Source organism: Entelurus aequoreus, linkage group LG13 (assembly GCF_033978785.1).
Source record: "Entelurus aequoreus isolate RoL-2023_Sb linkage group LG13, RoL_Eaeq_v1.1, whole genome shotgun sequence".
Lineage (NCBI taxonomy): Eukaryota > Metazoa > Chordata > Actinopteri > Syngnathiformes > Syngnathidae > Entelurus > Entelurus aequoreus.
In genome coordinates, this window is record NC_084743.1 from 43,306,979 (window position 1) to 43,595,336 (window position 288,358).

General features: G+C 39.8%; 3 protein-coding genes across 4 annotated transcripts; 1 reads left to right on the forward strand and 2 right to left on the reverse strand.

The window, feature by feature from the left end:
* The first annotated feature begins 19,914 nt into the window (after nucleotides 1–19,914).
* Nucleotides 19,915–188,595, forward strand: LOC133663427 (sortilin-related receptor-like). The gene is made up of 48 exons (XM_062067889.1): nucleotides 19,915–20,235; nucleotides 56,686–56,802; nucleotides 79,168–79,302; nucleotides 83,552–83,713; nucleotides 90,377–90,444; nucleotides 99,667–99,847; nucleotides 104,837–104,938; nucleotides 105,078–105,247; nucleotides 108,856–109,048; nucleotides 109,787–109,904; nucleotides 121,721–121,794; nucleotides 122,450–122,538; nucleotides 124,799–124,977; nucleotides 125,260–125,446; nucleotides 127,972–128,100; nucleotides 131,185–131,270; nucleotides 133,428–133,600; nucleotides 134,521–134,652; nucleotides 134,819–134,910; nucleotides 136,250–136,496; nucleotides 136,570–136,708; nucleotides 137,366–137,539; nucleotides 137,653–137,766; nucleotides 140,011–140,133; nucleotides 142,314–142,433; nucleotides 142,555–142,680; nucleotides 145,998–146,108; nucleotides 146,205–146,336; nucleotides 147,814–147,945; nucleotides 148,085–148,219; nucleotides 149,374–149,526; nucleotides 151,681–151,848; nucleotides 158,103–158,231; nucleotides 159,604–159,730; nucleotides 162,797–162,966; nucleotides 163,224–163,336; nucleotides 164,347–164,451; nucleotides 165,122–165,188; nucleotides 165,377–165,459; nucleotides 165,535–165,625; nucleotides 165,729–165,922; nucleotides 167,011–167,130; nucleotides 167,284–167,448; nucleotides 169,103–169,277; nucleotides 176,570–176,676; nucleotides 178,282–178,474; nucleotides 178,621–178,833; nucleotides 185,401–188,595. Exons 1-48 carry the CDS (start codon nucleotides 19,915–19,917, stop codon nucleotides 185,469–185,471), a joined length of 6,705 nt encoding a protein of 2,234 aa, XP_061923873.1. The 3' UTR covers nucleotides 185,472–188,595.
* Nucleotides 34,955–36,161, reverse strand: LOC133663675 (uncharacterized). The gene is made up of 2 exons (XM_062068360.1): nucleotides 35,786–36,161; nucleotides 34,955–35,663 (listed from the first exon to the last, which is right to left on the reverse strand). Exons 1-2 carry the CDS (start codon nucleotides 36,022–36,024, stop codon nucleotides 34,955–34,957), a joined length of 948 nt encoding a protein of 315 aa, XP_061924344.1. The 5' UTR covers nucleotides 36,025–36,161.
* LOC133663426 (uncharacterized) lies at nucleotides 43,994–48,280 on the reverse strand. Of its 2 annotated transcripts, XM_062067887.1 has the most exons (3): nucleotides 47,709–48,280; nucleotides 47,356–47,636; nucleotides 43,994–47,194 (listed from the first exon to the last, which is right to left on the reverse strand). In XM_062067887.1, exons 2-3 carry the CDS (start codon nucleotides 47,403–47,405, stop codon nucleotides 44,698–44,700), a joined length of 2,547 nt encoding a protein of 848 aa, XP_061923871.1. In that variant the 5' UTR covers nucleotides 47,406–47,636; nucleotides 47,709–48,280; the 3' UTR covers nucleotides 43,994–44,697. The 2 variants fall into 2 exon arrangements, with proteins under 2 accessions (XP_061923871.1, XP_061923872.1); XM_062067888.1 differs by lacking the exons at nucleotides 47,356–47,636; nucleotides 47,709–48,280 and having other exon boundaries at nucleotides 43,994–46,766; nucleotides 46,842–47,264.
* Nucleotides 188,596–288,358: the final 99,763 nt, after the last annotated feature.

Genomic DNA, 288,358 nt, shown 5'->3' on the forward strand with positions numbered 1-288,358 from the left:
ATATATATATATATATATATATATATATATATATATATATATATATATATTGTGTGGCGAAGTTGGGAGAGTGGCCGTGCCAGCAATCTGAGGGTTACTGGTTCAATCCCCACCTTCTACCATCCTAGTCATGTCCGTTGTGTCCTTGAGCAAGACACTTCACCCTTGCTCCTGATGGGCCTGGTTAGCGCCGTGCATGGCAGCTCCCGCCATCAGTGTGTGAATGTGTGAATGTGTGTGTGTGAATGGGTGAATGTGGAAATAGTGTCAAAGCGCTTTGAGTTCCTTAAAAAAAAAAAAAGGTAGAAAAGCGCTATACAAGTACAACCCATTTACCATTTTTTCCCCAAAGCTGCCTTAAGTCTATTGGTTGCCTATTGAACCACTGTCCATACACATGCAGAAAAAAATATATTTTTTCTCCTGCTTTTTTTGTACAATGGACATGAATAGTACACAAGTATGGTATTCATATTAGTATACATATAAGTTTGTGTTTGCCTTTATGAACACATTCAACAGATGATGGCTGCCTAACAAGTTGCACTGATATATTGTATACAATCAATCAATCAATCAAAGTTTATTTATATAGCCCTAAATCACGAGTGTCTCATAAAGGGCTGCACAAGCCACAACGACATCCTCGGCTCAGATCCCACATCAGGGCAAGGAAAATTTCAACCCAATGGGCTACAATGAGAAACCTTGGAGGGGACCGCAGATGTGGGGACCCCCCCCCCCCCTTTGGGCGACCGGTGCAAAGGACGTCGAGTGGATCTAGTTAATAGTATGAGAGTCCAGTCCATAGTGGATCTAGTTAATAGTATGAGAGTCCAGTCCATAGTGGATCTAGTTAATAGTGTGAGAGTCCAGTCCATAGTGGGGCCAGGAGATCATCTTGAGTGGAGACAAGTCAGCAGTGCAGAGACGTCCCCAACTGATGCACAGATTGGTGAGCCACCCCGGGTCCCGATTTTGAACAGCTCTTGTGTCATCTGTGATCACCTAATCTGTCCCCCCTCTTTCCACGAAGGAGAGGGGGGCAGAGCAGAAAAGAAACGGCAGATCAATTAGTCTAAATACTACTGGAGGCATTCATAAAATTCCGGCATGGGAGTAATTTGATACATAGATAGATCGCATTGGTGAAATTTAGTTGTAAAAACCCAAGCATTTTTTTTTAATTTTAATCATATATTCACATCCACATCCAGCACATACCCCTGGAATTATCCTTATTATACACTTCTTCACCGGAGGTGCTTTGCTTGGCCTATTCTGCAGTCACCAGGAGGCAAGTGGATCAATCTAAATATCGATATTAAGGATAGTGTTAGTATCCGATAGATACCGTTGTAATAAGATCTATATTTTGGAGGACTCGGTTGGTACAGCAGCCGTGCCAGCAACTTGAGGGATCCTGGTTCAATCCCCAGCTTCCGCCATCCTAGTCACATCCGTTGTGTCCCTGGACAAGACACTTCACCCTTGCTCCTGATGGGTTGCGGTTAGGGCCTTGCATGGCAGCTCCCGCCATCAGTGTGTGAATGCATGTGTGTGAATGTGTGGATGTGGAAATAGTGTCAAAGCGCTCTGAGTACCTTGAAGGTAGAAAAGGGTTATACAATTATAACCCAAATTTGAGTAAAAATCACAAAAGTATTTAATAATCTTGAAAAATGTCAAGTAAATATGATATCGGCAACACTGGCCCTGTATTTACTTGTTACCTAAATGATACCACAATTTGGCGTATCGTCCACAATAGCAGCCACCTTCCTTGCCGTTTGTCTTTGTTAGTCTTGCTGCATGCCTTCAGGTTTTTCTACTCTTCAGTAATTAAATAGTTGTTTAGCTGCAATTCAAGATGCCAAAAAGAAAGCTACAGACTATAATTTGACCTTTTGAAGAATATTCAATTTATTTGCTTTCTATCAAATTCTTGATTTCCGTTTTCACACTTTTGATGGGATTAGTCTATTAACCAAACAGCATTGGCAGAATACAGAATTGTTTGTGTTTCTAGCTGTTACAAATCATGCAAAAAGTTGCTTGCATAGTTTTGTGGTTGGGACACAATTAGGTCCTGAAAAATAAACAAAGAATGACTTGTTAGTGGTCTCCACAGGTGGCAGTAATATGGTGTCTTCATAAACACAGGTGTAGTTAATAAGGGAGCGTAGAGGCACTCAGTTTATCTATTTTTGTTTTTCAGCTTTATCACATCACACAATGAGTGAAATGGGTCATATTATGATTTTTTTTTTCTACATTTGAAACACTGCACAATTTTGACCAAAAACACCATTGCATGTTATGTAATGGTGTTTTTGGTCAAAATTTTGCAGAGATTTATTTTTACAGACCATGTTCAAGCCACTTTCTTTACACCATGCGTTGTTTTGTGAGCGGTCTAAAAACCACCTCCAGCATAGCCCCCTTGACTGGGTCTCCAACCCATCAGCCATGTTGTAGATTTTAGCACTTCCATATCGAGTCAGTAAACTCGATATGGAAGTGCTAGAACTATACGCTACTTTGTATTACAAAAGTTAGAACTATACGCTACTTTGTATTAGAAATGACAACAGCGGACCATTTTAGCATGTATGTGCATGTACAGGTACAGGTCCAACGAAATTTAGATTGCTTCCCTGAGGTGCTTTGCATTTTTTTTAAAAAAGAAGAAACCACACAATATACAAAAACAACACAATATACACAATATGCAATATACAATGTGGCCTAAGACCACTCTAGGAGGCAATGTAAAAGAAAACGAGACAGTAAAAAGTATAAAGTGACTAGAGAGGAGTAATGCTGTGCAGGCTTTTTATTGTGGATTAATTGTGTGAATAAATATGATAAATATTGTCCAGTTGGCATGTAATCGCTGATTGCACAGTCCCGGATCGTGATTGACCGGTGGCTTCCTCATGTTGCACGTGAGGGAGTTTTTGTTTTTTGTTTTTTTTACAATTTAGCTGCGTTTAGTGCAGTTATGGCCCGGGGGTAGAAACTGTTCCTGAGTCTATTTGTGCGGGTTGGCATGGTTCTGAAACGTCTGCCGGAAGGCAGCCGATCGAAGTGGCTGTTGCCGGGGTGGGATGGGTCCTTGAGTATGTTGGCTGCCTTCTTCAGGCAGCGGGAGTTATACAGTTCTTCCAGGGAGGGGAGGGGGCACCCGATGATTTTTTGGGCCGAGTTGACGACCCTCTGGAGAGCTTTCCTCTCTGCTGCTGTGCAGCTGCAGAACCATACGCAGATGCAGTATGTGAGGATGCTCTCCACAGAACAGCGGTAGAAGGACACCAGCAGATCCTGTCTCAGGTGGAGATTCCTGAGTACTCTCAAGAAGTAGAGCCTCTGCTGTGCCCTCTTGACGATGGCCGTGGTGTTGGTCCTCCAGGACAGGTCCTCATCCAGGTGAACTCCGAGGAAGCGTAGGGATGAGACTCTTTCCACACAGCCCCCGTCGATGTACAGGGGCTGTATGGTAGTTTTTCTCCTCCTGCTGTCCAAGATCACTTCCTGGGTCTTGAGCTGGTTCAGCTTCAGGTTGTTCACCCTGCTCAACACTGCCAGCTGCTCCACCTCGTCCCGGTATGCCGTCTCGTCGACCCCAGAGATGCAGCCCACCACCGTTGTGTCATCGGCAAACTTTATGATGTGATTGCCGGGGTGGGTGGCTGTGAAGTCGTGGGTGTAGAGTGAGTAGAGCAGGGGGCTCAGCACGCAGCCCTGAGGTCAGCCGGTGCTGAGGCTGAGGGCTGTGGAGGTGTGGGTACCCATCCTCACCCTCTGATGGCGGTCAGTCAGGAAGTCTTTAAGCCAGAGACAGGTGGGGTTGGATATTCCGAGGTCTGCTAGCTTGGTCACCAGTCTGTCAGGTAAGATGGTATTAAATCACAAGATGGCGGCGCATGGGAATGCTGCGGCTCACTAATGCTCTTGGGAGTGTAGAGCGATTTGGCAAAAAACACCCGTCATTTCTGTCAATTTCATGGCTGGCTCAAAGCGTGAACACTCTGTGATCACATACGACCGACAGACAATTCTGGATGTGGATGGATCGGGTCGTTATAGACTGAAAGACGCATGTACGGTGGACCTCCTCGCTAGCATGGGAATACTTCGTGGGCTACATCGAGCGGCCTTTGTAGCAGCGGAGTCAAGTGCTAGCGGTGACCGCCAATGGAGACGACATAAGCGGTGCGAGCGGAAGCAGAAGCGGGGATGCCGAGCGGGGCTAACAACAAAGAGAAAAGCTAACCAAAGAAGCGTGGAGTCTCCGGGTAAGAAGCCATTTAAACTAGAACTAGCCGGCGTCAGGCTGGATAATCCCTTCACACATAGCAATTCTCTTAGAATAAAACACAACTCACATAATGTTTTTTCTTTTGTGACCGTGTCAGAGGCAGACATACATTGTACTGAGGTAGCTAACTATGATGCGTTCAGTTTATCGCAACATCAAGCAAACAATCTGAATATCCCCGTCGTATCAATTCCTAGATATGGTCGAAACTATTTAAAGTGCAATACGCATAATAAACGCAACATTATTAATATTGCTACTTCGGAAAATTTCAATAAACAATCCTCAAAACAGCCCACTACCTATAATATGGGCTTTTTAAACATAAGATCATTATCTTCCAAAACGTTATTAGTTAATGAAGTCATTAGAGACAACAAACTTGACGTCGTTGGTCTCGCCGAGACCTGGCTCAAACCAGACGATTTTTTTTGCGCTAAATGAGGCATCGCCTCCTAACTATACCAATACACATGTTGCCCGACCTCTTAAAAGGGGAGGGGGTGTCGCACTAATATACAATGAAAACTATAATCTTACACCTAACCTAAATAATAAATATAACTCGTTTGAGGTGCTCACTTTGAGGTTTGTCACACCGCTGCCTCTCCACCTGGCTGTTATCTACCGCCCCCCTGGGCCCTATTCGGACTTCATCAGTGAATTCTCAGAGTTTGTTGCTGATCTAGTGACGCACGCCGACAATATAATCATAATGGGGGACTTTAATATCCATATGAATACCACATCGGACCCTCCATGCGTGGCGCTCCAGACTATAATTGATAGCTGTGGTCTTACACAAATAATAAATGAACCCACGCATCGCAACGGTAATACGATAGATCTAGTGCTTGTCAGGGGTGTCACCACCTCTAAAGTTACGATACTCCCGTACACTAAAGTAATGTCCGATCATTACCTTATGAAATTCGAAGTTCTGACTCATTGTCAACAAACTAATAATAATAATAATAACTACTATAGCAGCCGCAACATTAATGCTGCCACAACGACGACTCTTACTGACCTACTGCCTTCGGTAATGGCACCATTCCCAAATTATGTGGGCTCTATTGATAACCTCACTAACAACTTTAATGACGCCCTGCGCGGCACCATTGATAGTGTAGCACCGCTAAAGCTAAAAAGGGCCCCTAAAAGGCGTACCCCATGGTTTACAAAAGAAACTAAAGCCCAGAAATTATCATGTAGAAAGCTGGAACGCAAATGGTGTGCGACTAAACTTGAGGTTTTCCATCAAGCATGGTGTGATAGTTTAATAACTTATAAACGTATGCTTACCTCAGCTAAAGCTAAATATTACTCAAATCTCATCCACCTCAACAAAAATTATCCTAGATTTCTGTTTAGTACAGTAGCATCGCTAACCCAACAAGGGACTCCTCCCAGTAGCTCCACCCACTCAGCAGATGACTTTATGAATTTCTTTAATAAGAAAATTGAAGTCATTAGAAAAGAGATTAAAGACAATGCATCTCAGCTACAACTGGGTTCTATTAACACAAATACGACTGTATATACGACGGATACCGCCCTCCAAAATAGTTTCTCTCTCTTTGATGAAATAACATTGGAGGAATTGTCAAAATGTGTAAATGGGACAAAACAAACAACATGTTTACTTGACCCAATTCCTGGGAAACTTATCAAGGAGCTTTTTGTATTATTAGGTCCATCAGTGTTAAATACTCTAAACTTATCACTTTCCTCTGGCACTGTTCCCCTAGCATTCAAAAAAGCGGTTATTCATCCTTTACTCAAAAGACCTAACCTCGATCCTGATCTCCTGGTAAACTACCGGCCGGTGTCCCACCTTCCGTTTATCTCGAAAATCCTCGAAAAAATTGTAGCACAGCAGCTAAATGAACACTTAGCGTCTAACAATCTCTGTGAACCTTTTCAATCCGGTTTCAGGGCAAATCACTCTACGGAGACAGCCCTCGCAAAAATGACTAATGATCTATTGCTAACGATGGATTCTGATGCTTCATCTATGTTGCTGCTTCTTGATCTTAGCGCCGCTTTCGATACTGTTGATCATAATATTTTATTACAGCGTATCAAAACGCGTATTGGGATGACAGACTTAGCCTTGTCTTGGTTTAACTCTTATCTTACTGACAGGATGCAGTGTGTCTCCCATAACAATGTGACCTCGGACTATGTTAAGGTAACGTGCGGAGTTCCCCAGGGTTCGGTTCTTGGCCCTGCACTCTTTAGTATTTACATGCTGCCGCTAGGTGACATCATACGCAAATACGGTGTTAGCTTTCACGGTTATGCAGATGACACCCAACTCTACATGCCCCTAAAGCTGACCAACACACCGGATTGTAGTCAGCTGGAGGCGTGTCTTAATGAAATTAAACAATGGATGTCCGCTAACTTTTTGCAACTCAACGCTAAGAAAACGGAAATGCTGATTATCGGTCCTGCTCAACACCGACATCTATTTAATAATACCACCTTAACATTTGACAACCAAACAATTAAACAAGGCGACTCGGTAAAGAATCTGGGTATTATCTTCGACCCAACTCTCTCACATTAAGAGTGTTACTAAAACGGCCTTCTTTCATCTCCGTAATATCGCTAAAATTCGTTCCATTTTGTCCACAAGCGATGCTGAGATCATTATCCATGCGTTCGTTACATCTCATCTCGATTACTGTAATGTTTTATTTTCGGGCCTCCCTATGTCTAGCATTAAAAGATTACAGATGGTACAAAATGCGGCTGCTAGACTTTTGACGAAAACAAGAAAGTTTGATCATATTACGCCTATACTGGCTCACTTGCACTGGCTTCCTGTGTACCTAAGATGCGACTTTAAGGTTTTACTACTTACGTATAAAATACTACACGGTCAAGCTCCTGCCTATCTTGACGATTGTATTGTACCATATGTCCCGGCAAGAAATCTGCGTTCAAAGAACTCCGGCTTATTAGTGATTCCCAGAGCCCAAAAAAAGTCTGCGGGCTATAGAGTGTTTTCTATTCGGGCTCCAATACTATGGAATGCCCTCCCGGTAAAAGTTAGAGATGCTACCTCAGTAGAAGCATTTAAGTCTCATCTTAAAACTCATTTGTATACTCTAGCCTTTAAATGGACTCCCTTTTTAGACCAGTTGATCTGCCGTTTCTTTTCTTTTCTTTTCTACTCTGCTCCCAACCCGGGGTGGACCGCTAGCCTGTCCATCAGATGGGGACATCTCTACGCTGCTGACCCGTCTCCACTCGGGATGGTTCCTGCTGGCCCCACTATGGACTGGACTTTCGCTGATGTGTTGGACTTTCACAATATTATGTCAGACCCACTCGACATCCATTGCTTTCGGTCTCCCCTAGAGGGGGGAGTTACCCACATATGCGGTCCTCTCCAAGGTTTCTCATAGTCATTCACATTGACGTCCCACTGGGGTGAGTTTTCCTTGCCCGTATGTGGGCTCTGTACCGAGGATGTCGTTGTGGCTTGTACAGCCCTTTGAGACACTAGTGATTTAGGGCTATATAAATAAACATTGATTGATTGATTGATTGAAACGCAGAGCTGAAGTCTACAAAGAGCAGGCGTACATAGCTCCCCCCCCCCCTCCATGTGGGACATGGCGGAGTGGAGAGCCGTAGCGATGGCGTCCTCCGTAGACCTGTTGGCTCGGTAGGCAAACTGATGGGGGTCCAATGCGGGCGGTAGGGATGAGAGGTTGTGGGTCCGGACCAGTTTCTCGAAACACTTCATTGTGATGGAAGTGAGTGCCACTGGCCGGTAGTCGTTCAGACAGCTGACAGTGTTTTTCTTTTTGGGGACCGGGATGATGGTGGAGGTTTTCAGGCAGGATGGGACGGTGGCCTGGGACAGGGACCGGTTGAAGATGTCGGTGAGGACACTAGCCAGCTGATCAGCGCAGTCTCTCAGCACCCGTCCGGAGACGCCGTCCGGTCCCGCAGCCTTCCTCGGGTTCACGGCTTTCAGTGTGCGTCTGACCTCGTGTTCCGTCACTGAAAGGGTGAGGCTGCTGTGGTCTGTCGAGTGAGGTGTGACTGCTGATTGAGGTGTGGCTGTTGGGTGAGGTGTTGCTACTGAGTGAAGTGTGACTGCTTCCGATGGTGTTACCTCAAAGCGGGCGTACAAGGAGTTCAGCTCCTCTGCCAGCCGGGGGTCTCCCCTGCCGGCCGGGAGGTTGCTGGGCCTGTAGTTGGTCATGTGCTGGACCCCCTGCCATACCCTCCTGGAGTCGTTGCTTTGGAAGAAGTCCTCAATCTTCGTTTTGTAGTCCTCCTTAGCCTCCCTGATACCACGCTTCAGGCTGGCTCTGGCAGTGCTGTAGAGCTCCCCGTCGCCAGATCTGAACGCGGTGTCCCTCTCCCTCAGCAGCCTCTGCACCTCTCTCGTCATCCATGGCTTTGTGTTGGAATAGACTCGGACGCGCTTATCCACAGTAACAGAGTCTGTGCAGTGTTTTATGTAGCCCAGTACTCCTGATGTGTATTTCTCCAGGTCCTCGTCTACAAAGACCTCCCACGCAGTGGTGTCAAAGCAGTCTTGCAGCTTTTCAGTGGCACCTTCAGGCCAGGTTTTGATGGACTTTGTTGTGGTGGGAGCACTTATCCGGGTGTGGGTGTATGCTGGGATGAGTAGCAGGGATGTGTGGTCTGACTGGCCCATGTGTGCTAAAGGTTTAGCTCTGTAGCCCAGTTTAATATTTGAGTAAACCTTGTCCAGTGTGTTTTTGCCTCTTGTGGCACATTTTACATGCTGGTGTAGTTTGGGGAGCACTACCTTCAGCACAGCATTGTATTCCCTCGGCAGGTAAAAGGGTCGACATTTAATAGTCAGATATTCTAGATTAGGGGAACAGTGGCTACTCACAATGATTGTGTGTGTTCCCCATGTGTCCTTTGTGAATATTAATAGTCCTCCTCCACGCGATTTCCCTGTAGCCTCTTTTGTCCTGTCCAGGCGGTGTAGAGTGTAGCCTGTTAGCTCGATAGCTAGGTCCGGGATGGATGAATGGAGCCAGGTTTCTGTGACTATTAGCACGCAGCTATTCCTCACGGTGGTGTTCGTTGCTACCTGTAGCCTCAGTTCGTCCATCTTGTTTGCAAGTGATCTTGCATTTGTGAGAAATATACTCGGCAGTGGTGGTCTGTTCGGTCGTTGTCTTAGCCTCTCCAGCAGACCAGCTCTGCAGCCTCGTTTCTGTTTACGTTCTCTACGCCGCCTGCGGCGCTTTGTTCCGGGTATAGTGTACCATGGAGATCCGGGTTGTCTCGCCATTTCTTCCGGGATGTTGTTTACACGGATAAACTCGGCCGTGACGGCGTTTTCTCCGGGAGATCCGACTTCTATGAGATCCTGCCTGGTGTAGACGTTGTTTGCCCGACAGGATGTAAAAAGTAAAATAACAAAGACGTACATAAATAACATAAAAAAGCACTGAACGGGAGAGCGTTGAGCCTCTGCGACTAGTCGCGACGCCCTTTTGATGCAGACCATATGCAACTGAATAATAATGGTGGAGTTCTGCGAAGGTCTTCGGGTAAACCTCTACCATATTTGGAGATATCCGCTGACATAACTAAGATAAAATACAGCACTAAAGTCTAAAAATTCCAAACAGCTCATTTGGAGGAAGTATGAAGGAAGGCAAGATTGTTTTATTGCCTCCAAGGTTTGGTTTCAAATTTTAAATTCCGATCTTAAATACACAAAAACGGGTACAGACAGGTAAGAAAGGTTGGTTTTGCCTAATAGGACCCCTTTAAATGGGAACCTCACCCAAACATGGACATGTGACTCTGACTGTTCATGAAACGGGACCCTATGTCATCTTGGACCATCCGCATCCGCTTGCACACTCCGCCCAAAGGTCAAGGGTCACCGGACATGCCGGCATGACCTCTGGGACCAGGCTCGCCTTGAACTCCAGGTCCACCTTTGGCCCCTGGACTACCAGGTAATCCAGTTGCGTCTTCTGAGTCCACACAGGAGCTGTCTTCCTTCCTCTTAGCATGACCCTATGATGATTCTCATTTACATTTAAAGGGGTCCTATTGTCAATTAAATGTAAATACAAAAGTAAATATTTGACCACTTATTTTATTTTGAAATTTTAGGGGAAACTGAGCTTCCCTTGCAGTCTTAGAGCACAAGCCACTGGTGTTGGATACGCTTTGGTATAAATTGAAACGAAAAGGAATAACAGCAGACTGACAGCAAATTCTTGGATGGACACATAAGTACGTATGTCCACCCATCTGTGATGTCACAAATTTCCCACTGTTAAAAAAAGACTGCAAGACACAGCGTGAGCTTGCATGCACCCAAATACATGAACCTTATGATTAGATGCTTTGGCATTATTTAACACAAGTATCCAACATTGTAACAACATTATAAAGGTCACAAAAGACGAAAAACCGCATAGGTCCCCTTAAAAAGAATGCATCACAAACAATCCTCCCACACCCATGCCAAAAGACCGGATAGTCACGTTGTCCATCCAAAGTAAAAGGAAACAAAGAGCGTACCTTTTAGGCTGATGATGAATGTTCGGATGGTTGGCAACCACAAACACAAATGACCTCTGTGTATGTGCTTATTTACATGACAGCCGTTATGTAGTTAGATTGTTGGAAGGCATTTTTTCTTAACCTTTTTTTCCCCAAGATGCCACAGCTGTAGTGGCTGCTGGTTGCGAAAGCTCTGTGCTACTTTTGTTTCCTCCTTTTGTGTTTTTGATGTTTCCCTCTGGTTTTCAAGTGTTTTTTGCTTTATGGTTCAGGCCCCTTTGGGACTGCGCAACAAGGGGTGGCACTTTCATGACTTCTGTTGTGCTTTTTGCACACTTTTAGATTTGTTTCTGGGGAGCCTTTTGGCCATGGTCATGTTTGCACTGGAGACCAGCTGCCGGCCCTCCACCACACAGGAGTCCACGTGGAGAGATCGTAAGAGATGCGGATGAAGAGACAGAGGTGCGGAGCTAGTGTTGAACGTTGGGATGGACTAGCTTCATGGACCCCTGGCTGAATAAGCATGTATGGGACAGAGTCGGCTCGCTTGGTTGCATTGTTTGGGTCTGTTCCTGTCTCTGGCCGTTCTGCCCTCCCACCCCAGCAGACGATGGCGTGTAGCACCACAGAGGCGAACACAGTATATATGTGTGTTGAAATAGTGTTTTTGTTTTGTTTTGTGGTTGGGGAAAGCATGGCACTATCTTATGTGCGTAACATGTATTGTTTATTTCTTTTTTTTTTTTTTCATTGTGTTTTACTTTTGTAGTTGTATGTACAAATAACGCAGCTGAAGTGGCAGCTGTTTGCGTCAGCTCTGTGCTTTTCAATGTATTTTATGTCCTTTGTGTTTTGTTGTTTTCATGTGTTGTTTTTACCTTATTTTTGTGGACTTTTTTGTATTTACACTGCAACCACATACTTTTCCTAATATGGGATAAATAAAGTCGGTCCTACCCTATCCTATCCTAGCTTATCCTAACAGAAAGCATGTCAGTTAAAAGCGCAATCAAACCAATTTTAGAAATGAAGAAGACAGTTGACTTTAAACCACGAGCCCTTGTATGGGTAAATGTCAAAAACAATTAGACAGTCAGAGACCAGCATACTGTATGTCATATTAATTGCATGAACAAAGCTAATGCGACAAACTTAACACAGTTAAAAGCTAACACTAAGCCATTACAACGGTAGCTTTGTCTGAACTTATCCAGTAGCATGTACATTTTCACATTTATAGTTTCCTCTTTAGTTTGAAACCAAGATCATAAATGTATAAAATGGTCATTTCTCTGTCGACTGCGATGGAACATGAATTGTACAAATTGTTTGAGCATTGTGGTGTTGCTTTTGATTTAATTGGATGAGCGAGGTGCCAATTGTCATGATCCGTGGTCCAGATCATGTTTTGTTTAGTTATGTTCTGTTAGTTTTGGACTTCTTTAGTTCCCGTTTGCGCTTCCTTGTTTTTGTCACCATGGCGACTCATTAGTTTCACCTGCCTCATTTGTTTGGATCACACCTGTCGCTAATCATGAGATCACTATTTAAGTTTGCCTTTGTTAATCACTCGTCCTGGCTTCATTGTTTGTGTCACGCCTGTACCAAGTAAGTTTTCTTGTTCCATGCCATAGCTTCTGTTAAGTATTAGTTTCACGTGTTTTAGGCACGCCTGCCCTTCTTTTTGTTGTTTTGCCTGTAATGTTGGTAGTTTGGATGATTTATGTTTAATAAATCAAATCCTACCTTCACGCTGTCGTCCGGAGCCGTCCATTTTTGCATCTTGGGAGAACAAGCGCGCAGCAAGCTGCACCCTCGATCGTGACACCAATGATGTCGCCGGTGTTGACATTTTTTTTTTTAAATTTTCCTGTTCTTGTGTATGTAAATATTGTTGCAATAAGTATTGTTCTTCGGAGCTTTAGGGCTTGTTGTTGTACTGAACACTGTTTTGTGAGGCGAAAGATAGAACATCATGGTTAAGAGTGTCGAAACTCCCCTAGTCCTTGAATGCAACAGTGGGGCCTATACAGCCTGTCCAAAGAGATTTTGAGTCTTACCCGCAAACCTGAACGGTACAAGCGGTAGAAAATGGATTGATGGATATCTATGTTCAAAGTGTTTACAAAGTACAAAGAACAACAATTATGATGCACATTTTGAATTTATTGAAAATAATTTAATCTCACCTCACTGTGGAAATTACAACTTACTTTACTATTTATTTATTTTTTATAATTGTATTATTTATGGAGTACATTGTGTGCAAATTGAGAAAAGGGAGTAAATGAATGTGTTATTAATTTCTAAAAAAAAATAAAAAAGGAGTAGGATTAAATAAACTATATGTTTCTTCCTACTCCATTTGAACATGTTGAAAAATAGAAACTGGAAATTATGATACATCATGTAACTTTATGCATGTTCAAAATACATTTTAACCATAAACCATGTTTTGATACCCAAAATACTATTATTGCCATACTGCAAATGTAGGTATCGACATAATACCAGGTATAGGGACAGCGCCTTTAATTTGTTTATCACGATCATAATCAGAATAAAATACAAGCACAAATCCATCCATCCATCCATTTGTACCAATTGTCCCTCTCGGGGTCGCGGGCGGTGTTGGAGCCTATCTCAGCGGCATTCGGGCTGAAGGCGAAGTACACCCTGGAGAGGTCGCCACCTCATTGCAGGGCCAACACAAATAGACAAACAACATTCACACTCACATTCACACACTAGGGCCAATTTAGTGTTGCCAATCAACCTATCCCCAGGTGCATGTCTTTGGAGGTGGGAGGAAGCCGGAGTACCCGGAGGGAACCCACGCAGTCACGGGGAGAACATGCAAACTCCACACAGAAAGACCCTGAGCCCAGGGATTGAACCCAGGACCTTCCTATTGTGAGGCACACGCACTAACCCCTGTGCCACCGTAGTTAAAAAATATACACACACACACACACACATACTGATTATCATTTGGAATAGGGACCAAGTTTTTCATCATCACTTGTGGAGACAAGGGAAAAAATATACTGTATTAGTTTTAACTAAGGATGGATACCATACAGAATTATAGTACTATTAATGCCAGGATAACACATGTTTCACTTTTCAAGAAAACTCATTTAAACTTTTATTTTTACTTTTTATTTTGAACAACATTGAACATAAATAACATTTAAAAAAAACTGTTCTACTTCACCAGTCTTGCTGATTATCTCGTAATCTACTATTTTAGCTGCAATATCCTTTTGTAGGTCGTAATGCGGTTGTACACATAAAACTTCAATGCTTGCCATTCCTGGTTTTGGAGAGCTTCCGGTTCGTCCCCCAAACATTTTAAACAGTCACTCTTTCCTGGTACAATACCAGAAGGGATGAATCGCTTCATGTGCTTCTCGACAGCCTTCACCTCTTTCTGTGTCCAGGGTCGCCTTTTCTGGGCAGCTTTACTTGCAAGTAACCATACAAAATATTTCCAGTTCAATTTATCATCAGTCATTATATCTAGAAATCTGGTTTCATTTACTCTTTCAATTTCTTAAGCTTATAATTGAGTTCAAACCAAACACAATGATGGAAAAAAATTATAGACAAAGGAAACAACAAAGATGACAACATATCATTGGAAGAATGTCTCACTGCATGATGTCGTGATAATGCATCCATGTCTTTTAAAGGTGGTGTCAGTCTCTTGGGTGGTGGGATGTGTTCATCATTAGGGGTTGGTAAGGCCACCTCTGTTGTGGTTTAAATGTAATAAACATTCAGTGTCATGTTTACCATAGGGCACCTTTAATAAACCAGAAAAATGAGTATTAACTTACCATTGTCAGGACATGGATAGTGTCCTTCCTCTCTGGTGATATCTTCCTCTTCAGTTTGCACAACACATTCTGTGGTACACATAACATGTGTACCACAAAGATGACAACTTATCATTTGGACCAATTCTGATTTCATCCAAGTTCTTTCCATGGAACTCAGATAATCGACCTTGCTCGAGTGCCATCAAAACATTGCTGATTTTTGCCAGCTGCAATGTCTTTTCCGGAAGTCTATAGAACTCACGATGGATTCTAATATCATGGCCAAGAAAGTTGGCCAGCTGGTCCATCTCTGTGTCTGTCATGTTTAGCACAGTTGAAAGGGTGGCAGCATGTTTTCGTAGTTTTGTGGATGTAAGGGAAACAGGACACTTTGCATGACATGCTTTTGCATAGTCTCGTATGCAGTCAGAACCACGGAAATGTGTCATCGCTGTGGGTCTTGCAAACAGGTAAGTGTTGTCTTTGAGAACCCCACAAGTTTCCCTGTACTTAATGAGAAGTTCTAATGCACACACCATTTTTGAAGTCAAGAGAATAGGAACAGGTCTGCCTCGTTTTCCTCTGATGACAATCCTTGAAAAATGTCTGCAGAGTTTTTTTTCCACTTCAGAGAGAGCCCAATCAACATCTTCAGGAGGATCAGTTAAGTTAAAGTTAAAGTTAAAGTACCAATGATTGTCACACACACACTAGGTGTGGTGAAATTTGTCCTCTGCATTTGACCCATCCCCTTGATCACCCCCTGGGAGGTGAGGGGAGCATGGGCAGCAGCGTAGCCGCGCCCGGGAATCATTTTTGGTGATTTAACCCCCAATTCCAACCCTTGATGCTGAGTGCCAAGCAGGGAGGTAATGGGTCCCTTTTTTATAGTCTTTGGTATGACCCGGCCGGGGTTTGAACTCACAACCTACCGATCTCAGGGCGGACACTCTAACCACTAGGCAGTTATGTCTCTTGACAAAAAAGCCAACAGGGGCATGGCTGCTACCTCTCCTTCTCTTCGTCTGTTAAAAAGGATGATCTGTGTCAAACATACTTTTGTCAGGTCTGACCAGGCCTTTGTGGAAGAATTTTCAGATAGCGCACTGCTGCACTCATCATGCATTTGACTGAGAAACTGATGCATTTTTTTAACATCCTCAGTGAAGGGCATAAGTTGTGGTACATTCCACTTTTCTTCGGCTATATATCTCTGGCTGTTGCAGAGATCAACTCGTTCCACTTCTCACGATGGACATCTTGGAACTGAGTGGCATTCCTGACCAAATCTTCATTGTTGTTTATCAAACCTTGTGCTTTCAAAAAATTGCTGACTTTTAACCAGGGAATTCCCAAGTTTAGTGGCCAGTGATGGAATGCAGAATTTGTTAGTGTCACTATCATAGCCACAAGTACATTTGACAGCTTTGACCATCTTCAAGTAGTTCTTAGGATTCCCAAAATCCTCCATTTTTTTCAAGGTAGTTACTCTCCTGGCATTATGAATCAGTCTTCCTAATTTACAAATCTTCTCTCTGACACATTGTTGATTTTTTGCTGACATACCACTTTTGTTCAACAGGTGCTGCCCAACATCTGTGATGACATGGTCATTTTTTATTATTTCTGTGATTGGATCAGGAATTATGACACTCATTACTCCCCACAGTTGTTTGGATACACTTGAAGGCACAGGTCCAGTATATATGTAGTTGGACTGGACACGGTTCTTTCCTGGTTTTCGGGTGACTGATGAAGGTTTGAGGCGGCAACTTCGCATGTGTCTCCACAGTACCTTTCTGGTAAACAGTCCTTGGCAATGTGCACAGTGCATGAAATCATTTCCTTTAGCTTCTTTAGGTGGTCGTTTGAATGGCACTAGTTCACCCTTCCCTGACTCCATAAAAGCAGCATTGTGAGCGTGGTTCCCTTTATTACGAATATTCTCTAGCTGTTTCCTTCTCTCCATGGAACTCGTTGGAAAGCTAAGAGCTGTGGCCACTTCCAGTTTGTTTTAGTGTGCACTTTTTAGATGTCGTGCCAGCTTGGCATAAGGCTTACTGCAATACAAGCAATAATGTATTTTGTTGTAAACTCCTTTTCCATGTTTTGTAATGGGAGCGCAAACAACATTGTCAATCGTTTCCGGACATGAGCAGTATTCCTCTGTTCCAATGACATCAGGTGTTATGCTGTTTATGTCCAAGTCCATGTGGTATACTGTACAATAGTCTTTCATCTAAAATGTGTGAAACAAAATCCATGAGGTTTTTAAAATGTCCTTAATCCCCAATGTCCATCATAACTATACATATAACTTCTTAAAAGTCCTTATAGACAACCAATTAGCATTAAATTAGAGCTACTTTGACTATAAACCAGTCCAAATGCCAAAAAAATAAAAACACAAAGTGATTCACAAGCTTTTTTTTGAGCAAGGCTCATGTTCTTAATTAAATGCACCCGTTGGAAAAGGTCTGCTTCGCTGCTAATTTTTTGGCTTGACTTGGTCATAAACACATTAATAAATGATAGCCAATAACCTCCATTTATAATAAATATGTTCCGCCCGATTGTAGCTGAGATAGGCTCCGGCAACCCCCGCGACCCCGAAGGGAATAAGCGGTAGAAATGGATGGATGGATGGATGTTCTTACCTTTTAGTTTAAACAACTTGTTTCCGTGTCTCGACGTCCGAAATGTAGAACTCCTTCCTGTACTGTGCTCACGCTGCCTCTGTGTGGCGCGCCAGGTGTTAATTGTTAAAGTAATCAATGAAGGACCAGCCAGTGCAGTACCAGCTGCAGCCCGATTAAGGGGCTGCTGTGCAAATGTATCACACTCAAACTAACCAGTAAACATGTTTCATGAAAAAAAAAAAAAAAGCTTAAAAATCACTTAGGCATCTTCAGAATGGATCTGAGTATTATTTAAAAAGGTTTCCCTTTAGGGGACCTGTTTTTTTTGTCCCCATAACGTCAAAGGTCCCCTAAAGTGACTTTGTAAACAGAACAACGTCCCCAATAAGTACGCATTGCCAGAAGACACACACACACACACACACACACACACACACACACACTCACACACACACTAGAACGAGTGTGTGTGCGTGCATTTGAAACCTTCTTGAGACCTCTGAAAAATGCCTAAAGGATCAGCCTTTCTAGATATAAAAATTTGTATTTATAACATTAATAATACATACATACTATGCAAATATAAAAAAGCTTGTTGTGAAAAAAAAGTCAGAATTTCACAAGAAAAAGGTCATCATTTCACAAGAAAAACTTAGAAATTTGGTAGTATTATAATAAAAGTTGTAATTTTACTCAATGCAAGTCAACATTTTACAAGAAAAACTTAACATTTGTGCAATATTATGATAAAAGTTGGAATTTTACTAAGTATCAGTCGCAATTTTAAAAGAAAAGCTTAAAATGTTGACAATTTTATAAAAAGAGTCCTAATTTTACTCAACAAAAGTCACAATTTTATAAGAAAACTTTCAAATAATTGGCAATATTATAATAATAATAATCTGAATTTTACTTGCCAAAATTATGACAAAAGTCACAATTTTACTAAAAAATATAGCTATTTTACAACAACAAAAAAATTGGCAATAATGTGATAAAAGTCAGAATTTTATATGACAAATGCCACCGTTTTGCATTAAAAAGTAATAATTTTACATAAAAAAGTAATCATTTTACGAGAAAATATTGCAATATTACAGAAACAGAAAGAATATGAAAAATGTTTTCCCAATTTTATAAGAAAAAAGTTGACACATTGTGAGAAAAAGAGTTCTTGTAGTTAATTTATTTTCGTTGGAATTTTTTGTTTATAATTGTTTTTTAATCTTCATTATTTATTTAAAGTTATTACAGTATGTCTCTATATATATATGTGTTTATTTTATCTTTTTTATTAATTTTGGCCAGAGGGGGCACATTTCAATTTCTTACACACACTTGTCATTTCATATGTTGACCAGAAGAGGAGCACTTTTAAAACTGACACACAGTCAATTTGAAAAATCCCTCCTTTTTGGGAACACCCTAATTTTGATAGATTTTACCACCAGGGGTTAAAATGAGACATTCTCTATCAGATGCAGTGGTTTTTCCGTATTGGGACCATGATTTCGGTCCTAACATGTTCACCGGTCCTCATATACTTACTTACTTAGGCCTTTAAATTCCCTAAGAAACATACGAAGGTCTTCATATGGAAGGTATTCCTTGTTGATGTCTCAAGAAGGATAGCAATACAAGACCGCACACACGCACACACACACACACACACACACACACACACACACACACACACACACACACACACACACACACACACACATTATTGTATTTATTAACTTCCTGAGACCTCCGAAAATTGCCTAAAGGACCAGCCTTTCTAGATATATAAAGATTTTGTATTTACAACATTAATAATATATACATACTATGCAAATATAAAAAAGCTTGTTGTGAAAAATGAGTCGGAAATTCACAAGAAAAAGGTCAGAATTTCACAAGAAAAACTTAGAATGTTGGCACTATTATAATAAAAGTCGTAATTTTACTCAACGCAAGTCAAAATTTTACAAGAAAAACTGAACATTTGTGCAATATTATGATAAAAGTTGGAATTTTACTCAATAACAGTCGCAATTTTAAAAGAAAAGCTTAACATTTTGGCAATTTTATAAAAAGAGTCGTAATTTTACTCGACAAAATTCACAATTTTATAAGAAAACTTTCAAATGTTGGCAATGTTATAATAATAATCGGAATTTTACTTGCCAAAATTATGACAACAGTCAAAATATTACTCAAAAAATGTATGTATCAACACACATATTTAAGAACAAATTAACAGTATACAAATACAACAACATTGGACAATATAATCAGATCAACAACATAATTACATAAATACATGTAGTATTTTTTAACAAAAAGTAAAACTACTCTCATTCAAATTTTTGCCTTCTTGTCCTTGAAGCCCTCCTGTGACCGATACTTTATTTCCTGAGTTCAAAACAGTAAATTAACATACAATGTGACAATATGAACCACACAACAAAAACATACATATGTGAAAATAACCTGAGCTAAAAAATATCGCTCTTATCTCGTTAGTATCGGTCCGACACTGACACTAGCCTTGGTATCGATACCGTTGGTACTGGTATCGTTCCGCCCCACAGACCAAACATACACAAACATGGCGTTGCCACAAGCAGGCAGGATGATGTATCCTCCGCAGTGTTCGCTGTACCTCATTTTATTCTGGCTTGGAGGAATACATTCGTCGACGCTTCACCTTCACCATGGGGAGCGCGACGTACCGCCGCAACAAAAAGGATATTTTACCATAGACGCAAATATGGATTTAGCAGACGCGGATCGAGGGGGCAACGCGGCTCCTGCGCTCCGACTGGCCGCTATTGGTGCTGCTGAAGGCGGGTCGGACTACGGCGCCCCTCCGCCACATCGAAGCCGCCGGAGCAGCAGTAAATCCACCATGCCGAAGGTGTACGGACAGGTACGGCGATGCATCCCAATGTCGTTTTTATGTAGAAATTCTGAATACCTAGCATGACCTTTGAGGTACTTAGTTGGTGAGGTTGTCTGTGAAGAAATCACGCAAAACCCACAGTTGTTTTTGTTTAAAGTCATGCACCATTTCCTGCGCCAAACGCAGAAGAGGTACTACTTGTGAAGCGTAGTACTCCGTTTAAAAACATCAACGACACGTTACCGAAGACGTTCCGTGCGGTTGTAGGTTCACCTGGTGGCGTTTTATGACGTCAGCGTCGCCAATTAATGTCAACTCTGATAAACACGGGCTGGCGCTGCTGCAAAAACAACAATAACCTGGAGACGTTGAAATCAGTCAAGAGTATTAAGATGTGCAAAATGTTGAAGCTGTGGTTCTCAAATGGGGGGAATCGTGACCATCCATCCATCCATTTTCTAACGCAGACTTCAAAAATCTTGGAGCATTATTATAAAGCATTATTGCTTTATGTTTCAATAAGAACATTAAAACACTGACTTACAATGTCCGCTTGAACTGGGATGCTGACTGATGGGATGGTCGTATCTTTCAGTACTTGTGCTCTTCTTGAGCTGCTAAATTCAGAATAATCATCTTGTGTGGGTTTTTTGAGAGCATGTAGAATCAAGTTGGTAGCATGTGGATGTTCAAAGTTGACCAACTTTCTGGCTTGGTGCCACAACTTTCTACTAGGGCTGGGCCGATAAAACAATATCAATTTGATATCAATAAAAATGTGTATATATATATATATATATATATATATATATATTCATGGTTTCTGTGGTTTATCCGTTATACAGTGCTCAATACCGGGGTTAGAGCGGAATATACGTTAGGTCAGGAAAAAACACAGTGGGTATATCATCCCTACAAGCCTGTTTCGCAGGTTTTCCTGCTCGTCAGGGGATTTTCTAAAACCATATAAAATCCCCTGACAAGCAGGGAAATCTGCGAAACAGGCTTGTAGGGATGATATAGCCTCTGTGTTTTTTCCTGACCTAACGTGTTTTTAACTTTTTTTCTTTTCAACTTTCCCTATTCGGATGTACAGAAACAACAGGCTGGAAGTACAGTGTAGAGCTGTATGGATAAAATAAACAACAAAATATATGCTACTTTAAAATAATAATTTGGTCCAATAATATATAAATATTATTTACTGCATTATTACATAATTATTGTTGATACTTAAAGGCCTACTGAAATGATTTTATTTATTTAAACGGGAATAGCAGATCCATTCTATGTGTCATACTTGATCATTTCGCGATATTGCCATATTTTTGCTGAAAGGATTTAGTAGAGAAAATCGACGATAAAGTTCGCAACTTTTGCTCGCTGATAAAAAAAGGCCTTGCCTGTACCGGAAGTAGCGTGACGTCACAGGAGCTAGTATTCCTCACAATTCCAAATTGTTTACAATGGAGCGAGAGAGATTCGGACCGAGAAAGTGACGATTACCCCATTAATTTGAGCGAGGATGAAAGATTCGTAGATGAGGAACGGTACAGTGAAGGACTTGAGAGGCAGTGATGGACGTATCTTTTTTCGCTCTGACCGTAACTTAACTACAAGCTGGCTCATTGGATTCCACACTCTCCTTTTTCTATTGTGGATCACGGATTTGTATTTTAAACCACCTCGGATACTATATCCTCTTGAAAATGATTGTCGAGCACGCGAAATGGACATTCACAGTGACTTTTATCTCCAAGACAATACATCGGTGACACACTTAGCTGCTGAGCTAACGTGATAGCATCGTTCTCAAATGAAGATAGAAACAAAATAAATAAACCCCTGACTGGAAGGATGGACAGAAGACCAACAATGCTATTAAACCATGTACATGTAACTACACGGTTAAAAATTCTCAGCCTGGTAAGGCTTAACTATGCTGTTGCTAACGACGCTAAGGCTAATTTAGCAACTTAGCAACCGGACCTCACAGAACTATGTACTCTCTCCTTTTTCTATTGTGGATCACGGATTTGTATTTTAAACCACCTCGGATACTATATCCTCTTGAAAATGAGAGTCGAGAACGCGAAATGGACATTCACAGTGACTTTTATCTCCACGACAATACATCTGTGACACACTTAGCTACTGAGCTAGCGTGATAGCATCGTTCTCAAATGAAGATAGAAACAAAATAAATAAACCCCTGACTGGAAGGATAGACAGAAGACCAACAATGCTATTAAACCATGTACATGTAACTACACGGTTAAAAATTCTCAGCCTGGTAAGGCTTAAAAATGCTGTTGCTAACGACGCTAAGGCTAATTTAGCAACTTAGCAACCAGACCTCACAGAACTATGATAAAACATTAGCGCTCCACCTACGCCAGCCAGCCCTCATCTTCCCATCAACAGCCGTGCTCACCTGCGTTCCAGCGATCAACGGCGCGACGAAGGACTTCATCCGTGGGTTTGGCGGCAAGCATCGGCTAGGCGTAGTAAGTAGTCCTTGTTGTGTTGCTGTAAGTATTGTACTTAGCCGCTAATACACCGATCGATCCCACCTACAGCGTTCTTCTTTGCAGCCTCCATTGTTCATTAAACAAATTGCAAAAGATTCACCAACACAGATGTCAAGAGGCTTTTCTATCGGGTCCGATGGGGTCCAACCACTTCCGTTGCTTTTGTGACGTCACGCGCATAAATCATATCCAAAGGAGTTTTTCAACCGGAAGTGTGGCGGGAATTTTAAAATCGCACTTTATAAGTTAACCCGGCCGTATTGGCATGTGTTGCAATGTTAAGATTTCTTCATTGATATATAAACTATCAGACTGCGTGGTTGGTAGTAGTGGGTTTCAGTAGGCCTTTAAAATAGGAATAACATACCTAATTAAATGATAATTTAAAAAAAATTAAATATTATTTAACTTCCTGGTAATAAACCTGCAAGAAATAGTTATTCTCAGGTTTCTTTTTGTTTACATTTTCACACTTTGCACTATTTTGTTACACTTCATTAAACATTTCTTACATATTCCCTATTTTTTGCACATTCATTTAAATACGTTATTGTTAGGGATGATGTTTGATAAGAAATTATCGAGTTCGAGCCTATTATCGAATCCTCTTATCGAACCGATTCCTTATCGATTCTCTTATCGAGTCCAGATAGGTTGTTGTATATGGAAAAAAACACACAATATTTGGTTTAACAAAACCTCACTTTTATTATATAAGAAAAAAAATGTAATCTGATAAATAAACAAATATTAACTGTTACCCCCCTAAAAAAATAAAATAGAATAAATAAATATTGACTGTTGTTACCCAAAGTATATTAAGTGGGATTTTTCAGAAAAACAAATATATACAGTAACACAAAAACAACCTGTCTCTGTGATCACTATAGGTGTATAAATAATAATATAGTGTTAAATAAAATCAGTCCCTTGGGCACAAAACTGAAAATAATACAATTCTGCTGCTATTTGACATAACTGTTTGTTATGATGCTTTGACATTTTTGCACTTTATTTCTTTATTGAAAGAAAATTCTATGAAGATAAAAGTTGTTTGCAAATGTGGTTACAATGCTAAAAAATGAAAAGTTAAAGCTAAAAAAGAAATACACTTTATTGAGTTAACATTATTTCTTTATAGGGGGAAAGATGTTATGAGCTAGGGAATATAACAACTACACTACCCATTATGCAACGGGAGTGACGAGCATGCGCGGTAGCCCCGAAAAGTGTTGTTGCATGTCGCCACCCGGCAGCTAAGAATGAGGTTATGAGCACGCTGTGAAAGTAAACGTTTACACAGCTACCACAACAACGATGATAATGGACTCTGACAGAAAACAAGCACCTAAATTCAGCATCGGCACTACTATGTTCCAAGGGACGACTAAACAAGAGGACCTAGATTCAGGATTGCATCCACCTACACTTATAGAGATTATTGAAACAACATCAAAGTTTGTTGAACAAGAAAATATGGAACTAAAAAAATTCTGCAACAAAGATCACAAAAACCAGGATTTGGAAAATGATATAGATCCAGATACAAATTTTTTCTCCCACATCAGTAATAGTTGTTTTTATTATACAGATGATCAATATAATAGCAACATTGAATGTGATAACAAATTGTCAATTATTCATTTTAATAGTAGAAGCTTGTATGCAAATTACAACAACATTAAGAACTTTTTGGAACACATCAACGAACCCTTCAAAGTGATTGCTGTCACAGAAACATGGATTGATGATAAAAAAGGAATAGATTTTGATCTGGAGGGATATGAACTAAACTACATCAACAGAACCAACACAAATGGAGGAGGAGTAGCTGTGTACGTGATGAAGAACCTGAACTACAAAGTGGTAAAAAACATGTCATTTGCCATAGATAATATCTTAGAATGTATAACCATTGAAATATGTCAGGAAAAAAGCAAAAACATATTCATCAGTTGTATATATAGATCACCTAAGTCAAGTATAGAAACATTTGAAGAATGGATCAAGGCAACTTACATGGACAATGGTCAAAGAATAATGTTCTTATGTGGTGACTTTAATATTGACTTATTGAACCCCAACAAGCAAAAGTCTATTGATGACTTCATTGATACAATGTACAGCATCAGTCTATATCCTAAAATCACAAAGCCAAGCAGAATCACAGGACAATGTGCCACGCTTATTGATAATATTTTTACCAATGATTTTGATAATAACACTACAAGTGGTCTACTTATAAGCGACGTTAGTGATCATCTGCCAGTTTTTACAATATATGATGGAAAGTACAAGAAGAACATGGAAGACAAAAGGACATTTCGAAGACTATGCTCAGAGAAGAGGATGACTGCCTTCAAAATTGAGCTACAAAAGCAAGATTGGGACAATGTGTATAATGAAAAAGAGGTTGATGAAGCATATGAACATTTCTTAAACAAGTTCATAATACTTTATGACAAATATTGTCCATGGATACAACTCAGTAACAAGCAGAGAAAGAATAATCAACCATGGATGACAAAAGGATTAAAAAATGCTTGTAAGAAGAAGAATACACTGTATAGAAAATTTATAGCACAAAGAACTATAGAGGCAGAAATTAAGTACAAAAAGTATAAAAACAAGTTAACAGACATACTACGATCATGTAGAAAAGAATATTACAGTGAATTATTGGACAGGAACAAAAATAATATGAGAGCAACATGGGGCATCCTCAATAGCATTATTAAAAATGGAACTAAGAGGGACTACCCTCAATACTTCTTAGATGAAAATTAAAAAAACGACAACATAAAGGAAGTAGTTGAAAGCTTCAATAATTATTTTGTAAATATTGGACCAAAATTGGAAGAAAGGATTCCAGACCCAGTTCCAATTGAGGACTATAATGATACCATAGAGCGAAATCCCAACTCCATGTTCCTCAGTAATGTGACACAGGAGGAAATAGTTACAATCGTGAAAAAATGTAAATCTAAGACTTCAAGTGATTGTAACGGAATTGATATGGAAACGATAAAAAAGGTTATTGAAGAGGTCTCAGGACCATTAATGTATATTAGTAACCTATCATTTCAAACAGGTACATTTCCAAACAAAATGAAAATAGCTAAAGTTGCACCAATTTATAAGACTGGAGACAAACATCAATTTACAAATTATAGACCTGTTTCTCTACTTCCACAATTTTCTAAAATCATTGAAAAACTGTTCAATAACAGATTAGAAAGTTTCATAAATAAAAATAGAATACTCAAAGAGAACCAATATGGATACAGAGCTAATGTTTCAACTTCAATGGCTTTAATTGAAATTACAGAAGAAATTACCAATGCAATAGATAGTAAAAAATGTGCGGCAGTGGTTTTTATGGATCTAACTAAAGCATTTGACACAATTAATCACAATATTTTAATAAAAAAACTAGAACAATATGGCATCAGAGGGTTAGTCTTAAACTGGATAAGAAGTTATCTAACGAACAGGAAACAATACGTGAAGCTAGGCGAACACACGTCTACAACGCTAAATATATCCTGTGGTGTACCTCAGGGATCAATACTAGGACCTAAATTATTCAATCTCTATATAAATGACATTTGTAAAGTTACAAAAGATTTAAAGTTAGTATTATTTGCGGATGATACAACAGTGTTTTGTTCAGGAGAGAACACACAGGAGATAATACAAATAATAACAGAAGAAATTAACAAATTAAAAAGATGTTTTGACAAAAACAGACTATCGTTGAATCTTAGTAAAACTAAAATAATGCTATTTGGTAACAGTAGAAGAGAAAGTCAAACACAAATACAAATAGACGGAATAGAAATTGAAAGAGTAAACGAAACCAAATTTCTAGGTATAATGATTGATGATAAATTGAACTGGAAATCTCACGTAAAAAATATACAACATAAAGTTGCAAGAAACACGTCAATAATGAATAAAGCAAAACATGTTCTAGACCAAAAATCCCTTCATATTCTCTACTGCTCACTAGTGTTACCATATCTGAGCTACTGTGTAGAAATATGGGGAAATAATTACAAAAGTACACTTCATTCATTAACGGTGTTGCAAAAAAGATCAGTTAGAATAATACATAATGTTGGATATAGAGAACATACAAACCCTTTATTTATTGAATCAAAAATACTGAAATTCCACGACATAGTGAATTTGCAAACAGCTAAAATTATGCACAAAGCAAACTATAACCTGCTACCCAAGAATATACAACAATTCTTCTCAAAAAAAGAGGAGAAATATAATCTTAGAGAAAAACGTAATTTAAAACATTTGTTTGCACGTACAACACTTAAGACCTTCAGTATATCAGTATGTGGAATTAAATTATGGAGTGGATTAAGCAAAGCAATCAAACAATGTACTAATATGATCCACTTCAAGAAACTCTTCAAACTTAAAGTGTTTACAAAGTACAGAGAAGAAGAACCATGACAAACATTCTCAATTTATTTCATCCATCCATTCATTCATTCTTAAAGTAATCTTACTTATCTCATCATACGAAATATGACTTACTTCACCAATTATTATTATTAAATTCTTACTATTATTTATTTATTTATTTTTATTGTGATTACTTATGGAGTTTATTGTGAAAACATTGTGAACAGGAAGTGAACAAAAAGTTTTGCAACTGTTATGTAAAGAAAAGGGGTAGGATTAAATAAGCTCTGCTTCTTCCTACTCCTTTTCGAACATGTTGAAAAGAAACTGGGAATTGTGTGTATCATGTTGTATGCTTGCATGTTCGAAATAAACTCAAACTCAAACTCAAACTCAAACGTCAAGAACTCAGTCAACACGCCTTGTCTGCATTATTTATAATTAGGCAGACAACACATATACAGTGTGATTTTGTTTTGTTTTGTTTACAAGGAAAGAAAAACAAAAGTTAAAAAAGGGAGATCTTGTCATCTATGTTGTATCAATATGTATGTGCTGCGGTTGCTTTAAGAACGTTGCGACAGCTGCCGTAAAGGAGGTGCATTGCTAGCCTGGTTGCTATGTTTCCGGTTGGTCGTAAAAGTGTTGGTCATGTGTTTGTACCCTGCTCAAATCTCTCAGTAAAGTTATTCATTGGATTATACCTTTTGTTTTGAACTTTATTACACCTTGGAGCGCTTTTTCCGTTCCATTTTTTTCCTGCTTTCGCTATCTGCTCCTAATGACTGAGCTACGTGACGTCATTTCTTGTGATGTCACACGGAGCATTTCTGGTCGGGACGGGATTCGTTCCGAGGGATTCGAATAAAGAACCAACTCTTTTTCTTTACTATAGTGGTCTCGATAACGGGTACCGGTTCTCAAAAAGGGATTCGAGTCCGAGGACTCGGTTCTTTTCTTATCGAACAACCGGGAAAACCGGTTTCGAGTATCATCCGTAGTTATTGTTAAGTGTTTAATTGTTAGTGTTTTTTGCAGAGAGGATTATAATCAGAGGAAGGTTACATTTGAAATAAAAATGTTGTCATTTAATATATTTTCCTCCTTGTCCATATTTTCCATAGGTCATAAAAAAAATCAATAATTATTGATTTAGACTAATATGAAACACGAGTATCGTGATAGTTTTCAACCATTTCATCCAACCCTACCTTCTACTATACAAGTGAGATGCATGATTTATAACCAAGAATTGCATTTTTATAACTCAAACGCAATACAGCAGAAACAGAAGCATCTCGGGCTCCACCTGCTTTATTTTATGGCGGGTCACCACCAACGTTATTAGCAGCTCAGGCTAGCCAGTAGCTAATAGGTGGCTACTTGCAAGTGGCTGCAAGGCGATGTGTCAGAAAAGTAGTTCCTTGGTGTTAGCTCTCAAAATAACATGTCGCTGTAGCTTGGTTAATATGAAGGTTAATGGGACATTGTTGGCAGAATTTTCAATGTTTTTTAGAGCGTTTTTTTAGGCTGAAGAGATGAATCCTATATACCTGCATTATTAGCAGAATCTTGCTTGCAGTTTTTCACTATTTAGCATTAGACTTAGACACACTTTAATGATTCACAAGGAAAATTGTTCCACACAGTAGCTCAGTTACAAAGGATGGAAAGGATAAGGATGGAAAGGATAATGCACACAAAGGCACAAAAAGAAGGCGAAAACAAAAGGTATAAAGTAGACTAAAATGTACCATAATAGCAACATAAAATATAACATATATGTAATATTTACATATTATATATACAGTATATAATATATACTGACATATTAGGTTAAAGTTAAAGTTCCAATGATTGTCACACACACACTAAGTGTGGCGAAATTATCCTCTGCATTTGACCCATTACCCTTGATCACCCCCTGGGAGGTGAAGGGAGCAGTGAGCAGCAGCGGTGGCCACGCCCGGGAATCATTTTTGGTGATTTAACCCCCAATTCCAACCCTTAATGCTGAGTGCCAAGCAGGGAGGTAATGGGTCCCATTTTTATAGTCTTTGGTATTACTCGGCCTGGGTAAATCCCAATTACCATGTACAATATTACAGTATATGTAACAGCTGCAGCAGAAAAAAAGGGCAGCATAAAATAAAGAGTAGATCCAACAGAAAATATACATTATAAACAAAGAGAGGTAGCCCACATAGAAGCAGTCAGGTAATAGACAAATATCATCTATTGCTGTATGGAGAGTGATTATACAGCTTGATGGAGTGCGGAATTAAGGAGTTCTTGAATCGCCAGCACAGAAAAGAGAAATATGTGTGTACTTGTATCATAAGGATTGTGGATGATGGGCAAAATTCCCAAAAATAGCAGTTCCCCTTTAAATTCATGTAATCATGTGAATCATGAAATAAATAAGATCGCTACTTTGTGGATTTCAAAGTGACAACAGCAACATACAGCAAGTACTGTCTGGTTGTTACACAGCATAAAAACATAAATACAGTGACTTCCTTTTTGCGAGCAATGGCTATTTATGGTTGGTTGTTTATGTTGTCAAAAACTTGTATCGACATGAGTCAGACATTTACAGGGGTGTGGACCTAAATGGGTTACACTGTACTTATTGGCAAATATCCAGGCAATGGGGATTAAGGTATGTATCGAAAAATAAACTAAATTAGTACCAGTTCAACATGATTTTATGTTTAGGAAATTAACATGAACAGATCTGGGAACCTGTTGACTGTAGATCACATCGACTATGTTTGCACTGCAGGCCAAAGTGGCCCAACTCAGATTTTTTCGAAATCAGATTTTTTCCAGCTGACTCTTTACCAGACTACAGTGTAAACGTGCACAGGCCCCCATTTTGCCCCAATGTGACCTCGACGTCACTTGCATGCTCAGTTTGATAAAGTGAAAACAAAGGAAGTTGACCGGATTCCGTAAATGAACAAGGAAGTCACTACTACTACTACAAAATTAAATACAATTTGCCCAAACTTAAAAAATAGTGTTTCTTCTGCGAAAATAAATTAAAGGAAAATAATGTATGAATGGATAGTGTAATAGATAGTGTAATATTTGGTAGGGTTCTAATGTTTTTATGCCTGTTGAGTAGAGGCAACACGGACATCAGCATTGATCTACGTTCGCTTTATTTATCAACTCACTTACACAAACAACTTCCGCAATGTACTTAATATGAAAGCAATTACGCCAGAGCGTCAATTCCGGTTCATCAGGTCGCTATTTCATCAGAATCAAAATATATATTCTATATAGCCTATTATTTGCGCACTGTTGACTAGTAATGCACCGACAATTCGGCCGTCAAATTTTGCTCACCGAAACCGGATGTTGTGATGAATTATCCATTTCCGCTTGCTGGCTGTATCTTTCCTCATACACACGAATGACGTAGCTCACCCAAAGTTGACGAATAAAGTCACATACGGGTCACATTCAGGTTGCGTTGCCGTTTAGACTTAAGTCACATTTTGAAAGGTCAGATCCCGATCGTATTCGGGACTACCTCGTGATGTGACCTGAACCTGATGCGAAAAGTTCAGATTTGAACCACTTTGGAGCATTTAGACTGGTAAAAAATATCAGATCTGTATCACTCTAGGGCTGGATTGGATTTGGTGTGCAGTGTAAACAGGGCCATTGAAAATATGCAGTGCACTGTTTAGTTGGTAGAGGTTTAAGGGTGTTTATTCTACCTGTATTTTATTTTATCTATGTGGATGAATACTTTGGGTGTAATGGTACATGTCGTTGTAATCTGATTTTTGTTACAGAACCTTCAGTTCAGTACAGAGTAGTGCTGTACGATATAATGATATATATCGTAGAACGATATATCGTACAATCCAATTCTCTATTATTTATATCGTAATTCTAACTTCTGGGCTGCGAGTAATGTAATTGAAGCAAAATTGCTACATTGGTGTTGCCTTCTTTCGTCACTTGAAAGAACTTTGCGGCAAGAGCCGACAGGAGGGTGGATGTCAGCAACAGAGCAGTCTGCTACTAACAGAGATGAAAGGACACAATGGAAGCCAACTAAAAAAAACAAAAAACAAATTTGTTCCAAAAAGAAGAAAGAGGAGCTCCTTTTTTTGGATTTGGTTTAGGTTATAAAAGTCAGACCCCGAATGAAGATCGATAATTTGCAAAACATGCTACCAACAAGTTGTTGCTAGCAACTTGAACACGTCTATTCTTTTCGATCACTTGAAGACATGACATGAAGAACTGTACAGACAGAGTGTTAAAAGTCAAAGTACGAACGTTACCTCAAAACCACAAAGTAATGAAAAGAAAAACACATCGGACATCTATGACCAGTTGTCCTGCAGACATCGAGAAATTACAGATTTTCAGTTCCTAGAGACATGGCCCGAGTATACACTGTTGAAAAAAACATTTTTTAATGTTTTTTTATTTTCTTATTTCAAAATTAAAAGGAAATAAAATGCTTAGTTCCATTGGCAGCAAAAACAGGCCCAGAACATAATACTACCACCACCATGCTTGACGGTAGGTGTGGTGTTCCTGGGATTAAAGGCCTCACCTTTTCTCCTCCAAACATATTGCTGGGTGTTGTGGCTGAACAGCTAAATTTTTGTTTCATCTGACCACAGAACTTTCCTCCAGAAGGTCTTATCTTTGTCCATGTGATGTCAGATGAAACAAAAATTTAGCTGTTTGGTCACAATACCCAGCAATATGTTTGGAGGAAAAAAAGTGAGGCCTTTAATCACAGGAACACCATCCCTACCGTCAAGCATGGTGGTGGTAGTATTATGCTCTGGGCCTGGTTTGCTGCCAATGGAACTGGTGCTTTAAATGGGACAGTGAAAAAGGAGGATTACCTCCAAATTCTTAAGGACAACCTAAAATCATCAGCCTGGAGGTTGGGTCTTGGGCGTAGTTGGGTGTTCCAACAGGACAATGACCCCAAACACACGTCAAAAGTGGTAAAGGAATGGCTAAATCAGGCTAGAATTAAGGTTTTAGAATGGCCTTCCCAAAGTCCTGACTTAAACATGTGGACAATGCTAAAGAAACAAGTCCACCATGTCAGAAAACCAACAAATTTAGCTGAACTGCACCAATTTTGTCAAGAGGAGTGGTCAAAAATTCAACCAGAAGCTTGCCAGAAGCTTGTGGATGGCTACCAAAAGTGCCTTATTACAGTGAAACTTGCCAAGACACATGTAACCAAATATTAACATTGCTGTATGTATACTTTTGACCCAGCAGATTTGGTCACATTTTCAGTAGACCCATAATAAATCCATAAAAGAACCAAACTTCATGAATTTTTTTTGTGACCAACAAGTATGTGCTCCAATCTGTCTATCACAAAAAAATAAGAGTTGTAGAAATTATTGGAAACTCAAGACAGCCATGACATTATGGCTGTTGGCATTACGTTGGCTGCATTATGTTATCCAACATAATGATGTTGGATCTGTGTTGTTGTTGTTGTTGGGGACAAGTGTTGTAAATTAGCTTTGGCTACAAACACTGTGATGCAGGCATCGGATAACTGTTTCAGATGTCTATGTTTTTGTATCTGTCCCTATTTCAAATAAACCTCTATAATAATAAAGTTATTTACAAGTGTATGTAAACTTTTGACCACGACTGTATATTTTTTGTCTATATCGGACGTCACTAGTACAGGGGCGTACCGATTTACCGCACAGTGCACATTAAAAGTGAGAGACAGTAAGTATAGGGCCTTGCAATATTGCCTAAAATCTATACCGCAATATATATTGTAGCCTCTTGTGATAACAATTAGGGCTGGGCGATATGGCCTTTTTTAATATCGCAATATTTTAAGGCCATATCGCGATACACGATATACCGTATATCTCGATATTTTGCCTTAGCCTTGAATAAACACTTGATGCTTATAATCACAGCAGTATGATGATTCTATGTGTCTACATTAAAACATTCTTCTTCATACTGCATTAATATATGCTCATTTTAAACTTTCATGCAGAGAAGGAAATCACAACTAAAAAAATCACTATTTTTTTCATACGGTGTTGATCTGGAAATGTTTGCCTCCGCATTTTGATGGTGTGGACGTGTGGCACCGAATGATGTTGACATGCGGAGTGAGCACTCTTCATTCTCTAGCAGGGGACTTTTCAAATGATGCTACATATTAGCAGTGTAGCCGAGTGTCCTGGGTTCGCCTATACAGTGTACTTATCTAATAAAATAATAAACGGGAGACATTAGAGCAGGTTCGGTAGCCACCACTTCTTTAATGTCAACATCACACATCTTCTTCCATAACCACACACACCCTACGTCACAGCCCTACGGCAACTCTGGAGGGACAAAACTCCTCCTCCTCCTTACCGAACACACTCCGGTAACTTGGGACACCCTGAATTGTTTGTTACAGCAGTAATGCTACTTTATGTAGCAACGCTTTTGCCCCACACTTGACAAATTACAGTTGTCTGTTCGACATATTCCCACTTGAAGCCAAACCACCGCCAGACGATGGACCCCCTGCTGTTTTTCTTGGGAATTAATTATTCCTCCATTTGTTACCAGATTCGCACCTTCTTACTCTCATATCACCGCTCGCACCACTCCGCTAGCATCACAGGTGCTAACGTTACCCATGCTGCTACCTCTTTGCTGCGCGAGGGCGTATACGTATGTGACGTATGACGTGACAGTATGTGACATGTCTGTGAGAAGGAGACACAGGAAAGAGCGAGGAGAGCCTGTAGTGTAATGCCAGCAGCTAAAAGCAACTGCGTGAGAACGTATACTCGAATATCACGATATAGTCATTTTCTATATCGCACAGAGACAAACCCGCAATATATCGCGTATATCGATATATCGCCCAGCCCTTATAACAATATATTTAGCATATAAATGATAATAGAACCATTTTAAAATGGGTTACAAAGACTACCAATTGTGCTGCTCACGTATGCAGTAAGATATTGCATTAATTCCGGTTGTATTATTTTGTCAAAACTATTATTAATCTACTTGCTAATTCACTGTTAATAACTGGTTACTCTTTGCTTTAACATGATTCTAACTACACTTCTGTTAAAATGTAATAAGCAATTATTCTTCTGTTGTTTAGATACTTTTTAAAAATGTTTAAGTTATAGTACAAATTGTTGTATCAATCCAATACCAAATAGTTGCATGGGTAATATGGTTCATACCATTGCTGAAACTGATACTTTACATTTTTAAGATTATTGATCTTTTCAATTTTTGATTACAATTTAACCAGTCAGAAACATACGATGGTTGTGTAACAATATCAATAAAATATTAAAATAATATCGTACTTTTGGCTCAGATTTAACTTAGGGCTGTGAAACGATTAAAATACTTAATCACGATTAATCACTTTTCTTCATAGTTAACTCGTATGGCTGGTGTTAATGTTTACGTTAGTGTGTTATGGTGGTCATTTTTCCCGTGTTTTTTTAACCGTGTCGGCGGAGAATGAAGTGTTGTGTGTCTAGGAGTGAAGCACGAAAGCAGATGTGTGTACGGAGGAAATACTTGTTGGAATTGGGCCCGTTGTTAGCATTAAATTGGCCATAAAAGCTAAAAAGAGCGTCAGACTTTGTTTTCTTCTGGAAGCTACAATACTTTATATTACTTTATTTTGTTAGGTGTGGCGGCTAATATGAAGCCCGTAGATTAAGGAGAAACCCTTCTTCTTAAGGTTGTCCATCGTATCCGATGACGACAATCCATCTCTATGTTTTGTGAGTCCTCATGTGGCTGAATAGTCCAATCCGTGATCCACATGATCTGCCGCAAACAGAGCAGGTGAAGGCATTGACTGGGGGTGCAGGTGTGGCAATGGCTTCATGCCTTCTTTGACGCTTCCTGGCTCGTTGACCACTTCGGTCCTCCTCAAGCTTATGAACTCCTTGTTGGAGGAGCTGCCGCCAGGTGGAACGTTGGACTGCAGTGTCCTCCAGCTGGGTCGGGTTCAGGCCGCATTTCTTCATGACCGTCTTCATTTGATCTTTATAACGCTTTTTTGGGCCTCCTGCCAAGCGGTGACCAAGATGAAGCTGACCATAAAGCACCTTGCGTGGTAAGCGTTCTTCTGGCATCCTGATAACGTGGCCTAGCCAGCGAAGTTGGTGCTGGGTGACTGTAGCCTCCACACTGGTGCAGTTGGTCTTGCAGAGTATTTCAGTGTGGGGGACTCTGTCCTTCCAGGATATCCCCAGGATGCATTGTAAGCACCTGATGTGGAAGGCCTCCAGCATCCTGAGGTGGCGGCTGTACAGGGTCCACGCTTCACAGCTGTAGAGGAGGGTCGTCATGACCACAGCTAAATAGACCGCTACCTTGGTATGTAGCTTAAGGTCTTTGTTCTGGAAGACCCTTCCCCTGAGTCTGCCAAAAGATGCTGACGCCTGCTTGATCCGGTTTTGAACCTCCCTGTCGATACTGCAATCGTCAGAGAGAAAGCTGCCAAGGTATTTGAAAGAGTCCACTACTGCTAGTGGTTTATTGTCGATGGTGAAGGTTGGTGGATGAGGTGGAGGAGTGGATGCCCACTGGCATATTACCTCGGTTTTTGCCACGTTGACAGAGAGGCCCAGTCTGCCATAAGCACTTGCAGCGGCTGAGAGGGTAGCTTGCAGCGCTTCCGGTGTGTGGGCCACAACTGCGCAGTCATCTGCGTATTGGAGTTTGATGACTTGCACTGGTGTGACTTTTGTGACTGCTTGGAGCCTCCGGATGTTAAACAGGTTCCCGTCAAGTCGGAAGTCGACGGTAACGCCACTGCCCTTCTTGATCCTCTCATGAAGCAGCAGTGTCACACACAGGAGGAAGATATTAAACAAGACTGGAGCAAGAACACATCCCTGGCGTACACCGGTGCACACCTTAAAGGGTTCTGATTCCTGGCCGCCAATAGTCACACGTGACATCATCCCTTCATGGAATTTCCTTAGGATGTTGACAAACTTCTGTGGGCAGCCGAACTTCAGGAGGATATTCCAGAGAAGCTCCCTGTTGACAGTGTCAAAAGCCTTCGACAGATCAATGAAAGCAACAAAGAGGTCCTGGTGCTGCTCCCTACATTTCTCCTGAAGCTGCCGTGTTGTGAACACCATGTCCACAGTGCTCCTGTTCTTCCTGAAACCACATTGTGACTCCGGCAACAGGTCTTCCGTGATGTTGTTCACCAGCCTGTGTAGCATGACTTTAGCCAAGACTTTACCAGCAACAGCCAGAAGTGAAATGCCACGACTGTTGCCACAGAGGGACTTGTCCCCCTTGCCTTTGTAGATGGTGATAATATTGGCATCTCTCCACTGCTGAGGGACAGTTTCATGCTTCCACACTTTGCTGATGACAAGGAAAAGGGCACGGATGGAAAGGTAGCCTCCTTGCTTGAAGATCTCTGCAGGGATGCTGTCAGGACCAGGGGTCTTGTTGTCTTTCAGAGACCTTATTGCACTCTTAACCTCTCCAAAGGTTGGTGGAAGGTCAAGGTCATGGATGGTTGGGTAGTCAGGTAGGTCCTCCAGAACTGAGGGGTCTGTTGGGGCGGGCTGATTTAGCAGAGTTTCAAAATGTTCTGCCCATCTTTTGGTGATGAGCTTCTGGTCTTTTATGAGGGTTGTACCATCGTTAGACTTTAGCGGGGAGACAGCGCAGTTTCTTGGGCCGTAGATGGTTTTCATTGCATCGTAAAAGTTGTGCATATCATTTTTGTTGGCATGAGATTATATTTCAGCTGCCTTTGATATCCACCACTCATTCTTCAGGGCACGCAATTTTGACTGCACCTCCCTTCTGGATGTTTGCCATTGCTGTCGGAGCACAGCTGAAGTGGGGTTGTTGAGTACAGCATTGTGTGCTGTGTGCATGTGTTTGAGCATGGTGGTTATTGTGGCTGTGTTGTCATCAAACCAGTCCTGATGCTTTCTGCGCTTATAGCCAATGGATTGGGATGCTGCCTCATAGAGCCTGGAGCTGATAGAGGTCCATTTGTCGTCAATGGAGTCATCACTCTCCAGAATATGCTCGATGTCTTCCAGGTTTTTGGCCAGAGAGAGACGGAGATTGTCCCGAGCCATAGGATCTGCTAACCGGGTACAGTCAAGCCTCTTCTTCCCTGACTTTTGAAGACGGATAGCAGGGCGTACTTGCACCCGGAGCCTGGTTATGATGAGCCGGTGGTCGGTCCAAAACTCAGCTCCTCTTATTGCACGAGTTAGTGTTACGTCTTTTATGTCTGAGCGTCTCACAGTGGTGTAATCAATCAGGTGCCAATGTTTGGAGCGTGGGTGCATCCAGGATGTTTTGTGCTTATTTTTTAGTTGGAAGATGGTGTTTGTGATGGTCAAGTCATGCTCAGCACAGAGGCTTGGCAGCCGTAGGCCGTTTGCATTGGCTTGTCCAATGCCATGCCTGCCAATAACACCACTCCACACCTTGTTGTCCTTCCCCACTCTGGCATTGAAATCGCCCAACAAAAAGATCTTGTCCTCCTTAGGTGTGCGACGGAGGGCCTCATCTAATGCCCGGTAGAAGCGGTCTTTAACCTCTTCCTTTGATGGTAGCGTCGGTGCATAGGCACTAAGAAGGGTGGCATATCTTTTCTTAGCCAGAGGGATCCTGAGTGACATGAGCCTTTCACTTATGCCAACCGGTGCTTCTGGGAGTTTTGGTAGGAGGCTGTTTTTTATTGCAAGTCCCACACCGTGCTGATGCTCGCCTCCTGGAGGGTATCCTTTCCAGAAGAAAGTGTAACCTTGCCCTTCTTCCTTCAGGGATCCTTCATCCAGGAGTCTGGTTTCACTAAGTGCAGCAATATCAACATTGTAGCGGTTAAGTTCCACTGCAATGAGTGCAGTTCTGCGCTGGGGTCTATCAGTGGTAACGCTAGTGTCCAGGAGTGTCCTTATGTTCCATGATGCCAGTTTAAGAGGGATTATTTTATTTGCTTTATTTCGACCGCGGAGTGGAATTCCCGACAGGTGCGGTAGTCTGTCCAGGATAGTTTTGAGTGGGCAATGTCTGGGCCACCTTTTCTAGGCCTTTCCCCAGTTGAGGTGAGCAGTGCAATCCTAAATAGGGCTGCTCAGGCGTACAGGGGTCTGCCGAGAGCAGCTGCCACTCAATTTCAGCTACTAGCGACCATAGATAGCCCTGTACCGCTGGTGTGCAGGGTTCTGACTAGGAGCTTCCGGTGCATTCATACCTGCTCCCGTTATCAGACACCCCATCGCCACCAGACTTTGTTTCATTTCCGGTAGCTGGTCTCACCGAGGCAGAGATGAATACCTGCGCAGAGGAGCTTGTTTAAAGTGCCACTGGGGGTGCGCATGTCCCAGCAGCACTTCTTCACTGTGAGAGGGTGGGATCCGGTGGCAAGGGGAACCCAGGACGACCGGCACTCTTCCACAGTTGCAGGAGGCCGCCGGAGCTCCAGTTTTTTGGAGGACCGCCTATCGTGTGCCGCCAACCACGTTGCTTTTCTTTCGGGGTGTGCTCCCCTAGCCTTTGTCTTCCTAGACTTACCCACAAGGCAGCGGGTCTTCGCCATATCCCTGGCTAGGGGGCAGTCAGGTACTACGCCTTTGCCAAGGGCCACCTGGGGTAACAGTGGTTAAGGGGTTAACCTCCTAGTGCCCCAAGACCCCCCAAAGAAGAGCCTCCACTGCCAGATGCACTTTAACGTCATGCCCAGGACTACTACTAAAATGAGAAAAAAAAAAACAGCACAATATTTCACATGATTAAGAATTCCAGTCCAAAAACATGGAAGGCTGTTTTTTTTTGTTTGTTTGGTGGTGGCGAGGTTTAAAAAACAAACAAAGGTTGCAAAGCTGAAACTTAAAGGTTTTTTTAACCGTGTCGGCGGAGAATGAAGTGTTGTGTGTCTAGGAGTGAAGCACGAAAGCAGATGTGTGTACGGAGGAAATACTTGTTGGAATTGGGCCTGTTGTTAGCATTAAATTGGCCATAAAAGCTAAAAAGAGCGTCAGACTTTGTTTTCTTCTGGAAGCTACAATACATTATATTACTTTATTTTGTTAGGTGTGGCGGCTAATATGAAGCCCGTAGATTAAGGAGAAACCCTAAACGTAGTTAAACCGGGTGTATAGCATAGCAATTTTATTTTGAAGCTGGAAAAGTGTGTGATTGTTTTGAGAGAGTGTCTTGACATGTTTTGATGTCGGATCAACTGTTTGCAATAAAGGTCTCCTTTCGCCAACTGTCTTTCATTTGTGTTGAGCTTATATGTCATCTTACTTACTAAAGCAGTCACAGTAACAGTCTGAATGTTATGTTATCACTGCACCTCAATCGTAATCTAAACACAGAAGTGAAGCACCACCCACCTCTAGAACGACGCACGCAACAGGCGTTTGCTGCATAGATGTCACATCTTCTCTCAGCGAAAAATTGTCCTTTCTTGTCAGGAGAACAACTTGTCATGGCTTTGAACCTTATATTTCCATACGGTAGCCTTTCCTTTGTCCATTTCTGCTGGCCTGTGGCTCATCAGTAGCAAACGAACTGCAGCCAGGTTCCCCCGCTACGGCATGCCCCGAGTGTCAAAAAGGAAGTGTTTGCGTTAATCGGCCGTTAAAAAAAATGTGTGCCGTTATTGTTAACGTGTTATTATCGCTTTAACTTTGACAGCCCTAATTTAAATCCTTTGGTTTATGCTCTTAAAGCCCCCCGTGTCCAGTCTTATAATAACGTTGAATGCATATGATATTAATGAAAAATAATGAAATAAACAGGAAATTCACCTACCACGGGAAATTCTGGGACGTTACTACTATAAAAGTCGAGGGAATACTGTATTTTAAACAAGTCCTATATATATGTGCACGTATCTGGCAAAAGTAACATTTCAGCTAAAATTTCATTACACTTTATTATCTCTTGAAAAATATAAATAACAACTTTGCTATACTTTAGAGTAGTCACTGTATACCGCTTGTATAGATAGCAATAGTAATTTCTGTAAAACATGGGTCACTAATGACGAATCCAGCTCAAATTTTACTTGTCTACTGGTGCAAAGGGTGGGGTGTTAATCATAACAGGGATCTGGTCAGGCAATAAAAAAAATGATGGTAATAAGTGAGAGGTTTACGGGCCACACAGAGGAGGGTAATGTTTTTGTAATCTGTCACTAATCCAGCTAAGACTGTTTTCTGTAGCTCACCAAAGCCTTCTTGTGTGGTTTTTAGTGCAAACATTACTGTAAAAACGGGACAAATTGGCTCTGGGTAGTGTGGTTAGGATCATGTTTCAGTACGGGGAAAGATGTATTGATGTTTTTTACTTAATTCGCAGTTGGTCAGGTTCACCTGAGTTCATCTCACTGCACGCTTGTAATAATAAGACTAGATTTGCTAAAATGCTGGAGGACCTCAGAGATCTGAGTATTTTTTATGAGTGTAGTTCACTTTGTTTATTCTAAATTGCCTTGCATATGAATTCACCCCCCTTGGATATTTAAGGCATGTATTGTTTTTATAAATTAGATCACTTCCTGTGTGAACCGACTGAAAAAAGAGTTTTGCACCATTTTACAAGTTTTGTACTATTTTGGCAGTTTTCCTGAACACAGATCCCCACTAAAAGTACAGATTGTTTGCTAACACCATTTTCTTTATTACCGTCTGGCGGGAGGAGCTAACTCCTAAAAAACAAGTTATGAAAGCCGACAATTGCCAGAAGACAGTTTGCATGCATTAAAAAAGGACATAGAAAAGATCCAGCAACCAGGTAATCTCAAAGAAGTAATAATAATATTCCATTCATCCATCCATCTTTCTTCTTCCGCTTATCCGTGGTTGAGGCGTTGAGACAGCAGCCTAAGGAGAGAAGCCCAGACTTCTCTCTTCCCTTTCCGCGGCTATGATTCCAAGGCTTTCCCAGGTCATCTGGGAGACATAGTCTCTCCAACGTGTCCTGGGTCTTCCCTGTGACCTCCTACCGGTTGGACGTGCCCTGAATACTTCTCCAGGGAGGCGTCCGTTGGGCATGCTAACCCAATGCCCCAGCCACCTCATCTGGCTCCTCTCAATGTGGAGCTCAGAGAAAATAATGATGTTCAACAAAATGGTAGACAAGCTCACTGATATGGGAAGCAAGTTGAATGACCGTTTGAATGAAATAACACAACATGAAATACTTAAGGAATCAGAAAACATATTAACATATTAAGGAATCAGAAAAATGATGGTGCATCAATTCGATGTTGGAAGAAAAAGGGGGTGTCTTAAAGAAGCAAAATGATGTAAAGGATCACAGTAAATGTCAGATTTTGAACGTTACGTGTTGGAACAATGTGATTATGACTGGGCTCCAGATTACAAGCAGGTGTTATCCCAGGGCAGCTGATAACAGAAGAAGAAATCAAGATGTATGCAGAACAAAATGTTGTTGCTTCAACAGAGCAAAAGGTTGCCAACTATCTGCAATCAAAAAGTGCGGCTGTGGATGTCAACAACATTGATACGTGAATTCTAAGGCAGAAATGACAACACCACACTTGTCATCATCATAGTTCAAGTTGACCAACAAAAAAACAAGGAAGCATTGCTGAGTTAGAGAGTCAACCTGAAATGTCTATAACACATCAATGAACATCTGATAAAACACAACACTGACATCTACAAGAAAGCATGCAACTTGAGGAAGTAGGGAAACATTTGCGGAACTTTAAGCACAAATTGTAGAATCTTCATCAGCTTAAATGGAGGAATGGAGGAAACCAAAGTACTTGTTGTCAAAGGCATCAAGGAACTGCACAAATACTGGCGAGGACACTTCAAATACAAGGAAGCAAAAGACGCAACTCATTAATTTGCTTGAAGTCATCAACAATTGATTATAATAGCTCAACATATTATATTCATTGATCATTACCAGTAACTTTACAGTAAAGATTCCACAGTCAGTGATGGTTTGGGGTGCCATGACATCTGCTAGTTTTGGTCCACAGTGTCCACGGTCACTGCAGCCGTCTACTAGAAAGTTTTTGAGCACTTCATGCTTCCCGCAGCTGTCCAACTTTATGGAGATGCAGATTTCATTTTCCAACAGGACTTGGCACCTGCACGCAGTGCCAAAACCACTAGTGACTGGTTTAAGGACCATGGTATCCCTGTGCTTAATTGGCTAGCAAACTCGCCTGACCTCAACCACATAGATTTTGTATGGTGTATTGTCAAAGGGAATATGCAGTACGCCGGACCCAACAATGTAAAAAAGCTGAAGGCCACTATCAGAGCAACCTGGGATCTCATAACACCTAATGAGTGCCACGGACTGATGAACTCCATGCCATGCCGTATTGCTGCATTCATTTGGGCAAAAGTAGCCCCTAACCAAGTCTTGAGTGCTGTACATGTTCAAACTTTTCACGTTTATACTTTTCATTTGGCCAACATTTCTAAAATCCTATTTTATTAAGTAAATAAGTAAGTAAGTAAGTAAGTAATAAGTAATATTCAAATTTTCTGACATACTGAATTTGGGTTTTTCAATAGTTTTCAGTTAAAATCATCAAAATTAAAAGAAATAAACACTTAAAATATATCAGTCTGTGTCATACTTGCCAACCTTGAGACCTCCAAATTCGGGAGATTTGTGGGGTCGGGGTGAAGTGGGCGGGGTCGGGGGGCTGGGTTAAGGGGGAGGAGTATATTCATAGCTAGAATTCACTTAAATTCAAGTATTTCTTATATATATATATATATAAATAATATTAATACCTGACTTTCAGTGAATTCTAGCTATATATAAATATGTATTTTATTATATTTATATATACATAAAAATAAAATGAATACTTGAATTTCAGTGTTCATTTATTTACACATATACACACATAACACTCCTCTCTACTGATTGTTATATTTGAAAGTGCAATACTTTGCAGCCAGTAGCACAGCCTTTGAAGGAGCATAGGTATGTGCAGCGTAATATTCTGGGTTGGAGTCAATAACCAGGCGAGGTGATGAAGTTACGTCTCTTTACTTCATACTTCAGAAACGACTCCCACACTTGCCGTCAGGGTGCGCAATACAACGTAAACTGTTGGCCAACCAAAAAGTAACTTTTTGGTTGGCCAACGGTTAACGTTGTATTGCGCACCCTGACGGCAAGTGTGGGAGCCGGTTCTGAAGTATGAAGTAAAGAGCAGACGTGACGAGAGGCTGTCCTCACTCAGGTCCGTACAAACCTGGAGGGGGCGTGCCTTAAGTCCGGCTGGAAATCGGGAGAATTTCGGGAGAATGGTTGTCCCGGGAGATTTTTGGGAGAGGCACTGAAATTCGTGAGTCTCCCGGAAAATTCGGGAGGGTTGGCAAGTATGGTCTGTGTGTAATTAATGTATATATGATGCAAGTTTCAAATTACTGAAATAAATAAACTTTTTGATCATATTCTAATTTATAGAGCAGCACCTGTATATTTAACAGTGTACATTTTCAAAATATAAATTCTGATACTTTTGAAGAGGGCGGGGCGTGGTTTCATTTGCAATCTGGGAACATACCCCTGTAAAAACAAACATCTTGAACATACGCAGATAGAAGGTAATAAATGGGACTATGGAGCAAAATTAACGCAAAATTTACACCAAAGCATAGCCAATCAATATTATCTTGACCACAACAAAGTGTTTTCAATGTAGATTAAAATCATAATATTTCTTCTTCAAAAAAATATTGTAAGTGTCAGCATCTAAAATATATGGGTTGAATAAACTATTTCTTCTGCCTTCAGCTAAGGGCTTTAACTTATGCAGCGAGCTAAACATATGGCTTCAGTAACCACTCGTGAAGCAGTCTTGAGTTTACTGATCCATTTTACTTTGTAAAACTGTGACAGAGAAACAGAATAAACAACATCAGTTTCTGTGTAAAAAACATACATTCACACTTATTTCTGTGTGCAAAATAACCAACTAGAGGTCTTAACATTAGCAATACATAGTATTTTGACTAGCAACAACAATGCTAAATGATAACATCAGCTTTAGAGAGTGAATAGCGTAGCGCCTTGAATAACACGAAGCGCAAAGTGAATGCGCAAATAAACATTCTTAATAGAGCATATATGATTTAACTTACAGTTTATGCCTTTAACAAGCGCAAAAGTAGAGGAAGAAGACACACTCGACGCAGGAGCGACATGTTTATGGACTCTGCTGCACTTCTTAACTTCTGCTCAACGCACTTCCTGGTTCCAACATGCGCCACTAGATGGCAGTGTAAGATCAACCACAAACTCAAAATCACTAGATTCTCTTACAGGAACATTAACCAGATAAGCTGTAGACTGAAGAAGCTTAGCTCTGTAAGAAAATAAACCTCCAGAAAAGGAGTAAAATAATAACACAAGACTGAGGGACAGAATACTCCCCGTCTGACATCAACAGGATGTCATACTAACCCACACCCACTGTTTTTCAAAGGATATGAGGGGTCCTTTATGTGTGGTTCCTCGGAACCAGCAGGATGACCTCACTGATAGGTCTCAAGTACAGTCTCTGTTCACCGTTGCGGGTTATCTTGACTTGGATCTTCCTGACCCTTTCATCCTGACTGGGAAAAGTCTTTACAACAACACCAAGGGGCCAGTCGTTCCTGTGCTCTTGCCCATCTTTTAGCAGGATGACATCTCCTTCTTGTAGGTTGGGTTTAGGTGTTCTCCATTTGCGACGAGGTTGCAGGTCACTGAGGAATTCTCTCTTCCATCGTCCCCAGAAGAGATTGGCCAGATACTGTACACGTCTCCATTGTGCTCTGAACAGGTCACGGTCATCAAAGTGACCTGGGATGACTGAGGGGGTGGCTGCCTTTTGCGTGAGAAGCATGGCAGGAGTGAGAATCTCAGGATGCTCTGGGTCAGTGGAAACTGCTGTAAGCGGCCTTGCATTAACAATAGCAGTCACTTCCGACATGAACGTCACCAGTACTTCATGTGTGAGCTTGGCCTTTCCGTGCTGCAGCAGCATTGCGTCCAGAATCCGTCGACTGACGCCGATCATGCGCTCCCATGATCCAGCCATGTGGGAAGCGTGTGGGGGATTAAAATGCCACTCACAACCACTGTTTCCAAGATAGGTGTTGATTTTGTCATTGTGACAGCCCTTTTTGTCAATGTGAAGTTCTCTGCAAGCACTCACAAAGTTTGTGCCACAGTCTGATCTGAGCAGCTTGGCAGCGCCTCTGATGGCGAAGAAGCGTCGCAGCGCATTAATGAATGACGAAGTGTCCATTGACTCTATCACTTCAATGTGGATGGCACGAGTACTCATGCAGGTGAAGATTACCGCCCATCTCTTTGCTTCTGCCTGACCTGCACGTGTTTTCCTGACTGTGACGGGCCAAGGGCCAAAAACATCTAGGCCAACACCTGTAAAAGGAGGGTCTGTGCACATTCTGTCTTCTGGTAGGTCTGACATGATCTGTTCTTGTTGTTTGCCTCTCAATCTGCGACATGTAACACAGTTAAAAACAACACTGCTGACTGCTCTTTTCCCGCCCACTATCCAGAAACCAGCAGCTCTGATAGCACCTTCGGAGAAGTGTCTGCCCTGGTGGCGTACTTGTGAATGAAATTGTCTGATTATGAGCTGAGTGACGTGGTGTTTACTGGGGAGGAGTATAGGGTGTGTTTCGTCTGCTGTGAGTTGAGCCTTAGTCAGCCGACCTCCAACTCGTAAGACCATGTTACTGTCCATTACTGGGTTCAGTTTGCTAAGTGGGCTTTTCTTGGAGACAGACTCACCACGTTCCACGTGCCTGATGTCATCTGCGTACACCTCACTTTGCACTGCACGAATGATGATGGCTTTAGCCTGCTGGAGCTGGTCTTCAGTAATGTTCTTGTCACACTTGTGCCATCCATGGCATCTGCTCTCAGATGCAGCCTTAAAACATGTGACGATGTGGCGTAGCCTGGCGATAGTCTTTAACAGGCGGGTCCAGCTGGAGAATCTTTCGAACCTTGCTGCCCAGAGAGTGCTTTTAGAGAGGGAGGTAGCACAGGATACAACCTCTGGACGCAGCTCAGTGTCATGTTCGGGGTTAATGAGGTCAAAGGGCATTTCCTGTGTTTGACCTAGGCCTGAGTCAGTGAGGAAGGGAGGGCCACTGAGCCATGTAGAGTGGGAAAGATGTTCAGCAGGCAGTCCACGTGTGGCATGGTCAGCTGGGTTTAAATGTGTGGGCACATAACGCCATTGGTGAGCCTGAGTGGAGCGCCTGATGCGTTCAACGCGGTTATGTACATACACATAAAAGCGTCTCTTGTCATTGAAAATGTAGCCGAGTACTACTTTAGAATCTGTGTAGAAGCTGACTTCATCAAACGTAAAGTCGAGCTCTTCTTGGACCATGTCTGCTACTTCGACAGCCAGCACTGCGGCACACAGCTCTAATCTGGGAATGGTGATGTCTGGTTTTGGAGCTAGCCTGGCTTTGCCGAGGAGAAAGCCCCCGTCACTGTGTCCATCAGCAGTGGTGAGTTTCAAGTAGGCGACAGCTCCGACTGCTTTTGTGGATGCATCACAAAACACATGCATATCCTTTCTCTGTGCTTTGGACAGTGAAATGGACGTATACATACGTGAGATCTTGAGCTGTTCCAAGTGCTGTAGAGCGTCTTTCCATCTCTGCCACTTGTCCTGTTGCTCCTTAGGTAGAGGAGTATCCCATTCACTGATGTTTTTGGAGATCTCTCTCAGGATGGAGCGTCCTTCAATGCTCACTGGCGCAGCGAACCCAAGCGGGTCATACAAACTGTTGATGACTGATAACACACCACGCTTGGTGAAGGGCTTGTCAGTGATCTCCACTCGAAACGACAACTGGTCAGTGGACAAGTTCCAGCCCAGTCCGAGGCTGTATTGCATGGGTGGTGCATCCTGTCCGAGCTCAAGACCCTGCAGACCTGTAGCGAGATCTTCTCCTGGGAATGCGCTGGTGACAACAGGACTGTTAGATGAAATCTTGTGGAGACGGATGTTCGATTGAGCTAGCATTTTCTGTGCTCTGGTGAGGATGTCGATTTCCTCGTCCTCAGAGGCGAATGACTTTAGCCCGTCATCTACATAAAAATGGTGCTCAATGAATTTCCTCACCTCGCTGCCGTACTCACTCTCTCCCTCCACAGCAGTTCTCTTGAGTCCATAGATGGCGACTGAGGGAGATGGACAGTTTCCAAACACGTGAACTGTCATCCGAAACTCGTCCACTTCTCCATCCAGGTCGTGGTCGCGGAACCAGAGAAAGCGCAGGTAATCACGATGGTCTTCCCTGACCATAAAGTTGTGAAACATCTGCTCCACATCAGCCATCACAGCATATGGTTCACCTCTGAAACGGAGAAGCACACCTACAAGGCCGTTGTTAAGATCTGGGCCTTTGAGCAGCACTTGATTAAGCGATACATTCTCACACTGGGCACTTGAATCGAAAACGATTCTGATTTTACCTGGCTTTTGTGGGTGGTAAATGCCAAAGCTTGGGAGATACCAACATTCTTGGTGGGGTTTAAGAAGAGGGGCCTTTTCTGCGTGTCCTTTGTTGAATGTCTTCTTCATAAACTCCACGAAATGCCCTTTCATTTCCGGCTTTCTCTTTAGTGTCTTGCGTAGAGACATGAGGCGGGTGAGTGCCTGCTCTCTATTGTTAGGCAAGCGGAGTCGGGGATGACGGAACGGGAGGGGAGCGACCCAGTTATTAGCCTCATCTTTAACAAACCCATGGTGCATAACATTCAGGAACGACTCATCTTCTGTAGAGAGTGCCAGTTTGTCATCATCTGCTGTTTGCTTAAAGATGTGTTTGCTCAGCTCATCTTTGGGTTGCATGTTCTCAAACAGGGGATTTTCTTCTGTGAACTTTACCTTTGTGTAGATTCTGTTTTCACAGGGAGAGAGGAAACTGGGGCGGCCGTTATCAAGTAAGTTTGTCTTGTAGGAGTTCACCGTGGGTCTGTGAGCTCCTGAGAGGCAGACATCTCCAATGATTACCCATCCGAGATCAAGCTGTTGGGCGTAAGGAGCTTCGTTTGGGCCGTTTATCTGGCGGCGGACCTTGTGAGCCTGAATCACATCTCTGCCCAGCAGGAGAAGAATGTCAGCTGATGGATCAAGTGGCGGTATTTGTGTGGCTACTTGAGAGAGGTGAGGATGTGCTGCAGCAGCTTCAGGAGTGGGTATCTCACTTCTGTTGTCTGGGATCTGGTTACACTCAGTGAGTATGGGTAGTGTTATTGACACTTTTCCATTTATGCCCTCGATGACAAAGCCATGAGCTCTTCGCCCTTGTGTGTTTACTGTTCCTGAGCACGTTTTCATTGTGTAAGGGAGGGCCTCACCATGCAGGTTGAACATGTCAAAAAAGCGGGACCGAGCTAATGACACATTACTCTGATCATCTAAGATCGCGTACGTTTTTCTTTTTTCATTGGGGGCTGAGCAGGGGTACACATTCACCAGGCAAATTTTAGAACAGGACTTTCCCTGTAGTCCCTGTCCACATACCTCAGTGCAGCTAGATGTGGTCACTGTGGGGCTTTGGGTATCCGGCTCCCCGCCATGGGCCAATGGTGGGGTGCCAGGGCCTGTATCTGTCCATGGGGGTGGCCCAGCATGCATGGCAGAGGTGTGTGAATCACTGTTGCACTCCACACAGTGAATGGTAGCTCTACAGTCTTTAGCTCTGTGCTCTGTTGATGAGAGACACTTGTAGCAGATTGACAGCTCCTTAAGCAAACTTCTCCTCTCATCCAATGCCTTCATTCTGAATCCTCTACATTTGGTGAGAGAATGTGGTTTCTTGTGCACTGGACACTGTTTATTGGGGTCAAGAGGGGCAGCTTTTGGTTCATTGTTAGCCGCACCGACCTGTGTTTTGTTTGTTGTGACTGGGACTTTGAAGCGTGTCTGTCTCACTAGTGTCCTTTCTGCTTTCATGTGTGTAGAGCCGCAGCTTTGCAGGATGAAGCTGGGGTCTGTTCTCATTTCTGCGTGGTTGTTGACAAACTGGACAAAATAGGAGAAAGGTGGGTAGTGAGCTTTGTGATCTTTTTTATATCTTGACCCTTCTCTGACCCACGCCTCCTGCAGGCCGCCAGGGAGCTTTTCCACAATTGGGTTTATTCCTCTTGAGGTGTCGAGAAAGCTGAGGCCTGGCAGATACCCTTCATCTTTCGCCGCCTCGAGCTCTTGGAGAAGGTCTGCAAGCTCCTGTAGGAGGTGACTTTCTTTATGGCCAACTTTGGGAAAACTTTCAAGGCGATTAAACAGTGAAGCCTCGATCGCTTCTGGTGAGCCATAATTTCTGTCGAGCCTTTGCCATAAACGTTCAAGACCTGCTTCTGGGTTGCTAACGTGAACGGCTCTAATCCTCAGAGCATGCTGGAGGGACTCACCGCTCAGCCATTTAGTCAGTAGATCAAGCTCTTCGCAGCATTTCAAGTTCAAATCCCCAGTGGCGTTGTGAAACATAGATTTCCATGCTACATAGGTCTCTGGCTTGTTATCAAAGACTGTGAGTCCTGCTGTCAGTAGATCACGACGTGAGAGGAGCACAGCGAGGTCTGATACATTAGTTTGTTGGCGCAAAGATGGAGATGGGACGTTATATGCTTCAGTGTAGTTGGGGGAATGAAATGGCGGTGGCTCGGGTTGTCTGATAGGTCGATAGCTGGGGGTGTACTCACATGCATGTGTCATAGCTGTTGGTCGGCTTGGCTCGACATTGTTGGTGTTGTTTATGTCCCACTTTTGTTCTATATCAGGCTTTGTCTCATCTTCCACATTAGCATCATTGTGAAAGTGAGTGTTTACATATTCTTGAGTGCGGCCGGCAGCCATGGCTGTTGTAGTGGGAATATCTGGCGGCTCTTCCAGCTCTGTTTGGTCCAAAACTGCAGCCTCAAGGACCCTTGCTGCTGCGAGCGCTGCTTTAGCCTCTCCCTCTTGCTTCAGGGCGTTCATAGTAGCTACCAGCCGAGTTTTTTCCATTTCGATGCGTGCCCGTTCGACCTCCATGTCTATTTGGCGCTTGGCGTACTCTGCTCTGGTGCTGGCGGCTTCAGCGTTGGCTCGTGCTTTTGCTGCAGCAAGGCTGACTGATGACCAGCGTGATGAAGTCGAGCTGCACTTTGATCTGACTTCTAGCTGGGAGAGCGGAGGGGTGTCTCCGTGGTTAGACATGTCTGCTGACTGGCGTGGAGAGTCTCAGGCCCCCGACGATGCACTTGATGTGTAGTTAAACTTTTTACTCTTCTGCCTTCAGCTAAGGGCTTTAACTTATGCAGCGAGCTAAACATATGGCTTCAGTAACCACTCGTGAAGCAGTCTTGAGTTTACTGATCCATTTTACTTTGTAAAACTGTGACAGAGAAACAGAATAAACAACATCAGTTTCTGTGTAAAAAACATACATTCACACTTATTTCTGTGTGCAAAATAACCAACTAGAGGTCTTAACATTAGCAATACATAGTATTTTGACTAGCAACAACAATGCTAAATGATAACATCAGCTTTAGAGAGTGAATAGCGTAGCGCCTTGAATAACACGAAGCGCAAAGTGAATGCGCAAATAAACATTCTTAATAGAGCATATATGATTTAACTTACAGTTTATGCCTTTAACAAGCGCAAAAGTAGAGGAAGAAGACACACTCGACGCAGGAGCGACATGTTTATGGACTCTGCTGCACTTCTTAACTTCTGCTCAACGCACTTCCTGGTTCCAACATGCGCCACTAGATGGCAGTGTAAGATCAACCACAAACTCAAAATCACTAGATTCTCTTACAGGAACATTAACCAGATAAGCTGTAGACTGAAGAAGCTTAGCTCTGTAAGAAAATAAACCTCCAGAAAAGGAGTAAGATAATAACACAAGACTGAGGGACAGAATACTATTTGTCAAAATGAATGAATGAATAAATATATAAAATCACAGTTGCTGCAGGGGTAGATCTTGGCATTGCTGAAACCGGGGATCTTGGTTTGAAAAGGTTGGAGAACACGGTCCCAGGCCATGTTGAAATGTTTAGTATAGAGTTTAGTATAGTCTTCGTGTTGGGAGTTTTCGTGGTTATGACGCACTTCCATAAATTATACTGCACAAAAAGAAAAAGTTCGGCCGGTGGAGGAATATGTAAGCAGAAGTACAAGTCAAAAATACACCTGTGTGCAGGTTTCTTGAATTAAAAACAAGGCTTGGATGATGATTATTTTAAAGGCCTACTGAAATGAATTTTTTTTATTTAAACAGGGATAGCAGATCCATTCTATGTGTCATACTTGATCATTTCGCGATATTGCCATATTTTTGCTGAAAGGATTTAGTAGAGAACATTGACGATAAAGTTCACAACTTTTGGTCGCTGATAAAAAAAGCCTTGCCTGTACCGGAAGTAGCGTGACGTCGCAGGTTGAAAGGCTCCTCACATTTCCCCATTGTTTACACCAGCAGCGAGAGCGATTCGGACCGAGAAAGCGACGATTACCCCATTAATTTGAGCCAGGATGAAAGATTTGTGGATGAGGAACGTGAGAGTGAAGGACTAGAGTGCAGTGCAGGACGTATCTTTTTTCGCTCTGACTGTAACTTAGGTACAAGGGCTCATTGGATTCCACACTTTCTCCTTTTTCTATTGTGGATCACGGATTTGTATTTTAAACCACCTCGGATACTATATCCTCTTGAAAATGAGAGTCGAGAACGCGAAATGGACATTCACAGTGGCTTTTATCTCCACGACAATACATCGGCGAAGCACTTTAGCTACGGAGCTAACGTGATAACATCGGGCTTAACTGCAGATAGAAACAAAATAAATAAACCCCTGACTGGAAGGATAGACAGAAAATCAACAATACTATTAAACCATGGACCTGTAACTACACGGTTAATGCTTTCCAGCCTGGCGAAGCTTAACAATGCTGTTGCTAACGACGCCATTAAAGCTAACTTAGCTACGAGACCTCACAGAGCTATGCTAAAAACATTAGCTATCCACCTATGCCAGCCAGCCCTCATCTGCTCATCAACACCCGTGCTCACCTGCGTTCCAGCGATCGACGGAGCGACGAAGGACTTCACACGATCATCGATACGGCCGGTGGCTAGCGTCGGATAGCGCGTCTGCTATCCAAGTCAAAATCCTCCTGGTTGTGTTGCTGCAGCCAGCCGCTAATACACCGATCCCACGTACAGATTTCTTCTTTGCAGTCTTCATTGTTCATTAAACAAATTGCAAAAGATTCACCAACACAGATGTCCAGAATACTGTGGAATTTTGCGATGAAAACAGAGCTTTTTGTATTGGATACAATGGTGTCCGAATACTTCCGTTTCAACGATTGACGTCACGCGCATACGTCATCATACGTAGACGTTTTCAACCGGAAGTTTCACAGGAAATTTAAAATTACACTTTATAAATGAACCCGGCCGTATTCTTAACATGTGTAGCAATGTTAAGATTTCATCATTGATATATAAACTATCAGACTGCGTGGTCGGTAGTAGTGGGTTTCAGTAGGCCTTTAATACTTTCTTTTGAGTGTACCCCGCCCCAATGCAGCTGGGATAGGCTCCACCATCCCTCGCGACCCTGAAAGGGACAAGCGATAGAAAATGGATTGATGGATGGAGTTTATTTAAATTTAAATTTACATTTTTTAATTTTGCAGACTAAACAAAATCAGTGGTACAATTGATACTTTTTGACCGCTTGCTTTCAAATGGACAAAAGTTTATAGGTATTAAAGGTAAAAGTTTAAAGGTATTTTTATTTTTGTAGCAGCCTAATGAGCAGCACAGTTCATAAAGATTTTTTTCTGAATGAAGTAGTCATCTTTATTTGCTATTTTGTTAGTTAGAACATGCCTAGAAATATCATACGCTGAATTTAAAAGCCGAGTGGTTAGCATGTAGTCCTCACAGTCGGGAGATCAGGAAGATCTGGGTTTGGATCTCCGTTTGGACATCTCTGTGTGGAGTTTGCATGTTCTCCTCATGTGTGTGGGGTGGTTTTCTCAGGGTACTCCAGCTTTTTCTCACAATACAAAAATATGTATATCAGGTTAATTGAAGACTCTAAATTGTCTTAGGTAAGAATGTGAGTGTGAATGGTTGTTTGTCTGTATGTGCCCTGCGATTGACTGGTGACCAGTCAAGGGTGTACCCCTGCCTCTTGCACGAAGTCAGCTGAGATAAGCTCCAGTTGACCCTATTGAGGAGAAGCGGTCGAGAAAATGGATGAATTAATTTGAAAACTGATGGCTAAAGAGAGTCACTCAATTGGTCTACGGTTCATAAACCTATTTCGTGGACTAATCAGTAAGATAGTCAATATTTAGTCGACTATAAAAATAAAATTGTAATTTGTAGTATGGGGCTAGTATGAAAGCTTTATCGTCATTATATTCAAGACTTACAAGAAAGTAACCGCTGCAGCTTTGTTTGATGAGAGTATAAAATATTGTATACAAACAGAAGAATCCAAATAAAAATATGCACAAAACAAGAAAAACAATGTCAACAAACTGCCGGAGGTTCAAAAGTCATTCATTATTGCCCTTTCTTCTTATATGGTTCTTCTACTAAGTAAATGTGCAAGTAATGACTCGTTTCGGTTTTGGTTTTAATCATGTCGACAACCGAGGGACATTGGTATTAAGGTGTTCCACAGTACTACAACTAGTGTTTCCCCTACCGACAGTAGCATAGGCGTGTTGCCTGCCAGTCCTAAAAAGCTGATGTCATTGCTAGAGGCTGCTGTGCTGCCATTGGGCCCATGGGCATGCTGGCACTCTTTCTTTTCTCTTGTTAAATAATGGAGAGCTTTGAGAAAAAGTGAAGGGAGGGCTGTAAGGGACCGTAGGCTAAAATACCCAAGTGTATTGTTCCCCTCATTGGTAGTACCAGACTCGGAGCCCAACTCCTCCAATTCAGCAATACTATGCTGGTGTGCCAAAAGGGTGGGAAATGTAGCCAATAGAATGGTAAAAAAAGATAGTGTTAAATAACTACTGTAAAACATTTAAGACTTTAATATGACTTGATAAATCTGCTGAGTTATTTCAAGCTGTGTTCCGATAAATTAGTCTCTCGAAAGGAAGAGAGCTTATGTTTACACAGGGAGGGAAATCATCCGTTTGTGAGGATAAGCTACCGATTTACTGAAAGAGACTGGGTTAACAGGATTGTACACAGTCTATTTAACTGTACTGGTCTGGGTGTGTTAACGGTTAATCCTTTGTAACTACACATGTAGACGTGAATAAAACTGTAAATACCTTTTTTGTGAAAGAAAGATAAACCCACAATGGTCACTGTAATAATTCTAAGCTGTGAAAGTAATGCAATGCATATTAACAAGCTAAAAAGCTTCTGGGAGAGAAATGTGGAGCGTTTTGGCAAGTCACGTTAGCTCTATGTTTACAGACAAAAATGAAGCAGAGAGAAAACTTGGAGGATAGGGCTGCAATTAACAACTTATTTGATTGTTGACTAATCATCGATTATCTTGGCAAATAGTCGACTATTTGGATTATAAAGCGTACACTTATTCCACGGCTCTAATATTTTTAGACGTGATTATGAATTTAACGATATGACAATTTTATATCATGGTTGTGATTATTATCACGGTATTGTTGAATGTGCTCAAAAAGTACTTATAAAAACACTGAAATCTTTTGACAAATATATTGGTTTTTTTAATAACTAAAATAAATAGACACACTGTTAAAAAAAACCCACTATTTTGTATGTTTTGTGTTTCCTACGCTTTAATGATAGTGGTTCAGTCTTTAGTCTTTAATGGCTAAGCTTTTATTGTTTAAAATGTTGATTTGTACTGTAGCCCTTTAAGATTTATTTAAATAAAAAATGTGTTGCAAATAAAATCTATTATTATTGATACTACTCTGTTCAGCGGTCCTTGAATGCATAAAAAAATACACCTCCGTCTTGTATTCCTCTTAGTATAGAAGAATCAATCTGTTCTAAGAGGGTACAGCTTGTAGGTTCAATGTGCACAATTGAATATCTTATTTCCTCAGATAGCAATGTGTTTATATACGTTTAGATTGGGTATGTTGTCTCTTAATAGGGAAAGACGTTAATGTCTGTTGTTTACATGCTAACGAGCTGGCGCCCCTCAATCCGTGAGCTTACGAAAGTGCAGTCAACATTCACAATTTGTCGATAATTTTAAAAGGGTCACTCTGACCGCTGGGCAGTTTTACTGCGATTATCATTTATTGTTACATTTCTAACATGTGCTAACTAACAAAAAAGACAATAAAAATTACTACTTCTACTTCTGTGCTGCTCATTAGGCTGCTACAAAAATAAAAATAAAAACTTTTATCCATTTTAAAGGAAGGATAGACAATGTGCCAAAAAATTCGGTAAAGAAAGAGTCTTTTTTTTACGTAAACAAGGGACAGTCAAATAGCAGCAAAACAATACACACCACCAAGGCTATCTAGTAGGGGTTCTAACGATTCGTTGTAACAATTCAAATCATAATTTAATGTTGCTGATAAAATTCAGGGACGGTTTTAGTTTATTTTGAATAATACGATTCAAAACGATTCAGGTGACGCTTCCTATATTCCCGTTATTTCTTATAAGTGAATTAGGTATAAATAAATTATGGAACAAGTCAACAACAATTAATAGCCAATGCATTCGCTTCTTATTTTAATAACAACAAACGCCACAATATTAAGCCACAACAAAACAATATAAAGACTTAACGGAAGTGACAGCGGACAAGTTTTGGTGACGGACTGACTTCCTGAGGTGCAAAGTTAAAAATGGTGTAATGAAGAAATTTTGAAAAGTAAGTGAAGTGTGACCACTTTTTCGGTTATAAATAACGTTTTTTTTTAACTTTTTCAATAATACTAATATATACTATGTTCATTATACGGTTTTCAACCTTCCGGCAATAATTTGTATGTCAATATGTCGTCGAACAAAATTTGTTATCAGCCCAGTCCTAATTGTAGGTTTGCATCACAGATCAAAAATCAGCACACAATCAGTTGATGTTCACCACATTTGTTGTGTTGCCGTCACTTTCCAACAATTCGTCATACTCTTGCTCATTCCGTCTGAAGCTAAAATATTCCCTCATGTGGGTGTTTACCTTTGCAATCATTGTTTTTCCTCCTAAGTTTTGTTACTTTTCGTTGCTTCGAACTAGCGAGTAGCAACTAACAAAGCTCTGTTCGTGCATGCTGCGTGTCAGCCAGCGGCCTCGTCTCCGCCCACCGAAACAAAGATGTGGACAGCTGACATGAGGGTTCACTGCGTTCATTTATTTCTGCTATTGACAAAAATACTTTTAACATAGAATTATTTTTATTGCAAGACACATTACTAATGCTCTCATTCTGTTTTCCCCACTATTTGTTTGACAGGCCAGCCTGAATGACTCTCATAACCAGATGGTTGTCCACTGGGCTGGAGAAAAGAGCAATGTCATTGTGGCATTGGCCCGAGACAGCGCAGGAGCCCCAGGACCCAGAACCAGCTCGGTAAGATATAAATATTTATGGGTAAATCTTGGGAATCTAACACTCGGGATGTTTACCAATACCAATTCAGATAACTTTCCTGCTTCTCAAGACCGATAACTGATTACTTATTTATATCTTTTATTTTCTAAATTAAGATTTAACTATAGTTTGTGCACACCTGGAAGTAAGAAAGACTCCCTTTTGACTAATTTGCCATTTACCTGTATTTGGTTATCCATTTCCATGATGAAATCTCAGATTTCTTTTAGCACTCGAGTCGTCTCTGGCAAACTGTTTGCACTTTTTAAATGCAGCAGCAATAGAAACAAGCCTTTCTTTGCGGCTGGTTTTGGGGCAGCTTCTATAGCAGCAGGTGTCTTTGTAGGCTTTCAAAACACTGGCGTAGTGAGACTGGCATTGCAGGTTTGATGTGTTGAAGCTCTGTTTTTTTCCTCCTTATGGAATGTTAGCAGAACATTTGGTGCAATTAGCATGAAAAAACACTTCCTATGAAACAGTGAAGTAGTCCCACACGATTGACGGCACGTTTGTTTACAATGAGGTCAGGAGAAGTTTACGACAGGCTGTTTACAGCCCAAGCGGGAAGAAAAGGAGTGCTTGAATTAACTCACCGTAGCCCACCTACGACACAGTACGGATAATCTCGCCTTATTCGAGTGTTTTCAAGCAATTTTTTAATGTTATCAAATTTATCGGTATGCTATTAAAATTCCTCACGTCAGCCAGATAATTATCAATCTGATATTTATCATGCACCCTTTATTGAATCAAAAATACTGAAATTCCACGACATAGCGAATTTGCAAACAGCTAAAATTATACACAAAGCAAACTATAACCAGCTACTCAAGAATATACAACAATTCTTCTCAAAAAAAGAGGAGAAATATAATCTTAGAGAAAAATTTAATTTTAAACCTTTGTATGCACGTAAAACACTTAAGACATTCAGTATATCAATATGTGGAATTAAATTATGGAATGGATTAAGCAAAGAAATCAAACAATGTACTAATATGATCCACTCCAAGAAACTCTTCAAACTTAAAGTGTTTACAAAGTACAAAGAAGAAGAACCATGATAAGCATTCTGAATTTATTTCATGCATCTATTCATTTTCATGATAATTTGACTCATCTCACCATATGAAATGTAACTTACTTCACCGACTATTATTTATTTATTTTTATTGTGATTACTTATGGAGTATATTGTACATAAATTGACAACAGGAAGTGAACAAAAGTTTTAGCAACTGTTATGTAAAAGAAAAGGGGTAGGATTAAATAAGCTCTGCTTCTTCCTACTCCTTTTCGAACATGTTGAATAGAGTAACTGGAAATTGTGATTTATCATGTTGTATGCTTGCATGTTCGAAATAAACTCAACTCAATTCAACTCAACTCAACCCTTCGAATTTTTCACATTTGAAGCGAAGTGGTACCAAATCCTGGTACCTGGTAATCAACTGTACCAATTTTTGGTACTTTTGTATTTGTTTTTGTTAATTAATGGTAATTTTTTAATAATAAAATCCATCCATCCATCCATTTTCTACCGCTTGTCCCTTTCGGGGTAATTTTTCAAAATTTTACATTTACCATTGACCTCATAATGGTAATGTTTTTTTTCACTTCTGAGTAGGGATGCACAAAATTATTTTTCAAAATTACGCTAATGCTGATGCCGATAACTTCCTGCATTTCAAGACTGATACGAACAAACTATTTATATTGGAACCTCGATTTATGAACCCCTCTTTTTGCTAACTTTTTGATTTATGAACTATTAGATTGAGCCAAATATGCCTGTGTATGCGAACCATGTCTCTGTTTATGAACGCCTCATTAATTTTGAGTCCCGCTGGCAGCCTTTTTGTGCTTACTCGTATTGAAGAGATTTACACAGCGGGCTTTATACCACAACAAGTTTTTAATTGTAATGATACCGGACTTTTCTGGAAAACTATGCCAAAGCGGACTTATATCACAGCGGATAAGACTAGGGCTGGACATCCATACATCCATTTTCTACCGCTTGTCTCTCTTGGGGTGGCGGGAAGTGCTGGAGCCTATCCCAGCTGCACTCGAGCGGAAGTTGCCACCTCATTGCAGGGTTACTGGACAATTAATGAAATTTTAAATAAAATTTTGACTATGGCTTCTCATGATTATGAAAACAGAATAATCAACAAAAATGATTAAAGGGCCTAGCAACGTGCATGCAAAATTCCGGAGCTTGTGTTTGTGAAACAGATGATTAGCGAATGAGTGGGGAAAAAAAAGCAAGTCTACTAGAAGTTTGGAACGTCACCAAGGTTACAGCGCTAGTATGCCTAATCAATAATCACTAAACTCAATAAAAAAAAGTAAGGTATATTTGATATCCGCATTGACGTAATCGCGGACAAAGTCAAATAATTGGCCAATAAAATGGAATCCGCTGTTAAACGCAGAATATCAGTGAAATTTATATAAATGTAAGTGAAATGTCATTGTGAGAAGAAGAAACATTTGTTTGGGAAAATAATGTGTCCAATACCATTCATTCATCCCCGACACACAGCGACTAAACTACAAAGCTAAAGCTAGCAAGAACAATCAATAGACCCACAGCACATCTCATCTGCTTGTGTTTTTGTGAACAACATCATCGATGCAATATCAATTTACAAACAGTGGTCGCAATTTGAGAGGAGCTCCCTCTGTTTTTTTTTTAACAGTCTCAGGTAAGTCTCATCTTTACTCGTCAAGCTGAGAACAACATCACAGCACGCTTCCACCCTTCACAATAAGAGCGCGGTCTGCCACATCCGGTCTGACTGCGCTAATAAAATAAAAGTTTCAAAGAAGTACCTTGCACAAGCATAATGTACTTAAAGGCCTACTGAAATGAAATTATTTAAACGGGGATAGCAGATCTATTCTATGTGTCATACTTGATCATTTCGCGATATTGCCATATTTTTGCTGAAAGGATTTAGTATAGAACAACAACGATAAAGATCGCAACTTTTGGTATCTGATAAAAAAAGGCTTGCCCCTACCGGAAGTAGCGTGACGTAGTCAATTGAACATATACGCAAAGTTCCCTATTGTTTACAATGATGGCCGCATGAAGTGAGAGAGATTCGGACCGAGAAAGCGACAATTTCCCCATTAATTTGAGCGAGGATGAAAGATTTGTGGATGAGTAAAGTGCAAGTGAAGGACTAGTGGGGAGTTGAAGCTATTCAGATAGGGAAGATGCTGTGAGAGCCGGGGGTGACCTGATATTCAGCTGGGAATGACTACAACAGTAAATAACACAAGACATATATATACTCTATTAGCCACAACACAACCAGGCTTATATTTAATATGCCACAAATTAATCCTGCATAAAAACACCTACGTGTTTGTTGTGCTAGCTCCTAGCTCCTCTGCTAGCTCCTAGCTCCATAGAACACGCCAATACAATTCAAACACCTGATCAACACACACAATCACTCAGCCCAAAAGACCGTTCACCTAACCCAAGGTTCATAAAGCTTATATATTTTTAAAAAGTTACGTACGTGACGCGCACATACGGTCAAGCTATCAAATGTTTAGAAGCCAAAGCTGCATACTCACAGTACCTGGTATTCAGCTGGGAATGACTAAAACAGTAAATAAACACAAGACATATATTTACTCTATTAGCCACAACACAACCAGGCTTATATTTAATATGGCACAAATTAATCCTGCATAAAAACACCTACGTCTTTGTTATGCTAACTCCTAGCTCCTATGCTAGCTCCTAGCTCCATAGAACACGCCAATACAATTCAAAAACCTGATCAACACACACAATCACTCAGCCCAAAAGACCGTTCACCTAACCCAAGGTTCATAAAGCTTATATATTTTAAAAAAGTTACGTACATACGCAAAAAAAAGTTGCGCACATACGGTCAAGCGATCAAATGTTTAGAAGCCAAAGCTGCATACTCACGGTAGCACGTCTGCGTCTTTGTCATCCAAATCAAAGTAATCCTGGTAAGAGTCTGTGTTGTCCCAGTTCTCTACAGGCGTCTGTGTATCGAAGTCAAAAGTCCTCCTGGTTAGAGTCTCTGTTATCCGAGTTCTTCCATCTTGACTGCATCTTTCGGGAATGTAAACAAAGAAGCGCCGGCTGTGTACTGTTGCTGCTGACTTTGTTCGCAAAATACGTCCGTTTCGCACCGACAACTTTCTTCTTTGCTTGCTCAGCTTCTTTCTCCATAATGCAATGAACATAATTGCAACAGATTCACCAACACAGATGTCCAGAATACTGTGGAATTATGAAATGAAAACAGAGCTTTTTTGTATTGTATTCAATGGGGAAGGCATACCTCTGTTCCCCGGGCTACGTCACGCGCATACGTCATCCTCAGAGGCGTTTCGAACCGGAAGTTTAGCGGCAAATTTAAAATGTCACTTTATAAGTTAACCCGGCCGTATTGGCATGTGTTGCAATGTTAAGATTTCATCATTGATATATAAACTATCAGACTGCGTGGTCGGTAGTAGTGGGTTTCAGTAGGCCTTTAAAGCACTTATTGATACATTTATACAATTATAATGGTTTGACCTAAATTACTGTAAAAATTGTCCAAAGATGTATTGTACCAATAAATTAGAGGATTTTTTTCTTTTAATTAACAAACATTTTATAAAATGTTATTTTACACCTTAAAGGCCTACTGAAATGAATTTTTTTTATTTAAACGGGAAGAGCAGATCCATTCTATGTGTCATACTTGATCATTTCGCGATATTGCCATATTTTTGCTGAAAGGATTTAGTAGAGAAAATCGACGATAAAGTTCGCAACTTTTGCTCGCTGATAAAAAAAGCCTTGCCTGTACCGGAAGTAGCGTGACTTCACAAGCGGTAGTGCTGCTCACAGTTCCCGTTGTTTACAATGGAGTGAGAGAGATTCGGACCGAGAACGTGATGATTACACCATTAATTTGAGCGAGGATGAAAGATTCATAGATGAGGAACGTTACAGTGAATGACTTGAAAGGCAGTGATGGATGTATCTTTTTTCGCTCTGACCGTAACTTAGGTACAAGCTGGCTCATTGGATTCCACACTCTCTCCTTTTTCTATTGTGGATCACAGATTTGTATTTTAAACCATTTTAGATACTATATCCTCTTGAAAATGAGAGTCGAGAACGCGAAATGGACATTCACAGTGACTGAACATGTAAATACACGATTAATAATTCAGCTTTGCGAAGCTAAAAAAATAGAAGCTAACCTAGCTACGTAGCCAACTTGATAGCAGCAGTCTCAAATGCAGATAGAAACTAAATAAAAAAAAAACCTGACTGGATGGATAGACAGAAGACCAATAATACTATTAAACCATGAACATGTGAATACACGATTAATAATATTCCGCTTGGCGAAGCTAAAAAAACAGAAGCTAACCTAGCTGCGTAGCCAACGCGATAGCATCAGTCTCAAATACAGATAGAAACTAAATAAAAAAAACCCTGACTGGATGGATAGACAGAAGATCAATAATACTATTAAACCATGAACATGTAAATACAAGATTAATAATATTCCGCTTGGCGAAGCTAAAAAAACAGAAGCTAACCTAGCTGCGTAGCTAATGCGATAGCGCCAGTCTCAAATGCAGATAGAAACTAAATTTAAAAAAAACCTGACTGGATGGATAGACAGAAGAGCAATAATACTATTAAACCATGAACATGTAAATAGACGATTAATAATATTCCGCTTGGCGAAGCTAAAAAAACAGAAGCTAACCTAGCTGCGTAGCCAACGCGATAGCATCAGTCTCAAATGCAGATAGAAACTAAATAAAAAAAACCCTGACTGGATGGATAGACAGAAGAACAATAATACTATTAAACCATGAACATGTAAATACACGATTAATAATATTTCGCGATATTGCCATATTTTTGCTGAAAGGATTTAGTAGAGAACATTGACGATAAAGTTCGCAACTTTTGGTCGCTGATAAAAAAAGCCTTGCCTGTACCGGAAGTAGCGTGACGTCGCAGATTGAAGGGCTCCTCACATTTCCCCATTGTTTACACCAGCAGCGAGAGCGATTCGGACCGAGAAAGCGACGATTACCCCATTAATTTGAGCGAGGATGAAAGATTTGTGGATGAGTAACGTGAGAGTGAAGGACTAGAGTGCAGTGCAGGACGTATCTTTTTTCGCTCTGACCGTAACTTAGGTACAAGGGCTCATTGGATTCCACACTTTCTCCTTTTTCTATTGTGGATCACGGATTTGTATTTTAAACCACCTCGGCTACTATATCCTCTTGAAAATGAGAGTCGAGAACGCGAAATGGACATTCACAGTGACTTTTATCTCCATGACAATACATCGGCGAAGCACTTTAGCTACGGAGCTAACGTGATAGCATCGTGCGTAAATGCAGATAGGAACAAAAGAAATAAGCCCCTGACTGGAAGGATAGACAGAAGATCAACAATGCTACCAAACTCTGGACCTGTAACCACACGGTTAATGCTGTACCGCCTGGCGAAGCCTAGCAATGCTGTTGCTAACGACGCCATTGAAGCTAACTTAGCTAGGGGACCTCGACAGAGCTATGCTAAAAACATTAGCTATCCACCTATGCCAGCCCTCATCTGCTCATCAACACCCGTGCTCACCTGCGTTCCAGCGATCGAGGGCGTGACGAAGGACTTCACCCGATCATCGATGCGGTTGGCGGCTAGCGTCGGATAGCGCGTCTGCTATCCAACTCAAAGTCCTCCTGGTTGTGTTGCTGCAGCCAGCCGCTAATACACCGATCCCACATACAGCTTTCTTCTTTGCAATCTCCATTGTTCATTAAACAAATTGCAAAAGATTCACCAACACAGATGTCCAGAACACTGTGGAATTTTGCGATGAAAACAGAGCTGTTTGTATTGGGATACAATGTGTCCCAATACTTCCGCTTCAACCATTGACGTCACGCGCAAACTAAGGCTGAAACGACGCGTCGACGTAGTCGACGTCATCGGTTACGTAAATACGTCGACGCCGTTTTTGTGCGTCGACGCGTCGCATATTTACGTCACACTACCGTCATGGCGGAGCGCAAAGCAGACTGTGCGAGCGAGGGGAAAAACGCACGCCAAAAGTCGTCAAAAGTGTGGGAGTATTTCAATACACAGCCTAATAATGTTGTTGTATGCACACTGTGTCGAGCGTAAAGGGCATATCATAGCAGCACAACGGCTATGAACGAACATTTGAAAAGAAAACCATCAACCATCAACTAGTCAATCGTCCGCGTTAGCATACGTTGTCATCATTACACAAATACATGAATGTGTCATTTGTATCTGCTAGGGGTGTAACGGTATGTGTTTTGTATTGAACCGTTTCGGTACGGGGCTTTCGGTTCGGTACGGGGGTGTACCGAACGAATTTCTAAGCTAAAGCTAACTTTATCTGCTAAAGTCTTAACAAGTTGCTTTGCTTGTCTGCCTCGGTCTCAGCACGCAGCATTGTCCCACCCATACAACCATCTGATTGGTAGACACGCAGCATTGTCCCACCCACACAACCATCTGATTGGTACACACGAAGCATTATCAGCCAATCAGCAGTGCGTATTCATAGCGCATGTAGTCAGCGCTTCAGCGTCGAGCAGATAGGTGTTTAGCAGGTGAGCATCAGGCAGCGGACTCTCCCCAAATGATAATAAACACCTCCCAGTCAACTACTAGTAACATCACTATGAGCCCGTTGACCTTCTAGAAACTTAAACTGCAGCTCAGCTCGCTCGCAGTCCTGGTTTGAGGTGAAGGCTAATTACCTCTCAGTTCCAGCCACATCGACCCCTTCTGAGCGCCTATTTTCAGCTGCTGGGAATATTGTAAACAAGAAAAGAAGCAAAGCAAGTAGACATGCTAACCTTTCTTCATTACAACTGTTAGTCACTCACTGGAATGAGTAGAATTGGTTATTGTGTACTGTGTTGGACTGGATGTTTATTTTGCACATTTTAAAAGCAATACTTAATGTTTACAGTGCTCCAGAATATTTAGATTGGCACTTTTTTGTATTGGATGTTTATCTTTATTTTTGCACATTTTAGCAAATAAGCAATACTTTCACTTTTGTTGAAATGTTTACACTGTTGTTACAGAATATTTCGTTTTGCACTTTTTTGTATTGGACGTTTATCTTTATTTTTGCACATTTTAAAGCAAAATAAGCAATACTTTTACTTTTGAAATGCTTATACTATTGCAGAATATTAAGATTTGCACTGGATGTTGACTTTTATATTTGCACATTAAAAAGCAAATAAGCTACTTTTAATTTTGTTAAATGTTAAAAGTTTTAAATGTTTACATTGTTACAGAATATTTTGTCATGTTGTTGTCAATGTTGACTGAGTGGCCATACTTTTTTTTTTTGTAAATAAAAACCATGCCTTTTGAAAAAACTGGCCTACTTTTATTTTTTCATCTTCATTTTAAATAATAATAAATAAAAAAAATCGGTAAAAGGAAAAATAATCTATAGATGAATCGAAAAAATAATCTATAGATTAACCGATTAATCGAAAAAATAATCTATAGATTAATCGATAGAAAAATAATCGTTAGCTGCAGCCTTAGCGCAAACGTCATCATACCTAGACATTTTCAACCGGAAGTTTCCCGGGAAATTTAAAATTGCACTTTATAAGTTAACCCGGTCGTATTGGCATGTGTTGCAATGTTAAGATTTCTTCATTGATATATAAACTATCAGACTGCGTGGTCGGTAGTAGTGGGTTTCAGTAGGCGTTTAAGCTGTGTGTATTTGATTTCAGTTTGCTTTTGACATCTTATTTAGAATTGTAGTTGAAACTTTTACAACCTTGTGTTGCGCTCATGATAGCGTAACCAAACTAGATTTCATTTAATGATCTTATTTTGAATATTTATTCCCTTTTTTTACATTTAGTATATTTAAATATTCATTTATAAACATTGAATACATTTCAAATATCAATAAAATGCAATTGCCTTCATCTTATAGGGTAATGTTTAGTTACACTAAGTCATGAGCGTAACACTAAGCTTCATCACTTTCACTTGTAATATCTCTAAATCTGGTGGTGTTTTATGATTTTTTTCTTTTTGGAACATGTATTATACATATAATACAATAAAGTCCCATTTAAAATTATGTTTCTAGCAATACTTTAATTTTGCCTTTGAAAGTAATACTCCAATGTCCATTAGTGGAGCTGTACACTTAGGGTTTTATTATTGACTTTTTCTCATTGTGGTTCTTGCTGTTTTTCCCAATTTTGTTTGGTATTTTTTTTGTGTTTGTAATTTGCCTAGGGCCATTGACAAAGGAGTCACGGACCACAGATGGCCCCTGTGGCGCCCTTTGAGCACCCCTGCTGTAGAAGCTAACTGTATAGTCTGTACTATATTTGTTCATCCTATGGTCATATATCAGGTCAGCGCCGGAAATAGTAAAATCCGCAGTTCATCTGGCGGGTTTTTTCTGTGTGAAAAAAATAGTGAATAAACGGGGAAGTCCTTCTTTTGATGCCGCCTTGTTTTATCATAAATTACTGCCTTTACACAAGTCAATGTTTACTTTTGTATATAAATCAGCACAAAACTCGTACTTTGGAGCAATATTCACGGACTAGACATTTTGGCTGGTTAGCTTCCTGATGCAGTCGAGCGATGATGATGACATTGGGCTCCGTGACAGACGGACGGGCCTCGGCCCGACAGCGGTGCGTTCTGACGGGCCGCTTGCCTCTACGGAACCTTACAGTTTGTGGAAGACATAGCAGAACTTCCAGCAGAGCATTGCATTGCTTGAAAGATTGATTGCTGCCCAGAAAGTGTGGGCGTCTTTCTCATGATGTGTCCCCAAAATGCCATTCGTATTATGCAGGAAGAGTTGTTTGATGTTGGATGCTAGAAAATCTCCGATCAGCCTTGATGCATTACTGCAACTCGATGATTTTTGTGCAAGTCATGCCATGCACGTTTGCGAAACGAGCTGGTCAAGTGCGCCGCTGTGCTTGCTCGGTGTCGAGAGCGGCTCGATGTGAGGCTGAAGAGAGAGAGGTCAAGCGTGCGGGCGTGTTCAGGGGTTAAAATGCGTGCCTGTTTGCGGGTCTTTTGGTCACTTCCTGGGTGGAGGTGTCACTGATGTCATATAAATACATCATTTTGTTTCTAATATTTTTGCAATCGACCGGCTAAAGATCGACTGGTTAGTTGTGATCGGTGAGTTGGCGACTTCTGCCTTAAGCACACACTCTATGGTGGTAAAATAAGTGTAATAGATAAAAAACTGAATTAAAAACAATTCAAAAGGAAAATATTAATGTTATTGTTTTATATTGCCATTGTTATTTAAATGTTGTGTTATTGCTATTATTATTATTATAGTTGTTGTGGTTTATTCATACTAATTTATATCCAGGTTTTTTAAAAACTATATTTAAAGTGGCGTTTTGGTAATCGTGTAATTAATCGTGATTACAATATCAATTTTGCCATAATCATCCAGCCCTAGATAAGACACTACCTCTCGTTCCGCGGAGTTAAGGATTTTTTTGTGATTTCTGATCATCAAAGGGGCATATATGTGTACACATCTGACAGAGCAGCGCATACAGGACAGTTTAGCTTGTTGTTGTTTTGGCTAGTTAATAAAGAGATAGTTGATCCTTCACCCTCTGGATATGTTTGTTTGATATACAGTACTGTATAACACTTTATATTGTATTCAAAGTGTACAAACCTTCACTAAAATATGGAATTTTGTCAAGGCTGCAATCCATATTTACATGATTTCTTATGGAGAAATTTGCTTCAAGTAGCTCCAAGTGGTCTACTTGCCAACAAAAGCCAGTATCTTCAACGATAGTGAAGCATTGGTCGTTCAGCGCCATTATGTTAATGATAAAATCACATATAGCCTTAACCCTCAGGTCGTCTGTAGCAAACTTTTAGTACGTTTTAAATACAGCAGCTGCACAAGTTTGAGAATAAGCCTTAATGCGATTTTTCTTTCCAAAATCCTGATTGAAATTCGATTTGCAATTTTTATATTTTATACATAAAACTGCGAAAATAACGAGTGAAGGAAAACATGTTACTTTTAAACTGTCAATCAACATATTCTTGTCCCAAGGTGCCACACATTACAAAAATATTTAATAATTTACTTAAACAAATATTTGGCTTTATGCAGACAGATTCAGAGCTTTTGTCAACAACATGCTTTTAAACTGAAGAAGTAATTGATTAAAAAAAAATTGTGTTTATAATGTAATGTAATAATAATTCATAATAATAATGATAATGCAAGTAATCATTTAAAAATATATAAAGTTTTATTTATCATTACTGTATAATTGTTGATCATTGAACTGTAATTGGAAGGTAAATAACTAATTTCTGTAATTCACAAATTTAAAAAAGACTGTGGATGACTGAGAAGAGGGCTCACTGCTTTCAGTTTGAAAGCGACAGATAAAACAAACGCAAGTCTCAACAATTATGATTGGCGAACATGTCTGTCACTCAAATTTTTTTGTTTGTTTGTTTGTTTTTTGTTTTGCTTAGTTGTTGTTTTTTTTTTGTTGTTGGTTTTTTTTTTTTTTTTTTTTTTTTTTTTTTTTTTTTTTTTTTTTTTTTTTTTTTTTTGTTTGTTTGTTTTTTGTTTGCTCCATGCTTTTTTAACCTGTAAAGCACTTTGGTGCAACCTAAACAGTTGTTGAAAATGTGCTATATAGATAAAGTTGACTTGACTTGACTTGACAAATGCCAGCAGAGAGAAAAAAAAACCTTAGCCTTTTATATTTAGCGCACTAATTAAAACCTCAATGTCAATTCGATGTCGATTAATCGTGCAGCCTTAGCAAATATAATGCAAAAATTCTTCCCCTGAGTCCCACATGATTGATGCCTTGTTTGTTTACAATGTGAGCTCTGGGGAGGTTTACAATCTCCTACGAGGTAGAAGTGCTGCATCTGTACCCCCCAAACCACCTATAGCACAGTATGGGTAATCTCGCCTTGTTGGAGTGTTTTTCTTTTTAGCGTTTATCAGAGATATTAATGTTATTGGATTTATCGGTGTGATATCACATTTTCTAATTAGCAGTCCAATAATTATACCCCTACTTCTGAGTGTCATTTGCAAGTTTCCATGTATTTCAGTTTGCACTAAGCCGGATAAGGTTATCCAGGGTAAATCACACCTAACCTTATCCATGTCCACACACAACAATGCCACCGTTTAAGACCCCCGCCACCCTCCGTCCGCCGGCGCAACACGACCTAATACGCATGCGCGGCGAATGCGCACGTCATAGCCATCTCCAGTGTTGCTCTGTGTGTAAGTTCTTGAATTTAACTTATCTGAACAATATCCAGTGTTGTGGTATTTCAATTAACTGGAATCCAGTGAACACCTGAGACATCATAAATTAATAAAATCTTTATTAGACATGTAAACAATGTGATAAAGAACATTTAACATTAATCAATCTAGGGATCTAGATATCTGGTCAGGACACTCCTCACTCTTTTGCCTTCACCTTCATCATCCATTCGTTTTTGGTGACTTTATATACTCTGGACCGAGACGTTGAGTCGGCGACATAAATGGCGGACAATAACTGATACAGTCTGCTTTGTCAGTCCGAATGCATTCGCCGTTTTCCTCGACGGCCAGGTAATACAAAGCACACGCTATCTTTTTTATCACATCCACGGGAGCTCGCATTCTCGTTGACTCTCTTTTGACAGATGGACAAAGTTTTTCGCTATGTTGCATCGCAGCTGACCCGGACGGACATTGGAAAGTTCTCTTGCCGTTTGAGAAGTGTTGTATCCCAAATAGCTGCAATCGCTTTCTCTTCAGGTATTCATGTGTGATTTCCAAAAAGTCTGTACATGTTGAAGGTGAAACACGGCATGTCTGGATGACTCGCCTTCATATTCCCAGTGGTTAGCTCCAAGCTACAAAACCGCTTTATTATGAAGCTGGCTGTGGTGTGTTCTTTCTGACGTCACTTCCTGTGTGGGGGAGGTCTTTCTGGCGTCACTTCCTCTCCGAACTCACTTTGTAAACGATCAATGAGTCCATACAAAGCTAAGTGTCGGAGATTCAAGAATTACACGGCTGACTTACCCGTGTACAAATTTGTCCGAGGAGCGGGACCTTAAACGCTGGTTTAGTGAGCCTGAAACGGGGCTTAGGCTAAATAATTATTTGGTTAAGGGGTTAAACGACTTAGTGTAGAAATGGCCTTAGGTGTGGCGGTTGCTGTCGTCAGGTAGTAGTCTTTGCCATTGGGTGGAATGTACCAATCTTGTCTTTTGTTGAGCCCTTCAAAGTATTTATGCTGTGGGTATTGTACTCATAACTTTTTGATTGTAACGTGCATCTTTCTTGTATTTTTAATTTGCCAAAATTAGAAGTGTTGAAATCACGATGTAAAACCGCTAATGTTCGTTACTGACGGAATTCGCTTGTTACCTAATATTACCAAATGTGTTAGCCATCCCTAACTAACACAGTCAACATGTTTTATACTCTGTTCTCTGGTAGGAATCTTGCACTTCAATTCCCTTCCCTCTTTTGTTAGTTGACCATGAGTATAATTGCAGCATGTGGTTTCGAGCATAATCGGCATGTGTTCAAACTCGAATGTCAGGTTTATGCTGATGTTGTGATTATTATGACACACTTTAAGCCCTTCATTTGCAGCGCTCACAAGTGCACACTCAAAAGGTGGTACTCTCAAGTAGTGCTTTTTTGTGTTGTTGTGTTGTCCATTTCCCAGTTGTCTCGCTGTTGACTTCACTAGCTTTGAAAAATTAATTGACACCTTCAAAGTTGCTTTTAGGGTGCTTTCAATAACTGCTTTCTCATAACAAAATCATTACTTTCTTAGATTAAATATAAAATCCACAGTGTAAATCAGAGAGGTCCCTGATCATTGTTCAGTATCAGCTAAGGTATATTTAAGATGGTAGTCTCTGAAGCTAGCAACCCAGGGGCTTTGCCGGCTTCATTTTCAAATTGAGTTTCTAAAGCCTAGATTATGTGTTGTTGTGTTGAAGCCCCCTCAAACATACCTGCATAGCTTGACTCTGTCATGCGGACCGTAAAGGCGGTCATTGGTTGATTTTTTTTCTCTTTACGTATTTTTTTGCTTGTATACCACTTGTTCAGAGGGCATACTGCCCATCTTTGCACATGCTTTCTACTTCGATATCGGATCAACATTTGCAATTTAAAATACTTGACTCATTGATGGGAATGTTACTAACAATCCCATCTCTTTTTAAATTACCATTGTTCATACGGTGGAAGGAATCTAATGAGCAAAATAGTCGACAGACAAACAGATACAAATACAGTTGTGGTTTTCTCATTTAGTTAACATCACATGACAAAGAGTTATACAACATAACTAGAGGTGTCCAAAGTGCAGCCCAGGGACGATTTGTAGCCCACAGTTTTTTTCCCCCGCTAATGGCACATTGTAGAAATAAAATCAAACAAAAAAAGCAAAACGGCACAATGTAATGTGAAATACTTAAATGCTGATCCTTTTAACTTATAACACATATGGCTGCAGCTATCATTAGTTAGTTTAGTAATCGTGTAGTCTATGATTAGTTTGTTCGATTGATCGAGTAATCGGATAAAACACACTTTATAGCCTTAATGCTTATTTTAGGAAAAATTGTTTAAATAAACCAAATGTTTTCTGCTTGCCATAGCCTTCATTTTTCTAATAAATCCACATCATCAACTTAGAAAATGCACTTTTAACATGTCTGCATTAATAAAGAAAAAAAGAAGCACCTTTGCGCTATTCGCCGCCATACTGACCACGGCACCCACACACCGAGGTCTATAAGAGCAGAAACTATATCCGGGTATTTAAAGCTTCAGGCACTAAATGAGGTCCGGATTTGATTATTTGTATTAGTTAGTCTCATTAAACGAATAATCAAAACAACAGAATATAAATCAAAGTTATTTTGTTATCGAATTAATCAATTCATTTGAATAATAACAATGTTTTAAATGTAATTTTTTTTAGTCTTAAACAAAAATCTAATAAATAACAATATCAAAATGCCTCCTGCCCTGTACTTTTAATTTGTCAATGCTCTTTGGCCACAGCAATTTGCACATAGGTGGAGGGAAAAGCTTTAAGGGAAACTACACTTTTTATTTTTGCCTATCATTCACAATCCCTGGGCGGTGTGGCTCGATTGGTAGAGCGGCCGTGCCCACAACACGGGGGTTCCAGTTTCTATTCCCGCTTCGGCTATCCTTGTCACTGCCAGAGTGTGTTAAAGCAAGACACTTTACCCACATTTCTACAGTGCCACTCACACTGGTTTAAATGTAACCTAAAGATGTAGATAATGGGATTCACGATGTAGTGAAGTGAATTATATTTATATAGCGCTTTTCTCTTGTCACTCAAAGCGCTTTTACATAGTGAAACCCAATATCTAAGTTACATTTAAACCTGTGTGGGTGGCACTGGGAGCAGGTGGGTAAAGTGTCTTGCCCAAGGACACAACGGCAGTGACTAGGATGTCGGAAGCGGGGATCGAACCTGGAACTCTCAAGTTGCTGGCACGGCCACTCTACCAACCGAGCTATATCGCCCCAATGTAAAGGTCCCCGTATCAGCTGATATTTGACACAGGTATGTCCTCATTAGAGATGTCCGATAATATCGGCAGGCCGATATTATCGGCCGATAAATGCTTTAAAATGTAATATCGGAAATTATCGGTATCAGGTTTTTTATTATCGGTATCGTTTTTTTAATTTTTTTTTTATTAAATCAACATAAAAAACAAAAGATACACTTACAATTAGTACACCAACCCAAAAAACCTCCCTCCCCCATCTACACTCATTCACACTCATTCACACAAAAGGGTTGTTTCTTTCTGTTATTAATATTCTGGTTCCTACATTATATATCAATATATATCAATACAGTCTGCAAGGGGTACAGTCGATAAGCACACATGATTGTGCGTGCTGCTGGTCCACTAATAGTACTAACCTTTAACAGTTAATTTTACTCATTTTCATTAATTACTAGTTTCTATGTAACTGTTTTTATATTGGTTTACTTTCTTTTTTCTTCAAGAGAATATTTTTAATTTATTTATCTTATTTTATTTTATTAATTTGAAAAAAAAGGACCTTATCTTCACCATACCTGGTTGTCCAAATTAGGAATAATAATGTGTTAATTCCACGACTGTATATATCGGTATCGGTTGATATCGGCATCGGTTGGTATCAGTATCGGTAATTAAGAGTTGGACAATATCGGAATATCGGATATCGGCAAAAAGCCATTATTGGACATCCCTAGTCCTCATCCATTTGTGTCAACAAGATAAAATTAACTGAAAACCTCTGGAAGTGGACATTATGTTCGTCACCGCCCATTAGGACCTTTCAAAGTGTAAAATACGATCCGCCTTGAAAACACAGTATTTTATTTTGAAAGTAAACCGGATACTGCTGCTCAGTGGCCTTGTGGTTAGAGTGTCTGCCCTGAGATCGGTAGGTCGTGAGTTCAAACCCTAGCCGAGTCATACCAAAGACTATGAAAATGGGACCCATTACTTACCTGCTTGTCACTCAGCATCAAGGGTTGGAATTGGGGGTTAAATAACCAAAATTATTCCCGAGCACGGCTACCGCTGCTGCTCACTGCTCCCCTCACCTCCCAGGGTGTGGAACAATGGGATGGGTCAAATGCAGAGGGTAATTTCACCACACCTAGTGTGTGTGTGACTATCAGTGGTACTTTAACTTTTAACTTTACTTTATTTTGTGTTTTTCCAACACTGGCATATTTTACCAAAAATAAACGGATTTGTTGTGGCGTCCGGAAAAAATAGAAGGTCTTTGTATAATTAGTGCTGGAATGCGGAACGGAAACAATATGTCAGTGTCGTTCCGTGGGCGGTTGAAATTGACACATTGACTTGAATAAAAACGGAAAAGGTCCGCTGGCGCACATGTGCCATTCTGCGACCATTCCACATTCGGTGGAAATCCGGGGTAAGCATCATGCAGTAGTATTGCTAAGTGCTGAACAAGATATAAAAACTACAAATATAATAAAACAAACACTTACTACTTGTGTAGTAAGTGTTTGTACTACTACTGTACAATGTAGGGTTGTCCCTATACCACAATTTTGGTACCGGTACCGAAGAACAATTTTAGAAGGTTTAAATAAAAATTAAAAGGCATTAAACACATTGGGCTTTTCTTCCATCCATCCATCCATTTTCTACCGCTTATTCCCTTCGGGGTCGCGGGGGGCGCTGGAGCCTGTTCCCTCCGGGTACTCCGGCTTCCTCCCACCTCCAAAGACATGCACCTGGGGATAGGTTGATTGGCAACACTAAAATGGCCCTAGTGTGTGAATGTGAGTGTGAATGTTGTCTGTCTATCTGTGTTGGCCCTGCGATGAGGTACCCGGGATTGAACTCACGACTACTTTTCTTATTGCATTTAAAGAACAATTTACAAGTGTATACTGTATATTACATATAGCCTTTCCAGAATCTAGGATTAGGTTAGAATAAAATGGAAAGCTTTATTGACATTGTATTAAATGCTTCATCCTTTATGGTTGCCATTCTTGGTCTGGCTTTAAGAGAAATACAATCATTAGTAAATACTAAAAACAATACTATGGCTAAATGTACAGAGATAGGACATGTAGCAAGTAAAACACACATTGTCAAAGTTAAACCACTAATTGTAGGAATTTGTTACAAAATGCAGTAATTTCACTTGCATTAGTTTATGCTATGTGGCAGTTTTGACTCTGCTAATATTTGGCTTCAAGCCAACTAGCTGTGCACGTCCTTGTAACTGTATGTGCAATACAGGGGAGCGAGTTAACTTTATTACCTGTCGATCTGACTGTTTGTTATTTAATTGTTTAGTTAAGTTTGAAGCAAAGATAGTAATACTTAAATCATGCCACCTTTGGCGAGGCATGTGTTAAAGCAGCGCTGCAGTGCGGCGCTTACCTGTTTAAAGCATCATCTTTATGGATAGTTTTGAAGCCCAAATACCTCCATATTGCGCTTCACGCAACCTCTTTATTAACCAGTAGAATTGCCGTTTTTTCCCATTCTTCCTCTCCAAGCCGATTGTTCTTGTATGCGCTCTCAGCTCTGTGTGCGCGTGCTGACACACTCAACATCATGCGCCTCGGCTCTGTACGTCACCGCCGCACGGCAGCATGTGGATGGAAAAAAAAGTACAGGTATTTTTCAAAGACAGTATAGTATAATATTTAATTCATTAGTACCGCAGTACTTTATTAGTACCGGTATACCGTACTACCCTAGTACAATGTCTGCTCTCACTTTGATGCCGACTGATAGGAAGTTCAGATCTTTTCCTTTAGATAAATAATTAAAGGGCAACTGCACTTTTTTGGAACTTTGCCTATCATTCACAATCATTATGAGAGATAAGAACACACATGTCTTTTTTTTTAAGGAATTTGAAGATGATTAAAAGACGCTTGCAAGATGTGACAAATGGGAGACACAATTGTAGCCTTTAAAGGCCTACTGAAACGGGGATAGCAGGTCCATTCTATGTGTCATACTTGATCATTTCACGATATTGCCATATTTTTTCTGAAAGGATTTAGTAGAGAACATCGACGATAAAGTTCGCAACTTTTGGTCGCTGATAAAAAAGCCTTGCCTGTACCAGAAGTAGTGTGACGTCACAGGTTGTGGAGCTCCTCACATCCCCACATTGTTTACAATCATGGCCAGCAGCAGCGAGAGCTATTCGGACCGAGAAAGCGACGATTACCCCATTAATTTGAGCGAGGATGAAAGATTTGTGGATGAGGAAAGTGAGAGTGAAGGATTAGAGGGCAGTGGAAGCGATTCAGATAGGGAAGATGCTGTGAGAGGCGGGTGGGACCTGATATTCAGCTGGGGATGACTAAAACAGTAAATAAACACAAGACATATATATACTCTATTAGCCACAACACAACCAGGCTTATATTTAATATGCCACAAATTAATCCGCATAACAAACACCTCCCCCCTCCCGTCCATATAACCCACCAATACAAATCAAACACCCGCACAACAAACACAATCCCACAGCCCAAAGTACCGTTCACTTCCGCAAAGTTCATACAGCACATATATTTCCCCAAAGTTACGTATGTGACATGCACATAGCGGCACGCACGTACGGGCAAGCGATCAAATGTTTGGAAGCCAAAGCTGTACTCACGGTAGCGCGTCTGCTATCCAACTCAAAGTCCTCCTGGTTGTGTTGTTGTAGCCAGCCGCTAATACACCGATCCCCCCTACAGCTTTCTTCTTTGCTGTCTTCATTGTTCATTAAACAAATTGCAAATGATTCACCAACACAGATGTCAAGAATACTGTGGAATTTTGCGATGAAAACAGACGACTTAATAGCTGGCCACAATGGTGTCCCAATATGTCCGCACAATCCGTGACGTCACACGCAAACGTCATCATACCGAGACGTTTTCAGCAGAATATTTCGTGGGAAATTTAAAATTGCACTTTACTAATCTAACCCGGCCGTATTGGCATGTGTTGCAATGTTAAGATTTCATCATTGATATATAAACTATCAGACTGCGTGGTCGATAGTAGTGGGTTTCAGTAGGCCTTTAAAGCTCTCTAAAAAAACTCAAAGTCCCTCCATCAACGTTTGATATACACTGTGCAAATAAATATATCATGTAGTAACAGACACCTTCATAACAATATGTAATATGTTTTATAGACACTCTGAAAATATATATATAACGTAGTAACAGACACATTTATAACAATATGTAATATGTTCAATAGTACTAGATTTACTATTTATGTTCTTATAGCAATGCACAAATGTGTGTTCCTACTTCCAGAAACAAACGCGAGTGTGTTCTAATCATAGCAGACTTGGTAACAGACATCATAGACGACTATTTTTGGAAAAATTAGGATTCACAACCTTACCTTTTTTAACCTTAATATACAGAGGATAAACTACTGCCTTTAGAAGTGAGCATGAAGGGAGGGTACGTGGGAGCAAACGGGAACCGAGAGAGTGAGGTCGGCGTGTCTTGATGCTGTAAATGTGGAACTTGGAACCAAGTTATGCTGACATAAATGAAGTGATTACCCAAACTAAACCGGAAAAAATGTCCACGGCCAGCTTGACCAAACGCAGAACTCTCCATCGAGTGAGTGACTATAATATTGATCATGATACATGCAGCACACCATGCTATTGTTAGTACAACTACATACACTGTCGAGCTCACTCTGTACGAACAAAACATGAAATGTGGGCTAATACTTTCCAGACACTGTAATGTGATTGTTCATGTTTTTCAGTCAGTACAGATTGGTGTCCTATCACATTGTATTGTGCATTACAAACTCTAAAGCCATTCTGCTGTTCACTCAGTAGCTAACTTACCTCTTTCCCTAGCTAACTTACGGCTAACACCATAGCATGCCGTCGCAAGACGATGTGTTACTATGGTAGAAAAATAGTTATTCAGTGTTCGCTCTTACAATAACAATATCGCTGCAGCTTGGTTATTATACAGGTTACGGAACATAAATGAAGTATTGTTGGCAGTTTATGGATGCATTTGAATTAGAGCTGCAACTAACAAATAATTTGATAATCGATTAACCTGTCGATTATTACTATGAATAATCGATTAGTAATCGGATAAAAGAGACAAACTACATTTCTATCCTTTCCAGTATTTTATTGAAAAAAACAGCATACTGGCACAATACTTATTTTGATTGTTTCTCAGCTGTTTGTAAATGTTGCAGTTTATAAATAATGGTTTATTTAAAAAAAAAAAAAAAAAAGTAACCTCTGCGCATGCGCACAGCATAAATCCAACGAATCGATGACTAAATTAATCGGCAACAATTTGTATAATCGATTTTAATCGATTTAATCGATTAGTTGTTGCAACCCTAATTTGAATGTGATTTAGAGGCAGAATGAATTGCTCCCATTAGCTACATTGCTCGGTACCTAGAAAGAGCCAAATATTACACATTAGAATGCAAAAAAACAAACTTTCTGTTCTTGTCTTACATAAGGATTGTGAACGAGAGGCACAATTCCAAAAAAAAGTGCAGTTCCCCTTTAATAATAATTCTTGCGAACAATTTTTAAAAAGTTGTTGCAAACGAGCGTCTTTTCGTGTCTTTCTCGCCATCTCCGGGTCTAAATTGGATGTCAAAGTTGACCACGTCTTGGTTTATGGCTACAGCCTTCTACTACCCAGGTGAGAGGCATGATTTACAATCCAGAATTAACTTTTATCAACTCAGAGGCGAAGCAGCAGCTGGACACCGGTAATATAGCTGCCTAAGTTAGTTAGCTCTCTGTGATCAATGCGCCGCTAAAAATAGAATAGTCTGCTTTAGCGCTTATAATAACAATATCGCTACTACTTGATTGATATTTAGGTCACAAGATGTAAAGGGAGTATGGTTAACGATTTTTGGAAAGTTATTTAGCATGCTTTGTGGACAAAGTAGAGGAGCTCCAATTGACTCCATTGATAGCTGACTTGGGGCAGCACGTTGGCACAGGGTTTAGTGCGTTTGCATCGCAATACGAAGGTCTTGGGTTCGATCACTACTGTGCCCGGGGTCTTTCTGTGTGGAGTTTGCATGTTTGCATGACTGTATGGGTTCCCTCCGGATAGACTGATTGGCAATGCTAAATTGGCCCTAGTGTGGGAATGTGAGTGTCTGTCTATCTGTGTTGGCCCTGCAATGAGGTGGCAACTTGTCCAGGTTGTAACCCGCCTTCCGCCGGAGTGCAGTTGGGATAGGCTCCAGCACCCCCAGTGACCCCGAAAGGGACAAACGATAGAAAATGAATGGATGGATAGCTGACTTGCTGACGTTTATTTACGATTTACAATGCATAAAAAAATAAAAATATATGTGTGTTTGTCTTACATAGGGATTGGCAAAGTTCCATAAAAAGGCAGTTCCCCTTTAAGAAAACATTTTAGATGTTTCTATAAAACCGAAATGCTTGTCCAGCTGTGAATCTTGATTGTTGAAAGTATTTTCTGTGTACATTATATATTAGTAGTCATAGTGTTGGGAGGACAAAGGGGCAGCGCATATTGGCATTGGGGAGTCAATGGCCCTTGAATTGTCATTCATTTGTGCCAATCATTGTGCTAATCATATGCTTTTGTCCATTTTGCATCCAGGTTTACATGTCCTACAACTATGGGTTCACCTTCACACTTGTCTCAGGGAAATTCCAGCTGTCTGAGGCCAAGGCAAAGGATGGTAGCGCTCAGAGCATCTCTCAATTTTACCACAGCCCCGCAGACAACAAGAGGGTAAGAGCGTATAATCTTGTTGGCAGAATGTTCACAAACCTCACTCTACAGAAGAGGACAATTTGTCATTGACACAGCTATGCACACAGTAGTGAAAACAGATTTTTTTTTGTAGGTTTTAAGCTCTTAGCTGTAAAGTGGCTATTTGTACTTTAAAGGCCTACTGAAATGATTTTTTTTAATTTAAACTGGGATAGCAGATCTATTCTATGTGTCATACTTGATCATTTCGCGATATTGCCATATTTTTGCTGAAAGGATTTAGTATAAAACAACGACGATAAAGATCGCAACTTTTGGTATCTGATAAAAAAAAGGCTTGCCCCTACCGGAAGTAGCGTGACGTAGTCAATTGAACATATCCACAAAGTTCCCTATTGTTTACAATGATGGTCGCCAGAAGTGAGAGAGATTCGGACAGAGAAAGCGACGATTCCCCCATTAATTTGAGCGAGGACGAAAGATTTGTGGATGAGGAAAATGCAAGTGAAGGACTAGTGGGGAGTGGAAGCGATTCAGATAGGGAAGATGCTGTGAGAGCCGGGGGTGACCTGATATTCAGCTGGGAATGACTACAACAGTGAATAAACACAAGACATATATATACTCTATTAGCCACAACACAACCAGGCTTATATTTAATATGCCACAAATAAATCCTGCATAAAAACACCTAGGTGTTTGTTATGCTAGCTCCTAGCTATTAGCTCGAGCTAGTTATAGCTCGAGCGGGTAATATGGACAGGATCCCGTATATATAACCCGCCAATACAATTCAAACACCTGCACAACACACACACTCACTCAGCCCAAAGGACCGTTCACCTAACCCAAGGTTCATAAAGCTTATATATTTAACCAAAGTTACGTACGTGACACGCACGTACGGGCAAGCGATCAAATGTTTGGAAGTGCGCGGGTGGGACCGGATATTCAGCTGGGAATGACTACAACAGTAAATAAACACAAGACATATATATATATATATACTCTATTAGCCACAACACAACCAGGCTTATATTTAATATGCCACAAATTAATCCCGCATAACAAACACCTAGGTGTTTGTTATGCTAGCTCCTAGCTCCTAGCTCGAGCTAGTTATAGCAAGCGATCAAATGTTTGGAAGCACAGCTACGTACTCATGGTATCGCGTCTGTGTATCCAAATCAAAGTCCTCCTGGTTAGAGTCTCTGTTGTCCGAGTTCTTCGATCTTGACTGCATCTTTCGGGAATGTAAACAAACACCGGCTGTGTTGTGTTGCTGACTTCCCTCGCAAAATATCCGCTTCGCACCGACAACTTTCTTCTTTGCTTGCTCAGCTTCTTTCTCCATAATGCAATGAATGTCCAGAATACTGTGGAATAATGAGATGAAAACAGAGCTATTTCGTATTGGCTTCAATGGGGAAGCCATACCTCTGTTAAACTGGCTACGTCACGCGCATACGTCATCATACCGAAACGTTTTCAAGCGGAAGTGTGGCGGGAAATTTAAAATTGCACTTTATAAGTTAACCCGGCCGTATTGACATGTGTTGCAATGTTAAGATTTCATCATTGATATATAAACTATCAGACTGCGTGGTCGGTAGTAGTGGGTTTCAGTAGGCCTTTAATTGTGGACACTGGACAGACACTGATTGGTTAGAGAAGAGTACAAACAAAGGTTTGAGGTGGAGTTCAAGAATTTAAAGTAGTCCTTCTTAATGATTCCATCGACTTTGTAATGTGTATCAGTACCACAAATCAGCCCCAGAGCATGATGCAACCACCACCATGCTTACAGTTATTAGTTGTGAAAGCCTCATCTTCAGTACGTTTACATGCACACACACAATGAATTATTGCTTGAATTTACTTGAAACCAGCTTTTTAAAACGCATGTAAATGCCTTCATAAACTGTGTTCCACTTTTTAAAGTCGATCCGCAATCCAAGTCACTGCCGTTGTGTCCTTGGGCAAGACACCCAGTGACATTCATAATAGTGTATGAAAGTGAATGAATGTTGGGTGGTGGTCGGAGAGGCCATAGGTGCAAATTGGCAGCCACGTTTCCGTCAGTCAACCCCAGTGCAGCTGTGACTACAAATTTAGCAATCAAGTCAAGTCAAACTTAATTTATACAGCACATTAAAACAACCTAAGTTGACCAAACTGCTGCGCAGAGCACATAAGACAATAAAAAAGCAATACTGAATGAAGTGAATATTACAATAAACACTACTAAAATAATAAACATTTTTTGTTAAAACAGTTGAGTTAAAACAAGAAAAAAAATAAGGTGCTATTTGCCGAATGCTTGAATCAATGTTTAAGTTAAAGTTAAAGTACCAATGATTGTCACACACACACTAGGTGTGGTGAAATTTGTCCCCTTGTTCACCCCCTGGGAGGTGAGGGGAGCAGTGGGCAGCAGCGGTGGCCGTGCCCAGGAATCATTTTTGGTGTTTTAACCCCGAATTCCAACCCTTGATGCTGAGTGCCAAGCAGGGAGGTAATGGGTCCCATTTTTATAGTCTTTGATATGACTCGGCCAGGGTTTGAACTCACGTCCTACCGATCTCAGGGCGGACACTCTAACCATTAGGCCACTGAGTAGGTCGTGGAGCGAATAAAAGATGGCTTCCCAGTTCTCACTGTAAAGCACGTTGAGTGTCCACAAAAGTGCAACACAAATCTAATCCACTGTTATTATTACTATTACTATTATCATTATCAAAGATTGGATTAACACACATAGACTTAGCGATTTACATGACAATTTGGAAAGTAGGGATGTCACAATAGTAAAACTTCATATCATGGTTATCGAGACCAAAATTATAATGGTTATCATTATTATCGCGGTACTGTTGAATGGGCTCAAAAAGTTATTATACACACACTAAAATCTTTTGAATTAAATTGCATATTTTGTGTTTCTTATGCTTCAGTGATAGTGTTTTAGTCTTTAGTATTTTATCGGTTTTATTTGCTAAGCTTTTTTTATTGTTTTAAATATTAATTTGTATTGTAGATCTTTTAAAATGTATCTAAATTAAAAGTGCATAACAAATAAAATCTATTAATATTTAATGTTTATGGCGGGCAATGTGGTATTCTACTCTGTTCAGCGGTCCTTGAACGCATTGTAAAAACACCTCCGTCTATAGTTATATAGAGTATAGTTATAGTATGTATTTTGAAAGCATAATAAAACGAATAATGAATGTGCAGTAAATGAAAGTTTCTCTGAGGTAATGTCCCCTAAAGCAGTGGTCCCCAACCTTTTTGTAGCTGCGGACCGGTCAACGCTTGAAAATTGGGGGGGGGGGGGGGGGGAATACAATCATGTGTGCTTACGGACTGTATCCCTGCAGACTGTATTGATCTATATTGATATATTATGTATATATTGTGTTATGTTGATTTAATTTAAAAAAAATATATAATAATAATAATAATAATTATTATTATTATTTTTTTAAATTTCTTGTGCGGCCCGGTACCAATCGGTTGTTGACCACTGCTGTATAGTACACGCAAAAACCTAATTTAAATAAGGCGGTCTGCTCCACTTTACAATTGCACACGCAGTGTTAGTAAATCACACGCAACACGCCCACTAATTGTACACGCTATTTTATGGTTTGCAAACGCTGTTTACTGTGCGGTGTTAGGATCTCTAAATCAGGTCCTTAGTCTGCACAAGGAGCGTGTGAATTTTAAAGAATTGTGACATTTGCCACTTTTTCGATGATGTATAAATTCGATAAACGTGACCTGAAGGTTTGTAGTGGATACATACCTGTATTATATCTACATCCGAAAGAGGCCTGGGTCTGATTTTTAAAAATTGACAATATACTGTACATGTTGACATAAAAAAAACCAGACACAGGTCACTTATGAGCAGAAAACATTGGATTTGACATACACTGTGAACTTAGTTCTCTACTCCGTATTGTCAATAATGTCTCGATAGCTCATTCTTTGTCCCGTCTGAACATAAACCTTTTGTCTGACATGCATCCGGCCTTTCTAATCTACTATTAGCCAAACATGTATGATATGCAAGAATGGGAGAATCATGCAAAATCCACAAAACAGACATGCTCCAACCCACGTTCAAATCGAGGTCTCAAGACTGTGAGACTTTATTCTGCTAGGCCACAGTGCTGCCCCTTTTCTAACATTTTCTTAGTTTTTTTTTTATAGACATTGCATTCTAATTTTGGCTAAAATGTCTGTTTTTCTTCTATTGCAGTACCTCTTCACAGACTCCATCAATAATTACCTGTGGAGCACCTTTGATTTCTGCAAAAGTGTGCAAGGGTTCTCCCTCCCATTCAAACCAACAGACATGTTGCTTCACAGCACAATACCCAACCTGGTCCTTGGCTATGACAGTTCTCACCCAAACAAACAGGTAAATGCTGTCAAAATATAACATACTCAGCCTTAAGAACCTTCTGTTGTGTATTGATTACTTACATGTGTCAATGCTTATATTTTCAGTTTAGGTCAAGGTTTACCGTACATGCACAAAGTATAGCTGACTATTGCAATTTATAAGTGAATATACCACAAACCTGGTGAAGAGATAAAGCGTTCTCGCACTTTGCTGTGATGGTTATTCTTGGAAGGATGCCTTTTGAATTGGCATGGATATTTTTCCCTTGTGCATGGGTGCTTCTGGGCAACAGTGCCGGCTATCTGCAATGTTAAAAGTACACTGAAACAGCTAACAAAGCATTGCGACTGGAGTAAGAATATTACCAGAGGAAAAGACAATGAAGAAAGCACTAAATAAAAGATAAAAACAAAGACTGCAATGAACAGGTCTGATGAATTTTGATTATACAGCATACAGACCCGACTAATTGCTGTATTTAAACATTAGCGGTAGTGGTGGAAAACAAACATGGAGTTCATACACACTGAGCCATCTGGACATACTTTGTTGATGATGAGGAGATGTATTAGTAGCGTGTGTGACCCGGGAAACATACTTTATCAGTATCATAATTCCAACCCTGCTTCGAAAAGCTCTGCACTACAAAACGTGCTCATTGTAGGCATTAATCCTGACATCCTCATTTAGATGAAAAAAAAATCAGCACAAATTGTTTAATACATTTTTGTTTTGTAGGTTAAAACAACATCTCCCATGAGTAAACAGAGTGGATTACCTGGGAAGTTTAAATCAGAAGTATAGACAGTGACACATATTGGTTTAGGATGAACACAAAAACGATACAGGAGAAAACATAATGTTAGAGTCTCTTGTCTGTTCGATTAATGAGCAGACAAGCAATTATTTGTTTTTGACGTAAATCCTCATGTGGGAGCGCAAACATGCAAAAAAATAAATAGAACAACGTCTACAACCAGGAATGCAAGTAATAGGTCACTTAGTGAACCGTGACCCGGAAAATCAATGATGATGTGAAATCAAGAAGCCAATGAGGCCAAACTTTAATTTGTGAAGTATTTACATTCAAAAGTTAAGTTGTCAGTTCACCTCCTGAGAATCAGCATTCTCCAAACTAATACAAAAATGTCCATTGCAGAGGACAATGCTTCTCATTAAGTTAAAAATTCGACATTGTACGACACATTGTCAGTTTAAAAACACTCAACTAAAGTTACTTGAAACACTTTATGTTCTTGCACTATTCCTTGCACTTAAAAATATGTTTTTTGGTGTAATAAATATAAGTAGAACATTTGAGCATTATGTTTGTACAGTGTGTTTATCCTTAACATTCCTGCCACTTCATTTTACACAGTATGGCATTTTCCCCAAGCGTTTTTTTTTTTTGACAGTACCACAATATATTGTACAATGGCCTTAATACCATGACGATATCGTACTGTGAGATTTTGATATCGTTGCATCCCTGGTATCAAATGGGTCACGTCGGTCCACATTTTTAGTTTGAATAAGGATTACATTTTTGTTTTACTTAAGGCAAATTGATTCAGTTAAAGTATTTTCTGTTGCAGATGAAAAAGCAAATGTTAATAAAGTTATTCTTTGTTTTGTTTTTTGTTTTCTTAAATGTTACTAAGAATACAATGTTATGCAGAAGTGTACTTACAACAATTTTATAGACAAATTATACCGGGAGCAGGGGGGCGTTACATTCTCCCGCAAGGGAATTAACACCAAATTAACCTAACATTCATTTTTTATGAACGTGTGAGAAAGCCGGAGTACCCATAAAAAACCCAAGAACGCACAGGGAGAACATGAAAACTCCACAAACAGATGTCTCAACGGAGAGTCAAAGACGCACACGGCGTAAAGTTAGACGTTCCTGTCAATAGTAATGTCAAGATTAGGGTAGTTTTTACAGGCTTGCTGAAGAAATGCATTAATTAACTTCAAATACCTTTCTGTTAAACTATTTTTCCCTCCTTACATTTGCCGAGTGCCAACTTAGTTTTTTCAGGTGCGCAACCAGCTCTTGTGCTTATTCTGACAGGCGATTCAGATGCAGGTTTTTCCAAATATTTTTAGGACACTAGAGATGTTTTTCAAACTAATCATGGTCAATGGTGCTTAGATAACAGACTATACATATCCAATCATACAATGTATGATGTAAAAATATTTTTATATACACGTAAAAAACCCTCATTTTTAAAAAATGTTGCTGTGGCAGCGTGCCATGATGTAGGTGAAATCCTGGATAGGAAAACAATCTGTACTGACTGATAAATAAAAACAATCATATGAACTACTACGCTTATTTTCCCAACCAAATTATCTGCTAAATATTAGCCCATGTTTCATGTTTTGTTTGTAGACGGCTAGTTTGACTGTAGTATCAAGCACTTTGTGCTCTATGTATGTAGACTGTATGAGAGCCAACACACATAATAAAACATAATTTACTGTGCAATGTCTTCTGTCATTGGGATGCCGACTGCTTGGATGTTCATATATTCCGATTTAGATGAAGAATGATTCATAATACTCTCAAAGAAGCGAAGCATCTTTTCGTACTGTTCTCACCGGGTTTAAATTGGCTGTGAAAGTGTTACAACTGTGACGACCGGGTCGCATAGTGATGCGAAGATCTTCGTTCTCCCAGGAATGCAGATCGGGCTTCGGACAAAGCTTGCAGGCAAGAAATTATTTATTTAAGAAATAAGTAATACTGAACAAACAAAACCGTGCTCATAGCACTTAAGGAAGAAACAAAAGGAGCTAGCCTGGGAGCTAGAAGGTAAATACTAAACAGAGCCTTTAGCGTGGGAGCTAGAAGGGTTCAGAGCAGGAACAAAAGTCGTCATCTGTTGTAAGGAAACAAATTACGAAGCAAGACAGACTGTAAGGGAAGGCAGGCTTATATAATAATATTCAAGTCATGAAATGTAAATCGAGTATTTTTGCCGGTTCTTGGATGTTTTTTTATTGGGTTTTATGGTCGGAATATTGGTGCTCCCATTACTTTTGCTGTATTTACGTTTATTTATGAGTTAGAATTTATTTTTCTTTTAAATCATTTGTCGTCATGTCTTTCATAATGAATGTGAACAATAGGCAAAATTCCAAAAAAGGGCAGTTCCCCTTTAGGAAGCCAGAACAATATTTAATGTTTATTCTGCCAAGAAAGTAGATTTTGTGTCTATTTATTTTAGTTCATACTTTTAATAAAACTTGGTTAAAATATTTCAGTGTGTGTATTTGTACTTTTTGAGCGCATTCAACAATACCTTGATATTAATGATAACCATGATCATTTTGGTCACCATGACCATGATATCAGACGTTCACATCATTACATCCAGAATATATACTTACAGCATGCATATAAAGGTTAGAATATGTTGATCTTTTTTAATCTGTTAATGTTTGTGTTTCTTGATGACAAAGGCAAAAGGGGGTAGTAGCGCTTCACTTCCGGTCCGTTGTAGGTATCTACGTGTATGGATTTATCACTCTGTAAAAACAGAGCACAGCTTTTAGGTTTATTTACACAAGTAAATGGCTTTGTGGCTCGGACAGCAATACATTTATACAAGTGTGTAGTAGGGGAAAGACGTTAATGTGTCTTGTATTTATGCTGGCAATTAAGCTATCTAGCGATTAGCATGCTGGCTGATTCTCCGGGAAATGAGCAGTATCAACATGAGTTGATCAAAGTGTGGTAATCAATCATGGTTTTATGATGATTAAAAATACTAACCGCAATCTATCATTTATATTGGTCATCGTTTAATTCCTATTAGTGACTGTGAAGCTGATAAAGATATAGTACATGTTTTCTATGTGACTGAAGACTACTCTGTTGGGAAGTCTAGCGTTTTAGATTAAAGTAGACACAGGTATTAGTTTATTCCTGGTTTCAGAGGCTGTTTACCTCTCCAAAAGACACGTTGAAACTAAGGCCCTACACAACAGAGCCTGTCCTTTTTATAGAAGTTGTTGATGTAGCAGTTGAACGCAACAACCAGAGAAATACGAAGTTGGTAGAGTGGCTGTGCAATCGGAGTGTTGCTGGTTACTGGGGTTCAATCCCCACCTTCTACCTTCCTAGTCACGTCCGTTGTGTCCTTGGGCAAGACACTTCACCCTTTGCCTCTGATGGCTGCTGGTTAGCGCCTTGCATGGCAGCTCCCGCCATCAGTGTGTGAATGTGTGTGTGAATGGGTAAATGTGGAAATACTGTCAAAGCGCTTTGAGTACCTTGAAGGTAGAAAAGCGCTATACAAGTATAACCCATTTATCATTTATTTATTTATAAATAATCTTCCCTAGAAGTGCCACAGTTTTGTTAGGCTGCAACTGGCTGAGAAAGCTGTTGTTATTGGCTCACCAATATCAGAACACAGAAATGCGGATGGTCTCTCAAGGCTTCTATTGCCCATAACGCTGACCAAACAGATGGAAGCCTTTTACTTAACTGAAGTGATTGCTAAGAAACATGCACAGGCCCAGTTATGTCTGAGGTGTTGGGCATTGTTATAAACGGAGAGAGAGAAATGACACCAAGGTTGAAGTCCTATCTTTTGAGAAGAAATTAACCCTCAGTCCAGTATAAATGCCTTTTCTGGGATTTATCATGTTATTATTCCACCACCACTGAGAGAACCAATTGAGAGGGACCCAGCTTGATAGTAGCCATTAAAGAAAGTGCAACGCCATGGGACTAGCCAGAAAAAAAACATGCAAAAGAGTTCATATAGATTTTACTGGACCACTACTTATAGACTGCACAATGATTCGCAAATTTACAAATTTTGGCTGTGTTTGAACAGAACAGGCGAACATTCTGGGTCCATGGCACGACTGTGTTTTATAGAACATTGCTTTATATCAAACTTTACCTGTATTTGTATTTGTAATTTGCTCAGTGGCCTTGTGGTTAGAGTGTCCGCCCTGAGATTGGTAGCTCGTGAGTTCAAACCCCGGCCGAGTCATACCAAAGACTATAAAAATGTGACCCATTACCTCCCTGCTTGGCACTCAGCATCAAAGGTTGGAATTGGGGGTTAATTCACCAAAATGATTCCCGGGGGCGGCCACCGCTGCTGCTCACTGCTCCCCTCACCTCCCAGGGGGTGAGGGTGATGGGTCAAATGCAGAGGATAATCTCACCACACCTAGTATGTGTGTGACAATCATTGGTACTTTAACTTGGAACTTTTAACGCTATATACTTTTGTTTTGTAATTGAATATACATGTTTCACATGAGTTCAAGTGTTTGTGTCCAATTGTGTCTTTTTTTATAGCCATGAAAAAAAATTAAGGAATAGAGCTAAACGCATTATGTAGTGAGAATTTTTTTTTTTTAATACTAACAATTAACAAAAACACAAATATTTGTCTTTTTAATATATAGATAACATGTATTGAGCCCTTTTATCAGACTACATCATTACAAATTACTTTATGATGTAATGTGTCTTTTCCCTCAGCCCCCACAACTTTGAGAACTATATTACCGGTAAGCAAGTAAATTGTGGGACTTTTTTTTACCAAACATAATGTATGATTGTGATTAATCATTGTGATTTAAATATTAATGAAAATAATCATGCAGCCCTAACATACTCACTGAATGACCTAAGCTTTTTATCATGGAGCACACCTCCTTAGAGAAAACAATTGAAGCACTTTGAACGATGTTCAGTCTACATTAGTGTTGTAGGTAAATGAGTAAAAAGCACGAAATTGAGCTAGCTTGTCAGATTGCTTTTGGCAGTACCTGTTCATTATCTCTCATTGAAAGTTATCGCCATAATATCAGTCACTCATTGGGAAATGTACACGCAGACACACCCAAACTGCCTGTCAAACTCGCGAGCCCTGTTATGCAACTAATTGTGATTAACTACTGTATCTCTATATAGGTAACTTCCCTGTATGAAAGGCACTGCAATTGTATTAAAATGGTCTCGATTTAGGATGTAACAGTATGACAAATTAATACCACGGTATCATTTAACCGGGAGAGTTTTGAGACCAATTTCTTGGACCAAGTCACACAAATAAATTGTAGACCTCCATGCTTTTCCAAGTTTCTATCTGTTTTACCATGTAGAATATGGTGCCTCAGCACAATAGTTTGATATGTTTGAGAAAGTGAACAATGTATGATCATTGGTATCACTTGACAAATCTTTTTTTGATAACGTATAGGGCTCTATTCCATTGCATGCTAATCAACCGTGTCATATATTTATCAGATAGACAATGCTGTAAGATAACTAAAATGATAGTATAATTACACATAATGGCAACAGAATATATTTTGACACTTCTCTTTGGTTCTGTATTTCCTTTTTAAATTACTAATTATTTTCCATATGCGCATTATTTAAATGACTTGAACATGTCTTTATAAGATGGTGTGTTGGATAAGTATGGAATAAAAATGCTTTTATGATGAATGGCATGATGGCTTTTATTTGTTTCTATTCTATTGAATCCAATCACAATATCTGCTAAACAGTTATCCAACGTGCAAAAGACAAAGTGAAGCAATGAATATGACCTACATTTTTAAGTGCACCATCCCCCTCTTCTTCTTTACCCCTCCCCCTCCCACTCCTTTACACCCTTGTATTTGTAGCTGTGGAAGTCGGACGACTTTGGTGAGACATGGGTGCTGATCCAGGAGCATGTGAAGACTTACTTTTGGTAAGATAACATTTTAACTCATGACAACAATAAACTACGGCGAGTCAAAATTCATTAGAAATACCCCAGACAGTCATTGCTTGCAATTATTAAAATTAATCTCTTTGTTACACCACCAAAGTAATAAACCAGCCAAGACACATTTTCAGAAGACAAACACCACACACAAACACAAATTAAGCCAATATCCATATCCTCGCCCCCGCAGCCAATTAAACTTAATTTTGTTTAAGGTTTTAGCAAAGGGGTGCCACTTTATCTGTTTTAAGACACTAAAATCCAGAGCCTTTGTGCTAACTACATATTTGCTATTGAATGATGTTTTAACACCCAAAACAAATGGATATGTTGGCCCCCACTCAAATCTTAATTATATATAATCTGATGAAAAATCTGCTGTACAAAAGAGGTGTACACAATTCTTTATAGATAGATTTATAGATAGATAGATAGTACTTTATTGATTCCTTCAGGAGAGTTCCCTCAGGAAAATTAAAATTCCAGCAGCAGTGTACAGAATTGAGATTGAATTTAAAGAGTAAATAATAAATAATGAGGGTATATGTTATTGTTTTGCATCCCCTATCATCCTAGTACCCCCCTCCCCCCAGAGAGGAGTTGTACAGTCTGATGGCGTGTGGGACAAAGGAGTTTTTGAGTCTATTAGTCCTGCACTTGGGATGAAGCAGTCTAGCACTGAACAGGCTCCTCTGGCTACTGATAACGGTATGTAGAGAGTGACTGGCATCATTCATGATGCACAGTAGTTTTTCCACAGTCCTCTTCTCTGCCACCGTCACCAGTGAGTCCAGTTTTATTCCGATCATAGAGCCGGCCCGCCTGATCAGTTTCTCCAGTCTGGAGCTGTCCTTCTTAGATGTACTGCCCCCCCAGCACACTACGACATAGTACAGAAAACTGGCAACCATAGACTGGTAGTACATCCACAAGAGTTTTTTGCAAATGTTGAAGGGACGCAGCCTCCTCAGGAAGTACAGCCTGCTCTGTCCTTTCCTGTACAAGTGGTCCGTGTTAACAGTCCAGTCCAGCTTGTTGTCCACCCACACCCCAAAGTACTTGAATGACTCCACAGTCTGTACCTCGACTCCCTCAATCCCAATAGGTTGTGACCTTGGACTCGACCTCCCAAAGTCAATGACCAGCTCCTTGGTCTTGGACGGATTGAGCTGCAAGAGGTTCCTGTGTCACCAGACAGCAAAGTCCCTCACCAGGCTCCGGAACTCCTCCTCTCTGCCATCCCTGATGCACCCGACGATGGCAGTGTCATCCGCGTACTTCTTATCTTATCATATCTACTTATCATATTAGTTTAAGACAATGACCCAAATGATGCGGATGGAGAGATTGCCGGAACTGACACCATGATGGGACGTGAACAAGTACAACAGTTTAAATGTGTATCACTACTTCAACAAAAAAGAATAAAGCACAGGCATCTCTGCTACTCAGTTGTAATCAGAAGTAACTACAGTGGAGCCCAATTAAGTAGACAACCTGTCTAAGATGACCAAATCATCAAATCCAGGTGCTTCATGTATTAAAAAATTCTTATGCACAAAAACCTGGCCTCCACAGCAAAGATGAGATGTATCATTCATGATTACAGATAAACTTTTTTATATTTACATTTTTTATCCTGTAAAGCGTGTTTGAGTGCTCTGAAAAGCGCTATACTAAATAAAATGTATTATTATTATTATTATTATGATTGAACTGAGAACAACAGCACACTTCATGTTCACACAATAATAGCACAGTGCGGCACATCCAATCTGACTGCGCTAACGATTCAAAAAAGTACCTTACACAAGCATAACGTATACTGAACAAAAATATGAAAGCAACACTTTTGTTTTTGCTCCCATTTTTCCAGAGTAGAACTCATAAGATCTAAAACTTTTACTACATACACAAAATACCTATTCCTCTCAAATATTGTTCACAGATCTGTCTAAATCTAGTTAGTGAGCACTTTTTCTTTGCCGAGATAATCCATCCCACCTCACAGGTGTGGCATATCAAGATGCTGATTAAACAGCATGATTATTGCACAGGTGTGCCTTAGGCTGCCCACAATAAAAGGTCACCCTGAAATGTGCAGTTTTGCTTTATTGGGGTTCTGGGGGGTCAGAAAAGCAGTCAGTATCTGGTGTCACCACCATTATGCCCCACATAGTGCAACACATCTCCTTTGCAGAGAGTTGATCAGGTTGTTGATTGTGGCCTGTGGAATGTTGGTCCAATCCTCTTCAATGGATGTGCGAAGTTGCTGGATATTGGCAGGAACTGGAACACGCTGTCGTATACGCCAATCCACAGCATCCCAAACATGCTCAATGGGTGACATGTCCAATGAGTTTGATGGCCATGCAAGAACTTGGATGTTAACAGCTTCCAGAAATTGTGTACAGATCCTTTCAGCATGGGGCCGTGCATTGTCATGCTACAACATGAGGTGATGGTCTCGGGTGAATGGCACATTAATGGGCCTCAAGAGCTCGTCACGGTATCTCTGTGCATTCAAAATGCCATCAATAAAAGGCCTGCCCATACCATAACCCCACCCCCACCATGGGCTACTCCATTCACAACGTTGACATCAGCAAACAGCTCTCCCACACGACGCCACACACGCTGTTCGCCATCTGCCCTGAACAGTGAAAACCGAGATTCATCCGTGAAGAGAACACCTCTTCAAAGTGCCAGACGCCATCGAATGTGAGTATTTGCCTATTCAAGTCGGTTACGACGAGGAACTGCAGTCACGTCGAGACCCCGATGAGGACGACGAGCATGCTGATGAGCTTCCCTGAGACGGTTTCTCACAGTTTGTGCAGAAATTCTTTGGTTATGCAAACCAATTGTTACTGCAGCGGTGGCCGGTTTCAGACGATCATGGAGGTGCACTTGCTGGATGTGGAGGTCCTGGGCTGGTGTGGTTACACGTGGTCTGCGGTTGGGAGGCCGGTTGGATGTACTGCCTAATTCTCTGAAACGCCTTTGGAGACTGCTTATGGTACAGAAATTAACATTAAATTTCAGGCAACAGGTCTGGTGGATATTCCTGAAGTCAGCATGCCAACTCTTCCGTTTCCTCAAAACTTGCAACATTTGTGTCATTGTGCTGTGTGGTAAAAAAAAAGCACATTTCAGAGTGGCCTTTTATTGTGGGCAGCCTAAGGCACACATGTGCAATAATCTTGGTGTTTAATCAGCATCTTGATATGCCACACAACACAGATTCAGACAGACTTGTGAACAATATTTGAGAGGAATTGGTCACTTGTGTATATAGTAAAATTTTTAGATCTTTGAGTTTAACTCATGAAAAATGGAAGCAAAAACAAAAGTGTTGTGTTTTATATTTTTGTTCAGTGTACTTAAAGCATATACTGATAATTTACACAATTGTTATGCTTTGACCCACAATACTGATCAAAGATGCATTACACTAATACATGTGAGGATCTTTGCATTTAATTAACAAATATTTCATCCATCCATCCATCCATTTTCTACCACTTGTCCCGTTCGAGGTCGCGGGGGGTGCTGGAGCCTATCTCAGCTGCATTCGAGCGGAAGGCAGGGTACACCCTGGACAAGTCGCCACCTCATCGCAGTTAATTAAATTAAGTTTGGCACAAAAATCACTTACTCTATGGTGGTAAAATAGGTGTAAAAGGTAAAAAACAGAATTAAAAATTATTAAAACTTATTGTTATTGTTATGTATTGTTATTGCTGTTATTATTATTTTCCTTGTTGTAGTTTATTCGTTACTAATTCATATCCATCTTTTTAAAACCATATTTAAAGTTGTGTTTTGGTGGTACAATAAATACTCATGTTTTCAGATTAATGAATAATTGTGTAATTAATCCTGATTACAATATCAATCAAAATAGTCATGATTATAATTTTTTCCAAAATCGTCCAGCCCTACCATAAACATTACTACTGTATAACATTTCTGTGATTTACAAAAATGCACCCATTAATAGTTTACTCAAATGAAGGAAACAATGTATCTACCATAGGAACAATCCTTTATTTTAACCCATTCACCTAATGTTTCCGACCAAAGTCACAAGTAAATGTACAAGCAATAGCTCATTTTAGTCATGTTGACAAGCATTAGTTGATGGCAGTGTTCTTGGTTCTTTTGGGTAGGACATTCGGAAAAATCGTTTAAAGCGTTTCTCCTTCAAGAGTTGAATCAATTAAATGGAAGCAATGTGGAGAGCATGCAAATAGTTATGCAGGCACTTTTATCCGGACAGTGTCCGTGTGTCAAACAAGGAGCTTTTGACTAAAAGCTACAGCGCCAGAGCATTTCAGAGACACTGCTCTCTATGTTAAAGCTCTGAAGCCTCAGAGGAAAAACAAGCTGATTTGGAAGGCTGTCGAAGACACACAAAGTCAACCGCTTCAATCAATCCACCACACTGTGCCAGTGCCCCAGAACAGGCTTGCTTTATACAAACAGTATGACTGCATAGTTTTTTATTTTTTTTTACAAAATCTATGCTACATTCACATTCCGATATTTTTGTGTGGACCTTTAGCTTACAAGTACAGAGTTTCTGTACCTCGGGGTACCTGTTTTATTCATTGTGTGACGCAGCTCGTCCCTTAAAAACTTGCATTTTTAAAACATTTGCCCCCAATTTAAGCAAATTTAAATCTATTTACTACGTTTACCCCCCCACCCCCCCCCCCAATACACCACAATTTTACTAAGTAAATACATATTACATATGCTAAAACAACTATTGTAGTTTTCTAAAGTACATGCGCCTCAACTTATAACTTATAAGCATAATTGGTTGTATGAAGGGGCTTGTAACTTAAAACACTCTTATCTCAAATCAGGGTCGCCCATTGAAAGTTAATTTAATCGATGCTTGATCCGCGCGTCCCCAAAGAAGCACACTTTTAACATGACTTTTAGAAACGAAAAACTAACTTTTCGATGAGAAACATTGTATCAAGAACAACACAAAAAGTAACAAAAAAAACTCCACTAGTTTTATAAAGTAATGCAATAATAATGTACAGCATTTGGAGAGCGTACTTCTACAGCAGGGGTCACCAACGCGGTGCCCGCGGGCACCAGGTCGCCCGTAAGGACCAGATGAGTCGCCCGCGGGCCTGTTCTAAAAAAAAAAAAATTTTTTAAAAAAATAATTTAAAAAAAAAAAAAAAAAAAAAAAAAAAAAATTAAATCTACATAGAAAAAACACAAGATACACTTTCAATCAGTGCATCAACCCAAACAACCTCCCCCATGCACACTCATCCACACCCACTCACACACAAGGGGTTATTTCTTTCTGCTACCAATATTCTGGTTCCCACAACATAGACAACACATCTGCAAGGGACACAGTCCCTGAAGCACACATGATTGTACAGGCTGCTGGTCCACTAACATTTTCATTAATTACTATTTTTTATGTAATTATTTTTATATTGTTTTACTTTCTTTTTTATCCAAGAAAATGTTTTTTATTTATTTATCTTATTTTATTTTATTTTTTAAAAAAGGGCCTTATCTTCAACAGACCAGGTTGTCAATGAAATTAGATTTGTTTAAAGGGTTTTTTAAACCAGGCCCAGTCCAGATAATGTCCAAGTCGGACTCAGCAACACACACCTTCATTCATGTACACAGAAAAAAATTAGGGAACACAACAGATTGCATATAATTTATAAACAAAATTACATTTTCAAAATAAGCATTTATGTACAGTCCAGATTATGTCCAGGTCACTCAAATTAGGGAACACAACAACAGATATCATATAATCTATAAACATAATTATACTTTCAAAATAAGCCTTTGAGGACTTCTAATCTTTTTTTTAATGTTTTTTGGCATCATTATCGTTTTCAACCATGTAACTTTCTAAAGTTAGAAAATACTGAATAAATGTTTTAAAGAAAGTAATACTAAGTGAATATCTGTTTTTGGCCTTAAAAATAAACATTTTACCGAGTACTATAATTAAATTGACTAAATCATGATTGTCAATGAACTCTCCTAAAATAACAGAAACCACATTAAGCTTCATAAACAAACCAATCCTTAAACACATTTTTTCAACTTCCACCCAAAACAAAGACACAATATGACAATACCAAAACAAATGCAGGGTGGATTCAGGCTCCTGACAACAAAATCGGCAATCATCTGACTCTGTCATATTCCATAATTTTAACATTTTCTCTGTGGGTAAGAAGTTATAAATAATTTTAATTTGAAAATAACGATTTTGCACATCGATAGTGGTTTTATAGATTAGTTTGAATATGGCATCCCATGGCAACGGGCAGTCAAAAAAGTCCTCCCATTTTCCATTTGTGTTGTATGAGGCAGCCTTCAAAGATTTCTTTATTAAATAAAAATTATATATTTTTCTATTTATTTTAGTTCCTTTTTGCCAACTAGAATTTCTTATTAGAGGTTTACAAACTAATAATTTAGTAGTTCCATAATTAATTATTTGTTTCCATCTTTTCCTAATCACTCCAGTTAGTTGATAAAATGAAAAGCTTGAGCAAGCATCACCATACATAGCTCTAAATTCATCATAATTCATAATTTTACCATTCTCATTGATAATATCATTGACAAAAATGATTCCTCTTTCAAACATATTTTTCCAAAAGAAAGGCTTTCCATCTATTACAATATTAGAGTTCATCCATATTAACTGCTGCAAAATATCGTCTCTTTTTTCTGGCACATAAAATTGAAAACACCACTATGAGTGGATTGTTTCCTTTATGAACCCCGCCATGTTTCCCAGCAGACTCTCTGGGAGGGGATCACTTGTAAAAAAGGATACAATTTATTTTGATACAGTACATGTTTTTTGTCCAACAGGACATTTGTGTACCACTCAATGTTTAAATACATCTTTGGAACAATTGATGCTTTTAAAGACAGACACATAGCTTCCAGGTTGAGAAGTTTCAGGCCCCCATATTCATACTCTTTGTACAAAACCTTTCTTTTAATCTTTTCTGGTTTGCCGTTCCAGACAAAATCGAAGACCCTCCGCTCATAAATCTTAAAAAAGTTTTGTGATGGAGCTGGTAATGACAAAAACAAATAAATAAATTGAGGAATAATTAACGAGTTGGCAATAGACATTTTACCATACAAGGTTAGGGATTTCCCTTTCCATAATTGCATAATTTTGTCCAGCTTTCTTAGTCGATTATCATAATTTACTGAGCCTAGATCTTCCAGATTTTCTGGGACAACAACACCAAGTATGTTAACTGGTCCATCTGTCCACAAAACAGGCACTTTGCATTCCATTCGAAAGGACGTTCCCTTTAGATTTCCGATCCTTAACATTTTACATTTATCATAATTAAGCTTAAGGCCAGATTGCTGTGAAAATATGTCCAAAAGATTAAGAAGGTTCCGCAAACAATGAGGAAAAATCTTATCTTTGTGAATCAGCCTTTTCTGACATGAACTTCATCAAGAACAAACACAGAACACGCCTCACTGATGCACATCTGCAAGACTCACTCAGAGTTGCAGTGTCAAGTTACACACCAGAGTACAACACACTAGTTAACAGCATGCAATGCCAGGCTTCCCACTAACTGACAAACAGATAACAGATTTGGTGTCCAGTTCAAAGTGTGACATGATTTAAAAATTTGAGAGTTTACTTTTTTATTTTACATGAGTTATTATTTGTACAAACATGGTGCAAAGTAATTCATGATTTGTTAAAAAATGTTAGTGGCTAGCTAGTTAAAATGGGATATTGTGATTTCACAAGACTGTCTTAGAAGTGATCATTTGAAAATGTTCAATTTGAAAAATGTGCACTTAGAGAAAATATAAAAATAAAGTGTTGCATATTGATATTTATCTGTTTCTATATATATTTATTGTGAGAAATCATTAAGATGATCAGTGTTTCCACAAAGATAAATATCATTAATTATTAATAATAACAGAGTTAAAGGTAAATTGAGCAAATTGGCTACTTCTGGCAATTTATTTAAGTGTGTATCTAACTGGTAGCCCTTCGCATTAATCAGTACCCAAGAAGTAGCCCTTGGTTTCAAAAAGGTTGGTGACCCCTGTTCTACAGTATAACCTACAAGCTGCTTCTCTGTCAAACACCCCATCAGCAACTTCCCCATATTTTCATTGATAAATGTCCGCCGTTTAGATAGTATTTCAACATCCTTGGCTGGCGTTATAGAATCATTCTGCTCCGGTATAGTGCATACCAGCAGTGTTGTGCCCAAACGGCTTTGCTTTGTTTTTTGAGGAATTCTTACTTCTTAGCACTGTTCTTCACACTCATTTTCTTCGTTCCTATGTTTGGCCAAAACTATTTTATGATGAGCTTTAGTTTTAAGAAAATACTTGCGATTGACACACTTGATGTTTTGGTTTTGGTCGGATCTCACGTTGTTCACTGTGGCATTCGCTACGGAAACTGGGAGTGCAAGGCTTGTGACCCGAATTACAAAGCACTTAGCCAAACGACAACTCATATCCCAAAAAACTCATAAGCTTGAGCACTCGTATCTTGAACTAACAATGTTTGCTCAGGAAGTTATCTATTATTAATATTTAGATGATGTTTTGTGATGTGTTGTGCCATAAAGTTGTCTTCCGCAAGTGTGTGATTGCATCCGTTTATGTAAACAAAGTTGTGTGAGCACACAATCCTTGTTGGTGTGTTCTTACAGTGCTTACACTTTGTAAAAGGGGGGGAACTCTAATTAACAAAGTCATAGCAAAGTACGGTTGTGGCCTTCCTAGGGTTTCACCCTCCTCGCTTCTTCCCTCCTTACTTCCCTACTTAAATGTTGGCATTTTATTTTGAATTTTTTTATCGTAATGTTAGTACCGGTATGTTAAAACATGTTTAGTGTCAACATTTTTGTGTGTCTGCAACAGATGAACCGGATTTACATTATTTTCTATGAGAATGTTTGAAAATGTTTTAATTCGATTCAGTTTTCAACGGACCTTTTGAAATAAATAACAAAAGTCGAAGTGTGACTGTGTTTGATGACAACAAATGTTAATATACTTTATAATCGACCTTCTTGAATTAGATTAAGCATTATAAAAGGTTGTAGAAAGTTGTGTGATTTCAGTGTATATTATTGTTTTATCACTCAAAATGTATAATCTTTCAATTTTCTCCAGGGGTGTGGAGCCTTACGACACCCCCACTACTGTGCTGGTCCAGAGGCATGAGCCCCAGGATGTCTTCACTATACTCAGCAGTACGGACTTCTTCCAGACTGAACAGAACCGGAAAGTGATTCTGGAGCAGGTTGACAGCTTCCAGCTCAGGGACAAATACATTTTTGCCACCATCACAAAGGTGAGAGGGTTGAAAAATGTTTGAACTTTACACTAACGAAGTCACTTAAATTTTAACAAGATATAAACTTTTGAACGTCTTGGATTAAAGAAATATATAGTTTTTTTTAACCAATCCAGCATGCTAATTATTACATAAATGTTATAGTACATCATAGAATGATGGTCAGTTTAAAGTCACACACACAAAGTCTTACACAATACATTCCATGACACCTGAATGTGAGGTATTTGCGAGCAGCAACCTCACAATCTCATCAAAATAAACCAGCACAGGACCCGTTGCCCTGGAAACCTGAGTCAAACGTAAGATCAAAGAACAAACCCCTTTTCTTGAATACATTATATCTGCTCTTAGGAAAAGCAGAAGACCAACGTTTTTAGAGGAGCCAGGAGGTAACAGGAAATCTCCCTTTCCTGGGTGGCCAGTCAGGATTTTTATTTATTTGATTTAATCAATCACTCCTTAAAATTAATCTAAGGCGATGAATCTGAAATTGACGGCTGCTTGGTGAGTTTTTAATAGAGACTACAAACACGCTGAGGAGCACAGCAGTTTTTTCCTTCAATTGATAACTTTGGTTCTTGCAAAAAATGTTGTCACTTTGGGCACAAGTTGAACATGGTTATCGTTAATGGCGTACCTTCGTATACGATACAAATGAGTATTGGCTAATACCATACTTGCCAACCTTGAGACCTCCAATATCGGGAGGTGTGTGTGTGGGGGGCGTGGTTGGGGCGGGGGCGTGGTTAGGGGCGTGGTTAAGAGGAGAGTATATTACAGCTAGAATTCACCAACTCAAGTATTTCATATATATATATATATATATATATATATATATATATATATATATATATATATATATATATATATATATATATATATATATATATATATATTACAGTCTCCTGCAAAACAGTGCAAATTGTGAGACTGTGAGTCCACTTGGGTCACGGGATTATCAGTTGGAAGGCGTCACAGTTCTGACCACTTTCCGCAGGTAAAGTACATACCACTTCTCGCCAGCAACAGGCGCTGTTGCAACACTTCATTCATAATTTAATCAAGCATAATGAACGTCTGTTTCTACACCGTTACATATATATATATATACATATATATATATATATATATATATATATATATATATATATATATGTATATATATATATATATATATATGTATACATATATATATATATATATATATATATATATATATATATATATATATATATATATATATATATATATATATATATATATATATATATATATATTTATTTGATTATATATATAAGAAATACTTGAATTTTAGTGTTCATTTATTTACACACACACACACACACACACACACACACACACACACACACACACACACACACACACACACACACACACACACACACACACACACACACACGCACACACACACACACACACACACACACACACACACACACACACACACACACACACACACACACACACACACACACACACACACACACAACACTCATCTACTCATTGTTGTACTTGAAAGTACAATGCTTTGTTAAGGGCCTCCAGCTCCGGCTGAATACCGGGAGTTTGTCGGGAGAAAATCTCTGTCGGGAAGTTGTCGGGAGAGGCGCTGAATATCGGCATTCTCCGGCTAAAAACGGGAGGGTTGGCAAGTATGGCTAATACCGATATTGACCCGATATATCATCAGCACAAATCATACATACTTTTATTATTTTGTAAATGTTAGAGAATGCTTGATCAAGTGACATTAGACAAACAAAGAACACTGGAATAAAAAAACACAGACTTATTTATTATTAACCGTCTGAAATGGACTCATGCTGTCTTTAAGTTGACTGATGGGAACACATCTGTTAGTTAATAGTTTTTAATATGCTTCTGCTTGGGAGACGTTGTATCTGTAACTGATAGGCAATCATAATTATTTGATACTTTTTTCATTGAAACATTTCCTGGTTTAGATTGCAATGTTGTTCAATGTATTATGTATGTCTAGCTTGTAGGGATGTAACAATTAATGGGGATAATGGTAACTGCGGTAAAACTCCGGAAGGTCAATTTTAAAATGATCGAAAAACCAGAACCGGAAACTGTACTTAGACAAACTCACTGACTGACTGGCGCCAGATCGCTAGCTTAAATGCTAACATGAAAACAAGAAACATAAACATCTTTGCCTATTAAGAAATTACATACCCGAATCTAAACTTATACAAACACATTTCTGTCTGAGCAACTAAGCTATTTAATTGTCCACATTGAACATACAAGCTGTGCTCTCTCAGCAGTAAGCACAGAGTGATCGTTGTATATACTAGAGGAAAAGAGACAGAGGTGTTTTTACAGTGCGTTCAAGGACCGCTGAACAGAGTAGGACGCCACACAAGGCCTACCAGAAATACTAGATAATAATAAGATTTTATTTGTAATGCACTATTCATTAAATTAATCTTAAAGTGCTACAGAACAAAACAATATTTAAAAGAAGAAAAGCTTAGCCATTAAACAAATAAAATACTTAAGACAAACACTATCAGTGAAGCATAAGAAACATAAAATATGCAAAATAGTGGGTTTCCTAACAGTTTGTCTATTTATTTTAGTTATTAAAATAGTTTGCCAAAAGTGTTCAGTGTGTGTAAGTAATTTTTGAGCCCATTCAACAATACCGTGATAATGATGACAACTTTGATCATTTTTGTCACAATAATCATATTATGAAATTATCATATCGTTAAATCCTTGCTAGCTTGCTTGTGTTAGTGAAGTGTGAAGTGAATTATATTTATGTAGTGTTTTTCTCTAGTGACTCAAAGCGCTTTACATAGTGAAACCCACTATTTAAGTTACATTTAAACCAGTGTGGGTGGCACTGGGAGCGGGTGGGTAAAGTACCTTGCCCAAGGACACAACGGCAGTGACTAGGATGGCGGAAGCGGGGCTCGAACCTGGAGCCCTCAAGTTTCTGGCACGGCCGCTCTACCAACCGAGCCACGCCGCCCCGCGCAATGTTCTGTAGCTGTTAGCTCCCAGAAGCCTATAGCCTACCATATTTAACTTTTTGTATATGACTTCACTAAATTACAAGAAAAGAGCAAACGTGTGCTTATAGAGCACATTTAGCTGTCAAGCTTTAACAGATGAACACGTTGCAGGACTGTTTGTAAAAGAGTGCTTGTATCGTATATTTTAGATCCACTTTTGGGGTGTTCTCAAAACGTTGCTTATTGCACAATAAACTGATTAAGCTGCTTTAGCACAAACCCATTTTTTTGTTTGTCTTCGGTGCATTGTCAGTCTTCTGTGTTTCTGTATTGGAAGACCATGTGAGGCAGCAGACAGATAGTGGAACAGATGGTGAATATAATTTGGCTTGCATCTCCTCTCTTATTTTTCATGGACATATTTACTGTCAGTCGAGTGTGGGCTCACAGCATGCTGTTGATATAGTGTTTTAACAGTTGAATCGAAAGAAAGGGTGACTGTGAATAATTTGTCTACTGTGATGGTAAATATTACATGGTGAATCACGCTATGGTATTGCATGCATAATTTGGTTAAAGAGTTTTTTTGTGTGTTTTTTTCCCTTTCAAACAGGCCAACAAAAACAAAGCTCCATTGATGATGGTCAATCATTATTAATCTAAAATATTGCATTTTATACTTAAAATGGTCATGGTTATGGTTATGGTTATGGTACCATTTTAATCATAACCATTTTAAGTATAAAAAGTTGTCATGTGGAACCATTTTACGTTGACGCCCCTCAGGATGGCTGAGGGACGTCGACATAAGTGGTTGCCAACATAACCAAAATCGAAGTCAAAGTTAGCCACAGTGTGCACATTTACTTGTGACTTTGTATAATAATAAAGGATTTTAATCTTATGGCAGTTTGTGTTCATATTTTGATTCTTGTGTAGATACATTACATCGGGAAAGTATTCGCAACGCTTCACTCTTTCCACATTTTGTAATGTTACAGCCTTATTCCAAAATAGAATACATTTATTTTTGTCCTCAAAATTCTACATGCGATACCCCATAATGAAAATGTGAATTTTTTGTTGTTGCAATTTTGCAAATTTATTAAAAATAAAAACATTTTAAAAAATCACATGTAAATAAGTATTCACAGCCTTTGCTCAATACATTTTTTATGCACCTTTGGCAGCAATTACAGCCTCAAGTCTTTTTGAACACGGTGCCACAAGCTTGGCACACCTATCTTTGGGCAGTTTTGCCCATTCCTCTCTGCAGCACTTTTCAAGCTCGGTTGCATGATAAGAATTTGGAGGTAATCCTCCTTTTTCATTGTCCCATTTACTCTCTGTAAAGCACCAGTTCCATTGGCAGCAAAACAGGCCCAGGGCATAATACTACCACCACCATGCTTGACGGTAGGAATGGTGTTCCTGGGATTAAAGGCCTCACCTTTTCTCCTCCAAACATATTGCGAGGTATTGTGGCCAAACCGCTCAATTTTTGTTTCATCTGACCCAAGAACTTTCCTCCAGAATGTTTGTATCTTTGTCCGTGTGATGTCAGATAAAACAAAACTTTAGCTGTTTGGCCACAATACCCAGCTATATGTTTGGGCGCAGAAACGTCACCGACTGATGCATAAGGAGTGGTCACCCCGGGTCCTGACTTCATGTGAAAGTCCAGTCTATGTACACACATGGAATTGTATTTTTTTTTCACTTGTGGGCTCTGTACCGAGGATGTCGTTGTGGCTTGTACAGCCCTTTGAGACACTTGTGATTTAGGGCTATATAAATAAACATTGATTGATTGATTGACTTGTGGTGGCTCGCCACAAGTGAAGGAATATATGGAAACACTGTAATTACTAAGGAATAGGCTTTCACGCTTGGATCTACTTTAGTAGCTGGGTTAGCAGATGGTACTAAGATGTTGATAAGAACCGTCTTTTCTTTTACACCTTTGCTTTTTCAGAAGCTGCTTGGTAGCCGTGAACCTTTATCTGTTCAGCTCTGGGTCTCTTACGACCGCCAACCAATGAAAGCTGCCCAATTTATGACCCGCCATCCAATCATGGTGAGCTGTTTTCTCTTGGTGAAAGTGAACGACACATTCATCCACTTCTAGAAATAATTAATTTATGATGTTCAAAGTTTTTACCTTAGTGACATCTTCGAATTATTATTTTTTTTTCTTGTCCTCCTTCTGCTAACAGGAGTACTACATTGCTGATGCTTCTGAGGATCAAGTGTTTGTGTGTGTGAACCATTCCAACAATGTCACACACCTGTACATCTCAGACACACAGGGTCTCTCCTTTTCACTGTCATTGGAGAATGTTCTGTATTACAGTCCTGAAGGCTCTGGAAGTAACACACTCATCAGGTATTTACGCACGCACGCACGCACCCACGCACACACACAATCTTTTACTCAGCCCAGGTTAAGTCTATGTCCTATTTTTAGGAAATTAACTCCTCTACGCATGAACACATACTTTTATAATCTTTCATATATCATGCACCTGCTCATGAGGTGTTCGAATACTGTAAAAACTGTAGCTGCAGTGATCCTTTAAAAATATTTGTGATATTTTTCCCTAATATGTGTAAACTAATAAAGTCAAATGCATTAATGTCGCTGCACCTTGGACTAACTAACCAAAATCCAAAAAACTGGCCATAAGGAGCGAGACAAAAGGAGTATTGGTATAATACACGATTTGTGATACTACGACAGTTTGTCGACATGGTTTTCTTTAATTTGTGCACATTTTGAGTCTTGTGTTTTCATATATTGTGTACAGTTTTACCTTGGCTTATGAGTTTAATTGTAGCTTGTTCCCCAAATATCTCAAATCACTGTTCCCAATTGAAATTAATTGAAATGCCATTATTCTGTTCTGAGCCGCCAACAAACACTACTATTTTAACATGTAACATAAGTTTAATAAAAATATAACTTCTAATAATGACTATTGTATAAAAAAACAATACAATAAAATGTTCTATGAACAACTACAGTAGTTTTATACAATTTCATTTATATAGCAGGAAAGATTAAAAGCAACAGTTGTGTGACAGTTAATGGGGCTTGATTCAGTAAAAAACTGGTTTGCAGCAGGTTCCTGCTCTGCAGCACAAAAAGAAACACAAATAACGCTACAAGGAGACGCTTGCGTCACAACCACACAGCCTCCAGGCCAGGTCTTTCAGTGCTCACAGGAAGATCTGGACAGCACACATTTCTGTGTAACTTTTTAAATTGTGAATAAGTACTCATTGTCCTAATATGGAAAGGAATAGTGTACCATAATTGATAGTATGACTTTTTGCCATACATCTTTAAAAAAAAAATTGGACAAGGAGAAGTTCTTTGGAGCATGATCCTGTGAAACGGGCATGTCCTGTGTTCTTGTATAATAATAATAATTCATATAGATTCCGTTTTTTTCTTGAAGACAGCAATATATGTTGGTGTATTTTGCATTACTTTACTCTGATGACTTGCATTGATTGGATTCAGACAAGACAGGATGTTTAGTAGTTGCTGATAAGCTCCACAACTTCGAACTGACATTGTGTAGGAAAAAAAGTCCACCTTCCATTCCAATGAAAGTGGTAGGTTTTTCGTTTCTTATTTACGTTTTTCGTTTCTTATTTATCCAGCTCCTATAATCTTTTTTTTTTGTATACCCTTTAGAAGAAATACATTGAAGGATAACTTTGCTTGTGTAACCTTGTACTTTGAGGCCCTTATTTTGTTAGCGCAGGCAGGACGGCACATCACTTTTATTTTGAAGACAGGAACTGTGAGGTTGGTCTTTAGACTCTTGACAACAGGTGAGTGGGAGAAAGAGTCTGTGTTGGAATAAAAAGCGTTTCTCAAGTTCCTGCCTCCCATTTTTTCGCCATACTGGGCATGCACAAATGGTCAAAGTGAAGATTGATGATCAGTAATGATGTCCTTACCACTCCGTTATCGACCGGTAGCTCGCGACCAACGTAATGGGCACCCCTGATGATGAATATATACCTTAGAGAGCAGACTTCAACGGTATCTCCTGTGAGCTGCTTCTCCGTCAAACACACTATCAGCAGCTTCACTATATTTTCATGGATAAATGTCTGCCATTAACAAATCATTTTAACAGCCTTGTCCTTGTGATATTATACCGTGTATGGACTCATCCTGCGTCAGTATGGTGCAAGTTATAGCAGTGCAATGCTTGTACATCTTTGCAAAGACCCAAACCACAGTCAAATCAACTATAGAAAGTCTACAATCACAAAATATAATCTTAAAAAGAGCGATGTAGCAAAAAAAAAGAAAAGAGACATAAGCAATTTTGGAGATTGAATCTTAAAGAAATTGAGAATCTCAGAGAGACAAACACAACACTGCGCCGATATACAAAAGTTCTGTAAGAAGATCACACCGCTCTGAAGATTACCATCGATGAGATTGATCAGAATACACAAATGAATTATTTGATTGTCACTAGGCTTTGGATTACACCTACTGTATACCAGGGCAGTTGACAACAGAGGAGAACCAAATGAAATGGATATTGTGCCGAAAATGTAATTTCAGTTCTTATGTGTCTTGTACATGTAAGAATGGACAATAAAGCTGATTGATTGATTGATTGATATTGCCTCTACAGATCAACAAGTGGCTAATGTTGGACAATCAAAGAAAGTTGATGTTGATATAAACACCACCAACATGTATTCCACCGTGATGTATGTAGTTTTAGTTTCACACCACACAAAGAAGCAGACCACACATGCAGGTCTCCAGGTAAAGATGACAATGTGAAAGGCAGTGTTGGGACTAACGCGTTACAAAGTAACGCGTTACTGTAACGCGTTACTGTAACGCCGTTAGTTTCGGCGGTAACTAGTAATCTAACGCGTAATTTTTTTTATTCAGTAACTCAGTTACCGTTACTACATGATGCGTTACTGCGTTATTTTACGTTATTTTTTATGTAGTATCGGCTAGAAACTGAAGATCTGAGTGTGTTTTGTGGCAGCGCTGCGGTGGAAAAAAAAAGGCGTACGTGCTTTGTGTGGGTGGGGACGGGGGCGACTCCCATACCGTAGTTGAGGAGCGCAGGGGAGACGTTCCTTCGGGGCTAACAACCTTCACTTTACCCGGAAGTGGTCTTTACAGCTGAGGGTGAATGACGAGGCCGGCGGTTTGTTGCAACTTTGTGACTTTATTGGACGCAGCCATCCAGCAAGCTAGAGAACCTGCACGCACTCACTGTCCCGCTCGCTCACTTCTCTCGCCCACTCACTCACTGACGTCACTCACCCACATGCTGTCATATCTTAAAGGGCCACACACACGCACACACATAAACGCTACTATCATAACAACTAACAAAACATCAAGGCGAAGCCAAGAGTCGATTTTTTTAACAAGGAGAAATTCTCAATACTTTTCTTTTGTCGAGCACAAAGAAAATAACATTTTAGTTAAATGTAAGTTGTGTCTTGGATCAAATATCCTATCTACTTAGAGTTAAAGTTAAAGTGCCATTATGTTGCAGCTATTTAAAATAGTTTTGTCAATTTGTTCTGGCCAGAAATAAATTGGCCTTTGAAACATATCTTTGTCTTTGTGTGTTGTATGTAGACCACATTGCTTAGCAGAGTTCAGTGATGCAAATGCATGTCAAGTTGATCAACACATTGTATTATTCTCCAGTGCAATAACAGTACTGAAATGAAGGCTAAAGGGCATTAATGGGAGCTTTTAAAAAAGAAAAGAAAAAAAGAAGTAACTAAATAATTACTTTTCAAAGTAACGCATTACTTTTTGGTGTAAGTAACTGAGTTAGTAACTGAGTTACTTTTGAAATGAAGTAACTAGTAACTATAACTCATTACTGGTTTTCAGTAACTAACCCAACACTGGTGAAAGGGTCCTAACAGTTCAACATTTTATTGATCAAGTGCAATGCATTGATGTTTTTGTTTCAGATACTTTGCTAATGAGCCCTTTGCTGACCTGCATCGCGTGGAGGGACTCAGAGGAGTCTTCATCGCCACACTTATTAACGGGTCCGTCAGTGAAAACAACATGCGGTCGGTCATCACTTTCGACAAAGGAGGGACGTGGGAATTGCTTCAACCCCCCACGGCCGACAGTCTGGGAGGAACTGTAGACTGCCAGGTAAAACACTTTTTGCTGTTAATATTTTTTTTTTCATGCACTTCATCTTACACTGGTACTCAGATGTTAACTTTGGAGACACCTAAATGGCTTCAAATACTTCAAAGATTCTTTATTATCTATTTTGAACCATTCAATTGATCGCAACTGGACTGTTCAGTTTGTCTTCTATGCTCATGGACTCTGATCGGACATCCTTATTTCTAACACAAACAACAGGATATGTGTAAAATGATTTGTTCTTTTGAGGTTTAAAAAAAAAGTTACATTTTTGTAAAAGTGTACTCCTGTGGAAAGAAACTTCATTACATTTATATTCAATTTAAACAAGTGATATTTATGTACTGCCTGAAAATATCCCCATGAGAAATTAATAGTATTTTTTTGACCCTGTCTTTCAAGAATCAGAATTGAGAATCATTTGGGAAACGGAATCGTAACAACACTAAAATCGTCCATATTAAGGCTCAAACCTTAATATGAACATAAATTGTTTTGACGAGTTGTCTGTAAAGGAAGACTACAAATAATTTTTTTAATAGATTGTTACACATGACAAATATAATGCAACAATAATTCAATAACAAACCTCTTTCTATATGTTGACCATGGTGCTTAACTTTCACTTAATTGTATTAACCTTGTAAGCAGTTAACAAAAGACCAATGTTGGATGGGGTACAATGAGCTTTTCATGAAGAGCTATCATCTCACTCTCCTCTCTTGCTTTACTCTTCAGCTCAGCAAAGGTTGCTCTCTCCATCTGGCCCAGCGCTGGAGCCAACTATTAAACATACAGCTGAGAAGGATACCCATTTTATCTAAAGAGTCTTCACCCGGGCTCATCATGGCCACAGGTACATTTGTTGTTGATTTCTTGAATCAGTTATACCATCCATCCATCCATCCATTTTCTACCGCTTATTCCCTTCGGGGTCGCGAGGGTCGCTGGAGCTTATCTTAGCTACAATCGGGCGGAAGGCGGGGTACACCCTGGACAAGTCGCCACCTCGTCGCAGTCAGTAATACCAACCACTTATTATTTTTATTAAAATTTATTATTATCTATGTAAACCAGGGGTGCCAAAAGTGCAGCCCAGGGGCCATTTTAGTTTTTTACTGGCATGTGGCTTATTTTAACAATAAAATTGGTTATTAATGAGATTTGCTATTTAATATTACATTGTCAGCTATAATACAAAGCTTATATAGCCTATGATACAGGATATTAACCTATTTGGATTGGTTTTAGCATATATAATGCACAACATGATTAAACTGGCCCCCACATTATGTCTTACAAAATAATGTTTCATACTTTAATTGATGTGATGTGGGTCTTAAATTTATTTCAATATGGTGTAATTAATACAGTGATTACATTTTGTGGAAGCAAAATTAAGTCAATAGTGCTAAATGTCACAATAACGAATATCGACTCATGGCGTGACCCTAGGATGTAGAGACAGAAGGCGGCGCTCAGGTAAAATAGCACAATTCTTTACTTACAGAGTAAAAACAGTAGAAAGAAAATGCACCAGAACAAAAGAGCGCCAGGAAAGGAAAAAAAACAGAACACAGAAAAATACCTAAAAAAGGACATGTGGGAACATGACAAAAAGTAAGCAAAAAAAAAAAATCACATGACTATGTTTATTCTTTTTGGTCTCAAAGCCCTCCTTTATCCAATAACTTATTCCCTGTGTGTGTAAATAATATGACATTATGTACCGTAATTTCCGGACTATAAGGTGCACCTGACTATAAGCCGCACCAGCTAAATTTAGGGGAAAATACAGATTGCTCCATATATAAGCCGCACCCGACTATAAGCCGCAGGGTTTTGATGTGTAATTAGCGTAGTATATAGGGGTTCCTGCTACCACGGAGGGGATTGTCGGGACAGAGATGACTGTTTGGGAACGCAAAGCGTCCCATTTATTAACAATAAATCTTTCAATCATTCAATCAAACTTTCACATCTTTGACATGGCGAACAGCATTCGTGCAGAGTACAAATAATACAACGGTGCAAAGTAATACAAAGTGCTCGCCTGTACGTTATCAAAATAACCATATGAAAAGTCAGTCTTTAATCATTGTGTCATCGTCTTCCTCCTGCGTACTAAAACCACCGAAATCCTCTTCGTCGGTGTCGGAGAAGAACAGGCCGTAAATAAGCCGCACCCTTGTATAAGCCGCAGGGACCAGAACGAGGGGAAAAAGTAGCGGCTTATAGTCCGGAAATTACGGTAAATATATTAATATCAACAATGCAACAATATGAACATAACAAAACAAAACTGTGAGTACAAACATACAACTTAAAAATATCAATCTCATCACACTAGCATCGATCCAATACTGATACTACACTGGTTTACTGAAGTTTTGCGTGTATTTGAAACACGTGCAAACTTGATAGCACATGCAAAGCTGATCTACTAAATTTGTGCAAAGTGGACACTGTCTGTTACAGACACAGTTGTGTCTGTAAAGTGAAGAGAATAAGGTGTGCTATTGATTTTGCATCTTTGTCTTCATGAATATGCATAATATATGCTGATCATCAAAATGCCCACAATACTGGGAGGAGAAGATGCAAATATATTATACAGCATGCGCAATGTGATTTATCAAAACTTATCACCGTTTTAGGAGCACTATTCTGTGTTTTATTTAGCACGTTTGAAAAGGACTTGCAAACTGACACAGTTTACGCACACGGCTGTGAAAGAGGCGTCCTTGGGCTGCAAAGACACACAATGGACAGAGAATCCGCCGTCCTATATGTACGTGTCAACATATTTGAATGGTCAGAAATAAAAATATTATACATATTGTCTTTTCAGCAACATCCGTTTATAATTTCATAGCTGCTGGATGACTTAGGAGCTGATTAAAACAAATTCAATTGATGCGTTTTGGTGTCATTTAATATTTTTTTAATGACGTTCGTTTTTTCACATATAATTTATATTACTGACACAATAGTGCAGCTGCCCTCCCATGCACCTTATACTGTTAAAAAAAAATAAAAAAGAGCTCATTGTAGATGCACCGCATGACTGTTTCTAAAATGTCAATTAAAAGTTGTAGATGTCTGCTGCTTGTTTGAAAACATATCAAAACTCCGCAGGTAGGAGCATTATAACATAAATGTGCAGTAAATGAGTGTCTCCGTGTTGATGCCCCTTATAGTACACGCTAGGGTTGTTCGACATACCGGTACTAATAAAGTACCGCAATACTAATTGATTGAAATCGGTACTATACTGCCTTTGAAAAGTACCGGTACAGTTCTTTCATCTACGGCGGTGACTACATAGCCGAGGCGCATGATGTTGAGTGTGTCAAAACGCACACACAAAGTGAATACAAGCAATAACATCAAGATGGGGAAGAATGGCCAAAAACAGCTATTCTACTGGTTAATAAAGAGGGTGCATGAAGCGCAATATGGAGGTATTTGGGCTTCAAAACTAACGGTAAAGGTGACGCTTTAAACAAGGAAGCGCCACGCTTTAAGTGTTGCTTTAAAACACGCCTCGCCAAAAATGGCGATTAGTATTACCACCTGTGCTTCAAACTAAGGTAAACATTTAAATAATGAACATTCAGATCTGCACAAGTAGCTATAAAGAGTGACTGGTAATAATGTAGTTGTTACACCTGTCCTGCTGTTCTGCTCCAGTGCAGACTGAAGTAGAGGAGCACAGGGCAGACGTTCCCTTCAGGGTCGATGTTTTTGTCGGGGGTAACCCTTCACTTTACAATGGGTCTGCTAAACTCCACTTTCCGGTCAGAATTCTAGGCCGCCGATTTGTGACAATCTGGTTGCTTTATTATTAGTTTTGCAGGACACAACCGGACCCATTCATTCTTCTACTGCGCAGTGCTCGCTCTCCCTCTCTCTCTGTTTACTCGCCCACTCACTCACTGACGTCACTCAGACAACACGTTGCCATTCTCTTAAACATACATACTGTACACTACTCTCATAAGTTAACTAGCTCCTCTGTTGTGCACATGTAGATACATAACAGGTAGATACATAACATGTAGATATTTAGATGTGCACACAGCTGCTTGGTTTGATGCCAAATATTAGCGGAGTTAAGACCGCCCAAGACAGTGTCAACTAGTGCAAGTAAAATGACTGAATTTTGTAACAAATTGCTACAATTTGTGTTTTATCTTTAACAAATGTGTGTTTTACCTGCTACATGTCTTATTTGGGTACATTTATCCATAGTTTTGTTTTTAGTACTTACTAATACTTTTATTTTTCTTAAAACACAGACCAGGACTGGCAACCATAAATCATAAGTAATTTAATATTATATTAATAAAGTTTTTTTAAATTATATTTTAATCTAATTCTTGATTATGGAAAATTGTAAATTGTTCTTTGAGTGCAACAAGAAAAACACAATGTGTTTAATGCCCTTTAATTTATATTTTACCCTTCTAAAATCGTTCTTTGCGTGCAATAGAAACATATGTTTATTGTATTGTAAGTTTTTCTGTTAGAATAAAGCCAAAACTGAAAATTTGGCATACTTCCCTTTATTTGGAAAAGTATCAAAAAGTATCGATATACATTTTGGTACCGGTACCAAATTATTGGTATCAGGACAACCCTAGTACATGCACAATCCTCATTTAAATAAGGCTGTCTGCACCACTTTTCAGTTGCATATACAGTCTTAGTAAATCATATGCAATGTGCCCATTAACAGTACACGCTATTTTATAGATTGTACACACTGTTTCGGGTGTGGTGGTTGGATCTTAGTAAATCAGGCCCTTGGTATTATTACCGTCAACATTTTTGGTAATTCGCCTACCCTTACTTCTTAGTTGAAAACAGCTTTTTTTTATCAGGGTTGTTAAAAAGGTGGTCTGTGCAAACCATGTTTTATTTTTTCAACAACTTCCTCTTTCTGTGATATAAAAGATAAAGTACAGGGAACCTGATACACCACCCAACAAGTCAAACTGCCTCCCATAATAAATATTCACTTCCGGTATTGCCTGAAACATGACATTTGGTTGTACACTTTTAGGTGTAATCTTTTAATTTTTTTTGTGAAAGCAATACACATTATTTTGTGGAACTGTCTGTTCATCAACCGCCTGCAATGAATTATATTTGCCTCTTTACATCTGGTAGAATATATTGATTTGTTGAAGCTCTCTGGTATCCCCTTCATCCAGACCGTCCCGCTAATTAAATTCCTACTAGATAATGTGCATGATGGGAAACCGCAAGAGAGCACAGAAGAGAGCGTGGAAGTTGCCGCCACCATTCGCTTCGTTATCTCTCTCAAACAGATGGGCTAATTACTGCTGTAAGCCCATCAGGCACTCCAGAGGTCAAACACATGAATGGTTCCAGGCCGTTTGCATAGTGTACACACTCTGCAATGACAGGTTTACATACCAAACATCCTGAATAAACATAGACACACAAACCAAGCTCTTGTGCAGTATCACAACCGCCGTCATTTTATTGGTGTAAGAGGATAAAATCATTAATGTTAGTATAGAACCTCCTGGGAAGTTTAAATCGGAAGTGTTGATACATTTTGAATTGGCAGACCGGGGTGGTGGTTCCTCTCTTTAAGAAGGAGAATCGGAGGGTGTGTTCCAACTATCGTGGGATCACACTTCTCAGCCTTCCCGGTAAGGTATATTCAGGTGTACGGGAGAGGAGGCTAGTCGAACTTCGGTTTCAGTAGAAGCACTATGGTTTTTGTCCTGGTTGTCTGGTTGTTTAACTGTGGACAAGCTCTATATACTCAGCAGGGTCCTTGAGGGTGCATGGCACCAGGTCTTGGAGAAGGCATTCGATTGTGTCCCTCGGGAAGTGCTGTGGAGAGTGCTCAGATATTATGGGGTATCGGACTGTCTGATTGTGGCAGTCCGTTCCCTGTATGATCGGTTTCAAAGCTTGGTTCGCATTGCCGGCAGTAAGTCAAACCTGTTTCCAGTGAGGGTTGGACTCTGCTAGGGCTGCCGTTTGTCATCAATTTAGTTCATAACTTTTGTGGACAGAATTTCTAGGCGCATTCAGGGCGTTGAGGGGATCCGGTTTGGTGACTGTAGGATTAGGTCTCTGCTTTTTGCAAAGGATGTGGTCCTGATGGCTTCATCTGGCCAGGATGTTCAGCTTTCACTAGATTGGTTCGCAGCTGAATCTGAAGCGACTGAGATGAGAATCAGCACCTCCAAGTCTGAGTCCATGGTTCTCGCCCAGAAAGTGTGGAGTGACATCTCCGGGTTGGTAAGAAGATCTTGCCCCAAGTGGAGGAGTTCAAGTACCTCAGAGTCTTATTCATGAGTAAGGGAAGAGTGGATTGTAACATTGACAGGCGGATTGGTGCAGTGTCTGCAGTTATGCGAACCCTGTATCAATTTGTTGTGGAGAAGAAGGAGCTGAGTCGGTAGGCAAAGCTCTCAATTTACCGGTCGATCTACGTTCCCATCCTCACCCATGGTCATGAGCTTTGGGTTATGACCGGAAGGACAAGATCACAGGTACAAGCGGCCGAAATGAGTTTTTGCTGTCGTGTTGCAGGGCTCTCTCTTAGAGATAAGGTGAGAAGCTCTGTCATCCGGGAGGAGGTCAGAGTAAAGTAGCTGTTCCTCCACATCGAGAGGAGCCGGGTGAGGTGGTTTGCCCCGGACGCCTCCCTGGGGAGGTGTTTAGGGCACGTCCGACTGGTTGGAGGTCACGAGGACGACCCAGGACACGTTGGGGATACTATGTCTCCCAGCTGGCCTGGGAACGCCTCAGGAGGAGGAGGAGCTCCCCATCTACTTTGTCCAGGAAAAGGAAGTCTAGGCCCCCGTGATCAGACCTCAGATAAGTGTAAGAGGACGGATAGATGGAAAAACGAGTAGAAAAATAGATAAGATAAATGAGTAGACAATCACTTATTCCATTTTGGTGTAAGTCCTAATGGGGGAGCGCGGACATGCAAAATAACTGCACACTGCAACGTCTACGAAAAATACGAATAAGAGGCCACTTGACGAACTGTCACCCATTACATTATTAAATGTTAAATTGTCAGTTAACCTCCTGAGAATCAGCATTCTTCAAACTAATACAAAAATGTTCATAGCAGAGGACGACGCTTCTTAGGAAGTTAGAAAGGGGCTGCATTAAGCCAGGGACACATAATGGAGGGCAAAAACAATTACTAAAACTAACAAAAGTGATGTAGAACGACATAGAATTATAAAATACTTCACTTTAATTTTTACCCCCCAAGATTCAACTTGTAAATACCCACTTAAATACAACCATGATTTGGTGAATGGCAGAGTATGTATTTTAGGTGTACACTGCCTTCCGCCCGAATGCCGCTGAGATAGGCTCCAGCACCCCCCGCAACCCCGAAAGGGACAAGCGGTAGAAAATGGATGAATGGATGGATAGATGGATGCAAGAATTATTTTATTCCTGTTTTTACAATACTATTAATTGAAGTTAAATATTATCATGGCACATTTGGGATTAAGTTGCACAACAAAATTAATGTTAAAAGTTGTTTTTAATTTATTTGTAAAGAATTAGAAGTCAATGTATACTGAGAGTTATATTAGAGTTTGCCAATTCCAGTCTTTTTGTTGGATTTAGCAGAGGGAATGCGCTCTGAGAACACTTCCAGTATTAGTTAAATTAGAAAAAATAATAAATGCCCTCAACAATTGTTTGCACTGAATCTGTTGCACACTGCTCTTGTATTCAGCTACTTTTACTTGTGTTTTATGTCCTGTTCCTATGTTTGCACTTGAAATGTTTTTATGTCCTGTTCTTACGTTTACATTGTAGATGTATTTATGTCCTGTTCTAATGTTTACATTTGAAAGCACCTTGCGGAGTCGCAGTACTAATTTTGTTGTTTTTAAAACAATGACAATAAAGTTATTCTATAAAAATTGAATAACAACTTGCAACACAGAGTTATAAGGCGACATATAAGTCATAGTCATGACTTTGTGTCACAGTGGAAACCTCAAACTGTATGGCGTTTTAAGATAACGCAGGTAAACTATAACCGCTTCTGCTTCTTCTCGCATTTGTTAAAAATTTTATCTGTATACAGTCTCAAGAGACCTTATCTTTTTATGGTTTTGGAAATAATTTCTTAGAGCAATCTTCCGCATCTTATGCTTATCTCATATTATATACTGCTAAGTCATTTTTACTTTAATATGAACCTTATAAGTTTATACAGCATTCACAGATATTACACAGATAGTATACTATCAGAACCACCAGATGGGTTACATAGATTATATTAGTGTCCATACACTATTTTCATTTTATTCTACTTTAACTGTTTGATCGTTTTATTGTCCTCATTTTTCTGTTGTTGTTACAGATTTCTAAATATCCCCATAGGGATGAATAAAATGTTCTCAGTGCAATAGAATGTACAAATTACCAAGTACTGTAATTTCCAAGATACAAGCTGGTACGCTTTATGCAATGTTGCAGCTAATTTATGAATTTTTCTGGGTTCACAAGCTTCGCATGCTGCCAATACATTTTGCCTTGTTGCATCAGACCAATGAAATTGCAGAACGGGTCACGGTGGACCCATGAAATTTTGTCTACATCACACAATCATCACACAGTCATTTAGTAGGTCCTCATAATGGAGAAGACACGACAAAATGCACACATAGTAGTTCCAGAGTCAAAAGCGATCATCCTGGCCATTAAAAAAGGAAACAGCCGCAGCACAAAACGGAAGGCCGAACCGGCTAGCAGGATAAGGAGAATGACCGTTTTTAATGACCACCCTGATAGTCTACTGTACGCCATCTTAAAGGCCTACTGAAACCCACTACTACCGACCACACAGTCTGATAGTTTATATATCAATGATGAAATCTTAACATTGCAACACATGCCAATACGGCCGGGTTAACTTATAAAGTGCAATTTTAAATTTCCCGCCACACTTCCGGTTGAAAACGTCTAGATATGATGACGTGTGCGCGTGACGTCAACGGTTGATACGGAAGTATTCGGACCCATTGAATCCAATACAAAAAAGCTCTGTTTTCATCCCAAAATTCCACTGTATTGTGGACATCTGTGTTGGTGAATCTTTTGCAATTTGTTTAATGAACAATGGAGACTACAAAGAAGAAAGTCGTAGGTGTGATCGGTGTATTAGCGGCGGACTACAGCAACACAACCAGGAGGACTTTGAGGATAGCAGATGCGCTAGCCGAACGACCTCACCTTGACTTCCTCCGTCTCCGGGCCGCCAACCGCATCGGTGATCGGGTGAAGTCCTTCGTCGTACCGTCGATCGCTGGAACGCAGGTGAGCACGGGTCGTGATGAGCAGATGAGAGCTGGCGTAGGCGGAGAGCTAATGTTTTTAGCATAGCTCTGTCGAGGTTCCGTAGCTAAGTTAGCTTCAATGGCGTCGTTAGCAACAGCATTGCTAAGCTTCGCCAGGCTGGAAAGCATTAACCGTGTATTTACATGTCCAGAGTTCGGTAGTATTGTTGATCTTCTATCTATCCTTCCAGTCAGGGACTTATTTGTTTAGTTTCTATATGCAGTAAACCCGATGCTATCACGTTAGCTCAGTAGCTAAAGAGCTTCACCGATGTATTGTCGTGGAGATAAAAGTCACTGTGAATGTCCATTTCGTGTTCTCAACTCTCATTTTCAAGAGGATATAGTATCCGAGGTGGTTTAAAATACAAATCCGTGATCCACAATAGAAAAAGGAGAGAGTGTGGAATCCAATGAACCCTTGTACCTAAGTTACGGTCAGAGCGAAAAAAGATACGTTCTGCACTGCACGCTAGTCCTTCACTTTCACGTTCCTCATCCACAAATCTTTCATCCTCGCTCAAATTAATGGGGTAATCGTCGCTTTCTCGGTCTGAATCTCTCTCGCTGCTGGTGTAAACAATAGGAAAATGTGAGCAGTCCTTCCTCCGGTGTCGTCACGCTACTTCCGGTAGGGGCAAGGCTTTTTTTTAATCAGCGACCAAAAGTTGCGAACTTTATCGTCGTTGTTCTATACTAAATCCTTTCAGCAAAAATATGGCAATATCGCGAAATGATCCAGTATGACACATAGAATGGATCTGCTATCCCCGTTTAAATAAAAAAAAAATCATTTCAGTAGGCCTTTAAAGGCATTGTTTTTTGTGTGTTTTTTTTTGTGAATGAACACAAGCACCTGTGCAAATATTTCATGTTAAATGTGTAAACCTGCGGCTTATAGTCTTGTGCAGCCAATACTTTTACAAAATAAAACTTGTCCAAGATGGGTGTGGCTTACTGTATATGTATTTGCACTCTATAGCCCAGAAATGACGATAGTGTTATGTAGTGATAATGTACAACATTTACCTTGGAGAGTGACCGTGTTCCCAGTGAAATTGGTGTTCACGTTGGTGGTTGGATATTTGCCTCCGTAGCTACAACACCAGCTCACCCTCACTGTTCTCGGACTGCTCTGTCATTGACTACGTTTACACTGCAGGCCAAAGTGGCCCTAATAAGATTGTTTTTTTAGATCTGATTTTTTTAAATGTTATTTTTATCTGACTCCGGTGTAAACGCAAATGTGGCCCCAATGTGGCCTCGACGTCACTTGCATGCGCACTTTGATAAAGTGAAAACAAAGGAAGTGGACCTGGGGGAAGTCTACTCCAAAATAAAATAAAAGTCGCAACACCTTAAAAAATTATGTTTTTTTGGGGACGGCGTGGCGAAGTTGGTAGAGTGGCAGTGTCAGCAATCGGAGGGTTGCTGGTTACTGGGGTTCAATGCCCACCTTCTACCATCCTAGTCACGTCCGTTGTGTCCTGGAGCAAGACACTTCACCCTTGCTCCTGATGGCTGCTGGTTAGCGCCTTGCATGGCAGCTCCCGCCATCAGTGTGTGAATGTGTGTGTGTGAATGGGTGAATGTGGAAATACTGTCAAAGCGCTTTGAATACCTTGAAGGTAGAAAAGCGCTATACAAGTATAACCCATTTATCATTTATTTAGTTTTTTTACGTGAAAGTAATATAATGTATGAATGGAAGTATATAGTGTAATATATTTGGGAGTGTTGTAATATTTTTATGGCTGTTAAGTAGAGGAGACACGGACATCAGCGTGGATTTACGGGAGATTTATTTTTCAACTCACATGTAAGCAAATGCACCACAGCGTCAATTCCGGTCTTTCAACAATCGCTATTTCTTTGGACTCAAAAAACATATTTATATATTACATATAGCCTATTATTTGCGCACTATTGACAAGTGATGCACCAAAAATTGGGTCGGCCTAAATAGAAACCGAAACCTGGTGTTGTGATGAAATATCCATTTCCGCTGGCTACTTTGTCTTTCCGCCGCACACGAGTGACGTAGCTCGCTCAAAGCTGACAAAAAAGATCACATTCAGGTCATATTCAGGTCACATACAGGTCACGTAGCGTTTAGACTAAAGTCACATTTGAAAAAATCAGATTATAATCAAATTAAGGACTACCTCCTGATGTGGCCTGAATCTGATGCCAAAAGGTCACATTTGAAGCACTTTTGATCGGTTAGATTGGCAAACAAATCCGATCTGTGTCACTTGAGGGCAAAAAAAATCTGATTTGTTGTGCAGTGTAAACGGAGCCACGGTGTGCAAGAAGTACCGTTGAACGCTGGTAATTTATACTTGGGAGAACAGACTTCTACAGTATCGCCTTCAAGCTGCTTCTCCATCTGACACCATTTACCGCTTCTCCATATTTTCATGTATAAATGTCATGCATAAATGCTGTAACAAATCTGGCTCCAGCTTTCAGTATGGTCCCCAGTTTGCCGACTCGAATTGGTACGCTTGAACTGCCTTGCATAGTCAACTGCACAGTCGGTCATGATATTTATTATTTCTTCAGTTCAATGAATATCATCTACTTCTTCTTCTCAGCATTGTCCTTCACACTCACCTTCTCCGTTCCCATGATTGAAAAATAAATTAGTGTTGATCTGTCGGAAAAACTGCCCAAAGATAGGTGTGCCAAGCTTATGGCATCGTATTCAAAAATACTTGAGGCTGTAATTGCTGCCAAAGGTGCATCAACAAAGTATTGAGCAAATGCTGTGAATACTTATGTGAATGTGATGTTTTAGTTTTTTTTATTAAATTAAATTTGCCAAAAAAAAGTATGTAGAATCTTGCAAACAAAAAAAATGTATTCCCTTTTGGAATAAGGCTGTAACATAAAAACATAACATTTGGAAAAAGTGAAGCGCTGTGATTACTTTCTAGATTCACTGTATAAACTATTGCAAGTGAGGAAGATCGAATGTTTTGGGGCATTTCTTACGCTGCTATTTTGACATTTACTAAGCCCACTTATCGCTCATAACTAAAATTTATGCTTAAACCAGAAGACAGCTCGTATCTCAAAATACTTTTAAGTTAAGTTTCTCTTACCATACCATACCATACCATACCAACTTTATTAATAAAGCTCTTTAAAAACAACCACAAGTTGAGTTACCATTGTACATATTTTCTACTTAACTAACTTTATAGATATCTTTAAAAAACAGCGTCCAACAGACAGCAGAACAGTGAGTAATGCTATTGTGTGGGTTGCTGATTTTTTTCTCCTCTTATTCTAGGTTCGATTGGCAGGAACCTGGCCAACAAACCCAATGTGTATGTGTCGAGTAGCGCTGGAGCCCGATGGAGAGAGGTTAGTCAAATCTCAGGCGGACAGCAAAAAACCCAATATAGTTTCCATATAACCCCATATAGCAATTTTCAATTTAAAATGTCAATAAGAAATCCGTTTATATTGATAGTTAACATATTGTTAACTTCATCAGTCTTGCAAAGCAGCCTGAAACAATAACAGCAACAAGACTATTGTCTAGTTACACAACCTGAAAAAACTGTGACTTTTCTGTTCAGTGCAAAGTGAACTTCAAAATAAAAGCATTGCGGTATTAATACGGACTCACCAGAGAAACAAACAAAAATCACCTGTTTTTGTTTAGTTTTTTGATATAGTCAACCACCAGAAGTAACATTTGTTCATGTACACAATCTTTATTGTCATTGTAATCAACGCAGCAGCTCTGCTAGATACAAGTTTAAATGATCAAAAACCGAAGAATAAAAATACTAATTTGCACAAATGGAGAAAAATAATTGTAAATTGCCATAGATTGCGAAGTCCTTTATTATCTCCCATTCTCATCATGTCGCTGGCCAAATAATGACTAGTTTCAATTTCAGTTATGTTGATAAACGGGCAAACGAAGGGCAGATCAGGTTTCATCTTACACACTGTCATTAGCTTCTTTATTTTCCGGCATATTTTCATTGGGTTGTTCTTGTTTTTTTAGACCCTGGCAGGCCCTCATTTCTACACATGGGGAGACCATGGAGGTATCCTTGTGGCTATCGCTCAAGGTGGAGCCACAACACACCTCAAGTAAGTCCAATTTGTGTGTGCAGTGTTTCTTTCTTCTTTTGGAAAGCTATTAAGGAACTCATCTCTGGTATGAGATCATTAATCAAGAGGAGCAGATATTGTGAATATGAAGCAGTTTTTTTCCACCAAATCCCTTGATGAATATGTTCAATAAAGCAAGTCTGCGCCAACATCTAAAATACAAAGCAGGGATTAGGGCCTGGGATTTGCATTGGCCACTTTTTAGATCAACGCCGCAATTAATTTAAAATGACTTGCAATGATCATGTGCATATTTATAGGCAAACGCTACAGGTGTATGTATATTTTGGAGGTTTCGACAAATCGAGACTCAAATTGGTACGTGATGAAATAACAAATTTAATTCTACTTTGTATCTTACCTGAAATACTGATTTACTTTTATTACAAAATATGTCACGTTATTTGTGCTCCTATAAAATCTATAAATTTGTAATACAAAGTTCTCTTTTACATACGGCAGTGTAACTAATCAATACGTCAACATCACTCATTATAGTGCTGTTAAATTAGGGTCCATTTTTGGTTCGGCTAAAATGGACAAGACTATGTTAGCTCTGTTATTACGGTTCATTTAGTCATGTGTTGTATGCAGTCCTGGACCAAAAGGATCAGACCCAACAAGATATAATGTCATCAAATGCGACCATAACCAGGCGATGGTTAGCAACAATCAACCGAAAGCTGAGCAAAATCATCAAAAATAAGAGTTAAATGTAGTCCAGAAGCGGGGGCGGTATGGCGTAGTGGGTAGAGCGGCCGTGCCTGAAACCTGAGGGTTGCAGGTTCGCTCCCCGCCTCTTGACATCCAAATCGCTGCCGTTGTGTCCTTGGGCAGGACACTTCACCCTTGCCCCCGGTGCCGCTCACACTGGTGAATGAATGATGAATGAATGATAGGTGGTGGTCGGAGGGGCCGTTGGCGCAAACTGGCAGCCTCACTTCCGTCAGTCTACCCCAGGGCAGCTGTGGCTACAAATGTAGCTTACTACCACCAGGTGTGAATGAATGATGGGTTCCCACTTCTCTGTGAGCGCTTTGAGTATCTAACAATAGAAAAGCGCAATATAAAATGTAGTCCATTATTATTATTATTATTAGAAGCGTAATTACAGTACAGTAGTTGAATTAAGGAGACCTATGGCTTATGGCTTATTAGCTCAAGTTGATAGAAATGACGTTCCCTTGTTGGGAATATTGAGGACCTATTTTATAAAAACATCTCAACTTGTAAAAGATCAGTCATGGAAAGGACAAAAATACAAGTGTGAACGAAACAAGATTGCACTAAATTGAGCACCAAGTATCTTTTTAAAATGTTTGGTCCATACCAGAGTACAAGTGTGAATGCATTTTGACAGATAAAGTTTTAAGGCCAAATTTGAAACAAGGCCATGCCCACCACACACATATGGATATTTAAATATTCAACATATTTTTCCATGTGTTTGGCCTCTTTTATCCAGGGGTAAATTTAGGTTTTTTCCCTTTAAAAACATATTTTTTTAGAAAACACCGGCCAGAGTGGAGAGTTTAAAAAACTCAGTTCTCAGCATTTTGTTGTTTCAGTCACTCATAACATGCACAGATAATTAACAAAACATTCATGATTTTTTCTGGGCTCCGTGTGCACTGATTTTAAAGATAATGTACACATACATTGTACATTTAATATATAAAATTATGCGACCAAGTCATTTGTAGCTGCTTTTTCAGGCTTCTGGTTAAAAAAAAAAGTGTGCATAACAGCCATGTAATGTGCTTTCATGTGGACATACTTTTTTTTACTCTACTAGTGTGGATGGAGATTTTTTTGAAACACCAATGAGAGTGGAATTTAAAAAAAAGAAATTTAATATCTGTGTCTGTGCAGACATAGACAAAATTAAAGCTCGGCTTCCATAGCCATCTTGCACTGACGTCTCGTTACATCATACATATTTGTTATAATGTATACTGTAATATTTTGTTGTACATTTTATTCTTTATTATCACCTATTTATTATTATTACTGACATAAGGGAAATTACATGCAATTTATATAAAAAAACAGCCTATTTTCATAGAGAAAAGGCACAAATGGGCATTTTTTTTTTTTGGTCAAAAAATCAGCAAATTGAGGGGACTTGAATCCTGACACGCAAATATGTGCTGTATAAGGAAGACGTGGGCAGGTATTTACAAGTCTGAAATCTTGGCTTTTGCCTGGTCATAAGACGAGATTTTCATTGTCCATGCAGGTTTAGCACCAACGAGGGCGAGACCTGGACCGACTTTCAGTTTTCAGACAAAGAAGTGTACATTTACCAGTTGCTGACTGAGCCTGGTGAGAAAAGCACCATCTTCACCATCTTTGGGTCCTACGCCCACCAAAAGCACAGCTGGCTCATTCTGCAAGTCAACACCTCTGACGTTCTTGGTAGGTTGGACAGCAATGAAGGATGTGAGTTTATAGCTCTGGGAAAAAACTGGCATTAGTTTGTCCGAGCTCTGAGGAACTTCAGCAGCTATTTTATGTGTTTGCTTCTCATATGTACTTGTTAGAAGAATTGTTTGTAATGCGGTTGTAGTTTGGTGTGGGATATAGCTGCACTGCATCATACTGAACTGTTGATATTGTCCTCTGATGCGGTTTAGAAACTCCTCTCAAGAAGGGCAAACAACGTATAGTAACATAGATTCTGTTTTTTTTTTCCGTCAGGTGTTCCTTGTTCTGAGGCTGACTACAAGCACTGGTCACCATCAGATGAACATGGTAATGAGTGTCTCTTGGGCAGAGAGATAACGTTTAAAAGACGAACACCTCACGCCACATGTTTCAATGGCGAGGATTTTGACCGGCCTGTCACCATGTACAACTGCTCCTGCTCCCGCCAGGACTTTGAATGGTGAGGATCAATGTATGCGTTAAACACAATAATGGCACTTTGAAATGCAGAAATACATTTATTTGGTACCCCATTTGTTGTGTGAATGCTTCTTTGTTTAAAAATACAGAAAACAATTGAGAGACACAGGAATAAGCAAAGAAGTAAAACAATTATTAATATGATCCAGTTTAACAAATTATTCAAACTCAAAGTGTTTACAAAGTAAATGATAAATGATAAATGGGTTATACTTGTATAGCGCTTTTCTACCTTTTAAGGTACTCAAAGCGCTTTGACAGTATTTCCACATTCACCCATTCACACACACATTCACACACTGATGGCGGGAGCTGCCATGCAAGGCGCTAACCAGCAGCCATCAGGAGCAAGGGTGAAGTGTCATGCCCAAGGACACAACGGACGTGACTAGGATGGTAGAAGGTGGGGATTGAACCCCAGTAACCAGCAACCCTCCGATTGCTGGCACGGCCACTCTACCAACTTCGCCACGCCGTACAAGTACAAGGATGAAGACTCTTGATAAACATCTTGAGCGTTATGGAAATATGAGATCACCTTATTTAACTCATTATGTGAATCACTATTTGTTCATGAGGACTTCATTATGTATATACAGTCGTGGTCAAAAGTTTACATATACTTGTGAAGGATATAATATCATGGCTGTCTTGAGTTTCCAATAATTTCTACAAGTCTTTTTTTTTTTTTTTTTGTGATGGAGTGATTGGAGCACATACTTGTTTGTCACAAAAAACATTCATGAAGTTTGGTTCTTTTATGAATTTATTATGAGTCTACTGAAAATGTGACCAAATCTGCTGGGTCAAAAGTATACATACAGCAACATACATTATACATTTTGGTGATGTAGAAAAGTTACAATAAAATCAAATTAGGTTCATGGCATGGCCTCTTAACTTCATGTGAGTAATTATGATTGACAACAGCTGTTGACTTCTCTGAGCCCATTTAAATTGGACTCATGTGATGCAGTCATTAGACTCGGTTACGAACGCGACAATGGGAAAGTCAGGAATGTCACTTGTAGCCATTTCAAAGCAGCTTAAGGTCCCAAGAGCAACTGTGCAGACAATTGTTCATAAGTATAAAGTGCATGGCACAGTTTTGTCACTGCCACGATCAGGAAGAAAACGCGAGCTATCACCTGCTGCTGAGAGAAAATTGGTCAGGATGATCAAGAGTCAACCAAGAACCACCAAAAAGCAGGTCTGCAATGAATTGTAAGCTGCTGGAACACAGGTGTCAGTGTCCACTGTCAAGCGTGTTTTGCATCGCCATGGACTGAGAGGCTACCATGCAAGAATGAAGCCCTTGCTCCAGAAGCGACACACTATGGCTCGTCTTAAGTTTGCTGCTGATTACATGGACATAGATAAGACCTTCTGGAGGAAAGTTCTGTGGTCAGATGAAACAAAAATTTAGCTGTTTGGCCACAATACCCAGCAATATGTTTGGAGGAGAATAGGTGAGGCCTTTAATTCCAGGAACACCACACTCTTTACAGAGAGTAAATGGGACAATGAAAAAGGAGCATTACCTCCAAATTCTTCAGGACAGCCTAAAATCATTAGCCCGGAGGTTGGGTCTTGGGCGCAGTTGGGTGTTCCAACAGGACAATGACTCCAAACACACATCAAAAGTAGTTAAAAAAAAGTCTAAATCAGGCTAGAATTAAGGTTTTAGAATGGCCTTCCCAAAGTCCTGACTTAAACCTCATTGAGAACATGTGGACAATGCTGAAGAAACAAGTCCATGTCAGAAAACCAACAAATTTAGCTGAACTGGACCAATTTTGTCAAGAGGAGTTGTCAAAAATTCAACCAGAAGCTTGCCAGAAGCTCGTGGATGGCTACCAAAAGCACCTTATTGCAGTGAAACTTGCCAAGGGACATGTAACCAAATATTAACATTGCTGTATGTATACTTTTGACCCAGCAGATTTGGTCACATTTTCAGTAGACCCATAATAAATTCATAAAAGAATCAAACTTCATGAATGTTTTTTGTGACAAACAAGTATGTGCTCCAATCACTCTATCACAAAAACTAAGAGTTGTACAAATTATTGGAAACTTAACAGAGCCATGACATTATGTTCTTTACAAGTGTATGATAGTGTAAACTTTTGACCACGACTGTATATATTTATTGAATTAGTCTGGGTTGCAAGTTGAACACAGGAAGTGAACAAATGTGTTTGAAATTACAATGAAATGGACAAGGGGTAGGATTCAATAAGCTCTGCTTCTTCGTACTCCTTTCGTTGTAATGAGAAACTGGAAATATGTGATGTACCATATTGTAACTGTTTGCATTTTCAAAATAAACTGAAACCGTAGCCATACCTACATGTCATTATAAACCCAACACCAAAATTGCTGGAATCGATGTTTTCAATATTAAGTTGTATTTTTCTTGGTGATAGCACATCTAACATACTAACATTTTATCCATTGTACTCTTATGAAGTGTACTGTATATCCTCCTCTTCCTCTTTTCAGTGACTACGGCTTTAAGCTGAGTGAAGACTTCTCTCTGCAAGTGTGTGTGCCTGATCCCGAGTTCTCAGGTGACCTTTATGCTTCTCCTGTACCGTGTCCTGTTGGAACCACATACCGCCGCAGCAAAGGGTGAGTTGCTACTTTTTTAGGTCTTTACACGGAGTAACTGCGATCAGGAATTCACGAATATCAGTTTTAGCGTCGCACTATAAACACAAGTGCATATTGTACCTCGATTTTTGGTCCATTTCGGTACAGTAAGGGACACAAATGCAAAACATAAAACACAACAACTTTCATGATTTTGTAAAAAAAGAAGTGTAAAACAATTGCAATAATTCTCCGGTAAAAAATACAAATACAAAATCTTTACTGAATAAAACAGTGGCATTTATTTTAATAGTCTGGGAGTTTCGGATTTGTAAACGGCCATCCTTCATCGGCTTGTGTCCCGGTTGTGCCTTCCTAAAAGCCTGGTCTCATCACAGTTAAAAACTTGCTGCGGTAGAAGCCCTCTCCGCCGATAAAATCCTTGAAATGCTTGATAAACTCCTCCGCGGCACTCCGCACCACACTTTTGGACATCAGGTCGCCATATAAATATTGAGCCTTTTCGTAAATGATAGCCTCAGAAATGCAACACATGTAACTTGAAACGCGTAGCAACATCCAAAACACACGCCAACGCCTAAATCACTTGTGGTACATGGAAAACACAACTCTTGCCGTATACAGTGCATCCGGAAAGTATTCACAGCGCTTCACTTTTTCCACATTTAGTTGTGTTACAGCCATCCATCCATCCATCCATCTTCTTCCGCTTATCCGAGGTCGGGTCGCGGGGGCAGCAGCCTAAGCAGGGAAGCCCAGACTTCCCTCTCCCCAGCCACTTCGTCCAGCTCTTCCCGGGGGATTCCGAGGTGTTCCCAGGCCAGCCGGGAGACATAGTCTTCCCAACGTGTCCTGGGTCTTCCCCGTGGCCTCCTACCGGTCGGACGTGCCCTAAACACCTCCCTAGGGAGGCGTTCGGGTGGCATCCTGACCAGATGCCCGAACCACCTCATCTGGCTCCTCTCGATGTGGAGGAGCATTGGCTTTACTTTGAGCCCCTCCCGGATGGCAGAACTTCTCACCCTATCTCTAAGGGAGAGCCCCACCACCCGGCGGAGGAAACTCATTTCGGCCGCTTGTACCCGTGATCTTGTCCTTTCTGTCATAACCCAAAGCTCATGACCATAGGTGAGGATGGGAACGTAGATCGACCGGTAAATTGAGAGCTTGCCTTCCGGCTCAGCTCCTTCTTCACCACAACGGATCGGTACAGCGTCCGCATTACTGAAGACGCCGCACTGATCCGCCTGTCGATCTCACGATCCACTCTTCTCTCACTCGTGAACAAGACTCCGAGTTACTTGAACTCCTCCACTTGGGGCAGGGTCTCCTCCGCAACCCGGAGATGGCACTCCACCCTTTTCTGGGCGAGAACCATGGACTCGGACTTGGAGGTGCTGATTCTCATCCCAGTCGCTTCACACTGAGCTGCGAACCGATCCAGTGAGAGCTGAAGATCCTGGCCAGATGAAGCCATCAGGACCACATCATCTGCAAAAAGCAAAGACCTAATCCTGCAACCACCAAACCAGATCCCCTTAACGCCCTGACTGCGCCTAGAAATTCTGTCCATAAAAGTTATGAACAGAATCGGTGACAAAGGGCAGCCTTGGCGAAGTCCAACCCTCACTGGAAACGTGTCCGACTTACTGCTGGCAATGCGGACCAAGCTCTGACACTGATCATACAGGGAGCGGACCGCCACAATCAGACAGTTCGATACCCCATACTCTCTGAGCACTCCCCACAGGACTTCCCTAGGGACACGGTCGAATGCCTTCTCCAAGTCCACAAAGCACATGTAGACTGGTTGGGCAAACTCCCATGCACCCTCAAGGACCCTGCCGAGAGTATAGAGCTGGTCCACAGTTCCACGACCAGGACGAAAACCACACTGTTCCTCCTGAATCCGAGGTTCGACTATCCGGCGTAGCCTCCTCTCCAGTACACCTGAATAGACCTTACCGGGAAGGCTGAGGACTGTGATCCCACGATAGTTGGAACACACCCTCCGGTTCCCCTTCTTAAAGAGAGGAACCACCACCCCGGTCTGCCAATCGAGAGGTACCGCCCCCGATGTCCACGCGATGCTGCAGAGTCTTGTCAACCAAGACAGCCCCACAGCATCCAGAGCCTTAAGGAACTCCGGGCGGATCTCATCCACCCCCGGGGCCTTGCCACCGAGGAGCTTTTTAACTACCTCAGCAACCTCAGCCCCAGAAATAGGAGAGCCCACCACAGATTCCCCAGGCACTGCTTCCTCATAGGAAGGCGTGTTAGTGGGATTAAGGAGGTCTTCGAAGTAATCCCTCCACCGATCCACAACATCCGCAGTCAAGGCCAGCAGAACACCATCCTCACCATACACGGTGTTGATATTGCACTGCTTCCCCTTCCTGAGGTGGCAGATGGTGGTCCAGAATCGCTTCGAAGCCGTCCGGAAGTCGTTTTTCATGGCTTCCCCAAATTTCTCCCATGTCCGAGTTTTTGCCTCCGCGACCGCTAAAGCCGCCCACCACTTGGCCTGTCGGTACCTGTCCGCTGCCTCAGGAGTCCTATGAGCCAAAAGAACCCGATAGGACTCCTTCTTCAGCTTGACGGCATCCCTCACCGCCGGTGTCCACCAACGGGTTCTAGGATTACCGCCACGACAGGCACCAACTACCTTGCGGCCACAGCTCCAATCAGCCGCCTCGACAATAGAGGCGCGGAACATGGTCCATTCGGACTCAATGTCCAGCACCTCCCTCGTGACATGTTCAAAGTTCTTCCGGAGGCGGGAATTGAAACTCTCTCTGACAGGAGACTCTGCCAGACGTTCCCAGAAAACCCAAACATGTCCAAAACATGAGGCCGCAAATCCGATGACACAACTACAAAGTCGATCATGGAACTGCGGCCTAAGGTGTCCTGGTGCCAAGTGCACATATGGACACCCCAAACACACATATGTTTAAGAATATAAATTAAAACATAACCAACCATGGCCTCAAGTAATTATTAAACTTAAGTCATAAACCTGTTGTTCACATTTTATAATTTTTATGATAGCACCACCAAATGTCAGATTAATGAAAATGGCTGTTCTGTTTCTTATTACAGATACAGAAAGGTACCAGGTGACAGTTGCAGTGGAGGAGATGTGGAAGCCAGACTGGAGGGAGAGATGCTACCGTGTCCAGTTGGAGGTAATTTGCGACTTCCAGTAGACAAGTGATGACTTTCTAAACTGTGGATGTTGTTGTACTATTACTTAAAGGGGTACAATTAAGTAAAGTCACCTTTAGTTACCTGTTAGTACCGTTTTTTATGTATTTTGGATCTCCTTAAGTCCTAAAAATTTGAAATCAAACCATGGAGGATTAGCAGAGATATGTATACAGTTCTTCCAAACCTTCTCCAAATGAGCCGTTTGAAATTAGAGACTTAAGTAAAGTATTTAGCCATACTAATGTCAGCAGATATCTCCATAAATGGTAGATGTTTACCCGCACAGCTTTGCGTGAGTTCACAATTTTTTAAATCTATTTGTAGTCTAAAGTTGTTGTAAATAAATTCTTCATTTTTTTCTATCGTCTTGTTTTTGGGGAAGACTGGCTCGTATATGCACAAAATCCGCTGCTGTTGTCATTTCTAATAAAAAGTAGTGTAGTAGGATACTCATGCTAAACAATGCCAACACTTCAAATCATAAGGTTCATGCACTTGGGCGTGAGCTTGCATGCTTTGGATGCCTCTGATCACTGTGTTTTGGAGTCTTTTGTTAACTGTGGGCAATCAGTGACGTCAGCGATTGACAAATGTACTAATGTGGGGATTTCTAGTTTGCAGCTCCTGCCTGGACCATGTGTGTTATTAATTCTCATCTAATGTTATCTTACTTGCCATGATGTCTATAAAATAAATACCTCCCTGTTTGTCTTTACAACATTTTACTCAGGACTGATTTGTCAAGAGGGATGAGTACAAACATTTGTTTAGACACTAAACTCCAACGTACGATTTGGTTTAAGGGAACAAGACAAAGTGGGATAAAGTATTATTTTTATCTAGTGTTGGCATGCGCACAATAACTCCGACGTGCGACATGTAGGGATAGGATATAATTTCCGGTAAGAACAGCTTTTTCTTTGCAACTCTGGGGTCTGTACCGATAGGTGAGTTTGAACATTGAAGATGTACCTAATGTTGTAATCGGATTCATCTGTATATTGTTTATTAAGTTTGTTTTCGATTGATCTGGAAAATAAATAGTGGTGACGTTCGTCTTCGAGGTGTATATTTAACAATGTACATTTTCAAACGATAAATTTATACTTTTGGAGAGGGTGGAGCATGGTATAATTTGCAATCTTGGAACGCCTCCACAAACAAACATTTTGCATACACATGCGGGTACTCCGGCTTCCTCCCACCTCCAAAGACATGCACCTGGGGATAGGTTGATTGGCGACACTAAATTGGCCCTAGTGTGTGAATGTGAGTGTGAATGTTATCTGTCTATCTGTGTTGGCCCTGCGATGAGGTGGCGACTTGTCCAGGGTGTACCCCGCCTTCTGCCCGATTGTAGCTGAGATAGGCTCTAGCGCCCCCCGCGACCCCGAAGGGAATAAGCGGTAGAAAATGGATGGATGGATGGATGGATGGATGCATGAACTGTGTTATAAATGTGACTGTTGAGCAAAATTTACACCAAAGCGTATCCAATACATATTATCTAGACCACATGGAAATTTAAAAATGTTAAATGTAGATTAAAATGTATCATAGTTCCACTTTAACTGCACTGTAAATGATGACCCATGGTGTACTGTTTTTTTTACCTAATAGCAGGTCTGATATCCAGAAGATAAACCCTCGTGCAACCCATTCAGGTTGACAACCCGTCTAAGTAGACCATCTCAGCAAGTCCTGGACCGCCGTGTTCTTATTTAAAAATATTTCCTCCTTAAACTGACGTTGATATAAATGGTCGATGAAATTCCACAATCAGAGGAGTACTTACATTTCTATGAAAAACCAACCTATTTATGTCATCAAATGTTATGTAATTGTTTCCTTTATCATTATAAAGCCCACTTGACCCAAGGTTCTAATTTCATGGTTGACTTCGCAACCGAACATTTTTCATAAATCAATGGAGAAATGGAGGAAATCGTCTGTATGTCTCTGCAAATGTGCAAGCAATGGCTGTTTTTAGTTATGCCTACAACCATTTGTTGACGTGAGTTAGGCAATCTGGTGGATATAAACCAACTGGGTCCATTAAAATATCAATTATTTGTCCAGATTTTCTGTGCCAGTCCTCTTTTTTCTATTTATATATGTATTTCTTCTTCTTATAGAGAGTAATGAGTTCATACTGTATGCTCTGAGGAACTCAATCCATCGCTATGAGCTGGCCACTGGCAATGACCAGGCCCTCCCACTGCTTGGTCTAAAGGAGGCTGTAGCTCTGGACTTCGACTATGACAGGAACTGCATCTACTGGGCTGACATCTTGCTAAATACCATACAGGTTAGTGAGAAATCTCCCCGGAAGACTGTTGAACTAGCAATAACCACTTTGGAATGAGAGGAGTTCTACTGCTATCCATGCATTCGTGATGTCACTCCTGGGTTACTGTAATTTTTTGTATGTAGGCCTGCTCTCTCCAGCGGTTGCAGGGCTTGCATAATTCTGCTGCTCGTCTTTTAACCGAAACCAAACGATGTGAGCACATTACCACTGGCCTCCCTTCATTGGCTCCTAGTTCATTTTAAAATTGTACCTATTGTTTTTAAATGCTTGCACCAAGTAACCCCGCCATGTCTTATTGCGCTGCTGTAGCTTTATTTCCCCAGCAAGACCCTGACTGAGGTCTTCAGATCAGTTTATCCTGGCTGTCCCTAAACCCGACTCAAAACCACAGGAGATAGAGCCATCTCAGTGGCAGGGCCCAAATTGTGGAACAGCCTTTCACTATCCATTAGATTCTCCTAGTCTCTGAGCCAATTTAAATCCAGATTAAAAACATGTTTTTACTCCTTGGCATTCAAATCCAGCTAGGCTATCTTGGTCGTTTTTAATTCTTGTATTTTAAATGTTTTATTTATGTATTACATTTTAGTATTTTTAGGTTATATATTTTGCACTTCTTTTAAGGTATATTTTATTATTGTATTTTATTCAACCTTCTGTGTTACAATGTAAATGTGACACAGTGTGCCCTTTTTTTTGGTTCAAATTGTCAAATAGCACTCTGGCCAACTGGGGTTGTTTTTAAAAGTGCTTTATAAATGAATAAACTGAACTGAACTAGTCACATTTATAAATCATGATTCTTTAATGAATTATGATACTTAGAAAACAAGTGAATGTGAATGTTTGCGAATGTGAGAGCATGGACTCAACAATAGACACGCTTTGACTTTGACCATCTTGATATTCTCTTGCAGCGTCTCTGTATGAATGGCAGTACCGGTCAAGAGATTATAGTTAAGGAAGACCTGATGGATGTAGAGGCCTTGGTGTTTGACCCCATCAGCAGATTGCTTTACTGGGTTGATGCTGGGGAAAAGAAAATTGAGGTACGCAACACTAAAAAAGTTTGACTCGTTATATTTTATTAGTTTAAAACATAATACAATAAAAAACTACTACTAAAAATCTAGATAGGTAAATGTTAGCATTTACCTAAAGATCTACGCAGTGTATCATACAATTTACACACACACTGGTTTGTGTATGTTGAAGGTTTCCAATCCTGACGGGGACTGGCGCCACACCCTTCTTAATGACTCCATTCTGGAACATCCACGAGCTCTTGTTTTACTGCCTGAAGAAGGGTACATTCTGTTAACCGACACACTCACACAGACACCACACACATGCGCACGCACGCGCGCACACACACACACACCCACACACACACACACACACACACGTATCCATTGTAAGGAAGAGAGTAATTTATTTTTGTGTTAAGTTTATTTAATTTAACTTAAAAGGGGGCTTTTAATATTCTAATCTATATATCAAGGGTGCACGATAATTATCAGGTCAATAATAGGAATTGTGACGTCCCACCGATAAAGAAAAAGCTCTGATAACCGATAAAAAAATGTAAATAAATAACGCTCCAATGAGGCGAGATTATTATAATTATTATTTTATTTTTATATATATTTTTTTGATCATCATTATATTTCTTAGTTCCTTTCAGATCGATACTGGTGATGAAAAACGATGTCAAACGTGGCACGCTACATGCAAGCTATCACTCGTCAGCGAAAGAAGTGCTTCCTGATGAAGACAGTTTAGTGCTTTGCAGTCAAATAACACAGGTCCTTTATCGGTCACGCTTTTTTTCTCCAAAAGTCACACACACATCGAGGCTTCGAGATATACAATATCACGCCTTGTATTTCATAAGGCATTGAGATCGGCTTCAGTATCGTTTGACCCGTCACTACATGTCAGCATAACACAGGCTAGCGGTACTACAATGTTTAGTGCACAGTTTTTTAAACAAAATAACCCATGTTATTAATAACAAAACAATTAATGACTGAAGGATAGTCCGATCTTATACTGAGGATCGCGAAAAATTCTAGATCTCGAAAGAACTCAACACCTACATGTTATGATATAAAATCACTATAGATCTTACATAGATTCAAGTTATAGTTAGTTTTTAAGATATTGACTATTATTAAGTTGGGGTCAACATTGCAATTAGTTTTTTGATATGTAATTGAAGTATAGGCCACATTGAGCGTGAAATATCTCATTGTACACAGGCATTATAATCACTTATCCATATGTTTTGAGACTGGCCTTTAAACTTTTGCACAATTTATTGCACATTTTATTTTGAAGCTTTTCAAAGTTGCTGCTGGGTCTAGTGTTTAATCAAAAATTATATTGATTATATAGGTGGTAGTCAATGTAGTTTATTCCTTTAGGTGTGCAAAATATTTAAACATGGTGTTTTATTTTCTCTATTAAGCAAAATGAATGCTTACAAATCTATTACTATAACAAGTAAAAAGAAAGGAGAGCTGATCGGTCACCATTTTGCAGTAAAAAGTGATATCAAGTCATCCTCAGAATTGACAGCATAGCTTGTCTGATTGTCAGTCCCAATAGTCTATATTTTTTAATTCATATTCCTCCATCCCACAGTCTGATGTTTTGGACCGACTGGGGAGACACAGCAGCAGGTATTTACCGGAGCCACATGGACGGAACCAATGTTTCCTCCATCGCGTCAGAAGGGGTCCGCTGGCCCAATGGGATCACAGCTGATGATCACTGGCTGTACTGGACTGAAGCCTTCAGTGACCGCATCGAAAGGGCTGACTTCAATGGGGGCCAGCGGACAATTCAAATTGAAGGCTTGCCACACCCTTATGCAATTGCCGTCTTCAAGGTGAGTGTTTTCAACAACACAATTTTATAATAAATATCTGACTGTTTTTTATTATGTTTACATTTGTTTGCAGAATGACTTGTATTGGGATGACTGGTCCAGAATGGGAATTTTCAAAGCTCCTAAAACTGGTTCTACGAGTAATGAGCTAATTATTGGCAGACTGACCGGTGTTATGGACCTTAAGATTTTTTATAATGGCAAGAACAAAGGTAGGAAACACAGCTGATTACAAATTTTAGCAGTAATATTTATGTACAGTAATTCAATTCAGTTTAGTATTAGACACATTAAGCAGGGGTGTCCAAAGTCTGCCTTTGTGGCTTTTACCTTCAGCGCAAACATTTTTTATTAGTTTTTGTCGACTTGAGTATGAAGCTAAAATATTTTGTTCAGATAGCTTAGCATTTATTGAACTACATATGATTTGTTTTAGCAAATTTGCAAAATTAATGCGTTCTGACCCCTCGCTGTAAAAAATACTAGTTGTATTTACAAATCCCAATTATAGTACTACATCATCTTGAGAGCTTAATTAGTTCTGTGACAGAGGTCTTAACTCAACATACTTGTAACTCAAAATCAACGTCTCGCATTGAAATTCATTGAAATGGGTTAAAAAATGGTAAAAATGGGTTATACTTGTTGTTCAGTATGGTGCAGACGAGCAGTGATATGCTCAAATTGCTCTGCCAAGTTAGCGACACGTTTGGCCATATTTTTGATTATTTCTTTTTTTTAAATACTGAATACCATCTACTTCTTGTCAGCACAATTAGCCTAGAGACAGCTCTTACTTCAAAACACTCTTCTTAAGTTGGGGCACTCTTAAGTTGAGGTACCACTGTACACTATGTCTCTTGAACCAGGTCATAATGCCTGTGCTGACCAGCCATGCAGCCTGCTGTGCCTGCCTCAGCCTGGCCATAGGCACACCTGCATTTGCCCAGAAGGTTCCCCAACTACAACCACATCCGACGGACAGCTGCAATGCCAATGTCCCACTCGATACCAGCTCCAAAACACCACATGTGTTAAGACTGGTGAGACCGAAGTACACAATGCATAATGATCATCCTGTGCTGCAAAGTCTGCATTTGAAACTCTTACTCTACTTTGTTAATTATTGGTGGCTTATGGTTATCGCTCTTATCAGAACTCAGCTGTTCTGCAAACCAGTACCGCTGCACAAATGGCCGTTGCATCAGCAATATCTGGAAATGTGACAGCGACAACGATTGCGGAGATATGAGTGATGAACAGGAGTGTCGTAAGTAAATTTTATTACAATTTGTGTTCTACACATTCATCAGAGATTTTATTAGAATGATGAAGTATGCTAGCTTTAGCATTAGCTTTGGCTTTCCTAAATTCCAACCTTCAAATATTTTATACTACTTCTTAATTGCAAAAAAACACATTACAGGCAGTCGTCGTGTACAGCGTTTTGCTTTATGTTGCACTCCTATACATTTTTAATACTGTACAAAAAAAAATTAAAACACAACTAGTCTGTTGTGATGGAAGAATATTAAGTCACGCATCGCTACACAGAGAAAGAATGAATGTCACTTTTGTTCATTTTGGTTAACTTCTTTCCCTTGATTTTGTCTTCTAAATGTAAGGCAGACTGTTCTGATGGCTGTGCCTCAAATAAGAGGAAGTGAAGTAAAAATAGACGTAAAAAGCTCATAAAACTGAGAAATGCAGACATTGGCTGCAAGCCGTTAAAACTTCACAACCATAATGATGAAGCTGGTATTTTTGAACATGTGAAAAGATCTGCTCCTATTAAAGGCCTACTGAAATGCATTTTTTTATTTAAACAGGGATAGCAGATCCATTCTATGTGTCATACTTGATCATTTCGCGATATTGCCATATTTTTGCTGAAAGGATTTAGTAGAGAACATCGACGATAAAGTTCGCAACTTTTGGGTCGCTGATAAAAAAAAGCCTTGCCTGTACCGGAAGTAGCGTGACGTCGCAGGTTGAAGGGCTCCTCACATTTCCCCATTGTTTACACCAGCAGCGAGAGCGATTCGGACCGAGAAAGCGACGATTACCCCATTAATTTGAGCGAGGATGAAAGATTCGTGGATGAGGAACGTGAGAGTGAAGGACTAGAGTGCAGTGCAGGATGTATATCTTTTTTCGCTCTGACCGTAACTTAGGTAAAAGGGCTCATTGGATTCCCCACTTTCTCCTTTTTCTATTGTGGATCATGGATTTGTAATTTAAACCACCTCGGATACTATATCCTCTTGAAAATGAGAGTCGAGAACGCGAAATGGACATTCACAGTGACTTTTATCTCCACGACAATACATCGGTGAAGCACTTTAGCTACGGAGCTAACGTGATAGCATCGTGCTTAAATGCAGATAGAAACAAAAGAAATAAGCCCCTGACTGGAAGGACAGACAGCAGATCAACAATACTACTATCAGGAGACACCGAACCAAATACTGGACCTGTAACCACACGGTTAATGCTGTGCCGCCTGTCGAAGCCTAGCAATGCTGTTGCTAACGACGCCATTGAAGCTAACTTAGCTACGGGACCTCGTCAGAGCTATGATAAAAACATTAGCGCTCCGCCTACGCCAGCCCTCATCTGCTCATCAACACCCGTGCTCACCTGCGTTCCAGCGATCGACGGCGCGACTAAGGACTTCACCCGATCATCGATGCGGTCGGCGGCTAGCGTCGGATAGCGCGTCTGCTATCCTCAAAGTCCTCCTGGTTGTGTTGCTGCAGCCAGCCGCTAATACACTGATCCCACCTACAGCTTTCTTCTTTGCAGTCTCCATTGTTCATTAAACAAATTGCAAAAGATTCACCAACACAGATGTCCAGAATACTGTGGAATTTTGCGATGAAAACAGAGCTGTTTGTATTGTGATACAATGTGTCTGAATACTTCCGTTTCAACCATTGACATCACGCGCAAACGTCATCATACATAGACGTTTTCAACTGGAAGTTCCCAGGGAAATTTAAAATTGCACTTTATAAGTTAACCCGGCCGTATTGGCATGTGTTGCAATGTTAAGATTTCATCATTGATATATAAACTATCAGACTGCGTGGTCGGTAATAGTGGGTTTCAGTAGGCCTTTAAATGGACAGTGATAAGTAAGCTGTGTAGTGGTCTCATTATTGAGGCTTCCTCCTCCCCAATATCTCCTTGCCTTGTAACACGCCTTCCAGTGTGCAATACAATTACAGGGACAAAATGAAGGAGTTATCTTCTTTATTTTTGTTTAACTTAATTCTTGTATTCAATCTTTATTTTAAATGTCCTTTTTGTGTTCTGTGTACAGTGAGAGTGACTAATGTGTTAATTTAGGTATACATTCTGATACTTGTATTGTAGACTGAGGACCTGCTGCAATGACTACTAATTAGAACTGTATATCTATCAAATAATGTTTACCATTAAATAAACATGGAACATAGTTGTTTTTAGTTGCTATTTGTAATCTATTGTTTCTGCTTTTGGGTGTTATCAGCGACAACAACTTGTGACCCGTCCAACCAGTTTCGCTGCATATCGTCTGGTTCCTGTATTCCCTTGGCCTTCTACTGTGACCACGAAGACGACTGTGGAGACAACAGTGATGAAAAACACTGTGGTATGTATTTATGCCCTTTTGGAGATATTTATGGAGAAAGATTTAATTCCAAAGTAAAAAGGTGTTGTCTATGTCTTTCAATCCATGTAGAACACTGAAGAAAACTTAGCAAACAAATGCATCTGTCACAAAATATTGGTTAAGTACTTACAGTGTATGTATGCTAGACCAGTGGTTCTCAAACTTTTTTCACCAAGTACCACCTCAGAGAACTCTTGGCTCTCCAAGTACTACCAAGATGACTAACGTTAAAATATAGTAGCGTAGTAGGCCTAAGTATTCAATAAAAAGAAAACAGAGTTTTTATTTAACAAGTATATTTGATATTTTTAGCCACTGTAACATTTCACACAGTTTGAACAGTAACACTGTGTTTGAATATAGAAAAATAAAACAGTACGGTACTTTAAACAAGTGATTCTTTGGCGTACCACTAGATCAGGGGTTGGCAATGTACAAGGAGCCATTTGAGCCCATTTCCTACCAAATGAAACCCACTTAGTGCTACAAACTCTGTTTGATCCCTAAAATGACGACAACACCACTTATAGTTTTATTACACTTATGCTGTAGCATTTATAAAGTCAAACACTAGACAGAAAACGACTTTCCAAGTAGTTTTTCTCTGATCAGCTTTCCGCAGTTCCGAAACTGATCTTTTTCGGTCATCTCCAGCTGGGTATTTTTCCGCGAATGCTGTGTGTTTGTTCTGGAAATGTCTTTCAACATTTGATTTTATGTTGTTTGCTATTATCTCCCCACATATTAAACAAACAGGTGAACCAGCCTCGTCAACAGTGAAAACAAATGAATCTGTCCATGAAGCATTACCTTTACTATTTTCATCAGAAATGTTTATCTTTTTTTCATCTGCCCATTGCTAGCTTACCATGGGTTGACCGCTAAAAACAATACAATTGCTTGGCAGCACAAGATGACACATATAGGGTGTGACGTACTTTCTGATCAACAAAATAGTAAAATACGTTGTATTTTTACATTAGAAGCTCACTGAACTCCCCAAAATAACAACTACTAAGTTAAAATAAAGTAACTAAATAAAATAAATACAAATTGAATAGCCATTATTTATTTACAATTTGTTTCAAAGGTAAGCTAAAGGGAGCCAGGGCACAGGCATGAAAAATCCGCATGTGGGGACTCTGCCGGTTGCAAGCCTCTGCCCGCGTACTGCTCCATCTAGTGGTATGCCAAACAGTTTGAAAATCACTGTGCTACACCCTAAAATGTTTAAAGAGACTTACTTATACAATCTGAACTCTTTATTCTCAAAATGAATGCTGTTACCTAACCCATATAAGTAGCAGCGTATGTTCAGGCCACTGAGCCCAACCACTGTATTACAGCACATTAGTGTACCATGAGAGGGGATAGGACTTGGAGCAAGTACCTGACTTATTGTAGTAGGTGTGGTCAGGGTCATTAAAAAAACGGAAATGAGCAGGATAAGACCCCTTTAACAGACCACAAGTAAGTATGTGTCCAAAATAAGACCCTGTGGCCATTTGCAGCTTAGGTCTTAATTTGTATTTCTCCCTATATATATAATTATATTTTATACATACAGTACAACTAAACAAGTGCACACTGAGAAGATTAACATTGAAGTATTGGTCGCTTGAACAAGATATCATAGTAACAACAATAATTTTTTAACTTTATTTAAAAGCTTAGCATATCTTGAAATACATAGTAGTAGGGTTGGGCGATATATCGAGTTTGTGAGATGTATCGATATATTTTTAAACAAGATATGAATTAAGAAAATACCGTAATATCGATGTAATTTATTTCACGTTGAAATTACCAAACATTGCTTATTTGTTGTGTTCCTTGTTCTCCCCTCACTAAGGATAAGTAAATAAAATCCAAGTGGCTCCAGCATCCTTTCTGTACGTAGCTTTAAGGCGAAAAAGTTTGCACTTACCTAATATAGAACAGAGGTGTAATAATGTGCAATTAAGTCAGTTGTGGTTGCTTTTTCGGGCTTTTGACCTGACAAAGTGCAGATAGAATTTTTTTTCCATCACTGGTGTGAGGACTGAGTTTTTTTGTTTTTTTTACACCATAGTGAGATGTTTGTGAAAATACCTGTGTTTGTGTTGCATCTGTAGCCGCGGCCTTAGTGCACTAACAATGCTGTTGTTGCATGTCTCAAGAGTCTCACAAGTGCGGTGATGGGGAGTTTACATGTGCACGGGGTGTTTGCATCCGTGAGGCCTGGCGCTGTGATGGAGACAATGACTGTAGAGACTGGTCAGACGAGACTAACTGCACAGGTAAATGTTTTTCAAGTAAATAATGTGTCACACTGTTAATATCATGCCTTTCTGTATAATATTGTATGTTTGAAAAATCTCTTGCTACTTTTATTAATTTCCCACTTGTGTTTCTTTCTAGTCGGCCACCATACATGTGAATCCAGTAGTTTCCAGTGCCACACAGGGCATTGCATACCACAGCGCTGGACGTGTGACGGTGACAATGACTGCCAGGACAACTCAGATGAAGACCCTCATTACTGTGGTAACTACTGGAATCACTTGAACACACCTTGTGCATATTATGTCGTAATGTTAGTTTTAAAAACTATTAAAGTAATTTCCTCACTTGGTAAAGTTACGCTTATGCTGGTGTTTTCAAATTAATGAGATACATAGTGGGATGCTATGTGAGTCACAGATGAGCCAACATTTGTAGCTAGAATGCACTACAGTAGCTTACAGTGGAACCTCAATTTACGAACTTAATTGGTTCGTGAACATGGTTCGTAAACTGAAAAGTTCAGTGGAGCAGAGTTCGCCATAAGAATCATCCATCCATCCATTTCTACCACTTATCCCTTTCGGGGTAACGGGGGGTTCTGGAGCCTATCTCAGCTGCACATGGGCGGAAGGCTGGGTACACCCTAGACAAGTCGCCACCTCATCACAGGGCCAACACAGATAGACAAACAACATTCACACTCACATTCACACACTAGGGCCAATTTAGTGTTGCCAATCAACCTATCCCCAGGTGCATGTCTTTGGAGGTGGGAGGAAGCCGGAGAACCGGAACCCACACAGTCACGGGGAGAACATGCAAACTCCACACAGAAAGATCCCAAGCCCGGGATTGAACTCAGGACTACTCAGACTTTTGTATTGTGAGGCACATGCATTAACCCCTGTATTACCGTGCTGCCCGCCATAAGAATCAATGTAAACATACATAAATGGTTGTAGCCGCTACAAAAGTCCATATTTAGTAAAAAAACGGCACACTTTGAAGACACTATAATGTATGTAAATGTGTGTGTATATGTATATATATATATATATATATATATATATATATATATATATATATATATATATATATATATATATATATATATATATATATATATATATATATATACATATATATATATATATATATGTATGTATGTATGTGTATATATATATATATATATATATATATATATATATATATATATATATATATATATATATATATATATATATATATATATATATATATATATATATATGTATGTATGTATGTATGTGTATATATATATATATATATATATATATATATATCTCAAACCAACATAACAAAGGTGTAATGGCTCAACAATCTATTTTTTACCCAAACAACATAACGTTACATTAAGCTTAAATGTCAACACACACACAATAAAGCATCATTGGTGCACTCCAATACGTTAACTACCTTGTTGCTACAAAAAGGAAAATTATTTTACCTTGTGTCTGCGAATATCGGTGCCGTTATTAAAAACTCTGGCATTAGCACAAACTGGTAGTTTGAGGCAATACTTCATCGGCTTTTGTCCCGGTAGTGCCGTCTCCTTTGCTGTAATAAAGGTCCGCTGTGGCATCTGTTTTGGTTTCATCACAATTAAAGACTTGCTACTGAACAAAGCCTCCTTTGCTGATAAAATCCTCAAACTGAAAGTGTTGCAAGCCACAGGCTAACTAGCTGATACAGTGACGCTGTGAGTGTTTGGAGACATTTTGAAGAGTTTCCGATCACACAAAGGGATTTCTAAGACAGGCTGACACAGCTCTGACCGGCACAAGGTACGGTGATTGTGGAAATAAACACGTCAGAAGTGCCGGTCGCCGTGGAAGCTCTTGGAAATGGCGGCACTGGTATGTACAGGATGTAAACAGTATGTGATGAAGGGGCCTCTTTAAAGTGGCCTTGCCCGTGTTTATAGGAAGTGATGCCATAAAAATGGCAGCCCCCGATGGTTTCATGCGGCAAATGCAAAATGAATGAAGCGTTCATACTCCGAGACATGGTTTGCACACAGAGACATATTTAGCGCGATTTAAGGTTCGTAAACCGAACATGGTGGCAAAAAGAGGCGTTCGTAAATCAAGGTTTCACTCTATTAGGAGTGTCCCAGTCCAATATTAATATTGGATGTTGGATCCCGGGCTCGGGATCTTTCTGTGTGGAGTTTGCATGTTCTCCCCGTGACTGCGTGGGTTCCCTCCGGGTACTCCGGCTTCCTCCCACTTCCAAAGACATGCACCTGGGGATAGGTTGATTGGCAACACTAAATTGGCCCTACTGTGTGAATATGAGTGTGAATGTTGTCTGTCTATCTGTGTTGGCCCTGCGATGAGGTGGCGACTTGTCCAGGGTGTACCCCGCCTTCCACCCGAATGCAGCTGAGATAGGCTCCAGCACCCCCCGCGACCTCAAAAGGGACAAGCGGTAGAAAATGGATGGATGGATGCTTTGATATCAACAAAAAAACAAGTTTTTCATTATTTCGGCTGGCGCCTAAAATCTTTAATAAAAGCTCAATACAAGCAGTCTTGCACAACATCCGTCAATATGAACAAATAACAAGTATCAAATAATTATAGCAGCATATGACTTCCAGATACAACGTTTCCAAAGCAGAATTGTATCAGAAAGTATCCCGGAACAAACGTGTCTGCATTAATCATGAGCTAAATTTAATGAATTCCTACTCACCTTCAACTTAAAGGGTCCATGCAATTTTTTTTCTACATTCAAACATTTACTTGTGATCGTCATAAGATGCAATGTTGGTGTTTTGGTCAACATTTTGCATAGATTTAGTTTTACAGACCGTTTTCAAGATGCTTTTTGACTGTCTCCGCCAGCATCTTCTCCCTGTCGGCCATGTTTTTAGAATTTCCATATCAAGTCTACTGACAGAGGATGAACTACAACTAAATAAAAATGGGGGACTGGCGCAAAGTTCATCGGGTCAACCTCTACCATATATGGAGATATGCACTGACGTAAATATGCTACAATAATCACATATTTATATAAAAAATGCTCCAAACGAGCTATTTGGAAGAAGACAACACTTTTTTATAAATATCTCCGGCATGCGTCCATGGTGAGAATTCAGATTTTCAAGACTAATTGGGATACGAAATACAAAAACTCAGGTAACGACAAGTAAGAAAAGTTTGCATAAAAGGGCCCCTTGAAAGACAGTATAAGTCAATTTGTTGAGAAGTTTAATAATAGTAGGTTTGTTTTCATACCTACCATTGTTCTCTGTTTGTGTAATTTCACTTGATCAAGCCTTTTCTAACATTCCACACTACAGAATAATACAAGTATTTATGTCTTGTGCTTATATCTTATCGGATCAGCATTGGTATCAGCCACCACTGAAGGCTCCAATACTGGTATTGTATCAGAAGTGAAAACGTTGTATCGGGTCATCATTAGTTAATAATAGCTTTCAGTATTTAGGCCCAAGTATAACTGTCACACATGTACAGTACTTGTCTTTCAGCATTAATAACATATTTGTGTTTATATCTATTTTTTAGAAGGAACTCGATGCAAAGGCTTCCTCTGCTCCAATGACACATGCCTGCCTGTCACTGCACACTGTAACGGCATTCGGGACTGTTCAGACGGCGCTGACGAGGAAAATTGTGGTAAGCAGAATTACTGTGCCGAACTTAAATGTCTTATTTGTTTACAAATCCTAAAGGCTAATAAACTATTGTGTCACATGGGATTTACCTTCCTAGACCCCTTATGTACTCGCTACATGGAGTTTGTATGCAAGAACCGAGCCCAGTGTCTGTTTCCGTCCCTGGTATGTGACGGTGTCAAACACTGTGAAGACGGGTCTGATGAGGATGCGGAATATGCCAGATGTGGTAGGGAACATCTACATTTTACCTATGATCTTTGTCGTATAAGAAGAAATAGAAGAAGTGTTAAAACAACACTTGGTCAAATATGTCTTTAAAGTTCCAAATTAGTTTTGCAACAATCATATGTATGGTGGGATATCAAGTTGGGGTGAGTATAGATTTTTAAGAGACCTGAATGTGACTAGAGCCACAATGCTTTTGTGTCCCAGCATTAAACACAGAGCACTATAATTACAGTTGGGAACCTTCATACACAATCGGCCGCTTTTGTCAGTATAAAATTTGAGCCCCAACCTGTCTTATTCCTGAGGGAAACATTTTCATATAAACATGTAAAAGCTGTTTTGGATGATACTTGTGGTAACAGAGTTTAGCGTGGAAGAACTTGACTGGCCCATACAAGAAGCCTTGACTTGGACCTCAATCACCTTTCAGATTAACTACAGCAGTGGTGCTCAAACAGCTATTTTTTTTTGCGGTTACGGCCCATTTTAAAAGTATAACAAAAACAACATACAAATTAAGTTAAGTTAAAGTACCAATGATTGTCACACACACACTAGGTGTGGTGAAATTATTCTCTGCATTGGAATAAAAGAGTAAACAGGTGTATTCTAAAGGGAAAATTATGCAATATTGACACTAATAACACAAGGCTAATATGAAGGCAGTTTTTTTTTTACTTTAAAACTGGCGTTGCTCAAAAATAATAAAAATCGTATAATCGACGGATACATCGGAAGTTGATCTAAAGATTCAAGCATTAATAGTAAAAATAATATACATTGATTGACTTATTTTTAACATGTTTATGAGTGTGGTTTTTTTGGATCCCCAAGACCTTTAGTCTGATGACGTTTTTAACTCTCATTGTTCGAAAAATATAAATGAATCAGAAGAAATACTGTTATGACTTAATTACCTATGTAAGGCTCCACATATGTCACAACAAATATTCAATTTTGAAAAATGTTTTGGAAAACATTTGCATATTTTGTGTTTTTGCCATAGAAAAACAGGTATTTTGTTTCATAACAATAGGACATAAAACATTAAAAAAATTAACTTTATGGATCAGAAGTTGATTTATAGACATTTAAGTGTTAAAAGTAAAAAACAAAAAATACATAACTTATTTAACACACTTACTTAACACTTTAATGACTGAGACCCTTTTGAGTTCCCTGGGACTTTTAACATCCACCAAAATCAAAAAGGGCCCTAATGGTTTTGAAAATGAAAAATATTAAAATTTCCCGCGCATGCTTTAATTTTTTAGTGTGCAGCCCTCAGTGAAAAAAGTTTGGACACCTCTGCTTTAGATTCTGAAATAACTACACACTACTAATGTAGATGCCATGGCAAGTTGTCTGTAGAGATGTGCTTATGATACTTATTTGACTAAGTATGTTAAGTAGTATGTAAGTAAGTATATATGATATGCAGAAAATGTGAATAGTTCTAAAACTCCCTTTTCCAGCCACTCCAACAGAGTTTGGCAATGTGTGTGACACATACACCTTCCAGTGTGCCAATGGAGTTTGTGTGAGCCTAGAGTGGAAATGTGATGGAATGGACGACTGTGGTGACTACTCTGATGAAGCCAACTGCGGTGAGGAAGATATTTCTGGTGTACTCCTCAGATTTAACTGGAAAGCAGTACACACAAAGAACAAATTCAATTAATGAGGATTGCTGTTTTGCTGAGTTTTTCTCCTCAAACACTTTCTCTCTTCCTTTGTGTGTTGCAGCTGCCCCTACTGAGGTCCCTGGCTGTTCCAGGTATTTCCAGTTTGAGTGTAAAAATGAACGCTGCATTCCGACGTGGTGGAAGTGTGACGGAGAGAACGACTGTGGAGATTGGTCTGACGAGTCCGAGTGTACAGGTTCAAGCACATTTTTTACACTAAAGGAGACCTATAAGGAATTTAGTCTTTTCTGACTTATAAATGTTGCTACAATGTTGGATACATGTGTTAAACAATGCCAAAGCGTCAAATCATAAGGGTTATGCATTTTGGCGTGGGCTTGCACATATTTTTGGATTCCTCTGTTCGCGGGGTTTTGCAGTCTGGCTACGTTGTGATGTCACAGCAAGGTGGACGTACATGTTTGGACATTAGGTCACAACCAGAACAAGATGAGCTCCTCCTCCTCTGTTTCAGGCTATGAGAAAACACAAAAAAAGAGTACAATGAAGTATCATTTCAGTCTAATTGTTGCATGTGCATAATTAACATCCACGTGCGAAATGCGGTGACATTAATGCTGCACAAAGCACCTTTTTAAAAACAAAAATGCACACTCTGAATCAATCGGATAGTGTGCAGGTGTACCTAATGAAAAGCGGTGAAGGCTTTAAGCCATATACTGTATATAGAAAACAGTGTACGTTTTTGTGGGACGTGGTTTAATTTGCAATCCTTGAACGCCCTCACAATTGAAGATTTTGCAGAGAGACTCAAAACACGTTTTATACAAGGGATGGTGGAGCAAAATGTACGCAGAATTTGCACCAAAGCGTATCCAATAGATATTATCTGGACCAGTGGTTCTCAAATTGTTGTTTTTAATTAAAACTTAGGTCTAGTACGATGTTGGTCATTATGGTGGTGCTTGGAGAACCAAGTGTTTTCTGAGGTGGTACTTGGTGAAAAAAGTATGGCAACCGCTGAAAAGGAAGTGTTTTAAATGTAGATTAAAATCATAATAGGTCCTTTGAACTTATTCCAGAACACTTAACCTTTTATCACCCTTATTTAGTATTATTTTGTCTGGATTTATTTTCTGTATCTCTAAAAGTGAGGTGGTAAATGTACACAATCTGGAGGGGATCAAATACTTACTACCCCCAATGTAATTATTTCAAATTAAAATTAATGTCCTTCTCGAGGTCGCTGGGGTGCTGGAGCCTATCGCAGCTGCATTCCGGTGGAATTTTTTTTAAATGAATAACCATTATTTCTTGGAGTTTCTGTATTTTTACAGAATCAGCATGAGATGTATCCCCCACACTGTATCACACACTTCTATCCTACAGGTGGAGAAAGTCCTCACACAGTGGCCCCTGCTCCTTCAAGCTGCGCCCCCAACCGCTTCCACTGTGGCACTGGAGCTTGTATCATCAACACATGGGTGTGTGACGGTTATGCGGACTGTCCCGATGGCAGTGATGAGCTGGGATGTCCGACAGGTACAACCACCTTGTCTGGCATCTTTTTGCAAAAACAGCTGTGGTTCACGACCAGTGTTTGCTATTATGGCATTGTGTTACTTTTTCCTGGTATCAAATATTTTAGTTAATATCTATTTTATACATTACTATATGGCAGTAGAATTGTCTCACATCAACTTATATATATATCAATATGATATTAATACATATGCATATATTAATGAATATACAAATACAAATACAAATGTGATATACAAATAAATAAATAATTTGTACAAATCGGTATTTGTAAATATATGTTTGAGATTTTAAAATATATTTTAGAGATTTGAAAGTATATACAAATAAAATGTATAAATATTAAAATGTGATATACAAATAAATCAAGAATATGTATAAATAAATGTGTATTTGTAAATATATTTTTGAGATTTGAATATAAAAATGCTTGATTTTGTATTTGTATTTGCATAGAATTTGCATATGTGGATCGATTTTTTGCTTTTGTGTTGAGACATTCCTACCACAAACCAGATGAACAAATAAATGTGACCTACACACTCCCCTGAACAACCAGCAGAGGGCACTGCAGCCAGAGCGGTCTCGTTCACAGCGCATTATATGCATTTTATGCAAAGTACCCGGATTTCTCTGCACAAAAACAATCCATGTCTTTACAGAAAGAACGCACAACGGGCCTGAGCTAGCTAACTTTAGCGTTGTATTAGCTAATGCTAATTTATCCAGTTAATCTGAAAGACCGTGCTAGCTGCTTATTTATTTTATTGTATCAATGCCGTTTAATGACCTTGTCCCGATGTAGATACTGATCCTCTTATCAGTGCGATGTGTGTCAAATCCATCAATGCATCCATTTCCTACCACTTGTCCCTTTCGGGGTCGCGGGGGGTGTTGGAGCCTATCTCAATCATCATCATATATCAATCATCATATTACCCTCCCTACTGTGCTTCTGATTGGCTCGCCAGTGTCTGACCATGTCTATGACCGAGACCGCTCTGGCTGCAGTGCCCTCTGCTGGTTGTTCAGGGGAGTGTGTAGGTCACATTTATTTGTGCATCCGGTTTGTGGGAGGAATGTCTCATCGACACAAAAGCAAAAAAGCAATCCACATATGCAAATACAATACAAATACAAATACAAAATCAAGCATATTTATATTAAAATCTCAAAAATATTTTAAAAATACACGTTTATTTATACAAATTCTTTATTTATTTGTATGTCACATTTTTGTATTTATACATTTTATTTGTATATATTTTCAAATCTCAAAAATATATTTACAAATACACGCAAATTATTTATTTATTTGTATATCTAATTTGTATTTGTATTTGTATATTTATTAATGTATGCATATGTATTAATATCATATTGATATATATAAGTTGATGTGAGACAATTCTACTTCCATATTACTACACTATCACTGTTACTTTCAGTGAAACATGGCGTAACTATTGTGGTGAGCATGAGCCCATTTGAGGTGGTCAGAGACGGACCTTGGCTTTGCAGGAACAAACAGCTCTTGATTGGAGCCTGCAAAATTCAACAATGGTTCATGGTTAAATGCATGTCAAATCTACAACGGGCATGAGTGTTACTCCACAAAAGACCGTCTTTGCTCACGGTACAACAGAAATAGTAAGAGTTATAGTACAAAACAAACATGGGAAGTGAAACACGGGTACACACAAGGACTACTTCTAGGGAAACTATGAACAACATCTATATCAACAATAATATGCACTACTGTGCATGTGATCAACAAGTATTTACAACTAAAAACACTTCAGTGACACTACACTATTTAACGCCCCACTTGTGGCCAAGGAGAGACATTGATGCACTTTCACTTTAGCTAGCCCTGTGCTAACTCACAAACCTAACTCCACTGTCACTCGTTGACATCACATGGCATTCAACAGGCGCCAGCTTATAATGGCACACGCTCAGTCACATATATTACATTATGCACTCTAATCTTCTATAAAACTTGTCTGAGGCACATGCCAGATATTTGAAGATTCCCCTCCAAAAGTAACACAAAATTGACTTTACTCGGTAACTAATTACATTTATTAGGTAGTAGTGTTCATGACGTTGTAGTGTTTGCAAATTACAATACTTGTATCCCCTTTTTTGCAGTCAATGGCTCTGTGACACAGACTCCAGTTTTCACCAAGGCCCCCTCCTCCTCTGGTCGTTGCACTTTGGGTCAGTTTCTGTGTCGCCGTCCGCCTCGCTGTATCCCTTCTTGGCAGCGCTGTGATGGTCAGGTCCACTGTCAGGATGGCTCTGATGAATACCAGTGCCGTGAGTCTCTTTGTACTGCTTCAATATACACACACTGCCAAGCAAAACATTTATTGCAGAGGATAAATCCAGTCAGTCACCTGCTAGTCCAGCTTTATGTAGTACAACTAGGGGATGACATAGTGTTAGCCTGAGGTAAATGCTGAAATCAGCCATTGTTTTGCAAAACCATACACCTGCTTGGCAACTGATCTTTCTTCTTGTACATTTAGATTTTCATAAAAGTATTCTGTACGTATAAATAAATTATGAATAAAAGTATGACTCTAGTGCAGTGGTTCTTAACCTGGGTTCGATCGAACCCTAGGGGTTCGGTGAGTCGGCCTCAGGGGTTCGGCGGAGGTCAAAACACACCCGACTCATCGTGTAAATACAAACTTCTCCCTATCGGCGTATTACGGTTACGGCAACATTTGACTGATTTGCAGGTGTGTAATTTGTTGTGAGTTTATGCACTGTGTTGGTTTTGTTGTTTGAACAAGGTGATGTTCATGCACGGTTTTTGTGCACCGGTAAAAAAAACATGGTAACACTTTAGTATGGGGAACTTATTCACCATTAATTAGTTGCTTATTAACATGCAAATTAGTAACATATTGGCTCTTAACTAGTCATTATTAAGTACTTATTAATGCCTTATTCGGCATGGCCTTATTATAACCCTAACCCTCTAACCCTAACCCAAACCCTAACCAAATAACTGTAAATTAAGTCTTTGTTATTTAGAATATGTTCCCCATACTAAAGTGTTACCAAAAACATCTAACTTTGTCTTGAATTTGAAAATTGTTTTATTTTTATTTTTCACTAAAGAAGGGTTCGGTGAATGCGCATATGAAACTGGTGGGGTTCGGTACCTCCAACAAGGTTAAGAACCACTGCTCTAGTGGAACTCATTTAAAGTGGTTCTATAGGTTGTATTCTGCCACGTGACTTTTGAAAGGAAGTAAACGAAGTGTTGGGCCACCAAACCAAAATGGCTACTGTGCAGCAGAGTGCAAACTATCTGAGTACGCAAGGGGCCTAGATCTTACCACTAAAAGCAGATACGACCAAATAATCAAACTATGCAATAAAATCTATCCCTCTTTGTCATCATTTGTCGAGTGATATCAAGGATTATTCTTCGTTTGCGTTCCCAGACATGTTGAACTATCTGGTGCTCTAGACATCATTCGACACAACAAAACAGATGAAAACTTGGAAAAGCATGGAGGCCTACAACTTATTTGGGAGTGGCTGGGTCAAGGAAAATGTTATCAAGATTCTCTCAGATAAATCATGCATCAATTTCATAATTTAACTTCGCGTCCGAAGCCATGTTTGTTGCTTTGTTGTTGTTGCAGGTGCTGTTATGAGTATGCAAGATTTTTCCCATCTTTATCAAAATATAACTATTGATCTCAACATTGTGTATGTTCTGAAAGCTTCATTTATGATTGCTGCTTTTGGTAAAAGCTTAACTTATTTAGATTTTGCTCAAATTTTCTCTCTTTTATTTTGACTCGCCGAGTTGGTGGTTTACGAAACACTTGTAGCAAAAATGCGTTTTAAGAACTCAAAAACAAGATAAAATACAAATAATGTCAAGATGATTAAATAGGAAATACAAACCCTGTTTCCATATGAGTTGGGAAATTGTGTTAGATGTGAATATAAACGGAATACAATGATTTGCAAATCCTTTTCAACCCATATTCAATTGAATGCACTACAAAGACAAGATATTTGATGTTCATACTCATAAACTTAATTTTTTTTTGCAAATAATAATTAACTTAGAATTTCATGGCTGCAACACGTGCCAAAATAGTTGGGAAAGGGCATTTTCACCACTGTGTTACATGGCCTTTCCTTTTAACAACACTGAGTAAACGCTTGGGAACTGAGGAGACACATTTTTTAAGCTTCTCAGGTGGAATTCTTTCCCATTCTTGCTTGATGTACAGCTTAAGTTGTTCAACAGTCCAGGGGTCTCCGTTGTGGTATTTTAGGCTTCACAATGCGCCACACCTATTCAATGGGAGACAGGTCTGGACTACAGGCAGGCCAGTCTAGTACCCGCACTCTTTTACTATGAAGCCATGTTGATGTAACACGTGGCTTGGCATTGTCTTGCTGAAATAAGCAGGGGCGTCCATGGTAACGTTGCGTGGATGGCAACATATGTTGCTCCAAAACCTGTATGTACCTTTCAGCATTAATGGTGCCTTCACAGATGTGTAAGTTATCCATGTCTTGGGCACTAATACACCCCCATACCATCACAGATGCTGGCTTTTACACTTTGCGCCTATAACAATCTGGATGGTTCTTTTCCTCTTTGGTCCGTAGGACATGACGTCCACAGTTTCCAAAAACAATTTGAAATGTGGACTCGTCAGACCACAGGACACTTTTCCACTTTGTATCAGTCCATATTAGATGAGCTCAGGCCCAGCGAAGCCGACGGCGTTTCTGGGTGTTGTTGATAAACGGTTTTCGCCTTGCATAGGAGAGTTTTAACTTGCACTTACAGATGTAGCGACCAACTGTAGTTACTGACAGTGGGTTTTTGAAGTGTTCCTGAGCCCATGTGGTGATATCCTTTACACACTGATGTCACTTGTTGATGCAGTACAACCTGAGGGATCGAAGGTCACAGGCTTAGCTGCTTACGTGCAGTGATTTCTCCAGATTCTCTGAACCCTTTGATGATATTACGGACCGTAGATGGTCAAATCCCTAAATTCCTTGCAATAGCTGGTTGAGAAAGGTTTTTCTGAAACGGTTCAACAATTTGCTCACGCATTTGTTGACAAAGTGGTGACACTCGCCCCATCCTTGTTTGTGAATGACTGAGCATTTCATGGAATCTACTTTTAGACCCAATCATGGCACCCACCTGTTCCCAATTTGCCTGTTCACCCGTGGGATGTTCCAAATAAGTGTTTGATGAGCATTCCTCAACTTTATCAGTATTTATTGCCACCTTTCCCAACTTCTTTGTCACGTGTTGCTGGCATCAAATTCTAAAGTTAATGATTATTTGCAAAAAAAAAAAGATTATCAGTTTGAACATCAAATATGTTGTCTTTGTAGCATATTCAACTGAATATGGGTTGAAAATGATTTGCAAATCATTGTATTCCATTTATATTTACATCTAACACAATTTCCCAACTCATATGGAAACGGGGTTTGTACTAAAAAAGTATATAATTATATTAAACAAACTTGTGCGTTCTTCGACACAATCTGCTCCCTTGCTTTTCTCGTCGTTTTTCGTAAAATGTTGCACTCTTTTGCCCTTTCTGATTACCTCTTGAGGAATTCTTAAGAAACTTTTACCCTTTTCGCGTTTTGAACAATTTCAACAGCCTAAAACAGTGCTAACATGGGGCATTTTTCTTCAAGAAAGGCACAATGATGCCCAAAATGCTATGACAACAGACGCTCGCTGGCCCACCTCTTCAAGATTCACATAATAAACGTAACATCAGGTGAATACAACCCATGCGAAACCAACTTGTCTTGCCTGTTTGTACTTGTTTTTGTGTAATCCAAAGAGATTCATTAGGTCTTCGAAAAATTATGCAATTTTGTTATTCTTATCGCCAGACCTGTGTTTATTTCCGTACCTGACGGTTTCGGCTACAGCTGTTGCCTTCCTCAGAGGTTGTCATGTGATGTTTTTGTGTATTTGGGATCCACATCGGTCCCCAAAATTTGTAATTAAATTATGAAGGCATGGAGGTGATATTAGTGATGTATTTTGCCTTTTGTTACGTCAGCGGATATCTCCACACATAGTAAAAGGCTAACCCAAAGAGCTTTGTTTGAGTCTACCATTTCTATTCAGGTGTAGTCCAAAGTTTTAGTCAGTAAATTCCTTCTTTTTCTTAATCCTCTTGTTGTGGGGCAGACTGCATGCATGCTAAAATCCTCCGCTGTTGCCCTTTTTTTTTTTATATAAAAAGTATAGTTTAGTGCAAAATGTGGGTACGAGTTTAAGAGTGTTACTGCTCTGTGAAATAAACTGTCTCTTAGCCTGTTGGTCCTGGCCCGGAGGCTCCTGTAGCGGCGGAAGGCTAAAACGTTTTTGTGCAGGATAAGAGGAGTCCTTCACAATGTTAAGAGCCCTGCGCAGAGAGCGTTTGCATCGAATGGTTTCAAAGGCAGTGAGTGGAGTCCTGATGATGCACTGGGCAGTTTTCACCACCTGCTGTAGTGATTTTCGCTCCGCCCATACCAGGTTCAGATGCACTTTGTTAAAATGCTTTCATTTGACATGTGATTTTTCTTGAGAATCCTCAAGAAGAAAAGGCGCTGTTGGGCCTTCTTGACAAGGCTGGAGGTGTTGATGTTTCAGGACAAATCCTCTGATATGTGGGTTTCTAAGAACTTAAAGCTGGGAACCCTCTCCACCGCCGTCCCATTGACGGGATCGAATGGGGTTGTGATCACCTTCTCTACTCTTCTTAAAGTCCAAAATTAGATCCTTGGTTTATTTAGCCAACAATCAAGTTTTGTTCCACTGTGGTCTTTTTTATCAATAAAAAGTACCCAATTACAGTAAGCTGACAGAAAAAACAAAAAATAGATTTGCTTTTTATGAATGTCATTTGGTCAAAAATATTTTCATATAAAAAAATGTTCATATGTTGATTAATAATATTATGTGAATAATATGACAATATGGCTACTGTATGATGTAATCAATATTCTTCGCTTCACTTGTCAGGATGACTCGCCTGCAGATGCAGCTTCAAGTTGCTTTTGTTTTACCATTGACAATCGCTCAATCGTTCACAATAATCTCAGTGTTTTGTCTACAGCATCCAATGTCAAATGGGTCAATATGTCTACTCTTGTCTTTTACCCAGGCGTGGACATCGCATTTAACTTGTCACAATATTGCAACATGCAATATGGGATCGCAGTGGAAACATCAAATACACTTGATATAATCAGTTACTGTCTCGTTTTTCCTTCGGAAAAATGGTGGAAAACTATTATGACAATTATTTGTCAGTGAAATTACACAGACCCCAAAGTCAATGAGCCTGATTTGCACGTGTTTTAGTTCACGCAAACCTGATAGCACACGTAAAGCTGATCTACTAAACGTGTGTAAAGTGGATTGTGTCTGTTAAGTGAGCCGAATAAGGCGTGTAATCCATTTTGTGTCTTTGTCTTGATTAATGTGCAAAATATATGCTGATCATCAAAACGGCCACAATACTGGGAGGGGAAAATGCAAATATAATTATCTAGCACGCACAATGTGATTTATCACACTCATCACCGTTTTGCAAGCACTATTTTGCGTTTTATTTAGCACGTGTCAGAAGGACGTGCACATTGACAGTTCCACACACGGCTATAGGATCAGTGCTTGCAGACGATGGACAGATGAGACAGTCGATGGACAGATGAGAATCCTCCATTCTACGTATTTGTCAACATTTTGTACGGTCAAAAATAAAAATAAAAATTTGACAAATCGTTTATTCAGCAACATTGTTTTAAAATTTTATAGCTGCCATAGAGGGACTCAGAGGGCTGATTAAAACAAATTAAATTGTGAATCGTTCAATTCGAGGGAGGTCGAATTAAGTGTACAGTATATACGTAGTTAAAATGTGTATTCTTGTTTAAGAGAAATACAAACATTCTGTGTAATGCTGAGGTTGCATTGCTGCCTAAAGAGGATCCAAAATATCATAAAAACCTGTATTTGTTTGGAATCGATCACATACCAACTACAGGTTGAGGTGGGCGGCCTCAGGATATATAGCTTCTGTAGTTAAAGTCTGTAAATAAAAAACTGCTGCCAATGTCTAACAGCCACTTCTGACAATATACACCTTTTGGTGAAAGCAAAGATGTGGGTTTACAAAAAAATATGTAAACCCATAAGGGAAGAGAAAGGGGCTGCTGTGTCCACTTAAGTCACCCTTCCATCTAACCTTTGATACTATTACTAGTATGTAGTAAGAATTTTAGTTTATTTGCCACTTTAGTGAAGTTGCTCTATGGTAGAAGGAAAGGGAAGGGTAGTTCAAGTGCTGTGATTATGCAGAGTAACTAACAATGCCACCTCCTGGACTGTTTTGTAACTACACCCTGTTCAGTTCAGCTGGATCATTATAATGCAATGTGAATTACAAGAGCAAAGAGCGATCCATGTGGCTATCCTTTTTTATATATTATAGTCTGCTTCAAATAAATAAAAAGTCTGACAACATCAACAACTTCTACTCTCTCTACAGCTACTCACAAGCCGCTGTTTTGCGAAAATGGAACCCTCTGTGTTGATGGGGAAGCCTGTCTGATGGTCCAAGATCGATGTGACGGATTTCTGGACTGTTCGGACCACAGCGATGAGGACAACTGCACCCGTATGTTTATATTGTTGCATAAAACTGTCAAACCTGTTTTTATTGAGGGCCACATCACAATTATGGCTTCCATCAGAAAACTGTAACAGTGAATATACTGTATATGTATATAAACATGTAACAGGCTCGTTACACAATTTAAATATACAATTGTTTTTATTTATAATATTATTTTACTAACAGATTGATTGATAACTTGCTTTGAAATCATTAAGTCAAGGTAAAGAGCAGATATTTTAAGTATTTTTGATAACAAAAAAATTATGCTTGGAACATTTTGTTGCATGATTACAAAATATTAAACTGTAGAACATATGCAATTGCATGCAATATATTTTTCTATCAAAATTGAACGTACAAGACTGAGAATCAACAAGACCCACACAATGCCACTGCAGCCCACATATAATATGGGTTTCACTTTGTAAAATGAATGATGACATATATTGAATTCATATTATTCAAACTTTTAGAGGTACTTGTATGTTCATACACCTGTACAATTCATACAATGTTGTTTACAGGTGGTCCTCAAGTTCAATGTTTCATGGTCACGACTTACATCACCATTATAGGAATGGAACTTGTATGTACACCAAGGTCCACGTTTAATATTGATCTTCTTTGTAAAGCTTTATGAAATTATCCCCACATTTAATTATTTTATGCACAGATGTCAAAATGTAAGGCCCCTGGCCTCAAATAATGTGGCCCGCCATGTCATTTATGGGGCCCATTGAGAATATATATGCTATTAATAAAAGGAAGATAAAATACCAGACCCAACCACGCAGAACACCTGAAGGCAACTATCAAAGTAACCAGGGTTTCCATTACACCTGAGCAGTGCAACAGGCGGATTGCCTCCATGCCATGATTATGCAGTACAGTAATTCATGCAAAAGTAGGCCCAACCATTGAGTGAATAGAAATTATTGTTTTAATGTCCTTTTTTTATTGATCTTATGCATATTACATTTTTTGAGAACCTGAATTTCACTATCTGTAAGCCATAGTCATCAACATTGCAAGAAAAATGTATAATGAACCTATATAATAGATGCCTTTTTACTTTCTGAAATGAGCATCCAAAAATAGTGAGCTATTGCTGCTGGAGGGTGGCTATCAAGGTTTTGTGTTGCATTCAAGTAACCTCAGCTACCCATGTCTGTGCTATACTGTACATCAAAGTATTAGACAGCAGTTACAATACAAAACATATTGTTTAAAGAAGATAAAAAATTCTCCATGTATAGGTTTTTAGACCACTTTTCCCAAACAGTCTAAGATGTGTTTCCTTTTTATCAAAAGCTGTTGCAAATGTTGTAATTGCTCATATAATTATTCAATCATCAACATTCTTTCTTCCCAGAGGATACCTTGGCTTATAAAGTCCAAAACCTTCGATGGACTCCAGACTTCATGGGTGCCATTACTCTAACATGGTCTCATGCGAAAAATGTTCCCCTGAACTCCTTCTATTACATGATCAACTACAGGTGAGTCTGCACCGTCCTCGACCTTTAGGTCACACCCTGGTTGTTTGGTTTTCATCATGATAGAAAAAAACACAGGTAACCTTTTTTATATTCTGTTAGTACACTTAGAGGTTTCCATTGTAAAATATATACAGGTATTTTAGAAGTGTTATTATTGTTAAATTATATCAGTCTGTGGACGAGTAAATGCACCAACATTTCATTCCAAATGTGTACTGCTATTGTATGTTCAATTTCTGAATGGCAAAATAATGGTTATTATTTTCTATCCGCATGCTTATAACAATATTTTGTACAATAATTAGTTTTCACCTTGGTAAATACTCAAAGTTAGGTTAAGGGCCTGGAGGGTGGTACAAAATGACAAATAATACAGTCATGGTCGAAAGTTTGCATACACTTGTAAAGAACATAATGGCATGGCTGTCTTGAGTTTCCAATAATTTCTACAACTCTTTAGTTTTTTGTGATAGAGTGATTGGAGAACAAAAAACTATTCGTGAAGTTTGGTTCTTTTATGAATTTATTATGGGTCTACTAAAAATGTGACCAAATCTGCTGGGTCAAAAGTATACATAAAGCAATGTATGTATACCACTTTTGACGTGTGTTTGGGGTTACCTCCAAATTCTTCAGGACAACCTAAAATCATCAGCCCGGAGGTTGGGTATTGGGCGCAGTTGGGTGATCCAACAGGACAATGACCCCAAACACACAACAAAAGTGGTAAAGGAATGGCTAAATCAGGCTAGAATTAAGATTTTAGAATGGCCTTCCCAAAGTCCTGACTTAAACGTGTGGACATTGCTGAAGAAACAAATCCATGTCAGAAAACCAACACATTTAGCTGAACTGCACCAATTTTGTCAAGAGGAGTTGTCAAAAATTCTTGCAGAAGATTGCCAGAAGCTTGTGGATGGCTACCAAAAGCGCCTTATTGCAGTGAAACTTGCCAAGGGACATGTAACCAAATATTAACATTGCTGTATGTATACTTTTGACCCAGCAGATTTGGTCACATTTTCAGTAGACCCATAATAAATTCATAAAAGGACCAAACTTCATGAATGTTTTTTGTGACCAACAAGTATGTGCTCCAATCACTCTATCACAAAAAACTAAGAGTTGTAGAAATGATTGGAAACTCAAGACAGCCATGCCATTATGTTCTTTACAAGTGTATGCAAACTTTAGACTACGTCTGTATATGCTTTTGTCCCCTCTGGGCTGGATGTGAGAAACGAAGAATAAGGTTTCGGTTTTGGATATTCCAATAAAGTTGAGTTCAAAATACCATAGCTGTAACTTCTCCTGCACTGCCAGTTTATATGCCAAAGTGACAGGAACATGAGTAGGAAGAGTTGATTTGTTTAAGATTACACATTTATCAGGATTTATAGCCAGGTCTCAGTTAGACAAAATAAATCAATGTTATGCAGTAGTTGGAAATCAGTTCCTTGACTAACACTGCTTTAATTGAAAGTGATCCGATGTTAATAAATAAATTACATTTTTAAACATTAGTCAGCTGGTGAATTGGGAGTTTTTATTTTTATTACAGGGTTTTCGCGGTTCATTAAAAAGCATTAAAAGTCATTCAACAGATTTTGCGAAAATTAAGGCCTTGAAGGTTCCATATGTAATAATGTGGCCAGAAATAGTACTGCAATCACAGTCAAAATTCTGTAGCCCCCTCTCGCCCTGACTGATGTTGCCAGATACGCAGCCGAATCCAGCTCGATCGACTGGGCGACTCCAAGGAATTTCAAACTTCCACTGCCTCTTACTAAGGGTTGAGAAGCTGGGACCATAATAGCTGAATAGACAAGCGTTTTGTCAATAACAAATCTCTTTTTTTTAATATATTTTTTAATTTTTTTAATTTTTATAACAAATCTCTAACCAACACATTTTACACAGAAATTAGGCTATTTTCAAGAAGAAGTACGTCATACCTGTGTACAATATCACAACAAACGGCAATCATATGGTTATTGTCAGTAATATCAGAAAACGAAGACTAAAACAAACTACAACTAATTCTATAAATGGTTATACTGGTGAAAATAAGTATAGCATGCTTAGCAGCCTAATGTACGCCCCAAAATAAAGAGGAGACATTTTAGCGAGGTATGCCTATATAGGCTACACGAATGAGGAATTATTTTATCATGTGATTTGGCTGTCTCCATACGTTTCACATTGCCATGATGACAGCCGGACTAATGTTAGAACTCATTTCCTCAGCATATCAGTATATTCAGAACGAAATAGGCACTGACACTACCAATATCCACATAGGTTTTATTTGTCGAAAATATATTTTTCCCTGTCAGTTCGAATACACAACGACATATAGGCTAACGGGCATTCATTTCTCCCGTTAGCCTATATGTCGATGTGTCATTGCTGCTAAGCATTACACTAGGAGCGAAGCACCATCACACCAACATACTAGCTTTGTTAGACAAGATCATAGACTGTATTGGACAATATAGTTTACATACGAAATGTCCATTAAAAATAATTAATTAGATGTGCTGTGAAACCTGTAGAAACACTGTATTATAAAAGTGAGTGGATTTTTAAAACTGATGGAGTAAGAGGATGAACACTTAATGGAATTTAAACTGTGATGCTAGGAAGAGGTGTGGACATAGGGAGACTGAAGTAAATAGTCGGTCCTGTAGATGTATTTGAATAGTATACTGCAGAATAGCTTGTTAAAAAAACCCACAGATAGCTGTGAAAATAAACAGTATTTGAAAATATCGATCTTATCACATTGATACTACCACTACCCTGGTATTGATATCACCTGTCTTCTCCTACTGTGAATTACTCATCCTAAGCATAATTTCACCCTTTATCGGAAATAGCACAATCCCGTCATGAAGTTTTGACTGTGTCTACTGATTATATGTTTAATACAAATTAATGTATAGCCTTTATTGAAAAAAATATTCTGTCTGTTTCTTACATTAACCCCACCATAACACAATCGAGATTGTCTATATTTTTGTCACAGGAACAATGTACAAAATTTACTTTTTTTCCCGACTTTAGGCTTGTAGGCACCCAGCAGTGGACCGTCTTGGACACTCACAGCAACAAGACCAGCTACAAACTAACTGCCCTGAGACCAGACACCACCTACCAAATTAAGGTGCTCACATTGTGCCTCAGCAAGCTGCACAATACAAACGAAATCATCACAGTCAGGACGCCAGAGGGATGTGAGTCTTCCCCAACTGACATATTGTGTTATTAAGACTATTATAATGTTGGTATTGTAATGACTACTTTTGTGCTAATATTTAATATGCATTATCTGCATTTGTATTCATTTTCGGCCTTTTTTTGTTTTCAAAAACAGCTTCCTTGTATAGGGTGCTTGTTAAAATAGGATTTTCAAAATTGTATTTCTAACTGGTGAGTGGTTAGTTGGGAAGTGTGAATCCTAAATGGTTCTTTCTATTCGCATGTCTTGCAGTGCCTGGACCTCCCAGGAACCTGCAGCTGTCTTGTGATAACAGTAAGGACGGGACAGTGGATCTTTCCTGGAGTCCTCCTGACAAAGGAAACGGCCTTGTTAGAGAGTATATTGTGAGTTTATTTTCCTCAATAAAGTTTTAAACCGGTGTTTCCAGTAACAGAAGAAAACAGACGAATGTGTAAAAAAAACACCAACAATCTTATTTTAATTACATTGTTAGAGATATGATGGATACTTGTTTGATTTTTTACAGGAAATTACTTTGCTATAGGAGCCACATTTGCAGACAAATACGAGAAAAAATGATGTGATGGGGGATTTTTTTCATGGAATAATAGTTATTAGAAAACCCTTTATTGAGTCATGGCACATATTTTGCATTTGAAAAATCTCAGGGCAAATCTCCTATCAAAACGTATATATACTAAAATAGTGATGATATCATCTCAATATATTCGGAAATGTATTTACCTAATCTGAAATTTGGGTCTGTTAAATTAAACACTTACATAGTTTGGAGTACAGTAGGAATGGGATTCATATGGCCCCATTCGTCACGGTTTACCTGACACATGAAACGTGACACATTGGGGGGTGTACTATCCACTTTAGCTGTCAGATGGCAGCAGAGTGTTGAATATCTTAAAATGTGTTCTGTGGCATTTACACTTTGACCACAGTGCTGTGTAGAGTGACACTTTCCATCATTTTCAGCAGACTACATTGCAAAATGATTTACCATCCTCATCCTCTCACACAAGATCCATCCAGGAATGGGGCCATATGAATCCCTTCCCTGCTGTAAACCAATCATTATTTTCGGATTAATAAAGTAAAATTAGATAATATCCTGCCGCGCACCTGATGATCTCTCACAGCACACTACTTGTGGTTGGGAATCACAAGTCTAGATGGCTTCATCAAGCTGTGACCTTCAGCGTTTACCTGGGCACCTCACAGCTGAGTGTAAAACCTATAGGATGAGAATCAGCACCTCCAAATCTGAAACCATAGAAACTCACATATGGAAAAAAGAAATGTCTAAATAATTAAGGAGTACTGTGTCAGTTCCACAATGTCAATTAAATATATTTGTCTTTTTTTATTTCCTGCTTGTCAGACTGAATACGGCGAACAAACGGCGGTTGAGTGGACGTCACAGAGTAGTACCACCACCAACACGGAGGTGAAGGAGCTGCAGCCAGACACTCAGTACAAGTTCCGGGTAAGACAGACACACAAATACCTCATGTCACTGCCCAATAATGGAGACGGTTCTTGTATTACATACACATTCCCATAAATTAGGAATATTACAAAATTAAAATGTGGAATAATACATTGACAGCGATAAAATACGAAAAATATGTTGTTGAGTGTTGCTACACTGAGGAAGAATGCCATTTTCGTTCTTTTTAGTTAACGTTTTTCCCTTCATTAGGTCTCCCAATAGAAATTATACATCCTAAAATGCTCACAAAATGTAGAAACGGCGACCAACATTGGCTGCATGCCCAGTAATAGCCGCTCAAAGGCCTCACACATCATCCAGGATAAAGATTGTACCGGTATCTTTGAACATGTGAAACGATATGCTCCTATTAAATATATAGCGATAATTAAGCAGTGTAGTGAGATAAAAGTAAGGATTTATGTTTTTATTACTGTTTGATTACATTTTTGTATTTTATCTTTTAATGACTGTATTTTACGTATCATTTATAAGATCTATGTCCAGTGTGAGTAACATAAATGTAATTTATGTTACAATTTGGTACAACTCTTACACTACAACTGGTACCTAAACTGAAGACCTCCTTTATGAAATAATATGCATATTTTATTATTGTACATAGAAGATATCCTCCTCGTCAGTGCTGTGATATTTTCTCCAGGTGGCAGCTGTGACCAGTCGAGGTATGGGGAACTGGAGTGAGGTTAAATCCATTACTCCTTTGAAAGGTGGGATTTCATGCACACAACACACACATTCACAGTAGCACACACATTCACAGTAGCACACACATACACAGTAGCACACACAACCAATCATAAATGGTTCTACACTGCCCCCTACTGCTGGTTTGTGCATATTGCAGGTTGTGTTTCCTTAATTTGGTGTACGATTTGACTTGTTTGCCCTGCTGCAGCTTTGCCGCCTCCGTCTGTAATCACTGACAGCATCACCGTAGCGTCCATGAGCCTTTCATTTAGCCTCAATTCCCAGTATGAAGTAGGTGAATTGTCTTTATAGAATATGGTTCAGACTTTTGTCCCAGCAAAAACTAACTTTTTGTATATTCTTAAGGTGAAGCAGTACATCGTAATCTTGTCCTGGCAGTTTGACACTCACATGAGGGAGAGCAAGAACTACACAGTCAAGGAGAAGATCCTCAGAGGTACTTCATGTCTTTATTTTTTTACATGGGGTATAATTGTAATCACCTGAAACCTGGCTATGAATGTTATTTTTTTCACGTTGACCTTTTTTTTCGATTCCAGTTACGAACCTGACTGCAGGGACAATGTATGAGGTGGCTGTGTGGGCTCACACCAATGTCGGTGACAGCCCCACCGCCTTGTCTCATCACCAGACTGCTGGTGTCCAGCCAGATAAGCCTCTCCTCAAAGTCTGGGCCCTCAACCACATTTCTGTTGGCTGCAGCTGGACCCTCACCAGTGGCTCATCCTCACAGGTATAACACATAAAACTCTTACAATGTCTACATGAGAAAGACAACATTTTAAGAAACACTGCTAAATACGATGCAGCCGTGCACCTCTCCACCTCGTCGTAAACATTTACCACATGCCATAAAATAGTACAACTAAACATTAAATAGCACGGACATAGTTTTGTATATAGTACAGTGATTGTCAAACTGTGGTACGCCAAAGAATAACTTGATTAAAGTACGGTGTTTTATTTTCCTATATTGAAAACACAGTGTTACTGTTCAAACTGTGTGTAATGTTGCATTGGCCAAAAATATCAAATATACTTGTTAAATTAAACCACTGCCTTGTTTTTAATAAATACATAGGCCTACAACGCTACTGTATTTTAATGTTGGTCGTTTTTTTAAGGTGGTACTTGGTAAAAAAAAAGTTTGAAAACCACTGATATAGTACATGCTAATATTAGTAATGTTCTCTTGCTCCTGATGGGTCGTGGTTAGCGCCTTGCGTGGCAGCTTCCGCCATCAGTATTCCACAATTTCGTTTTTCTTAATTTTATCTGGTCTCTGTTGCATCTGAAGAGCGATCGGGTTAATTAAATGAAACGTCTTCATTTTGACTTTGTCGATTATTTTGGACTCTTTTTAGTACTACTTGCTGTTGTGAAAGTTTGTGAAATGTAACTGTGGATGAGCGATTGCAATATAGTTTGCTATCCCCTCCTGCTGCAATTTGGCTGCACCAAATAATAATATAAATCCATTTAATAAAGTCAAATACAAATAAGGCAACAAGAGAAGTACCCCACACTTCTCTTCTGTAAAGTAAATTTTTTCCAGCAGATATGGGCATCTACATCAACAATATGATTTGCCTGAGAAGCTGGACAGGACAAAAAATAGAAAATAAAAATAGTGTATTGATTACCAAACCCATGTTTCCCGTGCAACTCCCGTCAACACACACACTCACACACATACACACCCTAATGTAACTATTGAGAAGTGATCACATGACAGTGGGAATATAATTAGTCACCAAATGTAACCGTTACAGTGATCATTTGTTAATGTTTATTTGTTGTATGCTGTATGCTCATTTGTAGGTGTTTGGTGTGTTTTATGCTACGTCCTTCCTCGATTTATACCACAGTCCTAGTCTGGTCCACACCGCTTCCACTAACCTGACAATCACTGTGGACAGTGATGAGCAGTATTTATTTTTGGTGAGTTGCACAGACAAGCATACATTTTTTTATTTATTTTTTTACAATTTGATGTCTTATTTGTTTGCTCAATGTGAGGGGCCGGTGGATAATTCCTAAAGTAAGAAAAAGATCCTGATTGATTTAATTGTGCTCTTCACATTTGATCTATAGGTGCGGACTATCTCCCCCTTCTTGGGTCCGCCATCAGAGCACGTTGTGGTCAAAATGATTCCCAGTGAAAGGTTGCCACCACGGAATCTCCACCGTGTGCTAGTAGACAAGACCGTGGCCACACTGAAGTGGCAACCACCTTATGATACACCAAAAGTGCCACTGGTAAATATGCCACAAACTGACATAATGTGACATAAAAAAAATTCCACCTGATTTTCTACAATTAATAAGTGTTTGTCAGCAAGTAGCAGAAAAAACAGAATCTACTGAGCAGTGCGTGTTTTAGTTTTTCTTTAAAACGGCTTTTAACCCTAAGAGTAAATTGGGGACTTTTTCATCCTGTAGGTACATTGGTGTTCTATATTTGCTGTGTTATTTTGAATGAAATCATATTTTCCTAAAACTGTTTTTTTCATGTTTCATTTTAATATTATTTAAAATTATTTCATATATCAACAATACCGAGAAATCATGTTAGCCCAGTTAAGTAGCATCAGGATGAAAACGTCTAGTGTATAAACATTTTTGGAATCACATTTTTTTTTTTTTTTTTTTTTTGCGCTAAAATCCTAAATCAACTTAAGTCCCAAATAGAAAATAGCATGTCAAGTTTTTAAACCCTTTAAATGCCCATTTGATCTAATTATGTCAGTTTTTTTAATTTAAAAAATGCATAAAATGAGGTAAATACATCTTAAAGGACTGGGGTAGTCGAGTAATGATGAAGCCTGAATATACAAGATTAGCAACAAATCCAAAATTTGTATTCACTCTTGACTAGAGATGTGTCGATCGATCTGCCACCGATTAGTATCAGCTCTTTATTTGGAAAAAGTACGGGGTCGCCATTGTTGATAAATGCCTAAGCTAGCTTTAAACAACACAAATAAATAAGCGCTGAATAAACTTTAAAAAGTGCAGTTGGAACCGTGTTACAGCATAAAGTAAGCAGCTATTAACAGGAAATTAACACATAGATTATTAAGAGTCCAGAGAGAGGATAACATAACAGTGTGTCAGCATTGTCACAGTCCATACACAACACGTAAAAGGGCAGATCGATCCATAAATGAGTGGTGTAGACACCAAGGGTAATATCAGTATATGATTTATACTAGAGTGATTAAATCGATATTTTTATTTTCTAAAAATAGTTTTTGTCCCACTCCCTGGACACAGGAGGAATTTGAGTGCAAAAACCAAAGGATTTAAATGAGTAGTAGATAGTAGTTTTTGCTTTTGGTTAGTCATTGTGTAATATTGACTTTGTTTTGATCAAATAATTGTATGTACGGTATAAAAAGAGAATAGGGGACTAGTATTGACTATTGTGTTGATATTGTTAAACTGTGAATAGCACTCACAATAAATACATTTAAAAAAATTAAAGTTAATACATGTGATCGTTATTGCCCGATCTAACTAATGGATGATCAGAATTGACAGCTTAAATCCCTAATCGGAACGTCCCTACTCTTTACTCCTTGGGGACTTTTTCGTCCTGGCACTACTATACTGCTATATGTATGCCACAGAGAGTTAACGTATATTTAACAACAAACAACTATTTGCACTGGTGTGCTAATTGTTCTTATCATTAATTAGTTAATTAACTGAGATCATCATGCATACACTTCCAGGTTAGCATTTTTTAAATTGTATCTTATGTGTCTACAGTACTTTGGCCAACTGGGGTTCTTTTTAAATGTGCTATATGACCTGAACTGAACATAACCTCTAAATTACACACACACACATCCAAAAACAGTCAAAATAAAAGTTGCGTTATGGTGTCTCTCTGCTTTTCTCCCTTTAGACTTATGCGATTCATGTGCGGGATATGGTCCGCAAGGTGGAGAGGGACTACAAGGTAACCACGCAGAACAACACAGTGGAGTACCAGCTGAAAGGCCTGGAGCCCGGAGGACACTACAGCATCTCCGTCCGCCTGCGTAACATGAGCAAGGAAGTCAGCTTCACTCTGAGCACAGGTAGGCAACAGGCTCTCGTTGAAATGAGTCGGGCTTTGTTTACTTACTTTCAACACCTAAAACATGATGAATGCGCACAGTGGATGTAGTGTAGCCGGGCGAGGGGTCGTTTCTTGGAGCTTATTTTTTCATTGGCCTGCTGCAATTTCTACCGTTCAAATTACCCAAAATTGTGAGCCTAAACCAAAATGGCTGACTACTTCCAGTATTACAGTTTATGGTCTTTGACAAGAAATGCATATACAAAAATCATCAATCAGACAAGTGTGATGGGTATTTCTCAAATCTCCTAATAACAGGTTTTGAGGAAGACTGCGTGTCGGACATAACGTACAGCAGCTACTCTGTCATCTGTCTGTCCTGGCATCAGACCTGGGTATTATGTATACCATTTTGCACATCATTTGCAAGGAGGGTTGGGTACCTTTCACGTTTGAACCAATTTGTGGTACCTGGGAATCGATAAGGGTACCCATTTTAGGTAATTTTGTGTGTGTCCATGTGTTCATAAATGTTAATTTGTTTAATAATACAATCTCATCATTTATTTAACATTTAACGATAAGTGTGCTGTCCAATTTTCTTACACTTTTGAGTCCCATTTGCAAGTATTGTATATGGTATTTTCAGGACTATATAGCACACTAAATTTTAGAAGAAAACTTTTTTTCCCACATATTAGCTGCACCAGACTCAAAAATAATTTTTGAATGTTTATTAACATACCGTAATTGTTTCCAAACGGTGTCTATAACACAGCAGTAAAACGACTTATCAAACAAAACAGAGGTCATTGTCATGCACCCACTAGCTGCAGAATCTACCTCACCAATCAGCTAAACACTCCACAGTGACATTTTGGTAAATTTACTGAGGAATTTGTGAAACTGAAACAATACAAAAAGAATGCCATTGTTAGTTAATAATTCTAACACAGATACTTGCAAACATTTTAGCATGTTAGCTAATGCTAACGACACTAGCTTGATTACATTAGGATAGCACGTACAAATATGCATGAAAACACTACAATCAAAAATGTCAAATCAAATCAAACTTTATATATATATAGCACTTTTCATACACAGACAAGTGGCAAACACAAAGTGCTGTACAAAAAACGCTTTAGTGACGGTTTAATAAGTATGAATGGTTTGAGTTATATTGTAAAACTTACAAACGTTGCTTGGAGTGATAAATGAAGACACTATACGAGTACAAACGATATGGACGACTACAAGACCGAATGGCCCTTGAACTTCCGGTTCAAGGTACTAAGGAAGGAAATACTGTAGACCAGTGATCCCCAACCACCGGGCTGCGGCCTGGTACCGGTCCGTGGATCGATTGGTACCGGGCCGCACAAGTAATTTAAAAAAATAAAAATAAAAGTTATTTTTTATTTTTTATTAAATCAACATAAAAAAGATACACTTACAATTAGTGCACCAACCCAAAAAACCTCCCTCCCCCATTCACACTCATTCGCACAAAAGGGTTGTTTCTTTCTGTCATTAATATTTCTGGTTCCTTCATTATACATCAATATAGATCAATACAGTCTGCAGGGAAACAGTCCGTAAGCACGCATGATTGTATTTTTTTATGACAAAAAAAACAAACAAAAAACATATCCCCCCCCCGGTCCGTGGGACACATTTTCTAGCGTTGACCGGTCCACAGTTACAAAAAGTTTGGGGACCACTGCTGTAGACGTTCAATCTGCAGTGAGTGAACTCGTTCAAAAGATGGCACCATAGCATAAAGTGTCTTTCTTGGTGTTTGTTGAATACAGAACATTATGGCCTTTGGGAAGAAAAATCTATAAATTAGTTGCACCGTTTCATAGGGCAGAAAAAAAGTAGTGGCTTATATTCCGGAACGGTAGTAGACTTTGCATGCAGTTGTAATTCCAAGACGTTAGATGGTAGTAGTGAATAGACCAGGGTGTGTTGCCTAATCAGGAAATAGTCTTTGCCATTAAGCCGAACGTCTTTTGTTTTTTTGCACTCTAAAAAGTGTTTGTACCGTAAGTATTGTACTTATTGTACTTACTACACACAAGTTGTTATTGCATACGTATCTTAGTTGAAGTTTTCATTACCAAATTTTGAGGTGTTAAAATCACAATATAAAATTGCTAATGCTAATCAGTAGCATTTGTATGACATAAAAAGTGGAGTTGTCACGCCAATTTTCTTCCCATCACAAAAACCTTCCTAACCCCCATTTACTTCCGGGGTCATTTCCGCTTACGTCAGTTCCTCTTACTTACGTCATTTCCTCTCACGTCATTGCCAGCGATCGATAAATCCAAATCTCCTGAAAATGGTGGTGTCACTGGATGATATTCGTCTTTATCTGTCCCAGGGGACTTATGTCAAACACCAGCAGGCTTCGCAACATTTCAAGCGGAGTGTTAGGGCCGCTGCTGCGAACTTCTGTCTTCGTGGTAACGTGCAAAAAATATTAATTAATATATAATACTGTTAAATGTCTGTACTACTTTAAATCAACATTATTGTTGAAACCATTTCACTAATATTAATTAATATATAATACTGTTAAATGTCTGTACTTTAAATCAACATTATTGTTGATAATTCAGACGTTTTGTTAACGCTGTATTATAAAAAAGAGTCAAACGAAGTGCTATCGATCGCTGTCAATGACGTAAGAGGAACTGACGTAAGCGGAAATGACCCCGGAAGTAAATGGGGGTTAGGAAGGTTTTTGTGATGGGAAGAAAATTGGCGTGACAGAGCCTTACTGTTCTTTTGAGTGTTTTCTATTTTCTTTGATGGCCTGGACGAGGGCAGCGGCACGTAAATAAGACCACCCACAAAATGGCGCAAATTTGAAAAAAAACGATTTGAAGATGGTCTGTCATACAAAATCTATGCAAAATTTTGACCAAAGCACCACTATTACATGTTCTGTAGACCACAATGAAATGTTTTAAATTCATTTATAAAAATCATAAAAATTATTTATTGCGACGGTAGTCTTTTTTTAAGTCACCAATCGCCTTGCTATTTTTTTTATCTCAAAAATAATGATTATTTTTGTTACTTACCCTGCAAAATTAGACTTCATTAAGTTCTCTTTCCGTTGTTCTGAGTACTCTTTCTTCATGTCATTAAATATCGTAATAATGTTGCTGTGAGTACCTGGTTCCTAGTAGTCGTTCACACCCTCCTCTTTATCCTGAGGGACTTTCACTGATGCAAGAGCAACCTTTTTTCCACGAGTCATTCCGTTGCTAGGCAACACCTTCTTAATATGCCTTCACCCGTTAGTGCTGGTTGTCTTGTCTCGTCAGCAGTTATCTGCAATCGTAACTTTCCATAGACTTTTAAAGCCAAGGCTATCAGCACCCAGTTCTGTAATTATAATGAAAATATGTGGTCAAAACATAGTCAAAAACTATGACAGTAATGAACGTCCATTCAAAGGAAAGATTGGTTCATGCATATATCTACAGTATCAGAAAGAGACCACACTTGATTGATTTTCAACAGAGGCATGGGAGGAAGAAATCCTTACTGTCAAAAAGAAACCTCAAGACAAGACTGGAGTTTGCCACATAAAACGCATATAATTGACGTATTAACACACAGTAACAGAGAACATGTTTGGCGTAAACCAAAGACACTATTTCAGCAAAATAATCTCATAATAATAATCTCCTGTGAAGCGTCGGGAGCAAAATGTCATGCAGCAACGCCTCACCCTCATTTGTATCAGAGGGTGCATGCTTGAAAAAAAAAGTCAGACAATCCGTTGAAAAATTTAAACGAAAGTGGATTTTGCCCAAAACATTGTACCAAGGCCCAACGCAAAAGAAAAAAAAAATCAAAGACCAGCTCTTACTCTGATCGAGATGTTGCGAGGTGATTTAAAAATGTCTGTTCCTGCAAGGAAACCATCAAACATCACACACCTGAGAGAATTATGCATTGAGAAATGGAGAAAACTTTCAGAGATTGATTAATGGTTACAAAAAAACGTCTCTTTGAGGGTACTTCAGTAATTATTACCAGTACTATCCATCCATCCATCTATTTTCCTCCGCTTATCTGAGGTCGGGTCGCGGGGGCAGCAGCCTAAGCAGAGAAGCCCAGACTTCCCTCTCCCCAGCCACCTCGTCCAGCTCCTCCCGGAGGATCCCGAGGCGTTCCCAGGCCAGCCGGGAGACATAGTCTTCCCAACGTGTCTCCCTAGGGAGGCGTTCGGGTGGCATCCTGAGCAGATGCCCAAACCACCTCATCTGGCTCCTCTCGATGTGGAGGAGGAGCGGCTTTACTCTGGGCTTCTCCCGGATGACAGAGCTTCTCACCCTATCTCTAAGGGAGAGACCTGCCACCCAGCGGAGGAAACTCATTTCGGCCGCTTGTACCCGTGATCTTGTCCTTTCGGTCATAACCCAAAGCTCATGACCATAGGTGAGGATGGGAACGTAGATCGACCGGTAAATTGAGAGCTTTGCCTTCCGGCTCAGCTCCTTCTTCACCACAACGGATCGATACAGCGTCCGCATTACTGAAGACGCCGCACCAATCCGCCTGTCGATCTCACGATCCACTCCTCCCTTACTCGTGAGCAAGACTCTTAGGTACTTGAACTCCTCCACTTGGGGCAAGATCTCCTCCCCAACTTGGAGATGGCACTCCACCCTTTCCCGGGCGAGAACCATGGACTCGGACTTAGAGGTGCTGATTCTCATCCCAGTCGCTTCACACTCGGCTGCGAACCGATCCAGTAAGAGCTGAAGATCCTGGCCAGTTGAAGCCATCAGGACCACATCATCTGCAAAAAGCAGAGACCTAATCCTGCAGCCACCAAACCGGATCCCCTCAACGCCCTGACTGCGCCTAGAAATTCTGTCCATAAAAGTTATGAACAGAATCGGTGACAAAGGGCAGCCTTGGCGGAGTCCAACCCTCACTGGAAACGGGTCCAACTTACTGCCGGCAATGCGGACCAAGCTCTGACACTGATCATACAGGGTGCGGACCGCCACAATCAGACAGTCCGATACCCCATACTCTCTGAGCACTCCCCACAGTTAAAGTAGATAAAAATGCCTTCTCCAAGTCCACAAAGCACATGTAGACTTGTTGGGCAAACTCCCATGCACCCTCAAGGACCCTGCCAAGAGTATAGAGCTGGTCTACCGTTCCAGGACCAGGACGAAAACCACACTGTTCCTCCTGAATCCGAGGTTCGACTATCCGGCGTAGCCTCCTCTCCAGTACACCTGAATACACCTTAAGGCAGAAGGCTGGGGAGTGTGATCCCACGATAGTTGGAACATACCCTCCGGTTCCCCTTCTTAAAGAGAGAAACCACCACCCCGGTCTGCCAATCCAGAGGTACCGCCCCCGATGTCCACGCGACGTTGCAGAGTCTTGTCAACCAAGACAGCCCCACAGCATCCAGAGCCTTAAGGAAGTCCGGGCGGATCTCATCCACCCCTGGGCCTTGCTACCGAGGAGCTTTTTAACTACCTCTGCAACCTCAGCCGCAGAAATAGGAGAGCCCACCACAAATTCCCCAGACACTGCTTCCTCATGGGAAGATCTGTTGGTAGGTTTGAGGAGATCTTCGAAGTACTCCCTCCACCGATCCACGACAGCTGCAGTAGAGGTCAGCAGCACACCGTCCTCACCATACACGGTGTTGACAGTGCACTGCTTCCCCCTCCTGAGGCGGCGGATGGTGGACCAGAATCGCTTCGAAGCCGTCCGGAAGTCGTTTTCCATGGCTTCCCCAAACTCCTCCCATGTCCGAGTTTTTGCCTCCGCGACCGCTGAAGCCGCACTTCGCTTGACCTGTCCGCTGCCTCTGGAGTCCCATGAGCCAAAAGGACCCGATAGGACTCTTTCTTCAGCTTGATGGCATCCCTCACTGCTGGTGCCCACCAGCGGATTCTAGGATTACCGCCACGACAGGCACCAACCACCTTGCGGCCACAGCTCCAATGAGCCGCCTCGACAATAGAGGCACGGAACATCGCCCACTCGGACTCAATATCCAGTGCTTCCCTCGTGACATGTTCAAAGTTCTTCCGGAGGTAGGAATTGAAACTCTCTCTGACAGGAGACTCTGCTAGATGTTCCCAGCAGACCCTCACAATGCGTTTGGGCCTGCCAGGTCTGTCTGGCATCCTCCCCCACCATCGGAACCAGCTCACCACCAGGTGGCGTTCGGTAGAAAGCTCCGCCCCTCTCTTCACCCGAGTGTCCAAAATATGAGGCCGTAAATCCGATGACACAACTACAAAGTCAATCATGGAACTGCGGCCGAGGGTGTCCTTGTGCCAAGTGCACATATGGACACCCTTATGTTTGAACATTGTGTTTGTTATGGACAATCCGTGACAAGCACAAAAGTCCAATAATAAAGAACCACTTGGGTCCAGATCCGGGCGGCCATTCTTCCCAATCACGCCTCTCCAGTTTTCACTGTCGTTGCCAACATGAGCGTTGAAGTCCCCCAGCAGAACAAAGGAATCACCCGAGGGAGCACTCTCCAGTACTTCCTCAAGGGAATTCAAAAAGAGTGGGTACTCTGAGCTGCTGTTTGGTGCGTAAGCACAAACAACAGTCAGGACCTGTCCCCCCACCCGAAAGGCGGAGGGAAGCTACCCTCTCGTCTACTGGGTTAAAGTCCAACGTGCAGGCTTTGAGCCGGGGGGCAACAAGAATTGCCACCCCAGCCCGTCGCCTCTCATTGCTTGCAACGCCAGAGTGGAAGAGAGTCCAGCCCCTCTGGTTTAGGAGCCCTTGCTGTGCGTCGAAGAGAGTCCGACTATATCTAGCCGGAACTTCTCCACCTCGCGCACCAGCTCAGGCTCCTTCCCTCCCTGCGAGGTGACGTTCTACGTCCCAAGAGCTAGCTTATGTAGCAGAGGATCGGACCGTCAAGTGCCCTGCATTCGGCTGCCGCCCAGCTCACACTGCTGACCTCTATGACCCCTTCCATGGGTGGTGAGCCCATTGGAGGGGGGGACCCACGTTGCCTCTTCGGGCTGAGCCCGGCCGGGCCCCATAGGGACAGGCCCGGCCACCAGGCGCTCGCCATCGTGCCCCACCTCCGGGCCTGGCTCCAGAGGGGAGCCCCGGTGACCCGCGTCCGGGCGAGAGAAATCTAGGTCCTCGAGTTGTACTTTTCATAAAGGTCTTTGATTATTACTGTATCACTTCTAATGTTATTAGAAATAAGCAGTTTTGTAACTATGTGATCACTTTTACACGTTATTTTCCAACAAATGTTTTCTTTTGTTACAGTTCCTCTTCCAGCTCCTGAAGCCTTGAAGATTTTGAATGAGAAAGATCACATATACCTGTTCTGGAAGAGTCTGGCTGTCCAAGAGAAGTATTTTAATGAAAGCAGGGTGAGAAACTAGCTTTGCTAAGCATTTTCTGAAACTCACTTTTGCGATTAAGGTAGATACAGGTATTCTTTGCATGATCAATTTTATCAATGAGTGGTAGTTGACCATTGTTCATTTTGTTAAAAAATAATGAACAATCTTTTACCAGCAGTCCAGCTTTATCATCAAAAATGTAGTAAAAACTTCTACTTAACACAATATTTCAAGTAACAATTTGTCATATAAGTACATAACCCAGCTATACAATTAACATTTATATAAAATGTGCATCAAACCGTGCCTAATAATTGTTTACACTGCAAAACTGACATCTTAGCAAGATACAATACATTTAAATACCTTAATTTTAAATATCTTATTCAAGGTCAAAACATTTGTATTTTTTTTTTTTTTTACTAGCAACTTTCCTGGTTAGATGAATTTGCTAATTGTATTCAGGACATAAAAAAAAATTACTATTGGAAATAAATATAGATCGTTTTTTCTAGCACCACGTATCTCTAATGGGTTTTAATATTATTGAGAACTGGATAAAATTAATTTATCATCTGTGCAACGCACCCTGAGTTACATTCTTGACATATGCAGCTGACGACTCCATTTTTCTTTTCATTCTTGTCACGAACTTCACAATCTGTTCGCCTCCATTAATTAGCTCTGTACACATGTTCTTGTGTACTTACTATTTCTACTGGATAGAAGGGGATCTGTTGATTGGATTAAGCACTGCTGCTTCCAAGTTGCAGTGTATCATTCTAAGATGAATACTAGACATAAATAATGAAACACTCCCACTAATATTAACTGGGCACATCAGCTGTGTCTGAAATTATTGGATGAGTCTTGGAAAACATTTAATTCATACATTGGCCTGATTTTGATTTTGTTTTAGCTTATGAGGGCAAAATACAGATCGGTGTCACATTTAATGCGGGTTGAAAATATATCATGCATGCTGAGCAGTGTTTTGTGTGACAGTGTGTTGAGTGTCATTAAATTTAAGATTTGCTCTGTGGACTGCATTCCGTGTATGTTCTGTTGAGGTATGTTTGGACTTTTATGCACTGGAAGGGGCGTTGTTTGGTCGGTAGAGACAGGCTTATTGTTAGGTAAAAGTCTTAATAAAGAGACCACTACACTATGAAGTTATCACTGTCCATTTCATAGTAAAGTTAAAAGTTAAAGTACCAATGATTGTCACACACACACTAGGTGTGGTGAAATGTGTCCTCTGCATTTGACCCATCCCCTTGTTCACCCCCTGGGAGGTGAGGGGAGCAGTGGGCAGCAGCGGTAGCCTTGCCCGAGAATCAATATTAGTATTAATATTATTTATTATGTATTCAGTACATAATACTTACATTACTTACTTACTTACAATACATAATACAGTATATGTATTCAGTACAAACAAAATAGTTGGTAGATTGCAATTTTTGCACCAGATCTTGTTGTCCTTACCTTTTCCTTTGGCCTATTGCATCTGGAACTTTGATGTCCGAGGTGGAATTCCAAGTTCCAAATTATAGAAGTTTAGTGGCTTCACTGGAGTTGACAAATCCTGCATCTCATATTTGTTCACTTTGATGGCTGCTTGTTTTCCAGGGGTATGAGGTGCATGTGTACGACGGTGTGACCAACAAGACCACCTTCCTTGGAAACACAACAGAGACCTACTTCCGCATCAGTAGCCTGCAGAAAGGACACAACTATACGTTCTCAGTTCAGGCCTGCTGCTTGCTCAACGATCAATTATGTGGCGAGCCTGCACTGCTGCTGTACAACCAGTTTAGAGCAGGTAGAATAACAGCACTCAGAAATGAAAGATGATGTAACCTCTCACCCTAAAGAGCAAGTGTTTTTTTGATGTCATTAATGTGTCAATTGTAACCTAACTTTGCATCGACCAGATAAGGTGTAAAGATGATGCTCCTCTGTTTTTAGGAGCAAGTGAGGCCTCCCCGAGTGAAAGCCATTCGGAGGATATGGCGGCAGTCGTAGTCCCAGTCCTTTTCCTGCTGCTGCTGGGAGTTTGTGGCGGCTTGGTGGCGCTCTACTTCAGACACCGCCGACTTCAGAACAATTTTACAGCCTTTGCAAACTCGCACTACAACTCGCGCCTGGGCTCTGCCATTTTCTCCTCTGGGGACGAACTAGGTGAGTTGCTATCCAAAGAAATTTATAAGAAGGGCTTTATCCTAGACTATGTTTATACTGGAGGCCAAAGTGAACTGGTACGGCTTCGTAGCTACAAAATGTTGTACTAAAACAGTTTGACAGATTTTTGAAGCGATGCATCTTATAGTATGTTATGGTATTATTGTCATTGCACAAGTACAACAACAATTTAAGATTAGACAAACAAACATTGTACCAGGAACAGAACAGGAACTATGATGGGTCACCACTTACGGCGCCCCGTAAAAGGTGGGGAAAAGGTAGACGCTGGGGGGATGAGTAAAAAAAAAAAAGTCAATTTCTGACTGGGCTCCTATTGCGGTGGACCCAGTCTGGAGTCAGAAAAAAACCTCCATAGCAAAGCACATACACATATTACGATATACAACTCGAGACTTGCAACAAGGGTTGGGGGGCGGGTATCCGACCCGAAACTGACAGCCACTAGGGTCGCTGCTCTGTATTCCATCATACCACTAGGTGTGAAGCGTTGACGGCGTGGGATGGGGCGTGGGGTACGTGTGTATTTTTCGTGGATGCATATGTGTGTGTAAGACTTCAACGTGTCTCTGTTCCACTACCTTTATGCTCACAAATGCGATAGCACAGCCAGTCAGTCCAACAAAAGTCAACAACAACAGGTGTGTGTCCATGAGAGACAGGGACGGAGTTTGTTTCACTGCACTGTCCTCTAGAAGCGTCTCGAAAGAACGACCTTGTCACGTTGCTTGCAGCCAGGGAAAACAATCCAGATTAGAATGTTTGTGTTTGAGCGAGCAAAAATAGATTCAAACTTCCACTCTTGTCTATTTCTTCAAATTCATCATACTTCACCATCAGAGCAGCCGGCGTCTCCAAGATGTCACCAAAGATTTCAATATTGTCCAAAATCGCAAATGTCTGAGTGCCCACAGTTCTGCTCGCATCCTCCAATCATTTAGGGCACTTTGAAAGGCTGCCAGCATCTTCCAATTTGTCGATACACCAGGTCAACGCTTTTTCCAATCAGCAGATGTCCTGTTATCATTGATCCGAATAGGTAGATATCTTCCACGTCCTCGACTGAAAGGGTAGCCAAGTATGCGGCAATCCTCTTCTCCCAAGAGTCCGTCATGTGTCCAGCAACAACTGTTCCATCAAGACAGGCAGGTTCCCTAAATACACAAGGCGCATCGGGTTGTAAGACGCACTGTCAATTTTGGAGAAAATGAAAGGTTTTTAAGTGTATAGTGTATAGTCTAAAAAATATGGTACATATATTATTGGTGCATTATTGACTAGTGATGCAATGAAAATTCGGCCGCCGAAAAAATACTTTGCTCATCAAAACCGGATATTGTGATGACCTCCCACTGGCATGTGACGTATTTTCCTGCACACACAAATGAAGTAGCTCGCCCAAAGATGACGAAAAATCCGCAATCAGATCGTGTTCAGGTCACGTTTCCGTTTAGACCAGGCCTGGGCAATTATTTTGACTCGGGGGCCACATTTAGAGAAAAAAATGTGTCTGGGGGCTGGTATATATATATATATATATATATATATATATATATATATATATATATATATATATATATATATATATATATATATATATATATATATATATATATATATATATATATATGTATATATATACGAGGTTAAAGATATATATATATATATATATATATATATATATATATATATATATATATATATATATATAAATATACGCACGCACGCACGCACGCACGCACACACACACACACATATATAAGCTGTACCTGTCCCCAAGAAAGCACGGATCACAGGACTAAATGACTACAGGCCGGTCGCGCTGACGTCTGTGGTCATGAAGTCCTTTGGGCGCTTGGTCCTGCCCCACCTCAAGGACATCACCGCCCCCCTCCTGGACCCACTGCAGTTCGCCTACAGAGCCAACAGGTCTGTGGATGATGCAGTGAACCTGGCCCTCCACTTCATCCTGGAGCATCGGGACTCCCCAGGAACCTACGCTAGGATCCTGTTTGTGGACTTCAGCTCTGCCTTCAACACCATCCTCCCTGGACTGCTACGAGACAAGCTCTACCAGCTCAGCGTGCCTGACTCCCTCTGCAGTTGGATTAATGACTTCCTGACAGACCGAAGACAGCACGTACGGCTGGGAAAGATTGTCTCGGACAGTCGAACCACAAACACTGGTACTCCTCAGGGCTGTGTTCTCTCCCCCTGGCTCTTCTCCCTGTATACAAACTGCTGCACCTCCAGTCACCAATCCGTAAAACTGCTCAAGTTTGTGGATGACACCACCCTCATCGGGCTCATCTCGAATGGCGATGAGTCCGCCTACAGGAGAGAGGTGGACCGGCTGACGTCCTGGTGCAGCCTCAAAAACCTGGAGCTGAACGCCCAGAAAACAGTGGAGATGATCATGGACTTCAGGAAAGTCACAGCCCCACCATCCCCCCTCACCCTGATTGACTCTCCCACCCCCGTCCCCATTGTGGACTCCTTACGTTTCTTGGGCACCATCATCACCCAGGACCTCAAGCGGGAGCTGACCATCAGCTCCCTCATCAAGAAGGCCCAGCAGAGGATGTACTTCCTGCGGCAGCTGAGGAAACTTAAGGTGCCGACCGAGATGCTGGTGCAGTTTTACCCAGCCATCATAGAGTCCATCCTGATCTCCTCCATCACAGTGTGGTTCCCCGGCGCCACAGTCCAGGATAAGAATAGACTGCAGCGCATCGTACGTGCAGCTGAGAAGGTGATTGGCTGCAAGCTCCCATCCCTCCAGGACTTGTTCTCCTCCAGGACCAGGAGGCGTGTGGGTCGGATCACAGCTGACTCTTCTCACCCTGGACACACACTATTCTCCCCTCTCCCCTCAGGCAGGAGACTACGCTCCATCCAGACCCACACCTCCCGCCACCTGAACAGTTTTTTCCCCTCGGCCATCAGGCAAATGAACAATAACTCCTAACAGCAGCTCCTTGAATTCCTTGAATTCCTTCTAAGTCTATCTGATAGCTCAGTTACAGCTCTTTTTATTACCAAATATGTGTTATATGTTTTTATGTCGCACGTTTGCACCAAGAAAAATTCCTAGTTTGTGAACCCGTTCTCAAACAATGGCAATAAAACTATTCTGAATCTGAATATGTGTGTGTTTGGGTCCTATTTTTAAGAACACTAATACAAAAACTCACAATAATGTCTGATTGAATGCTAAAAACGTTATGACAAACCGCCTTAGGAAACAGAATGGAATTTTAAATTTTCTACTGAATGAGACACCCAAAATGTACATGAATATAAAGAATGTGGGATTTACGATATTAACTATGAACGATAAAACACTGAATATTGACAACATATGAACGTCACTCCTCTTTTACTTCTCACACCCCCTCTCCATCCACGATGGCGAAATATGAATGTGAAGGGTAAAAAAACCCACCGACAATCTGATATAATATCACTTTTCTTGTAGTACTTTGTTGTAAAAATCTCTTTCCGCGTCTGTCCCTGACACCCGCATTTCAGGCCACTAAAGAGAAATACTGTGGAAACGCTCCCCACCCACACTGCTTGGTGCCTCGACTGAGCTGATGTGACTTAGATTACCATAGTAACTAATTAGATGACCATAGTAACTAGTATATCATGCAAAAGCGCAGATTGTAACCATTTAAATACTTTGTATATTTCAAGACTTCCGGTCATTATAAAACATCACTGCACATCGTAATGGCAGCTACACTTTACATCTTAAAGAGATAAAACAATTATTTGGGAATGTCCGGCGGGCCAGATTGAAAAGCTCAACAAGCCGCATGTGGCCCCCGGGCCTTAAATTGCCCAGGTCTGGTTTAGACTATAGTCACATTTGGAAAAATCTGATTCTAATCGGATTCGGACTCCCTCCTGATGTGGACTGAATCTGATGCCAAAACATCAGATTGGAGCGTTTAGACTGCCAAAAAATATCTGATATGTGTCACTTGAGGCAAAAAAAAATCTGATTTGGGTGTGCAGTGGAAACGGGGCCCTAGTTATACTTATGTCTACTTAAGTACAGATTTATTTTGAAACAACCGGTGCTTTGCTCTGATAAATAATTACCCATGATTATTCGTACTGTGCTGTAGGTGGGTTTGGGTAAGCAAATCAAGTGCTCCTTTTCTCCTATGGTGCTGTCAGCGGCCTGTTGTAAACTTCACCTGAGCTCACTGTAAACTAACATGGCGTCAATCGTTCGGTACTTCTCAGAGGCAGACAGTTCCTGTGATATTTTTACTGAATATTTTGCACACATTCCACGATGGGGACGAGGTTAAAAACAACTTAAAATCTGAGTTGTTTTAAGATAGCTTAGCGGCTAGTTTAGCGAGTAACATGCTTTCTTGTTTGCTGCTTACTCGGTGTGAAGCATGTTTATCTTGTCGTCTAGTGATTTGTAAGAGATGTAGTTTATTTTCTGCAATAGAGGCAAACTGTGTGTGTCCATACACACTTAGCTGCTAGCCTCTGTCAGTCAAGGGACCAAAAAGAAATCAAGTATCAGTCAGACTTTCTTGACTTGTGTGATAGGCATTTAAAGGCATTCATCGGCACATACTGTTCCAAGGAAGTTCGACCAGTATCTACAAACCCCGTTTCCATATGAGTTGGGAAATTGTGTTAGATGTAAATATAAACGGAATACAATGATTTGCAAATTCTATTCAACCCATATTCAATTGAATGCACTACAAAGACAAGATATTTGATGTTCAAACTCATAAACTTTATTTTTTTTTTGCAAATAATAATTAACTTAGAATTTCATGGCTGCAACACGTGCCAAAGTAGTTGGGAAAGGGCATGTTCACCACTGTGTTACATGGCCTTTCCTTTTAACAACACTCAGCAAACGTTTGGGAACTGAGGAGACACATTTTTTAAGCTTCTCAGGTGAATTCTTTCCCATTCTTGCTTGATGTACAGCTTAAGTTGTTCAACAGTCCGGGGGTCTCCGTTGTGGTATTTTAGGCTTCATAATGCGCCACACATTTTCAATGGGAGACAGGTCTGGACTACAGGCAGGCCAGTCTAGTACCCGCACTCTTTTACTATGAAGCCACGTTGATGTAACACGTGGCTTGGCATTGTCTTGCTGAAATAAGCAGGGGCGTCCATGGTAACGTTGCTTGGATGGCAACATATGTTGCTCCAAAACCTGTATGTACCTTTCAGCATTAATGGTGCCTTCACAGATGTGTAAGTTACCCATGTCTTGGGCACTAATACACCCCAATACCATCACACATGCTGCCTTTTCAACTTTGCGCCTATAACAATCCGGATGGTTCTTTTCCTCTTTGGTCTGGAGGACAGGACGTCCACAGTTTCCAAAAACAATTTGAAATGTGTACTCGTCAGACCACAGAACACTTTTCCACTTTGTATCAGTCCATGTTAGATGAGCTTAGGCCCAGCGAAGCCGACTGCGTTTCTGGGTGTTGTTGATAAACGGTTTTCGCCTTGCATAGGAGAGTTTTAACTTGCACTTACAGATGTAGCGACCAACTGTAGTTACTGACAGTGGGTTTCTAAAGTGTTCCTGAGCCCATGTGGTGATATCCTTTACACACTGATGTCGCTTGTTGATGCAGTACAGCCTGAGGATCGAAGGTCACGGGCTTAGCTGCTTACGTGCAGGGATTTCTCCAGATTCTCTGAATCGGTCGGATACCCGCCCCCTGAAATTCCTTGCAATAGCTGGTTGAGAAAGGTTTTTCTTAAACTGTTCAACAATTTGCTCACGCATTTGTTGACAAAGTGGTGACCCTCGCCCCATCCTTGTTTGTGAATGACTGAGCATTTCATGGAATCTACTTTTATACCCAATCATGGCACCCACCTGTTCCCAATTTGCCTGTTCACCTGTGGGATGTTCCAAATAAGTGTTTGATGAGCATTCCTCAACTTTATCAGTATTTATTGCCACCTTTCCCAACTTCTTTGTCACGTGTTGCTGGCATCAAATTCTAAAGTTAATGATTATTTGCAACAAAAAAAAAAGTTTATCAGTTTGAACATCAAATATGTTGTCTTTGTAGCATATTCAACTGAATATGGGTTGAAAATGATTTGCAAATCATTGTATTCCGTTTATATTTACATCTAACACAATTTCCCAACTCATATGGAAACGGGGTTTGTAACTTATTACTTATTACTTTTGATTGTGAAAAATTCACAATTAAAATAAGAATAAATAATCTTTTAGCTAAATATCTTCACTTAAATTGCATTTATGCTCCGTCAAATGTCAAAAATCCTGTATCATCGCACATTCCCATCATGACTCTGGCGAAAGTCAACAACAAGTAACGGCTGGTCTAACTTATGTTGATGGCCGCTTATGTCGACGTGAGCCAGCCAATCTGAGGGATGTCGATTTAAACGGTTGCCACCATACACACTTTTTTGTCTGCAATGTTGTCATTCAAGTCTTGTGTTCCATTCACTAAGGTCACAATAGCCATTCTTGATTTTACCTTTTTGTCTCTGCAGTGGATGATGATGATGAAGATGCTCCCATGATCAGCGGCTTCTCAGATGATGTTCCAATGGTGGTGGCGTAGCGAGACGTCACCCCTGCGCCCTGTTGACAGGAAGCCAACCAGTTCGCAAGACATATGAAGAAACGTGTAAAGAGAGATAGATATTTTTCAAATATACAATGCACTTTTTCGGATGCGCAATAACTTATTTTTTATATGGAAATAAAAGAATATATGTATAGGGAGTGGAAAAAGATGGGGTAGATATTGAGGCGTACTGTGAAGAATTGAGTGTTGTTGAGCATGTTGCAGAACGCCACACTCCATTTTGCTTCAAACCAAAATAAGCATCCAGACACAAAAAGTACACAAATGCAAATGTTTGGCATCAAGAAAAAAAACCAACGCATTTTCTTACAAGTCACATCTAATTTTATCCGGCCTATAATCAGCAACAGTCTTCTGCATTCGTCTCCTGGTACGGCTGCTAATCCATTTTATAAGGTCCATTGTTTATTACAATACATTTTTGCAATTTTGTTGTGGAAGCGGAATGTTGATTTGCCATCAATGTAGTGGAGGTGTTGTTTGAAGTTCTCAGGGAATTGCGGGTACCAGCACAACTATTGTCATTCTCATGGGTTTAGACCAGTGGTTCTCAAACTTTTTTCACCAAGTACCCCCTCAGAAAAAAGTTGGCTCTCCAAGTACTACCATAATGACCACCATTAAAATACGGCAGTGTAGTAGGCCTAAGTATTCATTAAAACAAGGCAGAGTTCTTTTTTATCAAGTATCTTTAATATGTTTGGCCACTGTAACATTACTTGAACAGTAACACTGTGTTTGAATATAGGAAAATAAAACACTGTACTTTAATCAAGTAATTATTTGGCGTACTACTAGATGGAGCCCGCGTACCACTAGTGGTACATGTACAGCAGTTTGAGAATCAGTGGTTTAGACCACACTGTCCACCTCCTCTCGGCATGGTACGCAACTTTAAAGGGGTACTGAATCAGTGGATGGGCTGACATAAGCGATAAGCGCGAGACATACTGTAGATTATAGCTGCTGTCAGGAGTCGGGTTCAGAATTTAGATGGAGCTTTTACTCAGCAACCCCCCCAAATGTGTCTACTGGTACTCAATCATGCAACGTTTCTACATTTCATTTGATCTCCCCAGGCAATACATTAGATTCATAGTGGCCATACATTATTATGCGTAGAAAACATGTACACATTTTACTTTAATTCAAAGGACAGTTAACACTTTAAATTTTTGTAACCTGATTGACATTTATAGCACATATAAATATGCATTATCTTAAACAATTGGAGGACAGATGGGGTACATTGTGGTTGTCTACTGTATGACCATGCGTTTCATGCATCATTCTCATACTTGAATGATGCATGCGATTTATTTTTCTCACTCCGCACAAACCGATACAAACCCTCAAGTCCACACACCGTAATCGAACAGGGTTGGGCCGTACTGCAAATTTTGATATTGATCTAGAACCAAGTAAATGCACGACCAGTATCGCCGATTAAGCTGCCGATACTGAATTTTAAAATTGTTCAAGGTCATTGAATTATTAGTGATTTTATCATCAATATAATCAATGCAAAAAAGGACAAAGACTTAAAGCATTAGGTCTATCAAAAATAACTAATGCAAAGATTAATCTATCATCATTATTAATTGGATTTAAAGATTTAACGCAATTAACCGATGATCAGTGCAGAATGACTTAAAATTCCTGAAACAGCAAAGTAGTGATACTTTATTTCTCTCTTTCTTGAGTCCTCATGTCCATGCAAAAGGAAACCTGATTAATATGGAATAAAAAAGAATGATATTTAATCAAAATTAATCATTTGACAGCACCATTTTTTATTGGCAATCTTATTTTCAAACAATTTATCAAACATATACATACACATCAACACAATACAATTGTTTCCTTTTTTTACATAGAATTGTTTGAGTGAATAAAAGCAATAGCGTAAAATAAGTAAACAAAAGCAAAAACTACTATTGGCTCTTATTCAGCTTTTTGCCCCGTGACTGCAATATACAGTTTAACAATATCAGCAATGTAACAATTTGAACTACACAACACCAAAATATTTGTGAAAGTAAACTGAAGAGAACTGTATATTTGGATCACTTTGAAATATGCCCCCCAAAAATATATTTTACATGTTTCTACTACATATATACACTGTAAAACAATCCTAAGCATTCGCATTCCTGAAATGCTTTCCATGAAATTGTGCAGAAAAATTATTTTTTAATGTTTTTTGTTTTCTTTAGTGTTAATTATTCATAAATGCGAATTTCCTCCCCACTGTTTAAAACAAAAAAAAATAGGTTCAATGAGGAATACTTTTACATGTACAGTGTACAAGCTCATTGTGGTACGTTCCATAAATGTGTCACACATGTTGGACTCCCGCTCCCCCGACCTGAACGCTTTCGTCACATAACTGAAAGGAAATGAGATGCTTGAGCCATCGGGTCTTCTGCCTGGTTTTATTTGTTCGACGTCTTCATGAATGTATTTTATACTTGTATTTTCTAAGGTAATGGCTCATTATCGCATCGGTGACACTGATATCCACTTTTTGTGCACAGTGTGTTGGTTGGCACATCTTGTGTGTGTTGTTGTTGTGTGTCTGTACACAACTTGCCCCTTTGTAGACCCCACTGAACCCAACTGTATCTACAAACAAATGTCACGCTCTTTGCGGAACTTTCATTTCCACACGCTAACTTTTTGTGTTGTCTTTGCCTTAACTTTGTTTCTTCTGGTTTTGTCATTCGTACTGTAATTGTTACCACACAATGCCTTTTTGACAAACACGTATGATAGAACACAAAGCGGCATGCATGCATACAGTACAAACACTTACTTGGGCATCTGCTGAGTTTGGTCGAATCACTGCTCCTTTCTGTCGCCCTCAGGGCATTTTTTAAGCTTGTGTACAAAGTGTAATTATTCTTTATTTGGCCATCTGTGCCCCACTTGTTTCTATGTCAAAGGGTTTGCTTTAATAAAATGATGTTCGGCACGGATTCTTGGCCCATATTGATGTTTTGTTTGCTTGTCTCAGAAGTCGCAAGAAGAAGAAAAAACGTTTAACAAGTGTGAGGTGTTTTAAAAATCACTTATGCTGAAATAAAGTTGATTTAAATTTCCACTTTTCTGTCACTTTTTCTATGTGAACAACATTTTCAGGTTGAATGTGCCAAAGGGTGGAAACAGACTATAAAAGAATGGTATTTACAGTTTAAACCATGGGTGTCAAACTCTGGCCCGCCGTGTAATTTCACTTGGCCCTTTAGGCGATATCAAATGAACACTAGAGCTGGCCCGCCGATTATATACAGCGGCGGTGCCGCGGTAACACCGCATTCACCGCTAATTCTCATACTTGCCAACCCTCCCAAATTTCAGTGCTCCTCTCGAAAATCGTCACGTCCGCTTTTGTGTGGCTTCTGCACGCACACACAAGTGACTGCAACGCATACTTGATCACCAGCGATACAGCTTACACTGAGGGTGGCCGTATAAACAACTTTAACACTGTTAGAAATATACGCCACACTGTGAATCCACACCAAACAAGAATGACAAACACATTTCGGGAGAACATCCGCACTGTAACACAACATAAACACAACAGAATAAATACCCAGAATCCTTTGCAGCACTAACTCTTCCAGGACGCTTCAAGGTGTGTGTGTTTGGGGAGGGTTTGGTGGTAGCGGGGGTGTATTTTGTAGCGTCCCGGAAGAGTTAGTCCTGCAAAGGGTTCTGGGTATTTGTTCTGTTCTGTTTATGTTGTGTTACGGTGCGGATGTTCTCCCGAAATGTGTTTGTCATTCTTGTTTGGTGTGGATTCACAGTGTGGCGTATATTTCTAACAGTGTAACGTGTATCGCTGTTGATCAAGTATGCGTTGCATTCACGTGTGTGTGCGTACAGAAGCAGCACATATCTTGTGACTGGGCCGGCACGTTGTTAGAATGGATGAAAAGCGGACTTGACGACAGCTCGTGGAGGACGTTAAAAGCACAAGATATAATGACTGATGAACACCTTCGTTCGATAATGAAGGTTGCCTCAGCTCAAAGCCTGAGCCCCGACATTAATGAACTAGCATCCAAGAAAAGATGGCAGGTATCTGGCTTGGGCACATCAGATTAGATCAGTGTGTTGCAAACTGAGCAGTTTAAAGTCCTGGTTGGTTTATTCATTGTTATTTTATTTTGAAATTCAATAGCCTGTGGGAAAAGTTAATGTTGATATTTACCTCAGAAGGCTGCAAATAGAAAAGAGGCATTCAATTTTTATTTAAATTGTATTTGATATGCCATTGATATTTTTTTATTATTATTATTTGAAACTCGATTTTGCATGTCACTATAAAGTTATATAAGCCTTGCTTGTTCAATAATCAATGCAAAACTTGTTTGGGTCCCTATTAAAAGGTTAATTTGTTCAACCTTGGCCTGCGGCTTTGTTCAGTTTTAAATTTTGGCCCACTCTGTATTTGAATTTGACACCCCTGGTTTAAACAATTTCTAAAATTGCACAACACAGCAGGATACGAACGCTGAGCGGCTTGTAGGGCCTGATTTACTAATTTTCCAAATACCACGCGCTGAACAGCATGTGCAATCTATAAAATAGCGTGTACTATCAGTGGACGTGTTGACTGAGATTTACAAAAACTGCATGTGTAATTTAAAAGGGGTGCAGACCGCCTTATTTAAATAAGGTTTTTGTGTGTACTTTATGGGGCTGCACCACGGAGATACTCTCATTCACTGCACATTTCATCATTCACCTGCGGCCTTTTGCTATGTTTTTAAACAAGCAGGGAGATATCTACCAATTTTTATGGGCACCTTAGAGCAGTCATGTTGTGCATCAACATTGAAACCATTTTTTTTGCAGAGAGGCTGCACTTATGTGCTCAAGACGCAAAAAAAATGCTCACTTCAAGAAGTTTTGATCATAAAGGGTATATGCTAGCAATATATATTATATGTGAAAAAACGAACAACATTAAACAAATATTAAATGACACCAAAATGCATCAATTTAATTTTTTTTAAACAGCCCCTTGAGTCATCCAACAGCTATGAAATTATACCTGACCTCATGGTAAACTCCCACCTTCCCTTTATCTTTAAAATCCTGGAAAAAATTGTTGCACAGCAGCTAAATGAACACTTAGCGTCTAACAATCTCTGTGAAATAAATAAATGATAAATGGGTTATACTTGTATAGTGCTTTTCTACCTTCAAGGTACTCAAAGCGCTTTGACAGTATTTCCACATTCACACACTGATGGCGGGAGCTGCCATGCAAGGCGCTAACCAGCAGCCATCAGGAGCAAGGGTGAAGTGTCTTGCCCAAGGACACAACGGACGTGACTAGGATGGTAGAAGGTGGGGATTGAACCCCAGTACCAGCAACCGTCCAATTGCTGGCACGGCCACTCTAACAACTTCGCCACGCCGTCCCACCCTTTCAGTCCGGTTTGAGGGCAAATCACTCTATGGAGATAGCCCTCACAAAAATGACTAATGATCTATTGCCAACTATGGATGCTGATGCGTCATCCATGTTGCTGCTACTTGATCTTAGCGCTGCTTTCAATACCGTCGATCATAACATTTTATTAAAACGTATCAAAACACGTATTGGTATGTCAGACTTAGCCTTTTCTTGATTTAACTCCTTTCTTACTGACAGGATACAGTGAGTCTCCCATAACAATGTGACCTTGGAGCTTATTTAATCCCACCCGTTTTCATATCATAGCAATTTTATCCCATTCCCTTGTTCTCTGTAAAAGAACAGTGAATAAATAAATAATATACCATAGTACAGGGGTCACCAACGCGGTGCCTGCGGGCACCAGGTTGCCCGTAAGGACCAGATGAGTCGCCCGCTGGCCTGTTCTAAAAATAGCTCAAATAGCAGCACTTACCAGTGAGCTGCCTCTATTTTTTTAATTGTATTTATTTACTAGCAAGCTGGTCTCGCTTTGCCTGACATTTTTAATTCTAGGAGAGACAAAACTCAAATAGAATTTGAAAATCCAAGAAAAATATTTTAAAGACTTGGTCTTCACTTGTTTAAATAAATTCATTAATTTTTTTACTTTGCTTCTTATAACTTTCAGAAAGACAATTTTAGAGAAAAAATACAATCTTAAAAATTATTTTAGGATTTTTAAACACATATACCTTTTTACCTTTTAAATTCCTTCCTTTTCTTTCCTGACACTTTAAATCAATGTTCAAGTAAATGTATTTTTTTATTGTAAAGAATAATAAATACATTTTAATTTAATTCTTCATTTTAGCTTCTGTTTTTTCGACGAAGAATATTTGTGAAATATTTCTTCAAACTTATTAAGATTCAAATTCAAAAAAATTATTCTGGCAAATCTACAAAATCTGTAGAATCAAATTTAAATCTTATTTCAAAGTCTTTTGAATTTCTTTTAAATTTTTTGTTTTGGAAAATCTAGAAGAAATAATGATTTGTCTTTGTTAGAAATATAGCTTGGTCCAATTTGTTATATATTCTAACAAAGTGTAGATTAGATTTTAACCTATTTAAAACATGTCATCAAAATTCTAAAATTAATCTTAATCAGGAAAAATTACTAATGATGTTCCATAAATTATTTTTTTATTTTTTCAAAAAGATTTGAATCAGCTAGTTTTTCTCTTCTTTTTTTGGGTTGAATTTTGAATTTTAAAGAGTCGAAATTGAAGATAAACTATGTTTCAAAATTTAATTGTAATTTTTTTCGTGTTTTCTCCTCTTTTAAACCATTCAATTAAGTGTAAATATCATTAATTATTAATAATAACATAGAGTTAAAGGTAAATTGAGCAAATTGGCTATTTCTGGCAATTTATTTAAGTGTGTATCAAACTGGTAGCCCTTCGCATTAATCAGTACCCAAGAAGTAGCTCTTGGTTTCAAAAAGGTTGGTGACCCCTGCCATAGTAAGTAAACGAATATTAAATACATACATCTTTATCTAATAAAAAAAAAGGGGTCCAAGATGTTCATCACAATTATTGTTCTGTGTATTTTGTGAGCACTTGTAGTTTGAACAGTCTCTTAAACTGAATCATATTGGTGCTTTGTTTGATTTCTTTGGTTAATCCATTCCATTATTTTTTGCTATCACAATGTGTTCCTGTGACTCCCCCACCAGCTTAGCCAGTCGGAAGGACAGCAGCCGCCCTGGGTTGCAGCACTTTATTAGCACACATGGCTGCTACTGCAGGAAGCTTTCCTGGGTTGTAATAATACATTGAGTAACCATTTTTGATAGCCCTGGCATGTTTTAGTTTAAAAAATTTAACATTTTTCACATGAAACTCCAGTCTGGCTGTGAGCAGGCTACTGTCTGAACACATTTTGTTGTAATTCACACAAATGATGTCGATATTGAGGGTAATCACGACAGTGGCACCCACGTCTTGTAACGTTTGATGTATAATTGCAGTGACTTTCTTTTTCAACCGGGTGCAGCACTGCAGCAAACTTGTTTGCTGGAATCACGAGAAAGAAGCACCTCCTACTGAATTCTGATTAGGCAGAGTGTGGTTACTTTGAATATGATCTGCGTTTTTATAAGGGGGCGTGGCCTGGGCGCATTCTAGGTATGCCCTGCCCCGCACACGTCTGGCATCAATTCCAGGTTGATCACGATGTAACAAAGAAATGTGCTTGGATTTGTCCTTCCGCGTTTGAATTTTTTTGTTGTGTATGCTGTTTTCTGGATTTGAACATACATCTATTTTTTAGTAAGAAATCCATGCAACTCTTAATACATGAGGCCCCTGGTAGTTTAGTACATTTTGCATTTACATTTTTACCTATTTTTTATTCTGGTTTTACTTATGTTTTACGTACATACAGACATAGCATTTTCATTCATTATTTCTATGTTTGTGTGTACTGTTTTTTTACTTTAGGAAAAATGTAATAAAGTTATTTCATGCTAATGCATATGGTATACGGCACTACTGTACCTTATGGAACGGTCACAATAAAAAACAAGGCTGCCATTCTCTATATGTAGACCACTGGCTGTGGTCTGTGGGGGGCCCATGTTTTGCGTGGAAAAAGTGCATGTAAGATGTCAAAGAATGACAGGGCGCTTCCTATGACATTTTACCGCAAATGTGTTCCTAGCCACTTCCTGCGCCGTCACTGATAATAACCTAATGACAAATTCCCCTGTAAGTACACCCTGGCACCCATGATGCACACATTTAAATCAGACTTACTGGGTTTTATCCAAAGTCGCAGTTGTGTCAGGAATGTATGCAAATGTATGTTTTAATTATGTTAAATTTGTTATTTTAAACCAAAAAGAAGTACTCATTGAAAACTGCATTCCCAATGAGTTTGTTTTTGTAAAAAGCCTGCATTAAGTTGGATTAAAAAACTAATTGTTTACCATCAACAAAACCTAATCAAATAAGGGGCCTTTGAAATGAATTGTTCCTCAAGATCCGGCTCTTTTCAAAGAGCCATAAGAGCCCATCTCTGGTGCCCACTGCATGCTCACGACTCTGTAGCCTACGCAACATGTCGCGTTCAATGGCAACTCGGAAATATGAGCGCCAACATGTTCAAATAAATGACTAGAGACATTGAGGTCAGGTGTGTCTGCTGCACCCACGTCTAGTGCAGTGTTTTTCAACCACTGTGCCGCGGCACACAGGTGTGTCGTGAGATATTATGTATTTTTACCTATTTGGGTTAAAAATATTTTATGCAAACTAGTAATTATAATCTGCAAATAATGTGCCGTTGTTGAGTGACGGTGCTGTCTAGAGCTCGGCAGATTAACTGTGTAATACTCTTCCATATCAGTAGGTGGCAGCAGGTAGCTAATTGCTTTGTAAACATTGTATCTAATGCTTAAACCAAAAATAAACAAAAGGCGAGTGCCCCTAAAAAAGGCACTGAAGCTATGGAAAACGAAACTAAAACTGAACTGGCTACAAAGTAAACAAAAAACAGAATGCTGGACGACAGCAAAGACTTACGGCGTGAGAAGCAGAGACGGCGTCCACAAAGTACATCCGTACATGACATGACAATCAACAATGTCCCCGCAAAGAAGGATAGCGTCCGCACAACTGAAAAAGTCTTGATTGCTAAAACAAAGCAGGTGCGGGGAATGGCGCTCAAAGGAAGACATGAAACTGCTACAGGAAAGTACCAACAAAACAGGAAAAGCCACCAAAGTAGGAGCGCAAGACATTACACACAGGAAAACACCAAAAAACTCCAAATAAGTCACGGTGTGATGTGACAAGACAAGAGCTATAGTGATGCATGCTTGGTTATGGTTTGAATTCATATCCAACAATTGCAACAATGACTTTTTACTGTCAATATCAACTACCGAGTTTACATTTTTAATGTTTTCTGCTGGTGGTGTACCTCCGCATTTTTGTGCCTTGGCTCTAAAAAGGTTGAAAAACACTGGTCTAGTGTACTTCTCCAAGTGCACTGATGACAGTGTTCCATTTGAGGCACAGACATAGACACGTTTTTTGTGTGTGGCTATATTACGTCAAATATAATTATAAGAAATACATATGTATGCATACACTTTTAAAGCCTTTGGACAAAAGTGATGATTTTTTAAAAAATAATATTACTGGATCTTGATCTTGTTTGAGTGTGGCTCATCAAATGCATTACTCTCAAGTAGCCACAAGAGGGCAGTAGAGACTTTGCAGCACTTGCATGCATGCTGGGGTACAGTGTAGGGAAATATAGAATCCATTCAAGTATATTGTTAATGGTGTTTGTTACTTACTTTGAGTATTATCCTACTAGACATCTCTTAGTTGAAAGGAGTCCAGTCGTGTGTATGGTAGAAGAAGAAAAAAAGTTTGCAGGACAACATGAGTAAAATGGCAAAAAGGGAGAGCCCAAAGGATTAGGATTATTTTCATATGTAAATAAAACACATGAAAACGTTATTTATAAATATCTGCACAGTTAAGGGTTTCTTATGGCGATCGACAGAACGCTCAGGTCACAAAATCGTTCCAAAACAGTATAAAGGAAATGCAAAATGAAAATTTTGCAAATTAAAAATGACGCAGGACTAAAAACCAGTACATAAGAAAAATGCTGCAAAATGTCAGAAACACTCACAAACCCTAAAATGACACGCATGAGAGAAATGCTGCAAATTCATGGAACAAAACAAAAGTTAGCCGGGTTATAAGGTGTGCCAGACCTGAGGATATCTGTCTTTAAAGAGTTTAGATATGTATCTCTATCTTACATTGGTATTGAAGAACCAGTTATCACAGCAAGGCTTATAACAAAGACATACTGTAGGTTAGGTTCGGTTTATTTTGAACATGTATGTGTCAGTACGATACATCACATATTATACCATTTTAATCCTTACAACATGTCCAAAAATGAGTAGGAAGAAGCAAAGCTTATTCATCCTACCCCCTTTCTACTTCACTGTAGTTACTAACACATACAATATATTTACATCCTGTTCTCAATTTACATCAACGAATTCTAAACATAACAGTTCTCTTCATAAATAGCTAAGTCAGTCATGATTCCCCCAATGAAATGAAATTTAAGTTATATCATTTTCAATAAGTTCAAGACATTTATCATGGTTGTTCTTCTTTGTACTTTGTTAAACAATTGTAGTTTGAACAGTTTCTTGAAGTGGATCATATTCTACTCATATTGTGTAGAAATATGGGGTAATAATTACATAAGTACACTTCATTCATTAACGGTGTTACAAAAACATCAGTTAGAATAATACATAATGTTGGATATAGAGAACATACAAACCCTTTATTTATCGAATCAAAAATACTGAAATTCCACGACATAGTGAATTTGCAAACAGCTAAAATTATGCACAAAGCAAACTATAACCTGATACCCAAGAATATACAACAATTCTTCTCAAAAAAGAGGAGAAATATAATCTTAGAGAAAAACGTAATTTAAAACATTTGTATGCACGTACAACACTTAAGACCTTCAGTATATCAGTATGTGGAATTAAATTCTGGAATGGATTAAGCAAAGCAATCAAACAATGTACTAATATGATCCACTTCAAGAAACTCTTCAAACTTAAAGTGTTTACAAAGTACAAAGAAGAAGAACCATGACAAACATTCTCAATTTATTTCATCCATCCATTCATTCATTCTTAAAGTAATCTTACTTATCTCATCATATGAAATATGACTTACTTCACCAATTATTATTATTAAATTCTTACTATTATTTATTTATTTATTTTTATTGTGATTACTTATGGAGTTTATTGTGAATAAATTGTGAACAGGAAGTGAACAAAAAGTTTTAGCAACTGTTATGTAAAGAAAAGGGGTAGGATTAAATAAGCTCTGCTTCTTCCTACTCCTTTTCGAACATGTTGAAAAGAGAAACTGGAAATTGTGATGTATCATGTTGTATGTTTGCATGTTCGAAATAAACTCAAACTCAAACTAAATATTAGTACATTGTTTGACTACTTTGTTTAATCCATTCCATAGTTTGATTCCACATACTGATATGCTTAAAGTGTTAAGTGTTGTACATGCATACAAGTGTTTTAAGTTATATTTTTCTGTTTTCTTGAGAAGAATTGTTGAACATTCTTGGGTATCTGGTTATAGTTTGCTTTGTACATAATTTTAGCTGTTTGCAAATTCACTATGTCGGGGAATTTCAGTATTTTTGATTCAATAAATAAGGGGTTTGTATGTTTTCTATATCCAACATTATATATTATTCTAACTGCTCTTTTTTGTAATACAGTTAGTGAATGAAGTGTACTTTTGTAGTTATTTCCCCATATTTCTACACAAAAACTCAGATATGGGTTATACTTGTATAGAGCTTTTCTACCTTCAAGGTACTCAAAGTGCTTTGACACTATTTCCACATTCACCCATTCACACAAACATTCACACACTGATGGCGGGAGCTGCCATGCAAGGCCCTAACCACGACCCATCAGGAGCAAGGGTGAAGTGTCTTGCTCAAGGACACAACGGACGTGACGAGGTTGGTAGAAGGTGGGAATCGAACCAGGAACCCTCAGGTTGCTGGCACGGCCACTCTCCCAACCACGCCACGCCGTTATATGGTAACTCTAGCGAACAGTAGAGAATATGAAGTGATTTTTTGGTCTAGAACATGTTTTGCTTTATTCATTATTGATGTGTTTCTTGCTACTTTATGTTGTATATTTTTTACATGAGATTTCCGGTTCATTTTATCATTTATTATTACACCCAAAAATGTGGTTTATTTTACTCTTTCAATATGTGTATAAAGAAAAATGTATCTTTACATGCCAACATTTTTTCTAGGCATATGTGTTAAAAAACAACAACTTTTCTTACCTGCTGGTACCGGTTTTTGTGTATTTGGGATCTGTATAAGTACCATACATTGAAATCAAACCATGCAGGCATGGCGGAGATATTTACAAAACAATCTTGTTTCCTTCATACGAGCCTTTTGGAATTTATTGAGTTTATGAAGTTCTGACGTCAGCGGATATCTACATAAATGGTAGAGATTTATCTGAAGAGCTTTGTGGGAGTCCGCCATTGTAGTCTGACGTTGCGGCCAATAAGTTCCTTCTTTTTCTCTATCCTCTTGTTGTGGGGCAGACTAGCTCGTACATGCACATGCATCCTCCGCTGTTGCCGTTTCTATGACAAAGTAGCACATAGTTTGAACTTATATCTGTCAGTAGACTGGATATGGAACATGGCTGATGGGGAGAAGACGCTGTCGAAGTGGTCGCACGTAAATAAGACCGACCACAAAACGGCACATCCTGAAGAGACGGTCAGAAAGCGGCTTGAGGATGGTCTGTATAACGTAATCTATGCAACATTTTGACCAAAGCACCACCATTACATGTTATGTAGACCACAGTGAATGTTTTAGGTTTATAAAAAAATATTCATAATATTAACCCTTTAAAAGAACCCATAGTGTCCAGATGATCGAAATTTCACTAACAAGTTCTGTTTATGTATTTTTTGCTCTTGAAAATGAATCTGGCAGTCATTTAACATAATATCAATTAGTTTTTGAATAACTGGTACAAAGAACGCCCCCTGTCCATCACAAGACTCAACACCTCCTCTTGGTGTGGCATCATTTACAGCAGTGTTTTTCAACCTTTTTTGAGCCAAGGCACATTTTTTGCGTTGAAAAAATGCGGAGGCACACCACCAGCAGAAATCTCTAAAAAACTAAACTCAGTTGACAGTAAAAAGCCGTCGCAATTGTTGGATATGACTTTAAAGCATAACCAAGCATGCATCACTATAGCTCTTGTCTCAAAGTAGGTGTACTGTCACCACCTGTCACATCACGCCCTGACTTATTTTGTATTTTTTGCTCTTTTCCTGTGTGTAGAGTTTTACTTCTTGTCTTGCGCTCCTATTTTTTTGGTATTTTCCTGTAGAAGTTTCATGTCTTCCTTTGAGCGATATTTCCCGCATCTACTTTGTTTTAGCAATCAAGAATATTTCAGTTGTTTTTATCCTTCTTTGTGGGGACATTGTTGATTGTCATGTCATCAGCGCCGGCCCGTGGCATAGGCCGTATAGGCAAATGCTAAGGGCGCCGTCCATCAGGGGGCGCCACGCCAGTGCCACAAATGTTGGAGAAAAAAAAAAAGAAAAAAAGTTGGTACTATTATTTCTAAATACAAAAAATGATCCCACGTTAATTAAAATGCAAAATAAAGCCTATTTAATAGAAATATTATTTGTTACAACATTACGCCCCCCCGCTCCCCCCGCACGGTGCGCCCCCTCCCTTCCCGTATCATGACTCTTTTTGGACGTCACCACATAAAAAAATCAACACAAGATGTCAAAACGGCCAAAACTGTCAGGTGCCCAGGGAAGAAAAAAGAGAAAAGAAGAGGAGTAGAAATGAGAAAAAGACAGAGGTAGCAGGTAGGTAACGTTAGCCTACATGAAATTATTTGTCTGTTACAGCTGTGATAGTAACCTGTTTTTTTAGCATTAAGCTAATGTTACATGATTCGGCAATTGCTAATCAATAAATAGCTAGTTCTGTTTTAACGTCGGGTTAATATTGTGGAGGAGTCTAAATTGTTATGGAAAATAATAATGTAACGTTAGGTAATTACAGTACTCCCACTTTACATTCCTCAGGGACATTTGTATTAGATCTTTTAAGCAGGTGTTTTCTGTTTACATTGGTATTGCCTTCTGCTTAGCTAATGTTTGCCTTGCAGGTAATAGTCACTTTTCCACCCCTTTATATATTAGGCATAGTTGTAAGCGTAGTTGTTAAAGTGCACATCATTAATGTTAATAAAGCAATATCACAAGAGAGGGAATGCTGTTTTTTAATTTGAGCACTGCTGTGATTCGGTTAAAGATAATCATAACATAACATTCTCATATTACATGTTAATTTGCTTTCTTTAAGTAAAAAAAAAGGTCAAAGACAAAGCTATTCGGTTTCTTGTGAGTATATACACTTCACTGCCGATGTGGGGGGGCGCCACCTAAAATCTTGCCTAGGGCGCCAGATTGGTTAGGGCCAGGCCTGCATGTCATGTTCGGATGTACTTTGTGGACGCCGTCTTTGCTCCACAGTAAGTCTTTGCTGTCGTCCAGCATTCTGTTTTTGTTTACTTTGTAGCCAGTTAGGTTTTAGTTTCGTTCTGCATAGCCATCCCTAAGCTTCAATGCCTTTTCTTAGGGGCACTCACCTTTTGTTTAATTTTGGTTTAAGCATTAGATACGACGGCAAACCATTGTCTCACACAACGTGTTCCCAATATCTACAAAGCAATTAATTACCGGCTCCCACCTAATGATATGGAAGAGTATTACACGGTTACGCTGCCGAGCTCTAGACAGCACCGACACACAACAACACCACATCATTTGCAGATTATAATTAGTGGTTGACAAAAAATATTTTTAACCCAAATATGTGGAATTACATAATCTCCCACGGCACACCAGACTGTTTCTCACGGCACACAAGTGTGCCGCGGCACAGTGGTTGAAAAACACTGATTTACAGAACTGGAGTCCGCATAGGCAGTGTGGATAAAGGCATGTAAAAACGTTATTTCTATGACTTAATTGCACGTTTTTGTCACCCTGGTCCATGATTACGTCACAAGTGATATGGTTAACATTAGGAGCAAAAAGATTGCCATAACCACCATTTCCCGACTTCCCTGCGTTTCCATCTTCTCTTTCATTGATACCATAGACTGTAAGTTTCCTAATGCTCTTTTAGCATTGAGGGAAAACATCAGTAGAAGAGGACACACAATAGAATACTAGTGGTTTACCTTCTTTTTCTTTCGTTTTTGAGTGCAGTCCGTCTGTTTTTTTTGTAGGTTCCGACTCAGTATTGCTCCACTCGAGGGTGCTTCTGATTTTTGGAATCATATTCAGTTTGAGTCTATACCTTTTTTTCCCCATCTAGACTCCGACCAAAACCCTTTTTCTTTAAAGTCTGTCCCATTTTGCGTGAGTCAATTTGACTGGAGAGGTCCATACATTCCTCATATTCCCTCCATTTAGAAATGGTTGCCCTTCTTTAGTTGAGTGCAACCTCGATTTACGATCGCCTTTATTTGCGAACGTTTTGGTTCATCAACCTTTACATCGCGCCAAATATGCCTCTGTGTGCGAACAATGTCGTGGTTTACGAACGCTTCATTTATTCGTTCATTTCGATGACATCATTTCCTGTACACACGGCCACAGCCACTTTAAAGAGGCGGGCCCCCTACGTCACATCCTGTTTACATCCTGTACACACGGGCGCTGCCATTTCGAAGAGCTTCGAAGGCGAACGGCGCTTCTTACGTGTTCTCACAATTGTCGTACTTTGCGCCAGTCAGAGCTGTGTCAGCTTGTCTTCAGAGATCACTTTGTGTGATCAGAAACGCTTTAAATGTGTCCAAATTCTCACAGTCTCGATGTATACTTTCGGGTTGCTAGACAATCGCTTTGAGCTGGCGTTTAAGCTATTTAGCTTACGGCTGGCGACACTTTCAGTTCAATGATTTTATCACCGAAAGGGGCTATGTTCTGCAGCTAGTCTTTAATTGTGATGAGACCCGAAAAAATGCCACAGCTTACCTTTCTTATAGCGAAGGAGAAGGCACTACCAGGACACAAGCCGATGAAGGATCGCCTCACACTGCTAGCTTGTGCTATATCATCCCCACAAGCCTGTTTTGCAGGTTTCCCTGATTTTGTATATATATATATATATATATATATATATATATATTAGGGCTGTGAATCTTTGGGTGTCCCACGATTCGATTCAATATCGATTCTTGAGGTCACGATTCGATTCAAAATCGATTTTTTTTCAATTCAACATGATTGTCTATTCATTCAATACATAGGATTTCAGCAGGATCTACCCCAGTCTGCTGACATGCAAGCAGAGTAGTAGATTTTTGTAAAAAGCTTTTATAATTGTAAAGGACAATGTTTTATCAACTGATTGCAATAATGTAAATTTGTTTTAACTATTAAATTAACCAAAAATGTGACGTATTTTATCTTTGTGAAAATATTGGACACAGTGTGTTGTCAAGCTTATGAGATGCGATGCAAGTGTAAGCCACTGTGACACTATTGTTACTTTTTTATTTTTTATGTATAAATGTCTAATGATAATGTCAATGAGGGATTTTTAATCACTGCTATGTTGTTGATAATATTCATTTTTGTTTCACTACTTTTGGTTTGTTCTGTGTCGTGTTTGTGTCTCCTCTCAATTGCTCTGTTTATTGTGAAGTGAAGTGAATTACATTTATATAGTGCTTTTTCTCAAGTGACTCAAAGCGCTTTACATTGAGAAACCCAATATCTAAGTTACATTTAAACCAGTGTGGGTGGCACTGAGAGCAGGGGGTAAAGTGTCTTGCCCAAGGACACAACGGGAGTGACTAGGATGGCGGAAGCGGGGATCGAACCTGCAACCCTCAAGTTGCTGGCACGGCTGCTCTACCAACCGAGCTATACCGCCCCACTATTGCAGTTCTGCGTGTTGCTGGGTCGGGTTTGGTTTTGGAATTGGATTGCATTGTTATGGTATTGCTGTGTATTGTTTTGTTGGATTGATTAATTAAAAAAATTAAATAAAAAAATAAAAAAATCGAGTCTGAATTGCACAACGTGAGAATCGTGATTCGAATTCAAATCTATTTTTTCCCACACCCCTAATATGCATATATATATATATATATATATATATATATATATATATATATATATATATATATATATATATATATATATATATATATATATATATATATATATATATATATATTAGGGGTGTGGGAAAAAATAGATTCGAATATCAGCATCGGGGGGATGCTGATATATATATATATATATATATATATATATATATATATATATATATATATATATATATATATATATATATATATATATATATATATATATATATATATATATGTATATCTATCTATCTATCTATCTATCTATCTATCTATCTATCTATCTATCTATCTATCTATCTATCTATCTATCTATATATATATATATATATATCTATATATATATATATATATATATATATATATATATCAGCATCCCCCGACTCCGAGAGGGACAAACGGTAGAAAATGGATATATATATATATATATATATATATATATATATATATATATATATATATATATATATATATATATATATATATATATATATATATATATACGATATTGTTTTCTTCAGAGTGTGCAGTTTTTTACTAAAATAGGGACTTTTGTCAAAGCTCGAACCAAATATTCATGTTTATATTGATTCTTATGGGTCATGTTTACGTTGATTCTTATGGGGAACTCTGCTTCACTATATACATTTTTTGGTTTCCAAACCATATTCAAGAAACCAATTTAGTTCGTAAATCAAGGTTCCACAATATTTGCTAATTTCTTCAAATTCTGCGCAAAATAACAGGATTCGAGATGAAGATGCTACCAAATACATACTACGCAGTTCAATGGCCTCATGTCCTATGAAGGTGATGTCAGCAGGCTGATACATTTTAAAGTTAAGAGTGCTCGTTCCAAAATGTGAAATGTGTTCGAAACCAAGCCTGAAAATCGCTACTGTGTCACTTTTGGGGGATATTTTAACTTTTGACATAATTTTTAGGTCCAGAACTAGGTAATGTTGTCGGCATTAGAAGGCCGTTATACCTGTATCTATAAAATCTGTGGGGGCTCGCTCACTCAAATAATTCCTGAAATTGAAATAAGTTTGGGTTAAACCTCTGAAATTAAACATACAGTGCCCCTATTTGACCATTTGTTTTCACATGTTTCAAGCATTTTGTGTTTGATACCCTTCAAAATAAAGAACAGTAACACAATAGTCTCGTAAAGTTCAAGCCCAACAAATCCTTGACCTTAGCCATCTTATATTTTTATCAAACCCTAACAGAGTTTAATCCCAGAATATTTGAAAAAGATTGCTTTAAGCAAGCAGGAAAACATGCTAGTCACAAAAGGTAACATGTACAGAAGCATGAAAGCAAATACCTAAAGGGGCTATCGTTCACAATAATTATGAAATACGTGACGACGAATGGATTTTTTTGTAATGCATTTTAAATATTAAATAAACATAAATAAAAGTCCGCTTACAGCAGAGCAAATGGGAGCTTCTCTATTCCGCCCATAAAATCCAATAAATTACCATTCAAAACATTTACATTTCGGGACTTGAATAATAACTAAGTATTAGTCATATTGTTATTATAAGCGCTAACACAGACAAACTATTTTGATGGGCGACGTGATCACTACCGTGTGTCCCTATGTTTACATCATTGAATGGTCTGCTGGTTCCTCGCTTCCCTGCTCCTTGAAGGTTTATTGTAGATCACAAATCATCTCTCACCTGGAAAGTAGATGGCGGAGGATGAAATCTGACAAGTTGGGACACTTTGACAACCATTTAGGACCTGGAACTGGCAAGAACGTCAATCAGTGGCTATGGAAATATTCAATGTTTGAGGGTTTGGGTAAAACAAATGTAATGTAGAAAGAAGGCATAATAAGATTATTATCATTTGCCCACATTTGGGAGTACTGAGGCGTTTTTTCTCTTATACCTTTCCTGCTGTGTTAAAGGAGCACTAGAGAAGAAAGCTTTAATGCCTTTGACTTGTTGCGTTTCCTCAGGCGAGAGCAGCAGTTGTGAGTCTGAAGCGACTCCCTGTGGCTTCAGCTAATGAACTATGAAGCTGTCAAAGGTTGGATGAAAGCATTCAAAGGAGAACATCAGCAAGGAGGCAAAGACTTCTCTTGGTACAAAGCACACACCCAGATTGTTGTAGACATGTTTATTTATGTGTTTATTTCATTAGGCCTATTTGTGTACTATTACTGTTAATAGCTCTAAAGCAGCGATTCTCAAACTGTGGTAGAGTGCCATTAGTGGTACACGGGCTCCATCTCGTGGTACAGCAAATAATCACTTAATTAAAATATGTGCAATTAATTTATTTGATTCATTATTTAAGTAGTGTTTTATTTTCCTCTATTCCAACACAGTGTTACTGTTCAAACTGTGTTTAACGTTACAGTGGCCAAAATTGTATTATTCTTGTTAAATAAAACCTCTGCCTTTTTTAAATGAATATTTAAGCCTACTACGCTACTGTATTTCAATGTTGGTCATTATTAATGATGTCCGATAATGGCTTTTTGCCGATATCCAATATTCCGATTTGTCCAACTCTTAATTACCGATACCGATATCAACCGATACCGATATATACAGTTGTGCAATTAACACATTATTATGCCTAATTTAGACAGCCATGTATGGTGAAGATAAGGTCCTTTTAAAAAAAATTAATAAAATAAGATAAATAAATTAAAAACATTTTCTTTAATAAAAAAAGAAAGTAAAACAATATAAAAACAGTTACATAGAAACTAGTAATTAATGAAAATTAGTAAAATTAACTGTTAAAGGTTAGTACTATTAGTGGACCAGCAGCACGCACAATCATGTGTGCTTACAGACTGTATCCCTTGCAGACTGTATTGATATATATTGATATATAATGGAGGAACCAGAATATTAATAACAGAAAGAAACAACCCTTTTGTGTGAATGAGTGTAAATGGGGGAGGGAGGTTTTTTGGGTTGGTGCACTAATTGTAAGTGTATTTTGTGTTTTTTATGTTGATTTAATAAATAAATAAATAAAAAACCGATACCGATAATAAAAAAACAATACCGATAATTTCCGATATTACATTTTAAAGCATTTATCGGCCGATATTTTCGGACATCTCTAGTCATTATGGTGGTACTTGTTTTGAGGTGGTAAAAAAAGGTTTAAGTACCATTACTCTAAATAATACATTCACCCAAGAAACATGTCAATAACGAATAAAGCAAAATATGTTCTGGACCAAAAATCAATTCATATTCTTTACTGCTCGCTAGTGTTACCATATCTGAGTTATTGTGCAGAAATATGGGGCAACAACTACAAATGTGCGCTTCATTCACTAACTGTTTTACCAAAAAGATCAATTAGAATAATACACAATGTTGGATATAGAAAACATACAAACCCTTTATTAATTGAATCACAAATATTGAAATTCAACGATTTGGTGCATTTGCAAACAGCTAAAATTATGTCCAAAGCAAACTATAACCTGCTACCCAAGAATGTACAACAATTCTTCTCAACAAAAAAGGAGAAATACAACCTTAGAGGAAAATCTAATTTAAAACATCTGTATGCTCGTACAACACTTAAAACCTTTAGCGTATCAGTATGTGGAATTAAGTTATGTAATGGATTAACCAAATAAATCAAACAAAGCACCAATATGATTCAGTTTAAGAGACTGTTCAAACTACAAGTGTCCACAAAGTACACAAATCTATAAATATGATGAACATCTTGAACTCTTTTTTTATTTTAATTTTTTTAGATAAAGATTATTTATGTATTTAATATTTGTTTACTTACTATGGCATAGTATTGATTTATTATTTATCTATTCACTGTTCTGTTACAGAGACCAAGGAAATGGGATACAATTGCTATGGTATGAAAAGGGGTAGGGTTAAATAAGCTCAGCTTCTTCCTACTCCTTTTCGGACGTGCTGTAATGAAACAACCTGAAATATCAATCAATCAATCCATCAATGTTTATTTATATAGCCCTAAATCACAAGTGTCTCAAAGGGCTGTACAAGCCACAACGACATCCTCGGTACAGAGCCCACATACGGGCAAGGAAAACTCACCCCAGTGGGACGTCAATGTGAATGACTATGAGAAACCTTGGAGAGGACCGCATATGTGGGTAACTCCCCCCCCCTCTAGGGGAGACCGAAAGCAATGGATGTCGAGTGGGTCTGACATAATATTGTGAAAGTCCAACACATCAGCGAAAGTCCAGTCCATAGTGGGGCCAGCAGAAACCATCCCGAGCGGAGACGGGTCAGCAGCGTAGAGATGTCCCCATCCGATGGACAGGCTAGCGGTCCACCCCGGGTTGGGAGCAGAGTAGAAAAGAAAAGAAAAGAAAAGAAACGGCAGATCAACTGGTCTAAAAAGGGAGTCTATTTAAAGGCTAGAGTATACAAATGAGTTTTAAGATGAGACTTAAATGCTTCTACTGAGGTAGCATCTCTAACTTTTACCGGGAGGGCATTCCAGAGTACTGGAGCCCGAATAGAAAACGCTCTATAGCCCGCAGACTTTTTTTGGGCTCTGGGAATCACTAATAAGCCGGAGTTCTTTGAACGCAGATTTCTTGCCGGGACATATGGTACAATACAATCGGCAAGATAGGCAGGAGCTTGACCGTGTAGTATTTTATACGTAAGTAGTAAAACCTTAAAGTCGCATCTTAGGTGCACAGGAAGCCAGTGCAAGTGAGCCAGTATAGGCGTAATATGATCAAACTTTCTTGTTTTTGTCAAAAGTCTAGCAGCCGCATTTTGTACCATGTGTAATCTTTTAATGCTAGACATAGGGAGGCCCGAAAATAAAACGTTACAGTAATCGAGACGAGACGTAACGAACGCATGGATAATGATCTCAGCATCGCTTGTGGACAAAATGGAACGAATGTTAGCGATATTACGGAGATGAAAGAAGGCCGTTTTAGTAACACTCTTAATGTGTGACTCAAACGAGAGAGTTGGGTCGAAGATAATACCCAGATTCTTTACCGAGTCGCCTTGTTTAATTGTTTGGTTGTCAAATGTTAAGGTGGTATTATTAAATAGATGTCGGTGTTGAGCAGGACCGATAATCAGCATTTCCGTTTTCTTAGCGTTGAGTTGCAAAAAGTTAGCGGACATCCATTGTTTAATTTCATTAAGACACGTCTCCAGCTGACTACAATCCGGCGTGTTGGTCAGCTTTAGGGGCATGTAGAGTTGAGTGTCATCAGCATAACAGTGAAAGCTAACACCGTATTTGCGTATGATGTCACCTAGCGGCAGCATGTAAATACTAAAGAGTGCAGGGCCAAGAACCGAACCCTGGGGAACTCCGCACGTTACCTTAACATAGTCCGAGGTCACATTGTTATGGGAGACACACTGCATCCTGTCAGTAAAATAAGAGTTAAACCAAGACAAGGCTAAGTCTGACATCCCAATACGCGTTTTGATACGCTCTAATAAAATATTATGATCAACAGTATCGAAAGCGGCGCTAAGATCAAGAAGCAGCAACATAGATGATGCATCAGAATCCATCGTTAGCAATAGATCATTAGTCATTTTTGCGAGGGCTGTCTCCGTAGAGTGATTTGCCCTGAAACCGGATTGAAAAGGTTCACAGAGATTGTTAGACGCTAAGTGTTCATTTAGCTGCTGTGCCACAATTTTTTCGAGGATTTTCGAGATAAACAGAAGGTGGGACACCGGCCGGTAGTTTACCATGAGGTCAGGATCGAGGTTAGGTCTTTTGAGTAGAGGATGAATAACCGATTTTTTGAATGCTAGGGGAACAGTGCCAGAGGAAAGCGATAAGTTTATAATATTTAACACTGATGGACCTAATAATACAAAAAGCTCCTTGATAAGTTTCCCAGGAATTGGGTCAAGTAAACATGTTGTTTGTTTTGTCCCATTTACACATTTTAACAATTCCTCCAATGTTATTTCATTAAAGAGAGAGAAACTATTTTGGAGGGCAGTGTCCGTCGTATATACAGTCGTATTTGTGTTAATAGAACCCAGTTGTAACTGAGATGCATTGTCTTTAATCTCTTTTCTAATGACTTCAATTTTCTTATTAAAGAAATTCATAAAGTCATCTGCTGAGTGGGTGGAGCTACTGGGAGGAGTCCCTTGTTGGGTTAGCGATGCTACTGCACTAAACAAAAATTTAGGATCATTTTTGTTGAGGTGGATGAGATTTGAGTAATATTTAGCTTTAGCTGAGGTAAGCATGCGTTTATAAGTTATTAAGCTATCACTCCATGCTTGATGGAAAACCTCAAGTTTAGTCACACGCCATTTGCGTTCCAGCTTTCTACATGATAATTTCTGGGCTTTAGTTTCTTCTGTAAACCATGGGGTACGCCTTTTAGGGGCCCTTTTTAGCTTTAGCGGTGCTACACTATCAATGGTGTCGCGCAGGGCGTCGTTAAAGTTGTTAGTGAGGTTATCAATAGAGCCCACATAATTTGGGAATGGTGCCATTACCGAAGGCAGTAGGTCAGTAAGAGTCGTCGTTGTGGCAGCATTAATGTTGCGGCTGCTATAGTAGTTATTATTATTATTATTAGTTTGTTGACAATGAGTCAGAACTTCAAATTTTATAAGGTAATGATCGGACATTACTTTAGTGTACGGGAGTATCGTAACTTTAGAGGTGGTGACACCCCTGACAAGCACTAGATCTATCGTATTACTGTTGCGATGCGTGGGTTCATTTATTATTTGTGTAAGACCACAGCTATCAATTATAGTCTGGGGCACCACGCATGGAGGGTCCGATGGGGTATTCATATGGATATTAAAGTCCCCCATTATGATTATATTGTCGGCGTGCGTCACTAGATCAGCAACAAACTCTGAGAATTCACTGATGAAGTCCGAATAGGGCCCAGGGGGGCGGTAGATAACAGCCAGGTGGAGAGGCAGCGGTGTGACAAACTTCATAGTGAGCACCTCAAACGAGTTATATTTATTATTTAGGTTAGGTGTAAAATTATAGTTTTCATTGTATATTAGTGCGACACCCCCTCCCCTTTTAAGAGGACGGGCAACATGTGAATTGGTATAGTTAGGAGGAGGTGCCTCATTTAGCGCAAAAAAATCGTCTGGTTTGAGCCAGGTCTCGGCGAGACCAACGACGTCAAGTTTGTTGTCTCTAATGACCTCATTAACTAATAACGTTTTGGAAGATAATGATCTTATGTTTAAAAAGCCCATATTATAGGTAGTGAGCTGTTTTGAGGATTGTTTGTTGAAATTATCCGAAGTAGCAATATTAATAATGTTGCGTTTATTATGCGTAGTGCACTTTAAATAGTTTCGACCATATCTAGGAATTGATACGACGGGAATCTTCAGATTGTTTGCTTGATGCTGCGATAAACTGAAAGCATCATAGTTAGCCACCTCAGTACAATGTATGTCTGCCTCTGACACCGTCACAAAAGAAAAAACATTATGTGAGTAGGGATGATGTTTGATAAGGAATTATCGAGTTCGAGTCTATTACCGAATCCTCTTATCGAACCGATTCCTTATCGATTCTCTTATCGAGTCCAGATAGGTTGTTGTATATGGAAAAAAACACACAATATTTGGTTTAACAAAAGCTCCCTTTTATTATATAATAAAAAAATAAAATCTAATAAATAAATAAATATTGACTGTTACCCACCTAAAAAAATAAAATAAAATAAATAAATATTGACTGTTGTTACCCAAAGTATATTAAGTGGGATTTTTCAGAGAAACAAATTTATACAGTAACACAAAAACAACCTGTCTCTGTGATCACTATAGGTGTATAAATAATAATATAGTGTTAAATAAAATCAGTCTCTTGGGCACAAAACTGAAAATAATACAGCTCTCCAAAAAGTGCACTTCTGCTGCTATTTGACATAACTGTTTGTTATGATGCTTTGACATTTTTGCACTTTATTTCTTTATTGAAAGAAAATTCTATGAAGAGAAAAGTTCTTTGCAAATGTGGTTACAATGCTAAAAAATGAAAAGTTAAAGCTAAAAAAAGAAATACACTTTATTGAGTTAACATTATTTCTTTATAGGGGGGAAAATGTTATGAGCTAGAGAATATAACAACTACACTACCCAGCATGCAACGGGAGTTACGAGCATGCGCGGAGCCCCAAAAAGTGTTGCATGTTGCCACGCTGTGAAAGTAAACGTCAAGAACTCAGCCAACACGCCTCGTCTGCATTATTTATAATTAGACAAACAACACATCTACAGTGTGATTTTTTTTTGTTTACAAGGAAAGAAAAACAAAAGTTAAAAAAGGGAGATGTGTTGTATATATATGTATGTGCTGCGGTTGTTTTAAGAACGTTGCGACAGCTGCCGTAAAGGAGGTGCGTTGCTAGCCTGGTTGCTATGTTTCCGGTTAGTCGTAAAAGTGTTCGTCATGTGTTTTACCCTGCTAAAATCTCTCAGTAAAGTTATTCGATGGATTATACCTTTTTTTTTAAACTTTATTACACCTTGGAGCGCTTTTTCCCGTCCATTGTTTTCCTGCTTTCCCTATCTGCGCCTAATGACTGAGCTACGTGACTGATTTCTTGTGATGTCACACGGAACATTTCTGGTCGGGACGGGATTCGAATAAAGAATCAACTCTTTTCCTTTACTATAGTGGTCTCGATAACGGGTACCGGTTCTCAAAAAGGGATTTGAGTCCGAGGACTCGGTTCTTTTCTTGTCAAACAACCGGGAAAACCGGTTTCGAGTATCATCCCTATATGTGAGTTGTGTTTTATTCTAAGAGAATTGCTATGTGTGCAGGGATTATCCAGCCTGGCACCGGCTAGTTCTAGTTTGAATGACTTCTTACCCGGACACTCCACGCTTCTTTGGTTAGCTTTTCCCTTTGTTGTTAGCCCCGCTCGGCATCCCCGCTTCTGCTTCCGCTCACACCGCTTACGTCGCCTCCATTGGCGGTCCCCGCTAATACTTGACTCCGCTGCTACAAAGGCCGCTCGATGTAGCCCGCGAAGTATTCCCATGCTAGCGAGGAGGTCCACCGTACCTGCATCTTTCAGTCTATAACAACCCGATCCATCCACATCCAGAATTGTCTGTCGGTCGTATGTGATCACAGAGTGTTCACGCTTTGAGCCAGCCATGAAATTGACAGAAATGACGGGTGTTTTTTGCCAAATCGCTCTACACTCCCAAGAGCGTTTGCAAGCCGCTGCCTTTTAGGGCGCCGCCATCTTGTCCATATGTGATGCATTATTGCGTGGGGACCGCGTGGCGCGGTTGGGAGAGTGGCCGTGCCAGCAACCTGAAGGAGCTTGGTTTGATCCCCACCTTCTACCAACCTAGTCACGTCTGTTGTGTCCTTGAGCAAGGCACTTCACTCTTGCTCCTGATGGGTCGTGGTTAGGGCCTTGCATGGCAGCTCCCGCCATCAGTGTGTGAATGGGTGAATGTGGAAATAGTGTCAAAGCTGTCAGGATGTGGACTATGGCGGGTTTGTTTTTCCGAGATGCAATAAAAGTTGGAGCGGACATGGCTTGAAGGTAAGGACATATTTATTTTTTACTATAACAAAAAGAACAAACTAAAGGCGCGCACAAGGCGGAGGTACAAACTTGACTATGAAACAAAAACTTGCACGTGGGCAAAAAACTAAGGACATGAACAAAAGTCGCTAACTGTGGCATGAATAGAAAAAACTTACTTGACAAGGCATGAAGTGCGCAGAGGTGAACAGAGTGATGTCGCCAGGCCGACTGCCTGGCAACAATGGCCTTAAATACTGGTGACATGATTAGTGAAAACGTGAGACAGGTGCGTGACATGAGGATGTGAAACAGGTGCGTGACAAGACAGGTGAAAACTAATGGGTGACCATGGAAACCAAACCAAACAAGGAAGTGCAAGCAGGAACTAAAAAAAGAGCCCAAAACCCAAGCAAAACAAAAACATGATTAACACAGACATGACAAAAGCGCTTTGAGTACCTTGAAGGTAGAAAAGCGCTATACAAGTATAACCCATTTACCATCTATTACATTGTATCGTATGCATGTTCGAAATAAACTGAAACTGAACTGAACTGAACCCTTATCCATTTCCATTATTTTTCACTTGGTCACCAGTCACTCAAAAGTCTTTTTTTTTCTTCTTTTTTTTTTTACCTCAGCACATGATGTTATTTGTTCATTTCTAAAATTAGTTTTTAGTTGAATGACAATGTCAACATGTTAATAGCATAAATTACACGCGGCTAATGTCCATGTATATTCTCATTCTATGCAAGAAACTCACTCTTGGTAAATTAGTCATGTTCAGCTTAGGAACCTTCTACACACGTGGAATGAAGCAAAGACACATTTTGAGTAGCTCAATTTCTGTATTATCAGAGTTTGTTAATTGAATAATAAAATAAAATAAATGTACAATTATTTTGAGAGTGTATTTTGATAAAATGGCAATTTCAGTGGAACCTCGATTTTACAAACCTCTCTATTGGCGAATCTTTTAATTTACAAACTTTTGAATCGGTCCGATTATGCCTCTGTGTGCGAACCGTGTCGCTGTTGTCAAGACTTGGTCTGTGGCGTGGTTTGTTCTCCCGTGGTGCAAAGGAATTGGACCAAACGTGGCGTGCAGGTGAGGACATGTTTAATATATTAACTCAAAAAAGGCTCAAAAGGGGATAAACAAAAGGCGCGCACAATGGCGGAAGTACAAAACTAGACTATGAAAACAAAACACTAGCACAAAGGCAAAAAACTATGAACAATAACAAAACTTACTTGACATGACATGACAAGAGGGGCAAAAGGAAGAGCAGCATGGATCATGAGGGTGAACAGAGTGATGTCGCCAGGCCGACTGCCTGGCAACAATGGCCTTAAATACTGGTGACATGATTAGTGAAAACGTGAGACAGGTGCGTGGCATGAGGATGTGAAACAGGTGCGTGACAAGACAGGTGAAAACTAATGGGTGACCATGGAAACCAAACCAAACAAGGAAGTGCAACCAGGAACTAAAAAAAGAGCCCAAAACCCAAGCAAAACAAAAACATGATTAACACAGACATGACAGAGCCCCCCCCTTACGGACAGATCCCAGATGTCCCAACACAAAAAAATGAACAAGAGTCATAGGGGGGCGGGAGGGGGACATGGCAGTGGGTTGCCAGGCCAAGTGGCCCCGAATCCACCGAGGCATAGTCATGTGGCGGCGGCGAGTGGAACGCCGCCGCCACAGGCGAGGTGGGCGACACGGGAAGGGCCACATCCGTGGCAGACGATGACCACGTTGGCGCACTGGCGGGCGACGACCAGGCAGCGGCCATATCCGTGGCCGACGAGAAGACAGGTGCGGCGTCGTCGTCATGGCAGGCGTAGAAGCAGCAGATGAAGCAGGCGGCGAAGCTTGGCATGGTGAAGCTTGTAGTGGCCATGGTTGGTCTTGGCATGGTTGGTCTCGGACTTGGTCTTGGCATGGTTGGTCTTGGACTTGGTATGGTTGGTCTTGGACTTGGTCTTGGACTTGGCATGGTTGGTCTTGGACTTGGTCTTGGACTTGGCATGGGTCTTGGCATGGGTCTTGGCATGGGTCTTGGCATGGGGGGTCTTGAACTTGGCATGGGGGGTCTTGGACTTGGCATGGGGGGTCTTGGACTTGGTCTTGGCATGGTGTGTTTTGGCATGGGGGGTCTTGGACTTGGTCTTGGTGGGGGGTCTTGGACTTGGTCTTGGCATGGTGTGTCTTGGTCTTGGCATGGTGTGTCTTGGACTTGGCATGGGGGGTCTTGGACTTGGTCTTGGCATGGTGTGTTTTGGCATGGGGGGTCTTGGACTTGGTCTTGGTTGGGGGTCTTGGACTTGGTCTTGGCATGGTGTGTCTTGGTCTTGGCATGGTGTGTCTTGTTTTTGGCGTGGAGCTGCGACTGGCGGCACTTGGCGTCGTGGAGCTGCGACTGGCGGAACTTGGCGTCGTGGAGCTGCGACTGGCGGCACTTGGCGTCGTGGAGCTGCGACTGGCGGCACTGGGCGTCGTGGAGCTGCGACTGGCGGCACTGGGCGTCGTGGAGCTGCGACTGGCGGCACTGGGCGTCGTGGAGCTGCGACTGGCGGCACTGGGTGTCGTGCAGCTGCGACTGGCGGCACTTGGCGTCGTGGAGCTGCGACTGGCGGCACTTGGCGGCACTTGGCGTCGTGGAGCTGTGACTGGCGGCACTTGGCGTCGTGGAGCTGCGACTGGCGGCACTTGGCGTCGTGGAGCTGCGACTGGTGGCGCTTGGCGTGGAGCTGCGACTGGTGGCGCTTGGCGTGGTGGAGCTTGACGTGGAGCTGGTGGAAGTGGCCTAGCTGGAGGCTGTGGCTTGGCAGGTCGAAAGACTGGTGGTGGCGGCCATGCTGGTGGCTGTGGCTTGGCAGGTCGAAAGACAGGTGGTGGTGGCCGAGCTGGTGGCTGTGGCTTGGCGTGATGAAAGACTGGTGGTGGTGGTCGTGCTGGAGGCTGTGGCTTGGCGTGACGATGCTGAGCCACCCCACCTGAACAATTCCCAGCCCTAGCCCCCCCCTCAAGGAGCGGATACCAGACGCGCGCCCTGCGGTCTGGAATCGTTTCTTTGGGTGGGTGGAGGGTGGTCAGGAGGGGGGCAGAATCCTCCCCTCCCAACTGTCCAAAAAGTCTTTCTTTCCCCCCCACCTGGGCTTTTGTGGGTGAAAAAAAAAATTGTGACTTGGGCGTGGCTTGAGTCCTGGGGGGCGGGGCATGAAATTTGGGTGGCTTGGATTGAACCGGTAAAGAATTTGGAAAAAAAATCTCCAGGTCTGTGGAGTGCTCCTTGAGCTGCCAGGCTGGCTGACGTCCATTTCCGCCCGGAGGGGGAGGAGCCCGCAGGAGTGATGCATCCTGTCCACTCGCGGAAGTCTTTCCTTGGCGACGTTTCCGGGGCGGGAGTGACGCGCCGATCGGCACCAGCTTGCCTCCGGGCCCCCACATCATCCCCCTGCGCTCCCTGGGGGAAAAGCGCAGTGTTTCCGCTTCCATAGCGTGCAGGACTTCCCACGCTCCCTCGTCCAATTTTGCGGGAGAACTCTTCTGCTGGCGACATCTGTCAAGACTTGGTCTTTGGCGTGGTTTGTTCTCCCGTGGTGCAAAGGAATTGGACCAAACGTGGCGTGCAGGTGAGGACATGTTTAATATATTAACTCAAAAAAGGCTCAAAAGGGGATAAACACAAGGCGCGCACAATGGCGGAAGTACAAAACTAGACTATGAAAACAAAACACTAGCACAAAGGCAAAAAACTATGAACAATAACAAAACTTACTTGACATGACAAGAGGGGCAAAAGGAAGAGCAGCATGGATCATGAGGGTGAACAGAGTGATGTCGCCAGGCCGACTGCCTGGCAACAATGGCCTTAAATACTGGTGACATGATTAGTGAAAACATGAGACAGGTGCGTGACATGAGGATGTGAAACAGGTGCGTGACAAGACAGGTGAAAACTAATGGGTGACTATGGAAACCAAACCAAACAAGGAAGTGCAACCAGGAACTAAAAAAAGAGCCCAAAACCCAAGCAAAACAAAAACATGATTAACACAGACATGACAGCTGTGTATGAACACTTAATTTATTCATTCATTTTCGCACCTGCAGACAAAAACGCAGGGTGTAACATTGTAGCGGAAGCAGAGCATTCCACTTACTTTCACATGTCTCAGCACTTCAGTGTGTGTTTTTCCCCTTTTGACTAATTTTGTCCATTTTGCTAACTTAAAATGAGTCCCCAAAAGCCAACAGACCAGTGAGAAAAAAGGGGGGAATCCTTATGGATTGAAAAAAATAGTTTTATAAAGAGAGGCCGACTGTACATTATTGGCGCTCTCAAGTATGGTTGAGGAAGATTGACGAAGCAGGCTCCATGACTGTGCCACAACACGTTTAAATTGTGACGCCAGAGCAGACTTATTGCACAGCAAGGAAAATATATTACAGGCACTGGGCCCTCACATGAAACATCAATCTAGCTCATGTGAGCAGGCTACTGTATAAACACATTTTGTTATAAATTCTATTGGGGGAAATCAGTCATCCATCTCTCATAAAGTTTTGTGTTTCATTGTATCGACTATCTCTTCAAACACTCATCTTTGGCCACGCAAATGTTTTTTCTTCTTCACTTTCTTCCGGACGCAACCATTTCTTCTGTCCCCCCCACTCCCCCATGTTCAGTTTTCCGAGACATGAAAATGTCAGGCTGACAATCGCTGTCTTTGCTCAAATTGAGAAAAAAAAAGCACCTCCTAGTGACTTGTGATTGGTCATATAGTGCAGAGTTCAAGCACATGGCTATCTCAATATGATTTGCATATTTATAAGGGGGCGTGGTCTAAGCTTGCCAAGACATGCACACTTCTGCGGCTGATTAAAGTTAAAGTTAAAGTACCACTGATAGTCACACACACATTAGGTGTGTTGATATTGCCCTCTGCATTTGACCCATCATTTTGGTGATTTAACCCCCAATTCCAAACCTTGATGCTGAGTGCCAAGCAGGGAGGTAAAGGGTCCCATTTTTATAGTCTTTGGTAAGACTCTGGGTTTTAACTCACGACCTACCGATCTCAGGGTTGACACTCTAACAAGTAGATTGCGATGTAACAAAGAAACATGCTTGGATTTGTGCGTGCAAACATTTTAATACATCTGATTTTTTTCTGGATTTTCTGAATGTACGTGTATTTTTAGTAGGAAAGCCACGTAGGACACTTCACCCTTTGCCTCTGATGGCTGCTGGTTAGCGCCTTGCATGGCAGCTCCCACCATCAGTGTGTGAATGTGTGTGTGAATGGGTGAATGTGGAAATACTGTCAAAGCGCTTTGAGTACCTTGAAGGTAGAAAAGCGCTATACAAGTATAACCCATTTATCATTTATCATTTATTTACATCCTTAAACACGAAAGAGCACACAAGCACACACAGAGGAGAGTGGTAGGGTGGGCCCTCCGGCCCCCGAGTCGCCGTCCTTCTCTCTCCCTCTGCCTGTCTGCTCCTTTCATTCAGCCCCTTGTCCATGTGGGTGCATTTTACCTTTTTAAATGTTTACTATTGCAGCAACGTGGCTGTTAAAGTTAAGGATTTCTGATCGTTTGTGAGGGCAGCATAATGGCTTCTGTGTGTGTGCACGTGTAGACAGAGCAGCGCATACAGCACAGTTCAGCTTGTTGATAAACAGAAAGTTGATCCATCACCCCCTTGTTATGTTTGTTTGATATACAGCAAAGGTGGGACCAAGTCATTGTTTTGCAAGTCATAAGTAAGTCTCAAGTCTTTGCCCTCAAGTCCCGAGTCAAGTCCCGAGTCAAGACAAGTAAGTCCCGAGTCAAGTCCAAAGTCAAGACTGGAAAGTCTAAAGTCAAGTCCCAAGTCCTGCATTTTGAGTTTCGAGTCCTTTCAAGTCCTTTTAACCACAGACTAATATATTTACACAGATTGTGTATGCTTTTAAAACGCTGTATTTATTTATTAAAACAAGTGTATTTGAAATGGCAGGAAAAAAAATAGTGCTGACATTGCACTTCATAATAGCACTATTAACCAGTCATTTTAAACATTTAACTCATTCCTTTACAGAATAAACATATTTGAAAAAACAAGTGCAACTGTACTTATTTGCACAAAAGTGTTAACATTGTATTTCCATGGCATATTGCATTGTAACTAGTTCCACAGCAGTTTCTATTCTGTTCTTACCTTATCTCATTGATCTCATCTCATACTGTATGTGTGTTGATGTGTGTGTACACATGAAAAACATAACAAATACATGAACATAACAATGAACAGAGTTGTACTTTTTAGATGTCAGGGCCCTATGCAATATGTACACATATTCTTAATATAGTATACATTTTAACTGACCTTTATTTGACTGTTTGTTTGTTTGTAGGTGGCTAAACTACGCGGTGCTGCTGACCGCCGTCTAACGTTACGTTACTGTGTGTGATATATTGACTAACGTAACGTTATGTCTAGGTACCTCATGCAACCCTGCTTAAAAAAATCACTTGACAAAAAGTATGAATAAGGTAGCGAACTGCAGTGGACGAAACAGATTGCCGTGTTTGCAATGACGTTATAACCATAGACATCTTATAAGTAGACGCAGCATTGGCTGCTGTGACGCGAGAAATTCAGCCGCCGTGGTGATGAGGAGCCGGCGAGCAACCTAAACTGACAGTTGACAGGTAGAAAACAAAGATGAGCTGGCTGGTGTTCAGCGTTTTCCTGCTCAAATGAGCAGACTGTTGAAAATAGGAATCGGGGGATTATTGGGTCTATTTTGTGAAAATAATATTACCACAGAGTTGAGAAGGAGCAAAGATCTTCAATAATTGTATGTGGAAATCACAAATAAATATTCTGGGGGAGGATGACGCCCCTACAGGGGTTTGGTTTACAAACTTTCAGCCCCTCCTAAAACAAAATTCACCAGCCGCCACTGATTATGATGCATTCTCTTTTTAGGCAAAATATAAAACAATACTTTCTTAACAATATAGTTGTAACCAGGAATAAGTCTTCAAGTAATAATATTCAAATACTAACATTGTTGGGTAAGACAGAATTTAGTTTTATTCTGAATCCAGTGAAACAGATTGGTGGTTTTAGCTGATATAAAGACTTTCAGGTGTTTATATATGTTTATGTTTAAGTATTTGGCAGACACTTTTATCCAAAGCGACATACATAAAAAATACATATAAAACAATCACTGTAAACATTATCATTTAAGGGAAGAATGTAATATAAAATATCAATACAAAGTGTCAAGACAGAATAAACTCTCTGCTGCTGCAGCAACAGAGATACAGTCTATAGGTCCCTAAGATATATAGATATCTAATGTACATACATTGTTTATGTAGGATATACGCATGTATATATAACCTAATCATATTGTTTCTTCAATTTAAAAATAGCTGACCGTTTTTTTCCCCCCTTCTCTGGGATTATATTCCCAGTTTTGATCTCGGACGTCTGGTCACTTATAGCATATACAAATATTGTATTACTGTTAAGCAAACTATGAATAATAAAACACGCCAAAACATGTGTCCTTTATCATAGCTACACGTATGACAAAAAAGTGCGTGAAAATCAGTGGTATTCAGTGAGGTAAGATGAATTAAATGCGCTGACAGTTGATTGCTCCTGCCAAATGAATTGCACTGAGTGGAGCGGATCACCACTCCAAAATGGCGGCCCTGCGTCTCGTCAGCGCCAGTAGGCAGTAGCGGTCGATGTTTCGTATCCTTATAAGATGTCTATGGTTATAACGTTAGCAGTGAGTTTACAGCCTCACTAATTTAACTACACAGCAAATAAAAGTTACGTTACTTAGCCAATAAACGTTAGCTTACATTCAAAACTTACCCTTCTTTGTGCATCTTCAAATGTCGAACGAAGTTGGCAGTTGTTGCGTCTCCGTCTGTAATCTTCGAACCGCATGTTTTGCATACTGCAATTCGTTTTTTGTTGACCAACTCGCAGTTTTTATACCCGAACAAAACTATCTTTGGTACCATTTTTGCTCAATGGCGCGTTGTTTGACAGCTCTTCTTCGTTGGTTGTCCTGCAAATTGATTGGCTGAATGCTGTCGGATGAAAACAATGTGGATCTAATTTGATTGGATGTTGTACCGACAGCACACACGCTGACAGACACACACGTACACAATGAAAGATACGGAGCGCTCCTGAATATCTTTTTAATCTTTGGGTTTTGGGGAAAGAAGCAAGTCTTGTCAAGTCAAAAGGCTCAAGTCCAAGTGAAGTCACAAGTCATTGATGTTAAAGTCTAAGTCGAGTTGCAAGTCTCTTTACATTTTGTCAAGTCGAGTCTAAAGTCATCATGACTCAAGTCTGACTCGAGTCCAAGTCATGTGACTCGAGTCCACACCTCTGATATACAGTACTGTATATGACTTTATATTGTGTTCAAAGTGTACAAACCTTCCCGAGTGTACTAACCCATTATTCATATTTAAATTATTTCTTATGGGGAACTCTCAAGAACCATTTAAATTCGTAAATCAATGTTCCACTGTATTCAGTAGGATAGCCCAGAGTATTAATTATTTTCATAACGTCAGATCTGCCAATAATGAATAAAAATATATAATCAGTATGTCAGTAATGATGATATAGAGTAACGCTATAAACAAAAAAAAACGTCAGTGTTCCACAGGGCTTGCTGTTGATACCTAAGTTATTGGTATTGCATTGGAATAGTATTTGTGTATGCATTACATTTGCACATCATATTGTACATGTTTAGTCCAATCGGGAAATAAATCAATGAAACAGACCAATGAAAAAACTGAGCATGTATTATGAGACGAGGTTACTTCAATATTATACATTCTTGGCATATATAATGTTGAAGGCCAGGAGCATATCTTAAAAGCATTTTGGTTGAGTTGATGGTTTTAGTGCGAAGATCCGGTTACCTGGAACTTCAACAACTTGCTGGCCTGTTATATTATCATTAACAACACAAGACCGTCAGAGAAAATTCAAGGGATGAAAGTTATTTGCTTGGAGAGCTTCCCACATGACTCAGGAATTTTACACAATGAGGACTCACATGGATGAATCCATTGTTCTAAGGCGGCGATGCCACAACAAAGTAACCCAAACATAGAGGAGAACAAAGGAAGAACTTGATAAAAAATGGTCATCAAAGTTAGACATACTGTTAGCTGACGAATGGCAGACTGAACACAGATTCAAACAAACTTGTCTGACGTTAACAAAAACTCGAATTTCAAATTCATGTTGGGCGCTTCTTCAATGACTTTTAAGAAAGACCACAAATTGTTAGTTTTTTTAATAAAATTTTAACTGAATCAAAATCATGCAGAAATGCTGACATATATGCATAATGTCACCTCAATGTAAGTATTTCTGACATCTCCAAAATATACTGTATTTATTGAGCCTAACTTCTCGTTAGTGACCTTAAAGTACCAGGAGAGTGGAAAAACAAGTTGCCTCTACATTGAAGCTATTATCATAAATGTCAAGACTTGGTCCTGGGGGTTTATTTTTTCAGAAGGCAACGGAAAGTTGGCGCGGGCAAGACGTGAATTTATATACATGATTTAATATTAACACTCAAAAAAGAAAAAACAAAAGGCGCGCACAATGGCGGAAGTACAAAATCTTGACTATGAAAACAAAGGACATGCACAAAGGCAAAAAACTATGAACAATAACCAAAACTTACTTGGCAATGGCATGAACAATAAACTATAATAAACAATCTCGTGGGTAACAGTAGCATGGATGAAATGATAGAGGATGTCACCAGGACGAACAACAGAAACAGACAGGCTTAAATAGTGACATGATCAGTGAAAACAGGTGCGTGACTCTAAACGTGAAACAGGTGCGTGACATGACAGGTGAAAACTAATGGGTTACTATGGTGACAACACCAACAAAAGTGCACGAGGAGTCCAAAAACAAAACCGAACATGACTAAAACAAAACATGATCAACACAGACATGACAGAGCCCCCCCCTTACGGACAGATCCCAGATGTCCAAAACACAAAAAAAAATGAACAAGAGTCATGGGAGGGCGGGAGGGGGACATGGCGGTGGGTCGCCAGGCCCAGTAGCCCCGAATCCACCGAGGCATAGTCATGTGGCGGCGGCGTTCCACTCGCCGCCGCCACAGGCGAGGTGGGCGACCCGGGAAGGGCCACATGCGTGGCCGACAATGAGGTGTGCGCACTTGGCGTGGCAGACGACCAGGTAGCGGCCATATCCGTGGCCGACGAGAAGGCAGGCGCATCGTTGTCTTGGCAGGCGTGGAAGCAGCAGATGACGCAGGTGCGGGAGCAGCAGACGAAGCATGGCGTGGCGCGTCGGGCGACGAAGCTTGGCATGGCGCGTCCTGGCATGGCGGGTCTTGGTCTTGGCTTGGGGTGTCTTGGTCTTGGTCTTGGCTTGGTGTGTCTTGGTCTTGGTCTTGGCTTGGGGGTCTTGGTCTTGGTCTTGGCTTGAGGGGTCTTGGTCTTGGCTTGGGGGGTCTTGGTCTTGGCTTGGCGGCACTTGGCGTCGTGAAGCTGCGACTGGCGGCACTTGGCGTCGTGGAGCTGCAACTGGCGGCACTTGGTGTCGTGGAGCTGCGACTGGCGGCCCTTGGCGTCGTGGAGCTGGTACCGGAGCTTGGCGTGGTGCTTGGCGTGGTGGGGGTACTGGAATACTGCAATATCGCGAAATATGACACATAGAATGGATCTGCTATCCCCGTTTAAATAAATACAATTCATTTCAGTAGGCCTTTAACTGCTGCCAATCAAATGGTGAATAAGATACTCTTTAGGGTTCATATGTTTGTAAATCTGACTGTGATGAAGTCAGTGCCTCACCAGCCATGAACCTCACCGCACATCACTGTTAAAATAGTTTTGTCAATTTGTTCTGGCCCGAAATAAATTGGCCCTTTGAAACATATCTTTGTCTTTGTGTGTTGTATGTAGACCACATTGCTTAGCAGAGCTCAGTGATGCAAATGCATGTCAAGTTGATCAAAAGATTGTATTATTCTCCAGTGCAATAACAGTACTGAAATGAAGGCTAAAAGGGCGTTAATGGGAGCCTTAAAAAAACAAAAACAAAAAAAACTAATTAATTAATTTTCAGAGTAACACATTACTTTTTGGTGTAAGTAAATGAGTTAGTAACTGAGTTACTTTTGAAATTAAGTAAGTAGTAACTGTAACTAGTTACTGGTTTTCAGTAACTAACCCAACACTGGTGACAAGTCACATAAAATTATGTGGCAGACCACGTAAAATGATGCTGATGGTGAGCCATGTAAAATAATGTGGCGGGCCACTTTAAGTGATCTTTAAGTGGCTTTGAGTTTGACACATGAATATATATATATATATATATATATATATATATATATATATATATATATATATATATATATATATATATATATATATATATATATATATGTGTGTATATCTATATATATATTTATAACAGTATTATAAATATTGATATATATATATATATATATATATATATATATATATATATATATATATATATATATATATATATATATATATATATATATATATATATAAATATAGATAATTTAAAGGTCAGCACGATGGCACAGGGGTTAGTTATGAAGGTCCTTGGTTTGATCCCCTGCTTCCTTCAAGGACATGCACCTGGGAATAGGTTGATTGTTGTCTGTCTATCTGTGTTGTCCCTGTGATGAGGTGGCGACTTGTCCAGGGTGTAACACGCCTTCTGCCCGACCCTGAGAGGGACAAGCAGTAGAAAATGGATGGATGGATATGCATATATATACATACACACTATTTTGCCCGCCTCCCAGTCATATTCTTTTAACCCTAAGCCTTACATTCTTGTGTAATTTCCATGCTTTGTTTTGTTAAATTCTTAAGAAAAATATAAAGTTTTTATTTTCTTTTTTTTCTATGCTATGTGCCTCTTAGACCTCACTGTTGGCTTTGTAAGTCGTTACCTCTAAACTAAACTAAATTGATGGCAGTCCACCTGTTTTCTTGTTTTCAAAACAGAATCAATTACAAGGTTGTTAGTCGAATTAGCCTCCTTGTTTTCATGTGTTTTATGCCTTTTGGTCCCGGCTCCTTTGGGAGCGCAACTTTCATGATTTCTGCGCTGGTTTTTGGTTCTTTCTTGTGAACTTTTGGATCTTCCTCAGGGGGAAACCAATGCCATGTTTACACCAGAGACCAGCTGCTGGCTCTCTGCCACACCGGAGTCCGTGTGGAGAGACCGGAGAAGAGACGGGGTTGCAGAGCTAAAGTTGAGCGTTGGGATGGACGTGCTTCACGGTGCCCTGGCTAAACGAGCATGTATCAGACCCTTCGGTCTCCCTAAACAGATCCTCGATCATCCGCGTGGACTGGGCATTGGCCGAGAGCTAGTGGGCAGCCTAGGACAGAGCCGTCTCTCTTAGTTGCCTTGTTGGGTCTGTTTCTATCTCTGGCCAGAATGCCACCCCAGCAGATGATAGTTTGGAGCAGCGCATAGGCCACTGCGGTGTATGTGGGTGTTGTAATTGTGTTTTTGTTTCGTTGTTTGTCAATGCATTGTGCAATCGTTTGTTTCAATTTTTTTTCCATTGTGTTCTACTTTTTTAGCTGTACAGTATCAGCTATGTGCATTTATGCATGAATTTTATGTTCTTTTTGTCCCTCCTGTTTTCGTATCAAAATGGCGCCACGGATGGCTGCCTACAGTGCTCTCCCGTTGTTGTTTTTCTTTGTTTTAAAGTACAGTCTACCTAGTCAAATTCTTTGTGTGTTAAACATACTTGGCCAATAAATCTGATTCTGAAAAAGTTTACAGAAGGTCAAATTAAGTTGACCTGTAAAAGTTGTAGTGAATTTTAGCTTAACCTGTAATTTTGCCTGAAAGATGAATATCTCTTAACATTTCGTGAGTATTCTCTAAGTCAGGGGTCCCCAAACTTTTTGACCCGCACAGTTATCAAGACGAGTGATTATTATCAAGACGAGTGATTAAGGTGGCGTGGTCGACGGTGTTGAACACAGCAGACAGATCTAAAAGCACCAGGACAACATATTTACCAGAATCTGTTGACAGGAGGATATCGTTAGAAACTTTTAAAAGCGCTGACTCTGTGCTGTGGAGGGCTTTAAAACCGGACTGGAACAGCTCAGTGATACCATTATCCTCTAAGTGTTGTGTACCGGGCAAAGGGAAGGAGGCGACACCAAGACAGAACTGCGGTTTATCAGGTTTATTGAAAACCTTGATGAATGTGTGGGGTGTGTATGCTACCACAAGTGAATGAGTGCGGACGATGTGTAAGATTAATAATGTAAGTTTTACCAAGGGTTGTTGTCGGTGCGTGTTGTGTGAATCTTTCGTCGAACTCAAGGGGCAAGGCGAAGAGGCAGTCAGCAGGGAGGCAAGCAGTCGGGGGCTGGAGAGAGGCAACAATGTCCGAGTCCAAACAGAGGTCAAGGGTCGAGGGAGGCAAGCAGAGATCCAGGTGGAGGTCGTGAGGCAGGACACGATCACAGGCAACAGGGAAGACACTGTGAAAGACACACGGGACATCAAACACGTGAATGAGGAAGAGCACAAAGAAGGCGAGCAAGGAACGAGGGAGTGATGCCAGACGTGATGCTTACTCAGGAAGATTGGCTACGTTCTGACGAAGGTCTCTTGGGTCCGCTGGCTTTTATGCTGCTCCCTCTCATCAGGCAAAGGTGTGTTGATGCGCAATTGCTTGCAGCCTTGTCGCTGGGTGGGCGTGCTGTGCCCAGCGTGAGCAGGGGCGTGTCTAAGTGTCCTGCGAGCAGAGGTCCCGGCAGCTCCAGCTGCCGAGGAAAAGCGGGTTCGAATCCGCGCCGTGACACTAAGAAGGGCAACAACTGACTGCAGACAACCTTCTCTAATATTTTGGAAATGTATGGAAGATGGCCCTGCGATGAGGTGGCGACTTGTCCAGGGTGTACCCCGCCTTCCGCCCGATTGTAGCTGAGATAGCCTCCAGCGCCCCCCGCGACCCTGAAGGGAATGAGTGGTAGAAAATGGATGGATGGATGGATGTATGGAAGATTAGAGATAGGTCTGAGGTTAGAGAGGAGAGAGGGGTCGAGGCTTGGTTTTTTTAAGTAAAGGTCGTACCAATGCATGTTTTGACTCTCACTTTTATGTTAGATCCACTATGGACTGGCCTTTCACAATATTATGCTAGACCCACTCGACGTCCATTGCATTCGGTCTCCCCTAGAGGGGTGGGGTCACCCATATCTGCGGTCCTCTCCAAGGTTTCTCATTGACATCCCACTGGGTTGAGTTTTTCCTTGCCCTTATGTGGGATCTGAACCGAGGATGACGTTGTGGCTTGTGCAGCCCTTTGAGACACTTGTGATTTAGGGCTATATAAATAAACATTGATTGATTGAAAATTTATTTTTAGACAATTTGATTTGCCTCAGCGGCTAGGAGACCCTGAGAGTAACAAGCGGTAGAAAATGGATTGATGGATGGGCTAGAAAGGACAGATTTAAAAAAACACAACTTTTTTTTAATTTTTTACTCGGGACTACCCGCGGGCCGGATTTTGGACTCTGGAGGGCCGTATCTGGCCCGCGGGCCATAGTTTGGGGACCACTGCTCTAAGTCATCACCTTGTGTGTTGACATTACACAAGCAATGTGGCTGAATCTTCTTCCTTTACTTCAAATACAACAACATATTCAATATAACATACATCCATAAACGTGGATGCATATGCAAAAGTGCAATAGATTTATCTGTACAGTAATCCATTTATTTATATCTGCACCAGTGACGTGCAGTCAGTAGAGGCAGGGGAGGAGGGGCCTCACCTGCCATCATGGAAAGAAAAAAAATGTAAAAAGAAAAAAATAATAATTAAATTGTTATATTTATCCAGTGATTATACTAAAGTTATTTTCCATTTAACTTCACTAGTTTTAGATTATTTTAATTTTTATTTTCACATTTGCCGTTCAAATACTGAGAAGAGACGGTGCGGTGATCAGCAGCCAGTTGAGGCACGTCACTCAGTTGTGCCTCAACATGGATTGTGCGCAATGACTCGGCTAACTGCTGGTCTGCTGTGCAGTGAGACTGTATTGCTATATGAATTATATCAGCTAACTAAACTATGGCATAGTTTAGTTAGCAGAGGTATATAATGTACAGTGTATTTTGTCAACAACTGTATGTGTGTAACATATTTTTTGTGCTGAGCATTCATAAAACTGCTGCAAAAGACGTACTGGCTGAGGCTCGCAGTAATCCGGCCTCCTGGTGGTAGAGGGCGGTAGTGATCCCAGCGATCATTCCTCGACCGCAGAAGAAGAAAAAAAAAAAGTTAGCAAGTCAAGTGCATCGATTGTTTATTTCCTCTCGCCTGAACTTTTATTAAAAACATGGAGGATTACATATGTAAAATAAAACAGTTTTCTAAACTGGACTTTTAATCGAAGCAGGAGGTAATAATTAAAGGTAGACCAACGGCGAAGCTAAAAGGTTTGCTTTTGACTTCGGGACAGAGGACCCGTTCTTTTCAAACGGCGTGGTACACACGCAAAGGCTGGCTGTGTGGATGTCCAGCAAGAAAGGTAAGACCATAATAATGTTTTTTTTATTAAATGTGCTTTTTTGTGTGCTACAGTTTGTATGTGTAAATAATGCTGGTATGAGCTTTTAAACATAACCCGTTAACTGCTGCCAATCAAATGGTGAATAAGATACTCTTTAGGGTTCATATGTTTGTAAATCTGACAGTGATGAAGTCAGTGCCTCACCAGCCATTAACCTCACTGCACGTCACTGATCTGCACCTTATTGCTCCTTTATCCTGCACTACAACGAGCTAATGCAACAAAATTCCGTTCTTATCTGTACTGTAACGTTCAAATTTGAATGACAATAAAAGGAAGTCTAAGTCTCTCTCTCTAAATATACAGTGACCATGGAGGCAAAACATGGGCTAATCTTTCCTAAATCTTGCTTCATGTGCAATTTTCAATAAAGTTGTGAATCCCTGATCTGAAGGGTTAGCAACAGTACAACTTAATACTAGTACTTGCACAGCCATTGGCGGGGATGGCTGGCCAGCACACCTGAAACCAACCACTGCTCTAATCTTCCTTATCCTCTCAGACTCAGACAACGCTCCTTTCTGTCTTTATCGTTCCCTTCTCTTGCTCTGCACAGATCCGGTTACAAAAAGTAAAAAGCCACTCATGTTCTCTCCTGCTGTGTTTGTCCACCAATGACTGTTGGCCAACTGAGTGCAACGTCTGTTGCAGTGCCAAACAAAATATTTCCACTGAGAAAACCACCACCTTTAAAAACTTTGATATTCTTCACTTTTTGTTAATTAAACACACTAAAATAAATATTTGGTAAAGTGCTTAAAATTACTTATTAGACTACTTGTTATAAAAATTAGAAAACTTTCCGAAACATGTTGTTATTCAAAATAGTTTTGCTTGATTTTCTCCTTTTGTGTGAGTCAGATTGAAACCCTTCCCATGGAGGTCAAACCTAAAATGTGCATGACTAGCATACAGTTATTTTCTTTGCCAAATACTGTATGTTCCGGACTATAAGCCGCTACTTTTTCCTACGCTTTGAACCATGCGTCTTATAAAACAGTGCAGCTAATTTATGGATTTTTTGTCACTTTGTATTCAACAAATAGTTTTCATAAAACAGACACAAAAACACTGTAAATGTGTATTATTGTTTGAGCAATGACGCTCACTGCAGGTGCTGCTGTCTACAGTATTTGCTTCTATTCAGTACCTCAAACCTGAAGTAAAAGTACTGTTCCGTCTACTAGTCGTCCATAGCATTTCTACTACTATTGTTTCTTCATTCATCACTCCGGGCATGGCCACCACTGCTGCTCACTGCTCCCCTCACCTCCCAAGGGGTGATCAAGGGTGATGGGTCAAATGCAGAGAATAATTTCGCCACACCTAGTGTGTGTGTGACAATCATTGGTACTTAAACTTTAACTAAGCAACATTTGTAAGTTTTACAATATAACTAAAACAAGTCATACTTACTGGCCCTGCAATGAGGTGGCGACTTGTCCAGGGTGTACACCGCCTCCTGCCCGAGTGCACCTTGGATAGGCTCTAGCACCCCCCGCGACACTGAGAGGGACAAACGGTAGAACATTGATGGATGGATGGTCATACTTAGTAAACTGTGACATATTTGATATTAGTATTTTTGTTATGTACGGCGGGGGAAGGAGACGACACCAAAGCAAGAATCTTGATGAGTGTGTGGGTGGTGTATGCTACTCTATGTGTTTGGTGCAAAACAATGTGTAGAATTAACAATGTTAATGTTACCAGGTTTTGTTGTAAGTGTATGTTGGATGAATCCTTTGTCAGACCAGAGGGGCAAGGCAAGAAGGCAGTCCGTGGGTAAACAAGCGGTCAGGGGCTGGAGAGAAGCAACAAGGTCCGTGTCAAAGCAGGGGTCGAGGTTCGAGGGAGGCAGTCCAAAATCCAGAGAGAAGTCGAGGCACACAACTCGATCACGAGGAACAGGAAAGGCACTGTGGGGAACACAAAGGACATAAGACATGGGAACTGGGAAGTCACAGAGAGAGAGCAAGTTTGCAAGAGGGAAGGAAGCCAGAGACGGGTTGCTTATTACGAGGAGTGAACGACGTTCCGGTCTTTATGCTGCCTGCCCTCATTAGTCCCAGGTGCGAAGTTTACTGATTGCCTGCAGGTTTGCCGGTGCACGGCCGGACTGCGGCCAGAGCGAGCAGGGGCGTCTCCTGGCTCGCTTCCAGCAGAGGTGTCAGCCGAGCTTGCAGCAGAAGGCATGAGGGATTGCGCAAGCGCCGTGACAATTTTCGTGCATATTTGTACATGCTATCGTAATGTAATCAAGCTAGCATCGTTAGCATTAGCTAATATGCTAATATGTTTACGAGTATCTGTGTTAGTATTATCAACTTACAATGGCATTCATTTTGAATTGTTTCAGTTTCACAAATTCTTCAGTAAATTCACCAAAACATCACCGTGGAGTTATTGAGTCTGTTTAACTGATTGGAGAGCTAGCTTCAGCAGCTAGTGGGTCCATGACAATGACTTCTGTTCTGTTTAATCAGCCATTTTACTGCCATGTTACAGACGCCGTTTGGAAACAATTAAGGTATGTAAATAAACATTTACAATATATTTCTATGTAAATAACTAATTTCACAACATATATATCTGCGTTTTATAATCCAGTGCGGCTAATATTTGTAAAAATATTTTTTTCTTCTAAAATTTAGTGGGTATGGCTTTTAGTGGGTGCACTCCATCGTCCGGAAAATTATAAGCTTTTGAATTCAAGTATTTGCAATTACAGGGGAACCTCAATTAAAAAAAACCCTCATTGTACAAACTTTTCGATTCACAAACCACAGACCTCTTTATGAATGTTGTTATTTCCAAAGTCTTACGTACTGAGTTGCAAAGATGGTATGTGTAGTGCAGGTAAAAATGTATTCGTTAACAAAAACAAGGAGATAGGGAAAATTATGCATGTTAAGGAACAAAGCAAAATCAAAATAGAATTGCAAGCACAAAAGCCAAGCAATGATCCAACACTATACCGTTAAGAACCATCCTGACTGACAACCAAGGACAGGTGTGTCTTGATTGCCAATCAAAGACAGGTAAGGGAACCGGTGCTCAGTATCAGTTTGAAAAATACAAAAGCTGGACAGGAAATAATACTAAATACTAGGGATGATAATCGAAACCGATTTTCCCGGTTGTTCGATAAGAAAAGAACCAAGTCCTCAGACTCGAATCCCTTTTTGAGAACCGGTACCCGTTATCGAAACCACTATAGTAAAGAAAAAGAGTTGGTTCTTTATTCGAATCCCTGGGAACGAATCCCGTCCCGACCAGAAATGCCCCGTGGGACATCACAAGAAATGACGTCATGTAGCTCAGTCATTAGGCGCAGATAGGGAAAGCAGGAAAAACAATGGACCGGAAAAAGCGCTCCAAGGTGTAATAAAGTTCAAAACAAAAGATATAATACAATGAATAACTTTACTGAGAGATTTGAGCAGGGTACAAACCAGTGGCGTGCAGTCACTAGAGGCAGGGGAGGCACGGCCTCACCTGCCATCATGGAAAGAAAAAAAAAAGTAAAAAGAAAAAAAATGTAATTAAATTGTTATATGTATCCAGTGATTATACTAAATTTATTTTCCATTTAACTTCACCAGTTTTACATTATTTTTATTTTTATTTTCACATTTGCCGTTCATATACTGAGAAGAGACGGTGCGGTGATCAGCAGCACGTCACTGCGTTGTGCCTCAACAAGGATTGTGCGCAATGACTCGGCTAACTGCTGACCTGCTGTGCAGTGAGACCGTATTGCTATATGAATTATATTATACATTTCCATAGTTTAGTTAGCTGGGGTATATAATGTACAGTGTATTTTGTCAACAACTGTATGCGTGTAACGTATTTCTTGTGCTGAGCGATCATAAAACTCTGCTGCGAAGACGCACTGTGAGAGGCTCATCTCATAACCCCGCCTCCTGGTGCCAAGCATCACCGCTGCAGAATGCACCGCCCGACAGGAGCGCCACACCAACCAAAGCCCACACCCAAACCCTCCATGTGCAAGACCGAATCCACCCAAAAAAAGTCACTTAACCAGAAGCCAAAAAGTTCAAAAACAACAATGCTTGCGCTGCAGGAGCCGCGAACGACCGCAGGGACACAACATTAGGTACACCTGCACTGCAGGTTCATATGTTTGTAAATCTGACTGTGATGATGCAGTCGTGCCTTACCAGACATTAACCTCACCGCACGCCACAGGTACAAACACATGACCAACACTTTTACGACCAACCGGAAACATAGCAACCAGGCTAGCAACGCACCTCCTTTACGGAAGCTGTCGCAATGCTCTTAAAGCAACCGCAGCACATACATATACAGTATATACAACATATATGACATGATCTCCCTTTTTTAACTTTTGTTTTTCTTTCCTTGTAAACAGAACAAAATCACACTGTATATGTGTTGTCTGTCTAATTATAAATAATGCAGACGAGGCGTGTTGGCTGAGTTCTTGACGTTTACTTTCACAGCGTGCTCATAACCTCATTCTTAGATGCCGGGTGGCGACATGCAACAACACTTTTCGGGGCTACCGCGCATGCTCGTCACTCCCGTTGCATGCTAGGTAGTGTAGTTGTTATGTTCCCTAGCTCATAACATCACATCTTTCCCCCTATAAAGAAATAATGTTAACTCAATAAAGTGTTGGTTTTTTTTTAGCTTTAACTTTTTATTTTTTAGCATTGTAACCACATTTGCAAAGAACTTTTCTCTTCATAGAATTTTCTTTCAATAAAGAAATAAAGTGCAAAAATGTCAAAGCATCATAACAAACAGTTATGTCAAATAGCAGCAGAAGTGCACTTTTTGGAGAGCTGTATTATTTTCTGTTTTGTGCCCAAGGGACTTATTTTTTTAAACACTATATTATTATTTATACACCTATAGTGATCACAGAGACAGGTTATTTTTGTGTTACTGTATATATTTGTTTTTCTGAAAAATCCCACTTAATATACTTTGGGTAACAACAGTCAATATTTTTTTTTTTTTTTATTTTTTTTAGGGGGGTAACAGTCAATATTTATTTATTTATTAGATTTTATTTTTTTCTTATATAATATAAGTGAGCTTTTGTTAAACCAAATATTGTGTTTTTTTCCATATACAACAACCTATCTGGACTCGATAAGAGAATCGATAAGGAATCGGTTTGATAAGAGGATTCGATAATAGGCTCAAACTCGATAATTTATTATCAAACATCATCCCTACTAAATACAAGAAACAAATAATTGCCATGCGAGATTATGACATGATAGTGTTCTTTAAAAAGTTCATAAATCGAGGTTCCATTGTACAAACGTGTATAACACTCGACAAATTAGTACATCCCCAGCAGGCACAAGACATTCATACAACGTTGATTATACATACATGTCATTTAAAACCAGTTGCAGGCCGTGTGTTTCTCACCTAGGCCTTCAGTGATGTCCTACTTAGTCTGACTTCACCTCTCAAAATACCGTAATTTATGTCACCACATGGACACTGCTGGAGATATTATACAGAAACATATTCGCACGCTACTGGGAATTTAATCGCCTCAACAGTGTAAAAAAGGGTCTATTTTTTGGCGCATTTAACATTCAATAAACCCGCTTCAATCAATTAAAACATACCCACTGTCAAAATTAAAAGAATTGTATAAAACAAATGAAACATGAAAGAATAAAGAAATAAAATATTTGAACTCACAATTTGTAGCACCCATCCGATGCCGTATAAGCCAGCGAGCAAACCATTTCGCCGCCGGGGTTGTGCCAAAACGTAATTGCCTGCCAAAAATGTATTTCCTTCACTAAACCTGCATTGCTTGGTTTCGTTTGTCCACAGCAGATTACTAGATGTAAGACAAACACTTTATCTTCGTGGTTATTGTACCGGTGAGTTTTATGTCGCTTTCCATGGCTCTTTATGGGTCCGGTGCCAGTTCCTGTTTTTGCAACTTGTGATTGGATACTCACTTGTGACTCCCAAGTGAGTATCCAATCACAGCGTTAGGCCAGCGAGAAGGCCTTGCTGACAACAACTCGTGATCTGATTGGCTATCCCAACTGTCTATCACTTCTATGTGTCTGTTCACTGACAGCGCAATGACGCCCGGATTGTTGATTCTGAAAGTTCCGGGCTGGTTTCGTACAGCATGGCAACAACATAAGCTAGCTGAATTCTGATAGGATACAAACTCTAAACTAAAAACAACAGCATTGGAAGGAGCATAATATGACATGAAGAGAATATGAATACTTTTAGCGACCCCGCAAGGGACAAGCGGTAGAAAATGGATGGATTCAGGCAAAGTAAATAAAAAATTACTTTTATCTTTAATTATGATCATGATTTCTGGTTATGTTCAGCCAGCAGAGAAGGCCTTGCTGGCCCCAACGGCCCACCACTGTTTAAAACTGACTTTGAAACAATGTTGCAAGATAGTTTGTAAATTGAGACTGAATTGGATACACGTTGTAGGTTGTAAAATTACCAAATGTCAATGGTCAAATCAACGTCAGAAGCCCACATTGATTAAACGTTGTCAAAAAGCAGGTTGTTCAAACATTAGGTTTGAGTTGCTCAACATCAGGACCTAATTTAACAAGTTCTCAACGCTGTTTTAATGTCTTGTGCCTACTGGGTCACCAGCCGTGGACAATTGTACTTACAGTATGTACCGTATTGTACCTATTTGACTCCCCTGTTTGGGACATTGATCTTTTAAGACCTCCTCTCTGAGCTGCCACCTTATCGTGGTAGAGGAATTTGCGTGTCCCAATGATTCTAGGAGCTATGTTGTCCGGGGGCTTCTATGCTCCCTGGTAGGGTCTCCCAAGATAAACAGGTCCTAGGTGAGAGATCAGACAAAGAGCAGCTCGAAGACTTCTATGGAAATACAACAACCGAGACTCAGTTTTCCCTCGCCCGAACGCGGGTCACCGGGACCCCTCTCTGGAGCCAGACCCGGAGTTGGGGCACGATGACAAGCACCTGGTGGCCGGGCCTGGCCCCATGGGAAAGGGCAGGGCACAGCCCAAAGAGGCAACGTGGATCCCCACTCCAATGGGCTCACCACTCATGGGAGGGACCATAGAGGTCGGGTGCAATGTGAGCTGGGCGGCAGCCAAAGGCATGGCACTTGGCGGTCCGATCCTCTGCTACATAAGCTAGCTCTTGGGAAGTGGAATGTCACCTCGCTGGGGGGGCAGGAGCCTGAGCTAGTGCGCGAGGTAGAGAAGTTCCGGCTGGATATAGTTGGACTCACTTCGACGCACAGCAAGGGCTCTGGAACCAGTTCTCTCGAGAGGGGCTGGACTCTCTTCCACACTGGCGTTGCACGCAGTGAGAGGCGACGGGCTGGGGTAGTAATTCTTGTTGCCCTCCGGCTCAAAGCCTGCACGTTGGAGTTCAACCGAGTGGACGAGAGGGTAGCTTCCCTTCGCCTTCGGGTGGGGGAACGGGTCCTGACTGTTGTTTGTGCTTACGCACAGTTCAGAGTACCCACTCTTTTTGGATACACCCGAGGGAGTACTGGAAAGTGCTCCTCCAGGTGATTCCCTTGTCCTACTGGGGGACTTCAAAGCTCATGTTGGCAACGACAGTGAAAACTGGAGAGGCGTGATTGGGAAGAATGGCCGCCCGGATCTGAACCCGAGTAGTGTTTTGTTATTGGACTTTTGTGCTCATCACAGATTGTCCATAACAAACACCATGTTCAAACATAAGGGTGTCCATATGTGCACTTGGCACCAGGACACCCTAGGCCGCAGTTCCATGATCGACTTTGTAGTTGTGTCATCGGATTTGCGGCCTCATGTTCTGGACACTCGGGTGAAGAGAGGGGCGGAGCTTTCTACCGATCACCACCGGGTGGTGGGTTGGCTGCGATGGTGGGGGAGGATGCCGGACATGCCTGGCAGGCCCAAACGCATTGTGAGGGTCTGCTGGGAACGTCCAGCAGAGTCTCCTGTCAGGGAGAGTTTCAATTCCCACCTCCGGAAGAACTTTGAACATGTCACGAGGGAGGTGCTGGACATTGAGTCCGAGTGGACCATGTTCCGCATCTCTATTGTCGAGGCGGCTGATTGGAGCTGTGACCGCACGGTAGTTGGTGCCTGTCATGGCGGTAATCCTAGAACCCGTTGGTGGACACCAGCGGTGAGGGATGCCGTCAAGCTGAAGAAAGAGTCCTATCGGGTTCTTTTGGCTCATAGGACTCCTGAGGCAGTGGACGGGTACCGACAGGCCAGGCGGTGTGCGGCTTCAGCGGTCGCGGAGGCAAAAACTCTTGACATGGGAGGTATTCGGGGAAGCCATGGAAAACGACTTCCGGACGGCTTCGAAGCGATTCTGGATCACCAGCCGCCGCCTCAGGAAGGGGAAGCATGGATCTTTTAAGATGATCAGTCCATCAAATTATCCCACAAATTATCCTCATAATCAATTTTGATTTTGCTTTTAATATAGCGTTTCTTTCCTCTGCAATAAGAAAGTGTCAGCCTTATTCAAAATGCAAAACACTCTCCAAGAATAAAACACGTGGTGCTGCGGATGCGCATCCTGGTTTGATTGCCAGTCATATGTGACTTAATGGATTCGTCCAATGAAATAGAAGATCAATCTTCCAAAAATTACTGCCATGCTGACGGACTAGCAGGTTTTTGAGCAAAGAAGCAAGTGGTTACATTATTCTGGTTATTGTGTTTGTAAAGGTAAATATACACAGTTTTTTTTTTTTAAGTGTTTCATCTATTAATCAATCAAAAATAATTTACAGTCTTTAGCCCTTAGTCACAAGTGTCAGAAAGGCCTTTACAAACTCACAATGACATCCCCTGATCTAAACCCAAATCGATAGTTATGAATCGTTTTTTGTTACACAATATTTTATAGAATACTGAAAACAACACTTTTTGCTAGTGTCCACAGTGGTGGACATCAAAACGACTACTATTTTGTTTATATACAGTATAAAATGATGAAAAAGGGTTTCGGCAACAAGTGCATTAAGATGCAAAAGTTAATGTGTGTAACACAGAAGAAAATGTGCTTATTGTAGTATCATTCATAACATTTGTGAATAAAAAGTGCGGAATGGAATTTGCAAAACGCCAAAACCAATAATTAAAAGTAAATAAATAAATTAAATAAATGAAATAATTTTTTTAAATAATTGTAAAAAAAAAAGACAATTTCAAGTTGAATGACAGTTTAAAAAAAATAAATGTCGTCATCTACAAAAAATAATATTTAAAACTTGAGCTGTTTTGATTTAAAAAATGTTGATTGATTAAAGGGTAATTCAATTGTCTCTCGGTACATTTATATACAAGCAGACATACAAAAGACAGTGACCCTCTTCCCCTCCCAACCATCCCAAGATGGCCGACAGCACTGTTTGAGTTTGAGTTTGAGTTTGAGTTTATTTCGAACATGCAAGCATACAACATGATACATCACAATTTCCAGTTTCTTTTCAACATGTTCGAAAAGGAGTAGGAAGAAGCAGAGCTTATTTAATCCTACCCCTTTTCTTTACATAACAGTTGCAAAACTTTTTGTTCACTTCCTGTTCACAATTTTTTCACAATAAACTCCATAAGTAATCACAATAAAAATAAATAAATAAATAATAGTAAGAATTGAATAATAATAATTGGTGAAGTAAGTCATATTTCATATGATGAGATAAGTAAGATTACTTTAAGAATGAATGAATGGATGGATGAAATAAATTGAGAATGTTTGTCATGGTTCTTCTTCTTTGTACTTTGTAAACACTTTAAGTTTGAAGAGTTTCTTGAAGTGTATCATATTAGTACATTGTTTGATTGCTTTGCTTAATCCATTCCATAATTTAATTCCACATACTGATATACTGAAGGTCTTAAGTGTTGTACGTGCAAACAAATGTTTTAAATTACGTTTTTCTCTAAGATTATATTTCTCCTCTTTTTTTGAGAAGAATTGTTGTATATTATTGGGTAGCAGGTTATAGTTTGCTTTGTGCATAATTTTAGCTGTTTGCAAATTCACTATGTCGTGGAATTTCAGTATTTTTGATTCAATAAATAAAGGGTTTGTATGTTCTCTATATCCAACATTATGTATTAGTCTAACTGATCTTTTTTGTAACACCGTTAATGAATGAAGTGTACATTTGTAATTATTTCCCCATATTTCTACACAGTAGCTCAGATATGGTAACACTAGTGAGCAGTAGAGAATATGAAGGGATTTTTGGTCTAGAACATGTTTTGCTTTATTCATTATTGACGTGTTTCTTGCAACTTTATGTTGTATATTTTTTACGTGAGATTTCCAGTTCAATTTATCATCAATCATTATACCTAGAAATTTGGTTTTGTTTACTCTTTCAATTTCTATTCCGTCTATTTGTATTTGTGTTTGACTTTCTCTTCTACTGTTACCAAATAGCATTATTTTAGTTTTACTAAGATTCAACGATAGTCTGTTTTTGTCAAACCATCTTTTTAATTTGTTAATTTCTTCTGTTATTATTTGTATTATCTCCTGTGTGTTCTGTCCTGAACAAAACGCTGTTGTATCATCCGCAAATAATACTAACTTTAAATCTTTTGTAACTTTACAAATGTCATTTATATAGAGATTGAATAATTTAGGTCCTAATATTGATCCCTGAGGTACACCACAGGATATATTTAGCGTTGTAGACGTGTGTTCGCCTAGCTTCACGTATTGTTTCCTGTTCGTTAGATAACTTCTTATCCAGTTTAAGACTAACCCTCTGATGCCATATCGTTCTAGTTTTTTGATTAAAATATTGTGATTAATTGTGTCAAATGCTTTAGTTAGATCCATAAAAACCGCTGCCGCACATTTTTTTACTATCTATTGCATTGGTAATTTCTTCTGTAATTTCAATTAAAGCCATTGAAGTTGAAACATTAGCTCTGTATCCATATTGGTTCTCTTCGAGTATTCTATTTTTATTTATGAAACTTTCTAATCTGTTATTGAACAGTTTTTCAATGATTTTAGAAAATTGTGTAAGTAGAGAAACAGGTCTATAATTTGTAAATTGATGTTTGTCTCCAGTCTTATAAATTGGTGCAACTTTAGCTATTTTCATTTTGTTTGGAAATGTACCTGTTTGAAATGATAGGTTACTAATATACATTAATGGTCCTGAGATCTCTTCAATAACCTTTTTTATCATTTCCATATCAATTCCGTTACAATCAGTTGAAGTCTTAGATTTACATGTTTTCACGATTGTAACTATTTCCTCCTGTGTCACATTACTGAGGAACATGGAGTTGGGATGTCGCTCTATGGTATCATTATAGTCCTCAATTGGAACTGGGTCTGGAATCCTTTCTTCCAATTTTGGTCCAATATTTACAAAATAATTATTGAAGCTTTCAACTACTTCCTTCATGTTGTCATTTTTTTATTTTCATCTAAGAAGTATTGAGGGTAGTCCCTCTTATTTCCATTTTTAATAATGCTATTGAGGATGCCCCATGTTGCTCTCATATTATTTTTGTTCCTGTCCAATAATTCACTGTAATATTCTTTTCTGCATGATCATAGTATGTCTGTTAACTTGTTTTTATACTTTTTGTACTTAATTTCTGCCTCTATAGTTCTTTGTTCTATAAATTTTCTATATAGTGTATTCTTCTTCTTACAAGCATTTTTTAATCCTTTTGTCATCCATGGTTGATTATTCTTTCTTTGCTTGTTACTGAGTTGTATCCATGGACAATGTTTGTCATAAAGTATTATGAACTTGTTTAAGAAATGTTCATATGCTTCATCAACCTCTTTTTCATTATACACATTGTCCCAATCTTGCTTTTGTAGCTCAATTTTGAAGGCAGTCATCCTCTTCTCTGTGCATAGTCTTCAAAATGTCCTTTTGTCTTCCATGTTCTTCTTGTAGTTTCCATCATATATTGTAAAAACTGGCAGATGATCACTAACGTCGCTTATAAGTAGACCACTTGTAGTGTTATTATCAAAATCATTGGTAAAAATATTATCAATAAGCGTGGCACAGTGTCCTGTGATTCTGCTTGGCTTTGTGATATTAGGATATAGACTGATGCTGTATATTGTATCAATGAAGTCATCAATAGACTTTTGCTTGTTGGGGTTCAATAAGTCAATATTAAAGTCACCACATAAGAACATTATTCTTTGACCATTGTCCATGTAAGTTGCCTTGATCCATTCTTCAAATGTTTCTATACTTGACTTAAGTGATCTATATATACAACTGATGAATATGTTTTTGCTTTTTTCCTGACATATTTCAATGGTTATACATTCTAAGATATTATCTATGGCAAATGACATGTTTTTTACCACTTTGTAGTTCAGGTTCTTCATCACGTACACAGTTACTCCTCCTCCATTTTTGTTGGTTCTGTTGATGTAGTTTAGTTCATATCACTCCAGATCAAAATCTATTCCTTTTTTATCATCAATCCATGTTTCTGTGACAGCAATCACTTTGAAGGGTTTGTTGATGTGTTCCAAAAAGTTGTTAATGTTGTTGTAATTTGCATACAAGCTTCTACTATTAAAATGAATAATTGACAATTTGTTATCACATCCAATGTTGCTATTATATTGATCATCTGTATAATAAAAACAACTATTACTGATGTGGGAGAAAAAAATTGTATCTGGATCTATATCATTTTCCAAATCCTGGTTTTTGTGATCTTTGTTGCAGAAATTTTTTAGTTCCATATTTTCTTGTTCAACAAACTTTGATGTTGTTTCAATAATCTCTATAAGTGTAGGTGGATGCAATCCTGAATCTAGGTCCTCTTGTTTAGTCGTCCCTTGGAACATAGTAGTGCCGATGCTGAATTTAGGTGCTTGTTTTCTGTCAGAGTCCATTATCATCGTTGTTGTGGTAGCTGTGTAAACTTTAAAAATTGTCCAGGTCCTTGATGTCATGGACAACAATTACTCTTGCTTCTGGACTTCCATTCAGCTTGATGTAGATTTTACAGTTTGCGCTCCAAGTTCCCTGGATTTTTCCCTGCCTTCTCAAGTCGCGTGCTTTCTTGGCGATTCCAGCATTACGTTTTGTGAGATGCTCATTCATGTACACATTTGTTCCCTTCAGCTTCTTTCCCTGTCTCAGCAATGCCATTTTAGATTTTCTGTTTACGAGTTTCACGAGCACGACTGGAGTGGCGTTGTTGTTTCTTCCGTTCAGTGGGATGCATGTTTCGATGGTATTAATGTCAATTTCAATTTCTTTTGATTGCAGAAAGTTGACCACTTGCTGTTCTGCTGAGTCCATATCCATTTCATCTGGTTCACCTTCATTATTCACAGCTTTCGCATAGGATCTTGGTTTAATTCGGTGCCCTGTCACAATGATATCATTCATTCGTTTATCCTGATCCATTTCATCTATGATGTTCCTCAGCATGTTGTTGTCTTCTTGAAGGATCGTCATTTGTTTGCTCATTTCAGTGGCTTCTTTATTTCTGGAGTTGTTCTCTTTTTTCATTTCTTTAATTTCTTCTTTCATTTCTTTCATATCCTCTTTCCATCCATCCATCAATTCTTCCAATTTTTCTATCATTTCTTCTTTAAATTCCTGGAGTATTTTTTGTAGTATCCCTTCTTGATTCCCATCATGTCCTGTGCCCAGCTTCAAATCAGTCTTTCCAGTCAATCCTTTAACTTTTGGCATCGCGGCAGTCACTGACGTCAGCGCCTCTTATGTCTTAAGGGCAGTTACTACTTTAGCGACTTGCGGCACTTTTAACTTGTTTTTTCAACAATTTCGTACCTTGCGCCGTTCAGAGATCAATTTGAGGTGTCAGCCTGTCAACTTATATCACTCTGCGACGTCGGGATCACTTTAAAACAGCTGTAAACTCGCCGTAACTTTTGGTTGCTAGGCAACCGCTTTGAACTGCGGGAGGCGCCTTTGGCTTGAGGCTAACGGCTCTTCCACTCGCCTTATTTCAGCGTATCAGTGCCTTTCAACTGACCAAAATCAGATCGAAGATGCCAGGTGACTCTCCTGTGGCTGTGATCGCAAATCAGTGGTCAAATCAGTGGTCAAAATCTTCAGACTTAACAAAAACTCCGGTAGCAGAAGCGGAGCTTTTCTTCTTTGCGTCCTTTCTCATGGACAGGAAGTGACGCTGTCTTTTGTTTGTCTGCTTGTCAAAGTGATCTGAATTTCTATTTGTTTTAGTCTCTTTTTTAGCCAATTTAAGTAAATTTTACTAGTTTTAAGCGTAACAATTGATGAATGAAGGCTTACTTTTCTGACTGCTTTTGTTGGATTTGGAAATCTGGAGGCCTTTGACCTGCTGAAGCCGGGAGATGTTTTGCTCGCTGAAATTTTGGCCTTCCACCTGCCACAGCCCGGATCTATCCTGGCCCCAGCTTGGCCTTCCGTTGCCTACAGACTGGGTCTGCTAACTTCATCTTGGCCTTCCATTGCCTACAGACTGGATCTGCTATCTTTATCTTGGCCTTCAATCAGCCAGAGCCTGGATCTATCTTAGTCTCAGCTTGGCCTTCCACTACCTACAGTCTGGGTCGACTAGCTTCATCTTGGCCTTCCATCTGCCACAGCCTGGATCTATCCTAGCCTCAGACTGACTAAGGCTGGGCCTCTGCTAGCCTTAGCTTGGCCTTCCAACTGTTGTAGCCTGGACATCTGAACTTTGAATATTGGACCTGGGTAGGTAGTAAAACAATTTAACAATGACTTTGACACAAACTCTCTATTTAATATTAATGCTTTTTTCCTGGACTTGTTTTCTGCTATTGTAGTGGGGTACCTGACCAGGTGCTCCACCAACCTTTAAAGGCCTACTGAAATTACATGTTTTTATTTAAACGGGGATAGCAGATCCCTTCTATGTGTCATACTTGATAATTTCGCGATATTTCCATATTTTTGCTGAAAGGATTTAGTAGAGAACATCGACGATAAAGTTTGCAACTTTTGGTCGCTGATAAAAAAAGCCTTGCCTGTACCGGAAGTAGCGTGACGTCACAGGTTGAAGGGCTCCTCACATTTCCCCATTGTTTACACCAGCAGCGAGAGCGATTTGGACCGAGAAAGGGACGATTACCCCATTAATTTCAGCGAGGATAAAAGATTTGTGGATAAGGAACGTGAGAGGGAAGGACTAGAGTGCAGTGCAGGACGTATCTTTTTTCGCTCTGACCGTAACTTAGGTACAAGGGCTCATTGGATTCCACACTTTCTCCTTTTTCTATGGTGGATCACGGATTTGTATTTTAAACCACCTCGGATACTATATCCTCTTGAAAATGAGAGTCGAGAACGCGAAATGGACATTCACAGTGACTTTTATCTCCACGACAATACATCGGCGAAGCACTTTAGCTACTGAGCTAACGTGATAGCATCGGGCTTAACTGCAGATAGAAACAAAATAAATAAACCCCTGACTGGAAAGATAGACAGAAAATCAACAATACTATTAAACCATGGGCCTGTAACTACACGGTTAATGCTTTCCAGCCTGGCGAAGCTTAACAATGCTGTTGCTAACAACGCCATTGAAGTTAACTTAGCTACGGGACCTCACAGCTATGCTAAAAACATTAGCTATCCACCTACGCCAGCCAGCCCTCATCTGCTCATCAACACCCGTGCTCACCTGCGTTCCAGCGATCGACGGAGCGACGAAGGACTTCACCCGATCATCGATGCGGTCGGCGGCTAGCGTCGGATAGCGCGTCTGCTATCCAAGTCAAAGTCCTCCTGGTTGTGTTGCTGCAGCCAGCCGCTAATACACCGATCCCACCTACAGCTTTCTTCTTTGCAGTCTTCATTAGTCATTAAACAAATTGCAAAAGATTCACCAACACAGATGTCCAGAATTCTGTGGAATTTTGCGATGAAAACTAAGCTTTTTGTATTGGGATACAATGTGTCCCAATACTTCCGGTTCAACCATTGACGTCACGCGCAAACGTCATCATACCTTGACGTTTTCAAGTGGAAGTTTCCCGGGAAATTTAAAATTGCACTTTATAAGTTAACCCGGCCGTATTGGCATGTGTTGCAATGTTAAGATTTCATCATTGATATATAAACTATCACACTGCGTGGTCGGTAGTAAATGATAAATAATGATAAATGGGTTATACTTGTATAGCGCTTTTCTACCTTCAATGTACTCAAAGCGCTTTGACAGTATTTCCACATTTACCCATTCACACACACATTCACACACTGATGGCGGGAGCTGCCATGCAAGACGCTAACCAGCAGCCATCAGAGGCAAAGGGTGAAGTGTCTTGCCCAAGGACACAACGGACGTGACTAGGAAGGTAGAAGGTGGGAATTGAACCCCAGTAACCAGCAACACTCCGATTGCTGGCACAGCCACTCTATCAACTTCGCCACGCCGTCCCTAAGTAGTGGGTTTCAGTAGGCCTTTAACTGTACCAAATGCAATAACAATCACCTGGTCCTTCGAAACTACAGAATTCACACAAAGGTTATTGATATCCACATGTGGGTCAGTGTAGTGACGACTATGACTGGTTTAATATGTATTAGTAATCACTTCAGGGTGTCGGGTCAGGACAGCAATTATTCGTTCAGGTGAGTGCAGGAGAGTGCAGGAGAAATAACAGATTGTCCAAGTCCAGATTTGCAGGTTCAATTGTATATTGAAGACATGCTTGAGTTGTTCGTTTGCGTGTGTGTGATTTCCTATACAATCATTATAAATCAACTGGAGTGACCACAATGCAATTAAATATACCGGTAGGCATAAGCCTGCAACAGGGCTGTTAAATATACACAGTTACATAAATGCACAGAATTTGAACATCCCAGCCCTAAGTAATGTTATGATTAATATAATGTAAATAGCATCACAACAATAATACTAAATTGTCAATTGGGGCTAACAAACATGTCCAATGCTACAAACAGGCCCCAATCAGGGTATGATATTCAGCTCGCAGTTAGCTTGTGAACCTGATGCCAAACAGCCATTAGACTACAATAAAACTGACTAAATGTGTTGCAATACAGTTTTAAGCACACAACAAGTGATATTAAAGTATATATAAAGTAACTCACTTTGTATTGACGCACACTGCCAATTAAACAATTGACATCGAAGTTCACCGTAACTTTCAGAGCTTGCTGATGTAATGATGCGTTCAATGCCCCCTCCTGTGTCGTAAAAGTGAACTTTACTCAAGCAACCCAATGACACAAAGAGAAAACAAGCATTACAGAGACAGTCTTTTGTACAGTCAGCGTTAAATAATTCTAACCAGCTTCATTTTTGGTGTATTTCTGTGTTAAATAGGTGTTTTACTCCTTCTGAAATGACTCATATTGACATGGTGAAGCCAAGTAATGTTGTCATCGGGTTACCTTGCCATATGAAACGAAAAATCTTTATATTGCTCTTACTTCTGCTATCAGGCAATGTGCAACCAAATCCAGGCCCAGCTTTATACAACATCAGTACTCCTGATGAATTTAGAGCTACGTCAGGTCTTGGTTTAATTCATTCAAATATTAGAAGTCTACTGCCAAAATTAGACTTAGTCAAAATATGGATTCAAACAACCAATGCAGACATCTTTATCTTATCAGAAACCTGGGTTAGCAAAGCAGTCTCTGACAAGGACATTGCTATAAATGGATATAATGTCTTCTGATGCGATCATCCTCGAAAAGGTGGAGGAGTGGCTATGTATATAAAAAACAAATTTAATGTTACCTTATTATCATCACCGTCAATCACTAAACAATTTGAACTCCTTGTCCTGCAGCTTGAATTCTCGCATGGCCAACCTCTCGCAATTGTAGGGTGTTATAGACCTCCCTCTGCCTCCACTGAAGCCCTTGCCTCTCTTGAATCCTTTATGAGTGGGTTAAATGCTAGTGAACTTCTCTTGGTTGGTGATTTCAATTTTGACTGGTTGACTTCCTCTTCTGATAACCTTAAAGCAACTCACTAAATTTAACTCAATTAATCACTTCCCCAACTCAACCCAATACTAAAAACTCCTCAAAATCATCTTTACTTGATCTAATTCTAACCAACGCTCCCCATAAGTACACTGGTACTGGGGTGTTTGTCAATGACTTGAGTGATCATTGTACAATTGCAGCTGTAAAAAACTGCGAGCTACCAAAATCAAAACCCACTATTACATGCAAAAGAGATATTAAAAACATTTGCCTCCCAGCTTTTATAAACAACTTAGCTGCCTTTCAGTGGAACATAGTTGCTTTATTTGATGATATTGAGATAGCGTTGAAATACCTTATAATGAATTTCAACGTATAGTCAATAAACATGCTCCCTTTTGGAAATTTAGAGTTAAAGGTCGAAATAATCCCTGGTTTTCCTCTGCAATTGGAAACCTTCTCAAAGAGAGAGACGCTGCTTGGGCCAGGGCTCGAAAAACAAAGACAGAGGTTGACTGGCTTAGCTTTCGCCAGCTTAGAAAAAATTTACTTCACTTGTTGAGAGAGCCATGTCTGATTTTTACCTGCATGAATGCAAAAAACATAAATGACCCCAAAAAGTTTTGGCAAACCATAAAAGCTTCTTTAAATCATGTGACAACAAATGACTTTCCAAGTCCTTTAATTACTCAATCTGGTACTTTGTCTGATAAAACAACTATATCAAATTGTTTTGATGAGTATTTTGTTTCTGCCGGATCCTTGTTTGAGTCGTTGAATCCTCAATTGTCAAATGTTGGTTTAACTAATGTTAATATACCAAAGACACCACATGCTGTAAATAGACGCAGCACCTGCACTTTTGAGTTCACACCTGTATCAGTATCTGAGGTTAACAGTGCACTAAAGAGCCTGGACACAACTAAAGCAGCAGGACCTGACCAAATTGAACCCTTTTTCTTAAAATTGGCTGCTGATTTTGTTGCTGAGCCTCTCTCGCATATTTTTAACCTAAGTCTAACAAGTAAAAGCATTCCAAAAATCTGGAAATCAGCCTTTGTTCTCCCCCTGCTAAAAGGGGATGAACCTACAAATATAAATAATTACAGAACAATTTCTAAATTATGCTTTTTAGCAAAATTTGTTTGAAAAGATCGTCAGTAACCAAATATTTTATCTCCATTTCAATCTGGTTTTAGAAAACAGCATAGCACTATTACAGCTGCTCTTAAGATCCTAAATGATTTAATCGAGGCTGCAGATGGCAATAAATATTGTGTCGCCCTATTTATTGATTTGTCAAAAGCATTTGACGCAGTAGACCACAGTCTGTTAATTCAAGCCCTTCATCACGTTGGATTATCTAAAAATGCAGCTGCTTGGTTCACAGACTATCTTTCCAGCAGAAAGCTGGGACGACCTCTTCATTACTGGACATTACCAAAGGAGTTCCACAAGGCTCAGTGCTACTCAAATAGTCTTTGCAATAATTTGTCAAATGCAATGTACCATTTTTATGCAGACGACACCATTATTTATTGCTGTTCAACCTCCATCACTCAGGCTTTTGAGTTTTTACAAGCTGCTTTTGATGTCATCCAGGCTTGCTTATTTGATCTTAAATTGGTTTTAAATACAGATAAAAGCAAGGTAATGGTTTTGTCTCATTCAAGGGTACTACTGGAAAATATTCCAAATATTGTAACATCAAATGGAAACCCTTTAGAGCAGGTCTTAAATTACAAGTACTTGGGTTTTACTCTTGATCAGGAGCTTTCATTTAAAGCCCATATTAACAGCTTGGTCTCTAAGCTTAGGGTAAAGCTTGGTTTTTTTTTTAGAAATAAAAACTGCTTTTCTCTTAAAGTCACAAAGAAATCGGTGACAGCGACTATCTTGCCCGTAATTGATTATGGAGACGTGCTTTATTTTAGTGCTTCATCTAAATGCCTCCAGTTCTTGGACACTGTTTTTCACTCAGCACTAAGATTTGTTACTGGCTGTCGTAGTCTCACCCACCACTGTCAACTGTATATGAAGTCAGACTTATCTTCGCTGAGTGCACGCAGATACACACATTGACTGACTATCATTTATAAGGCTGTTTTAGGTTTAATGCCTCCATACTTGTGTACTTTGTTACAAAGAAAAAAACAGCTCTTATGCATTACGCTCTAACAATTTGTATGTTTTAACTGTTCCCCATGTACGGACTGAATTTGGCCAAAGAGCTTTTGGCATTGCGGCCCCTCTGGCATGGAATGCATTGCAGACAAAACTGAAACTCACTGAACTACTTCCATTTGGAGCCTTCCGTTTTGTCCTGAGGGACAGACAGCGAGAGACGTTTGCACAGTGCCTGTGTTTTTAAAAGGTGTAATTCTTTGTTGTTTTACAGTTCTCTTTTATGTATTTTAAAATGTATGTCTTAACGTACTACTTTTTTGAAACTGCTCTGTGACATGTGCTGTTGACCTCTTGGCCAGGTCACCCTTATCTGGTTAAATAAAGGTTCTATATTTGTCCGCTAAGAAGGACATTGCAAATAAAATGAATAAGTGCGGAAATTGTGCGCAATGTTGTCATCTAAAGACAATTATTCAACACAAAACAATTCAACTTTTGTTTCAGGGTCTCCAGAGGTTAATTTGTTGATCTTACGCACATTTTTTTATAAAAGAAACGCCAGGTGTGTGCTTTGTGTGCATTTCCAGTGTCACTGTGTGCATTGGGAGGACAAAGACAGCATTGAGCAGACAGACATTAAGCAGGAACAGCACAAGATACTCTTACACAGCGTTCTGGCATTTGTGCCAAGTTTGCCCTTCATCCACAAAACAGACACTGTGTTCAATTCCCCCCTACTCCGTGTCTCTCTCTTCCTCTCCTTCTTCTACTTTTTTCATTCATATAAACCTGAGTGGCTCGCATCAGAGTTGACCTCTTCACAGTAAATATAGATCGACATCCTGGCGGTAGCCAAGTTGTTACAAATGACATTCGGTTTGAGCGATTTGGACGAAATAAGATACAAATGATAAAAATGTGGTTGTCGATATTTTTTTAATACTATCGTTTAGGGTTCCCCCAATACCAGTATTTTGGTACAACTACTGGTACCAAATTGTATTTTGATACTTTTCAAAATAAATGTAATTATGGGCTTTATTTTAACAAAAAATATTATAATACATTAAACATATGTTTCTTATTGCAATCAAAGAACAATGTTGGCATTAAATACAATTGTGAACATACCAGACAAGTTGTCTTTTAGTAGGAAGTAAGCAAACAAAAGCTCCTAATTTGGTGGCTGACGAAGGCAGTAAAATTGTGTCATTTCTGATTGTATTATTTTGTCAAAATTAAGAGGGAAAAGCAGTAGAAAAAAGGATTATTAATCTACTTGTCCCATTTAATGTTGATATCTGCTTACTTCCTGTTTTACATGTTCTATCTACACTTCTGCTAAAATGTAATAATCACTTATTTTTCTGTTGTTTGGATACTTTACATTAGTTTTGGCCGATACTGCAAATGTTGGTATCAATCCAATACCAAGTAGTTACAGGGTCATGCATTGGTCATATTTAAAAGTTATACTGTATCCAGGGACACATTTCCTGGGTTTATAAAAAATTAAAAAGACAAAAGATTTTGTGATAATAAAAAATATCGATGTAATCATTGTAATATCGACTATATACGGCTCTTGTACTTGGTATTGTTACAGTCGATGTCTGTGTAGATTCACCAATGTCATTTGTTTACATTCAGGAGCGCCATCTTGCGGTTAGCGGTCAGCTATTATATCCTTCTACGGTGTGTAGTGAAGCATGTTTGGCTGTTCCTCGTCCCGCAGGGATGATACTTGTGGCAAGCATAGTTTATTTGTCACCAAGGAGGAGGGGATTAGTGATTTAGAAGTAGCTAACACACTGCAGACTGCGGATGGATGTTAGCCGCTAGGTAGCTATGTTTTGAAGCACCTCTTGCAGAGTGGCGCTTAAGTGTTTGTATCTTCACCTTTATCGTTAGTTGTTAAGCAAAATGTGTTCATTCTCCCTTTTCTGTCTTCACACTGTGTCTGCTTGTTTGTACTCCGTGCAAGATGCGCCTCTGCTCAATTCACCAGCAATATCACATGTGTCACGAGCGTGTCTGGATAAAAGAAAAGTACTTGTATTTTTTGGAAGCAGTATAGTACTGTTTTAAGTTTATTAGTAACGTGGTACTTTATTAATACTGGAATACCGTACGACCCTACTATCGTTATATCGTGATAATGCATGTTGATGACACAATCTAGATGTGCCCCGCAAATTTGACAGCGACAAGCAAACGAACGCATCTTTAACGTACTGTAGCATCCTTGCTAGCGACCAATGTCCCTCCACAGTGAAAAGCTGCTTCTCAATCAGCATTCCTTGCTGTACCATTATCTCTGGAGGACGAGGAATAGCTAAACATGCTGTGGACGATGGACGGCTGAGTAGCGTTTATACAGCAGCAGCCAGCCTCCGTAGCTCCCACTCCCTCCCCTCTGTTGCAGGTTTTGTTGATTCTATGTAACATGTGTATGTGTGCTATGGCTATGAGTTTTTTTTCCTTGGCCTCAGTCTGGACCCTCTCCCTGGAGTCCAGCCTTTGACTGATTTTTTTTTTAAATTATATGTTTGTAAAAAATTCATAGATGGAAATAAGCCCCTGAACACAGGAGGAATTTAAGGGCAAAAAACAAATGATTTGAAGGGGTCATATTGTGTTTTATTTTCTCCATTTAAAACACTTTCTTGTGCTCAACATTATTATGTAACATGTAATGTGGTGCTTTGGTCCAAGTTGACTTTGAATTTTGTTTTACGGACTATCTGCAAGCCGCTTTCTGACTGTCTCTTCAAAATGGGCTGTTTTATGGGCAGTCTTAGGGGCGGTGCAACGGTGGTAGAGCAACCATGCCAGAAACTTGGGGGTTCCAGGTTCGATTCCACCTTCCATCACCCTAGTCATGGCCGTTGTGTCCTAGGTCAAGACACTTCACCCTTGCTCCTGATGGGCCATTGTTAGCGCCTTTTTGCTGCGTCTCGCCTTGATATACTGTATGTACTAGGGTTGTACGGTATACCGATATTAGTATAGTACAGCGATCCTAATGAATCATATTCGGTACTATATCCCCTCTGAAAAGTACCGTTCCGCCCCTACTAATGTAAAGTATCAAACAACATAAGAATAAGGGATTATTAAATTTTTACAGAAGTGTAGACAGAACATGTCAAAAGAGAAAGTAAGCAGATATTAACAATAAATGAACAAGTAGATTAATAATTCATTTTCTATCACTTGTCCTTAATAATGTTGGCAAAATAATAGAATGATAAATGACACAATATGTTACTGCATACGTCAGCAGCTAAATTAGGAGCCTTTGTTTGCTTACTTACTAATAAAAGACAAGTTGTCTTGTATGTTCACTATTTTATTTAAGAACAAACTTGCAATAAGAAACATATGTTTAATGTACCGTAAGATTTTTTGTTAAAATAAAGCCAATAATGCAATTTTTTGTGGTGCCCTTTATTTAGAAAAGTACCGAAAAGTACCGAAATAATTTTGGTACCAGTACCGGAACCAAAATATTGGTATCAGGGCAACACTGGTATGTACCATAACTCTTCAAGTCTGGGCTGGGTACATGCCGCTGCAGACATGAGACATGCTTGGCAACCAAAAATACATTGTAAAACATCAAATGACAGGGCCTTTAAATGAAATTTTGCTGCAAACGTTTTCCTAGTCCTTTCCTGCTCAGTCACTAATAATAAGATATAAGGAAACATTTCACCCTGGCACTTGATAGTGTCTTGTGGTGTAAATATTTGTTGTTTTTCTTCTTATTTCAGTTGTTATTGAAGTGGTTGTGGCAGGTAAGTACGACCACCAATTTCAGCCTACAAGCACAAATCACACTGAACAGTTATCTATGATTGTTGTAAAATGTTCTTTATCACATTGTTTAATTTCACACATCCATTAAAGATGTGATTCATGTATGATGGCTCAGGTGTGATTCACTACAATAGTCGGAAGAGGAGAGGGGGTTCTTAAACGACCATTGTGTGTGTGGACACGGATACGGTTCGGTGAGATTTACCCTGGATAACCTTAGCCGGCTTAGTGTAGAAGGGGCCTCAGCCCTTAGTGTGTATCTGTGTGTGGTCGCACACATTGGCTTGTGTAAGACTTGCATAATTATGCTCATCCCAAATTTGTGTGTGTGGTCCAGACTCAAGTTTACTGGATGGAGTTGGGTGCCAGTGTGTGTGAAAAATAATGAACCGTCCACGGAAGCGTGTCATTCCTCCATTGTGTTTTAGAGAACACCACAGGGGTCCTAAAGAGGAAGAGGAAATGTGAATTAGCTCCGCATTATTCTGTGAGCTTGTTGCCATTTAATTACACCTGCAACCTGTTTCGATATTAGGGGACCCGATCTAAATGATTACCTTCAAAATTAAATCTGCGCATGCAGACAAAAACACAAACCACCACCTGTGATCACTATTTATGAAAGCTTTAAACCATCAGCACATCTCTCCACAGCTCCATGTGTGGTGGTTTTATTCAGGGGAATTCTTCCAGCATTTTTTTCTTCTTCTCAATATTCCACGCTGCTTTGTGCACTCAGATTTCACGCTGTAACATTAACTCGAGTTGACACACTGGATTACAGGCAGACAGCTGGAATGCCCGGACTCTTTCTGTATTGTGGAGCTCAGCCAAGTTCCTTCACTCCGAGGCCAAAAGTGACCTGGGAAAGACAGCATGGATGAAGATGAGGGGGTGGAATGTACCTGGTGGGTATGATGTGAAAAAAGACAAGAGTATACACAGTGTAATTAAGCCTTGCAATAACTTAAAATATATTTTGCTAGCACGCTAACTTTTAGCATATGAGCATTTCAGCCATTTAAGCATAATATAAAATCTTTGCATATAACCGTTGCCATTCTTTTTTTACTTAGTGCTGGCTTGGTATTTTAATTAGTAGCCTATACTTACATGACATGAAATCAAATTACTGCGGACTTACCCATCACAATTTTAGGTACTACAATACCGAGCAGTTCCAAGTACAAACCCCGTTTCCATATGAGTTGGGAAATTGTGTTAGATGTAAATATAAACGGAATACAATGATTTGCAAATCATTATCAACCCATATTCAGTTGAATATGCTACAAAGACAACATATTTGATGTTCAAACTGATAAACATTTTTTTGTGTGCAAATAATCATTAACTTAAGAATTTGATGCTAGCAACACGTGACAAAGAAGTTGGGAAAGGTGGCAATAAATACTGATAAAGTTGAGGAATGCTCATCAAACACTTATTTGGAACATCCCACAGGTGAACAGGCAAATTGGGAACAGGTGGGTGCCATGATTGGGTATAAAAGTAGATTCCATGAAATGCTCAGTCATTCACAGACAAGGATGGGGCGAGGGTCACAACTTTGTCAACAAATGCGTGAGCAAATTGTTGAACAGTTGAAGAAAAACCTTTCTCAACCAGCTATTGCAAGGAATTTCGGGATTTCACCATCTACGGTCCGTAATATCATCAAAGGGTTCAGAGAATCTGGAGAAATCACTGCACGTAAGCAACTAAGCCTGTGACCTTCGATCCCTCAGGCTGTACTGCATCAACAAGCGACATCATTGTGTAAAGGATATCACCACATGGGCTCAGGAACACTTCAGAAACCCACTGTCAGTAACTACAGTTGGTCGCTACATCTGTAAGTGCAAGTTAAAACTCTCTTATGCAAGGCGAAAACCATTTATCAACAACACCCAGAAACGCAGTCGGCTTCGCTGGGCCTGAGCTCATCTAACATGGACTGATACAAAGTGGAAAAGTGTTCTGTGGTCTGACGAGTCCACATTTCAAATTGTTTTTGGAAACTGTGGACGTCGTGTCCTCCGGACCAAAGAGGAAAAGAACCATTCGGATTGTTACAGGCGCAAAGTTAAAAAGCCAGCATCTGTGATGGTATGGGGGTGTATTAGTGCCCAAGACATGGGTAACTTACACATCTGTGAAGGCGCCATTAATGCTGTAAGGTACATACAGGTTTTGGAGCAACATATGTTGCCATCTAAACAACGTTACCATGGACGCCCCAGCTTATTTCAGCAAGACAATGCCAAGCCACGTGGGAAATAAGGGCGTGTTTATATGCAAATTATGATAGACACGCACGCGCTAACCATTTGGCATTCAGCAACTTAAGAACAGCAGGTGGGAACAATTGGGCACGTCATGAATTTGAATTGACTCCTCTTAGGAAATCACTTAGGCAGAAACATAAGAGGAAAAGTAAGGAACTTTTTGCTGAATGGGGCCCATTGACGCAAGCAGTCCCTGGATTAATGAATTATATGTTCAGCCAAATCCAATGTGATGGATGACGAGTTTTCCTGGTTGCCAGACCTTGGCAATCTAAGGAGAGAAATCGTGGAATAAAGGTAAAACGGAAATGTTTTACAAATAATTTGTCCTGTGTTTATTTTAATTACATGTAATCGTTTGAGCAAAATAAAGCCAATAGTGCAATATAACGAAAGAAATGCAAAAACTTCTGCTGGGTCTCAAATCTCTTATGTCTAGGGACGTTTCCCCTATTTTGTAAACTTTCATACATTTCAAATATAGATTGTCTTCATTGGGGTCACAGCTGGAACTTATCCTAGCAGACTTCAGGCAAGAGTCGGGGTACACCCTGAACTGGTCCCCAGTCAATCACAAACACCCACTCACACCAATGGACAATTTAGAGTCTCCAATTAATCTACCAAATGTTTTAGGATGTAGGAGGAAGCTTGAGTATACAGAGAAAACCCATGCACATGTAAACTCCACACAAAGCTACCCCAACAGACATTCAAACCCACAATATCCTGACTGTGAGGCCAGCATGCTAACCACATCATGCCCTAGTTTGTGGGGGGGAAAAAACTACACTGAGATGAGTGGATAGCTCAGTGGCATGGTAGTAGTAACCACAGCGAATGGAGGTACATGTACACACTGATATAAAAACAAGAAAGCTCCTTAAAATGCAAGTCCAGCATCCTGAAGCTATACACAAAGCAAAAAGAAGGGGGCCGAGGACTAGTGAGGGTCACATGCACTAATCAACATGCCTCTCAGGCCATGTCTACACTAAGTCTTTTAACCCCTTAAATGAATAATTATTTAGCCTAAGCCCCGTTTCAGCCACACTAAACCAGCGTTTAAGGTCCCGCTCCTCGGACAAATTTTTGCACGGGTAATTCAGCCGTGTAATTATTGAGTCTCCGGCACTTAGCTTTGTATGGACTCATTGATCGTTTACAAAGTGAGTTCAGAGAGGAAGTGACGCCAAAAAGACCACGCCCACACAGGATGTGACGTCAGAAATAACACGCCACAGCCAGCTTCATAATAAAGCGGTTTCACAACTGGAAATATGAAGGCAAGTCATCCAGACATGCCCGTGTTTCTCATTCTTCTACATGTACAGACGCTTGTGGAAATCACACATTAAGAGAAAGCGATTGCAGCTATTTCAGATACAACACTTCTCAGACGACAAGAGAACTTTGGAATGTCCGGCCGGGTCAGCTGTGATTCTACTTGGCGAAAAACTTTGTCCATTTGTCGAAGGAGGGACAACGAGAATGCTAGCTCCCGTGGATGTGATAAAAGAGATAGAGTGTGCTTTGTATTACCTGACCGTTTAGGAAAACGGCGAATGCCTTTGGACTGGCAAAGCAGACTGTATCAGTTATTGTCCGCCATGTATGTCGTGGACTCAATGTCTAGGTCCAGAGTATATAAAGTCACCAAAACAAATGGACAATGAAGGTGAAGGCAAAAGAGTGAGGAGTGTTCTGACCAGATATCTATATCCCTAGTTAGATTTATGTAAAATGTTCTTTATCACATTGTTTACATGTCTAATAAAGATTTGATTAATTTATGATGGCTCAGGTGTGATTCACTACAATAGGGCCCCACAGCACACTGGATTCCAGTTAATTGAAGTACCACAACACTGGATATCGTTCAGATAAGTTACATTTAAGAACTTGCACACAAAGCAACACTGCACATGACTATGACATGCGCATTTTCCGCGCATGCGTATTAGGTCGCGTTGCGCCGGTGGACGGAGGGACGAGGGGGTCTTAAACGGTGGCATTGTTGTGTGTGGACACGGATAAGGTTAGGTGGGATTTACTCTGGATAACCTTATCCGGCTTAGTGTAAACGGGGCCTAAGAAGATGACCCTCTGATACGACCTATTAAGTGAATGCCTCAGACAACAAAAGCCCAGATGTGCCATCATGGAAAGACAAGCCCCTGCACGGCGAGTACCAAGGAAAAACATGCTTACATGTTCGAAATAAACTCAAACTCAAAATTGAAGACCTGTCTTACATCGGGAAAACTTACCAGAGGCTGGAAAAGGCTGGACTGAAATACAGGGCAGATGAACTAATTGCGACAGCACAAAAACACGATACATTGAAACTGGGGTCTACCCTATCAGACAATACTTCTGGCGCAAGCTGGGCAAAGAAGCACAAAAACAAAGCAGTACTCCGAAGGATGTAAGAAGCTGTCAGGCAAGGCATACACGGAGGGCCATCACCACGTATAAGTTGTAGTGTACCGGAACATCTGTGCCAAATATAGACTGGAGCTGATCTCAGAATCAAAACGGCAGACACCACCAAAGATGAACAACCTAGCCATTTCTGATCTAGACTGACAAAATGATGAAGGCCAACCAGCCTAACATTGTGGTGGTTGATAAACATCAGAACACAGCAGCGGTGATTAGAAGTGTGACGCTACGCTCAGCTCGCAAGACGAGACAATACACAATATTGGGTTCACGAGAACGAGAAGAAACAATATTTTGACATTATTTTCAACAAAACTGCAATGGCAAAATAATCCACAGGACAAACAGATTATTTAACCAAGGTTACCAACAAACAATGCAGGTGCATATTGAAATGTGTAAATCCATGCATGCATGAACTATTGACTGTTTCTCCAAATTGAAATAAAAAAAATAATAATTATGAAAAAAAAGTTACATTAAAATAATTAAAATGAGATAAGCCTATTTTTTCTTGAGGTAAAGTGAAGTGAATTATAATTATATCGTACTTTTTCTCTTGTGACTCAAAGCGCTTCACATTGACAAACCCATTACCCATTACCCATTAGCGGTAAGTGTTTTGCCCAAGGACAGAACGGCAGTGGGTGAAGCTTGAGTCGAACCAAGAACCCACAAGTTTCTGGTTGGCCACTCTACCTTCTGAGCCTCTACCATGTGTCATCATATCCAAAGTGCAATTCCATTATATCTTGGCGTCCAAGATTGACATAAATTCCGATTTGAAGGCTGTTAGAAAGCAATACCTAATCCGTCATTGTATTAACCGTCAAGTATTGACTAAAAAAACATTTTTGGAAAGAGTTGGTATTTTACATCGACTATGCTGACGCATCATTTCTCAATCAAATGTAATAACTTATGTTGTATGTGCTCGTCAACATATAAGTGGTGCATATTAAACGAATGATCACTGTGGTAGCAGAAAAACACTGTTACGCACGATGTATGCATGACATCCTGACAAAATTATACAGTACAATAAAAACAAAGCCTTTGGATATTTGACATCTTTACTTTACCCTCATGAGAATGTTATTGTGTAATCATTAATTATAATCAACATTAAGTTATCAGTTAAAAAAGTATTTAGGTGTACAAGACATGAAGGGGTGGGAATCAAAAACTGGTTCTTGTTCAGAACCGTTTCCAAGTGTATCAATTCCTTTTTTTAAACGATTCCTAAACGATTCCTATGTGCAGGAATGACGTCATTACGCAACGTGCGTAGTGATGTCAGACAGCAATATGGTGCCCATGCCACGTAAACACTCCAAAGTTTGGCTACATTTTACAAGAAAAGAAACAGCGCTACTTGTAATAACTGCAAGGTTGCTATTTCATCAAGAGGAGGACATACAAGCAATAAGCTGAAACATTTAGTCACAACATGCAATAAGTATAAATGAATGTCGCATTTTTTAACCACACCGATTTCATCCCAGCAGCAGTCATCTGCCGTAAAACCAAGGTACTAACACTGCCTTTAATTTTAGCGCTATGACCCATTTAATATAAATTAATGCCTTTTCAATTAGATGAGCATGATGAGAGACAGGTTCTGACTGGGCAGTAAGTCCTTGATCCAGGTCACATTTACAGTACCTCTCTCCTTTTACCGTGGCCGGGAAGAGTGCAATGACTCAGTCCAGGATGGACAAATGTCACCGAGCAGTGATTAAGTTTGTGGTCAAAAGCTTCCCCCCAATTTGCCACAGTGCTCCTGACTTTTGGTAGGTGAATGCTACACTTTATATATTTCTGCACTTTAAATGAAGCTGCTAAAATACTGTAAGTGGACCGCCCACTGATTTGTATTGTATATGTATTGTATTGTATTTCAAATTGTTTATGATGGTGTAATTTTTATATTGTTGTCTATTTTCAATCATGTTTAATTGGATCTTAGATGCACCATAAAAGGACTACAGATGGAAATTAGCATGGTGCTAAATCTGGTGCAACCATTTTTTTTAATACAACTGAACATTGTCCTTCAAATAAACAAATACAAAAAAATAAAACATTAAATTGTAGTCAGAGAAAAGTTGCATGTTTTCTTTTAAACACATTTTCACATTCATTTCCATACACAGGTGAAACTCATAACATTTGAATATCGTGGAAGAGTTCACAGCAATTCAACTTCAAATGTGACACTAATAACTGACATTGACTCATTATGTGCAAAGTGAGATATGTCAAGCCTTTATTTGTTATAATTTTGATCATCATGGCTTACAATTTTCAAAAATTCCACATCCTCTGAGATTTTCAATTCAAGGTTTTCACAAACTGTAAGATAAAATCACCAAAATTATATTGAAAGAAGGTTTGAAATAACTAGAGTTGCATGTTATGAGCCTGTCATTTACAATATTAGTTTTACCTTGTAAATCTAAACAAACCTATGCATGATATTCTGATTTTTTGAGTTCACCAGTATAACTTCTTGGGAGATAACAACAATTCTAAAAAGTTTTGTAAATGTTACTAAATGTTAAATTATGGTGTAATTTCCACATATGTTTTATTTTTTTAAATTCTACAGAAGAATATTTATTTCTTATATTTATTAAAACATTTTTTCCCCCATGCAATGCATGTTAAATGCATGTTAAATAAAAAATGATGCTAATCCACCTTCTTGTTCTCTTTTTTTCCAAATAATAATCGATAGGAGAACGACTAAGGAACCAAATCGTTAAGCAGAATCTAAAGTCGAATCAGAATCGGAAAAATCTTATCAATTCCCATCCCTAGACATGACACAGACCCAAAATGCATAACCCAACTAGGACACTTTTGTTGCATAAATGTCAAGTATGTTATTAAAAACAAAATGTATTTGTTTTACTGTGCCACCGCTTCTATTAGTGCGGAAAATGTCAGTAAAGTTACTCTAATTAGTTTTGTTGCAATTCACAAAAAAAAACACAACATTAAAGGCCTACTGAAATGAAATTTTCTTATTTAAATGGGGATAGTAGATCCATTCTATGTGTCATACTTGATCATTTCACGATATTGCCATATTTTTGTTAAAAAGATTTAGTAGAGAACATCGACGATAAAGTTTTGGTCGCTGATAAAAAAGCTTTGCCTGTACCGGAAGTAGCGTGACGTCACAGGTTGAAGGGCTTCTCACATTTGCACATTGTTTACACCAGCAGCGAGAGCGATTCGGACCGAGAAAGCGACGATTACAATTACCATTAATTTGAGCGAGGATGAAAGATTTGTGGATGAGGAAAGTGAGAGTGAAGGATTAGAGTGCAGTGCAGGACGTATCTTTTTTCGCTCTGACCGTAACTTAGGTACAAGGGCTCATTGGATTCCACACTCTCTCCTTTTTCTATTGTGGATCACGGATTTGTATTTTAAACCACCTCGGATACTATATCCTCTTGAAAATGAGAGTCGAGAACGCGAAATGGACATTCACAGTGACTTTTATCTCCACGACAATACATCGGCGAAGCACTTTAGCTACGGAGCTAACGTGATAGCATCGTGCTTAACTGCATATAGAAACAGACGAAATAAGCCCCTGACTGCAAGGATAGACAGAAGATCAACAATACTATTATTACTATTAAACCCTGGCCCTGTAACCACATGGTTAATGCTGTACCGCCTGGCGAAGCCTAGCAATGCGGTTGCTAACGATGCCATTGAAGCTAACTTAGCTACGGGACCTCGACAGAGCTATGCTAAAAACATTAGCTCTCCACCTACGCCAGCCCTCATCTGCTCATCACGACCCGTGCTCACCTGCGTTCCAGTGATCGACGGCGCGACAAAGGACTTTACCCGATCATCGATGCGGTCGGCGGCCCGGAGACGGAGGAAGTCAAGGTGAGGACAGCGGCCCGGCGGCCGGCGTTGTAGCTTTCGACGACACCCCGGCCGCCATCAGAGTCGGCAAGAAACATATATTTCCCCAGAATTACGTACGTGACATGCACATAGCGCCACACACGTACGGGCAAGCGATCAAATGTTTGGAAGCCAAAGCTGTACTCACGGTAGCGCGTCTGCTATCCAACTCAAAGTCCTCCTGGTTGTGTTGCTGTAGCCAGCCGATAATACACCGATCGCACCTACAGCTTTCTTCTTTGCAGTCTCCATTGTTAATTGAACAAATTGCAAAAGATTCACCAACACAGATGTCCAGAATACTGTGAAATTATGTGGTGAAAACAGACGACTTAAGCTGGCGACCGTGCTATTCCAAAATGTCTCCTTCAACCCTTGACGTCACGCGCAAACGTCATCATACCTAGACGTTTTCAGCCGGAAGTTTCCCGGGAAATTTAAAATTGCACTTTATAAGTTAACCCGGCCGTATTGGCATGTGTTGCAATGTTAAGATTTCATCATTGATATATAAACTATCAGACTGCGTGGTCGGTAGTAGTGGGATTCAGTAGGCCTTTAACTACTAGTGATAATAACTAGGTGTGTGACAATATCCTGTGTCACTCAGGTCTTGTATTAAGGTCATGATTCCCCTTCTCTGTTTCAGTGCTATAGAGATCAAAGGTTGTTTTGAAAATAATAAAATAAAAACACAATAATCTCTTTATCTCATCTGCAGAACTGATAGGGATTTTGTTAGTTTCAGGTAAATTGATCTTTTCCCTTAAATATTTGCATTACATATTTGCACATAAATATTTTATGCTTGAATTTTGTAGTATATCCCAAAGCACTGGCAGACCTTTGCCATCTGAAATGAAAGTAGAGTTTGGCTTCAACCACTGGTGTACAAGTGCAAACTGGAGAAAGCAAGGAGAGATGGTGGGATTTCTAATGATGTTCATTCATACTGTACAAACCTTTGATTGTATGGCTGTGCAGTGTTTCTTCTTAGCGTCTGCATGGCAGCCTGAACAAGGCCCTCCCTCAGACATATAATAGGGTTTTATCTAACCCCTTGAGAAGCGCTGAGGAAGCAGCTGCAGAACTGCAGGAGAGCCAGCCTCCCTCTGGAGAAGAAAACTGTCAGAAGTGAGGCAAGAGAGAGCTGATGTGTTTGTTTGAGTAGGTCTGTGCGTATATCGCTCCATAACAATACAGTATTCGTAATTTAAACCTTTATGCTAAAAAATATTTATTAATTTGTGTCCCTACATATTAGCGGATTTTAATTTTGTTCTTTTTCACATTGTTTTAGTACTTTTTCCTCAGAAAACAAAAATTTTTTCCCGCAGAAAATACATCTCATTTACCCCAGTTCAGTAATATATAAACTTAAGGGGTGTTCCGATGAGGGTGTTACGCTACCGATTACAATCATCCATGAGTATTAACTGTACATTTGTCAGTTTATAAAATAAAATAAATAATCATAATACTAATAAATAAATCAAATATACTTTTATTTATCCCACTATGGGGAAATTATGTTGTTGCAGTACATATTTTTACATACAGTAACATAAATGAAACGTAATGAAAAACAAAAAATTAGTAATATATATTTAATATTGCGCACTAAACGATTGCACTATGTGTATTTAAATAATAAAACAAAAACACGATCTTAACAAGCATATTGCACACTGAGCGAAAGTTTTGCACACCAAGAAAAATAGCATATCACATTTACCACATAATTATGGTAAGTGCTATTGACAGTGTCACATTAACACAATATTTACATTTGTTCCTTAATTTATTTTACTACATGCATTTATATTGGTCAAAAAAAGTCTATAGTACTCATTAACTGGATAAAAGCATATTTTATACTACTTTTTTAAATCCTGTGTCCAAGTGATTATTCCATGAGTTTGTAAACAATAATAAAAATGACAAAAAATCAATCAATCAAATTTTACTTATATAGCCCTTAATCACAAATGTTACAAAGGGCTGCACAAGCCACAACGACATTCTCGGCTCAGATCCCACATCATGTGTTTTATGTCGCACGTTTGCACCAAGAAAAATTCCTAGTTTGTGAACCCGTTCTCAAACAATGGCAATAAAACTGTTCTGATTCTGATTCTGATTCTGAGCTTTAGCGGTGCTGTACTATCAATGGCATTGCGCAGGGCATCGTTGAAGTTGTTAGTGAGGTTGTTAGAGCCCACATAATTTGGGAATGGTGCCATTAACGAAGACAGTAGGCCAGCAAGGGTCGTAGTTGTAACAGCAATAATGTTGTGGCTGCTCAAGCAGTGGTTATTAGTAGCTTTTTGACAATGAGTCAGAACTTCAAATTTTATAAGGTAATGATCGGATATTACTTAAGTGTACGGGAGTACCATAACTTTGGAGGTGGTGGCACAAAGACTAGGTATATCGTATTACCGTTGTGATGCGTAGGTTGATCTGCCGTTTCTTTTCTTTTCTTTTCTACTCTGCTCCCAACCCGGGGTGGACCGCTAGCCTGTCCATCGGATGGGGACATCTCTACGCTGCTGACCCGTCTCCGCTCGGGATGGTTCCTGCTGGCCCCACTATGGACTGGACTTTCGCTGATGTGTTGGACTTTCAAAATATTATGTCAGACCCACTCGACATCCATTGCTTTCGGTCTCCCCTAGAGGGGGGGGGGGGGGGGGGGGGGTTACCCACATATGCGGTCCTCTCCAAGGTTTCTCATAGTCATTCACATTGACGTCCCACTGGGGTGAGTTTTCCTTGCCCGTATGTGGGCTCTGTACCGAGGATGTCGTTGTGGCTTGTACAGCCCTTTGAGACACTTGTGATTTAGGGCTATATAAATAAACATTGATTGATTGATTGATTGATAGTTTGGAGCACCATGCACAGAGGGTCTGACGGGGTATTCATATGGATATTAAAATCCCCCATTATAATTATAATATCTATGTGCGTCACTAGATCAGCGACAAACTGAAAATTCACTGATAAAGTCAGAATAGGGCCCAGGCGAACAGCCAGATAGATAGGTAGTGGTGTGACAGACCTCATAGTAAACACCTCAAATGATTTGTATTTATTGCTTAGGTTAGGGCTAAGGTTAAGGTTTTAATTGGATATTAGTGCGACCCCAACACTCCTTTAAAGGGGACTGGCAACATGTGCACTCGTATAGTTAGGAGGAGATGCCTTGTTTAGCGGAAAAAAATCATCTGGTTTTAGCCTAGTCTCACTGAGACCAATGACGTGAAGATTGTTGTCTCTGATGACCACATTAACTAATAACATTTTGGGAGACAATGATCTGATGTTTAAAAAGCCCATATTATAGGCTGTTTTGAGGTAGTACTGAAATTAATAACGTTACATTTATTTTGTGTAGTGCACCTTAAATAATTTCGATCACATCTAGGAATTGATATGATGGGGATCTTGTGATTATTTGCTTGGTACTGCGATAGATTGGACGTGTCATAATTTGCCACCTCAGTAGAATGCATGTTCACCTCTGGCACAGTCACTACAGAAAAAACATTATGTGAGTCATGTATTATTCTACGAGAAATGCTATGTGTGCAGGAATTTTCCAGCCTGGCGCTGGTTAGTTCTAGCTTAACTGACTCCTCACCCGCACTAACAGACACTGTAATTGCCTGTGTCCGAACTTTCTCTAGTGTAGTTAGTCAAGCTTAATTACTCTAGTATTAATCATATACTGATATTACCATTTGAATCAACACTACTAATATATGGATAGATCCGGCTTCCTCTTACGTGTAGGCCTGGCCGCTACACAGCAACAGAATACCGTTATAATATCCTCTCTCTATACTCTCCTGTTAATAACAGCTTACTGTCTGCTGTAATGCAGTTCCACCTACACTTCTTAATATTTACTAAGCACTTTTTTGGGGGTTGTTTCAAGCCAATTTAGCAGCTAGTTTAGCAATTAGCATGACTTCCTGTCTGCTCTTAATTGATGTGTTACATGTTTAGATTCAGCCTACTGTCCTCCAGGGATACTAATAGGTAGTTTATTTTTCAAAATGAAGGTAAGGATTACTAATTTACTTATTTAAAGGGGGATAGCAGGTCCATTCTATGTGTCATACTTGATCATTTCGCGATATTGCCATATTTTTGCTGAAAGGATTTAGTAGAGAACATCGACGATAAAGTTCGCAACTTTTGGTCGCTGATAAAAAAGCCTTGCCTGTACCGGAAGTAGTGTGACGTCACAGGTTGAAGAGCTCTTCACATCTGCACAACAATGGTAATTAAAGAAACAAGAAGGGTTATGGGACCTGAATCCAATGTTTATGTATTTTTATGTACATGAATAGTATTTATTTTACAAATAATGTCCTATTTAGACTTAACATAATAAATGCTGATCAAACATATGTCTTACAAAACCCCATGGATGGTTTTCTCATGTTCATGGGCGCACAGAGGAGCTCTAATGAGTCTTGGCTCCTGTGTAACTCGAACCCTGGTTTTAAGCAATTCCTTGTACTGTGTAATATAGGTCTTCATTAATTTTGTAGACTTTGGCCATATTGGTAAAACCCCAGTTAGTTCAATAAGGTTCCTACAGTAGGGTGCCTATATCTCCTGCAGTCATAAGCAGCTCGTCTAAAGTCTGTGTCGATTCAGGTTGACCAAATCCTCCATTAGGACAATGATGCCCCGCTTGGCTAACGTATTATTCAGCCTGTGGGAACCAACTTCCTATATTAAGAAAGAGGGATTGTGCAAATGTCCGCTCGTTCTGCTACTTTCCACAATCATAATAGCCTTCTTAGAGCGCTGAAAGACAGTGGGAGAAAGATGCAGTCTTCACACTTCACTGCCTCCCTCCATTGCTCCCCCTATTCCTCTATAAGGGTTTCCTTCCCCTCCAGCACACACACATTTCCACCACAGAGGAGTCTTTTGAAATGGAGCTATGAAGGAGGCGATCAAGAGCGGCCAGTGGCCACACACAGCATTGCCAATCCTCCTTTTCTGTACATCTTTCACATGCTTCAGACAATTTATTTTTCCATGGACCTCATTTCTAAAAGGTCAGTTCCATAAGTGAAATTCCATAATACAACTCATAAATAAATAAATCAAATTATTTTATTCCTCACTAATGAGGACACAAAGGGCCTGATTTACTAAGATCCAAATACCTCGTGCTAAACAGCATGTGCAGTCTTTAAAATAGTGTGTACTAATTGTGGGCATGATGTGTGTGATTTTGCTTGTACTATACGGGGCATCACCACGGAGACACTCATTTACTGCAAATTTATTTTATCATGCGCCTACTTGTGGCCTTTTGCTATGTTGCCAAACATTTAGAAGATATCTACCAATTTCTATGCGCATTTTAGAATCCACATTTGACACCACTTTTATTTCTTCTTATTTTTTATATAGCTGAAGGTGCATGGGAGGGTAGCTGCAATACTGTGTTCAAGACGCAAAAAAAATGCATACTTCAAGAAGTTTTTATCATATAGGTTGTATGTTAGTAATACACATTGTATATGAAAAACGAACGTAATTAAAAAATTATTACATTATACCAACAATGCATCAATTGAATTTGTTTAATTCAGACCCTGAAGTCATCAAGCAGCTATGCAATTATATAAGGATGTTGCTGAATAGATGATCTGGATAATATTTTTTTATTTCTTACTGTCCAAATATGTTGAAACATACATGTAGGACAGAGGATTCTCTGTCCATTGTCTGTCTTTGCAGAGCGAACACTCCTCTCTCGTGTGTGGAACTGTCGGTTTCCATATCCTTTTCAAACGTGCTCCCAAAATGGTGATGAGTGTTGATAAATCGCATTGCACGTTCTATATAATTATATTTGCATCTTCTTCTAACAAGTATTGTGGGAGTTTTGATGATCAGTATATACTGTATTCTGCATATTGATAAAGACAGAGACGCAAAATGGATTGTACACCTCAAGAATAAGGCGTACAATCCATTTTGCGTCTCTGTCTCTGTCTTTATTATGTCTGTTAAGTGAGTAGAAACTCACTTAACAGACATAATCCACTTTGCACACGCTTAGTATGTAGGCTTTGCATGTGCTATCTGGTTTGCATGTGTTTTAGTACACGCAAACCTTGAGTAAATCAGGCCTTAAAGGCCTACTGAAAGGAAATTTTCTTATTTAAACGGGGATAGCAAGTCCATTCTATGTGTCATACTTGATCATTTCGCGATATTGCCATATTTTTGCTGAAAGGATTTAGTAGAGAACATCGACGATAAAGTTCGCAACTTTTGGTCGCTGATAAAAAAGCCTTGCCCGTACCGGAAGTAGCGTGACGTCACAGGTTGAAGAGCTCCTCACATCTGCACATTGTTTACACCAGCAGCGAGAGCGATACGGACCGAGAAAGCAACAATTACCCCATTAATTTGAGTGAGGATGAAAGATTCGTGGATGAGGAAAGTGAGAGTGAAGGATTAGAGTGCAGTGCAGGACGCCAGGGTGTATCTTTTTTCGCTCTGACCGTAACTTAGGTACAAGGGCTCATTGGATTCCACACTTTCTCCTTTTTCTATTGTGGATCACGGATTTGTATTTTAAACCACCTCGGATACTATATCCTCTTGAAAATGAGAGTCGAGAACGCGAAATGGACATTCACAGTGACTTTTATCTCCACGACAATACATCGGTGAAGCACTTTAGCTTCGGAGCTAACGTGATAGCATCGTGCTTAAGTGCGGATAGAAACAGAAGAAACATGCCCCTGACTGGAAGGATAGACAGAAGATCAACAATACTACTATTACTTCTACTATCAGGAGACACCGAACCAAACCCTGGACCTGTAACCACACGGTTAATGCTGTCCAGCCTGGCGAAGCCTAGCAATGCTGTTGCTAACGACGCCATTGAAGCTAACTTAGCTACGGGACCTCGATAGAGCTATGCTAAAAACATTAGCTCTCCACCTACGCCAGCCCTCATCTGCTCATCACCACCCGTGCTCACTTGCGTTCCAGCGATTGACGGCGCGACGAAGGACTTCACCCGATCATCGGTGCGGTCGGCGGCTAGCGTCAGATAGCGCGTCTGCTATCCGACTCAAAGTCCTCCTGGTTGTGTTGCTGTAGCCAGCCGCTAATACACCGATCCCACCTACAGCTTTCTTCTTTGCTGTCTCCATTGTTCATTAAACAAATTGCAAAAGATTCACCAACACAGATGTCCAGAATACTGGGGAATTTTTCAATGAAAACAGACGCTGTTTGTATTGGGACACACAATATGTCCCAATACTTCCGTTCAATCCGTGACGTCACGCACAAACGTCATTATACCAAGACGTTTTCATCCGGATATTTCCCGGGAAATTTAAAATTGTACTTTATAAGTTAACCCGGCCGTATTGGCATGTGTTGCAATGTTAAGATTTCATCATTGATATATAAACTATCAGACTGCGTGGTCGGTAGTAGTGGGTTTCAGTAGGCCTTTAAGTGTCTTAATTTGCACACTTCGTACTCATTCTTAGACTTTTGAGTGCATTAGTGTTTTTCACACTGAGAAGTACATCAAAAAATGAAGTACATAATTTGTGCAAAATGGCCAAACTATGTGTACAGTGCTGGAAACTATACCACCCTTAATAATAGTCTCTTTAATACCGGTATATAATTAAAAAAAAAAAATTATGGCTTGAATACTTATCATATCCATACCAAGGGTACTATCGGTATCAAATCAATACTAACATGATGAGATCATTATTTTTCAGTTGTTGTCTATGTTTATTTTGATAAATATTTGTTTTATTTCTGTTATATTGTTTGTAAAGTCACAGAATAAGTTCGATAGGACATAAAAGTACAAAAATCCCAAGAATTTGAAGGAGTTCATTACAATTGTATGTAACAAAAGGCAATAAGGGAATGATTGTGTTGCTGATATTGTCATGTTGTCTTATATTATTGGATTTACATTGATCAATGATTCAAAGTTGGTAGAAGTTCAAAGTTGGTAGAGTGGCCGTGCCAGCAATCGGAGGGTTGGTGGTTACTGGGGTTCAATCCTCACCTTCTACCATCCTAGTCACGTCCGTTGTGTCCTTGGGCAAGACACTTCACCCTTGCTCCTGATGGCTGCTGGTTAGCGCCTTGCATGGTAGCTCCCTCCATCAGTGTGTGAATGTGTGTGTGAGTGGGTGAATGTGGAAATACTGTCAAAGCGCTTTGAGTACCTTGAAGGTAGAAAAGCGCTATACAAGTATAACCCATTTATCATTTATAATTTATTTAAAAATATGTTTGTCTGATGCCTGTCGTCACACTCTCTTCAGGGACCTCCCGCTGCCTACCTGTGTCTGCACAGGTGTTTCTCATCACCTGCTATAATTCACCCTATAGTCACCCTATAGTCCCAGCTGCAGACAGTCATAGCTGTGTCTGCAGCTGCCGCTGCTTCCGCCGTGGTTTGCAGAGTGAAATGTAAATGTCTCCTCACGGTCACTTTCACGGTAAAATAAATCACAGCAACGTCCCAAAATATTTGGTTTGTTTGTGAATGTCACAAGCGATCAGTTCAGTCTTTACACTAACATTTAACAATGGAGGACAAATAGATTTAAATTTAAAGAAAACAAGCTCGGAATCAACAAAAGAAAGTTAATTTGCAGTTCTAATTATACCTAGTATTGTTCGAAACTCACTTTTTATCTTTCCCACGTCATCTAGTGACTTCAAGGACAACCAATTTAAAAAGCTTTACTTGCTGAGGAGTTGGCAACACTGTGTGTTGTACTTCCATGTCACGTTCTGTTTTGCTCTGCCTTGTTATGGCCGCTGCCTATTTTTTCACATTTTGCCATTTCTGGGTACCTGTACCTTTATGGACTGACCTTCTGATGCTTATTTAGCAAAGCTTACCTTGACATCTGTCTGCCAACTCTTCATTGTTGTTTTCTTCCCCATGTCAAGTCCTGACAGAACGACCTGGACAGTATGCATCCAGCAGAGTTGGTTTTGGTCTGTCAGGCCGCCAGGAATAAAACTCAGCAGCTTGTTCAATAAAACAAACAGCTCACCGCTCTCTGCAGTGCTCCCCAGATTTTATCGAAGCAGAGCAAGATTTCATGGTGGACATCTTGGTAGGACAGCTCAATGCCCTGATGTCGGCGTCCCAATGTGAAATGGTGCAGTATGGTTCGAGTAAATTTGGACCCAGATTAATAATTCCCTCATAGTAAGTGTTTATCTTATTTCTATTCATATTCATATACATCAAATACAAACTTTATGATTAATCCTCAATAAAGCGCATGGAGAGTGTATTTTTGAAGGTATAAGAAATGCATAAGAAATAAAAACATTCCAACCTGGGTTTTATACATGAGAGACATCCATCCACTTGAACACCAGTAATATTGTACCGGACATTCCCGGAGACGTGGTGGCTCCATATACAGGTCTTCCTCTCTCAGCGTTCCGGAACTGTCTCAGCTGTCCAGACATTCTGATAATCCTAAAACCCATAACTGGTGTAGCATAGCAAGGGGAAGTCATTTGGAAGAAACATGTCTTCTCAGCATAAATAGGCTGAATAGGCCATGTGTACTGAGAGATTAAAACATCTTTGAAGTCTGCTATACATCAGTTCAAAACTCCCTTCCCCTGTTCTTTAAGCTGCCAAAGCTGCTCCATCGTGGGAAAAAAAAAAGACCAGGAAGAAGAGGAAGAAAAAATGTTTAATCCCGGCTTTGATGATACATTATGTGCTTCTTGGAGAGAACTCAAAAGTTGTCCCCAAAACTTAAACAAGGAGGAGCCATCCACCATACAATAGCACGGCCAACTGAATTCAAGCAATTCTGTAAATGTATCTCTGTTGTCATAAATCAATGTAAATACAAGCATAAACTCACAGTGACCCCGTGTGCTCAGCATGTGCTGAACTCAGCAGCTCAGCAAGCGAGAGATTAAGTTTGGAGGAGAGTTGGGGCTGAGCTTGTAAGACGAGACCAAGAAAATCAGGAGTGAAAATACTGTCAGAAAGAGCGGAAAAGAAAATACAATAGAGGAGACAAACACTTTGACGAGTGGGTGTAAAGTTCAGATGCAACATTCTTATTTTATTTGTTTCTATAAACTGCAGAACAAAGATCCGACATCTGTTTCAATTGCAACAATTGTTATTACCAAACTTTTCTGATTGAGAGTGCCACACCAGTAGTTTGCAATAATGTTGAGTAATACTGCACATTTTGGTATCCATCGATTTTGGTATCCTTTCTCACTGGCAGTTATCGAAGGCTGGCGCTCCCTTTCCCTCATCTCTCCTGCTTGCTTCTTTGTTTTGTCTTGTCTTAACTTTCTTGTTGCCTCTTTTTGCTGGAACAGTTGTTACTGGACACATGACTGACTCTTGGGAGAAGAGGAGTGCCGCATACCTGGCGACTCTTTCATTCGAGGACGTTGAAGATATCTGGCTACTGCCACTGGTAAAGTTACGAAACATGTCAGACCTTAGTAAATCTAAAAGGCGTCGTTACGATTCTCAACTTATTCATGACAAAGCCAGGAACAAAACAAGGATTTGTATCAGGGATGCCTTTGAAAGATGGAGACAATTGAAGGCGGAGAAGATTTTTTATCTGACGCCAAACTTGTTAATTTCCTCCTTGATAGGTAAGTCAGGCATTTACATAACATGTAAAAAATGGAAATGGATATTTGGTGTGTAAACTATATTGTCCAATACAGTCCATTATCTTGTCTAACAAAGCTAGTATGTTCGTGCAACGAATGCTTAGGAGTGAAGCATTGATTGATTGAGACTTTTATTAGTAGGTTGCACAGTGAAGTACATATTCCGTAAAATTGACCACTAAATGGTAACACCCGAATAAGTTTTTCAACTTGTTTAAGTCGGGGTCCACTTAAAAACATCACACTAGTGTAGATTAGCATGCTAGCCCGGTCAATGACACATCGACATAAAGGCTAACGGGGGAAATATATGCCCGTTAGCCTGTATGTCAATGTGTCATCCAACTGACAGAGCAAAATATATTTGACAAATAAAACCTGTGTGGATACGGGTAGTGTCAGTGCCTATTTCGTTCTCAATATGCTGATACGCTGAAGAAATGGGTTCTAACATTAGCACGGCTAATTACGGTTTCTGGTACGTACATCAGGGACACATGATGTGGTATTTGCTTGGCACAATGTAATGCATTACATGTAATGACTTTGGTCATGGTAGTAGGCTATATGATTTTACGCGTAACGTAATTTATGCGTACTGTAATTTTTGCGTAACGTGGGTTGGCTCATAGAATCGCACTTTGCACTGGTGATGTGCAAAGAGAATGCAGTGCGTCAGTTTGGATGCAACATTGGGTTGTGCTAAACAAAATGTGGCGGTAATTTTACTGTTGGCCTTGGCTCGCCATCAAAGTAGGCCTATGCGATGTATAGTATATTATTATATATAATTATTTCGATGGTGGTCCGTGTGGTCAAACTACACATTTTAGCAGGCCAACAATCTGTCCCAACTCCCGACGAAAATATTGCTGCGTAACTTTATAAATGCATTTGGCTAATCGATATTAGTAAAATGTGGCTTAATTATTTAGTAAACCATCTTGCAAGAAGCATAAACAATAGAAACCTACAGTGTAGGACTCGTCGATTGCCATTTTTTTTTTTTTTTTTTTTTTTTTTTTTTTTTTTTTTTTTTTTAGCACATAGCACTTTAGAACTAAGCACTTTAGCACAAAGCACTTTATCTATGAGCTCTAGTGCAATGCACACTGGCACTTTATCTTTATCTCCATACTGTAGATTTTATGCCTACATCAAAGTGCCATCTATGTCTATCAAGCTCCATGTTCTGATGTTTAAATGTTAGTTGTCTGGTTGTAGTTGTGTCTGCGCTTGTGTTTTTGTTCTGTTGTTTTTGTGTATGTTAAGAAAGCAATGATGCACTGTGCCCAAGACAAATTTCCCCGCGGGGACAATAAAGTTGAACCTTGAACCTTGAACCTTGATTTGAAGTTCCTTGGAGTTGGATTCGAATCTAGCTGCGTATCTGGCAACGTCAGCAATGGAGACTACAGAATTGTGGCTGTGATTGCAGTACCATTTCTGGCCACATTACCACATCTGGCTCCTTTAAACTTTACTGTGCACTTATTTATTTATACTGTTGTTTTTAGCTATCTTAGCGGTCTGCTTAGCTATTAGCATGCCTGCTTTTGGCTTGCTCTCAGTGTGTAACATGTTTAGCCTCATCATCCAGTGACAATGGTAGCTGATAATGACACTTAGGATATCAATAAATTTAGCGCAATGGAGGAGATTATTATTACATTTGGGCAATAGCTCCACACTCTGTATTGAAACACATTTAGCTCCTAGCTTGTAGCCGAGAGACTTAAAAATAAATGCAATATTAGCCAGAGGGATGGGCGTTTGTGATTACCTTAAAAGGGTATTAAATCGTCAATGGCAATAAGTTATCTTTTCAAGAAAATTGTCAGATACTGACCGGTGGCCGATCAATCAGCGCATCCTTAACTATAATCTATTTTGGTAACAATTGATTGACAAATCCATCTATTTTCTACTATTTTTTGGATCACGGGGGTGGCTGGAGCCTATACCAGCTGCATTCATTCATGTTGTGCCGTATTTTTAAAATTAAAAAAGATATGTGAACATTCAATTTTTCATTCTCAATCTGGGTCAAATTAAAATAATACATTTCTGTAAAAGGCAACAAACAATAAAACTGAAAGAATCTTAACTTGTATTAACTGACTTTGATGCTGAGCAAAAAGAGTTCTACTGCTTTGAACAAAAGTCCCAAATAAATAAATAAAACAAGTTAGTCTAGTTAATACTCCTTCGATGTAGATTTTGGTGTTAAAACCTGTTTTTATATAGGGTCACATCACAGTTCTGGCTGCCTTTTAGAGGGCCACTTGTAACAGTGAATATATATATGACTATATGCAGTATGTATATATGCATTCACAATATTACACATTTTTTATGCAGTTGATTATTATATTTTTTTTGTACAATTTGATGGAAGCTTAAAAATCATAAATCAAGCAGATATTTACATATTTTTTAACAAATGTTTTTTCAAATATATGATACAAAATTTATTGCATTATTAAACAACATTGAAGCTTAAAAGCTAGGCAAATGCATGCAGTACATACATTTTTTTTCTGTCAAAATGGAAAGAATTAATACATTTCATAAGAGGGATTAAGTACTTCATTGACACATATTATTTCCAGGCCACTTAAAGGGATGTGGCGGCCCAGATCTGGTTTGTAGGCCTTGAGTTTGACACCTGTGGAATGTGCCTTTAACAGATAACATTTGTTGTATATGGAAAACCATTTAATAAACATACTTTTGCTTCGTGGTGTCACACAAACAATTGGACAAATGTGTGCTACTGACATACACTTTTGGAGATGGAGATCCTGAAGTCAGTTTGACTGCTCCCATGTAGAAGTAAATCCTTGGTACAAAGAGCCAGACTGCCACCGACACAGGAAGCAGGATGAGAGCCTGGGGAAGATACAGTATACACAGAGGCAATAGACACAACAAAAAACACAGACAGAACCACATCAGCATTTTTTTAAATTCTCATTCACAATGTAAAAGAAGAACACATTTTTTTTTTTTATGCTTTCTAAATAGTAAATAATCACGATCAAAGGTCAGCTTACAATGGAGCCTATGGGAGTCGCTCTATTCTGCCTGTAAAGCTCTTAAAGTACCAGTTGAGTGGAAAAATAAGTTGCCTCTATATTGAAGTTATGATTATATGTCTGATTTATGACACCAAAATACTTCCAAAGTTTGCGAATAAAATAGTATCAATTTGACGGAGATTTCCGAGCCATTTTGAGAGATAATGAGGAAGCCAGTCACGTGATTGCGTGACGTCGTGCTAGGAACTGAAGATCCTTTCCCTATCAACAATGCTAATCAAGCAGACTTTCTGAGGACCAACAACTATTACTTTTGGAAAAATTATGATCCAGGACCTTATATTTTTGAGCCCGAACACAAAGAGGATGAACAGTAAGTTTTAGAAGCCGAGTGATGGATGCAGTTTTGTTTTGACACTAGCATCTGCAGCATTGCTAGGTGCTAAACTTACAAACTAACAATAACAAACCAGAATAAAACAAACACTTATTGTAATGGCAGGGCAAATTCATCCAGGTCATTGTAATCTCAGGGCAGGAATGAGAACTTTTAAAGACACTGTAATATTTCCACTCAGGCTGGGATGTTGACCGACGGGACACTCATAATTCCGTTTAGATGAAGATTCAATCGCAATCCTCACGAAGGGTTAAAAAAAAAGCTCCCGCAACAAGCGTCTTGTGGGATCTATTTCGCCATCTCAGGGGATGTGAAAGTCGACCAGTTTGTCAGACCATGGCCACATTTGTCTACTACCAGGTGAAAGCTGCATGAATCATAATCTAGAATGTACTTTTAGCAAGTTTGAGACACAGCAGAAGCAGCCGTCGGCTCAGTGTGTCAACAATAGCAGCGTAAGCTAGCATTAGCTCACTGCTATCAATGCGCCGCTAAAATAGTCTGTTTGCATTGGAGCTTATAATAACAATATCACTCATCCATCCATCCATTTTCTATCGCTTGTCCCTTTCAGGGTTGTGGGGGGTGCTGGAGCCTATCCCAGCTGCACTCGGGCAAAAGCGCAGCTAATGAAGATCTCTACAAATAAACATACAGTCAAATTTGTCTCAAGGGAAACAAAGAAAGTGACCGCCATAGACAGGTGGCCACTATACTGCCATTTTGAATTTTTTCGTACATGTATGTTGACCTTTAAACAATTATGTATACATGTACGTGTGCATGTATCCGGAATTATAGTAAACTGTTTCTAAAATACAATTTTGCAAGCTTTCTAAGCTTGAACAGTGCTATTGAATTTGAGACCGCTCATTGTTGCTCACGTGAATAGGATACTGTTTTACATTCATGCCAGACTTTTGGGGATTAGTCAAGTGCGCAAAGCTTAGAGCAGTGGTCCCCAACCACCGGGCTACGGCCCAGTACCGGACCGTGGATCGATTGGTACTGGGCCGCACAAGAAATAAAAAAAATAAAAAATAAAATATATATATTTGTTCTAATTAAATCAACATGAAAAACACAAGATACACTTACAATTAGTGCACCAACCCAAAAAACCTCCCTCCCCCATTTACACTCATTCACACTCATTCGCACAAAAGGGCTGTTTCTTTATGTTATTAATATTTCTGGTTCCTACATTAAATATCAATATAGATCAATACAGTCTGCAGGGATACAGTCCGTAAGCACGCATGATTGTATTTTTGTATGACAAAAAACAATAAATACATTTTTTTTTTAAAATACCACACCCCCACGACTGCAAGGTTGAGAGTGAAATCATACCCCTCCGATTAAAATGGTCGGCTATTCTAAGTCGACCCTACATTTTTTTTACATTAAATCGCCTTGTTGGAGGACAAACAGAAAAACATGTTTTTAATGAAAAGTTTTCATCATAATACTACAAGTAATCCTTTCTAGAGCAATACACCTTTAATTTGTCATTTTTTACCTTTGTAATTGGAATGTCAATATCTTTTAATTATCCTAAATAAGAGTGTTTTGTTATAATACAGCCTAATTCCCAAATGTAATACATTAATTTTTGTCTTCAGAATTTTACAGACAATACCCAGTAATGACAATGTGAAAAATTGTGTTGTGTTTTTTTTATTTGCACATATATTAAAAATGAAAAACTAAAAAAAAATCATAAGTACATACGTATTTGCAGCCTTTGCTAAATACTTTGTGGATGCATATTTGGCAGCAATTATAGCCTTAAGTCTTTTTGAATAAGATGCCGCAAGCTTGGCACACCTATCTTTGGGCAGTTTCGCCCATTTCTCTTTACAGCACCTCTCAAGCGCCACCAGGTTGGATGTCGTCCAGGATTTCTCTGTACATTACTTAATTAATCTTTCCCTCTATCCTGACTAGTCTCCCAGTTCCTGTCCCTGAAAAACATCCTCACAGCATGATGCTGCCACCACCATGCTTCCCTGGAGGGATGGTATTTTGGTTTCCCCCAAACATGATGCCTGGCATTCACACCAAAGAGTTCAATCTTGGTCTCATCAGTGCAGAGGAGTCTGTTTCTCATGCGCTGAGAATCTTCTAGGTGCATTTTGGAAACTTTTTACTAAGAATTGGCTTCCGTCTGGCCACTATACCATACAGGCTTTATTGGTGGTTGCTGTAGAGATGGTTGTCTTTCTGGAAGGTTCTCCTTTCTCCACAGACGAATGCTGTAGCTCTGACAGAGTGACCATCAATTTCTTGGTCACCTCCCTGACTAGACTAAGATGAATGCAGCAATGTACAGAGACATCATGGATAAAAAACAACACTTCCAATTCAGTCTGATGAGCTTGGGATGTGCTGCAAAGAGGAATGGGCGATATTGCCCAAATATACAATATATTTCCAAATGATCAAAATCAGGTGTCCTAATCACTTGGCCACAGGTTTATAAAATCAAGAACTTAAGCATGGAGACTGTTTCTACAAACATTTGTGAAAGAATGGGCCGCTCTCAGGAGCTCAGTGATTTCCAGCGTGGAACTGTCATAGGATGCCACCTGTGCAACAAATCCTGTCGTGAAATTTCCTCGCTCCTAAATATTCCAAAGTCAACTGAGGGCTCTATTTTAAGAAAATTTAAGCATTTGGGAACGACAGCAACTCAGCCACAAAGTGGTAGGCCATGGAAACTGACAGAGAGGGGTCAGCAGATGCTGAAGCGCATAGTGCAAAGAGGTCGCCGACTTTCTGCAATCAGTTATTACAGAGCTCCAACCTTCATGTGACCTTCCAATGCAGGGGTGTAAAGCACGTCGCCACTGGACTCTAGAGCAGTGGAGACGCGTTCTCTGGAGTGATTAATCACGCTTTTCCACCTGCCAATCTGATGGACGAGTCTGGGTTTGGAGGTTGACAGGAGAACGGTACATTTCGGACTGCATTGTGCCGAGTGTGAAATTTGGTGGAGGAGGAATTATGGTGTGGGGTTGTTTTTCAGGAGTTGGGCTTGGCCCCTTAGTTCCAGTGAAAGGAACTTTGAATGCTCCAGGATACCAAAACATTTTGGACAGTTCCATGGTCCCAACCTTGTGGGAACAGTTTGGAGTGGGACCTTTCCTCTTATAACATAACTGTGCACCAGTGCACAAAGCAAGGACCATAAAGACATGGATGACGGAGTCTGGTGTAGATGAACTTGACTGGCTTGCACAGAATCCTGACCTGAAACCGATAGAACACCTTTGGAATGAATTAGAACGGAGACTGAGAGCCAGGCCTTCTCAACCAACATCAGTGTGTGACCTCACCAATGCGCTTTTGGAAGAATGGTCGGAAATGCCAGCCTTCCCAGAAGAGTTGAAGCTGTAATAGCTGCAAAAGGTGTACCGACATCATATTGAACCCTATTAGTTAGGAATGGGATGGCACTTCAAGTTCATATGTGAGTCAAGGAAGGTGGCCAAATACTGTTGGCAATATAGTGTAGGTGTGGCAGCTTGTGGCATTGTATTTAAAAAGACTTGAGGCTGTAATTGCGGCCGAAGGTGCATCAAACAAACTATTGAGCAAAAGCTGTGAAAACTTATTTACATGTCATTTCTTACATTTATATTTTTAATTAATTAAAAAAAAAAAAAAAAGTTTTACATTGTCATTATGGTGTATTGTCTGTAGAATTATGAGGACAAAAAAATATTTATTCCATTTTGTAAGAAGGCTGTAACATAACATGTTTGAAAAAGTGCCCAAAACTTTCTGGATTCAATGTAGACAAACATAAAAGAATACAATAAAACTGACTTTCAATCTCCTATTAAAAATTGCATTTCAATAAATATTGAACATCTTTGGAAAAACTCTGTCGGGTGTTTTGTTTTGTCTTTTTTGTTGCCATCACGACATACTGCCTCTTTTGTCTGTGCTGATGGGCTAATGTTGCTCATTCGGTTTGAAGCCGACATATTTGGGACATTTGACTTTACAATCATCTTTTTTCCTCCTCGTGGTTCTCACATTACAGTGCTTCTCTCTAGCAAGTCGCAAATACAGTAGCGAAGCAATGTCTCCATCCGTGCATTCTCTCTGTTTAAGTTAGCGGCCCCGCCTTCTCCAGACAGACTACTATACTGTCAAGAGGATTCACTCTGTTTATTTAATACTGCTATCTCAGGTGCTGAGAGTGATACATAGAGTGAACTTTCTTGCACCCTGTTTGAAAGCGAGGGACAAGGGAAACAATCACACACGGACATGGCAAAGTTATCGAGTCCATTTTCATTTTTCCTTTAATTGACTGTTTGACCCAGGCCTAATTTTAGATACTAAAACGGGTCTGCTTGAGCCGACGTTGAAATACATGGTTGATGTAAAATTTGTGACCCAAATTATTTCAATGACAACAAAAATGCACAGTAAATCAGTTAATGTTGACATGTCTTGTAATAACATGTGTCCGCCCTGAAACTGGAAGGTCGTGAGTTCAAACCCCGGCCGAGTCATACCAAAGACTATAAAAATGGGACCCATTGCCTCCCTGCTTGGAAACTCAGCATCAAGGGTTAGAATTGGGGGTCAAATCACCAAAATGATTCCAGAGCGCAGCCACTGCTGCTGCTCACTGCTCCCCTCACCTCCCAGGGGGTGAACATGGAGATGGGTTAAATGCACACCTAGTGTGTGTGTGACTATCGTTGGGACTTTAACTTTAACTTTAATAATGTCATTATTATCACTTACCTATTTTTACAAAAGCAGATTTGTGTTTTTTTCAAAATCAATTAAAAACAAACAAAGGTTGGGAGAGGCAATTGCCTTAAAAAGCTTAACTATTTGGTCTTTTCTTCGACTTCATTTCAATTTCTCAGCTGCTCTTCATCCAACTTTCCGCAATGAACAGGCTGATCTAAAATAAAAATAAAAAAGTATCTTTATTATTGCCCATTCTCCTTTTATCTCTCTACAAAGTTACATGTAAAAATGCAAGCGATGGCTATTTCCGCTAATGTTGACAACCGCTTATGTTGACGTGAGTCAACCAGTCAGAGGGATGTTGTTTTATTAGATCGGTAAATCACGAAGGATCATTGCTACAGTACCTGAACAAGTCAGCTCTAGAGGAATTTGCTTTATGGAGGATCTCGGGTCACAAAGGTACTAAAAGGTCTAACGACTCCAAGCACCGCCTCCATTTCTCGAGGGACAGTTTGAGGGCTAGCAATTAGTGGTTTCCCACGTTTTAATGACGTTCTGTTTCTGTCTTAAAAGCCTCATCAGCAGATGTGTCTTCAGTTTCTTAGAGGCAAGTAGAAAAATAGCTGTCGAGGCAAATGGATTAGAGCTGGAGCTATCGAATATTTTAGTAATCGAGTATTCTATCGAATATCCCGATCAGTTAATCGAGTAATCGAATAAATCATATTTGTGCTTAATTTTTTTATTTTTTTATTTTGTCCTGTCCAGCTTTTCAGGCAAATCATATTGTTAATGTAGATGGCTGTACACATTTACTTTACAAAAGAGAAGTGTGGGATACTTCTCTTGTTGCCTTAATTGTATTTTGACTTTATTAAATTGATTTATAGTGTTATTTGGTGCCAGAGCAATATTTTTGCTTAATTTAGGTTTAATTATATATGTTAAGATGTGCCCTCAATTATTGCGTTTGGCCTAATTGTCTTTTATTTCCTAAACGGCTGTTTTCAGTATTGAAGGCTGACACGCACTGCTGATCGTCCGTGGTTGATTGTGCCAATTTGTGTGTGCTAATAAAAACAGGTGCGCTCACAGCCCTATGTGCTGTGTGGTGTGACCGCATAAACAAAGTTCTTGTCTCTCGTGCTTTTTGATGATTATTAAACGGTGCCGTTTAAATAGTGGTTTCTCCACGCAAATCCGCTGAGCTGTTTTCAACCTGCCAACAATACATAAACAATATAAAAAGACAAACCACTTAATAATGATGACAACAGTTTTAAATTAAGAATGCAATACAGTTCATTGCATTCTTTGCATGCAAAATAGTAATCAATGTTCATTTTGCCATCATAACGTGTTTGAGATTAAAACACATATATATACAATTTGTTCAAAATGAATATTCCCTGAGAAAGTTCAAATAAAACTATACTCTTAGTATCAAAAATAAAACAATAAGAACAGTTTTTATTATATCAATTATAAAAATGTGGATTAGGTAGTGCCTTTAATTCTGCATTTGAAATGTGCAACCAGTGGTGATTGGTGAGTCACCACCAAGCAAAAACTGTCAGAAATGTAGATTGGTGCCTATGCTATAGAGCAGGGGTCACCAACCTTTTTGAAACCAAGAGCTACTTCTTGGGTACTGATTAATGTGAAGGGCTACCAGTTTGATACACACTTAAATAAATTGCCAGAAATAGCCAATTTGCTCAATTTACCTTTAACTCTATGTTATTATTAATAATTAATGATATTTACACTTAATTGAACGGTTTAAAAGAGGAGAAAACATGAAAAAAATGACAATTACATTTTGAAACATAGTTTATCTTCAATTTCGACTCTTTAAAATTCAAAATTCAACCGAAAAAAAGAAGAGAAAAACTTAAAAAAAGAATTTATGGAACATCATTAGTAATTTTTCCTGATTAAGATTAATTTTAGAATTTTAATGACATGTTTTAAATAGGTTAAAATCCAATCTACACTTTGTTAGAATATATTACAAATTGGACCAAGCTATATTTCTAACAAAGACAAATCATTATTTCTTCTAGATTTTCCAGAACAAACATTTTTAAAAGAAATTCAAAAGACTTTGAAATAAGATTTAAATTTGATTCTACAGATTTTCTAGATTTGCCAGAATAATTTTTTTGAATTTTAATCATAATAAGTTTGAAGAAATATTTCACAAATATTCTTTGTCGAAAAAACAGAAGTTAAAATGAAGAATTAAATTAAAAGGTATTTATTATTCTTTACAATAAAACCATTTTTTTTACTTGAACATTAACTTAAATTGTCAGGAAAGAAGAGGAAGGAATGTAAAAGGTAAAAAGGTATATGTGTTTAAAAATCCTAAAATCATTTTTAAGGTTGTATTTTTTCTCTAAAATTGTCTTTCTGAAAGTTATAAGAAGCAAAGTAAAACAATTAATGAATTTATTTAAACAAGATAAGACCAAGTCTTTAAAATATTTTCTTGGATTTTCAAATTCTATTTGAGTTTTGTCTCTCTTAGAATTAAAAATGTCGGGCAAAGCGAGACCAGCTTGCTAGTAAATAAATACAATTTAAAAAATAGAGGCAGCTCACTGGTAAGTGCTGCTATTTGAGCTATTTTTAGAACAGGCCGGCGGACTACTCATCTGGTCCTTACGGGCTACCTGGTGCCCGCGGGCACCGCGTTGGTGACCCCTGCTATAGAGACTATAGTGGGTGGAAGTGCAAGCTATCCAAGTAGCATGTGGTTGCATGACTTGAATAACCCGAATAACTTTACATGACTACTTTCGCGTGGTTACTAATGAAAGGCTAATTGAACACGACAGCTCGGATAGCGTTGTTATTTTTCAACAGTGTTGGGACTAACAGTTACCGTTACTACATGATGCGTTACTGCGTTATTTTACGTTATTTTTTATGTAGTATCTGTTAGAAACAGAACATCTGAGTGTGTTTTATTGGAGCGCTGCGGCGTCGTCCTTCTGATTCTTCTTGTGTCACAAGCCGGAGAAGAGAGACGCGCGCTCTGTGTGTCTGTGGTGTGGGTGTGGGTGTGGGTGTGGGGAGGGAGGAGAGGGGGGCGTGTCTGATCATGGCGGAGCTGCAGTCGAGTCTGTTAACATGTAGATATTCTCACAACTTTTCTTTTGTCGAGCACAAAGAAAATAACATTTTAGTTAAATGTAAGTTGTGTCTTGGATCAAAGATCTCATCTACTGTCCAAAACAGCAAAATTCAAATCTTCTGAAACAGCTACAAAAGCAACATGCTTCGACAAAGCTAGTAAAGAGAGACACAGACTCCGATGCCACTTCCCCTCCACCACCACCACTTAAGGATTAACTCTGCCTCTGCTCACCATTCATCACTGAAGGTACACACTCTGTCAATTCTCTTACATACTCTTTCATTCTAGACTTCTAGAGTGTTTGATTATCACATCACTCTTAATGTATAGACTATAAAGTTCACAAACATAAGGAGGGATGCTAGTGGGCCAGGCCAATCTTTCCTTATCTCTAAACTAAAACTGCGGAAATGCGTAGAGTGGTCAGGGCATCAGACATGATTTTGTTTCAGAATTCCTTGAGAAAAAAACGCCTGGTTAGGCTTTGTGTATGAAGTGTGTGCCTTCCTTGCTTTACAGCTATGTTGTTATTATGCTGTTTGTTACGTATGTATGTTATGTTGCAGCTATTTAAAATAGTTTTGTCAATTTGTTCTGGCCTGAAATAAGTTGGCCCTTTGAAACATATCTTTGTCTTTGTGTGTTGTAAGTAGACCACATTGCTTAGCAGAGTTCAGTGATGCAAATGCATGTCAAGTTGATCAACATATTGTATTATTCTCCAGTGCAATAACAGTACTGAAATGAAGGCTGAAAGGGCATTAATAGAAGCTTTTAAAAAAAAGAAGAAACAAAGACGTAACTAAATAGTTACTTTTCACAGTAACGCATTACTTTTTGGTGTAAGTAACTGAGTTAGTAACTGAGTTACTTTTGAAATAAAGTAAATAGTAACTGTAACTAGTTACTGGTTTTCAGTAACTAACCCAACACTCTTTTTCAACACCTTTTGGTAGCTTTTAATGACTTCGCAGGAGTGAAAGACACATCATAACATCATCATAACACATAACACATCCTGGTTATCATAATGAATAACATTTATTTTACTAACACAACTTTTGCGTTTGCATTTGATAATGGATGACTTACCTCGCCTCTGGACGTCCCTCAATCGGATGCTTTCTCGACAGGTGCTACAGCATCGAACTAGTGCTATTGTGGTATGCGAGCTCCACTTTGCAATGTTTGCATACGACTGCGTTTTCCTTTGATTTTAGTGCGAAGTGTTCCCACACTTAAGACAACTTTTGTCGCTTCTTAATTCCCTCGTTTTGCTATGACTCTTGTCCACTGCTTTCTGCGGCGTCTGCTGTTGCCATTGCGAGTTATGTCGGCGAAGAAGTTTACTAAACTCAAGCGTATTTAAAGGAGGGGTGTCATGCAGTGCAGGGAGGGTATGATCTGACGTAAACACGCTGTGCAATACCTAAACCAGGGGTCGGCAACCCGCGGCTCCGGAGCCGCATGCGGCTCTTTGACCACTCTGATGCGGCTCAGCTGCATACTTGCCGACCCTCCCGGTTTTCCCAGTATACTTAACGACCCCCCCGATTTTCCCAGGAGACTGCCTCTCCTAGAAATCTCCCAGGGCAAATATTATCCTATTTTCACTCTAATGACTTAATCAAGGGCGTGCCCTAATGGCACTGCATTAAAGGCCTACTGAAACCCACTACTACCGACCACGCAGTCTGATAGTTTATATATAAATGATGAAATCTTAACATTATAACACATGCCAATACGGCCGGGTTAACTTATAAAGTGACATTTTAAATTTGCCGCTAAACTTCCGGTTCGAAACGCCTCTGAGGATGACGTATGCGCGTGACGTAGACCGGCGAACACGGGTATGCCTTCCACATTGAAGCCAATACGAAAAAGCTCTGTTTTCATTTCATAATTCCACAGTATTCTGGACATCTGTGTTCGTGAATCTGTTTCAATCATGTTCATTGCATTATGGAGAAGGAAGCCGAGCAAGCAAAGAAGAAAGTTGTCGGTGCGAAATGGACGTATTTTTCGAACGTAGTCAGCCACAACAGTACACAGCCGGCGCTTCTTTGTTTACATTCCCGAAAGATGCAGTCAAGATGGAAGAACTCGGATAACAGAGACTCTAACCAGGAGAACTTTTGACTTGGATACACAGACGCCTGTAGAGAACTGGGACAACACAGACTCTTACCAGGATTACTTTGATTTGGATGACAAAAGCGCAGATGTGCTACTGTGAGTATGCAGCTTTGGCTTTTTTTTGCGTATGTACGTAACTTTTTTAAAATATATAAGCTTTATGAACCTTGGGTTAGGTGAACGGTCTTTTGGGCTGAGTGATTGTGTGTGTTGATCAGGTGTTTGAATTGTATTGGCGTGCTCTATGGAGCTAGGAGCTAGCAGAGGAGCTAGGAGCTAGCATAACACGTACCGTACCGTACGTGCGCGTCACGTACGTAACTTTTTAAAAATATATAAGCTTTATGAACCTTGGGTTAGGTGAACGGTCTTTTGGGCTGAGTGATTGTGTGTGTTGATCAGGTGTTTGAATTGTATTGGCGTGTTCTATGGAGCTAGGAGCTAGCAGAGGAGCTAGGAGCTAGCATAACAAACACGCAGGTGTTATTATGCAGGATTAATTTGTGGCATATTAAATATAAGCCTGGTTGTGTTGTGGCTAATAGAGTATATATATGTCTTGTGTTTATTTACTGTTGTAGTCATTCCCAGCTGAATATCAGGTACCGTGAGTATGCAGCCTTGGCTGCTAAACATTCGATAACTTGACCGGATGTGCGCGTCACGTACGTAACTTTTTAAAAATATATAAGCTTTATGAACCTTGGGTTAGGTAAACGGTCTTTTGGGCTGAGTGATTGTGTGTGTTGATCAGGTGTTTGAATTGTATTGGCGTGTTCTATGGAGCTAGGAGCTAGCAGAGGAGCTAGGAGCTAGCATAACAAACACGCAGGTGTTTTTATGCAGGATTAATTTGTGGCATATTAAATATAAGCCTGGTTGTGTTGTGGCTAATAGAGTATATATATGTCTTGTGTTTATTTACTGTTGTAGTCATTCCCAGCTGAATATCAGGTCACCCCCGGCTCTCACAGCATCTTCCCTATCTGAATAGCTTCAACTCCCCACTAGTCCTTCACTTGCACTTTACTCATCCACAAATCTTTCATCCTCGCTCAAATTAATGGGGAAATTGTCGCTTTCTCGGTCCGAATCTCTCTCACTTCATGCGGCCATCATTGTAAACAATAGGGAACTTTGCGTATATGTTCAACTGACTACGTCACGCTACTTCCGGTAGGGGCAAGCCTTTTTTTTTATCAGATACCAAAAGTTGCAATCTTTATCGTCATTGTTCTATACTAAATCCTTTCAGCAAAAATATGGCAATATCGCGAAATGATCAAGTATGACACATAGAATAGATCTGCTATCCCCGTTTAAATAAAAAAAATTCATTTCAGTAGGCCTTTAATTGTCCTCTATAGCATTTACAAACAGCGTGCCAGCCCGGCCACATGTTATATGTTGCTTTTACTTGCACACGTAGGAGACAGCAAAGCATACTTGCTCAACAGCCACACAGCTTACACTGACGGTAGTCGTACAAAAACAACTTTAACACTGTTACGTTACAAATATGCGCCACACTGTGAACCCACACCAAAAAAGAATGACAAAAACATTTCTGGAGAACATCCGCACCGTAACACAACACAACAAATACCCAGAATCCCATGCAGCCCTAACTCTTCCGGTCTACATTATACACCCCCCGCTACCACCAAACCCCCCCACACATCAACCCCCCTCCTCTCCGTGCGTCGGTTGAGCGGAAGAGTTAGGGCTGCATGGGATTCTGGGTATTTGTTGTGTTGTGTTTATGTTGTGTTACAGTGCAGATGTTCTCCAGAAATGTGTTTGTCATTCTTTTTTGGTGTGGGTTCAAAGTGTGGCGCATATTTGTAACGTAACAGTGTTAAAGTTGTTTTTGTACGACTACCGTCAGTGTAAGCTGTGTGGCTGTTGAACAAGTATGCCTTGCTGGCACTTACGTGTGCAAGCAAAAGCTGCATTCATCATGTGGCCAAGCAGGTACGCTGTTTGGGCAGGCTGTAGAGGGTGCTAAAAGCAGTGCCAGCACGTCCTGAAATTTGGGAGTCTCCCGGAAAATTGAGAGGGTTGGCAAGAAAGACGCTATCAAGCGCCGTTCAATTAAAAGTCGCGGGCTGCACTAACATTAAATTTCCACATAGAGATGCGTGCCGGTGCGTGTGTCAGAGACCCCTGGTTAACATAGCGCAAAGCAATTTAAGCTTTGTATGTGGTGTTTTTCATTTTAAATTTTCAAATTTTTTTTGTGGTTCCCATTGTTTTTTTTAATTTGTGAAACTTTCCAAAATGGCTCTTAGAGTGGTAAAGGTTGCCGACCCCTGACCTAAACAGTCTGTGCAAAACGTGAGCTTTGACTACTGCCGTTAAAAAAAAAAAAAAAAAAAAAAAGTACGGTGCCTCGATGCAGCGAAAATTCCTCGAATATATTTAGTAATCGAATTACTCGAGTTACTCGAGGAATCGTTCCAGCTCTAAAATGAATATAAAAGTTGGAAATAGGATTTAACTTCTGTCAAAAACACAACTAATCTTGAAGAAGCCCACCTTTTAAAGAGCATCTGGGGAAAATACCAACAGGTGGCCCATAAAATGTGGAGGGAAAAAAAAAATTCTACCAAGAGTTGTAATTATTATTATTTTTTTAATCTATGTTAAAGAGAATTGGTATGGACATGGCAATATTAGTTAACGTTAATATGTGTTAATTAAAGTGTCCTTGAGTAGACTCCTTTTCTTTTTAAAGCCAATTTGGACAAGAACATTGGCCTTTGGGGGGTGATTCAGTTTGAATGAGGAGGTTAATTCATTTATCAATATTGAAAATTCTAAAGATCAAATTTTTATAACATTATCTCTGGGAACCAACTTAGAACAGGAAAATAGCAAATTCACTAATTATGGTCTAATTTAAATTTTCCTGAGGGAACTCTCCTGAAGGAATCAATAACATACTATCTATCTATCTATCTATCTATCTATCTATCTATCTATCTATCTATCTATCTATCTATCTATCTATCTATCTATCTATCTATCTATCTATCTATCTATCTATCTATCTATCTATCTATCTATCTATCTAATTAGTAAGGATGATCATCTTACAATAACTCACCATTTGATTCCGATCCTTGGGGTGATGATTCGATTCAAACAGGGCCGGCCTGTGGCATAGGCCATATAGGCAAATGCTAAGGGCGCCGTCCATCAGGGGGCGCCACGCCAGTGCCACAAATGTTGGAGAAAAAAAAAAAAAGTTGGTACTATTATTTCTAAATACAAAAAATAATCCCACGTTAATTAAAATACAAAGTAAAGCCTATTTAATAGAAATATTATTTGTTACAACATTACCCCCCCACGCCCCCCCCCCCCATCCCGCCGCACGGTGCGCCCCCTCCCTTCCCGTATCATGACTCTTACCACATCAAAAAATCATATATTAGGTATAGTTGTAAGCCTAGTTGTTAAAGTGCACATCATTAATGTTAATTAAGCAATATCACATGAGAGGGAATGCTGTTTTTTTTTATTTGAGCACTGCTGTGATTCGGT

Excerpts from the sequence above, each read along its gene's own strand:
- LOC133663426 (XM_062067887.1), bottom strand. The coding sequence starts at position 47,405 with ATGGACTCAAGAGAACTGCTGTGGAGGGAGAGAGTGAGTACGGCAGCG. Across the intron at positions 47,195-47,355 it reads AGAGTGAGTACGGCAGCGAG|CGCATTCCCAGGAGAAGATC; the intron begins GTGAGGAAATTC and ends TGTTGTCACCAG.
- LOC133663675 (XM_062068360.1), bottom strand. The coding sequence starts at position 36,024 with ATGAGAGGATCAAGAAGGGCAGTGGCGTTACCGTCGACTTCCGACTTG. Across the intron at positions 35,664-35,785 it reads TCAACGTGGCAAAAACCGAG|TATCGACAGGGAGGTTCAAA; the intron begins GTAATATGCCAG and ends TGACGATTGCAG.
- LOC133663427 (XM_062067889.1), top strand. The coding sequence starts at position 19,915 with ATGGCGTTGCCACAAGCAGGCAGGATGATGTATCCTCCGCAGTGTTCG. Across the intron at positions 109,905-121,720 it reads CGGGCTCATCATGGCCACAG|GTTCGATTGGCAGGAACCTG; the intron begins GTACATTTGTTG and ends CTCTTATTCTAG. Across the intron at positions 124,978-125,259 it reads CAACACCTCTGACGTTCTTG|GTGTTCCTTGTTCTGAGGCT; the intron begins GTAGGTTGGACA and ends TTTTTCCGTCAG.